The 283165-nt window shown below is 54.0% G+C and overlaps 2 protein-coding genes and 1 long non-coding RNA gene across 3 annotated transcripts in view; 2 read left to right on the top strand and 1 right to left on the bottom strand.

Annotated features, from left to right (window-relative positions):
* The window catches only part of LOC135325851 (uncharacterized), a 4462-nt gene extending 1422 nt beyond the window's left edge, over positions 1-3040 (top strand). Inside the window, exons 3-4 of the long non-coding RNA XR_010386600.1 lie at positions 1410-1567; positions 2239-3040. This is a non-coding gene — a long non-coding RNA (uncharacterized LOC135325851). The remainder of the gene's footprint in view (positions 1-1409; positions 1568-2238) is intronic.
* Positions 3041-76876: 73836 nt separating this feature from the next.
* Positions 76877-186477, top strand: LOC135325817 (olfactory receptor 14A16-like; the record flags this gene model as incomplete). The annotated part of the gene is made up of 2 exons (XM_064503794.1): positions 76877-77338; positions 186391-186477. Coding segments are annotated over 2 exons (549 nt in total), but the record flags the coding sequence as incomplete, so codon positions are not given.
* A 23134-nt stretch (positions 186478-209611) lies between these two features.
* On the bottom strand, positions 209612-210541 carry LOC135325877 (olfactory receptor 14C36-like; the record flags this gene model as incomplete). The annotated part of the gene is made up of 1 exon (XM_064503855.1): positions 209612-210541. A coding segment is annotated over one exon (903 nt), but the record flags the coding sequence as incomplete, so codon positions are not given.
* Between the last annotated feature and the right edge of the window lie 72624 nt (positions 210542-283165).

Raw genomic sequence — 283165 nt, 5'->3', positions numbered from 1 at the left:
GAAAAGATGTAATACTTACTTGTTTAGATTAATTGCCATGGCTGAAGTTGAAGAGACTATATATGAATATAAGCAAGCTGAAGTAATAAAATCAAATGGAGCCAAGTGAAAGCTGTCTCCCTCTGCTAGAAAAAGGGAAAGCCCGTTCCTCCTGGCGAGGAAGGATCGCTGTTAATAGTGATTCGAATAATAGATCACCAACATATAATGGAAGGTCTGTACGCGTTACGAGACGTATGCTGCGTACATTCATCTCTGCGTGTGACTTTACGTGTCTGTGAAGCATCATACTTTTAAGAGCTGCAAGACAGCAAATTATTGTCTTAGGGGACTGGTAGTCAAGTGACCAGATTTACTGAAGAGGAAGCGAGCGAGAGAGAAGTGTCTGAAGTGTAAAACTAAGAGATCAATTTCAGGAAGGCTCGATGAGTGCGAGCCCCGGGTTAGTTACCTGGCAATGGTATTTGGGGAAACAGGAAGACGGTGGATAGAAGAAGGGTTAAAGCCTTGTGGAATTAAGGCTCCTTCTCATCAGTTCCAACTTGGAGCAATTTTAGGAAGATTTAATTTCCTCCAGCAGCGTTAACGTGGCTTTGCCGGTGTCAGCAGACCGTGGTGGAAAGTACTGAGAGGGAGTCATGAATGGAGCTGGGACACGGAACGTGACGCTGCTTTCACTGAACTGGGAGAAGTGGCTGTAAAACCTGCTGCCCTCAAATTCCCAGGACAAGGAAAGCCTTTTTCGGTAATGCTTTCCACATCTGCTGACTCCGTGGGAGCAGCACCGCTAGAAAATGGCGGTAAAGGAAAGTGAGTGCCAGTAGCCTCACCCTTACGTCCCCTTTGGGGCCAGAACAAAAATTCTCTGGCTGTGAGAAAGACTGTTTAGCAGCAATCTGGGCTGATAAGCGTCTTTGAGACTTTTAGCTTTGATCGCACAGGGGCAATCCAGTCTGTTCAGTTCCTTCTAAAGTAGTAACGTCAGGGAAATGAAGAGACAGCAGAGTATCCTCTATCCAGGTGGCACAGCGGGCACTGATCTTAACGAGCGGGGGCAGAGGGGTGGTTACTGTGCAAGTGTTACAAGCAGTGGATCTTCTGGCGTGTGCCTGAATGGATGGAGGGGCAGAGCACGGTTGTGCCAGAGATGCAGACGCAGAAGGTTTCTGAAAGATTAATCCCTAGCGGCTGCTTAGTCTAACTTCCCTGTCACGGCAAGCCCGACTGTCGCCATAGCTTCCAAACCAGGGGCTGGGGGAAGCAGTATTCGTGGCTCGTGTATTCTCGTTTACCTTGCTCGTGTGCGTATTAGATCCGCTTTTGTGCTTGCAGACAGCTTTGGATTCTTACGATTTTCTGCAGAGCTTTGATTTTTTTTTTTCTTCTTTCTTTGCTCTGTACTTTTGCAGGGCGATGGATTTTACTCTGCCTCCATCAACAGGCGCTGGCTGGCAAAGTCGTCGTGTCCCAGCGGAGACTCTTAGGCAGGACGGGAGGAGTTCGGATCCGCAGCCTGCCAGAAGAGCGTCGCCTGGGAGGGGTCACTAGCCTTGAGCTACAGGCGCTGGTGCGTACGGCTCGTTCTGTCAGATGCAAAGAGGTTTTTCTTTTTTGGTTGCAGAAATCTTGGCTTGGCTTTACACTCTGTAGCGGCAGTATTTTTGTATTTATAGATTGTGTTAATCCTAGGTGTTCGGAACCTCAGGCAACAACTATATGCTGCCGCGAAGAGCTACCGGTTACCACTGCCGTCAGACAGGATTTTTGCTGTCGCAAGTTATGGTTCCTTTTAGGAGCCAGCTACAAAAGTAACTTTGCTATAGCAGAGAAATGGGGTTATGTGTGTACGAGCAACAGCGCCAGAGTACACAGCAAAACCACAACCTACCATAACCGATCAGCTCCGTCTCTCTGGAGTTTGGAGTTTTTGGAGGCCTCAGTTTTTATCCTGCCTTGGCTGGACAGTGCTTTCTGAGAGTGTCCGTCAGAGGCAGTTTCCCTGCAGAGGACCATCTAGCGAAGGCTGGAGGTGGCCGGGTGCCTGAGCGAGCCTGCCTGTGCGTGAGAGCCGCTCTGACATCTTTGCGATGAAGCAGTGCCAGAGAGGGTGACTGAAGCAGCACGGGAGGGTCGGTCATGACTGTGGGAACAATCACGGGCCTTGGACTAGGGAGCAGTTCTAGTAGGAGGGCTGTGCAGTTGCCTGGCCTCTCGGTAACCGCTCTGGCCTCTTTGCAGGTGCTGAAGCCCAGTCGGGCAGTCGAAGGAGCCTCATCGCAGCTGGGAGCTCTGCGGAGATGCGTGGCCGGCTGTGGAGGATGAGCTCTGACTTGCGGCGTGGACACGGCTAAGTCCTGGGCTGCATCGTACGCGAGTGGGGCTGGGAGGTGCGAGGCGTTCGTCCCCTAGCCGTGGTCACTGGCGCCGCTGGCTGTGGCCGTTTGCCCACGGAGCTGAGAGGACCAAACATACTAATTGCCTGACCCGGAGATGAATTAGTGCTTGCAGGCTTTCAGGTAGGTTCAGTGCAAGTGCAGCTTAGTGCAGTCCCATGGAGTGACGCTTGCACATGCTCACATTTGAATGGTGGCTAAAACCAAGCCTCTAAACAGCAACTGTAACGCAATTCTGGTGCTTGTTTTCCTATTCTGCTGTACTTCTAAAGGAAGGGAAAGCTTCCTAAGCTGCGGGCAAAACTCCTTGGCTTCTCTTGACTGTTTCCATGCTCTGGAAACAGCTTTGGGTGCTTTGATGCTTGTTGCTTAAAGCTGAGGGTTTGGAATTTTTCACTTAAGGTTGATTGTTTAGCTTGCTGCTGAGGGTCTCTCACCCAGGAGTTACGGGTTATTCCTTTCTTTTGTGGGGCTCACTCTTTATCAGTCAGGGTTTACAGTTTGCTCATGTAGCAATCGGGGCGCAGAATTTAAAATCCAACCCCATCCCTTGTCCCGATCCAATATCGGGGGGGTTTCGTTACGATCCCAAGGACGTGATTAAGACGCTAAAACCGGTCAAATATCGTACAACCGTTTAACGTTATTTTCCACAAAGTGGGGAGGAAAGGTGGGGAAAGGCGAAGGAGAGGCGAAGGGAAGAGGGGAACAAGGGTAAGGGGAAAAGACAGAGAAAGCTGGAAAAGGAGAGAAAGAGCTGGCTACCACCAGTCCAAGTCCAGTGATGTTCTGCTGACTCTGTTCGAATTACAGCTCAGGCTGGGTGCCTCCGAAGAGGGACCCCGAACAAAGAAATCCCTGGGCAATGATACTTTCCAATCTAAGCTCTCCACCCTTCACACAGTAGTTTGGACCAATAGTAATATTTAGGTCTGGGGTCTCCTGCTCCCTATTGGGTCCCTCGGTAGGTTGTTTACTGTTGCAGTTTCTGCTGGTGGATGTGTCTTCATTCTTCGGGTCCTGCCCTTGTCTCTCAAGGCCCTGACAAATCAGTACTGCCCCAGCAGTGATAGTAGGTGTTATTTCCCAAGGTCCAGACAAAGGGAATATAATCTGGACCCCGAGATAGTCCAGACACCCCCCTAATCAGCACTGTTTCAGCAGCGAGAGGAGCCCCATCATCCAACTACGATGGCAGTTCTTTGACCATTTGCTTGTCCAGCCACTCAGACCATAGAGGCCTAGTTTGTGTGCAAGTATACTGTGGGAGAAAGTGTCAAAAGCCTTCCGAAAGTTGAGGTAACTGACGTTCACTGCTCTCTGTTCGTCCATAAATAGAGTTCTTTTAACATAGAAAGCCATCACGTTGGTGAGGCATGATTTCCTCTCAGGAAATCTGTGCTGACTGTTCCCAGGCACCTCATTCTCCTTCCTTTACCTGGAAATGTGATCAGAGGGGGCTCGCTGCATGACACTCTCCTCATCAAAGTGAGTCTGAATGGCCTGTAGGTTGTGCTTGTGGCCTTTGTGGAAGAGGGATGTAACATTTGCCCTTCTCCAGTCATTGGGTCCTCCCTGAGTCTCCACAGCTTTCCAAGATGACAGAGAGTGGCCTTGCTAGATAGAGGCCAGCTCTCTCAGCATCCTCAGCTGCAGCCCATCCAATCCTGTACACGTACCAATAATTCCTGCCTCAGTCCTCAGGCCCTGCTGGTTGTTTTTCTCCTCAGGACTCCTGACTCTAGGCACAATGGCCTGGGAGACCTTGCTGGTGGGGGCTGAAGCCAAGGGATTGAGTTCCCCAGACCCATCTACCTCTGCTGTTACCAGATTGCCTGCCCCAGTCAGGAATGGGACCACGTTATCCTTGTTCAGGCTTTCACTGTTGCTGAAGCAATAGCAGATCATCTTTTTGCCCTTGACATTCCTTGTAGCCTCAGTCCTAAAGGCGCTTAGGTTTTCCTAACAGCTTCCCTACTTCCCTGGACAGCATTTCTCACTTCCTGCTTTGCAGCCTCTCCCTGCTTTCTGTTCCCCATCCCTGTGCTGCCTTTTTGTCCTGTTGTTCAGTTGTGAGTTCCCTGTTCAGCCACTCTGTCTCCTGAGATGTCTGCTTGCTCTCCTGCACATCAGTATGGGCCATTCTTGAGCTTAGAGGATGCTGTCCTTAAATACCTGCCACCTTTCTTGAGTTCTTCTGTCCTTCAGACCTACCTACCACAGGATCCCTCTACCAGTAGGTCCAAGTCTGCTCCTCTGACATCCAGAGTGTGGGCTCTGCTACTCTTCCTCCTCATATCGCTCAGGATCTGGAACTCCACTGTTTCATGGCCACTGCAAGCAAGGCTGACACATCTACCTGGCTGCCCTCCTGGGCAACATCCTCATCATCACAGCCGTAGCCTGCGACCACCGCCTCCACAGCCCCATGTACTTCTTCCTCCTCAACCTCTCCCTCCTTGACCTTGGCACCATCTCCACCACTGTCCCCAAATCCATGGCCAATTCCCTGTGGGACACCAGGGCCATTTCCTACTGGGGATGTGCTGCCCAACTCTTTTTCCTTACCTTTTTCGTTTTGGCTGAGTATTCTCTTCTCACAGTCATGGCCTATGATCGCTATGTTGCCATATGTAAGCCCCTGCACTATGGGACCATCATGGGCATCAGAGCGTGTGTCAAAATGGCATCAGCTGCCTGGGCCAGTGGGTTTCTCAGTGCGGTGCTGCACGCTGCTAACACATTTGGAGTAACATTCTGCCATGGCAATGCCCTGGGCCAGTTCTTCTGTGAAGTTCCCCAGATCCTCAAGCTCTCCTGCTCAGACTCCTACCTCAGGGAACTTGGGGTGCTTGTGATTACTGTTTGTTTAGGCTTTGGGTGTTTCATCTTCATTGTGGTGTCCTATGTGCAGATCTTCTCTGCTGTGCTGAGGATCCCCTCTGAGCAGGGACAGCACAAAGCCCTCTCCATGTGCCTCCCTCACCTGGCTGTGGTCTCCCTGTTTGTCAGCACTATCATATTTGCCCACCTGAAGCCCCCCTCCCTCTCTTCCCCAGCTCTGGATCTGGTGGTGGCTATTTTGTACACAGTGGTGCCTCCAGCAGTGAACCCTGTCATCTACAGCATGAGGAACAGGGAGCTCAGGGATGCCCTGAAGAAACTGATTCACCTGGTTTTAGTGCAGCAGCAATGAGCTGCCCATCCCTCTTCACAAGTGGTTTCTAAGTACCTCAGACAAGTCTTGTGCTTTGGGCATTCTTGCTGTGATCATCATGTTTGTGCAGAAGTGTTGGAATTCATCCCACTTCCTCACAGCCATGAACCCAGTCTGCCTGACCCAGAGGTATTATGTAAATGTCTCTCACTGTGTCAGAGTTGGCCTCTCTGTAATAAAAGGGGATTTCCCCAGCTCAGTGCTTGAAGGTTGGGCTCTCCTTTAAGAGCTGGAGCCAAGAATGTGCTCAGGGACTTTCCCCCTGAAAGGACCTCTTGCTTTTCTGGGGCTCTCCCTGGGCTCAAGGCAGGGAGCTTAGAGGTGCTGTGTTAGGGAATGAGGGCTGGATTCAGCTCTCGCTTGTGGGTGCCCAGTGCTCCTGGAGATGGTGAATGGTCAAGTGGTATCTCCCATAGGACATGGCTGGACACCAGTGCCTGTCCTTCTCGAAGGGAGTATGGATCCATCAGAAGAGCACAGGGCATCCCCAAGGGCACCACGTGCTTAGGGGTGGGCAGTGAATGGAGCTTCACAAAATGCAGTGGAGTCATCCAGAGGGAAAGGGCTAAAGCAGTGAATGTCCAGGCTAGTGAGAGCTCTGCAATCCCACAAGAGGCAGCTGGGACCCAGGAGGCCCAGGGAAGGGATCCTGCAGAGTGGTCCATGTCACCTTCGATGAAAAGCCATGGGCTGGATCTCGCGACACGCCTGAACACAGCCTGAGCCATTTGAAATGCCCTGTGATTGCTCAGAGCATCATCCATGGCCATAGGGCAAGAGATGCCTCGGTAGGGGATCACCAGGTGCAGTGATGCCCATCCAGCTGGGTCTGCATCCAACACGCAAAACTATGACCAGTGAGGAGTCACCCTGTGGCCCCAGGGCACCGCAGCCCACTTGCTCTGCTGAGCAGCACTGCCGGCTCGGAGCCCTGTGAGGAGCACAGGGTTGGATTCAGGAATGGCTGGGCAGGCAGCACCGATGCACTTCCCTGGGGAAAGATTCTCCCAGGAGCAGGGACATCCCTGGAGAAGAGCAAAGGAGCAATTGTGTGCCCCCAGGGCTGCCCTGGCCTCCTCTGCTCCTCCCCTCCCTCCCTGCCTCTCTCTTTCTCTCTGTTCCTTTTCCTTCCCTCTCTCCTTCCTTCCACCTCTCTCCTTCCCTCTTCCCTCCTCCTTTCTCTCTCTCCTCCTTCCCTCCCCTCTCTCTCTCCTTTCCTCCCTCTTTCCTTCCTCCTTCTTCCCTCTCTACCTTCCTCCCTCTTTCCTTTCCTCCCTCCCCCTCTCCTGCCTTCTCTTCTTCTCTCCCTCTCTCCCTCCCTCTTTCCTTCCTCTCTTTTCATTCCCTCTCTCCTTCCCTCCATCTCTCCCTCCTTCCCCCTTCTCTTCCCCTTTCTCTCTCCTCCCTCCCTCCTCTTTCTCTCTACTCTCTCCTTCCCTCCTGCCCTTCCTCCCTCCCTCTCTCCCTCTCCCCTTCCCTCTCTCCCTCACCTGTCCCTGGACACCTGGGGCTAGGGGGGAGATGCTGGGCAGCGCTGGGGCTGCAGCCAGAGCCCTGACTGATGGTCCCCTGCGGCCCCGGGGCCATTTGGCGGCCAGGCCTGTCAAAGGGCCCCTGCGGGGTTATTTTCTCGGAATACGGCCCAATGTCCAAGTACCTCTGACCTGCTCTACCTGCTTGCACCCTACTAGTCCCATTTAGTCTGGGCTTTGGTGACTGCTGTGTGATGGACGTTCCTTAGAGCTGGTTGTTCTGCCCCAAGGGTGATGAAAGGGAGGTGCCGCGTTTCTGCTGCCCTGCCCCACGCCGAGGGAATCGCCTGTGCCTGCCGGGGGCACAGCTTTCCTCCCCGTCCAGAGACAGGAGCCAGGGCCCAAGGACAAGGGCGGATGCAAAGGGTAAGAGCTCCAGGCAGGGCTGGGGTCCCTGTCCCTGTGCCTGGGGTGCCCGAGGGTGCGCGTGTGGGGCAGCAAGCGTGGGCCTCTTTCACACGTGGGGCAGAGCATCCTTCAGCTCCGCTGCACAGGTCACTCCCAGCAGACCCTGCTCCAGACCGTGCCCGGGGAGATCACAGCAGGGCCAGGAGTGGGGAGCTCCCCAGGGCCCCAGCTGAGCCCCTCGAGTTTGGCTGGGTGCTGCACAGACCCCTTCCCCCTCCCACAACAGCATCCTCCCATTTTGCCAGGGCTTGAACAGAGCCCTCTCCCTGGGTGACACTGGGTGCCCCTTTGCGCACGGTGCTGCCCAGGCCCTCGGAGCGAGGCCAGGAACCACCCCCAAACATGCTGAGCATGGCACTGGCCCCCACGCTGGGCCTTCACAACCGTCCCCCATCTCCTCAACCCACTAGGCCACCACATCACCCCTTCCCTCAACACGTCCACCATCCCTGTTCTTAAATCCTGGTGCCCTCCCATGAAGTGCAGCACAAAACACATTCTCACTGAAGAAATGAGTATATCAGGAGGGAAGAGACATGCATTTCTTCGCAATGCCTCTCCTGTGGGGGAGAAAAGAAAAAATGTATCAGGGAGAAATAGAGATGTGAACAGAAGAGGGGGGGACGAGGGAATGAGGCTTTGCGTGTAAAACACTTTGCAAACAAGATCCAGCTAGTGATGATTTCTGCTAAAGAACGCCAGCAGTGTTCCAGCAGGGCTGGCACTGTCAGGCTGACTTTCGCAGATCTGCTTTGCAAGAATCTGCAGAGAACAGGAGGGCTGAGATTCCTGTTCCCCAGTGCAGACTGTGTCCAGTGGAGGGGCTTGATTCATTGCCCTCTCATTGATCTCTTTATGGAGGTGTTTGGCGGTCTCCAAGAAAGATCCATAAGTCCCATCCTCCAATTTAGGGAAGCTGGCCAAAACCCCAGTCCCTCTGATGCAAGACTTCCCCCCTCACAGCATGGGTGGATCCGGCAGGAGGGTGATTCTCCTCCAGGAGTGCTTATCCTTCCAGAAAGAGTGGGGGCTGGCAGCACCGAGTAGATTCAGGTGTCTGCCTTGGGCTCCTCTGCCCTTGGGTGAAATGAATGCTGCAACATCTCCCCAAGCAGGTGCATCTCTCGTGTTGATGCCTCCATCTGAGAGGGCTCCCTGGACTCCCATGTTGCGGCCCGAAGGGAGTCGTTCAGGACGACCTCCCTCCCCTTAGGACCAACGACCAAGTTCGTGATGCCCTTGGACTGAATTAAGGTGAAAACGACACCAGCCAACCACTTTTAAGATTTATTAAGGCAAAATGGAATCAACTAACTAGACACGTCTCGCGTCACACGTTTAGGAAAAAGAGAGGAAAAGGGGAAGACAGAGAGAGAGAGAGAGAAAGATAGATATCACCACCCGTGGATCCAGCAGCGTCCCGTTGGTCCTCTTCTCTTGGGAGTCTCGGCGGCAGCGGAGGTGGGGGGCAGAGGCAGGAAGCTCCCATCTGGTTCCGCTGACTCCGCTCGAGTTCTTCAGTCGTCCCAAGCAAGCTCCCCCGACCCCCCCATTCACCCAGTCTGCAGTTTTTATAGGTTCTTGCCCCACCTCTGGGCGGTGCTTCCTCGCTTCCCATGCAGATTAACTGTCATGCGCAGTCCGCCCTCTCGGAACCTTCCAGAAACGGGCTGGGGCATCTGGGGGTCTCCTGCTCATGCGCAGATGGCAAATGTGTACGTGCAGTTCGTGCCAGACATGCTGTTTCCCTAGAGGCGACCTTCTGCCCTTTTCACGCCCTTTTTCCCCCATGCAGGTGCACGAGGCTGTTTACCTCGTGGACGGCTCCCGGGGACGCTGGTGCAGCATTGCCCGACGCGCCTTGGCAGTAGCAGCTCTGCAGCAGCAGCAGCAATGTCGAGACAAAATTGCATTTAGTACCAGTTCTCTACACAAGCTCTCGGTGGGGATGAGGGTGGGGGTCTGAGCCCCCAAAGCCCAGCAGTCTTGCTCTCACCAATGCACGTCCCTGCGGGCTGGTGTCGAGGTGGCCGTGTCTAGACAGCCCTGGGTGGGGCTGAGGCCTCTGCAACCCCCGGGTCCCCCTCGGGCTCCAGCAGCCCCACAGCGGTGCTGCCAGAGAGGAGCAGTGAGGTCAGAGAAGAGCAGCCGTGTCACAGCAGCCTGGGGCAGGGCAAGGCGGGGCGGGCTGGGGCGACCTCACAGTGGGGCAGAGCAGCATCCTTGGCATTCGGGACACCGAGCTGCCTGCGGCCCCTGGGAGAAGGGCTCTCTCGGGCTGAGGGGGTGAAGCGCCTTTGGCCCAGAGGAGCTGCCGGCCCCTCGGCCTGCAGTGCATGCCTGTGCCCATGGAGCTGGAGGACTTGCAGCTCTGCTTGCGGCGGCACCAGGATGAACGCCGGGAGCTGCTGGAGAAGCTGCTGGAGCAGGAGCAGGCTTGTGGCGTCCTGCGAGCAGCTAGCAGCGCGTTGGAAGAAGGGATGGATGGGTGGGCATGGCTCCATCCGGCTCGGGGCTGAGACTCGGGTCCCGGAGGCTGTCTGCAGCCCCTGCACGCCTTGGCCCTCGATGGGGGCCCTGCGGGGCTGGGTGGAGGTGGGGGGCGGGCCCTGCCACCCGTCCGGGAGGGCTCTGGGTGCTACCCGCCTGCCTGGGTGCCTGATCTCTGCCCTGGGGGTCTGCACTCAGCAGCCTCCCCTCTCCTCAACCCCGCAGGCTGCAGCGCTCCTGGGAGGGGGCTGAGGAACCCGACGTGGGGCTGAGGGAAGAGCTCAGCACCCTCTTGAGCTGCCTGAAGGAGAGCGAGCAGGAGACAGCTGCAATGCAGGAGCAGCTCCGGGGCTTGGTAGGTGCTGGGGATGCCCGGGCGTGTGCACGGGGGGCTCCAAGGCCTGCTCCCCAGCACTGTCCCCATCCCTGCAGGAGCAGGAGAAAGAGGAGCTCCGCACCACCCTGCAGGAGCTCACCACCGAGGTACCGAGAGCCCCGTGCCAACACCCCCTCGGACACCCCTCTGGCTGCCCCACGACCCCCTCGCGCTTGGCCCTCACCCCCGGTTCATCTCCACAGCACTTCGCCTTGGCAGCGCAGCATGCCCAGAGCTCCCAGCAGCTGGAGAGGACCAAAGAAGTCCTCCCGCAGCTCCAGGTGAGGCAGATGCTCCGCTGTCCAGCTGGCTCCCCCAGGGACCCTGAGAGGGGTGGGGGGACTGCGTGGTTTGGGGACGCCCAGTCTCAGCCAGGGCCCTGGGCCTAGAGCCCACACTGGTCCCTGGGGGTCCTCCAGCTCCCCCCACCGAGATGCTCCCACTGCCTCTTCTCTCCCAGGCAGAGCTGACGGAGGTGAAGGCCGAGGGAGACGCGGCCCGGAAGGAGCTCCACCAGGTCTGTAACCCCCGTGAAAACACCGCTTAGGTGGGCAGAGCTGCTGGGTGTGGTGCCAGCCCCCAAGGACGCCTGTGTCCCTGCCTCCCTGGCCCCGGCCGGCCTCGCAGCGCCCTGCAGACTGACTGGGCATCGCCAGTCCCACCTGGGCTCTTTGCAACGTGGCCCGGTTGCTTTGCAGGAGAAGCAGTCAGCAGCCAAGCTGGCAGAGGCCCTGCGGGAGCAGGCTGAGATCGAGAAGGTACGAGGCGTAGGAAGCAAGGCGGGACGAGGTCTTTGTGTGGGGAAAGCCCCCTCACGGTGGGCTTGGCGTGGACTACTGAGCAGGGCCCTTCCTTCGTCCAGGTGCTGAGGAAAGAACGCGAGTGCCTCCGGGAGAGACGCGAGGGCCTCCAAGGGCAGACAGTGGGGTGAGTGGGGACAGGCCCCCGCGCCCAACCTGTGGGGCGGGGCTCTGTGCAGCTCCCAGGTCTCTGTGTCCCCAGTCCCAGCTTGGGAAGGGCTGTGCCAATCCCGGACAACAGAGCCCCTGATCTCATCCTCCTCCTCCGACATCTAAGCTGCTCCCAACCCCACTAGAATGCCTCTGGAGCACTCCCAACAGCCTCTGCGTGGCTTCAGACCTTCCCTGAACAGCGGTCGACCACTCGCACAAGCTCTAAAATCCTCTGCCGAGTGCTGAACAGCTCTGGGCAGCCCTAAGGGGCTCTACAACAGCTTTCAGCCTCCCTTCGAGTCCTCCAAACCTTCTCGGAAAGGCCCAGTGCCTTTTCCAAAGTACCTGATGGAAAGAAAAACAAACAAACCCCCACACTGGTTGGCTCTGTGAAGCAGCTCTGAACAGCTCTGAAGAGCTCCAAGCCTCTCCTAAATGCCCTCCGAGCCTGACGTGGGAAGGGAGTGGAGGGAAGGGTGTTTTTGATGCTGGGAGCCTGGGGTGCCTTGCCTCAGCCCCAGCAGAGCCTGTCCAGCACCCCGGGTCCCTGTTGCCCATCTGGTGGTCCCAATGCCGGCCGAGCTCGCTCCTCACACCCCAACTGCCTGTGGTGCCCACAACAGGGGGAAGACGGAGCAGGCGGCCAGGCTGTCCACGTCACTGATGCGGGAGATGGTGGCTGTGAAGCTGGTAGGACGGACAAGCCCGACGTGGGCCTTGGGGAAGAAAGGGTGTGCAGGGCACCCGCTGGCTTTGGGGGCACTGGTCTCAGTGGGGATGAGGGTGGGGGTCTGAGCCCCCAAGGCCCAGCAGTCTTGCCCACACCGACACGTGTCCTGCTGTGCCTTGACCTGCAGGAGGAGCAGCTGGTGGCAAAGAGGCAGGGCATCACTTTCTGGCTGCAGTGAGTTGCCGCGTGGGGCTCGGCGTGCCAGGGCTGGTGTGCGGGGGGTGGGATGCCCAGGCTGGCGGTCCCAAGGCATCCATCAGCTTCTCCCTTCTCAACACGGACACAGCTCAGGATCCCTTCTCCCGGGGTTGCGGAGGTGGTGGTTGCTTCTGGGCTCAGTAGGGAGATGAAGAGCAGAGCCGAGATGCTTGGGCCCTTAAGCTGAGGCCCAGGAACGGGGCAGGGGGGTGGTGTGCCCAGCATGATGCAGGGTGCCAGTTGCTGGCCTGGTGGCATCTGCAGGTGATGTCTGGAAACAGATGAGACAGATTTCTCCCCTCCGCTGTCTTAACCCTCTCCTGGCCTGCAGGAAGCTGTTTGTGCTCCTTGCCTGCCTGCAGCTCGTGTTGCTCTGCCTGGTCCTGCTCACGAGGGACAGCATCAGCCGGGACCTGCCCTGCAGGCTGGCGTCCACCTTTGGGAGCTGCCCAGCATGGCCACCACCCTTCTGATACCCCTGGCCTTGCACTGCGTGGGGTGGAGAGTGACAGGGACACTGGGCGCCATGCAGACCCGCAAATGTCCAACCCTGCAGCACCACCCTTCTCCCGGGGCACCGCTGCACACATCTGGAATGGCATGGGCAGGCACACTGCACAGCCAGCTGTGACTCCACCTCGCTGTGGAGGACATTTGCCTGCCAAATACTTGCCACCGAGCTCACCCTGCCTTTAACAATAAAAAGCACAGCTGAGAACCCTGACTCCTCCCTCTGTGATTTTTCCTTGGAAAGAGACTGACTTGGTCATGGAATTTCAGCTGCCTGATGTAGGACTGACGGGGGGTGCCAGGGGGATGCTGTGCTTGTCCAAACTCCTGTTTTCAACTGTAGCTTAAAAGCTGCCATTCCATCTTAACATGTCTGGCGATGGATTGAGCTGCCTCTAGCAAAGACTTACGCTGGCCGGGAAACACTGTAACACCCTGCTCTGCTCTTACTGGGAAACCAAATGTGAGCTGGAGTTAACTGGAAGTGGGCTGAACCAGCGATGTTTCGTGCAGTGACATCCAGCTCTTCTTGTCCTATGCATTAATCCACCTCAAACACTCCATGCTTCAGAGCTTTTCCAAAAGGAAGGTATTCATCCACAACTTTCAGCTTTGAAACCAGACTTCAGAAAGGAGATGATGCCTCATAAATGCAGTGTGTAAAGTTGAGTACATTATTTTTTGCTGCAAAGAAATGAAAAGTGGAAAGGTGAAACCTGTTAATAATGCCGTATCCTGAACCCCACGGAAAGGGCAGAGGCCCTCAGGGCCTTCTTTGCCTGAGGTTTTCCTGGTCCACTTTTCCCTCGGGAGGCCTAGAGAGAGCGGAGGCGGGTGAGAGTGTGTGCTATCTCCTGTCCTAGTCATCCCCCACCCCCCACCCCCATTAACTGTCGGTGGGATTTCAGCAAAAAGAGGTGCAGAGAGAGAGGGACTGAGGGAGGAGTTAGTGATGGGAGGAAGAGAGAAATGGCCGCAAGGGGCTGGGTGAGCCTGGGGCCAGAGGGGAGCGTTTGGAGGAAACACTGCTGCGGGAGCTACGGACGGCACTGAAGAGCGAGGCTGTGGGGCAGCAGAGATGCCAGGAGGAGCAGAGGCCAGGATCACCTCCTCTCTGTTTCCAGGTGTGAGTCCTAAAGGGGCCTGAGGGGATGCCTCTGAAGGGACGGCGTGAGGGGGACCATCTCCACAGGGACACTGTGCTCATCCGGGGCATGTCAGCTGCATGATCACATCAGGGGTCATGTCTTTTGCCTTGGTGTCCTTGTACACTGTTTCTGTGTAGATCTGCATTGCACAGCTTCATTGTTTTGGTTTCTTGGCCTGTGCATAACGTTATCTTCTGGCAAGACGGGTCTACCCCTGGTACTGAGCAAGGGACAAATCTCTGCAGGAATCTCAGTAGCAAATATCAAATTACATCTTGACCTCGTAGCTGTGAGCCACATTGGTGGATGTGTGGCTTGTACCCTAATCATGTGCCTTACGTCACAGCTAAGTCTCTCTGGTGCTAGTGAGATAGACAATTTCTTGTGTGAACTCATGCCCATCATTAATCACTCCTGTGATGATCCTACAGTGATCCTGCTGCTGAGTTCCTTGATCTCTTTTATAGAAGCTCTTTTCCCATTTCTACTGAGCCTGGCCTCTTCTGTCTGCATCATCACCACCATCCTGAGAATCCCTTGCAATGCGGGGAGACAAAAAGCCTTTTGCACTTGCTCAGCTCATCTGACCAGGTACCAGCAGAATGAGAAAGGGGAAGAAAATAGTCTCTATTACACAACTTCCCCACTTCTTTCCTTTGGGCAAGACATCGACAGCAGTAGCTACAGCACGGCAGGACCCAGAAACTCCTTGGCAGAGAAGCTCTTCACCTCTGCAGAAAAGGCAGCTCCCAACAGAGGAGGTTGCTGCAGGGGCTGAGCAGGCTTGAAGGGAGGGGAAAGTCCTCTCCTGCACTGACCCATTAGCAAGAAGACTGTGGGGAGGGGAAGTCGGGGGAAAGAGCTGTGGGAAAAGGCTTTGCTAATGCCCTGCAGGAAGGACAGCCACCTCCCAGGAGGCATCAGCGCACAGCCAGCAGGTCGAGGGCAGTGGGGCTGCCCCTCTGCTCGGCACTGGTGAGACTGTGCTGGGAGGGCTGGCCCCCAGCAGGGGCTTCCCAGGGCTCTGGGACAGGCAGGGACACCCGGGAGCGACTGCAGCAGAGGTGCCCAGCACAGGATGGGGCTGGAGCCCATGGCCCACGCTGGGCAGGCTGCAGGCACTTCCCTGGTGCAGGAGCAGCCGTTCCCTCGGCCAGGCGAGATGGTCCATGGGAAGGGTCTCCAGGAGAGCAGCCCCCAGCACCACAGCCCCTTCCCCAAGGAGGCACCCTTCAGCCCCCAGCATCCCACCATGAAGTAGAGCCAGGCAGGGCCCCTGCGGGTGGGGACCGAGCCAGGCATGCTGTCACCACGGCCTCCTCGTGTCAGCAGTGACCTCAGCACCGCTGTTCCAGAGCCATTAAGAGGCTGGTGGTGGGAGAGGGCCCAGGATCGAGCTCTCCGCTCCTGCCTGCCAGCAGAGCTCCAGCCATGAACCAGGTGAAGCGGCTGTGGGAGCGGAGAAAGGCAGGCACAACCATCTGGGACCAACACACCACCCTTTTCCAGACCAGTGCAGCCACCCCAGAGCCCCTGGAGCTGGACCCCCCTGAGGAGGAGGAGGAGCCCATGGAGCTGGACCCCCCAGAGGGGCAGCCCATCCCGTACCCGGTTGCCCTCCCCCAGGGACCAAAGAGGAGGAGGAGGCACTAGCCTGGCAGGAGGCCCCCTGCTCCCCATCAGCTGGGGCATGGCCCCCCCAGCAAGACCAGGCTGGTGCTGGCACCTGGCCAGGGAGAGCTGAGCCAAAGGTGCCGGGGGAGGCCAAGGGTCGCCGGGCCGTGCATTGCCTCCTGGCCTGCACCTGGCTGCCAGGCAGTAGGATCTTCCCAGCAGGGACCGGGCCAAGTATTGTATTTTTTAATGTGGTCTGCTGGTGATGGGTGACACCCATCCCGACGCCTCACCAGAAAGGCCCCCGGGTCTCCGGCCAGGCTCAGAAAGTCACTGCCCGCAGGGCAGCGGGACATGATGGAGGGAGGAGCAGCCTGGGATGGTGCAGAACTTGGTACGGGATGTTCAGGGGAGGAACCAAGGGCAGGGAGAGGGAGGCATCAGGGTGGTTTGGGGAGGAACAGGTGAGGGAAAGCAGAAGGAAAAGGGGCTAAAAGGGGCCAGTCGCATGTGGACAGGCAGCTGCTTACACACTGGTCTTTCCCCACCCTGCCCCTGACAGCGCAGTCCGGCCTGTCTCCTCCTCCAGCCCCGCTCCTGACCGTGCTCCTGGCCCAGGGGCTCCCCAGCCCGTGTGCACGGGGCGTGCGGAGGAGGTCTAAGGGCAGCAGCAGGAGCTGCACCACAAGCCACGGGGACTTGGGGATCCCGCTCCCGAGGAGCCCCCGGGGGGAAGACCAGGCACATGAAGAGCCTCAGCTCTGCCCTGAAGAGCCGGGTCAGCGCCAGAGCCGCTGGGAGGAGCCGGGTCCGGCCTGTGGCGCCCAGCGAGGGCCCTCGGCCGCCCCTTCCTGCCGGCAGCCACCGGGCGCAGGGCCCGGGCGTGGGCCCCGCTCCCCCGAGACCCCAGACCGCCAGGGCAGCAGGGCCGGGGGCCGCAGAGGGCCCGGCTCCCCAACACTCCCAGCTCCACACACTGCCCCACCACGGCTGCCCTGGCCAGGCCCAACTGCCCCAGGGCGGGGACACCTCCCCCAGGGCCAGGGGCAGCCCCGCCCAGCGTTGCCTGGCAACGGTGCTGGCTGCAGGTCACGTGGTCTCCTCCTGCCCCTCCCCCCAGGTGCTGCCTAGCAACAGCAGCCCTTGGGCCCCCAGGGCTGCCCTGGCCTCTTCTGCTCCTCCCCTCCCTCCTTCCCTTCTTCTCTTCCTCCTTCCCTTTTCCTTCCCTCCCTCTGTTTTCCGAAAAGTGGATTCATTGCCCGGTGTGCAATAAGCCAATAATTACACACTCAGGAGAGACATTTGCTTATTTCTTTTGGAGTTGCGCAAGCCTGGGTGCTCGGTGGTTTCCCACAAATCCAACATACCCTGGCCTGCTTTCCAAGTAGCAATTATGCAAACAAATTGCAAGGGTTGCAACTTCCCCTTTTACACTGATTGCTTAGTGATTTACATACAATTATAATATTGCTTATACACCATTTTACTACTGTGCATGCTCAGGGGAGGGGTCCTCGCCCAGGCGCGGGTGTTTTTGACCTATGGGCATGATTTTTTGTATTCTAATGAGTTAGGGATACATGGACATTGAATTCTTTCACCAAATTGTCAGTATTAACATAGAAAATAAGATTAATAGATTTAATGTTTCTTCAGGGCTTTAGCAGTTCTAGGATGTCCTTCATTAAAGAAGGCTTCTTCTCAGAAAACAGAGGAGGCTGGCCACTGCCTTCTCACCAGGGAGAGTCACTGAAGCGCGGTCGGGGCTGATGGTCTCGATCCAGCTGCCTTCCATCTCGCTTGCCCCCTTGCCCTTGGCTCTCCTGTCCATCCAGGGACAAAGGACGCTCTTGGCGTCTCGTCACCCAAAACTCTCCAAGGTGCCCCTCTCCTCTGCCTGTCGGCGAGGGGCCCCAACGTGGCCCTGCTGCCTCTTGTCCCCGCTCCTGGTTGTGGAGCGGCTCCGCAGGGCAGCGGTGGGGAGCGCGTGAGCAGTGCCCAGCAGCTCCGGGGCCTCGCAGGGAAGTGAGGGCTCTGCCGTGGCCCCGGGGAGACCTGTCTGTGGTGCTCAGTAGGTCATCGCCATGGAGATGACAGAGGCAGGGAGAGAGCAGAGCCATTTCCCCTCCTGTCCTGCAAAGCAGACCCCTCCCTTCCCCCCAGTTCTGTCCCAGAACTCTCTGAGAAATCCTTGAGGAACGTCTGCAGACGGTGCCAAAGGCAGTGACCTCTCTCCAAGGGGGCCCTGGAGAAGTCACTTCTGCAGCCCCGCACCCACAGCTCTCTGTCCTGGGCAGAGCTGTGCGGGCAGCTGGGACTTGGGGGTTGCTTTGGGGGTTGGCGTTTTTCAAAGACAGTCTGCAAGTGCTGTGGGATGAAAGAGCACAAAGCATGGCCACACGCTGAGATGCTTTGGTGAGCCTCACTCAGGGCTGGTTTCTCCTGTGGGTTGCTCTTTTAGGAGAAGTAGGATGTGAGAGAGTGTGGGACAGGAGGCAGCCTTCCTCCCTGAGGCACCACAGCAGGCTCTTTGTTTTTCCAAGTCCTCAGCAAGGTTTCTCCATCGGCTCTGCTTAAGATAGACGTGATAGGCCTGAGAAGAGCAAATGTGCCCTTAACAGCCATCATGTGGAGGGCTTTGTGAGGGAGCCTGGTGTCTGGCAGGGTCCATAGCCATGGGCCAGACCAGGTATCAAATCTGGGGAAGTTTCTGCCTTTCCCAGGACTTTTGTCCAGCTTTTCTTCTGGGCACACTAGTACTGAGTCAAGGGGGATACTAATGCCCCTTCTCTTGGTAGCCACACTCCTCTTAATGCAACCCCGAAGGCATCTGAACTCACTCAGAGCGAGCACAATCCACTGGTTCATGTGACATCACACACGCCCTTCTCCTCAGGCCACTCCTGAAGCAGTCAGGTCCCAGCCTGTCCTGATGCACAGGGTTCTTCTTTCCCATGTGCAGGAGTTGCCACTTTATAAAACTTCATGATGTTCCTGTTGGCCGAATCCCCAAGTTTCTGAGGGTCCCCCGCACTGAAGCTCATTGTGTCAGCTCTTAATGTGTGTGTAGATGGTGCATGCTGACTTGTGGTGCCTCTGGCAAGATATCAATAGGGAGAATTGCAGATTATTCAAGTACTAAAGAAAAAAGGTCCTAGTTTCATGGAACTGCTGACCTAGGTAGTAACGACCCTGGCAGCCATCTCAGAACTGGCAGATGAGGGTACAGAGCAAGCACAGCCAGGGCCTTGGGGGAAAGGGTTACCAGAGATGGGCTGTTTGTCTGGACAGGTATGAGGATGGTAAGAGGGTGGAACATGGAAGATGTAAAGGAGAGAAAACCCCAACAAAAGGTGAAGCAAAGGAGTGATCAGGGCTGTTCAGGGGTACCTGCCAAGCAGCCCTGCAGCTGGACATCTCTGAGTGCAGCAGGACAGGAAGGCTAGCTGATCTGCTCATACTCGTGCCTGACTTGCTTCCATGGTGAAGGAGACCTGAGGGCTTTCGCTAACATCAACAAGAGTAGAGCTGGAGGAATCTTTCCAGGTGGATGGGGCCTGAGGCAGCCTCTAGCCCAACCTTGTGCTCACAGCAGGATGAGCTTTGGAGTCGGAGCAGGTTGCTGAGGGCTTGATCCAGGCTTGAAAACCTTCATGGCTGCAGATACCAGAGCTTCTCTAGGCAATATGTTCCAGTGCTTGCCTGTCTTCTCAGCAGAAATATTTTTGCTTCTCTCCAGCATGTTCCTCTCTGGTTTTGACCTATGGCTGTGGTCTCTCATCCTCCAGCATGCACCATTCTGAGGAGCCTGGCTTTGTCTTCTTGAGAATCTTCTCGTACAGGGGGACCCTAGTCCTGGAGGGCTAAAAACCAGGTGCAGTATTGTACATGTTGTCCAACAAGTGCAGAGCAGAAGGGTCTGATCACTTCCCTTGACCTCCTGGCCGTGCTCCTATTCATACGGCCCAAGGTGCTGTTGGCCTTCTTTGCTGCCCGGCCACACGGCTGTCTCATATTTGGCCTTGTGTCTGCCAAAATCCTCATGTCCTTTTCCTCAGAGCTGCTCCATGGCCCCGCAGTGCCCAGCCTGGATGTCTGCAGGGAGCTGGTCTGTCCTAGGTGCAGGAACCTGGCATTCGTCCTTGCAGAATTTCATGAGATTCCTGGCAGCCTATTGCTCCTGCCTGTCTAGGTCCCTCTCAGTGGCAGCCCTCAAGATGAAGACTGGTGCCCACTCAGTTTGGGGTCATGTACAACCGTGATGAAAGTTGGCCCCTGCAGCTCATTCATAAGGTGTAAAAGAGGAGAGGTCCCAGGAGAGGCTCTGTGGTGCTCCATTACTCTTCAGCCCTCCAGGAACAACACTACCCATTCAGCGCTACCCTCTGAGCCCCATCATCCAGCTATGATGGCAGTTCTTTGACCATTTGCTTGTCTCGCCATTCAGACCATAGAGGCCTAGTTTGTGTGCAAGTATACTGTGGGAGAAAGTGTCAAAAGCCTTCCGAAAGTTGAGGTAACTGATGTTCACTGTTCTCTGTTCATCCACAAATACAGTTCTTTTAACGTAGAAAGCCATCACGTTGGTGAGGCATGATTTCCCCTCAGGAAATCTGTGCTGACTCTTCCCACGCACCTCATTCTCCTTCCTTTACCTGGAAAGGTGATCAGAGGGGGCTCTCTGCATGACACTCTGCTCATCAAAGTGAGTCTGAACAGCCTGTAGTTGCCCAGGTTGTGCTTGTGGCCTTTGTGGAAGAGGCATGTAACATTTGCCCTTCTCCAGTCATTGGGTCCTCCCTGAGTCTCCACAGCTTTCCAAGATGACAGAGAGTGGCCTTGCTAGATAGAGGCCAACTCTCTCAGCATCCTCAGCTGCAGCCCATCCAATCCATTCAAGCCTCAGGCCATGCTGGTTGTTGTTGTTGTTGTTGTTTTTTTCCTCAGGACTCCTGACTCTAGTCACAATGGCCTGGGACACCTTGCTGGTGGGGGCCGAAGGCAAGGGACTAAGTTTTCCAGCCATACTACCTCTACTGTTACCAGATTGCCTGCCCGAGCCCTCAGCCATGGGCCCACATTTTCCTTGCTTCTGATTTTGCTGTTACTGAAGCAATAGCAGATCATCTTTGTGCCCTTGACATCCCTTGCAAGCATCAATCCTAAAGGCGCTTTGGCTTTCCTAACACCTTCCCTATTTCCCTGGACAACATTTCTCACTTCCTGCTTTGCAGCCTCTCGCTGCTCCCCATCTCTGTGTGCTGCCTTTTTGTGCTGTTGTTCAGTTGTGAGTTCCCTGTTCAGCCACTCTGTCTCCTGAGATCTCTGCTTGCTCTCCTGGACATCAGTATGGGACATTCTTGAGCTTAGAGGATGCTGTCCTGAAAGTCCTGTCAACTTTCCTGGGCTCCCCTGCCCTTCAGAGCTGCCTACCACGGGATCCCTCTACCAGTAGGTCCAAGTCTGCTCCTTTGACATCCAGAGTGTCGACTCTGCTACTCTTCCTCCTCATGTCATTCAGGATCTGGAATTCCACTGTCTCATGGCCACTGCAGGCAAGGCTGACACTGATCATCACAACCCTCATCAGTTGTTCCTTGTTGGCAGGTTCCAGGTCCAGGAAAGTGTCACCCTTGGTGACCTATCAGGCTTAGCTCTGCTAAGAAGTTGTCCTCCACACCTTCCAGAATCCTCCTGGACTCTGCTGCATTGCCTTCCCACTGAATGTCAGAGAGATTCAAGTCTCCCTGTAGGAACATGGGTTGCAGAAACTCAGCTGTGGTACCACGGCTGAGGTCAGACTTGCCATGGTGATACCTGTTCCCAAGAGCCAAGGACACTGTGTATACACAGGCCTAACTTCACAGCAAAGACATGCTGGTGAGGACAGCAAATGGCAATAGAAGGATGATGTGAGGTGCCCACTAAGGGAGCAAACCCTGCAGTACCCAAAGCCAGAAAGAAACAGAGCTGGGCCATGCAGCTGTGGCAGGAGAGGTGCTTGGTTCCTGAGCAGACTCTGAAGCACCTTGGCACATGTGATGGAGGCGACCAGCTCTCCAGGAATGACAAGGTGCCACTGAGAAAGTCCCTGGGCCTCAACAGCCTGCAAGCCAGGCACACTGTGGCTGCATCATTAGCACCGTCCCTGTTCATAGCATGAGGGCTGAGAAAAGGTTTAAGGAGAGAAGGACTAGTGGGGTTTGAGGGCTGGCATGCATGGAGACCTTGGTGTGATGTGCCTTCCATCTTGGCAGCATGCTCAGATGTAGATGGGATGGACTTTGCGTAAAGGCAGTGGTGGGAATCCCTTGTTTGGGAACAGGCAGGAAATGCGAGATGCCCTGGGGTGTTTGCCCAGCAACCACTCCAAAAGGGTAAGGACTTTTGCTGTAGGTCCTGTGCTGTACCTGCTAGAAATCTGGTGGTTGTGCTGGACACCCCGTGCATCGGACATGGCCCTGCATGAGCTGTTTGCAGTGTCAGGATCTGCATATGTCTCGGCTTCCTAGTGAGCGGAGCTCTTGCAGTAGTCGGCATCAAGTGTCATTTCAGATGGCCAAGGAGATTCTGCACCTGGCAACCAGCTGATGTCCTGGAAGCATATGGGTCTCATAATTGTTCCATCAGAGCACGGAGAAAGTGGTACATGTCTTGGACCACCTCTGGCCCTTCAGATATCTGAACAGGTGTGTGTGTGTGCGTGGACAGCTGAGTGCCTCCCTCCATCTCCCTTGATTCCAGTGGGTGCTTAAACAAGGAGCTGCCATGCAGACAGGCATTTTGTGTATGCTAAGCTTGGGCAAGGGGAATCCCACCTCCTGTGAGTTTGTGGAGAGCACGGGAGGGAACTGTATCCTATTCCAACCAAGGGGTTCTCAGTGAGCACTAGATGTATTGATTAACTCCTCTAAATCATCCCTGAAGCACGAGCAAACCAACTACCTTCTTGTGCCTGTGCTCTTATGAGATGGGAGCAGGGCTTTCCAGAGTGGGACGTTTCCACCTCTCTTAGACAGCCATGCTCTGGTGAGACCAACTGCAATGCCAGAGTCAGTCTCTCCACTGTTTCGAGAGGGACCCTCGGTGATTATTTTCATCTACTTCAGTGGCTATTTCCCAGGGGGGACCCTGCTGCCTTCCAGGAACTGTCAGCCCTGGAGCTGCAGGAACATCTCAAGGGTGCCCAGGGGACAGAGAAAGTCACGTCATCAGCTGGGCCTCTGCTCCTGAGCTGGGCTTGGCTCCTGGGGCTGCCGGAGCCCATGGCAAGCTGGCAGGCGCTGCAGAGAGCCAGCTCTGTCCAAGTGCAGCTCCTTTTCCTGGAGAAGCAGGACTCCGGGCACTGCCTGCAGGGGCCAGAACGAGATGGACATCTCGGAAGTTGAAGATAATGGGGAATCAGAGGATGGCTGAGAGCTGCCTGCCGGGAGAAATCTTCACAGCCCCTAACACAGTAAGTCTCTGGCTGCAGGGCAACATTGCTGCTGTGGCTGCCGGAGGGTTCCTCTGAAGCTGGCAGCTTCCACAGCTGAGAGGGTCTGTCAGGGCGGCTCTGCCAGCTCCTCCTGTTTGGAGCGGGTGGTGCTTTAGAGCAGGGCTTCCCAGCCACACCGTCAGAGGGACAGGCCATCACGGCTACCTTCTGCCAGGGACGGTGCTGGGGTGTGAAGCCAGGGAGTGCCCCCAGGTGTGCGCGGGCTGTAATTGAGAGCAGTGTCCCTGCGACCCAGGGTGCTGTGTGCCCGGGGCAGGGACTCTGCCGCCTGCGAGGGTCAGCACTCAGCCTGCCCAGGGAGCTGCCCAGGGCGCTGCAGGGAGAAGCTCTGGGTGGAAGGAGCGACCCTGAGAAGGGTGGGTTCATCCTCCTGTTGAGAGGGTGCTGCGGGGGTCAGGGCTGCTCTCAGCTCTCGCTCACCCCCAGGATATTTGCAGGGGACCTTTTCAAGCAGACAGCCATGGCCGGGGTTCCCTGAAAGAGAAGGACCTTTCCTGAGTCTCTGCTTTCAGTTTCCCACTCTTTACGGGAGGTGGGAGGTGGTGGGGAAGGGGAGAGGACAGGAACTGTGAGGTTTGGACAACAGGCTGATACCCTGAGACCATTACAGTGAGAGATCAGTAGTTCTGTGAGGGACCTCATTGCATCCTTTCACCCAGTGCTCTGCCTACAGAAAGCACCACCATCACCTTGCCTGGCCTCACCCGCGTTTGTCTGACCTGCTCCTTAGCACCTGCAAAGCCAGAGGTGCCCCTGGGCAGTGCCCTGCTGCTGGGAGGTTTCTGCAGGGCAGGACTGAGGGCCCAGAGGGTGGGATGGGGTCTGTGAGCGCTGGCAGGGAAAAGAGATGGGGCAGGGAAAGAGCTGCCAGGAGGAAAAGCTCCAGGCAGTGGAGTTATGATCAGCGAGTGAGAGGAAAGTAAAGACATAAATGCTGTGGGAGGGGAATTAGGAAAACTCCCGTTCAGTCCCTGCAATGCAGACATCTTCCTCTCAGCAAGCCCCCTGTGTCTCCTCTCCACCCAGCACAGCCTCTGCCCTCAAGGCCATGGGCTGCAGGGCAGGAGCCCCCTCCTCAGCAGCCTGAGCTGCAGCAGAGCAGAGGGGCATCTCTGCTGTGACGTGCCCATTTCCCACTGCACGGCAAAGGGGCTGAGAGTGACTGTGCTGCGATGCCGCTGCCTGGGAGGTGGTGTGCAGAGCTGGGAGAGGGGAAGGCTTTCCTAACTGCCCGTCTGGCTCTCCCTCCTGGCTTTCCCTTTGCTGGCAGCGTCATGGTACTGCTGCTTGTTTCCTCTCCTCTCTGTGCTGCTCTGCTTCTTGCTGTCCTGCTCTCTGGGGTGAAGGAGAGGGGTTCAGCTGCAGTTAAGGCACTGACCCTGTGGGTCCTGCGTGGAGCTGTCTTCATGGCAGTGATGTGCCCAAGGCCCCTTCTAACCCTCTAGGCAATGCATTTCATCTGATTGGGGAATGATCTGACTCTGCTTTAAGGCTGCGCAGCCTCATCCTTCTTCAGATCTCTTGACTGTCTCTCTGGGGTGTCCTGCCAGGCTGCAAGCTGCCCTCCACAAGACCTCAGCTCTGCCATAGCATGTCTGTGATAGCGGAGAGTCTTTGTGCTGGTCATGCAAGTCAGAAACCTCCTCACCTGCTCTGACGAGCTCTCCAGAGCACACTCTCCATGTCTGCTCTGAGAGGGAAGAATGGGGAAATCTTCCCTCTGGAGCTACATTCCTCCACTCTCACCTCAGCCCAGGTCCTTTCTTAGAGTAACTTGGGAGTGGGATTGTCCTTTAGCTGGGAGAGGTGCTAGCACAGGGCAGCGGGCAGCAAGACTCCTGCACAGTCCAGATCCCCTGACTCTGTCTGTAGTATACAGACACCGTGAGCCCTTTTCCTCCTGGGACACTTAAGTTCTAATGCTGAGAGAAACTGAAATGCCAACGATTTCTACTGCATCAAAGAATGCTCCCACAGTGCGATGGAGGCATCTGAAAACTCAAGAATCAGATCCCTCCACTGCAGCCCATTTTCTTAATAAACTGTTGAATGAACTCTCCATAAAATGGGTGGCTGTAATCTGCTGCAGAGTGTATACATCAGAGCTAGTCACGTCCCACTCCCATTGCAGTTCCTGGGGAAAGAGTGCAGAGGGTAAACTGATGTGAGGAGAGGGTCCATCTCACTGGAACAGAGATGTCTAGGAAGGGATCGGGTCAGCCCCTGCCTTCACTCCAGTGTTTCTGTGGCTTGCTGGAGTGGGAGCTGGTGGGGCTGATTCTGATACAGACACCTGTGTTCAGGAGGGCAAGGCTGGGGGAGATGAATCCCTCGCAAGGGTCTTCTCCTTCAGAGACAGCTGCCATGAGTGCTGTATTCGTCTCTCACAATGATTAAAAGAGGATATTTGCACTGGGTCACTGGACTGAATCCCCTTCACTCAGCTTGTCACACCCGTCTCCTCTGGAGCCCACACCCAGAGGTCCCTGCTATGCACGGCGCACTCAGACAGCATAAACCAGAGATGAGAAAAGGGATCTGAATGAAAGGAGAGAAGAGAGGAAATGTGGAGGTTTCTATTAAGAATAGTTTGGGCTTGGCTCAGAGAAAACTAACTTGTCAATGCCTTTTCCTCCTTGGACAGTCCCCAAAGCTCAGAAGAAGCAAATGCCCAACAGCAGTTTCCCAGATGAGTTCCTCCTCATGCCATTTGTGGACACGCGGCAGCTGCAGCTCTTGCACTTCTCCCTCTTCCTGGGCATCTACCTGGCTGCCCTCCTGAGCAATGGTCTCATCATCACAGCTGTAGCCTGCAACGACCTCCTCCACACCCCCATGTACTTCTTCCTCCTCAACCTCTCCCTCCTCGATCTTGGCTTCATCTCTGTCATTGTCCCCAAATCCATGGCCAATTCCCTGTGGGACACCAGGGCCATTTCCTACTCAGGATGTGCTGCCCAACTCTTTTTTTTTGCCTTTTTTGTTTTGGCAGAGTATTGTCTTCTCACAATCATGGCCTACGATCGCTACATTGCCATATGCAAACCCCTGCACTATGGGACCATCATGGGCATCAGAGCGTGTGTCAAAATGGCAGCAGCTGCCTGGGCCAGTGGGTTTCTCAGTGCGGTGCTGCACACTGGGAACACATTTGGAGTAACATTTTGCCAAGGTAACTCCCTGGGCCAGTTCTTCTGTGAAATCCCCCAGATCCTCAAGCTCTCCTGCTCAAACTCCTACCTCAGGGAACTTGGGGTTATTGTGGTTAGTGCCTGTTTAGGCTTTGGGTGTTTCATCTTCATTGTGGTGTCCTATGTGCAGATCTTCACTGCTGTGCTGAGGATCCCCTCTGAGCAGGGACAGCACAAAGCCCTCTCCATGTGCCTCCCTCACCTGGCCGTGGTCACCCTGTTTGTCAGCACTATCATATTTGCCAACCTGAAGCCCCCCTCCCTCTCCTCCCCAGCTCTGGATCTGGTGGTGGCTGTTTTGTACTCGGTGGTGCCTCCAGCAGTGAACCCCCTCATCTACAGCATGAGGAACAGGGAGCTCAGGGATGCCCTGAAGAAACTGATTCTCCTGGTTTTAGTGCAGCAGCAATGAGCTGCCCATCCCTCTTCACAAGTGGTTTCTAAGTACCTCAGACAAGTCTTGTGCTTTGGGCATTCTTGCTGTGATCATCATGTTTGTGCAGAAGTGCTGGAATTCATCCCACTTGCTTACAGCCATGAACCCAGTCTGCCTGACCCAGAGGTCTTGTGTAAATGTGTCTCACAGTGTCGCAGCTGGCCTCTCTGTAATAAAAGGGGATTTCCCCTGTGCGGTGCTTGAATGTTGGGCTCTCCTTCAAAAGACGGAGCCAAGAATGTGCTCAAGGACTTTCCCCCTGAAAGGGCCTGTTGCTTTTCCAGGGCTCTCCCTGGGCTCAAGGCAATGAGCTTAGAGGTGATGTGTTAGGGAATGAGGGCTGGATTCAGCTCTTGCTTCCTTGTTCCCAGTACACCTGGAGGTGGTGAATGGTCAAGTGGTATCTCCCATAGGACAGGGCTGGACACTGATGGTCGTCCTTCTCGAAGGGAGTATGGATCCATCAGGATAGCACAAGGCATCCCCAAGGGCACCACGTGCTTAGGGGTGGGCAGTGAATGGAGCTTTGCAAAATCCAGTGGAGTCACCCAGAGGGAAAGGGCTAAAGCAGTGAATGTGCAGGCTAGTGAGAGCTCTGCAATCCCACTAGAGGCAGTGGGGACCCAGGAGGCCCAGGAAAGGGATCCTGCAGAGTGGTCCATGTCACCTTCAATGAGAAGCCATGGGCTGGATCTAGCGACATGCCTGAACACAGCCTGAGCCATTTGAAATGTCCTGTAATTGCTCAGAGCATCGTCCATGGCCACAGGGCAACAGATGTCTCGGTAGGGCGTTGTCACGTGCAATGACGCCCGTCCAGCTGGGTCTGCTTCCCACCCTGACCAGCGCGGTGTCACCCCATAGCCCCAGGCCACCACAGCCCACTTGCTCTGCTAGGCTGCACTGCCAGATCGGGGCTCCCCGTTGGGCCCCTGCAGCAGGGCAAGCTGGGGCGGACTGGTTGAAGAGCAGCTTTGCAGGAAAGGACCTGGGTGTGCTGGTGCTCAACAAGTTGACAAGAAGGCAACAGGGTGCTCTTGTAGCAAAGACAGCCACCGTTATCGTGGGTTGTATCAGCAAGAGTACAGACAAGTGCAGGGCAAGTACAGTAGGACAGACAAAATACCCTGGCAGTCTCCATCAAAAAGAAGCAAAATGAAGGGCACAACTGGCAGACTACCAATGCTGGGGAGAGTGGTATGATCAACAGAGTGCCCAGGGACTGCCAACATTTTAAAGCAATCAAAACAAGAAAGGCCTTTCTGCCAGTTGCCAAGTGGCTGGAGCCAGAGGTACCCAGGCTTGCTCAAGGCTGAGAGCTCCAGAGGGACTTCTTCTTTACTCGACCTCCAAGCACATGGCCAGGATTATGCTGTTTTAGTGGTAGAACATGTTTTTGCCAGTCTAAGTTTTTAATGAAAGCATGAGGAGTCATATGCACACCAACGGGGGGCGGGGGTGTGTGTGGGGGGGAGTAAGGCTTCCCATTGGCTTTAGTGGCTGTGGGATGAAGCCTGCATTTGGTTTGAAAGAGACAGGATTAGGACTGAATGTCAGGCAGGTGACTATAAACTACCTGATGCTTTCTATACTCTCCAGTGATATTTCTTCTCGTCACTCCTCAGTCTATACTGCACTCTATTTTCTCCCCTGCATCATGGATCATCCCTCTGGAGAAAGAGCTGAGTCCAGGGACACGCCATGCCGATAATCTGGGCATCGCGGGGAGCCCACTGCAAGAGTAAGTGTGTGCATGAGAGCTCACAGCAAAGGCCTGGGCAAGCCAAGGAGCAGGGACCCTCCCCAGGTGCCAAGGATCCCAGTCCCTGAGCCACAGGGCTGGGTACAGCCTCCTCCAATTGCTCATGACAGGAGCTCATGACACCCACCACAGAGTCCAAGAAGTTTCTGTGGGAGAGGTGGAGGAAGAAAGTAGACAACTCCAAAGAGGGGGGATGAAGACCAGCAGTCCCAGGGGTAAACATCTCCAAATACGGGTGGATTTGACCCCCTCTCTGGCAGAGCCATTTCCTCCATGGGCAGCAGCACCTGGGGGAAGGAGGGTCTTTTGCTGACAGCCCTTGTGGCATAGAGGGCATCAGGGTTGGAGACACCCCTTCCAGCCAAGGGGCAGTTGCTGCGCACTCAAACAAAGGTTTCAGTTGGGGACCTCAAAGCTCCGGGACCAGTGTGGAAGGCAGCAGTGAGTGGCAGCCCTGCCGCTACACTGAGAATTTCATTCTGTTGGGCTAAACCAGGACCCCAGGGACTCCCTGCAGCCGGCTGGATGGGCACAGATGGGACCTGGCCCTTCCTGCTGCTCCCAAGCATGTCATTCAAGGAGGTGCTGGAAGAACAGGCCTGGAGGGATCCTCATGGCACTGCATTGCCTGTGGCTGTGATAACCGATTGTCTCCCTCCTGCAAACGCTTCCCGGGTCAGGTGCTTGGGGACAACAAGCTGGCAGTGCTCATGGGAATCCATCAGGACCATGCCCTGTGTGTGGGCAAGGGGACCTCAGGCACTTGTCACCCTGTTGGAGAGCAGCTTGGAGAGCAGAGACCTGGGGGGAGGAAAGAGAGGTCCCATGGCTGGCAGAGTGAAGGTGCTGCTGTGTGCCTGGGGCCAGGGCACTGCCACCTCCGAGGCCCTCTCCTAGCTCCTGAGAAGCTCTTGCAGAAGCAAGCAAATCCCAGAGAACAACCTTCCCCACCTTGCTGGGAGTCAAGGAGAGGGTCACTTCTGTGAGAGAACATGACAGGCCAGGAGCAGGCACATGGCTGGGGTTTGTGCTTGTGAGGTCACTTCTGCCCCAGGACCTGATAGGCCAGCAGCAGGCACAGGGCTCACATATGGGGCTGTAAGGTCACTGCTACCTCAGAAGCCGGCAAAGGGCTTCAGGGCTGATTGTGAGGTCACTTCTGCCTCAGTACCTGATTGGTTGGTGTAGGTTCCTGGAAGTCACCTGTGCCTGTGCTGCTGTTAGGCCAGAACCAGGTTAATTGGCACAGGAGACTGTCCTGGAGGGCAGAGAGGCCATGGATCCCTCGTGGATCTTCAGGGACAACGTCCTCAAAGCCCAGGAACAAGCCAGTGTGATGTGATGGGAGTCAAGCAGGGCCTGGCAGGAGAACCGCACGGATGACCAGGGGCACCCTGACTTAGGAGAAAAAGAAATGCCCCTTGAAGGGTAGTGCTGTGGTGCAAGAGGTCAGGCAGAGGGAGCCTGTGGTGAGCCCCTGGCTTTGTGTTTGAAGGAAAAGCAAGGGAGGGTGGAGACACATCAGTAAAGCTGGGCAGATCCCTGGGTGAGAGCAAGGAGGGGAAGCAGGCTGGGTGTCTACAGGCTGCAGTGGAGCAGGCGCAGGCACAGGACAGTCTAGGACAGCCTGGGGTGGAGATGGCCAGGGGCACTGCCAAGGCTGAAAGCTTCCGACAGGACCGAGATCTTTGTCCTCTTGGCTATGGCTCCTGTACCTGCCACTGAGGCCTTCCAGAAGACACCATGTCCTTGCAGCACCCTGGCCTGGTTTCCTCCTGTCAGTGAGGGGGCCTGTGAGGTGCCATCTCACTGTCCCTCACTCAGTGTGGCACACTCCCACCCTCACACTGCCCCCACAAAGAGCCCTGAGCAAAGCGTGAGGGAAGGGATCACCCTACTCAGGGGCTGGGTGTCAGTACTTGGCCATGTGGTATGATAAAACACATCCAGGTTTTCTAGGCATCAGAGCCATCTGCACATTTTCTCTACCTACCTCTAACAACTGCCTCTGCTCTAATCAGCCCCTGGAGAGGTTGTGTGAGTAATGGCCCTCAGGGACCCATTAATACTCCAAGAAACTTTGGGATTTGCTTCTGAATTCAACTTCTTGAGAGGTTGGTTCATTCTCCTCTCAGAATCTGATGTTCATGCACTCAGCAACAGATACCCCTGCTGAGGGGTCACTGCAATCCAAAAAGCCCTAGGGAGCCATGTCTATCTCCATAATTTCCCTCAGTTCTTCAGATCTGGAGTGGCTAATTGGGGAGGTTTCAAGAGTGTCTTTACAAGAGGAAGATATCAATGAGCACCTAAAAAAAGACAAAATATTCCGGCTTTTAAAGTTTTCTTTACTTTTCAACTTACAGAACAAGTGATATCCACATTCTCTGATTCATAGTGACTCTGAGGGTCTCCCAATGAATCCTGATGTGTGAGAAAAGCAGTATTTTTGACAGCAGGCATGTACAAACAGCCTTTCTCCCACTTCCCCAGTCCTGCCATTTCTCTCTTCGGCCACTGGGGACCTACATCACCCTTGTAAAAATCAACCCTTTTTCCACTGGAGTCTGTAGCTGAGTGTTACAGCCCCTATGCACCAATTCCCACCTGCTTTCCTTCGAGAACTAGCTGCAAAGGGACATAGAAGGATAATTCTGAACTGTGATCAAAACAACAAAACATGTTACTTTTGAATGAAAAATAAAATACATTCCTTAACTGCATGTTAAGTCCAGGCTGCCTCCAGGGAGGTCCACTTTCCACAAGGAATAACCTTCCTGGAAATATTTTTGACAGCTAGACAGGAAAGGAGAGATAGCAGCACAATTCAGTTGTTGTCTAAAGAGACAAGAAGACTCCTGAAAGAGGAGGCAAGCTCAAGCTCAGAGTTGCAGCTAGAGGAATGAGAGGTACCTGAGTGAATAAAGAGGAAGAGGAGAAAGAGAAGTGGAAAGCTATGGAAAGTTCCTTTGTACAGATAGTCTGATGCAAAGATGACTTTAGAAATAATTAAGTTAATCAGGGCATGGGGAAAGATGTGAAAGACTGGTGAGGTTAAAAGCACAGTAGAACAGACAGAGCAGTGAGAATGCAAGTTTGAGGGAGACCAATATTTCTTCTCCTGGGATTCAGACCCTTCCTGAAGATTTCCAGTAGTTCCTCAAGGGAAAACATGGACAATCTTTTAAAATTATTGAATTATTTCAGCTGAGGAAAAGGTGCTCATATTTTTAACACATTTTTAAGTGGTTCTTCACCTTTCCAGGCAGAGCTCAGGTGTCTAACCACAAGCATGCAGTGGCACTTGGAGAGGCCCTGGTGTATCAGCGGTACTTGCCTGGGCCTGGCAGCTCTCAGAGTTGACCTGCGGGAGACCAGAGCCCCTCTGAGCTGCATATGGAGGCTGGGCAGAGGGAACAAAGGCACCTACAAGGACACCACGTGTCCGTGTCCCTGTCACTGCACAGTGCATCTCACCCCAGGTGGAAATCACTTTCCTTTACAAAACACACACACACACACACACTCACTCACTCACAGAATCCGCCCCAAACACCAACAAGGAGGAGTACAAGAACATAAAGACTGTTAAAAGCTAAAAAGTGTAAAAAATAATTCTTTGCTTTTTAATTTCTTCTTTGTTTCAATTTTACTGTCATTTTCTAAACATTTCTGTTATAATCAGGCCTACAGCATGATAAAAGACAACACCGAGTCCAGGGCTCACCAAAACCACTCCCTGCCCAGGGCTCTCCATGCCATTCCTCACTCCTTCCAAAGAGCAAGGCACACTCTGAGGGCTCAGGCTCTCTTGACCAGCAGTGGAAAATAGGGTGACCGGCTTCAATGAAATGAAATATCTTTGGATGGCCAAATTGGCACCAATCTCAACATACCTGTGCTGCAGTGCTGTTTTAAAGGAGGCCCTAAACACCTAGCCACACTCCCGGCCAGTCAATGAAGTGTAACTGATTTTAGGCAGCAACAGGGAGAAGGCTGATCTCACCCAATGCCAGACCCTTCTGTGCACATGTCTCTGCCTAATCCAGCTGCCTGCACTTCCCTTTCTAGGCAATGGAGAGAAATAAGGTGTCTCCCTTAGGGGTCTTGAGAGACTTCTCCTGCTGACCAGCTAATGCTCCACAAAGGTTCCTGTAGCTCCTGGATCACATTTCCCAGCACTGCCTGGGAACACAGTGACCCCAGGGCATCTCAGGCAGCAGTAACCTCTCTTGGTGCCCCAATTAATAAGGGCCTGAATGTAAACTTTTAGTCAAAAGTCCAAACCTATTCAAAGAAGAACTCTATGCAATAACTGAGAAAAGCCAGGAATTACCACCTCTGTTGGACTATATACATATACACGTACAGTTATTTGTCATGCCATATTTGCTACCAGCACTCTGAATGGGGAAATTTTCTTCTGAGGAAAAACTATATTTAAATTAACATACTTCCTTGCTCTTCCGCCTCTCTGCCCTGTCTTCTTCCTCGGCCTAGTCTGTCTTTACAGAGCTCTCCATGGAAACACGAACTGTGATTGAATCACCACACTTAGGATGGACGAGACCTCTGGAGGTCATGTCCCCACAGTCCCACCTCCCTCCTCCATGCAGAGGGAACTAAATGAGCTTGCTCAGGGGCTCACTCCAAATGCACATAGTTAACAAAGGTGCTGAGAGTGTGCTCTATCCCATGTCCCAGGCCATTAATGAAGAAATTCAACAGTGTTGCCCCCTGTGTTGATCGCGGAGGGATGCCACCAGTAACCAGCCACCAGTTTGGCCTGCTCGTACCACTAATCACAGCCTTTGGGCCTGATGGACCAGCCAGTCTTCCACCTGCTTTATGGTTGATTTATCGAGTGCAGATCTCAACAGTTTGGCTAGAGGTAGAACAGGGATGACTGTGTCAAAGGCCTTGCCAAAATGAAGGCACACCAAGTCCCCTGCTTTCCCCTTGTGCCCACAGTCTTCTGGTACAAGGCAGTGAGGTTGGTCAGGCAGAGTTTCTATTTCCCTTTGGTCAGCCCACGCTGGCTCCTCCAATCCTTGCCCTCCAGATGCTTGGAGATGGTTTCCAGGAGCATTTGCTGCATCACCTTCCCAGGGACTCGCATGAAGCTGACCTGCATTCTTCCTCTTGCCCTTCTCTGGAAATGGGTGTGATGTCTGCCTTTTCCCAGATAGCAGGAACCTCCCTGCTTGCCCAGACATTTCAAAGACAATCAAGAGCAATGTCACACGGGCACTAAGAGCCTTGGGGACCAGGGGGGCCTGGGGGCAGATCTTACCAGTAGTATGGAAGGTAGAAAAGACAAGGAGATATCCAGCTTTTTCCCTGTCCTTGTCACTATGTCCCCTGCCCCACTGAGCAGTGAGAGCACATTCTCCTTAGCTGCCTTCCTTGTGCTGCCAGCAGGCTTACAAAAGCCCTCCTGGTTGCCCTCCACACCCCTTGAGAGCTCCAGCTCCAGCTCCAGCTCCAGCTGAACTTTAGCTTTCCTAACTCCATCGCTGCACCCACAGGCAAGGTTTCTGTCTGCCTCCTGTGCAGCCTCTTCCCCTTTCCACCCTCCGGGAACTTCCTTCCTGTGGCTGAACTCCTAAGTCAGGGTGCCCCTGGTCATCCATGCGGTTCTCCTGCCAGGCCCTGCTTGACTCCCATCACATCACACTGGCTTGTTCCTGGGCTTTGAGGACGTTGTCCCTGAATATCCACGAGGGATCCATGGCCTCTCTGCCCTCCAGGACAGTCTCCTGTGCCAATTAACCTGGTTCTGGCCTAACAGCAGCACCGGCACAGGTGACTTCCAGGAACCTACACCAACCAATCAGGTACTGAGGCAGAAGTGACCTCACAATCAGCCCTGAAGCCCTTTGCCGGCTTCTGAGGTAGCAGTGACCTTACAGCCCCATATGTGAGCCCTGTGCCTGCTGCTGGCCTATCAGGTGCTGGGGCAGAAGTGACCTCACAAGCACAAACCCCAGCCATGTGCCTGCTCCTGGCCTGCCATGTTCTCTCACAGAAGTGACCCTCTCCTTGACTCCCAGCAAGGTGGGGAAGGTTGTTCTCTGGGATTTGCTTGCTTCTGCAAGAGCTTCTCAGGAGCTAGGAGAGGGCCTCGGAGGTGGCAGTGCCCTGGCCCCAGGCACACAGCAGCACCTTCACTCTGCCAGCCATGGGACCTCTCTTCCCTCCCCCCAGTTCTCTGCTCTCCAAGCTGCTCTCCAACAGGGTGACAAGTGCCTGAGGTCCCCTTGCCCACACACAGGGCATGGTCCTGATGGATTCCCATGAGCACTGCCAGATGGTTGTCCCCAAGCGCCTGACCCAGGAAGCGTTTGCAGGAGGGAGACAATCGGTTATCACAGCCACAGGCAATGCAGTGCCATGAGGATCCCTCCAGGCCTGTTCTTCCAGCACTTCCTTGAATGACATGCTCGGGAGCAACAGGAAGGGCCAGGTCCCATCTGTGCCCATCCAGCCGGCTGCAGGGAGTCCCTGGGGTCCTGGTTTAGCTCAACAGAATGAAATTCTCAGTGTAGCGGCAGGGCTGCCACTCACTGCTGCCTTCCACACTGGTCCCGGAGCTTTGAGGTCCCCGACTGAAACCTTTGTTTGAGTGCCCAGCAACTGCCCCTTGGCTGGAAGGGGTGTCTCCAACCCTGATGCCCTCTATGCCACAAGGGCTGTCAGCAAAAGACCCTCCTTCCCCCCAGGTACTGCTGTTCATGGAGGAAATGGCTCTGCCAGAGAGGGGGTAAAATCCACCCGTATTTGGAGATGTTTACCTCTGGGACTGCTGCCTTCATTCCCCCTCTTTGGAGTTGTTTCTACTTTCTTCCTCCACCTCTCCCACAGAAACTTCTTGGACTCTGTGGTGGGTGTCCTGAGCTGCTGTCATGAGCAATCGGAGGAGGCTGTACCCAGCCCTGTGGCTCAGGGACTGGGATCCTTGGCACCTGGGGAGGGTCCCTGCTCCTTGGCTTGCCCAGGCCTTTGCTGTGAGCTCTCATGCACACACTTACTCTTGCAGTGGGCTCCCCACGATGCCCAGATTATCGGCATGGCGTGTCCCTGAACTCCGTTCTTTCTCCAGAGGGATGATCCATGATGCAGGGGAGAAAATAGAGTGCAGTATAGACTGAGGAGTGATGAGAAGAAATATCACTGAAGATTATAGAAAGCATCAGGTAATTTATAGTCACCTGCCTCACATTCAGTCCTAATCCTTTCTCTTTCAAACGAAATGAAGGCTTCATCTCACAGCCACTGAAGCCAATGGGAAGCAATTTTGGACTCCTCCTCCACCTCCCAGTTGGTGTGAGTATGAGTCCTAATGCTTTAATTAAAAAGATGGACTGGCAAAAACATGTTCTACCACTAAAACAGCATAATCCTGGCCATGTGCTTGAGGAAGCCTGGGTACCTCTGGCTCCAGCCACTTGGCAACTGTCAGAAAGGCCTTTCTTGTTTTGATTGCTTTAAAATGTTGGCAGTCCCTGGGCACTCTGTTGATCATACCGCTCTCCCCAACACTGGTAGTCTGCCAATTCTGCCCTTTATTTTGCTTTTTTAATTATTTTAATTATTTTTATTTATTTATTTTTTTAGTGGAGGCTGCAGAGTATTCCGTCTGTCCCACTGAACTCTTCCTGCACTTGTCTGTACTCTTGCTGATACAACCCACGATAACGGTGACTCTCTTTGCTACAAGGGCACCCTGTCGACTTCTTGTCAACTTGTTGAGCACCAGCACACCCAGCTCCTTTCCTGCAAAGCTGCTCTTCAAACAGTCTGCCCCAGCTTGCCCTGCTGCACAGGGTTCTTTCCTCCCAGGGACAGGACATGGCTGAACTCCCCAGGCCCCTTTCAGCCCGCATCACCAGGCTGTCGCTGCCCCTCTGCTGAGCAGCCCTGCCCTCCAGCATGTCAACCACTCACCCCAGTTGGGGATCGTTCATGAACTGGCTGAAAGTGCAATCCATCCCACCATCAAAATCATTCCTAAAGACAAAAGGCATTGGCTCCAGTATTGACTCTGAAGAACGTCACTGGTAACCATTAGTCTCTTGGACTTTGTACCACTGTTCTCCACCATTCAAGCCAGGCAGCCTCCACCTAGTTTCCCACACAATCCATTGCTTACTCCTCTCTTCTGTGTTGACAGGTCTTGGTTCCCATCCATGAAACCGGGCTCTGCACCACAAACCCCCCAGTGTGTGTCCTCACCCTTCCCAATCACGCAGCTGAGTTAACATTGGTGTTTCCCTCTCTTGGGCCCTTTCCAACCCAGCCCAGACCCTCCCCGGCTCTCCCCACCTCCCCTGCCCTCTCCCCAGCCCACCCAGCAGAGCAGACCAGGTTAGAGATGGCCCCGCAGCAGTGCCCACAACAGGGTGCTGCAGAGCTCTGGGCACTCACACCACATCCCCTGACCCCCGGCAGGCACAGCAGCTCTGGGGGTAGGGATGTGTGTGCCAGCTGCCCCATCAGCCTCCAAGCTGGAACAGGCCCCCGTGGCACAAGGAGGCAGAGCACAGTGACACTCTGCATCTCCCTTGTTCTTGTGCACAGGCGATTCCCTACCCCAGACTGCCTGCAGCCCCCCGTGCCAGCCCCTCTCTCCAGCACAGCACAAGGGTCCCTGCCCTGGGGCTCCTCAGGCAGCTCCTGCTGTCCCAGGGACACAGCAGCCTGCCCTGTCTTGACCTCCATAGAAACAGATTTCTCTTTCTCGTTTATTCCGCCTTGCCAGCACACAATTGCTCCTTTGCTCTTCCAGGGATGTCCCTGCTTCCGGGAGAGTCTTTCCCCAGGGAAGTGCATTGGTGCTGCCCACCTGGCTGTTCCTGGACCCAACCCTGTGCTCCTCATGGGGCCCCGAGCTGGCAGTGCTGCTCAGCAGAGCAAGTGGGCTGTGGTGCCCTGGGGCCACAGGGTGACTGCACCGGTCATCACATTTGGGGTGGGAAGCAGACCCAGCTGGATGGGCATCATTGCATCTGACAACCCCCTACTGAGGCGTCTGTTGCCCTGTGGCCATGGACGATGCTCTGAGCAATCACAGGGCATTTAAAATGGCTCAGGCTGTGTTCAGGCGTGTCGCCAGATCCAGCCCCTGGCTCCTCATTGAAGGTGACATGGACCACTCTGCAGGCTCCCTTCCCTAGGCCTCCGCGATCCCTGCTGCCTCTCGTGGGATTGCAGAGCTCTCACTAGCCTGGACATTCACTGGTTTAGCCCTTTCCCTCTTGGTGACTCCACTGGATTTTGAGAAGCTCCATTCACTGCCCACCTCTAAGCACACGGTGCCCTTGGGGATGCCCTGTGCTGTCCTGATGGATACATACTCCCTTCGACAAGGACAGGCATCAGTGTCCAGCCCGGTCATATGGGAGATATCACTTGACCATTCACCATCTCCAGGAGCACTGGGCACCCACAAGTGAGAGCTGAATCCAGCCCTCATTCCCTAACACAGCACCTCTAAGCTCATTGCCTTGAGCCCAGGGAGAGCCCCGGAAAAGCAACAGGCCCTTTCAGGGGGAAAGTCCCTGAGCACATTCTTGGCTCCAGCTCTTAAAGGAGAGCCGAACCTTCAAGCACCGCACTGGGGAAATCTCCTTTTATTACAGAGAGGCCAGCTGTAACACAGTGAGAGACATTTACATAATACCTCTCGGTCAGGCAGACTGGGTTCATGGCTGTAAGGAAGTGGGATGAATTCCAGCATTACTGCACAAACATGATGCTCACAGCAAGAATGCCCAAAGCACAAGATTTGTCTGAGGTACTTAGAAACCACTTGTGAAGAGGGATGGGCAGCTCATTGCTGCTGCACTAAAACCAGGTGAATCAGTTTCTTCAGGGCATCCCTGAGCTCCCTGTTCCTCATGCTGTAGATGAGGGGGTTCACTGCTGGAGGCACCACCGAGTACAAAACAGCCACCACCAGATCCAGAGCTGGGGAGGAGATGGAGGGGGGCTTCAGGTAGGCAAATATGATGGTGCTGAGAAACAGGGAGACCACAGCCAGGTGAGGGAGGCACATGGAGAGGGCTTTGTGCTGGCCCTGCTCAGAGGGGATCCTCAGCACAGCAGTGAAGATCTGCACATAGGACACCACAATGAAGATGAAACACCCAAAGCCTAAACAAACAGTAACCACAATAAAGCCAGCTTCCCTGAGGTAGGAGTCTGAGCAGGAGAGCTTGAGGATCTGGGGAATTTCGCAGAAGAACTGGCCCAGGGCATTGCCTTGGCAGAATGTTACTCCAAATGTGGTCCCAGTGTGCAGCACCGCACTGACAAACCCACTGGCCCAGGCAGCTGCTGCCATTTTGACACACGCTGTGATGCCCATGATGGTCCCATAGTGCAGGGGTTTACATATGGCAACATAGCGATCGTAGGCCATGACTGTGAGAAGAGAATACTCAGCCAACATGAAAAAGGCAAGAAAAAAGAGTTGGGCAGCACATCCCGTGTAGGAAATGGCCCTGGTGTCCCACAGGGAATTGGCCATGGATTTGGGGACAGTGGTGGAGATGGCGCCAAGGTCGAGGAGGGAGAGGCTGAGGAGGAGGAAGTACATGGGGGTGTGGAGGCGGTGGTCGCAGGCTATGGCTGTGATGATGAGGCCGTTGCTCAGGAGGACAGCCAGGTAGATGCCCAGGAAGAGGAAGAAGTGCAAGAGCTGCAGCTGCCGTGTGTCCACAAATGCCAGGAGGAGGAACTCATCCAGGAAACTGCTGTTGGGCATTTGCTTCTTCTGAGCTTTCAGAACTGTCCAAGGAGGAAAAGGCATTGATAAGTTAAATAGTGTTCTCCAAGCCCAAACCAAAGTATTCTTAATAGAACCCTCCACATTCCTTCTCTTCTTTCCCTTTGTTCAGATCCCTTTTCTGATCGCTGGTTTGTGCTGGCTGAGTGTGCTGTGCACAGCAGGGCCCTCGGGGTGTGGGCTCCAGAGGAGTCAGTCCTGCTCTGCTGGGGTTGTAAATGGAGGTGTCAAACTGCCCCCAGGATTTGGGGGGATTCCTGGAGACGGGAACTGTGAGCTGAGTGAAGGGGATTCAGTCCAGTGACCCAGTGGGAATATCCTCTTTTAATCCTTGTGAGAGATGAATGCAGCACTCATGGCAGCTGTCTCTGAAAGAGAAGACCCTTGCGAGGGATTCATCTCCCCCAGCCTTGCCCTCCTGAAAACAGGTGTCTGTGTCAGAATCAGCCCCACCAGCTCCCACTCCAGCAAGCCACAGAAACACTGGAGGGAAGGCAGGGGCTGATCCCACCCCTTCTAGACATCTCTGTTCCAGTGAGATGGACCCTCTCCTCACATCAATTTACCCTCTGCACTCTTTCCCCAGGCTCTGCAATGGGAGTGGGACGTGACTAGCTCTGATGTACAGAGCCTGCAGCAGATTACAGCCACCCATTTTGTGGAGAGTTCGTTCAACAGTTTATTCAGAAAATGGGCTGCAGTGGAGGGATCTGATTCTGTTTCTTGAGTTTTGAGATGCTCCCATCACGCCGTGGGAGCATTCTTTGATGCAGTAGAAATCTTTGGCATTTCAGTTTCTCTCAGCATTAGAACTTAAGTGTCCCAGGAGGAAAAGGGCTCACGGTGTCTCTATACTACAGACAGAGTCAGGGGATCTGGACTGTGCAGGAGTCTTGCTGCCCGCTGTCCTGTGCTAGCCCCTCTCCCAGCTAAAGGACAATCCCACTCCCAAGTTACTCTAAGAAAGGACCTGGGCTGAGGTGAGAGTGGAGGAATGTAGCTCCAGAGGGAAGGTTTCCCCATTCTTCTCTCTCAGAGCAGACATGGAGAGTGTGCTCTGGAGAGCTCGTCAGAGCAGGTGAGGAGGTTTCTGACTTGCATGACCAGCACAAAGACTCTCCGCTATCACAGCTATGCTATGGCAGAGCTGAGGTCTTGTGGAGGGCAGCTTGCAGCCTGGCAGGACACCCCAGAGAGACAGTCAAGAGATCTAAAGAAGGGTGAGGGGGGGCAGCCTTAAGGGAGAGTCAGATCACTCCCCAGTCAGATGAAATGCATTGCCTAGAAGGTTAGAAGGGGCCTTGGGCACATCACTGCCATGAAGACAGCTCCATGCAGGACCCACAGGGTCAGTGCCTTAACTGCAGCTGAACCCCTCTCCTTCACCCCAGAGAGCAGGACAGCAAGAAGCAGAGCAGCACAGAGAGGAGAGGAAACAAGCAGCAGTACCACGACCCTGCCAGCAAAGGGAAAGCCAGGAGGGAGAGCCAGACGGGCAGTTAGGAAAGCCTTCCCCTCTCCCAGCTCTGCACACCACCTCCCAGGCAGCGGCATCGCAGCACAGTCACTCTCAGCCCCTTTGCCGTGCAGTGGGAAATGGGCACGTCACAGCAGAGATGCCCCTCTGCTCTGCTGCAGCTCAGGCTGCTGAGGAGGGGGCTCCTGCCCTGCAGCCCATGGCCTTGAGGGCAGAGGCTGTGCTGGGTGGGAGAGGAGACACGGGGGGCTTGCTGAGAGGAAGATGTCTGCATTGCAGGGACTGACCGGGAGTTTTCCTAATTCCCCCTCCCACAGCATCAGTGTTTCTACTTTCCCCTCACTCGCTGATCATATCTCCCCTGCCTGGAGCTTTTCCTCCTGGCAGCTGTTTCTCTGCCCCATCTCTTTTCCCTGCCAGCGCTCACAGACCCCATCCCACCCTCTGGGCACTCAGTCCTGCCCTGCAGAAACCTCCCAGCAGCAGGGCACTGCCCAGGGGCATCTCTGGCTTTGCAGGTGCTAAGGAGCAGGTCAGACAAACGCTGGTGAGGCCAGGCAAGGTGATGGTGGTGCTTTCTGTAGGCAGAGCACTGGGTGAAAGGATGCAATGAGGTCCCTCGGAAACCTTTTGATCTCTCACTGTAATGGTCTGGGACTATCAGACTCCTGTCCAAACCTCACAGCTCCTTTCCTGCCCACTTGCCCCACCATCTCCCACCTCCTGTAAAGAGTGGGAAACTGAAAGCAGAGCCTCAGGAAAGGTCCTTCTCTTTCAGGGAACCCCGGCCATGGCTGTCTGCTTGAAAAGGTCCCCTGCAAATATCCTGGGGGTGAGCAAGAGCTGAGAGCAGCCCTGACCCCCGCAGCACCCTCTCAATAGGAGGATGAACCCGCCCTTCTCGGGGTCGCTCCTTCCACCCAGAGCTTCTCCCTGCAGCGCCCTGGGCAGCTCCCTGGGCAGGCTGAGTGCTGACCCTCGCAGGCGGCAGAGTCCCTGCCCCGGGCACACAGCACCCTGGGTCGCAGGGACACTGCTCTGAATGACAGCCCGCGCACACCTGGGGGCACTCCCTGGCTTCACACCCCAGCACCGTCCCTGGCAGAAGGTAGCCGTGATGGCCTGTCCCTCTGACGGTGTGGCTGGGAAGCCCTGCTCTAAAGCACCACCTGCTCCAAACAGGAGGAGCTGGCAGAGCCGCCCTGACAGACCCTCTCAGCTGTGGAAGGCGCCAGCTTCAGAGGAAGCCTCCGGCAGCCACAGCAGCAATGTTGCCCTGCAGCCAGAGACTTACTGTGTTAGGGGCTGGGAAGATTTCTCCCGGCAGGCAGCTCTCAGCCATCCTCTGATTCCCCACTCTCTTCAACTTCCGAGATGTCCATCTCATTCTGGCCCCTGCAGGCAGTGCCCGGAGTCCTGCTTCTCCAGGAAAAGGAGCTGCACTTGGACAGAGCTGGCTCTCTGCAGCGCCTGCCAGGTTGCCATAGGCTCCGGCAGCCCCAGGAGCCAAGCCCAGCTCAGGAGCAGAGGCCCAGCTCATGACGTCACTTTCTGTGTCCCCTGGGCACCCTCGGGACCTTCCCTGGGCTCCAGGGCTGACAGTTCCTGGAAGGCAGCAGGGTCACCCCTGGGAAATAGCCACGGAAGTAGATGAAAATAGTCACCGAGGGTCCCTCTCGAAACAGTGGAGAGACTGACTCTAGCATTGCAGTTGGTCTCACCAGAGCGTGGCTATCTAAGAGAGGTGGAAACGTCCCACTCTGGAAAGCCCTGCTCCCATCTCATAAGAGCACAGGCACAAGAAGGAGTTGGTTTGCTCATGCTTCAGGGATGATTTAGAGGAGTTAATCAATACAACCAGTGCTCACTGCGAACCCCTTGGTTGGAATAGGATACAGTTCTCTCCCGTGCTCTCCACAAACTCACAGGAGGTGGGATTGCCCTTGCCCAAGTTTAGCGTACACAAAATGCCTGTCTGCATGGCAGCTCCTTGTTTAAGCTCCCACTGGAATCAAGGGAGATGGAGGGAGGCACTCAGCTGGACACGCACACACACACACCCCCTTGGACATCTGAAGGGCCAGAGGTGATCCAAGACATGTACCACTTTCTCCTTCCTCTGATGGAACAATTATGAGACCCATATCCTTCCAGGACATCAGCTGGGGGCCAGGTGCAGAATCTCCTGGGCCATCTGAAATGACACTTGATGCCGACTACTGCAAGAGCTCCGCTCACTAGGAAGCCGAGACATATGCAGATCCCGACATTGCAAACAGCTCATGCAGGGCCATGTCCGATGCACGGGGTGTCCAGCACAACCACCAGGTTTCTAGCAGGTACAGCACAGGACCTACAGGAAAAGCATGCCCTTTTGGAGTGGTGGCTGGGCAAACACCCCAGGGCATCTCGCATTTCCTGCCTGTTCCCAAACAAGGGATTCCCACCACTGCCTTTAGGCAAAGTCCATCCCATCTACATCTGAGCATGCTACCAAGATGGAAGGCACATCACACCAAGGTCTCCACGCATGCCAGCCCTCAAACCCCACTAATCCTTCTCTCCTTAAACCTTTTCTCACTCCTCATGCTATGAACAGGGACGATGCTAATGATGCAGCCACAGTGTGCCTGGCTTGCAGGCTGTTGAGGCCCAGGGACTTTCTCAGTGGCACCTTGTCATTCCTGGGGATCTGGTCGCCTCCATCACAGGTGTCAAGCTGCTGCAGAGTCTGCTCAGGAACCAAGCACCTCTCCTGCCACAGCTGCATGGCCCAGCTCTGTTTCTTTCTGGCTTTGGGGACTGCAGGGTTTGCTCCCTTAGTGGGTACCTCACATCATCCTTCTATTGCCATTTGCTGTCCTCACCAGCATGTCTTTGCTGTGAAGTTAGGCCTGTGTATACACAGTGTCCTTGGCTCTTGGGAACAGGTATCACCATGGCAAGTCTGACCTCAGCCGTGGTACCACAGCTGAGTTTCTGCAACCCACGTTCCTACAGGGAGACTTGAATCTCTCTGACATTCAGTGGGAAGGCAATGCAGCAGAGTCCAGGAGGATTCTGGAAGGTGTGGAGGACAACTTCTTAGCAGAGCTAAGCCTGATAGGTCACCAAGGGTGACACTTTCCTGGACCTGGAACCTGCCAACAAGGAAGAACTGATGAGGGTTGTGATGATCAGTGTCAGCCTTGCCTGCAGTGGCCATGAGACAGTGGAATTCCAGATCCTGAATGACATGAGGAGGAAGAGTAGCAGAGTCCACACTCTGGATGTCAGAGGAGCAGACTTGGACCTACTGGCAGAGGGATCCTGTGGCAGGCAGCTCTGAAGGGCAGGGGAGCCCAGGAAAGTTGACAGGACTTTCAGGACAGCATCCTCTAACTTCAAGAATGTCCCATACTGATGTCCAGGAGAGCAAGCAGAGATCTCAGGAGACAGAGTGGCTGAACAGGGAACTCACAACTGAACAACAGCACGAAAGGGCAGCACACAGAGATGGGGAGCAGAGAGAGGCTGCAAAGCAGGAAGTGAGAAATGTTGTCCAGGGAAATAGGGAAGCTGTTAGGAAAGCCAAAGCGCCTTTAGGATTGATGCTTGCAAGGGATGTCAAGGGCACAAAGATGATCTGCTATTGCTTCAGTAATAGTGAAAGCATAAACAAGGAGAATGTCGGCCCATGGCTGAGGACTCGGGCAGGCAATCTGGTAACAGTAGAGGTAGTAGGGCTGGAAAACTTAGTCCCTTGCCTTCGGCCCCCACCAGCAAGGTGTCCCAGGCCATTGTGACTAGAGTCAGGAGTCCTGAGGAAAAAAAAAAAAAAACAACAACAACCAGCATGGCCTGAGGCTTGAATGGATTGGATGGGCTGCAGCTGAGGATGCTGAGAGAGCTGGCCTCTATCTAGCAAGGCCACTCTCTGTCATCTTGGAAAGCTGTGGAGACTCAGGGAGGACCCAATGACTGGAGAAGGGCAAATGTTACATGCCTCTTCCACAAAGGCCACAAGCACAACCTGGGCAACTACAGGCCGTTCAGCCTCACTTTGATGAGCAGAGTGTCATGCAGAGAGCCCCCTCTGATCACCTTTCCAGGTAAAGGAAGGAGAATGAGGTGCCTGGGAAGAGTCAGCATAGATTTCCTGAGGGGAAATCATGCCTCACTACCTCATGGCTTTCTACGTTAAAAGAACTGTGTTTGTGGATGAACAGAGAACAGTGAACATCAGTTACCTCAACTTTCGGAAGGCTTTTGACACTTTCTCCCGCAGTATACTTGCACACAAACTAGGCCTCCATGGTCTGAGTGGCTGGACAACCAAACGGTCAAAGAACTAGTTGGATGATCAGGCGCAGGGGGTAGCGGTGAATGGGTAGTGCAGTTCCTGGAGGGCTGAAGAGGAATGGAGCACCACAGAGCCTCTCCTGGGACCTCTCCTGTTTTACACCTTTAGGAATGAGCTGCAGGGGCCAACTTTCATCACGGTCGTAGATGATCTCAAACTGAGTGGGCACCAGTCTCCATCTTGAGGGCTGCCACTGAGAGGGACCTAGACAGGCAGGAGCAATAGGCTGCCAGGAGTCTCATGAAATTCTGCAAGGACAAATGCCAGGTTCCTGCACCTAGGACAGACCAACTGCCTGCAGACATCCAGGCTGGGCACTGCGGGGCCATGGAGCAGCTCTGAGGAAAAGGACATGAGGATTTTGGCAGACACAAGGCCAAATATGAGACAGCCGTGTGGCCAGGCAGCAAAGAAGGCCAACAGCACCTTGGGCCGTACAAATAGGAGCACGGCCAGGAGGTCAAGCAAAGTGATCAGACCCTTCTGCTCTGCACTTGTTGGACAACATGTACAATACTGCACCTGGTTTTTAGCCCTCCAGGACAAGGGTCCCCCTGTACGAGGAGATTCTCAAGAAGACAAAGCCAGGCTCTTCAGAATGGTGCATGCTGGAGGATGAGAGACCACAGCCATAGATCAAAACCAGAGAGGAACATGCTGGAGAGAAGCAAAAATATTTCTGCTGAGAAGACAGGCAAGCACTGGAACATGTCGCCCAGAGAAGCTCTGGTATCTGCAGCCATGAAGGTTTTCCAGCCTGGATCAAGCCCTCAGCAACCTGCTCCGACTCCAAAGCTCATCCTGCTGTGAGCACAAGGTTGGGCTAGAGGCTGCCTCAGGCCCCAGCCACCTGGAAAGATTCCTCCAGCTCTACTCTTGTTGATGTTAGGGAAAGCCCTCAGGTCTCCTTCACCATGGAAGCAAGTCAGGCACGAGTATGAGCAGATCAGCTAGCCTTCCTGTCCTGCTGCAGTCAGAGATGTCCAGCTGCAGGGCTGCTTGGCAGGTACCCCTGAACAGCCCTGATCACCCCTTTGCTTCACCTTTTGTTGGGGTTTTCTCTCCTTTACATCTTCCATGTTCCACCCTCTTACCATCCTCATACCTGTCCAGACAAACAGCTCATCTCTGGTAACCCTTTCCCCCAAGGCCCTGGCTGTGCTTGCTCTGTACCCTCATCTGCCATTTCTGAGATGGCTGCCAGGGTCGTTACTACCTAGGTCAGCAGTTCCATGAAACTAGGACCTTTTTTCTTTAGTACTTGAATAATCTGCAATTCTCCCTGTTGTTACCTTGCCAGAGGCACCACACATCAGCATGAGCCATCTATACACACACATTAAGAGCTGACACAATGAGCTTCAGTGCAGGCGACCCTCAGAAACTTGGGGATTCAGCCAACAGGAACATCATGAAGTTTTACCAAGACAAGTGGCAACTCCTGCACATGGGAAAGAAGAACCCTGTGCATCAGGACAGGCTGGGACCTGACTGCTTCAGGAGTGGCCTGAGGAGAAGGGCTTGTGTGTTGTCACATGAACCAGTGGATAGTGCTCACTGTGAATGAGTTCAGATACCTACAGGGTTGCATTAGGAGGAGCACAGCTACCCAGAGAAGGGGCATTAGTATCCCCCTTGACTCAGCACTCATGTGCCCAGAAGAAAAACTGGGCAAAAGTCCTGGGAAAGGCAGAAACTTCCCCAGATTTGATACCAGGTCTAGCCTATGGCTTTGGAGCTTGCCAGGCACCAGGCTCCCTCACAAAGCCCTCCACATGATGGCTCTTAAGGGCACATTTGCTCTTCTCAGGCCTATCATGTCTATCTTAAGCAGCGCTGATGGAGAAACCCTGCTGAGGACTTGGAAAAGCAAAGAGCCTGCTGTGGTGCTTCAGGGAGGAAGGCTGCCTCCTGTCCCACACTCTCTCACATCCTACTTCTCCTAAAAGAGCAACCCACAGGAGAAACCAGCCCTGAGTGAGGCTCACCAAAGCATCTCAGCGTGTGGCCACGCTTTGTGCTCTTTCATCCCACAGCACTTGCAGCCTGTCTCTGAAAAACGCCAAACCCCAAAGCAACCCCCAAGTCCCAGCTGCCCGCACAGCTCTGCCCAGGGCAGAGAGCTGTGGGTGCGGGGCTGCAGAAGTGACTCCTCCAGGGCCCCCTTGGAGAGAGGTCACTGCCTTTGGCACCGTCTGCAGACGTTCCTCAAGGATTTCTCAGGCAGTTCTGGGACAGAACTGGGGGGAAGGGAGGGGTCTGCTTTGCAGGACAGGAGGGGAAATGGCTCTGCTCTCTCCCTGCCTCTGCCATCTCCATGGCGATGACCTACTGAGCCCCAGATGACACCCGCTGAGGTCACAGTGGCACGTGCTGCCGCATCACAGACAGGTCTCCCTGGTGCCACGGCAGAGCCCTCACTTCCCTGCGAGGCCCCGGAGCTGCTGGGCACTGCTCACGCGCTCCCCACCGCTGCCCTGCGGAGCCGCTCCACAACCAGGAGCGGGGACAAGAGGCAGCAGGGCCACGTTGGGGCCCCTCGCCGACAGGCAGAGGAGAGGGGCACCATGGAGTTTTGGGTGACGAGACGCCAAGAGCGTCCTTTGTCCCTGGATGGACAGGAGAGCCAAGGGCAAGGGGGCAAGCGAGATGGAAGGCAGCTGGATCGAGACCATCAGCCCCAACCACGCTTCCTCCTTCCCAGCGCTGCTGCGCCACTCTCTCGAGGGGAGGGGCTTCAGCAGCTCCTTGCCGAGGTGTCGCCCAGAGACTGTTAAGTGCAAAGGAGCTGTGGATCCCGGGCTGTGCGGGTGGCTGCACAGGGCTGGGGGCTGCCCCAAGAGCCCTGTCTGAGAGTGCCGCCCAGCTCAGGGCACCATGTGGCAGGCAGGACTCCTGGGTCCTGCGGCTGGGGCTGCCCTGAGCCCCAAGGCTCCTGTGAGGCCTGCTCCAAACCCTCATGGCTGGGGCAGCAGGAGGTTGAGAGGGCAAGCCTTGGCCAGGTTTCCCTGTGATTGCCTTCCCCTTTGGGATCTGGCTGTGGCAGGAAAGGGCTCCTGCCTCCCACAGCCTGGGGTGTCCTGCAGCTCCCGCAGGATTCTCAAGAGCCTGCTGCAAATGCCCAGGTTGGAAATGCAGCGTCCACCATGTAAAAAAGCCAAGTTGTCCACTTGTTTGGGAGAACCACTGATCCTCCCCCAGGGATCCTCTTGGGCCTCCAGCTTGACACAGCGTGGGCTGGGCTCCAAGATGCTGTGCTCACGCTGCCGTAGCCCTTGTCCCAAAGCCTCCCCATGGGCTTCGTTCCGCTCGGGACCGCCTCTGGACTAAGAGGAAGGCCAGGGTCAGAGGCTGGCATAAAGCCCAGCCCTGCAGCCATGGTGGTGGCTTTACGGAGGCTTTGCACAGCCCTGCACCTGTCCCTGCCGGGGCTAGGAGCATCCTGAGAGGCTGTGAGCTGGCTGCTCTGTGGCTGACACGGCCTCCCCTTCCTTTCCAGACATTGGGGCGCCGTGTCTCATTACATCATGAAGCAGCTGATGTGTGCAAGGTGGGCTGGTATCCCAGACCCCCTCGCCCACAGGGCTTTAGTCATCTGGAGAGCCCTGGGCCCCGCAGCAAGGCTGCCCAAAAGCCCAGGGATCATCCCACCTGAGGGCTCTTAGCACTTCTTTCGAGCAGGCTGTGCACAAACTCTGGAGACTGCGGCTCTTCTCCAAAGCTTTCCAAGTGCCACTTCTTGCCCCAGGCTACCTCACAAGTGGGCAGGGCAGAGAGTAGTGGCCCCAAACTGCCACAAGCATCACTTTTTCCACCTCCACAAGACTTATGCAGGTGCCTTTTTGTCTCCACCGTGTGCAGGGTGTCCTGGTAGCGGGGCTCAGCACCTTCTGGGTGCAGTGCCCAGCAGCTGCTGGGCCTTGCAGGGAAGTGAGGGCTCTGCCCTGGCACCAGGGAGACCTGCCTGTGATGCAGCACATGCCACTGTGACCTCAGCGGGTGTCATCTGGGGGCTCAGTAGGTCATCCCCATGGAGATGGCAGAGGCAGGGAGAGAGCAGGGCGATTTCCTCTCATGTTCTGCAAAGCAGTCCCCTCCCTTCCTCCCATTTCTGTTCAAGAACTTTCTGAGAAAACATTCAGGAACATCTGCAGATGGTGCCAAAGACAGTGAACTCTTTCCAAGGGGGCCTTTCCATGCTCGCTCATTCACAGCAAGCATGCTCCACTGACTCATATGACAACACACAAGCCCTTCTCCTCAGGCCACTCCTGAGGCAGTCAGGCCCCAGCCTGTCCTGATGCACAGGGTTGTTCTTTCCCATGTGCAGGAGTTGCCACTTGTCTTTGCACAACTTCATGAGGTTCCTGTTGGCTGAATCCCCAGGTTGCTCAGGGTCCCCCACACTGAAGCTCATTGTGTCAGCTGTTAATGTGTGTGTGTAGATGGCTCATGCTGACTTGTGGTGTCTCTAGCAAGATAACAATAGGGAGAATTGCAGGCTACTTCAAGTACTAAGAAAAGGAGGTCCTAGTTCCATGGAATTGCTGACCTAGGTAGAAATGACCCTGGCAACCCTCTCAGAAATGGCAGATGAGGGTACAAAGCAAGCACAGCCAGGGCCTTTGGGGAAAGGGTAGCTCAAGGTGGGCTGTTTGTCTGGGCGGGTATGAAGATGGTAAGAGGGTCGAGCATGGAAAGGGTAAAGGAGAGAAAACCCCAATAAAAGGTGAAGCAAAGGGGTGATCAGGGCTGTTCAGGGGTACCTGCCAAGCAGCCCTGCATCTGGACTGCAGCAGGACAGGAAGGCTAGTTGATTGGCTCATACTTGTGCCTGACTTGCTTCCATGGTCAAGGAGAACAGAGGGCTTTCCCTAACATCAGGAAGAGTAGAGCTGGAGGAATCTTTCCAGGTGGATGGGACCTGAGGCAGCCTCTAGCCCAGCCTTGTGCTCACGGCAGGATCAGCTTTGGAGTCGGAGCAGGTTGCTGAGGGCTTGATCCAGGCTGGAAAACCTTCATGGCTGCAGATACCAGAGCTTCTCTGGGCGACATGTTCCAGTGCTTGCCTGTCTTCTCAGCAGAAATATTTTTGCTTCTCTCCAGCATGTTCCTCTCTGGTTTTGACCTATGGCTGTGGTCTCTCATCCTCCAGCATGCACCATTCTGAAGAGCCTGGCTTTGTCTTCTTGAGAATCTTCTCGTACAGGGGGGCCCTTGTCCTGGAGGGCTAAAAACCAGGTGCAGTATTGTACATGTTGTCCAACAAGTGCAGAGCAGAAGGGTCTGATCACTTTGCTTGACCTCCTGGCCGTGCTCCTATTTGTACGGCCCAAGGTGCTGTTGGCCTTCTTTGCTGCCTGGCCACACGGCTGTCTCATATTTGGCCTTGTGTCTGCCAAAATCCTCATGTCCTTTTCCTCAGAGCTGCTCCATGGCCCCGCAGTGCCCAGCCTGGATGTCTGCAGGCAGTTGGTCTGTCCTAGGTGCAGGAACGTGGCATTTGTCCTTGCAGAATTTCATGAGACTTCTGGCAGCCTATTGCTCCTGCCTGTCTAGGTCCCTCTCAGTGGCAGCCCTCAATATGGAGACTGGTGCCCACTCAGTTTGGGGTCATCCACAACCGTGATGAAAGTTGGCCCCTGCAGCTCATTCATAAGGTGTAAAACAGGAGAGGTCCCAGGAGAGACCCTGTGGTGCTCCATTACTCTTCAGCCCTCCAGGAACAACACTACCCATTCAGCGCTACCCTCTGAGCCCCATCATCCAACTATGATGGCAGTTCTTTGACCATTTGCTTGTCTCGCCCTTCAGACCATAGAGGCCAATTTGTGTGCAAGTATACTGTGGGAGAAAGTGTCAGAAGCCTTCCGAAAGTTGAGGTAACTGATGTTCACTGTTCTCTGTTCATCCACAAATACAGTTCTTTTAACGTAGAAAGCCATCACGTAGTGAGGCATGATTTCCCCTCAGGAAATCTGTGCTGACTGTTCCCAGGCACCTCATTCTCCTTCCTTTACCTGGAAAGGTGATCAGAGGGGGCTCGTTTCATGACACTCTGCTCATCAAAGTGAGGCTGAACAGCCTGTAGTTGCCCAGGTTGTGCTTGTGGCCTTTGTGGAAGAGGCATGTAACATTTGCCCTTCTCCAGTCATTGGGTCCTCCCTGAGTCTCCACAGCTTTCCAAGATGACAGAGAGTGGCCTTGCTAGATAGAGGCCAGCTCTCTCAGCATCCTCAGCTGCAGCCCTTCCAATCCATTCAAGCCTCAGGCCATGCTGGTTGTTGTTGTTTTTTTTTTTTTTTCCTCAGGACTCCTGACTCTAGTCACAATGGCCTGGGACACCTTGCTGGTGGGGGCCGAAAGCAAGGGACTAAGTTTTCCAGCCCTACTACCTCTACTGTTACCAGATTGCCTGCCCGAGTCCTCAGCCATGGGCCCACATTTTCCTTGCTTCTGATTTTGCTGTTACTGAAGCAATAGCAGATCATCTTTGTGCCCTTGACATCCCTTGCAAGCATCAATCCTAAAGGCGCTTTGGCTTTCCTAACAGCTTCCCTATTTCCCTGGACAACATTTCTCACTTCCTGCTTTGCAGCCTCTCTCTGCTCCCCATCTCTGTGTGCTGCCCTTTCGTGCTGTTGTTCAGTTGTGAGTTCCCTGTTCAGCCACTCTGTCTCCTGAGATCTGCTTGCTCTCCTGGACATCAGTATGGGACATTCTTGAAGTTAGAGGATGCTGTCCTGAAAGTCCTGTCAACTTTCCTGGGCTCCCCTGCCCTTCAGAGCTGCCTGCCACAGGATCCCTCTGCCAGTAGGTCCAAGTCTGCTCCTCTGACATCCAGAGTGTGGACTCTGCTACTCTTCCTCCTCATGTCATTCAGGATCTGGAATTCCACTGTCTCATGGCCACTGCAGGCAAGGCTGACACTGATCATCACAACCCTCATCAGTTCTTCCTTGTTGGCAGGTTCCAGGTCCAGGAAAGTGTCACCCTTGGTGACCTATCAGGCTTAGCTCTGCTAAGAAGTTGTCCTCCACACCTTCCAGAATCCTCCTGGACTCTGCTGCATTGCCTTCCCACTGAATGTCAGAGAGATTCAAGTCTCCCTGTAGGAACGTGGGTTGCAGAAACTCAGCTGTGGAACCAGGGCTGAGCTCAGACTTGCCATGGTGATACCTGTTCCCAAGAGCCAAGGACACTGTGTATACACAGGCCTAACTTCACAGCAAAGACATGCTGGTGAGGACAGCAAATGGCAATAGAAGGATGATGTGAGGTACCCACTAAGGGAGCAAACCCTGCAGTCCCCAAAGCCAGAAAGAAACAGAGCTGGGCCATGCAGCTGTGGCAGGAGAGGTGCTTGGTTCCTGAGCAGACTCTGCAGCAGCTTGACACCTGTGATGGAGGCGACCAGATCCCCAGGAATGACAAGGTGCCACTGAGAAAGTCCCTGGGCCTCAACAGCCTGCAAGCCAGGCACACTGTGGCTGCATCATTAGCATCGTCCCTGTTCATAGCATGAGGAGTGAGAAAAGGTTTAAGGAGAGAAGGATTAGTGGGGTTTGAGGGCTGGCATGCGTGGAGACCTTGGTGTGATGTGCCTTCCATCTTGGTAGCATGCTCAGATGTAGATGGGATGGACTTTGCCTAAAGGCAGTGGTGGGAATCCCTTGTTTGGGAACAGGCAGGAAATGCGAGATGCCCTGGGGTGTTTGCCCAGCCACCACTCCAAAAGGGCATGCTTTTCCTGTAGGTCCTGTGCTGTACCTGCTAGAAACCTGGTGGTTGTGCTGGACACCCCGTGCATCGGACATGGCCCTGCATGAGCTGTTTGCAATGTCGGGATCTGCATATGTCTCGGCTTCCTAGTGAGCGGAGCTCTTGCAGTAGTCGGCATCAAGTGTCATTTCAGATGGCCCAGGAGATTCTGCACCTGGCCCCCAGCTGATGTCCTGGAAGGATATGGGTCTCATAATTGTTCCATCAGAGGAAGGAGAAACTGGTACATGTCTTGGACCACCTCTGGCCCTTCAGATGTCCAAGGGGGTGTGTGTGTGTGCGTGTCCAGCTGAGTGCCTCCCTCCATCTCCCTTGATTCCAGTGGGAGCTTAAACAAGGAGCTGCCATGCAGACAGGCATTTTGTGTACGCTAAACTTGGGCAAGGGCAATCCCACCTCCTGTGAGTTTGTGGAGAGCACGGGAGAGAACTGTATCCTATTCCAACGAAGGGCTTCGCAGTGAGCACTAGATGTATTGATTAACTCCTCTAAATCATCCCTGAAGCATGAGCAAAGGAACTCCCTTCTTGTGCCTATGCTCTTATGAGATGGGAGCAGGGCTTTCCAGAGTGGGACGTTTCCACCTCTCTTAGACAGCCATGCTCTGGTGAGACCAACTGCAATGCTAGAGTCAGTCTCTGCACTGTTTCGAGAGGGATCCTCGGTGATTATTTTCATCTACTTCCGTGGCTATTTCCCAGGGGTGACCCTGCTGCCTTCCAGGAACTGTCAGCCCTGGAAGCCCAGGAAGGTCCCGAGGGTGCCCAGGGGACAGAGAAAGTCACGTCATCAGCTGGGCCTCTGCTCCTGAGCTGGGCTTGGCTCCTGGGGCTGCCGGAGCCCATGGCAACCTGGCAGGCACTGCAGAGAGCCAGCTCTGTCCAAGTGCAGCTCCTTTTCCTGGAGAAGCAGGACTCCGGGCACTGCCTGCAGGGGCCAGAATGAGATGGGCATCTCCGAAGTTGAAGAGAGTGGGGCATCAGAGGATGGCTGAGAGCTGCCTGCAGCGAGAAATCTTCCCAGCCCCTAACACAGTAAGTCTCTGGCTGCAGGGCAACATTGCTGCTGTGGCTGCCGGAGGGTTCCTCTGAAGCTGGCACCTTCCACAGCTGAGAGGGTCTGTCAGGGCGGCTCTGCCAGCTCCTCCTGTTTGGAGCAGGTGGTGCTTTAGAGCAGGGATTCCCAGCCACACCGTCAGAGGGACAGGCCATCACGGCTACCTTCTGCCAGGGACGGTGCTGGGGTGTGAAGCCAGGGAGTGCCCCCAGGTGTGCGCGGGCTGTAATTGAGAGCAGTGTCCCTGCGACCCAGGGTGCTGTGTGCCCGGGGCAGGGACTCTGCCGCCTGCGAGGGTCAGCACTCAGCCTGCCCGGGGAGCTGCCCAGGGCGCTGCAGGGAGAAGCTCTGGGTGGAAGGAGCGACCCCGAGAAGGGTGGGTTCATCCTCCTGTTGGGAGGGTGCTGTGGGGGTCAGGGCTGCTCTCAGATCTCGCTCACCCCCAGGATATTTCCAGGGGACCTTTTCAAGCAGACAGCCATGGCCGGGGTTCCCTGAAAGATAAGGACCTTTCCTGAGGCTCTGCTTTCAGTTTCCCATTGCTTGCAGCAGCTGGGAAGTGGGGGGGGGGGGGGGGGGAGGGGGGGGGCGGCGGCAAGAGGAGAGGAAAGGAGCTGTGAGATTTGGACAGGAGTCTGATAGTCCCAGAGCATTACAGTGAGAGATCAGTAGTTCTGTGAGGGACCTCATTGCATCCTTTCACCCAGTGCTCTGCCTACAGAAAGCACCACCATCACCTTGCCTGGCCTCACCAGCGTTTGTCTGACCTGCTCCTTAGCACCTGCAAACCCAGAGATGCCCCTGGGCAGTGCCCTGCTGCTGGGAGGTTTCTGCAGGGCAGGACTGAGTGCCCAGAGGGTGGGATGGGGTCTGTGAGCGCTGGCAGGGAAAAGAGATGGGGCAGAGAAAGAGCTGCCAGGAGGAAAAGCTCCAGGCAGGGGAGATATGATCAGCGAGTGAGGGGAAAGTAAAGCCATAAATGCTGTGGGAGGGGGAATTAGGAAAACTCCCAGTCAGTCCCTGCAATGCAGACATCTTCCTCTCAGCAAGCCCCCCGTGTCTCCTCTCCCACCCAGCACAGCCTCTGCCCTCAAGGCCATGGGCTGCAGGGCAGGAGCCCCCTCCTCAGCAGCCTGAGCTGCAGCAGAGCAGAGGGGCATCTCTGCTGTGACGTGCCCATTTCCCACTGCACGGCAAAGGGGCTGAGAGTGACTGTGCTGCAATGCCGCTGCCTGGGAGGTGGTGTGCAGAGCTGGGAGAGGGGAAGGCTTTCCTAACTGCCCGTCTGGCTCTCCCTCCTGGCTTTCCCTTTGGTGGCAGGGTCATGGTACTGCTGCTTGTTTCCTCTCCTCTCTGTGCTGCTCTGCTTCTTGCTGCCCTGCTCTCTGGGGTGAAGGAGAGGGGTTCAGCTGCAGTTAAGGCACTGACCCTGTGGGTCCTGCATGGAGCCATTTTCATGGCAGTGATGTGCCCAAGGCCCTTTCTAACCTTCTAGGCAATGCATTTCATCTGATTGGGGAGTGATCTGACTCTCCCTTAAGGCTGCCCCCCCTCACCCTTCTTCAGATCTCTTGACTGTCTCTCTGGGGTGTCCTGCCAGGCTGCAAGCTGCCCTCCACAAGACCTCAGCTCTGCCATAGCATAGCTGTGATAGCGGAGAGTCTTTGTGCTGGTCATGCAAGTCAGAAACCTCCTCACCTGCTCTGACGAGCTCTCCAGAGCACACTCTCCATGTCTGCTCTGAGAGAGAAGAATGGGGAAATCTTCCCTCTGGAGCTACATTCCTCCACTCTCACCTCAGCCCAGGTCCTTTCTTAGAGTAACTTGGGAGTGGGATTGTCCTTTAGCTGGGAGAGGGGCTAGCACAGGACAGCGGGCAGCAAGACTCCTGCACAGTCCAGATCCCCTGACTCTGTCTGTAGTATATAGACACCGTGAGCCCTTTTCCTCCTGGGACACACAAGTTCTAATGCTGAGAGAAACAGAAATGCCAAAGATTTCTACTGCATCAAAGAATGCTCCCACAGTGTGACAGAGGCATCTAAAAACTCATAGAACATAAAAACATAGAATCAGATCCCTCCACTGCAGCCCATTTTCTGAATAAACTGTTGAACGAACTCTCCACAAAATGGGTGGCTGTAATCTGCTGCAGAGTGTGTACATCAGAGCTAGTCACGTCCCACTCCCATTGCAGTGCCTGGGGAAAGAGTGCAGAGGGTAAATTGATGTGAGGAGAGGGTCCCTCTCACTGGAACAGAGATGTCTAGAAAGGGTGGGGTCAGCCCCTGCCTTCCCTTCAGTGTTTCTGTGGCTTGCTGGAGTGGGAGCTGATGGGGCTGATTCCGACACAGACACCTGTGTTCAGGAGGGCAAGGCTGGGGGAGATGAATCCCTCGCAAGGGTCTTCTCTTTCAGAGACAGCTGGCATGAGTGCTGTATTCATCCCTCACAAGGATTAAAAGAGGATATTCCCACTAGGTCACTGGACTGAATCCCTTTCACTCAGCTTGTGACAGCTGTCTCCAGAAATTCCCACCAAGTACATGGGGCAGTCTGACACCTCCATTTACAACCCCAGCAGAGCAGGACTGACTCCTCTAGAGTACCACACCCCGAGGGCCCTGCTGTGCACGGCACACTCAGCCAGCATAAACCAGCGATCAGAAAAGGGATCTGAATGAAGGGAGAGAAGAGAGGAAAGGTGGAGGTTTGTACTAAGAATAGTTTGGGTTTGGCTCAGAGAAAACTACTTAACTTATCAATGCCTTTTCCTCCTTGGACAGTCCCCAAAGCTCAGAAGAAGCAAATGCCCAACAGCAGTTTCCTGGATGAGTTCCTCCTCCTGGCATTTGTGGACAAACGGGGGCTGCAGCTCTTGCACTTCTCCCTCTTCCTGGGCATCTACCTGGCTGCCCTCCTGGGCAACATCCTCATCATCACAGCCGTAGCCTGTGACCACCACCTCCACACCCCCATGTACTTCTTCCTCCTCAACCTCTCCCTCCTCGACCTTGGCACCATCTCCACCACTGTCCCCAAATCCATGGCCAATTCCCTGTGGGACACCAGGGCCATTTCCTACTCAGGATGTGCTGCACAGGTCTTTTTTCTTACCTTTTTCGTTTTGGCTGAGTATTTTCTTCTCACAGTCATGGCCTACGATCGCTATGTTGCCATATGTAAACCCCTGCACTATGGGACCATCATGGGCAGCAGAGCTTGTGTCAAAATAGCATCAGCTGCCTGGGCCAGTGGGTTTCTCAGTGCGGTGCTGCACACTGGGAACACATTTGGAGTAACATTCTGCCATGGCAATGCCCTGGGCCAGTTCTTCTGTGAAGTTCCTCAGATCCTCAAGCTCTCTTGCTCAGACTCCTACCTCAGGGAACTTGGGGTGCTTGTGCTTAGTGCCTGTTTAGCGTTAGGGTGTTTCATCTTCATTGTGGTGTCCTATGTGCAGATCTTCACTGCTGTGCTGAGGATCCCCTCTGAGCAGGGACAGCACAAAGCCCTCTCCATGTGCCTCCCTCACCTGGCTGTGGTCTCCCTGTTTGTCAGCACCATCATATTTGCCCACCTGAAGCCCCCCTCCCTCTCCTCCCCAGCTCTGGATCTGGTGATGGCTGTTTTGTATTCGATGGTGCCTCCAGCAGTGAACCCCCTCATCTACAGCATGAGGAACAGGGAGCTCAAGGATGCCCTGAAGAAACTGATTCACCTGGTTTTAGTGCAGCAGCAGTGAGCTGCCCATCCCTCTTCATAGGTGGTTTCTAAGTACCTCAGACAAGTCTTGTGCTTTGGGCATTCTTGCTGTGATCATCATGTTTGTGCAGAAGTGTTGGAATTCATCCCACTTCCTTACAGCCTAGTCTCTCTGACCCAGAGGTCTTCTGTAAATGTGTCTCTCACTGTGTTACAGCTGTCCTCTCTGTAATAAAAGCAGATTTCCCCAGTGCGGTGCTTGAAGGTTGGGCTCTCCTTCAAAAGCTGGAGCCAAGAATGTGCTCAGGGACTTTCCCCCTGAAAGGGCCTGTTGCTTTTCTGACGCTCTCCCTGGGCTCAAGGCAATGAGCTTAGAGGTGCTGTGTTAGGGAATGAGGGCTGGATTCAGCTTTTGCTTCTGCGTGCCCAGTGCTCCTGGAGATGGTGAATGGTCAAGTGGTATCTCCCATAGGACATGGCTGGACACTGATGCCCATCCTTCTCAAAGGGAGTATGGATCCATCAGGAGAGCACAGGGCATCCCCAAGGGCACCATGTGCTTAGGGGTGGGCAGTGAATGGAGCTTCACAAAATCCAGTGGAGTCATCCAGAGGGAAAGGGCTAAAGCAGTGAATGTGCAGGCTAGTGAGAACTCTGCAATCCCACGAGAGGCAGTGGGGACCCAGGAGGCCCAAGGAAGGGATCCTGCAGAGTGGTCCATGTCACCTTCAATGAAAAGCCATGGGCTGGATCTAGCGACACGCCTGAACACAGCCTGAGCCATCTGAAATGCCCTGTGATTGCTCAGAGCATCGTCCATGGCCACAGGGCAACAGATGTCTCGGTAGGGGGTTGTCAGATGCAATGATGCCCATCCACCTGGGTCTGCTTCCCACCCCCAACGCAATGACCAGTGCAGAGTCACCCTGTGGCCCCAGGGCACCACAGCCCACTTGCTCTGCTGAGCAGCACTGCCAGCTCGGAGCCCCATGAGGAGCACAGGGTTGGGTCCAGGAAAAGCCAGGTGGGCAGCACCCATGCACTGCCCTGGGGAAAGACTCTCCTGGGAGCAGGGACATCCCTGGAAGAGCAAAGGAGCAATTGTGTGCTGGCAAGGAGGAATAAACGAGAAGGAGAAATCTGTTCCTGTGGAGGTCAAGTAAGGGCAGGCTGCTGTGTCCGTGGGGCAGCAGGAGCTGCCTGAGGAGCCCCAGGGCAGGGAGCCTTGTGCTGTGCTGGAGAGAGGGGCTGGCACGGGGGGCTGCAGGCAGTCTGGGGGTAGGGAATCTGCTGTGCACAAGAACAAGGGAGATGCAGAGTGTCACTGTGCTCTGCCTCCTTGTGCCACGGGGGCCTGTTCCGGCTTGGAGGCTGATGGGGCAGCAGACACACAGATCCCTGCCCGCCCCCCACCCCGGAGCTGCTGTGCCTGCCGGGGGTCAGGGGATGTGGTGTGAGTTCCCAAAGCTCTGCAGCACCCTGTCATGGGCACTGCTGTGGGACTACCGCCAGCCTGGGCTGCTCTGCTGGGTGGGTTGGGGAAAGCGCAGGGGAGGTGGGGAGAGCCAGGGAGGGTCTGGGCTGGGTTGGAAAGGGCCCAAGAGAGGGAAACACCAATGTTAGCTCAGCTGTGTGATCGGGCAGGGTGAGGACACACACTGGGGGGGTTTGTGGTGCAGAGCCAGGTCTCATGCAGGGGAACCAAGACATGCCAGCACAGAAGAGAGGAGGCCGCTCTGTGCCCGTGGTTGCACGGACTGATGGGGAAGGTGCCCCCAGGCATTCGTCCCAGACCAGCCTCTCACATGGGCTGTTTCCAGCCCTGGCTGCACACCCCAGGTTTATGGGTGCATTTCCCTGTGTGGCCAGCTCTATCCTGCTGGGCTCAGGGCCTGTATCGAGGGGAACAGCCAGCCCTGCCCGGCCTCTCTCCCAGCCCAGACCCCAGCAGACCCCGATGGATGGCTGTGTGCTCAACCCCACGTGGGACATGGCTGGAGCAGGGCAGGGCCTGGATCTGGGGAATGATGGGCTGGTCAGCATCACACCAGGGCTCAACACATCTTCCTGGAAGCTAGTTCCAGTCACATGAAGGGACTGGGAACAGCCAGCATGAAGCCATCAAGTCAAATTGTTGACCAACCTCTTTGCCTTCTGGGATGGGATGACTGGCTGTGCAGACCAGGGGAGTGCAGTGCCTGTTGCATGCCTTGCATTTAGGAAGGCCTTTGACATGGTCTTCCCTAGCACCTTTGTAGCCAGACTGGGGAGAGTGAGGACGGAGGAGTAAGCAAAGGAGTGTGGGGGATACTAGGTGGAGGCTGCCTGGCTCGAAGGGTGGAGAACAGTGGCACAAAGTCCAAGTGACTAATGGTTACCAGTGACGTTCTTCAGAGTCAGTACTGGAGCCAATGCCTTTTGTCTTTAGGAATGATTTTGATGGTGGGACGGAGTGTACTCTCAGCCAGTTCATGAACGATCCCCAATTGGGGTGAGTGGTTGACATGCTGGAGGGCAGGGCTGCTCAGCAGAGGGGCAGCGACAGCCTGGTGATGCGGGCTGAAAGGGGCCTGGGGAGTTCAGCCATGTCCTGTCCCTGGGAGGAAAGAACCCTGTGCAGCAGGGCAAGCTGGGGCGGACTGGCTGGAGAGCAGCTTTGCAGGAAAGGACATGGGTGTGCTGGTGCTCAACAAGTTGACAAGAAGGCAACAGGGTGCTCTTGTAGCAAAGACAGCCCCCGTTATCGTGGGTTGTATCAGCAAGAGTACAGACAAGTGCAGGGCAAGTGCAGTGGGACAGATGAATTACTCTGCAGTCTCCACCAAAAAGAAGCAAAATAAAGGGCAGAACTGACAGACTACCAATGCTGGGGAGAGCGGTATGATCAACAGAGTGCCCAGGGACTGCCAACATTTTAAAGCAATCAGAACAAGAAAGGCCTTTCTGCCAGTTGCCAAGTGGCTGGAGCCAGAGGTACCCAGGCTTCCTCAAGGGAGAGAGCTCCAGAGAGACGACTTCTTTACTCGACCTCTAAGCGCATGGCCAGGATTATGCTGTTTTAGTGGTAGAATATGTTTTTGCAAGTCTAGCTTTTTAATTAAAGCATTAGGACTTCTACTCACACCAACTGGGGGCGGGGGCGGAGGGAGTAAGGCTTCCCATTGTCTTCAGTGGCTGTGGGATGAAGCCTGCATTTAGTTTGAAAGAAAAATGTTTAGGACTGAATGTCAGGCAGGTGACTATAAACTACCTGAAGCTTTCTATACTCTTCAGTGATATTTCTTCTAGTCACTCCTCAGTCTATACTGCGCTATATTTTCTCCCCTGCATCATGGATCATCCCTCTGGAGAAAGAACTGAGACATGCCATGCCAATAATCTGGGCATCGTGGGGAGCCCACTGCAAGAGTAAGTGTGTGCATGAGAGCTCACAGCAAAGGCCTGGGCAAGCCAAGGAGCAGGGACCCTCCCCAGGTGCCAAGGATCCCAGTCCCTGGGCCACAGGGCTGGGTACAGCCTCCTCCGATTGCTCATGACAGCAGCTCATGACACCCACCACAGAGTCCAAGAAGTTTCTGTGGGAGAGGTGGAGGAAGAAAGTAGAAACAACTCCAAAGAGGGGGAATGAAGGCAGCAGTCCCAGAGGTAAACATCTCCAAATATGCGTGGATTTTACCCCCTCTCTGGCAGAGCCATTTCCTCCATGAGCAGCAGTACCTGGGGGAAGAAGGGCCTTTTGCTGACACCCCCTGTGGCACAGAGGGCATCAGGGTTGGAGACACCCCTTCCAGCCAAGGGGCAGTTGCTGGGCACTCAAACAAAGGTTTCAGTCGGGGACCTCAAAGCTCCGGGACCAGTGTGGAAGGCAGCAGTGAGTGGCAGCCCTGCCGCTACACTGAGAATTTCATTCTGTTGAGCTAAACCAGGACCCCAGGGACTCCCTGCAGCCGGCTGGATGGGCACAGATTGGACCTGGCCCTTCCTGCTGCTCCCGAGCATGTCATTCAAGGAAGTGCTGGAAGAACAGGCCTGGAGGGATCCTCATGGCACTGCGTTGCCTGTGGCTGTGATAACTGATTGTCTCCCTCCTGCAAACACTTCCCGGGTCAGGTCCTTGGGGACAACCATCTGGCAGTGCTCATGGGAATCCATCAGGACCATGCCCTCTGGGTGGGCAAGGAGACCTCAGGCACTTGTCACCCTGTTGGAGAGCAGCTTGGAGAGCAGAGACCTGGGGGGAGGAAAGAGAGGTCCCATGGCTCGCAGAGTGAAAGTGCTGCTGTGTGCCTGGGGCCAGGGCACTGCCACCTCCGAGGCCCTCTCCTAGCTCCTGAGAAGCTCTTGCAGAAGCAAGCAAATCCCAGAGAACAACCTTCCCCACACTGCTGGGAGTCAAGGAGAGGGTCACTCCTGTGAGAGAACATGACAGGCCAGGAGCAGGCACATGGCTGGGGTTTGTGCTTGTGAGGTCACTTCTGCCCCAGCACCTGATAGGCCAGCAGCAGGCACAGGGCTCACATATGGGGCTGTAAGGTCACTGCTACCTCAGAACCCAGCAAAAGGCTTCAGGGCTGATTGTGAGGTCACTTCTGCCTCAGTACCTGATTGGTTGGTGTAGGTTCCTGGAAGTCACCTGTGCCTGTGCTGCTGTTAGGCCAGAACCAGGTTAATTGGCACAGGAGACTGTCCTGGAGGGCAGAGAGGCCATGGATCCCTCGTGGATCTTCAGGGACAACGTCCTCAAAGCCCAGGAACAAACCAGTGTGATGTGATGGGAGTCAAGCAGGGCCTGGCAGGAGAACCGCATGGATGACCAGGGGCACCCTGACTTAGGAGTTCAGCCACAGGAAGGAAGTTCCCAGAGGGTGGAAACAGGGAAGAGGCTGCCCAGGAGGCAGATAGAAACCTTGCCTGTGGGTGCAGCGATGGAGTTAGGAAAGCCAAAGCTCAGCTGGAGCTGGAGCTGGAGCTGGAGCTCTCAAGGGGTGGGGAGGGCAACCAGGAGGGCTTTTGTAAGCATGCTGGCAGCACAAGGAAGGCAGCTAAGGAAAATGTGCTCTCACTGCTCAGTGGGGCAGGGGACATAGTGACAAGGACCGGGAAAAAGCTGAGTCTCTCCTTGTCTTTTCTGCCTCACATACTACCGGTAAGAGCTGCCCCTAAAGCTCTTAGTGCCCATGTGACATTGCTCTTGATTGTCTTTGAAATGTCAGGGCAAGCAGGGAGGTTCCTGCTATCTGGGAAAAGGCAGACATCACACCCATTTCCAGAGAAGGGCAAGAGGAAGAATGCAGGTCAGCTTCATGCGAGTCCCTGGGAAGGTGATGCAGCAAATGCTCCTGGAAACCATCTCCAAGCATCTGGAGGCCAAGGATTGGAGGAGCCAGCATGGGCTGACCAAAGGGAAATAGAAAGTCTGCCTAACCAACCTCACTGCCTTCTACCAGAAGACTGTGGGCACAAGGGGAAAGCAGGGGACTTGGTGTGCCCTCATATTGGCAAGGCCTTTGACACAGTCATCCCTGTTCTACCTGTAGCCAAACTGTTGAGATCTGCACTCGATAAATCAACCATAAAGCAGGTGGAAGACTGGCTGGTCCATCAGGCCCAAAGGCTGTGATTAGTGGTATGAGGAGGCCAAACTGGTGGCTGGTTACTGGTGGCATCCCTCCGCGATCAACACAGGGGGCAACACTGTGGAACTTCTTCATTAATGGCCTGGGACATGGGATGAAGCGCACTCTTAGTACCTTTGTGGACTATGTGCAATTGGAGTGAGCCCCTGAGCAAGCTCATTTAGTTCCCTCTGCATTGAGGAGGGAGGTGGGACTGGAGGGACATGATGTCCAGAGGTCTCGTCCATCCTAGGTGCTGTGATTCAATCACAGTTCATGTTTCTAGGGAGAGCTCTGTAAAGACAGACTAGGCCGAGGAAGAAGACAGGGCAGAGAGGCAGAAGAGAGAGAAGTACATCAATTTAAATAGAGGTGTTCCTCAGCAGAAAACTTCCCCATTCAAAGTGCTGGTAGGAAATAGGGCGTGATGAATAACTGTACATACATATGTATATACTCGAACAGAGGAAGTAATTATTGTAGTGCATGGACATGGTGCTGCCAATAAAAAAGAAAGGAAAAACAACATGCGAATTGACAAATAGTATTTGAAGTTCTGGAAAGGAAGGCTTTTCTCAGTTATTGCAGAGTTCTTCTTTGGATAGGTTTGGACTTTTGGCTAAAAGTTTACATTCAGGCCTTTATTAATTGGGGCACCTAGAGAGGCTACTGCTGCCGGAGATGCCCTGGGGTCTCTGTGTTCCCAGGCAGGGCTGGGAAATGTGATCCAGGAGCTACAGGAACCTTTCTGGAGCATTAGCTGGTCACCAGGGGAAGTCTCCCAACACCTCTCAGGGAGACACCTTATTTCTCTCCATTGCCTAGAAAGGGAAGTGCAGGCAGCTGGATTAGGCAGAGACATCTGCCTTGAAGGGGTCTGGCACTGGGTGAGATCAGCCTCCTCCCTGTCGCTGCCTAAAATCAGTTACACTTCATTGACCATCCCGGGAGTGTGGCTAGGTGTTTAGGGCCTCAGCACTGCAGCACAGGTATGTTGAGATTGGTGCCAATTTGGCCATCCAAAGATATCTCATTTCATTGAAGCCGGTCACCCTGTTTTCCACTGCTGGTCAAGAGAGCCTGAGCCCTCAGAGTGTGCCTGGCTCTTTGGAAGGAGTGAGGAGTGGCATGGAGAGCCCTGGGCAGGGAGTGGTTTTGGTGAGCCCTGGACTTGGTGTTGTCTTTTATCATGCTGTAGGCCTGATTATAACAGAAATGTTTAGAAAATGACAATAAAATTGAAACAAAGAAGAAATTAAAAAGCAAAGAATTATTTTTTACACTTTTCAGCTTTTAACAGTCTTTATGTTCTTGTACTCCTCCTTGTTGGTGTTTGGGGCAGATTCTGTGAGTGAGTGAGTGAGTGAGTGAGTGAGAGAGAGAGTGTGTGTGTGTGTGTGTGTGTGTGTTTTGTAAAGGAAAGTGATTTCCAGACCTGGGGTGAGATGCAGTGACAGGGACACGGACATGTGGTGTCTTTGTAGGTGCCTTGGTCCCCTCTGCCCAGCCTCCATCTGCACCTCAGAGGGGCTCCCATCTCCCGCAGGTCAACTCTGAGAGCTGCCAGGCCTAGGCAAGTACCTCACATACACCAGGGCCTCTCCAAGTGCCACTGCATGCGTGTGGTTAGACACCTGAGCTCTGCCTGGAAAGGTGAAGGACTGTTTAAAAATGTGTTAAAAATATGAGCACCTTTTCCTCAGCTGAAATAATTCAATAATTTTAATAAATTGTCCATGTTTTCCTTTGAGGAACTACTGGAAATCTTCAGGAAGGGTATGAATCCCAGGACAAGAAATATTGGTCTCCCCCAGACTTGCATTCTCACTGCTCTGTCTGTTCTACTGTGCTTTTAACCTCACCAATCTTTCAAGTCTTTCCCCATGCCCTGATTAAACTGATCATTTCTACAGTCATCTTTGCATCAGACTATGTGTACAAAGAAACTTTCCATAGTTTTCCATTTCTCCTCCTGCTCTTACTCTTTAATCACTCAGATAGTTCATCTTGCCTCCTCTTTCAGGAATCTCCTTGTCTCTTTAGACAACTCCTGAATTGTGTTGCTATCTCTCCTTTCCTGTCTGGCTGTCAAAAATATTTCTAGCAAGGTTATTCCTTGTGGAAAGTGGACCTCCCTGGAGGCACCTTGGACTTAGCATGCAGTTAAGGAGTGTCTTATTTTTCATTCAAATGTATCATGTTTTGTTGTTTTGATCACAGTTCAGAATTATCCTCCTATGTCTCTTTGCAGCTAGTTCTCAAAGGAAAGCAGGTGGGAATTAGTGCATAGAGGCTGTAACACTCTGCTACAGACTCCAGTGGAAAAAGGGTTGATTTTTACAAGGGTGATGTAGGTCCCCAGTGGCCGAAGAGAGAAATGGTGGGGCTGGGGAGATGGGAGGAAGACTGTTTGTACATGTCTCCTGTCAAAACTCCTGCTTTTCTCACACATCAGGATTCATTGGGAGACCCTCTGAGTCCCTATGAATCGGAGAATGTGAATATCACTTGTTCTGTAAGCTGAAAAGTAAAGAAAACTTTAAAAGCAGGAATCTGTTGTCTTTTTTTAGGTGTTTCTTCAAGTCTTCCTCTTGTAAAGACACTCCTGAGACCTCTCCAATTAGCCACACCTGATCTGAAAAACTGAGGGAAATTATGGAGATAGACATGGCTTGTTAGGGCTTTTTGCATTGCAGTGACCCCTCAGGGGTATTTGGTGCTGAGTCCATGAACCTCAGATTCTGAGAGGAGAGTGAAGCAACCTCTCATGAAGTTGAATTCAGAAGCAAATTGCAAATTTTCTTGGAGTGTTAATGAGTCCCCCTGAGGGCCATTACTCACACGGCCTCTCCAGGGGCTGATGAGAGCAGAGGCAGTTATTACAGGTACAAGTAAAGAAAATGTGCGAGTAGCCCTGATGCCTAGAAAACCTGGATGTGTTTTATCATACCACATGGACATCATTGACACCCAGCCCCTGAGTAGGGTGATGCTTTCCCTCCTGCTTTGCTCAGGGCTCTTTGTGGGGGCAGTGTGAGGGTGGGGGTGTGCCACACTGAGTGAGGGACAGCGAGAGGACTCCCTGCAGGAGGAGGACACAAGGCCCTGGACTACAAGGAAATGGTGTCTTCTGGCAGGCCTCAGTGGCAGGTACAGCAGCCATAGCCAAGAGCACAAAGATCTCAGTTCTGTTGGAAGCTTTCAGCCTTGGCAGTGCCCCTGGCCTTCTCCACCAGAGCCTGTCCTACACTGTCCCATGCCTGCACCTGCTCCACTGCAGCCTGTAGACACCCAGCCTGCTTCCCCTCCTTGCTCTCACCCAGGGATCTGCCCACCTTTACTGATGTCTCTCCACCCTCCCTTGCTTTTCCTTCAAACACAAAGCCAGGGGCTCACCACAGGCTCCCTCTGCCTGACCTCTTGCACCACAGCACTACCCTTCAAGGGGCATTTCTTTTTCTAACATCCATTCTGAACCTCTCAAGCTGAAGACTGTAGCTCTTTCCCCTTCTCGTGCTGCTTCCCACCACCAAAAAAAGCACCAAAATCTTTGAAACCTCCCTTCAAGCACTCACGGGCTGCTACTCTACTGCCCTTAGCCTCCACTTCACCAGGATAATGTAGCCCAGGTCCCTCAGCCTCCCTGTACAGCTCATGTGCTGCAGGACCCATACCCCCTCTTGGCAGACCTCCTCTGCACCCTCTCCAGGTCCTCCCCATTCCTCCAGCACTGGCTGTAACACACTTGGATGCACTGTTCTCCAGGTGTGGCCACCCCAGTGCTGAGTGGAGGGATAAAAACAGTCCTAGTCTGGGGGGCCACACGCTTCCTAATGCAGCCCCACATGCAGCTGGACGGATCTGTGGTGAGCATGCTCCACAGGCTCATATGGCATCCCTCATGATGTCCAGGCCCTTCTCCTCAGGGTCACTCCCCCAAGGCAGGACCTGTCGCTTCTCCTTGCACAACTTCAGGACGTTTCTGTTGGCCTCATCTCCAAGCTTCTCAAGGTCCCTCTGAATTCAAGCTCCTTTGTGTCAGCTGTGAATGTGTGTGTGTGCAGATGGCTCATCCTATCTTGCCATGCCTCTGACAGGATAACAGCATGACCAACCAATAAAGGCCACACTGTTTCAAAAGAACTGCCAGAAACAGTTGAAATTAGCATGGCAATGATCTCAGAGAAGCCAAAGGAAGGTACAAAGCAAGCAAAACCAGGGTCAATGGGTAAACAGAGGTGTGCTGATTGCATGAGAGGAGATCAGGGTGGTAAAAGAGAAGGGCTTGTAAGGTGGAAAAGAGGTGAAAATGCAATAGAAGGTGAAGCCAATGAAAAATCAGGGCCACTGGGGGTACCTGCCAAGCAGCCCTGAATCTGAACTACTCTGACCAGAGCAGGACAGGAAACATGCAGTTAATCTGCTCATAGTTTTATCTCATGTAGTTTGATGGCCTCAAACTGCTAGGAGGGGCTGGCTCTGGGGACGCCATGTGTGGTGCTAACCCACAGGCAGAAAATGAATTCAGGAGTGCAAGAATCACAGTAGCTATTGCCAGAGAGGACAGAATCACCCATTCATTTCAGCTGGAAGGCACCTTGGGAGGTCTCTAGGATCAACGCTGAAGGCACACCAAGTTCCTCCGTGCTTTGTCCAACAGCATCCTGAAAGCATCGAAGAAGAGAGGCCATAAACTCTTCAAATGCTTCATTATCCTCACTGATTTTTCTCCCTGCTCTGCAATTTTAGCTTTTAACCATTTCCTCTCATTCTTCTGCCATGAATCCCTGTAAAAAAACTGGTGCACTGTGGGTGGCCACCTTGAGTTTGGGAAGCTGCTACGAGTCTCCGCAAAAAGCCTTCCCTTCTCCAGGCTGAACAAACCTCTCCTCCCAGGTCAAGTGCTCCAGCCCCCAAACACATTGGGGGCCGGCCACTGAAATCACTCAGAGTAATCAACAGCATTCTTCTGCACGGGGCCCCAACTGGATGCAGGATCGAGATGTGCTCTAAGAAGCCTGAGTAGAGGGGGATAGTCAGTTCCCTCACTCTCCTGGCTTTGTTCTGCTTCAGGCAGGCCAGGATGCTGTGGCCTCCATGTCTGCCAAGGAATGCTGCTGGTGCACATTCAGCTCCCTGCACACGAAGACTCCCAGGTCCTTCTCCTCAGAGCTCCTGCCCAGCCAGGGACTCCTCACTCTGTATCACTGCAGGGTGTTGGTCTATCCGAGGGGCATTTGTCTTTCTTGAATTTCACAAAGATCCTTACAGCCCATTCCTCCTCCTGGCTGAGGTCCCTCTGAATGGCAGCCCTCAAGCATGGGACCGTTCTGCCCCATTAGGTGTCATCTTAAATGTGATGAGAATTGCCTCCTCCAGGCCACAAATGAATCTGTTAGACAGGTCAGGTGGCAGTATAGACCTCTGCACCCTCCACTTGTCAGCAACTTCCAGGGAAAGAATGACCCATTCACAAAAATCCTCTGAGCTCGCTCATCCAACCAGCTTTCCACCCATCTGGTTGTCTACTCAGCCTACTGTAATGTCTTTCTTGTATACAAGAACGTGCTGGAAGACAGCATCGAATACCTTGCTTAAAGTCAGGGCAAGTGACCTCCACTACTCTCTGCTCCTCCACAGTACAGGTCTTTTTTCACAGAAGGCAATCAGGTTGGTCAGGAACAATTCCCCTTCAGTTAATCTATGTGGACTCTTTCAAGTCGCCTTCTTCTCCTTCGTGTGCCCAGAAAGGTGATCTAAGATGAATCGCTCCATGACATACTCCTCACTCAAGTGAGGTGGAATGGCCTGCAGCTGACCAGGTTGTTCTTGTGGCCTTTGTTGAAAATGGGCACAACATATTCCTTTTTCTGGCCATTGGGACCTGCCCCGATCTCCACAACCTTTCCAAGATGAGCCTGGTTGTGAGAGTGCTCAGCCCTCTCAAAGTCCTGACACCCTCCAGAAACCTCCTGGACTGCTTGCACTCTGCTGTGACAGGGCGATGCAATTCCCTGCACAAGAACCAGGCCCTGTGATCCACAGGTTTCCTCACATTCATTAAAGGAGAAGCATCCACCTCCTCTCCCTCATCGGCTGGTCTGAAACTCATGCTCACCCACAAGCTCTCACCCAGGCCCTTGTCCATCCCAGAGAAAAGAGCTCCATACATCTGAGCTGCCCCTTCACACAAAGGGCATCCTCCATCCTCATCTTCCCCAACAATCTCTCCTGAAGAGCTTGTACCCTGCCACCACAGCCCTCCAGTTGTGCCAGTGATTCCACCACATTTCAGTGATTCCAGCCATGTGGCAGCACTGTGAAAGCTTGTGCATCTCCATCTGCTCCTGTCTGTGCCCCAGGCTGAAGACGTTCACATATATTTGGGCTGCAGAACCTCAGCTATGGCACAGAGTGCACATTTATAATGGTGATGCCTGATACCAAGAGCCAAGGACACCGTGTATGCAGTGGCCCCACTTCAGAGCAGGGACGTGCTGTCATAGAGAGCAGGTGGCCAGGCAATGGTGAAGGAGGTTCCCACTGAGAGAGCAAACCCTGCAGTGCCCAAGGTGAGGGGGAAACACAGCTGGACAGTACACGAATGGCGGGAGAGGGGTTTGTTGTCCAAGCTACCTCTGCAGCACTGCAGGGGCCTGTGACAGAGGTGAGCTGATCTCCAGGAGGGACAAGGTGCCACTGAGAAAGTCCCTGGGCCTGGACAGCCTGGCATCCAGACACCCTGTGGACATCATTAGCACAGTCCTCGTTGATATCATCTGGGGGCAAGAAAAGATTCAGAGCAAGGAGAGTTACAAGTTTGCAAGAGTGCAGGGACATGAGCGGAGACCTTGGTGTGATGGGCCTCCATTAATGCAGCTTGCTTGAATGTGGACAGGATGGCCTTGGCCTGAAGGCAGCAGTGGGATTCAGGTGTTTGGTCACAGGCAGGAAATCTGAGGTGGCCCGCAACACTTGCCCAGCAACCACTGCAAAAGGGCCTGGCTTTCCTGTAGGTCCCATGTGGTACCTGCTAGAAACGTGTGGTGTGCTGGACACTCTAGGCTTATATGCTCTCAACCTCTTAAACCGTTATACGGACCAAAGTGCAGTTAATAAGCATTTCTCATGCCCTACGTGGTGAGAACAGCCTCGGGTTCACTACAGGAACCTGGAAATGGGTCAATGGAGTGAACCAGCAGACTTAAAAAATATGGGGGAAAGGTTATGCTTGTGTCTCCACAGGTAACGGGCCTCGTTGGCTGCACAGCTGATTCGACTTGTTGACGCATCCCCGGAAACACCAAACGAGGACTGAGAGCCAGTTAAGATGAGCCCATGTCGGGACATTTTCTGGCACTATCTGCCTGCCTCGTGCAGGGTCAATATTGATTCATAAAAGCTTATGGCGACTACACGACCTTACGAAGAAGTTGTAGATAGAGTCAGAGTGGAACCCTTTTGAGGGATAGGACTGGATGTGGGTTCAGGAAGGTACTGGTGTGTGGATTGGTAATCTTGCTAAGATTTCTAGCCCTTGCCATCTATCTCTGCTGCTTAATAAGCCTTATGCAGAGAATGACTCGAAGGACTTTGCATCAAGTACTTGCTGTGCAAATACACACTGCACTGGCAATATTTGGTTTAAAAAATGAAAAAGATGTATGGGCAGACAGCGAGGGATTGGACAAGACAGAGTTAAGGAGCCGAAAGCCTTGGGAGGAATAAATAGCAGTATGTGGATAAGGAAGTAGCCGCACAGAATGAGAAGGAGTGATGATGGGAACATGACCTTCGGGAAAGTACAACGTGGTGCTTACAAGGGGAGTGGAAAGTACCATAGATCACTGTGGGAAGTACCGACCCAGGCATATAGAGCATATATAAAGGGCTTGCTTGCTTGAATAAAGTTGATTCTGATCCAGCACATCGGAGTCCGTGAATCAGACCGCCACAGGACACCTTGCTGGTGGGGGCTGAAGCCAAGGGCTTGAGTTCCCCAGACCCATCTACCTCTGCTGTTACCAGATTGCCTGCCCCAGTCCTCAGCCATGGGCCCACATTTCCCTTGTTCATGCTTTTACTCTTACTGAAGCAATAGCAGATCATCTTTTTTGCCCTTGACATCCCTTGCAAGCATCAATCCTAAAGGCGCTTTGGCTTTCCTAACACCTTCCCTACTTCCCTGGACAACATTTCTCAATTCCTCCTTTGCCGCCTCTCCCTGCTTTCTGTTCCTGTGTGCTGCCTTTTTGTACTGTTGTTCAGTTGTGAGTTCCCTGTTCAGCCGCTCTGTCTCCTGAGATCTCTGCTTGCTCTCCTGCACATCAGTATGGGCCATTCTTGAGCTTAGAGGATGCTGTCCTGAAAGACCTGCCACCTTTCTTGAGTTCCTCTGCCCTTCAGAGCTGCCTACCATGGGATCCCTCTACCAGTAGGTCCAAGTCTGCTCCTCTGACATCCAGAATGTGGGCTCTGCTACTTTTCCTACTCATGTTGCTCAGGATCTGGAACGCCTCTGTCTCATGGCCACTGCAGGCAAGGCTGATACTGGTTATCACAGCCCTCATCAGTGGTTCCTTGTTGGCAGGTTCCAGGTCCAGGAAAGTGTCACCCTTGTTGACCTATCAGGCTTCGCTGTGCTAAGAAGTTGTCCTCCACACCTTCCAGAATCCTCCGGGACTCTTTGCAGCCTGCTGCATTGCCCTCCCACTGAATGTCTGGGAGATTCAAGTCCCCCCATAAGAACTGGGGTCTGTGATCAACAGACTTCCTCAGGCTGCTCAAAGCCTTTGCAGTTCTGCAACAGCTTGTGCATCTCCACTTCCTCTTCTTTGTGCCCCAGGCTTTGTGCATTTGTGTACATCTGGGCTGCAGAACCTCAGCTGTGGCACCAGGGCAGAGCACAGACTTGTCATGGTGATACCTGTTGCCAAGCCAGAAAAAAAGAGAGCTGGCCATGCAGCTGTGGCAGGAGAGGTGCTTGGTCCCTGAGATGACTCTGCAGCACCTTGGCACACGTGATGGAGGTGGCCAGATCTCCGGGAAAGACAAGGTGCCACTGAGAAAGTCCCTGGGCCTCAACAGCCTGCAAGCCAGGCACACTGTGGCTGCAGCATTAGCACCATCCCTGTTCATAGCATGAGGGCTGAGAAAAGGTTTAGGGAGAGAAGAACTAGTGGGGTTTGAAAGTGTAGGTCTGTGTGTGGAGACCTTGGTGTGATGTGCCTTCCATCTTTGCAGCATGCTCGGATGTAGACGGGATGGACTTTGCCTAAAGGCGGTGGTGGGAATCCCTTGTTTGAGAACAGTTAGGAAATGCGAGATGCCCTGGGGTGTTTGCCCAGCCACCACTCCAAAAGGGCAAGGACTTTTCCTGGAGGTCCTGTGCTGTACCTGCTAGAAACCTGGTGCTTGTGCTGGACACCCCATGCATCTGACATGGCCCTGCAGGCCTCTTGTCATGATACTAAATCAAGTGCATGCCCTGAACTGCATGAACTGCTTGCAATGTCGGGATCCACATATGTCTCAGATTCATAGTGAGCGGACCTCTTGCAGTAGTCGGCATCAAGTGTCATTTCAGATGGCCAAGGAGATTCTGCACCAGCTGAAGTCCTGGAAGGATATGGGTCTCATAATTGTTCCATCAGAGGAAGGAGAAAGTGGTACATGTCTTGGTCCACCTCTGGCCCTTCAGATGTCCAAGGGGGTGTGTGTGTGTGCATGGACAGCTGAGTGCCTCCCTCCATCTCCCTTGATTCCAGTGGGAGCTTAAACAAGGAGCTGCCATGCAGACAGGCATTTTGTGCATGCTAGACTTGGGCAAGGGCAATCCCACCTCCTGTGAGTTTGTGGAGAGCACGGGAGGGAACTGTATCCTATTCCACCCCAGGGCTTCTCAGTGAGCACTAGATGTATTGATTAACTCCTCTAAATCATCCCTGAAGCATGAGCAAACCAACTCCCTTCTTGTGCCTGTGCTCTTATGAGATGGGAGCAGGGCTTTCCAGAGTGGGACGTTTCCACCTCTCTTAGACAGCCATGCTCTGGTGAGACCAACTGCAATGCTAGAGTCAGTCTCTGCACTGTTTAGTGCAGGACCCTCGCTGATTATTTTCATCTACTTCGGTGGCTGTTTCCCAGGGGTGACCCTGCTGCCTTCCAGCAACTGTCAGCCCTGGAGCCCCAGGAAGGTCCCGAGGGTGCCCAGGGGACAGAGAAAGTCACGTCATCAGCTGGGCCTCTGCTCCTGAGCTGGGCTTGGCTCCTGGGGCTGCCGGAGCCCATGGCAACCTGGCAGGCACTGCAGAGAGCCAGCTCTGTCCAAGTGCAGCTCCTTTTCCTGGAGAAGCAGGACTCCGGGCACTGCCTGCAGGGGCCAGAACGAGATGGACATCTCCGAAGTTGAAGAGAGTGGGGCATCAGAGGATGGCTGAGAGGTCCCTGCCGGGAGAAATCTTCCCAGCCCCTAACACAGTAAGTCTCTGGCTGCAGGGCAACATTGCTGCTGTGGCTGCCGGAGGCTTCCTCTGAAGCTGGCACCTTCCACAGCTGAGAGGGTCTGTCAGGGCGGCTCTGCCAGCTCCTCCTGTTTGGAGCAGGAGGTGCTTTAGAGCAGGGCTTCCCAGCCACACCGTCAGAGGGACAGGCCATCACGGCTACCTTCTGCCAGGGACGGTGCTGGGGTGTGAAGCCAGGGAGTGCCCCCAGGTGTGCGTGGGCTGTAATTGAGAGCAGTGTCCCTGCGACCCAGGGTGCTGTGTGCCCGGGGCGGGGACTCTGCCGCCTGCGAGGGTCAGCACTCAGCCTGCCCAGGGAGCTGCCCAGGGCGCTGCAGGGAGAAGCTCTGGGTGGAAGGAGCGACCCCGAGAAGGGTGGGTTCATCCTCCTGTTGAGAGGGTGCTGCGGGGGTCAGGGCTGCTCTCAGCTCTCGCTCACCCCCAGGATATTTCCAGGGGACCTTTTCAAGCAGACAGCCATGGCCGGGGTTCCCTGAAAGAGAAGGACCTTTCCTGAGTCTCTGCTTCCAGTTTCCCACTGTTTGCAGGAGCTGAGAGGTGTGGGTGGGCAAGAGGAGAGGACAGGAGCTGTGAGGTTTGGACAAGAGGCTGATGCTCCCAGACCATTACAGTGAGAGATCAGTAGTTCTGTGAGGGACCTCATTGCATCCTTTCACCCAGTGCTCTGCCTACAGAAAGCACCACCATCACCTTGCCTGGCCTCACCCGCGTTTGTCTGACCTGCTCCTTAGCACCTGCAAAGCCAGAGATGCCCCTGGGCAGTGCCCTGCTGCTGGGAGGTTTCTGCAGGGCAGGACTGAGTGCCCAGAGGGTGGGATGGGGTCTGTGAGCACTGGCAGGGAAAAGAGATGGGGCAGAGAAACAGCTGCCAGGAGGAAAAGCTACAGGCAGGGGAGATATGATCAGCGAGTGAGAGGAAAGTAGAGACATAAATGCTGTGGGAGGGGGAATTAGGAAAACTCCCGGTCAGTCCCTGCAATGCAGACATCTTCCTCTCAGCAAGCCCCCCGTGTCTCCTCTCCCACCCAGCACAGCCTCTGCCCTCAAGGCCATGGGCTGCAGGGCAGGAGCCCCCTCCTCAGCAGCCTGAGCTGCAGCAGAGCAGAGGGGCATCTCTGCTGTGACGTGCCCATTTCCCACTGCACGGCAAAGGGGCTGAGAGTGACTGTGCTGCGATGCCGCTGCCTGGGAGGTGGTGTGCAGAGCTGGGAGAGGGGAAGGCTTTCCTAACTGCCCGTCTGGCTCTCCCTCCTGGCTTTCCCTTTGCTGGCAGGGTCATGGTACTGCTGCTTGTTTCCTCTCCTCTCTGTGCTGCTCTGCTTCTTGCTGTCCTGCTCTCTGGGGTGAAGGAGAGGGGTTCAGCTGCAGTTAAGGCACTGACCCTGTGGGTCCTGCGTGGAGCTGTCTTCATGGCAGTGATGTGCCCAAGGCCCCTTCCAACCTTCTAGGCAATGCATTTCATCTGATTGGGGAGTGATCTCACTCTCCCTTAAGGCTGCCCCCCCTCACCCTTCTTTAGATCTCTTGACTGTCTCTCTGGGGTGTCCTGCCAGGCTGCAAGCTGCCCTCCACAAGACCTCAGCTCTGCCATAGCATGTCTGTGATAGCGGAGAGTCTTTGTGCTGGTCATGCAAGTCAGAAACCTCCTCACCTGCTCTGACGAGCTCTCCAGAGCACACTCTCCATGTCTGCTCTGAGAGAGAAGAATGGGGAAATCTTCCCTCTGGAGCTACATTCCTCCACTCTCACCTCAGTCCAGGTCCTTTCTCAGAGTAACTTGGGAGTGGGATTGTCCTTTAGCTGGGAGAGGGGCTAGCACAGGGCAGCGGGCAGCAAGACTCCTGCACAGTCCAGATCCCCTGACTCTGTCTGTAGTATATAGACACCGTGAGCCCTTTTCCTCCTGGGACACTTAAGTTCTAATGCTGAGAGAAACTGAAATGCCAAAGATTTCTACTGCATCAAAGAATGCTCCCACAGTGTGATGGGACCATCAAAACTCAAGAAACATAGAATCAGATCCTTCCACTGCAGCCCATTTTCTGAATATACTGTTGAATGAACTCTCCACAAAACGGGTGGCTGTAACCTGCTGCAGGGTGTGTACATCAGAGCTAGTCACGTCCCACTCCCATTGCAGAGCCTGGGGAAAGAGTGCAGAGGGTAAACTGATGTGAGGAGAGGGTCCATCTCACTGGAACAGAGATGTCTAGAAAGGGTGGGGTCAGCCCCTGCCTTCACTCCAGTGTTTCTGTGGCTTGCTGGAGGGGGAGCTGGTGGGGCTGATTCTGACACAGACACCTGTGTTCAGGAGGGCAAGGCTGGGGGAGAGGAATCCCTCGCAAGGGTCTTCTCTTTCAGAGACAGCTGCCATGAGTGCTGCATTCATCTCTCTCAATAATTAAAAGAAAATATTTGCACTGGGTCACTAGAGTCAATCCCCTTCACTCAGCTCATGGTGCCCATCTCCAGCAATACGCCCAAATCCTCGGGGCAGTTTGACACCTCCATTTACAACCCCAGCAGAGCAGGACTGACTCCTCCGGAGCCCACACCCAGAGGCCCCTGCTGTGCACAGCACATTCAGCCAGCACAAACCAGAGTTGAGAAAAGGGATCTGAACAAAGGGAGAGAAGAGAGGAAACGTGGAGGGTTCTATTAAGAATATTTTGGTTTGGGCTAAAAGAATACTATCTAACTTATCAATGCCTTTTCCTCCTTGGACAGTTCTGAAAGCTCAGAAGAAGCAAATGCCCAACAGCAGTTTCCCAGATGAGTTCCTCCTCCTGGCATTTGTGGACACCCGGGAGCTGCAGCTCTTGCACTTCTCCCTCTTCCTGGGCATCTACCTGGCTGCCCTCCTGGGCAACGGCCTCATCATCGCAGCCGTAGCCTGCGACCACCGCCTCCACACCCCCATGTACTTCTTCCTCCTCAACCTCTCCCTCCTCGACCTTGGCACCATCTCCGCTACTGTCCCCAAATCCATGGCCAATTCCCTGTGGGACACCAGGGCCATCTCCTACTCAGGATGTGCTGCCCAACTCTTTTTTTTTACCTTTTTCATTTTGGCTGAGTATTCTCTTCTTACAATCATGGCCTACGATCGCTATGTTGCCATGTGTAAACCCCTGCACTATGGGACCATCATGGGCAGCAGAGCTTGTGTCAAAATGGCAGCAGCTGCCTGGGCCAGTGGGTTTCTCAGTGCGGTGCTGCACACTGGGAACACATTTGGAGTAACATTCTGCCATGGCAATGCCCTGGGCCAGTTCTTCTGTGAAGTTCCCCAGATCCTCAAGCTCTCCTGCTCAGACTCCTACCTCAGGGAACTTGGGGTGCTTGTGGTTAGTGCCTGTTTAGCGTTAGGGTGTTTCATCTTCATTGTGGTGTCCTATGTGCAGATCTTCACTGTTGTGCTGAGGATCCCCTCTGAGCAGGGACAGCACAAAGCCCTCTCCATGTGCCTCCCGCACCTGGCCGTGGTCTCCCTGTTTCTCAGCACTATCATATTTGCCCACCTGAAGCCCCCCTCCCTCTCCTCCCCAGCTCTGGATCTGGTGGTGGCTGTTTTGTACTCGGTGGTGCCTCCAGCAGTAAACCCTGTCATCTACAGCATGAGGAACAGGGAGCTCAGGGATGCCCTGAAGAAACTGATTCACCTGCTTTTAGTGCAGCAGCAGTGAGCTGCCCATCCCTCTTCACAAGTGGTTTCTAAGTACCTCAGACAAGTCTTGTGCTTTGGGCATTCTTGCTGTGATCATCATGTTTGTGCAGAAGTGTTGTAAAACATCCCACTTCCTTACAGCACAGTTTCCTGACCCAGAGGTCTTCTCTAAATGTGTCTCTCACTGTGTTACAGCTGGCCTCTCTGTAATAAAAGGGGATTTCCTCAGTGCGGTGCTTGAAGGTTGGGCTCGCCTTCAAAAGCTGGAGCCAAGAATGTGCTCAGGGACTTTCCTTCTGAAAGGGCCTGTTGCTTTTCTGGGGCTCTCCCTGGACTCAAGGCAATGAGCTTAGAGGTGCTGTGTTAGGGAATGAGGGCTGGATTCAGCTCTCGCTTGTGGGTGCCCAGTGCTCCTGGAGATGGTGAATGGTCAAGTGGTATCTCCCATACAACAGGGCTGGATGCTGATGCCCATCCTTCTCAAAGGTAGTGTGGATCCATCAGGAGAGGACAAGGCATCCCCAAGGGCACCATGTGCTTAGGGGTGGGCAGTGAATGGAGCTTCACAAAATCCAGTGGAGTCACCCAGAGGGAAAGGGCTAAAGCAGTGAATGTCCAGGCTAGTGAGAGCTCTGCAATCCCACGAGAGGCAGCTGGGACCCAGGAGGCCCAGGGAAGGGATCCTGCAGAGTGGTCCATGTCACCTTCGATGAGAAGCCATGGGCTGGATCTCGCGACACGCCTGAACACAGCCTGAGCCATTTGAAATACCCTGTGATTGCTCAGAGCATCGTCCATGACCACAGGGCAACAGACGCCTCGGTAGGGGGTTGTCAGGTGCAATGATGCCCATCCAGCTGGGTCTGCTTCCCACCCTGACCACTATGACCAGTGAGGAGTCACCCTGTGGCCCCAGCCTGGGGACTCATAAGGAGCACAGGGTTGGGTCCAGGAATGGCTGGGCAGGCAGCAGTGATGCACTTCCCTGGGGAAAGACTCTCCCGGGAGCAGGGACATCCCTGGAAGAGCAAAGGAGCAATTGTGTGCTGGCAAGGAGGAATAAACGAGAAAGAGAAATCTGTTTCTGTGGAGGTCAAGTAAGGGCAGGCTGCTGTGTCCGTGGGGCAGCAGGAGCTGCCTGAGGAGCCCCAGGGCAGGGAGCCTTGTGCTGTGCTGGAGAGAGGGGCTGGCACGGGGGGCTGCAGGCAGTCTGGGGGTAGGGAATCTCCTGTGCACAAGAACAAGGGAGATGCAGAGTGTCACTGTGCTCTGCCTCCTTGTGCCACGGGGGCCTGTTCCAGCTTGGAGGCTGATGGGGCAGCTGGCACACACACCCCTGCCCCCCAGAGCTGCTGTGCCTGCCGGGGGGCAGGGGATGTGGTGTGAGTGCCCAGAGCTCTGTAGCACTCTGCTGTGGAGCCACCACCAGCCTGGTCTGCTCTGCTGGGTGGGCTGGGGAGAGGGCAGGGGAGGTGGGGAGAGCCAGGGAGGGGCTGAGCTGGGCTGGAAAGGGCCCAAGAGAGGCAAACACCAATGTTAGCTCAGCTGTGTGACTGGGCAGGGTGAGGACACACACTGGGGGGTTTGTGGTGCAGAGCCAGGTCTCATGCAGGGGAGCCAAGACATACCAGTGCAGAAGAAAGAAGGCTGCTCTGTACCCTTGGTTGCAAGGACTGATGGGGGAAGGTGCCCCCAGGCATTCGTCCCAGACCAGCCTCTCACATGGGCTGTTTCCAGTCCTGGCCGCACACCCCAGGTTTATGGGTGCATTTCCCTGGGTGGCCAGCTCTGTCCTGCTGGGCTCAGGGCCCGTATCGAGGGGAACAGCCAGCCCTGCCCGGCCTCTCTCCCAGCCCAGACCCCAGCAGACCCCGATGGATGGCTGTGTGCTCAACCCCACGTGGGACATGGCTGGAGCAGGGCAGGGCCTGGATCTGGGGAATGACGGGCTGGTCAGCATCACACCAGGGATCAACACATCTTCCTGGAAGCTAGTTCCAGTCACATGAAGGGACTGGGAACAGCCAGCATGAAGCCATCAAGTCAAATTGTGTCTGACCAACCTCTTTGCCTTCTGGGATGGGATGACTGGCTGTGCAGACCAGGGGAGTGCAGTGCCTGTTGCATGCCTTGCATTTAGGAAGGCCTTTGACATGGTCTTCCCTAGCACCTTTGTAGCCAGACTGGGGAGAGTGAGGACGGAGGAGTAAGCAATGGAGTGTGGGGGAAACTAGGTGGAGGCTGCCTGGCTCGAAGGGTGGAGAACAGTGGCACAAAGTCCAAGCGACTAATGGTTACCAGTGACGTTCTTCAGAGTCAGTACTGGAGCCAATGCCTTCTGTCTTTAGGAATGATTTTGATGGTGGGACGGAGTGCACTCTCAGCCAGTTCATGAACGATCCCCAATTGGGGTGAGTGGTTGACATGCTGGAGGGCAGGGCTGCTCAGCAGAGGGGCAGCGACAGCCTGGTGATGCGGGCTGAAAGGGGCCTGGGGAGTTCAGCCATGTCCTGTCCCTGGGAGGAAAGAACCCTGTGCAGCAGGGCAAGCTGGGGTGGACTGGCTGGAGAGCAGCTTTGCAGGAAAGGACCTGGGTGTGCTGGTGCTCAACAAGTTGACAGGAATTTGACAGAGTGCTCTTGTAGCAAAGACAGCCCCCGTTATCGTGGGTTGTATCAGCAAGAGTACAGACAAGTGCAGGGCAAGTGCAGTGGGACAGACGAAATACTCTGCAGCCTCCACCAAAAAGAAGCAAAATAAAGGGCAGAATTGGCAGAGTACCAATGCTGGGGAGAGCGGTATGATCAACAGAGTGCCCAGGGACTGCCAACATTTTAAAGCAATCAGAACAAGAAAGGCCTTTCTGCCAGTTGCCAAGTGGCTGGAGCCAGAGGTACCCAGGCTTGCTCAAGGGTGAGAGGTCCAGAGAGACGATTTCTTTACTCAACCACCAAGCGCATGGCCAGGATTATAATGTTCTAGTGAGAGAACATGTTTTTCCAAGTCTAGCTTTTTAATTAAAGCATTAGGACTCATACTCACACCAAATGGGGGCAGCGGGGTGTTGGGGGGGAGTAAGGCTTCCGTTTGGCTTCAGTGGCTGTGGGATGAAGCCTGCATTTAGTTTGAAAGAGACAGGATTAGGAATGATTGTCAGGCAGGTGACTATAAACTACCTGATGCTTTCTATACTCTTCAGTGATATTTCTTCTCGTCACTCAGTCTATACTGCGCTATATTTTCTCCCTTGCATAATGGATCATCCCTCTGGAGAAAGAGCTGAGTCCAGGGACACGCCATGCCGATAATCTGGGCATCGTGGGGAGCCCACTGCAAGAGTAAGTGTGTGCATGAGAGCTCACAGCAAAGGCCTGGGCAAGCCAAGGAGCAGGGACCCTCCCCAGGTGCCAAGGATCCCAGTCCCTGAGCCACAGGGCTGGGTACAGCCTCCTCCAATTGCTCATGACAGCAGCTCATGACACCCACCACAGAGTCCAAGAAGTTTCTGTGGGAGAGGTGGAGGAAGAAAGTGGAAACAACTCCAAAGAGGGGGGATGAAGGCCAGCAGTCCCACAGGTAAACATCTCCAAATACGAGTGGATTTTACCCCCTCTCTGGCAGAGCTGTTTGTTCCATGGGCAGCAGTACCTGGGGGAAGGAGGGTCTTTTCCTGACAGCCCTTGTGGCATAGAGGGCATCAGGGTTGGAGACACCCCTTCCAGCCAAGGGGCAGTTGCTGGGCACTCAAACAAAGGTTTCAGTCGGGGACCTCAAAGCTCCGGGACCAGTGTGGAAGGCAGCAGTGAGTGGCAGCCCTGCCGCTACACTGAGAATTTCATTCTGTTGGGCTAAACCAGGACCCCAGGGACTCCCTGCAGCCGGCTGGATGGGCACAGATGGGACCTGGCCCTTCCTGTTGCTCCCGAGCATGTCATTCAAGGAAGTGCTGGAAGAACAGGCCTGGAGGGATCCTCATGGCACTGCATTGCCTGTGGCTGTGATAACCGATTGTCTCCCTCCTGCAAACGCTTCCCGGGTCAGGTGCTTGGGGACAACAAGCTGGCAGTGCTCATGGGAATCCATCAGGACCATGCCCTGTGTGTGGGCAAGGGGACCTCAGGCACTTGTCACCCTGTTGGAGAGCAGCTTGGAGAGCAGAGACCTGGGGGGAGGAAAGAGAGGTCCCATGGCTGGCAGAGTGAAGGTGCTGCTGTGTGCCTGGGGCCAGGGCACTGCCACCTCCGAGGCCCTCTCCCAGCTCCTGAGAAGCTCTTGCAGAAGCAAGCAAACCCCGGAGAACAACCTTCCCCACACTGCTGGGAGTCAAGGCGAGGGTCACTTCTGTGAGAGAACATGGCAGGCCAGGAGCAGGCACATGGCTGGGGTTTGTGCTTGTGAGGTCACTTCTGCCCCAGGACCTGATAGGCCAGCAGCAGGCACAGGGCTCACATATGGGGCTGTAAGGTCACTGCTACCTCAGAACCCGGCAAAGGGCTTCAGTGCTGATTGTGAGGTCACTTCTGCCTCAGTACCTGATTGGTTGGTGTAGGTTCCTGGAAGTCACCTGTGCCAGTGCTGCTGTTAGGCCAGAACCAGGTTAATTGGCACAGGAAACTGTCCTGGAGGGCAGAGAGGCCATGGATCCCTCGTGGATCTTCAGGGACAACGTCCTCAAAGCCCAGGAACAAACCAGTGTGATGTGATGGGAGTCAAGCAGGGCCTGGCAGGAGAACCGCATGGATGACCAGGGGCACCCTGACTTAGGAGTTCAGCCACAGGAAGGAAGTTCCCGGAGGGTGGAAGAAGGAAGAGGCTGCCCAGGAGGCAGATAGAAACCTTGCCTGTGGGTGCAGCGATGGAGTTAGGAAAGCTGGAGCTGGAGCTGGAGCTCGCAAGGGGTGGGGAGGGCAACCAGGAGGGCTTTTGTAAGCCTGCTGGCAGCACAAGGAAGGCAGCTAAGCAGAATGTGCTCTCACTGCTCAGTGGGGCAGGGGACATAGTGACAAGGACAGGGAAAAAGCTGAGTCTCTCCTTGTCTTTTCTGCCTTACATACTACCGGTAAGAGCTGCCCCTAAGGCTCTTAGTGCCCGTGTGATATTGCTCTTGATTGTCTTTGAAATGTCGGGGCAAGCAGGGAGGTTCCTGCTATCTGGGAAAAGGCAGACATCACACCCATTTCCAGAGAAGGGCAAGAGGAAGAATGCAGGTCAGCTTCATGCGAGTCCCTGGGAAGGTGATGCAGCAAATGCTCCTGGAAACCATCTCCAAGCATCTGGAGGGCAAGGACTGGCAGAGCCAGCATGGGCTGACCAAAGGGAAATAGAAACTGTGCCTGACCAACCTCACTGCCTTCTACCAGAAGACTGTGGGCACAAGGGGAAAGCAGGGGACTTGGTGTGCCCTCATATTGGCAAGGCCTTTGACACAGTCGTCCATGTTCTACCTGTAGCCAAACTGTTGAGATCTGCACTCGATAAATCAACCATAAAGCAGGTGGAAGACTGGCTGGTCCATCAGGCCCAAAGGCTGTGATTAGTGGTATGAGGAGGCCAAACTGGTGGCTGGTTACTGGTGGCATCCCTCCGTGATCAACACAGGGGGCAACACTGTGGAACTTCTTCATTAATGGCCTGGGACATGGGATGAAGCGCACTCTTAGTACCTTTGTGGACTATGTGCAATTGGAGTGAGCCCCTGAGCAAGCTCATTTAGCTCCCTCTGCATTGAGGAGGGAGATGGGACTGGGGGGACATGACGTCCAGAGGTCTCCTCCATCCTAAGTGCTGTGATTCAATCACAGTTCATGTTTCTAGGGAGAGCTCTGTAAAGACAGATTAGGCCGAGGAAGAAGACAGGGCAGAGAGGCAGAAGAGAGAGAAGTACATCAATTTAAATAGAGGTGTTCCTCAGCAGAAAACTTCCCCATTCAAAGTGCTGGTAGGAAATAGGGCGTGATGAATAACTGTACATACATATGTATATACTCAAACAGAGGAAGTAATTACTGTAGTGCATGGACATGGTGCTGCCAATAAAAAAGAAAGGAAAAACAACATGAGAATTGACAAATAGCATTTGAAGTTCTGGAAAGGAAGGCTTTTCTCAGTTATTGCATAGAGTTCTTCTTTGAATAGGTTTGGACTTTTGACTAAAAGTTTACATTCAGGCCTTTATTAATTGGGGCACCTAGAGAGGCTACTGCTGCCCGAGATGCCCTGTTGTCGCTGTGTTCCCAGGCAGTGCTGGGGAATGTGATCCTGGACCTACAGGAACCTTTCTGGAGCATCAGCTGGTCACCAGCAGAAGTCTCCCAACACCTCTCAGGGGGACACCTTATTTCTCTCCATTGCCTAGAAAGGGAAGTGCAGGCAGCTGGATTAGGCAGAGACATCTGCCTTGAAGGGGTCTGGCATTGAGTGAGATCAGCCTTCTCCCTGTTGCTGCCTAAAATCAGTTACACTTCATTGACCGTGCTGGGAGTGTGGCTAGGTGCTTAGGGCCTCCTTTAAAACAGCACTGCAACACAGGTGTATTGAGATTGGTGCCAATTTGGCCATGCAAAAATATTTCATTTCATTGAAGCCAGTCACCCTGTTTTCCGCTACTGGTCAAGAGAGCTCGAGCCCTCAGAGTGCGCCTCCGCTCTTTGGAACAAGTGAGGAGTGGCATGGAGAGCCCTGGGCAGGGAGTGGTTTTGGTGAGCCCTGGACTCGGTGTTGTCTTTTCTCATGCTGTAGGCATGATTATAACAGAAATGTTTAGAAAGTGACAATAAACATGAAACAGGAAAGAAATTAAAAAACACTAAAGTAAAAATTATTTTTTACACTTTTTGGCTTTTAACAGTCTTTGTGTTCTTATAATCCTTGATGGGTTTTGGGGGAGGGGGGGTGTTCTGTGTATATGTGTGTGGTTTTTTTGTTTTTTTTTTTTTTTAAGGAAAGTGATTTCCAGACCTGGGGTGAGATGCAGTGACAGGGACACGGACATGTGGTGCCTTGGTTGGTGCCTTGGTCCCCTCTGCCCAGCCTCCATATGCAGCGCAGAGGGGCTCCTGTCTCCTCTAAGTCAACCTCAGATACACCAGGGCCTCTCCAAGTGCCACTGCATGCGTGTGGTCAGACACCTGAGCTCTGCCTGAAAAGGTGAAGGACTGTTCAGAAATGTTTTAAAAATGTGAGCACCTTTTCCTCAGCTGAAATAATTCAATAATTTTAATAAATTGTCCACGTTTTCCCTGGAGGAACTACTGGAAATCTTCAGGAAGGGTATGAATCCCAGGAGAAGAAATATTGGTCTCCCTCAAACTTGCATTCTCACTGCTCTGTCTGTTCTACTGTGCTTTTAACCTCACCAATCTTTCACGTCTTTCCCCATGCCCTGATTAACTTGATTATTTCTAAAGTCATCTTTGCATCAGACTATCTGTACAAGGGAACTTTCCATAGCTTTCCACTTCTCCTCCTCCTCTTCCTCTTTATTCACTCAGCTGCCTCTCATCTCGCTAGTTGCAGCTCTGAGCTTGAGCTTGCCTCCTCTTTCAGGAGTCTCCTTGCCTCTTTAGACAACAACTGAATTGTGGTGTTCTCTCTCCTTTCCTGTCTAGCTGTCAAAAATATTTCTGGCAAGGTTATTCCTTGTGGAAAGTGGATCCCACTGGAGGCAGCTTGGACTTAGCATGCAGTTAAGGAGTGTATCTTATTTTTCATTCAAATGTATCATGTTTTGTTGTTTTGATCACAGTTCAGAATTATCCTCCTATGTCTCTTTGCAGCTAGTTCTCAAAGGAAAGCAGGTGGGAATTGGTGCATAGAGGCTGTAACACTCAGCTACAGACTCCAGTGGAAAAAGGTTTGCTTTTTACAAGAGTGATGTCGGTCCCCAGTGGCCGAAGAGAGAAATGGCAGGGCTGGGGAGGGGAGGAGGAAGGCTGTTTGTACATGTCTGCTGTCAAAAATCCTGCTTTTCTCACACATCCAGATTCCTTTGGAGACCCTCTGAGTCACTGTCAATCGGAGAATGTGAATATCACTTGTTCTGTAAGCTGTACAGAAAAGAAAACTTTAAAAGCAGGAATCCTTTGTCGTCGTCTTCCTTTTTCTTTTCTTTTTTTTTTTTTTTTTGATGCTTCTTCCTCTTGTAAAGACGCTCCTGAAACCTCTCCAATTATCCACACCAGATCTGAAGAACTGAGGTAAATTATGGGGATAATTAGGAGCTCATCAGGGCTTTTTGCATTGTAATGACCCCTCAGGAGTATTTAGTGGTGAGTCCATGAACCTCAGATTCTGAGAGGAGAGTGAAGCAAGCTCTCAAGAAGTTGCATTCAGAAACAGATCCCAAAGTTTCTTGGAGCATTAATGGGTCCCCCTGAGGGCCATTACTCACAGGGCCTCTCCAGGGGCTGATGAGAGCAGAAAGCTGGAGGCAGTTGTTAGAGGCAGGCAATGGAAATGTGCAGGTGGCTCTGATGCCAAGTCAGCCTAGGTGTGTTTTATCATACCACATGGCCAAGCACTGACACCCAGCCCTGAGTAGGGTGATGGTTTCCCTCCTGCTTTGCTCAGGGCTCTTTGTGGGGGCAGTGTGAGGGTGGGGGTGGGGTGCCACACTGAGTGAGGGACAATGAGATGGCACCTCACAGGCCCCCTCAGTGAGAGGAGGAAACAAGGCCCCAGACTACAAGGAAATGGTGTCTTCTGGCAGGCCTCAGTGGCAGATACAGGAGCCATAGCCAAGAGGACAAAGATCTCAGTTCTGTCAGAAGCTTTCAGCCTTGGCAGTGCCCCTGGCCATCTCCACCCCAGGCTGTCCTACACTGTCCCATGCCTGCACCTGCTCCACTGCAGCCTGTAGACACCCAGCCTGCTTCCCCTCCTTGCTCTCACCCAGGGATCTGCCCACCTTTACTGATGTCTCTCCACCCTCCCTTGCTTTTCCTTCAAACACAAAGCCAGGGGCTCACCACAGGCTCCCTCTGCCTGACCTCTTGCACCACAGCACTACCCTTGAAGTGATATTTATTTCTATAAAATCTGGTCTGAACCTCTCAAGCTGAAGATTGTGGGTGTTTCTCATTCTTGTGCTGCTTCCCACCACCAAAAAAAGCACCAACATCTCTGAAACCACCCTGCAAGCACTCACGGTCTACTACTCTACTGCCCTTAGCTTCAACTTCACCAGGATAATGTAGCCCAGGTCCCTCAGCCTCCCTGTACAGCTCATGTGCTGCATGACCCATACCCGCTCTTGGCAGACCTCCTCTGGACCCTCTCCAGGTCCTCCCCATTCCTCCAGCACTGGGTGTAACACACTGGGACATGTGATTCCAGATGTGGCCACCCCAGTGCTAGGTGGAGGGATAAAAACAGTCCTTGTCTGGGGGGCCACATGCTTCCTAGTGCAGCCCCCTGTGCAGCTGGCCGGATCTGTGGTGAGCATGCACGGGCTCATATGGCATCCCTCATGATGTCCAGGCCCTTCTCCCCAGGGTCACTCCCCCAAGGCCCAACCTGCCGCTTCTCCTTGCACAACTTCAGGAGGTTTCTCTTGGCCTCATCTCCAAGCTTCTCAAGGTCCCTCTTGACTCAAGCTCCTTTGTGTCAGCTGTGAATGTGTGTGTGTGCAGATGGCTCATCCTATCTTGCCATGCCTCTGACAGGATAACAGCATGACGAACTGCAGGACACTACAGATAATAAAGGCCATGCTGTTTTAAAGGAACTGCTGGAAATGGTTGAAATGAGCATGGCAGCCATCTCAGAGAAGCCAAGGGCAGGTACAAAGCAAGCAAGACCAGGGTCAATGGGTATAGGGTAAACAGAGGTGTGCTGGTTGCATGGGAGAGCAGGGTGGTAAAAGAGAAGAGCTTGTAAGGTGGAAAAGAGGGGACAATGCAATAAAAAGTGAAATCAATGAAAAATCAGGGCCACCTGGGGGTACCTGCCAAGCAGTCCTGAATCTGAACTGCTCTGACCAGAGCAGGACAAGACACATGCAGTTGATGTGCTCATACTTTTGTCTGATGTACTTCCATAGCCATGGGGAAGCTGAATGTTTTCCCTAAGGTCAACAAGGGAAGACCCGGGGTGGAAGGAAATGCCAAATCATTCAGGCTGGAAGGGACCTCCGGTTGTCTCTAGCCCAACCTGCTTCTCACAGCAGGCTCAGCTGTCAGCTCCAAGCAGGTTGCTGAGGGCTTTAGTCATTTAGGACTTGAAAACCTCTGAGGATGGAGATGGCACGACCTGTCTGGGCAACCTGCCCCAGTGCTTCACTGTTTGGATGGGTAAAATGTTTTTGCTTATCCCCAGCCTGAACTTCTCCTGTTTCAGCTAGTGCCTCATCCTGGCCCTCCTCCTCCCATGGTGCACAAGGGTGAAGAGGCTGGCTCCATCTTCTTGATGACCTCCTGGTAGGTACGGGCGGGCAAATCCTAGGTCTTCCCAAAGCCTCCTCTTTTCCAGGCTGAACAAACCCAGCTCCCTCAGCCTCCCACACTGACAAAGTCAAGTGTACAAAAGTGTTCCTAGGTTGTTTAATGGATCTCCCAATCCTTCTGGATTTTACTGGATCTGCAGAGGACCTTAGGGCTGTTAGAGTGCAATCACCTTCATGCCATGACCTTCTGCATATGTCACACTCATTTGACATCATGTTGTAGTGTACAAGTGTTGTAGATGGTGAGGAGGGCAAGCAGTCATCCATAATTAAAAAGAGGTAACCTTGCAGCACGAGGAGGGGCAGGCTCTGGGGATGGTATGAGTGGTGCTAAAACACATGCAGAAAAGGAATTCAGGAGTTCAGGAATCACAGTAGTTATCACCAGAGATGCCAGAATCACCCATCCCTTTCAGTTGGAAGGGACCTTCGGGCGTCGCTAGTCCATCCTCCTGCTCCCATCAGGATCAACACTGAAGTCACACCAAGTTCCTCCAGGCTTTGTCCAACAGTGTCCTGAAAGCCTCCAAGAACAGAAAGACCATAAGCTCTTCAAATGTTTCATTATCCTCATTGATTTTTCTCCCTGCTATCCAAGAATCGCAGTAGCTATCGCCAGAGATGCCAGAATCACCCATCCCTTTCAGTTGGAAGTGACCTCAGGAGGTCTCTAGTCCAACTTCCTGCTCCCATCGGGATCAACACTGAAGTCACACTACAGTTCCTCTGGGCTTTGTCCAACAGCATCCTGAAAGCCTCCAAGAATGGAGAGGCCATGAGCTCTTCAAATGCTTTAATATCCTCACTGGATAGCATTGGATTAGATAGCAGGGATTTTTCTCCCTGCTATCCAATCTTAGATTTTAACCATTTCCTCTCATTCTTCTGCCATGAATCCCTGTAAAAGCCTGGTTCACTATGGGTGGCGACCTTGAGCTGGGAAGCTGCTAAGAGTCACCCCAAAAGCCTTCTCTTCTGCAGGCTGAACAAGCCCTGTTCCCTCAGCCTCTGCTCTCACGGCAAGTGCTCCAGCCCCCAAGCACCTTGGGGACCTGCCACTGAAATCGCTCAGAGTGATCAACAGCATTCTTGTGCACGGGGCCCCAACTGGATGCAGGATCTAGATGTGCTCTAAGAAGCCTGAGTAGAGGGGGATAGTCACTTCCACTGATCTCCTGGCTTTGCTCAGGTTCATGCAGGCCAGGATGCTGTGGCCTCCATTGCTGCCAAGGAATGCTGCCGGCTCATGTTCAGTTCGCTGCCCACAGAGACTCCCAGGTCCTTCTCCTCAGAGCTCCTGCCCAGCCAGGGACTCCCCAGTGTGTATCGCTCCAGGGTGTTGGTCTCTCCGAGGTGCAGGGCCTGGCATTTGTCCTTCTGAATTTCACAAGGTTCCTGACAGCCCATTCCTCCTCCCGGCTGAGGTCCCTCTGAATGACAGCCCTCAAGCATGTGACTGTTCTGCCCCATTAGGTGTCATCTCAAATGTGATGAGAATTGCCTCCTCCAGGTCACTGATGCACCTGTTTAGACAGGTCTGGTGGCAGTATAGACCTCTGCACACTCCACTTGCCAGCAACTTCCAGGGAAAGAATGACCCATTCACAAAAATCCTCTGAACTCGACCATCTAACCACATTTTTAGCCATCTGGTTGTCTACTCAGCCTACTGTAATGTCTTTCTTGTATACAAGAATATGGTGGGAGACAGCATCAAACACCTTCCTTAAAGTCATGTCAGATGTCCTCCACTACTCTCTGCTCCTCCACAGTACAGGTCTTGTTTTCACAGAAGGCAATCAGGTTGGTCAGGAATGATTTCCCTTCAGTTAATCTATGCGGACTGTTCCCAGGCACCTTCTTCTCCTTCGTGTGCCCAGAAAGGTGATCTAAGATGAATCGCTCCATGACATACTCCTCACTCAAGTGAGGTGGAATGGCCTGCAGCTCCCCAGGTTGTTCTTGTGGCCTTTGTTGAAAATGGGCACAACATATTCCTTTTTCTGGCCATTGGGACCTCCCTCGATCTCCACAACCTTTCCAAGATGAGCCTGGTTGTGAAAGTGCTCAGCCCTCTCAAAGTCCTGACACCCTCCAGCAACCTCCTGGACTGCTTGCACTCTGCTGTGACAGGGTGATGCAATTCCCTGCACAAGAACCAGGCCCTGTGATCCACAGGCTTCCTCAGGTTGATTAAAGGAGATGCATCTACCTCCTCTCCCTCATCGGGTGGTCTGAAACTCATGCTCACCCACAAGCTCTCACCCAGCCCTTTGTCCATCCCAGAGAAAAGAGCTGCATACATCTGAGCTGCCCCTTCACACAAAGGGCATCCTCCCTCCTCATTTTCCCCAACAATCTCTCCTGAAGGGCTTGTACCCTGCCACCACAGCCCTCCAGTCGTGCCAGTGATTCCACCTCATTTCAGTGATTGCAGCCATGTGGCAGCACTGTGAAAGCTTGTGCATCTCCATCTGCTCCTGTCTGTGCCCCAGGCTGAAGACGTTCACATATATTTGGGCTGCAGAACCTCAGCTATGGCACAGAGTGCACATTTATAATGGTGATGCCTGATACCAAGAGCCAAGGACACCGTGTATGCAGTGGCCCCACTTCAGAGCAGGGACGTGCTGTCATAGAGAGCAGGTGGCCATGCAATGGTGAAGGAGCTTCCCACTGAGAGAGCAAACCCTGCAGTGCCCAAGGTGAGGGGGAAACACAGCTGGACAGTACACGAATGGCGGGAGAGGGGTTTTCTGCCTGAGCTGCCTCTGCAGTACTGTGGGGCCTGTGACAGAGGTGACCTGATCTCCAGGAGGGACAAGGTGCCACTGAGAAAGTCCCTGGGCCTGGACAGCCTGGCATCCAGACACCCTGTGGACATCATTAGCACAGTCCTCGTTGATATCATCTGGGGGCAAGAAAAGATTCAGAGCAAGGAGAGTTACAAGTTTGCAAGAGTGCAGGGACATGAGCGGAGACCTTGGTGTGATGGGCCTCCATTAATGCAGCTTGCTTGAATGTAGACAGGAAGGCCTTGGCCTGAAGGCAGCAGTGGGATTCAGGTGTTTGGTCACAGGCAGGAAATCTGAGGTGCCCCGCAACACTTGCCCAGCAACCACTGCAAAAGGGCCTGTTTTTCCTGTAGGTCCCATGTGGTACCTGCTAGAAACGTGTGGTGTGCTGGACACCCTAGGCTTATATGCTCTCAACTTCTTAAACCGTTATACGGACCAAAGTGCAGTTAATAAGCATTTCTCATGCCCTACGTGGTGAGAACAGCCTCGGGTTCACTACAGGAACCTGGAAAGGGGTCAATGGAGTGAACCAGCAGAATAATAATATGGGGGAAAGGGTGTGCTTGTGTCTCCACAGGTAACGGGCCTCGTTGGATGCCTGCACGGCTGATTCGACTTGTTGATGCATCCCTCGAAACACCAAACGAGGACTGAGAGCCAGTTAAGATGAGCCCATGTCGGGACATTTTCTGGCAATACCTGCCTGCCTTGTGCAGGGTCAATATTGATTCATAAAAGCTTATGGCGACTACACAACCTTACGAATAAGTTGTAGATAGAGTCAGAGTGGAACCCTTTTGAGGGATAGGACTGGACATTAGGTTTGGGGTCGTGGGTTAAGAAGGTACTGGTGTGTGGATTGGTAATCTTGCTAAGATTTCTAGCCCTTGCCATCTATCTCCGCTGCTTAATAAGCCTTATGCAGAGAATGACTCGAAGGACTTTGCATCAAGTACTTGCTGTGCAAATACACACTGCACTGGCAATATTTGGTTTAAAAAATGAAAAAGGGGGAGATGTATGGGCAGACAGTGAGGGATTGGACAAGATAGAGTTAAGGAGCCGAAAGCCTTGGGAGGAATAAATAACAGTATGTAGATAAGGAAGTAGCCGCATGGAATGAGAAGGAGTGATGATAGGAACATGACCTTCGGGAAAGTACAACGTGGTGCTTACAAGGGGAGTGGAAAGTACCATAGATCACTGTGGGAAGTACCGACCCGGGCATATAGAGCATATATAAAGGGCTTGCTTGCTTGAATAAAGTTGTTTCTGATCCAGCACATCGGAGTCCGTGAATCAGGCCGCCACAGGACACCTTGCTGGTGGGGGCTGAAGCCATGGGCTTGAGTTCCCCAGACCCATCTACCTCTGCTGTTACCAGATTGCCTGCCCCAGTCCTCAGCCATGGGCCCACATTTTCCTTGTTCATGCTTTTACTCTTACTGAAGCAATAGCAGATCATCTTTTTTGCCCTTGACATTCCTTGCAGGCATCAGTCCTAAAGGCGCTTTGGCTTTCCAAACAGCTTCCCTACTTCCCTGGCACCATTTCTCAGTTCTTTTGCAGCCTCTCCCTGCTTTCTGTTCCTGTGTGCTGCCTTTTTGTCCTGTTGTACAGTTGTGAGTTCCCTGCTCAGCCACTCTGTCTCCTGAGATCTCTGCTTGCTCTCCTGCACATCAGTATGGGCCATGCCTGAGATTAGAGGATGCTGTCCTGAAAGACCTGCCAACTTTCTTGAGTTCCTCTGCCCTTCAGAGCTGCCTACCACGGGATCCCTCTACCAGTAGGTCCAAGTCTGCTCCTCTGACATCCAGAGTGTGGACTCGGCTACTCTTCCTCCTCATGTCGCTCAGGATCTGGAACGCCACTGTCTCATGGCCACTGCAGGCAAGGCTGACACTGGTTATCACAGCCCTCATCAGTGGTTCCTTGTTGGCAGGTTCCAGGTCCAGGAAAGTGTCACCTTTGTTGACCTATCAGGCTTTGCTGTGATAAGAAGTTCTCCTCCACACCTTCCAGAATCCTCCGGGACTCTTTGCAGCCTGCTGCGTTGCCCTCCCACTGAATGTCTGGGAGATTCAAGTGCCCCCATAAGAGCCGGCGTCTGTGATCCACAGACTTCCTCAGGCTGCTGAAATCTTTTGCAGTTCTGCAACAGCTTGTGCATCTCCACTTCCTCTTCTTTGTGCCCCAGGCTTTGTACATCTGGGCTGCAGAACCTCAGCTGTGGCACCAGGGCTGAGCGCAGACTTGTCATGGTGATACCTGTTCCCAAGCCAGAAACAGAGACCTGGCCACGCAGCTGTGGCAGGAGAGGTGCTTGGTCCCTGAGCTGGCTCTGCAGCACCTTGGGGCCTGTGAGGTGAGCAGATCTCCAGGAAACACAAGATGCCACTGAGAACGTCCCTGGGCCTGAACAGCCTGCAAGCCAGGCACACTGTGGCTGCAGCATAAGCACCGTCCCTGTTCATAGCATGAGGGCTGAGAAAAGGTTTAGGGAGAGAAGAACTAGTGGGGTTTGAGGGCTGGCATGCATGGAGACCTTGGTGTGATGTGCCTTCCATCTTTGCAGCATGCTCAGATGTAGATGGGATGGACTTTGCCTAAAGGCAGTGGTGGGAATCCCTTGTTTGGGAATAGGCAGGAAATGCAAGATGCCCTGGGGTGTTTGCCCAGCAACCACTCCAAAAGGGCAAGGACTTTTCCTGCAGGTCCTGTGCTGTACCTGCTAGAAACCTGGTGGTTGTGCTGGACACCCCGTGCATCTGACATGGCCCTGCATGAGCTGTTTGCAATGTCGGGATCTGCATATGTCTCGGCTTCCTAGTGAGCGGAGCTCTTGCAGTAGTCGGCATCAAGTGTCATTTCAGATGGCCAAGGAGATTCTGCACCTGGCAACCAGCTGATGTCCTGGAAGGATATGGGTCTCATAATTCTTCCATCAGAGGAAGGAGAAAGTGGTACATGTCTTGGACCACCTCTGGCCCTTCAGATGTCCGGGGTGTGTGTGTGTGCGTGTCCAGCTGAGTGCCTCCCTCCATCTCCCTTGATTCCAGTGGGAGCTTAAACAAGGAGCTGCCATGCAGACAGGCATTTTGTGCACACTAAACTTGGGCAAGGGGAATCCCACCTCCTGTGAGTTTGTGGAGAGCACAGGAGGGAACTGTATTCTGCCCCGGGGCTTCTCAGTGAGCACTAGATGTATTGATTAACTCCTCTAAATCATCCCTGAAGCATGAGCAAACCAACTCCCTTCTTGTGCCTGTGCTCTTCTGGGATGGGAGCAGGGCTTTCCAGAGTGGGACGTTTCCACCTCTCTTAGACAGCCACGCTCTGGTGAGACCAACTGCAATGCTAGAGTCAGTCTCTGCACTGTTTCGAGAGGGACCCTCGGTGATTATTTTCATCTACTTCTGTGGCTATTTCCCAGGGATGATCCTGCTGCCTTCCAGGAACTGTCAGCCCTGGAGCCCCAGGAAGGTCCCAAGGGTGCCCAGGGGACAGAGAAAGTCATGTCGTCAGCTGGGCCTCTGCTCCTGAGCTGGGCATGGCTCCTGGGGCTGCCGGAGCCCATGGCAACCTGGCAGGCGCTGCAGAGAGCCAGCTCTGTCCAAGTGCAGCTCCTTTTCCTGGAGAAGCAGGACTCCGGGCACTGCCTGCAGGGGCCAGAATGAGATGGACATCTCGGAAGTTGAAGAGAGTGGGGCATCAGAGGATGGCTGAGAGCTGCCTGCAGCAAGAAATCTTCACAGCCCCTAACACAGTAAGTCTCTGGCTGCAGGGCAACATTGCTGCTGTGGCTGCCGGAGGCTTCCTCTGAAGCTGGCACCTTCCACAGCTGAGAGGGTCTGTCAGGGCGGCTCTGCCAGCTCCTCCTGTTTGGAGCGGGTGGTGCTTTAGAGCAGGGCTTCCCAGCCACACCGTCAGAGGGACAGGCCATCACGGCTACCTTCTGCCAGGGACGGTGCTGGGGTGTGAAGCCAGGGAGTGCCCCCAGGTGTGCGCGGGCTGTCATTCAGAGCAGTGTCCCTGCGACCCAGGGTGCTGTGTGACCCGGGCAGGGACTCTGCCGCCTGCGAGGGTCAGCACTCAGCCTGCCCAGGGAGCTGCCCAGGGCACTGCAGGGAGAAGCTCTGGGTGGAAGGAGCGACCCCGAGAAGGGTGGGTTCATCCTCCTGTTGAGAGGGTGCTGCGGGGGTCAGGGCTGCTCTCAGCTCTCGCTCACCCCCAGGATATTTGCAGGGGACCTTTTCAAGCAGACAGCCATGGCCGGGGTTCCCTGAAAGAGAAGGACCTTTCCTGAGGCTCTGCTTCCAGTTTCCCACTGTTTGCAGGAGCTGAGAGGTGGAGGTGGGCAACGGGGGAGGAAAGGAGCTGTGAGGTTTGGACAAGAGGCTGATGCTCCCAGACCATTACAGTGAGAGATCAGTAGTTCTGTGAGGGACCTCATTGCATCCTTTCACCCAGAGCTCTGCCTACAGAAAGCACCACCATCACCTTGCCTGGCCTCACCAGCATTTGTCTGACCTGCTCCTTAGCACCTGCAAAGCCAGAGATGCCCCTGGGCAGTGCCCTGCTGCTGGGAGGTTTCTGCAGGGCAGGACTGAGGGCCCAGAGGGTGGGATGGGGTCTGTGAGTGCTGGCAGGGAAAAGAGATGGGGCAGAGAAACAGCTGCCAGGAGGAAAAGCTCCAGGCAGGGGAGATATGATCAGCGAGTGGGGGGAAAGTAAAGCCATAAATGCTGTGGGAGGGGGAATTAGGAAAACTCCCGGTCAGTCCCTGCAATGCAGACATCTTCCTCTCAGCAAGCCCCCCGTGTCTCCTCTCCCACCCAGCACAGCCTCTGCCCTCAAGGCCATGGGCTGCAGGGCAGGAGCCCCCTCCTCAGCAGCCTGAGCTGCAGCAGAGCAGAGGGGCATCTCTGCTGTGACGTGCCCATTTCCCACTGCACGGCAAAGGGGCTGAGAGTGACTGTGCTGCGATGCCGCTGCCTGGGAGGTGGTGTGCAGAGCTGGGAGAGGGGAAGGCTTTCCTAACTGCCCGTCTGGCTCTCCCTCCTGGCTTTCCCTTTGCTGGCAGGGTCATGGTACTGCTGCTTGTTTCCTCTCCTCTCTGTGCTGCTCTGCTTCTTGCTGCCCTGCTCTCTGGGGTGAAGGAGAGGGGTTCAGCTGCAGTTAAGGCACTGACCCTGTGGGTCCTGCGTGGAGCTGTCTTCATGGCAGTGATGTGCCCAAGGCCCTTCTAACCTTCTAGGCAATGCATTTCATCTGATTGGGGAATGATCTGACTCTGCTTGAAGGCTGCCCCCCCTCACCCTTCTTTAGATCTCTTGACTGTCTCTCTGGGGTGTCCTGCCAGGCTGCAAGCTGCCCTCCACAAGACCTCAGCTCTGCCATAGCATATCTGTGAGAGCAGGGAGTCTTTGTGCTGGTCATGCAAGTCAGAAACCTCCTCACCTGCTCTGACGAGCTCTCCAGAGCACACTCTCCATGTCTGCTCTGAGAGGGAAGAATGGGGAAATCTTCCCTCTGGAGCTACATTCCTCCACTCTCACCTCAGCCCAGGTCCTTTCTTAGAGTAACTTGGGAGTGGGATTGTCCTTTAGCTGGGAGAGGTGCTAGCACAGGGCAGCGGGCAGCAAGACTCCTGCACAGTCCAGATCCCCTGACTCTGTCTGTAGTATACAGACACCGTGAGCCCTTTTCCTCCTGGGACACACAAGTTCTAATGCTGAGAGAAACTGAAATGCCAAAGATTTCTACTGCATCAAAGAATGTTCCCACGGTGTGATGGAGGCATCTAAAAACCCAGGAAACATAGAATCAGATCCCTCCGCTGCAGCCCATTTTCTGAATAAACTGTTGAAGGAGCTTTCCACAAAATGGGTGGCTGTAATCTGCTGCAGGCTGTGTACATCAGAGCTAGTCACGTCCCACTCCCATTGCAGAGCCTGGAGAAAGAGTGCAGAGGGTAAACTGATGTAAGGACAGGGTCCATCTCACTGGAACAGAGATGTCTAGAAAGGGTGGGGTCAGCCCCTTGCATTTACTCCAGTGTTTCTGTGGCTTGCTGGAGTGGGAGCTGGTGGGGCTGACTCCGACACAGACACCTGTGTTCAGGAGGGCAAGGCTGGGGGAGATGAATCCCTCGCAAGGGTCTTCTCTTTCAGAGACAGCTGCCATGAGTGCTGTATTCATCTCTCACAAGGATTAAAAGAGGATATTCCCACTGGGTCACTGGACTGAATCCCCTTCACTCAGCTCTTGACAGCTGTCTCCAGGAATTCCCAGCAAGTACTTGGGGCAGTTTGACACCTCCATTTACAACCCCAGCAGAGCAGGACTGACTCCTCTGGAGCCCACACCTCGAGGGCCCTGCTGTGCACGGCACACTCAGACAGCATAAACCAGCAATCAGAAAAGGGATCTGAATGAAGGCAGAGAAGAGAGGAAAGGTGGAGGTTTGTACTAAGAATAGTTTGGGTTTGGCTCAGAGAAAACTATTTAACTTATCAATGCCTCTTCCTCCTTGGACAGTCCCCAAAGCTGAGAGGAAGCAAATGCCCAACAGCAGTTTCCTGGATGAGTTCCTCCTCCTGGCATTTGTGGACAAACGGGGGCTGCAGCTCTTGCACTTCTCCCTCTTCCTGGGCATCTACCTGGCTGCCCTCCTGGGCAACATCCTCATCATCACAGCCGTAGCCTGTGACCACCGCCTCCACACCCCCATGTACTTCTTCCTCCTCAACCTCTCCCTCCTCGACCTTGGCACCATCTCCACCACTGTCCCCAAATCCATAACCAATTCCCTGTGGGACACCAGGGCCATTTCCTACTCAGGATGTGCTACCCAACTCTTTTTTTTTACCTTTTTCATGTTGGCTGAGTATTCTCTTCTCACAGTCATGGCCTACGATCGCTATGTTGCCATATGTAAACCCCTGCACTATGGGACCATCATGGGCAGCAGAGCTTGTGTCAAAATAGCATCAGCTGCCTGGGCCAGTGGGTTTCTCAGTGCGGTGCTGCACACTGGGACCACATTTGGAGTAACATTCTGCCACGGCAATGCCCTGGGTCAGTTCTTCTGTGAAGTTCCTCAGATCCTCAAGCTCTCCTGCTCAGACTCCTACCTCAGGGAACTTGGGGTGCTTGTGGTTAGCGCCTGTTTAGGCTTTGGGTGTTTCATCTTCATTGTGGTGTCCTATGTGCAGATCTTCACTGCTGTGCTGAGGATCCCCTCTGAGCAGGGACAGCACAAAGCCCTTTCCATGTGCCTCCCTCACCTGGCCGTGGTCTCCCTGTTTGTCAGCACTATCATATTTGCCCACCTGAAGCCCCCCTCCCTCTCCTCCCCACCTCTGGATCTGGTGGTGGCTGTTTTGTATTCGGTGGTGCCTCCAGCAGTGAACCCCCTCATCTACAGCATGAGGAACAGGGAGCTCAGGGATGCCCTGAAGAAACTGATTCACCTGCTTTTAGTGCAGCAGCAGTGAGCTGCCCATCCCTCTTCACAAGTGGTTTCTAAGTACCTCAGAAAACTCTTGTGCTTTGGGCATTCTTGCTGTGATCATCATGTTTGTGCAGAAGTGTTGGAATTCATCCCACTTCCTTACAGCCTAGTCTCTCTGACCCAGAGGTCTTCTGTAAATGTGTCTCTCACTGTGTTACAGCTGGCCTCTCTGTAATAAAAGGAGATTTCCCCAGTGCGGTGCTTGAAGCTTGGGCTCTCCTTCAAAAGCTGGAGCCAAGAATGTGCTCAGGGACTTTCCCCCTGAAAGGGCCTGGTGCTTTTCCGGGGCTCTCCCTGGGCTCAAGGCAATGAGCTTAGAGGTGCTGTGTTAGGGAATGAGGGCTGGATTCAGCTCTCGCTTGTGGGTGCCCAGTGCTCCTGGAGATGGTGAATGGTCAAGTGGTATCTCCCATAGGACAGGGCTGGACACTGATGCCCGTCCTTCTTGAAGGGAGTATGGATCCATCAGGAGAGCACAGGGCATCCCCAAGGGCACCACGTGCCTAGGGGCGGGCAGTGAATGGAGCTTCACAAAATCCAGTGGAGTCATCCAGAGGGAAAGGGCTAAACCAATGAATGTCCAGGCTAGTGAGAGCTCTGCAATCCCACGAGAGGCAGCGGGGACCGAGGAGGCCCAGGGAAGGGATCCTGCAGAGTGGTCCATGTCACCTTCGATGAAAAGCCATGGGCTGGATCTAGCGACATGCCTGAACACAGCGTGAGCCATTTGAAATGCCCTGTAATTGCTCAGAGCATCGTCCATGGCCACAGGGCAACAGACGCCTTGGTAGGGGGTTGTCAGGTGCAATGACGCCCGTCCAGCTGGGTCTGCTTCCCACCCTGACCACTTTGACCGGTGCAGAGTCACCCTGTGGCCCCAAGGCACCACAGCCCACTTGCTCTGCTGAGCAGCACTGCCAGCTCGGGGCCCCATGAGGAGCACAGGGTTGGGTCCAGGAACAGCCAGGTGGGCAGCACCCATGCACTGCCCTGGGGAAAGACTCTCCCGGGAGCAGGGACATCCCTGGAAGAGCAAAGGAGCAATTGTGTGCTGGCAAGGAGGAATAAACGAGACAGAGAAATCTGTTCCTGTGGAGGTCAAGTAAGGGCAGGCTGCTGTGTCCCTGGGGCAGCAGGAGCTGCCTGAGGAGCCCCAGGGCAGGGAGCCTTGTGCTGTGCTGGAGAGAGGGGCTGGCACGGGGGGCTGCAGGCAGTCTGGGGGTAGGGAATCTCCTGTGCACAAGAACAAGGGAGATGCAGAGTGTCACTGTGCTCTGCCTCCTTGTGCCACGGGGGCCTGTTCCAGCTTGGAGGCTGATGGGGCAGCTGGCACACACACCCCTGCCCCCCAGAGCTGCTGTGCCTGCCGGGGGGCAGGGGATGTGGTGTGAGTGCCCAGAGCTCTGTAGCTCTCTGCTGTGGAGCCACCACCAGCCTGGTCTGCTATGTTGGGTGGGCTGGGGAGAGGGCAGGGGAGGTGGGGAGAGCTGGGGAGGGGCTGAGCTGGGCTGGAAAAGGCCCAAGAGAGGGAAACACCAATGTTAGCTCAGCCGTGTGATCGGGCAGGGTGAGGACACACACTGGGGGGTTTGTGGTGCAGAGCCAGGTCTCATGCAGGGGAGCCAAGACATGTTAGCACAGAAGAGAGGAGGCCGCTCTGTGCCCTTGGTTGCACGGACTGATGGGGAAGGTGCCCCCAGGCATTCGTTCCCAGACCAGCCTCTCACATGGGCTGTTTCCAGCCCTGGCCGCACACCCCAGGATTATGGGGGCATTTCCCTGGGTGGCCAGCTCTGTCCTGCTGGGCTCAGGGCCTGTGTCGAGGGGAACAGCCAGCCCTGCCTGGCCTCTCTCCCAGCCCAGACCCCAGCAGACCCCGATGGATGGCTGTGTGCTCAACCCCATGTAGGACATGGCTGGAGCAGGGCAGGGCCCAGGCGCTGAGGGAGGCTGTCAAAGCAGGAGGGCTGTGGGGAGTCGGGGCACCAAGGGCTGTTGTGGATATTGTGCTGGGGGGTGTTTCCCCACCTCTGAAGGCACCCTGCCCTGTGCGCTGCTTGCACAGCAGAAGTGGGGCCATGTGCAGGCACAGGGACAGGGCACAGATGGGAGCCACGATGCTCCTCACTGCTCCACTGCAAAAGAGAAGCTCCCCGAGCTCTCCCAGCCCTGCTCCACCAGCTCTTGTCCCTGCTCCAGCCATGCCAGAGCAGAGGCCGAGGACCAAGAGGGCCCTCAGGCAAAGCTGTGCCAGCCTCGGGGAGCTGCCCTGAGCACCAGGACAGGCAGAGCACCCTCCTCCTATGTCCCCACCCTGCTGCGAGGGTGGCAGGGGCACCAGGGAAATGGCCTGTTTCTGCCTGGGGTCAGAGTGGGACTGTTGCATGGGAGGTGAACACAACAGCCACTGCGCTGCAGAAACACGGGCCACCACCCCTCACTGCAGCCCCCACTGCCCTCCTGCCCCCATCCCTGCTTACTTGCCCCACCCCTCACTGCCCCATCTCCTCTCCCCTCTCCCCATACCGCTGGGATCAGCAGTGCAGCAGGAGCTGGAACAGCCTCACAGCTGCTGCCTGGCCCCTGCCCTCCCCAACTCCCCCCGAAACATTGCATCCATCTTCAAGAAGGACAAGGAAGAGGATCTGGGGAATGATGGGCTGGTCAGCATCACACCAGGGATCAGCAGATCTTCCTGGAAGCTAGTTCCAGTCACATGAAGGGACTGGGAACAGCCAGCATGAAGCCATCAAGTCAAATTGTTGACCAACCTCTTTGCCTTCTGTGATGGGATGACTGGCTGTGCAGACCAGGGGAGTGCAGTGCCTGTTGCATGCCTTGCATTTAGGAAGGCCTTTGACATGGTCTTCCCTAGCACCTTTGTAGCCAGACTGGGGAGAGTGAGGACGGAGGAGTAAGCAATGGAGTGTGGGGGAAACTAGGTGGAGGCTGCCTGGCTCGAAGGGTGGAGAACAGTGGCACAAAGTCCAAGCGACTAATGGTTACCAGTGACGTTCTTCAGAGTCAATACTGGAGCCAATGCCTTCTGTCTTTAGGAATGATTTTGATGGTGGGACGGAGTGCACTCTCAGCCAGTTCATGAACGATCCCCAACTGGGGTGAGTGGTTGACATGCTGGAGGGCAGGGCTGCTCAGCAGAGGGGCAGCGACAGGCTGGTGATGCGGGCTGAAAGGGGCCTGGGGAGTTCAGCCATGTCCTGTCCCTGGGAGGAAATAACCCTGTGCAGCAGGGCAAGCTGGGGCAGACTGGCTGGAGAGCAGCTTTGCAGGAAAGGACCTGAGTGTGCTGGTCTTCAACAAGTTGACAGGAATTCGACAGAGTGCTCTTGTAGCAAAGACAGCCCCCGTTATCGTGGGTTGTATCAGCAAGAGTACAGACAAGTGCAGGGCAAGTGCAGTGGGACAGATGAAATACTCTGCAGCCTCCACCAAAAAGAAGCAAAATAAAGGGCAGAATTGGCAGAGTGCCAATGCTGGGGAGAGCGGTATGATCAACAGAGTGCCCAGGGACTGCCAACATTTTAAAGCAATCAGAACAAGAAAGGCCTTTCTGCCAGTTGCCAAGTGGCTGGAGCCAGAGGTACCCAGGCTTGCTCAAGGGTGAGAGGTCCAGAGAGACGATTTCTTTACTCAACCACCAAGCGCATGGCCAGGATTATAATGTTCTATTGAGAGAACATGTTTTTCCAAGTCTAGCTTTTTAATTAAAGCATTAGGACTCATACTCACACCAAATGGGGGCAGCGGGGTGTTGGGGGGGAGTAAGGCTTCCGTTTGGCTTCAGTGGCTGTGGGATGAAGCCTGCATTTAGTTTGAAAGAGACAGGATTAGGAATGATTGTCAGGCAGGTGACTATAAACTACCTGATGCTTTCTATACTCTCCAGTGATATTTCTTCTAGTCACTCCTCAGTCTATACTGCACTCTATTTTCTCCCCTGCATCATGGATCATCCCTCTGGAGAAAGAGCTGAGTCCAGGGACATGCCATGCCGATAATCTGGGCATCGTGGGGAGCCCACTGCAAGAGTAAGTGTGTGCATGAGAGCTCACAGCAAAGGCCTGGGCAAGCCAAGGAGCAGGGACCCTCCCCAGGTGCCAAGGATCCCAGTCCCTGAGCCACAGGGCTGGGTACAGCCTCCTCCGATTGCTCATGACAGCAGCTCATGACACCCACCACAGAGTCCAAGAAGTTTCTGTGGGAAAGGTGGAGGAAGAAAGTGGAAACATCTCCAAAGAGGGGGAATGAAGGCAGCAGTCCCAGGGGTAAACATCTCCAAATACGGGTGGATTTTACCCCCTCTCTGGCAGAGCTGTTTCTTCCATGGGCAGCAGTACCTGGGGGAAGGAGGGTCTTTTGCTGACACCCCCTGTGGCATAGAGGGCATCAGGGTTGGAGACACCCCTTCCAGCCAAGGGGCAGTTGCTGGGCACTCAAACAAAGGTTTCAGTTGGGGACCTCAAAGCTCCGGGACCAGTGTGGAAGGCAGCAGTGAGTGGCAGTCCTGCCGCTACACTGAGAATTTCATTCTGTTGAGCTAAACCAGGACCCCAGGGACTCCCTGCAGCCGGCTGGATGGGCACAGATGGGACCTGGCCCTTCCTGTTGCTCCCAAGCATGTCATTCAAGGAAGTGCTGGAATAACAGGCCTGGAGGGATCCTCATGGCACTGCGTTGCCTGTGGCTGTGATAACTGATTGTGTCCCTCCTGCAAACGCTTCCCGGGTCAGGCGCTTGGGGACAACCATCTGGCAGTGCTCATGGGAATCCATCAGGACCATGCCCTCTGGGTGGGCAAGGGGACCTCAGGCACTTGTCACCCTGTTGGAGAGCAGCTTGGAGAGCAGAGACCTGGGGGGAGGAAAGAGAGGTCCCATGGCTGGCAGAGTGAAGGTGCTGCTGTGTGCCTGGGGCCAGGGCACTGCCACCTCCGAGGCCCTCTCCTAGCTCCTGAGAAGCTCTTGCAGAAGCAAGCAAACCCCGGAGAACAACCTTCCCCACATTGCTGGGAGTCAAGGAGAGGGTCACTCCTGTGAGAGAACATGACAGGCCAGGAGCAGGCACATGGCTGGGGTTTGTGCTTGTGAGGTCACTTCTGCCCCAGGACCTGATAGGCCAGCAGCAGGCACAGGGCTCACATATGGGGCTGTAAGGTCACTGCTACCTCAGAACCCAGCAAAGGGCTTCAGTGCTGATTGTGAGGTCACTTCTGCCTCAGTAGCTGATTGGTTGGTGTAGGTTCCTGGAAGTCACCTGTGCCTGTGCTGCTGTTAGGCCAGAACCAGGTTAATTGGCACAGGAGACTGTCCTGGAGGGCAGAGAGGCCATGGATCCCTCCTGGATCTTCAGGGACAACGTCCTCAAAGCCCAGGAACAAACCAGTGTGATGTGATGGGAGTCAAGCAGGGCCTGGCAGGAGAACCGCATGGATGACCAGGGGCACCCTGACTTAGGAGTTCAGCCACAGGAAGGAAGTTCCCGGAGGGTGGAAGGGGGAAGAGGCTGCCCAGGAGGCAGATAGAAACCTTGCCTGTGGGTGCAGCGATGGAGTTAGGAAAGCCAAAGCTCAGCTGGAGCTGGAGCTGGAGCTGGAGCTCTCAAGGGGTGGGGAGGGCAACCAGGAGGGCTTTTGTAAGCATGCTGGCAGCACAAGGAAGGCTACTAAGGAGAATGTGCTCTCACTGCTCAGTGGGGCAGGGGACACAGTTACAAAAAAGCTGGGTCTTTCCTTGTCTTTTCTACCTTCCATACTACTGGTAAGACCTGCCCCCAGGCCCCCCTGGTCCCTAAGGCTCTTAGTGCCCGTGTGACATTGCTCTTGATTGTCTTTGAAATGTCGGGGCAAGCAGGGAGGTTCCTGCTATCTGGGAAAAGGCAGACATCACACCCATTTCCAGAGAAGGGCAAGAGGAAGAATGCAGGTCAGCTTCATGCGAGTCCCTGGGAAGGTGATGCAGCAAATGCTCCTGGAAAACATCTCCAAGCACATGGAGGGCAAGGATTGGCAGAGCCAGCACGGACTGAGCAAAGGGAAATGGAAACTCTGCCTGACCAACCTGATTGCCTTCTACCATAAGACTGTGTGAGCAAGGGGAAAGTTCACCTCGCTCTTTGGAAAGAGTGAGGAGTGGCATGGACAGCCCTGGGCAGGGAGTGGTTTTGGTGAGCACTGGACTCTGTGTGAGAAGCATTTTTAATGATGTAGGCCTGATTATAACAGAAATGTTTAGAAAGTGACAATAAACATGAAATTAGAAAGAAATTTAAAAAAAGGAAGCAAAGAATTATTTTTTTACAGTTTTCAGCTTTTAACAGTCTTTGTGTTCTTATAAACTTCCTTTTTGGTGTTTGGGGGGATTCTGTGTGTGTTTCTTTCTTTCTTTCTTTTTTTCTTTTTTTTTTCCCCCCCCCAAAGGAAAGTGGTTTCCAGACCCAGGGTGAGATGCAGTGACAGGGACATGGACATGTGGTGCCTTTGTAGGTGCCTTGGTCCCCTCTGCCCAGCCTCCATCTGCACCTCAGAGGGGCTCTGGTCTCACACAGGTCAACTCTGCCAGGCCCAGGCAGGCACCTCACATACACCAGGGCCTCTCCAAGTGCCACTGGGTGCTTGTGGTTAGACACCTGAGCTCTGCCTGAAAAGATGAAGGACTGTTTAAAAATGTGTTAAAAATATGAGCACCTTTTCCTCAGCTGAAATATTTCAATGATTTTAATAAACTGTCCATGTTTTCCTTTGAGGAACTACTGGAAATCTGCAGGGTATGAATCCCAGGAGAAGAAATATTGGTCTCCCCCAAACTTGCATTCTCACTGCTCTGTCTGTTCTACTGTGCTTTTAACCTCACCAATCTTTCGCATCTTTCCCCATGCCCTGAATATTGCTAGTCATCTTTGCATCAGACTATCTGTTCAAAGGAACTTTCCATAGCTTTCCACTTCTCCTCCTCCTCTTCCTCTTTATTCACTCAGGTACCTCTCGTTCCTCTAGCTGCAACTCTGAGCTTGAGCTTGCCTCCTCTTTCAGGAGGCACTCACTGTCTCTTTAGACAACTCCTGAATTGTGTTGCTCTCTCTCCTTTCCTGTCTAGCTGTCAAAAATCTTCCTAGCAAGGTTATTCCTTGTAGAAAGTGGATCTCAGTGGAGGCAGCCTGGACGTAGCATGCAATTAAGGAGTGTATTTTATTTTTCATTCAAATGTATCATGTTTTGTTGTTTTGATCACAGTTCAGAATTATCCTCCTATGTCTCTTTGCAGCTAGTTCCCGAAGGAAAGCAGGTGGGAATTGGTGCATAGAGGCTGTAACACTCAGCTACAGACTCCAGTGGAAAAAGGGTCGATTTTTACAAGGGTGATGTAGGTCCCCAGTGGCCGAAGAGAGAAATGGTGGGGCTGGGGAGGGGAGGAGGAAGACTGTTTGTACATGTCTCCTGTCAAAAATCCTGCTTTTCTCACACATCAGGATTCATTAGAAGACCCTCTGTGTCACTATGAATCTGTGAATGTGCATATCACTTGTAAGCTGTACAGTAAAGAAAACTTTAAAAGCAGGAATCCTTTGTCGTCGTCTTCTTCTTCTTCTTTTTTTTTTTTTTTTTTTTTTTTGATGCTTCTTCCTCTTGCAAAGACACTCCTGAAACCTCTCCAATTCGCCACACCAGATCTGAAGAACTGAGGGAAATTATGGGGATAATTAGGAGCTCATCAGGGCTTTTTGCATTATAATGACCCCTCAGGAGTATTTAGTGGTGAGTCCATGAACATCAGATTCTTGAGAGGAGAGTGAAGCAAGCTCTCAAGAAGTTGCATTCAGAAACAGATCCCAAAGTTTCTTGGAGCATTAATGGGTCCCCCTGAGGGCCATTACTCACAGGGCCTCTCCAGGGGCTGATGAGAGCAGAAAGCTGGAGGCAGTTGTTAGAGGCAGGCAATGGAAATGTGCAGGTGGCTCTGATGCCAAGTCAGCCTAGGTGTGTTTTATCATACCACGTGGCCAAGCACTGACACCCAGCCCTGAGTAGGGTGATGGTTTCCCTCCTGCTTTGCTCAGGGCTCTTTGTGGGGGCAGTGTGAGGGTGGGGGTGTGCCACACTGAGTGAGGGACAATGAGATGGCACCTCACAGGCCCCCTCAGTGAGAGGAGGAAACAAGGCCCTGGACTACAAGGACATGGTGTCTTCTGGCAGGCCTCAGTGGCAGATACAGGAGCCATAGCCAAGAGGACAAAGACCTCAGTCCTGCCAGAAGCTTTCAGCCTTGGCAGTGCCCCTGGACATCTCCACCCCAGGCTGTCCTACACCGTCCCATGCCTGTGCCTGCTCCACTACAGCCAGTAGACACCCAGCCTGCTTCCCCTCCTTGCTCTCACCCAGGGATCTGCCCACCTTTACTGAGGTCTCTCCACCCTCCCTTGCTTTTCCTTCAAACACAAAGCCAGGGTCTCACCACAGACTCCCTCTGCCTGACCTCTTGCACCACAGCACTACCCTTCAAGGGGCATTTCTTTTTCTAACACCCATTCTTAACCTCTCAAGCTGAAGGTTGTGGCTGTTTCCCTTCTCGTGCTGCTTTCCACTACGAAGAAAAGGGCCACCATTTCTTAAATCACCCTTCAAGCACTCATGGGCTGCTACTCTAGTGCCCTTAGCCTCCACTTCACCAGGATAATGTAGCCCAGGTCCCTCAGCCTCCCTGTACAAGTCATGTGCTGCATGACCCATACCCGCTCTTGGCAGACCTCCTCTGCACCCTCTCCTGGTCCTCCCCATTCCTCCAGCACTGGGTGTACCACACTTGGACACACTATTCTCCAGGTATGGCCACCCCAGTGCTGAGTGGAGGGATAAAAACAGTCCTAGTCTGGGGGGCCACACGCTTCCTAATGCAGCCCCCTATGCAGCTGGACGGATCTGTGGTGAGCATGCACCATGGGCTCATATGGCATCCCTCATGATGTCCAGGCCCTTCTCCTCAGGGTCACTCCCTCAAGGCCCAACCTGCCGCTTCTCCTTGCACAACTTCAGGAAGTTTCTGTTGGCCTAATCTCCAAGCTTCTCAAGGTGCCTCTCGACTCAAGCTCCTTTGTGTCAGCTGTGAATGTGTGTGTGTGTGCAGATGGCTCATCCTATCTTGCCATGCCTCTGACAGGATAACAGCATGACGAACTGCAGGACACTACAGACAATAAAAACTGTACTGTTTTAAAGGAACTGCCAGAAACAGTTGAAATGAGCATGGCAGCCATCTCAGAGAAGCCAAGGGCAGGTAAAAAGCAAGCAAAACCTGGGTCAATGGGGACAGGGTAAACAGAGGTGTGCTGGTTGCATGGGAAGAGATGAAGATGATAGAAGAAATGGCCTTGTAAGGTGGAAAGGAGGGGAAAATGCAATAAAAGGTGAAGCCAGTGAAAAGTCAGGGCCACCTGGGGGCACCTGCCAAGCAGTCCTGAATCTGAACTGCTCTGGCCAGAGCAGGACAAGACACATGCAGTTGATGTACTCATACTTTTGTCTGATGTACTTCCATAGCCATGGGGAAGCTGAATGTTTTCCCTAAGGTCAAGAATGGAAGACCCGAGGTGGAAGGAAATGCCAAATCATTCAGGCTGGAAGGGACCTCCGGTTGTCTCTAGCCCAACGTGCTTCTCACAGCAGGCTCAGCTGTCAGCTCCAAGCAGGTTGCTGAGGGCTTTAGTCATTTAGGACCTGAAAACCTCTGAGGATGGAGGTGGCACAACCGCTCTGGGCAACCTGTCCCAGTGCTTCACTGTTTGGATGGGTAAAACGTTTTTGCTTATCCCCAGCCTGAACCTCTCTTGTTTCAGCTAATGCCTCATCCTGGGACTCCTCCTCTCATGGTGCAGAGTGGTGAAGAGGTTGGCTGCATCTTCTTGATGACCTCCTGGTAGGTATGGGCAGGTTCTCATTAGGTCTGCCCAAAGCCTCCTCTTCTCCAGGCTGAACAAACCCAGCTCCCTCAGCCTCCCACAGTGACAAAGTCAAGTGTACAAATGTCTTCCTAGGTCGTTTAATGGATCTCCCAATCCTTCTCGATTTTACTGGATCTGCTGAATGCCTTAGGCCTGTTAGAGTGCAATCACCCTCATGCCATGACTTTCTGCATACATCACACCCATTTGACATCATGTTGTAGTGTACCTCCTTGCACCACGAGGAGGGGCAGGCTCTGGGGATGCTACGAGTGGTGCTAAAACACATACAGAAAAGGAATTCAGGAGTGCAAGAATCGCAGTAGCTATCGCCAGAGATGCCAGAATCACCCATCCCTTTCAGTTGGAAGCGACCTCAGGAGGTCTCTAGTCCAACCTCCTGCTCCCATCAGGATCAACACTGAAGTCACACGAGAGTTCCTCTGGGCTTTGTGCAACAGCATCCTGAAAACCTCCAAGAACGGAGAGGCCATGAGCTCTTCAAATGCTTTAATATCCTCACTGGATAGCATTGGATTGGATAGCAAGGATTTTTCTCCCTGCTATCCAATCTTAGATTTTAACCATTTCCTCTCATTCTTCTGCCATGAATCCCTGTAAAAGGCTGGTTCACTATGGGTGGCCACCTTGAGTTGGGAAGCTGCTAAGAGTCACCCCAAAAGACTTCTCTTCTGCAGGCTGAACAAGCCCTGTTCCCTCAGCCTCTCCTCTCAGGGCAAGTGCTCCAGTCTCCAAGCACCTTGGGGTCTGGCCACTGAAATCACTCAGAGTGAGCAACAGCATTCTTGTGCACGGGGCCCCAACTGGATGCAGGATCTAGATGTGCTCTAAGAAGCCTTAGTAGAGGGGGATAATTACTTCCACTGATCTCCTGGCTTTGTTCCAGTTCATGCAGGCCAGGATGCTGTGGCCTCCATGGCTGCCAAGGAATGCTGCTGGCTCATGTTCAGTTCACTGCCCACAAAGACTCCCAGGTCCTTCTCCTCAGAGCTCCTGCCCAGCCAGGGACTCCCCAGTGTGTATCGCTCCAGGGTGTTGGTCTCTCCGAGGTGCAGGGCCTGGCATTTGTCCTTCTGAATTTAACAAAGATCCTGACAGCCCATTCCTCCTCCCGGCTGAGGTCCCTCTGAATGACAGCCCTCAAGCATGTGACTGTTCTGCCCCATTAGGTGTCATCTCAAATGTGATGACAATTGCCTCCTCCAGGTCACTGATGCACCTGTTTAGACAGGTCAGGTGGCAGTATAGACCTCTGCACACTCCACTTGTCAGCAACTTCCAGGGCAAAAATGACCCATTCACAAAAATCCTCTGATCTCGACCATCTAACCACATTTTTAGCCATCTGGTTGTCTACTCAGCCTACTGTAATGTCTTTCTTGCATACAAGAATATGGTGGGAGACAGCATCAAACACCTTCCTTAAAGTCATGTCAGATGTCCTCCACTACTCTCTGCTCCTCCACAGTACAGGTCTTGTTTTCACAGAAGGCAATCAGATTGGTCAGGAATGATTTCCCTTCAGGTAATCTATGTGGACTCTTCCCAGGCACCTTCTTCTCCTTCGTGTGCCCAGAAAGGTGATCTAAGATGAATCGCTCCATGACATACTCCTCACTCAAGTGAGGTGGAATGGCCTGCAGCTCACCAGGTTGTTCTTGTGGCCTTTGTTGAAGATGGGCACAACATATTCCTTCTTCTGGTCATTGGGACCTCCCTCGATCTCCACAACCTTTCCAAGATGAGCCTGGTTGTGAGAGTGCTCAGCCCTCTCAAAGTCCTGACACCCTCCAGCAACCTCCTGGACTGCTTGCACTCTGCTGTGACAGGGCGATGCAATTCCCTGCACAAGAACCAGGCCCTGTGATCCACAGGCTTCCTCACATCAATTAAAGGAGATGCATCCACCTCCTCTCCCTCATCGGGTGGTCTGAAACTCATGCTCACCCACAAACTCTCACCCAGCCCTTTGTCCATCCCAGAGAAAAGAGCTCCATACATCTGAGCTGCCCCTTCACACAAAGGGCATCCTCCCTCCTCATCTTCCCCAACAATCTCTCCTGAAGAGCTTGTACCCTGCCACCACAGCCCTCCAGTCGTGTGAGTGATTCCACCTCATTTCAGTGATTCCAGCCATGTGGCAGCACTGTGAAAGCTTGTGCATCTCCATCTGCTCCTGTCTGTGCCCCATGCTGAAGACATTCACGTATATTTGGGCTGCAGAACCTCAGCTATGGCACAGAGTGCACATTTATAATGGTGATGCCTGTTACCAAGAGCCAAGGACACCGTGTATGCAGTGGCCCCACTTCACAGCAGGGACGTGCTGTCATAGAGAGCAGGTGGCCATGCAATGTTGAAAGAGGTTCCCACTGAGAGAGCAAACCCTGCAGTGCCCAAGGTGAGGGGGAAACACAGCTGGACAGTACACGAATGGCGGGAGAGGGTTTTTCTGCCTGAGCTGCCTCTGCAGTAGTGTGGGGCCTGTGACAAAGGTGAGCTGATCTCCAGGAGGGACAAGGTGCCACTGAGAAAGTCCCTGGGCCTGGACAGCCTGGCATCCAGCCACCCTGTGGACATCATTAGCACAGTCCTCGTTGATATCATCTGGGGTCAAGAAAAGATTCAGAGCAAGGAGAGTTACAAGTTTACAAGAGTGCAGGGACATGAGTGGAGACCTTGGTATGATGGGCCTCCATTAATGCAGCTTGCTTGAATGTAGACAGGATGGCCTTGGCCTGAAGGCAGCAGTGGGATTCAGGTGTTTGGTCACAGGCAGGAAATCTGAGGTGGCCCGCAACACTTGCCCAGCAACCACTGCAAAAGGGCCTGTTTTTCCTGTAGGTCCCATGTGGTACCTGCTAGAAACGTGTGGTGTGCTGGACACTCTGGGCTTATATGCTCTCAACCTCATAAACCGTTATAGGGACCAAAGTGCAGTTAATAAGCATTTCTCATGCCCTACGTGGTGAGAACAGCCTCGGGTTCACTACAGGAACCTGGAAAGGGGTCAATGGAGTGAACCAGCAGACTTAATAATATGAGGGAAAGGGTGTGCTTGTGTCTCCACAGGTAACGGGCCTCGTTGGATGCCTGCACGGCTGATTCGACTTGTTGATGCATCCCTCGAAACACCAAACGAGGACTGAGAGCCAGTTAAGATGAGCCCATGTCGGGACATTTTCTGGCAATACCTGCCTGCCTTGTGCAGGGTCAATATCGATTCATAAAAGCTTATGGCGACTACACAACCTTACGAATAAGTTGTAGATAGAGTCAGAGTGGAACCCTTTTGAGGGATAGGACTGGACGTTAGGTTTGGGGTCATGGGTTAAGAAGGTACTGGCGTGTGGATTGGTAATCTTGCTAAGATTTCTAGCCCTTGCCATCTATCTCCGCTGCTTAATAAGCCTTATGCAGAGAATGACTCGAAGGACTTTGCATCAAGTACTTGCTGTGCAAATACACACTGCACTGGCAATATTTGGTTTAAAAAATGAAAAAGGGGGAGATGTATGGGCAGACAGTGAGGGATTGGACAAAACAGAGTTAAGGAGCCGAAAGCCTTGGGAGGAATAAATAACAGTATGTAGATAAGGAAGTAGCCGCATGGAATGAGAAGGAGTGATGATAGGAACATGACCTTCGGGAAAGTACAACGTGGTGCTTACAAGGGGAGTGGAAAGTACCATAGATCACTGTGGGAAGTACCGACCCGGGCATATAGAGCATATATAAAGGGCTTGCTTGCTTGAATAAAGTTGTTTCTGATCCAGCACATCAGAGTCCGTGAATCAGGCCGCCACAGGACACCTTGCTGGTGGGGGCTGAAGCCAAGGGACTGAGTTCCCCAGACCCATCTACCTCTGCTGTTACCAGATTGCCTGCCCCAGTCCTCAGCCATGGGCCCACATTTTCCTTGTTGATGCTTTTACTCTTACTGAAGCAATAGCAGATCATCTTTTTTGCCCTTGACATTCCTTGCAGGCATCAGTCCTAAAGGAGCTTTGGCTTTCCAAACAGCTTCCCTACTTCCCTGGCACCATTTCTCAATTCTTTTGCAGCCTCTCCCTGCTTTCTGTTCCTGTGTGCTGCCTTTTTGTACTGTTGTACAGTTGTGAGTTCCCTGTTCAGCCACTCTGTCTCCTGAGATCTCTGCTTGCTCTCCTGCACATCAGTATGGGCCATGCCTGAGATTAGAGGATGCTGTCCTGAAAGACCTGCCAACTTTCTTGAGTTCCTCTGCCCTTCAGAGCTGCCTACCACGGGATCCCTCTACCAGTAGGTCCAAGTCTGCTCCTCTGACATCCAGAGTGTGGACTCTGCTACTCTTCCTACTCATGTCGCTCAGGATCTGGAACGCCACTGTCTCATGGCCACTGCAGGCAAGGCTGACACTGGTTATCACAGCCCTCATCAGTGGTTCCTTGTTGGCAGGTTCCAGGTCCAGGAAAGTGTCACCTTTGTTGACCTATCAGGCTTTGCTGTGCTAAGAAGTTCTCCTCCACACCTTCCAGAATCCTCCGGGACTCTTTGCAACCTGCTGCATTGCCCTCCCACTGAATGTCTGGGAGATTCAAGTGCCCCCATAAGAGCCGGCGTCTGTGATCCACAGACTTCCTCAGGCTGCTGAAATCTTTTGCAGTTCTGCAACAGCTTGTGCATCTCCACTTCCTCTTCTTTGTGCCCCAGGCTTTGTGCATTTGTGTACATCTGGGCTGCAGAACCTCAGCTGTGGCACCAGGGCTGAGCGCAGACTTGTCATGGTGATACCTGTTCCCAAGCCAGAAACAGAGACCTGGCCATGCAGCTGTGGCAGGAGAGGTGCTTGGTCCCTGAGATGACTCTGCAGCACCTTGGGGCCTGTGAGGTGAGCAGATCTCCAGGAAACACAAGATGCCACTGAGAACGTCCCTGGGCCTGAACAGCCTGCAAGCCAGGCACACTGTGGCTGCATCATTAGCACCGTCCCTGTTCATAGCATGAGGGCTGAGAAAAGGTTTAGGGAGAGAAGAACTAGTGGGGTTTGAGGGCTGGCATGCATGGAGACCTTGGTGTGATGTGCCTTCCATCTTTGCAGCATGCTCAGATGTAGATGGGATGGACTTTGCCTAAAGGCAGTGGTGGGAATCCCTTGTTTGGGAATAGGCAGGAAATGCAAGATGCCCTGGGGTGTTTGCCCAGCAACCACTCCAAAAAGGCAAGGACTTTTCCTGCAGGTCCTGTGCTGTACCTGCTAGAAACCTGGTGCTTGTGCTGGACACCCCGTGCATCTGACATGGCCCTGCATGAGCTGTTTGAAATGTCGGGATCTGCATATGTCTTGGCTTCCGAGTGAGCGGAGCTCTTGCAGTAGTCGGCATCAAGTGTCATTTCAGATGGCCAAGGAGATTCTGCACCTGGCAACCAGCTGATGTCCTGGAAGGATATGGGTCTCATAATTGTTCCATCAGAGGAAGGAGAAAGTGGTACATGTCTTGGACCACCTCTGGCCCTTCAGATGTCCGGGGGGTGTGTGTGTGCGTGTCCAGCTGAGTGCCTCCCTCCATCTCCCTTGATTCCAGTGGGAGCTTAAACAAGGAGCTGCCATGCAGACAGGCATTTTGTGCACACTAAACTTGGGCAAGGGGAATCCCACCTCCTGTGACTTTGTGGAGAGCACAGGAGGGAACTGTATCCTATTCTGCCCCGGGGCTTCTCAGTGAGCACTCGATGTATTGATTAACTCCTCTAAATCATCCCTGAAGCATGAGCAAACCAACTCCCTTCTTGTGCCTGTGCTCTTATGAGATGGGAGCAGGGCTTTCCAGAGTGGGACGTTTCCACCTCTCTTAGACAGCCATGCTCTGGTGAGACCAACTGCAATGCTAGAGTCAGTCTCTGCACTGTTTCGAGAGGGACCCTTGGTGATTATTTTCATCTACTTCCGTGGCTATTTCCCAGGGATGATCCTGCTGCCTTCCAGGAACTGTCAGCCCTGGAGCCCCAGGAAGGTCCCGAGGGTGCCCAGGGGACAGAGAAAGTCATGTCGTCAGCTGGGCCTCTGCTCCTGAGCTGGGCATGGCTCCTGGGGCTGCCGGAGCCCATGGCAACCTGGCAGGCGCTGCAGAGAGCCAGCTCTGTCCAAGTGCAGCTCCTTTTCCTGGAGAAGCAGGACTCAGGGCACTGCCTGCAGGGGCCAGAATGAGATGGACATCTCGGAAGTTGAAGAGAGTGGGGAATCAGAGGATGGCTGAGAGCTGCCTGCAGCGAGAAATCTTCCCAGCCCCTAACACAGTAAGTCTCTGGCTGCAGGGCAACATTGCTGCTGTGGCTGCCGGAGGGTTCCTCTGAAGCTGGCACCTTCCACAGCTGAGAGGGTCTGTCAGGGCGGCTCTGCCAGCTCCTCCTGTTTGGAGCAGGTGGTGCTTTAGAGCAGGGCTTCCCAGCCACACCGTCAGAGGGACAGGCCATCACGGCTACCTTCTGCCAGGGACGGTGCTGGGGTGTGAAGCCAGGGAGTGCCCCCAGGTGTGCGCGGGCTGTCATTCAGAGCAGTGTCCCTGCGACCCAGGGTGCTGTGTGCCCGGGGCAGGGACTCTGCCGCCTGCGAGGGTCAGCACTCAGCCTGCCCAGGGAGCTGCCCAGGGCGCTGCAGGGAGAAGCTCTGGGTGGAAGGAGCGACCCCGAGAAGGGTGGGTTCATCCTCCTGTTGAGAGGGTGCTGCGGGGGTCAGGGCTGCTCTCAGCTCTCGCTCACCCCCAGGATATTTGCAGGGGACCTTTTCAAGCAGACAGCCATGGCTGGGGTTCCCTGAAAGAGAAGGACCTTTCCTGAGGCTCTGCTTCCAGTTTCCCACTGTTTGCAGGAGGTGGGAGGTGGGGGGGCAACGGGGAAGGAAAGGAGCTGTGAGGTTTGGACAAAAGCTGATGCTCCCAGACCATTGCAGTGAGAGATCAGTAGTTCTGTGAGGGACCTCATTGCATCCTTTCACCCAGAGCTCTACTGACAGAAAGCACCACCATCACCTTGCCGGGCCTCACCCGCGTTTGTCTCACCTGCTCCTTAGCACCTGCAAAGCCAGAGATGCCCCTGGGCAGTGCCCTGCTGCTGGGAGGTTTCTGCAGGGCAGGACTGAATGCCCAGAGGGTGGGATGGGGTCTGTGAGTGCTGGCAGGGAAAAGAGATGGGGCAGAGAAAGAGCTGCCAGGAGGAAAAGCTCCAGGCAGGGGAGATATGATCAGCGAGTGAAAGTAGAAACATAAATGCTGTGGGAGGGGGAATTAGGAAAACTCCCGGTCAGTCCCTGCAATGCAGACATCTTCCTCTCAGCAAGCCCCCTGTGTCTCCTCTCCCACCCAGCACAGCTTCTGCCCTCAAGGCCATGGGCTGCAGGGCAGGAGCCCCCTCCTCAGCAGCATGAGCTGCAGCAGAGGAGAGGGGCATCTCTGCTGTGACGTGCCCATTTCCCACTGCATGGCAAAGGGGCTGAGAGTGACTGTGCTGCGATGCCGCTGCCTGGGAGGTGGTGGGCAGAGCTGGGTGAGGGGAAGGCTTTGCTAACTGCCCGTCTGGCTCTCCCTCCTGGCTTTCCCTTTGCTGGCAGGGTCATGGTACTGCTGCTTGTTTCCTCTCCTCTCTGTGCTGCTCTGCTTCTTGCTGTCCTGCTCTCTGGGGTGAAGGAGAGGGGTTCAGCTGCAGTTAAGGCACTGACCCTGTGGGTCCTGCGTGGAGCTGTCTTCATGGCAGTGATGTGCCCAAGGCCCCTTCTAACCTTCTAGGCAATGCATTTCATCTGATTGGGGAATGATCTGACTCTCCCTTAAGGCTGCCCCCCCTCACCCTTCTTTAGATCTCTTGACTGTCTCTCTGGGGTGTCCTGCCAGGCTGCAAGCTGCCCTCCACAAGACCTCAGCTCTGCCATAGCATAGCTGTGATAGCGGAGAGTCTTTGTGCTGGTCATGCAAGTCAGAAACCTCCTCACCTGCTCTGACGAGCTCTCCAGAGCACACTCTCCATGTCTGCTCTGAGAGAGAAGAATGGGGAAATCTTCCCTCTGGAGCTACATTCCTCCACTCTCACCTCAGTCCAGGTCCTTTCTTAGAGTAACTTGGGAGTGGGATTGTCCTTTAGCTGGGAGAGGTGCTAGCACAGGGCAGCGGGCAGCAAGACTCCTGCACAGTCCAGATCCCCTGACTCTGTCTGTAGCATATAGACACCGTGAGCCCTTTTCCTCCTGGGACACTTAAGTTCTAATGCTGAGAGAAACAGAAATGCCAAAGATTTCTACTGCATCAAAGAATGCTCCCACGGTGTGACGGAGGCATCTAAAAACTCAAGAAACATAGAATCAGATCCCTCTGCTGCAGCCCATTTTCTGAATAAACTGTTGAACGAACTTTCCACAAAATGGGTGGCTGTAATCTGCTGCAGGGTGTGTACATCAGAGCTAGTCACGTCCCACTCCCATTGCAGAGCCTGGGGAAAGAGTGCAGAGGGTAAATTGATGTAAGGACAGGGTCCAACTCATTGGAACAGAGATGTCTAGAAAGGGTGGGGTCAGCCCCTTGCATTTACTCCAGTGTTTCTGTGGCTTGCTGGAGTGGGAGCTGGTGGGGCTGAATCCGACACAGACATCTGTGTTCAGGAGGGCAAGGCTGGGGGAGATGAATCCCTCGCAAGGGGCTTCTCTTTCAGAGACAGCTGCCATGAGTGCTGTATTCATCTCTCACAAGGATTAAAAGAGGATATTCCCACTGGGTCACTGGACTGAATCCCCTTCACTCAGCTCTTGACAGCTGTCTCCAGGAATTCCCAGCAAGTACTTGGGGCAGTTTGACACCTCCATTTACAACCCCAGCAGAGCAGGACTGACTCCTCTGCAGCCCACACCCCGAGGGCCCTGCTGTGCACGGCACACTCAGACAGCATAAACCAGCAATCAGAAAAGGGATCTGAATGAAGGGAGAGAAGAGAGGAAAGGTGGAGGTTTGTACTAAGAATAGTTTGGGTTTGGCTCAGAGAAAACTATTTAACTTATCAATGCCTCTTCCTCCTTGGACAGTCCCCAAAGCTGAGAGGAAGCAAATGCCCAACAGCAGTTTCCTGGATGAGTTCCTCCTCCTGGCATTTGTGGACAAACGGGGGCTGCAGCTCTTGCACTTCTCCCTCTTCCTGGGCATCTACCTGGCTGCCCTCCTGGGCAACATCCTCATCATCACAGCCGTAGCCTGTGACCACCGCCTCCACACCCCCATGTACTTCTTCCTCCTCAACCTCTCCCTCCTCGACCTTGGCACCATCTCCACCACTGTCCCCAAATCCATAACCAATTCCCTGTGGGACACCAGGGGCATTTCCTACTCAGGATGTGCTACCCAACTCTTTTTTTTTACCTTTTTCATGTTGGCTGAGTATTCTCTTCTCACAGTCATGGCCTACGATCGCTATGTTGCCATATGTAAACCCCTGCACTATGGGACCATCATGGGCAGCAGAGCTTGTGTCAAAATAGCATCAGCTGCCTGGGCCAGTGGGTTTCTCAGTGCGGTGCTGCACACTGGGACCACATTTGGAGTAACATTCTGCCACGGCAATGCCCTGGGTCAGTTCTTCTGTGAAGTTCCTCAGATCCTCAAGCTCTCTTGCTCAGACTCCTACCTCAGGGAACTTGGGGTGCTTGTGGTTAGCGCCTGTTTAGGCTTTGGGTGTTTCATCTTCATTGTGGTGTCCTATGTGCAGATCTTCACAGCTGTGCTGAGGATCCCCTCTGAGCAGGGACAGCACAAAGCCCTTTCCATGTGCCTCCCTCACCTGGCCGTGGTCTCCCTGTTTGTCAGCACCATCATATTTGCCCACCTGAAGCCCCCCTCCCTCTCCTCCCCAGCTCTGGATCTAATGGTGGCTGTTTTGTACTCGGTGGTGCCTCCAGCAGTGAACCCCCTCATCTACAGCATGAGGAACAGGGAGCTCAGGGATGCCCTGAAGAAACTGATTCACCTGCTTTTAGTGCAGCAGCAATGAGCTGCCCATCCCTCTTCACAGGTGGTTTCTAAGTACCTCAGACAAGTCTTGTGCTTTGGGCATTCTTGCTGTGATCATCATGTTTGTGTAGAAGTGCTGGCATTCATCCCACTTCCTTACAGCCTAGTCTCTCTCACCCAGAGATCTTCTATAAATGTGTCTCATTGTGTTACAGCTGGCCTCTCTGTAATAAAAGGGGATTTCCCCAGTGCGGTGCTTGAAGCTTGGGCTCTCCTTCAAAAGCTGGAGCCAAGAATGTGCTCAAGGACTTTCCCCCTGAAAGGGCCTGTTGCCTGTCCAGGGCTCTCCCTGGGCTCAAGGCAATGAGCTTATGGTGATGTGTTAGGGAATGAGGGCTGGATTCAGCTCTTGCTTGTGGGTGCCCAGTGCACCTGGAGATGGTGAATGGTCAAGCGGTATCTCCCATAAGACAGAGCTGGACACTGATGCCCATCCTTCTCGAAGGGAGTATGGATCCATCAGGAGAGCACAGGGCATCCCCAAGGGCACCATGTGCTTAGGGGTGGGCAGTGAATGGAGCTTCACAAAATGCAGTGCAGTCACCCAGAGGGAAAGGGCTAAAGCAGTGAATGTCCAGGCTAGTGAGAGCTCTGCAATCCCACAAGAGGCAGCTGGGACCCAGGAGGCCCAGGGAAGGGATCCTGCAGAGTGGTCCATGTCACCTTCAATGAAAAGCCATGGGCTGGATCTAGCAACATGCCAGAAGACAGCCTGAGCCATTTGAAATGCCCTGTAATTGCTCAGAGCATCGTCCATGGCCACAGGGCAACAGATGCCTTGGTAGGGGGTTGTCACGTGCAATGACGCCCGTCCAGCTGGGTCTGCTTCCCACCCTGACCAGCACAGTGTCACCCTGTGGCCCCAGGGCATCACAGCCCACTTGCTCTGCTGAGCTGCACTGCCAGATCGGGGCCTCCCTCGGGCCCATGTAGCAAGGCAAGCTGGGGTGGACTGGCTGGAGGGCAGCTTTGCAGAAAAGGATCTGGGTGTGCTGGTCTTCAATAAGTTGACAAGAAGTCAACAGGGTGCTCTTGTAGCAAAGACAGCCTCCGTTATCGTGGGTTGTATCAGCAAGAGTACAGACAAGTGCAGGGCAAGTGCAGTGGGACAGATGAAATACCCTGCAGCCACCACCAAAAAAGAAGCAAAATAAAGGGCACAACTGGCAGACTACCAATACTGGGGAGAGCGGTATGATCAACAGAGTGCCCAGGGACTGCCAACATTTTAAAGCAATCAGAACAAGAAAGGCCTTTCTGCCAGTTGCCAAGTGGCTGGAGCCAGAGGTACCCAGGCTTGCTCAAGGGAGAGGGCTCCAGAGAGGCTTCTTCTTTACTCGACCTCCAAGCACATGGCCAGGATTATGCTGTTTTAGTGATAGAATATGTTTTTTGCAAGTCTAACTTTTTAATTAAGCATTAGGACTCATACTCACACCAACCGTGGGGCAGGGAAGCCAGGTGAAAAAAAAAAATCTTCCCTTTGGCCTCAGTGGCTGTGGGATGAAAGAGAAAGGATTAGGAGTGAATGTGAGGCAGGTGACTATAAACTACCCGATGCTTTCTATACTCTTCAGTGATATTTCTTCTCGTCACTCCTCCGTCTACACTGCACTCTATTTTTCCCCCGGCATCATGGATCATCCCTCTGGAGAAAGAACGGAGTCCAGGGATACGCCATGCCGATAATCTGGGCATCGTGGGGAGCCCACTGCAAGAGCAAGTGTGTGCATGAGAGCTCACAGCAAAGGCCTGGGCAAGCCAAGGAGCAGGGACCCTCCCCAGGTGCCAAGGATCCCAGTCCCTGAGCCACAGGGCTGGGTACAGCCTCCTCCGATTGCTCATGACAGCAGCTCATGACACCCACCACAGAGTCCAATGAGTTTCTGTGGGAGAGGTGGAGGAAGAAAGTAGAAACACCTCCAAAGAGGGGGAATGGGGACCACCAGTCCCACGGGTAAACGTCTCCAAATATGCGTGGATTTTACCCCCTCTCTGGCAGAGCTATTTCCTCCATGGGCAGCAGTACCTGGGGGAAGGAGGGTCTTTTGCTGACACCCCCTGTGGCATAGAGGGCATCAGGGTTGGAGACACCCCTTCCAGCCAAGGGGCAGTTGCTGGGCACTCAAACAAAGGTTTCAGTCAGGGAGCTCAAAGCTCCTGGACCAGTGTGGAAGGCAGCAGTGAGTGGCAGCCCTGCCGCTACACTGAGAATTTCATTCTGTTGGGCTAAACCAGGACCCCAGGGACTCCCTGCAGCCGGCTGGATGGGCACAGATGGGACCTGGCCCTTCCTGTTGCTCCTGAGCATGTCATTCAAGGAAGTGCTGGAAGAACAGGCCTGGAGGGATCCTCATGGCACTGCATTGCCTGTGGCTGTGATAACTGATTGTCTCCCTCCTGCAAACGCTTCCCGGGTCAGGCGCTTGGGGACAACAAGCTGGCAGTGCTGATGGGAATCCATCAGGACCGTGCCCTGTGTGTGGGCAAGGGGACCTCAGGCACTTGTCACCCTGTTGGAGAGCAGCTTGGAGAGCAGAGACCTGGGGGGAGGAAAGAGAGGTCCCATGGCTGGCAGAGTGAAGGTGCTGCTGTGTGCCTGGGGCCAGGGCACTGCCACCTCCAAGGCCCTCTCCTAGCTCCTGAGAAGCTCTTGCAGAAGCAAGCAAACCCCGGAGAACAACCTTCCCCACCTTGCTGGGAGTCAAGGAGAGGGTCACTCCTGTGAGAGAACATGACAGGCCAGGAGCAGGCACATGGCTGGGGTTTGTGCTTGTGAGGTCACTTCTGCCCCAGGACCTGATAGGCCAGCAGCAGGCACAGGGCTCACATATGGGGCTGTAAGGTCACTGCTACCTCAGAAGCCGGCAAAGGGCTTCAGTGCTGATTGTGAGGTCACTGCTGCCTCAGTACCTGATTGGTTGGTGTAGGTTCCTGGAAGTCACCTGTGCCGGTGCTGCTGTTAGGCCAGAACCAGGTTAATTGGCACAGGAGACTGTCCTGGAGGGCAGAGAGGCCATGGATCCCTCGTGGATCTTCAGGGACAACGTCCTCAAAGCCCAGGAACAAACCAGTGTGATGTGATGGGAGTCAAGCAGAGACTGGCAGGAGAACTGCATGGATGACCAGGGGCACCCTGACTTAGGAGTTCAGCCACAGGAAGGAAGTTCCCGGAGGGTGGAAGGGGGAAGAGGCTGCCCAGGAGGCACATAGAAACCTTGCCTGTGGGTGCAGCGATGGAGTTAGGAAAGCTAAAGTTCAGCTGGAGCTGGAGTTGGAGCTGGAGCTCTCAAGGGGTGGGGAGGGCAACCAGGAGGGCTTTTGTAAGCATGCTGGCAGCACAAGGAAGGCAGCTAAGGAGAATGTGCTCTCACTGCTCAGTGGGACAGGGGACACAGTTACAAAAAAGCTGGGTCTTTCCTTGTCTTTTCTACCTTCCATACTACTGGTAAGACCTGCCCCCAGGCCCCCCTGGTCCCCAAGGCCCTTAGTGCCCGTGTGACATTGCTCTTGATTGTCTTTGAAATGTCGGGGCAAGCAGGGAGGTTCCTGCTATCTGGGAAAAGGCAGACATCACACCCATTTCCAGGGAAGGGCAAGAGGAAGAATGCAGGTCAGCTTCATGCGAGTCCCTGGGAAGGTGATGCAGCAAATGCTCCTGGAAAACATCTCCAAGCATATGGAGGGCAAGGATTGGCAGAGCCAGCACGGACTGAGCAAAGGGAAATGGAAACTCTGCCTGACCAACCTGATTGCCTTCTACCATAAGACTGTGTGAGCAAGGGGAAAGTTCACCTCGCTCTTTGGAAAGAGTGAGGAGTGGCATGGACAGCCCTGGGCAGGGAGTGGTTTTGGTGAGCACTGGACTCTGTGTGAGAAGCATTTTTAATGATGTAGGCCTGATTATAACAGAAATGTTTAAAAAGTGACAATAAACATGAAACAAGAAAGAAATTTTAAAAAAGGAAGCAAAGAATTATTTTTTTACAGTTTTCAGCTTTTAACAGTCTTTGTGTTCTTATAAACTTCCTTTTTGGTGTTTGGGGGGATTCTGTGTGTGTTTCTTTCTTTCTTTCTTTTTTTCTTTTTTTTTTCCCCCCCCCAAAGGAAAGTGGTTTCCAGACCCAGGGTGAGATGCAGTGACAGGGACATGGACATGTGGTGCCTTTGTAGGTGCCTTGGTCCCCTCTGCCCAGCCTCCATCTGCACCTCAGAAGGGCTCTGGTCTCACACAGGTCAACTCTGCCAGGCCCAGGCAGGCACCTCACATACACCAGGGCCTCTCCAAGTGCCACTGGGTGCTTGTGGTTAGACACCTGAGCTCTGCCTGAAAAGATGAAGGACTGTTTAAAAATGTGTTAAAAATATGAGCACCTTTTTCTCAGCTGAAATATTTCAATGATTTTAATAAACTGTCCATGTTTTCCTTTGAGGAACTACTGGAAATCTGCAGGAAGGGTATGAATCCCAGGAGAAGAAATATTGGTCTCCCCCAAACTTGCATTCTCACTGCTCTGTCTGTTCTACTGTGCTTTTAACCTCACCAATCTTTCGCATCTTTCCCCATGCCCTGAATATTGCTAGTCATCTTTGCATCAGACTATCTGTTCAAAGGAACTTTCCATAGCTTTCCACTTCTCCTCCTCTTCCTCTTTATTCACTCAGGTACCTCTCGTTCCTCTAGCTGCAACTCTGAGCTTGAGCTTGCCTCCTCTTTCAGGAGGCACTCACTGTCTCTTTAGACAACTCCTGAATTGTGTTGCTCTCTCTCCTTTCCTGTCTAGCTGTCAAAAATCTTCCTAGCAAGGTTATTCCTTGTAGAAAGTGGATCTCAGTGGAGGCAGCCTGGACGTAGCATGCAATTAAGGAGTGTATTTTATTTTTCATTCAAATGTATCATGTTTTGTTGTTTTGATCACAGCTCAGAATTATCCTCCTACGTCTCTTTGCAGCTAGTTCCCGAAGGAAAGCAGGTGGGAATTGGTGCATAGAGGCTGTAACACTCAGCTACAGACTCCAGTGGAAAAAGGGTCGATTTTTACAAGGGTGATGTAGGTCCCCAGTGGCCGAAGAGAGAAATGGTGGGGCTGGGGAGGGGAGGAGGAAGACTGTTTGTACATGTCTCCTCTCAAAAATCCTGCTTTTCTCACACATCAGGATTCATTAGAAGACCCTCTGTGTCACTATGAATCTGTGAATGTGCATATCACTTGTAAGCTGTACAGTAAAGAAAACTTTAAAAGCAGGAATCCTTTGTCGTCGTCTTCTTCTTCTTCTTTTTTTTTTTTTTTTTTTTTTTTTGATGCTTCTTCCTCTTGCAAAGACACTCCTGAAACCTCTCCAATTCGCCACACCAGATCTGAAGAACTGAGGGAAATTATGGGGATAATTAGGAGCTCATCAGGGCTTTTTGCATTATAATGACCCCTCAGGAGTATTTAGTGGTGAGTCCATGAACATCAGATTCTTGAGAGGAGAGTGAAGCAAGCTCTCAAGAAGTTGCATTCAGAAACAGATCCCAAAGTTTCTTGGAGCATTAATGGGTCCCCCTGAGGGCCATTACTCACAGGGCCTCTCCAGGGGCTGATGAGAGCAGAAAGCTGGAGGCAGTTGTTAGAGGCAGGCAATGGAAATGTGCAGGTGGCTCTGATGCCAAGTCAGCCTAGGTGTGTTTTATCATACCACATGGCCAAGCACTGACACCCAGCCCTGAGTAGGGTGATGGTTTCCCTCCTGCTTTGCTCAGGGCTCTTTGTGGGGGCAGTGTGAGGGTGGGGGTGTGCCACACTGAGTGAGGGACAATGAGATGGCACCTCACAGGCCCCCTCAGTGAGAGGAGGAAACAAGGCCCCAGACTACAAGGAAATGGTGTCTTCTGGCAGGCCTCAGTGGCAGATACAGGAGCCATAGCCAAGAGGACAAAGACCTCAGTCCTGCCAGAAGCTTTCAGCCTTGGCAGTGCCCCTGGACATCTCCACCCCAGGCTGTCCTACACCGTCCCATGCCTGTGCCTGCTCCACTACAGCCAGTAGACACCCAGCCTGCTTCCCCTCCTTGCTCTCACCCAGGGATCTGCCCACCTTTACTGATGTCTCTGGATCCTCCCTTGCTTTTCCTTCAAACACAAAGCCAGGGGCTCACCACAGGCTCCCTCTGCCTGACCTCTTGCACCACAGCACTACCCTTCAAGGGGCATTTCTTTTTCTAACACCCATTCTTAACCTCTCAAGCTGAAGGTTGTGGCTGTTTCCCTTCTCGTGCTGCTTTCCACTACCAAGAAAAGGGCCACCATTTCTTAAATCACCCTTCAAGCACTCATGGGCTGCTACTCTAGTGCCCTTAGCCTCCACTTCACCAGGATAATGTAGCCCAGGTCCCTCAGCCTCCCTGTACAAGTCATGTGCTGCAGGACCCATACCCGCTCTTGGCAGACCTCCTCTGCACCCTCTCCTGGTCCTCCCCATTCCTCCAGCACTGGGTGTACCACACTTGGACACACTATTCTCCAGGTGTGGCCACCCCAGTGCTGAGTGGAGGGATAAAAACAGTCCTAGTCTGGGGGGCCACACGCTTCCTAATGCAGCCCCCTATGCAGCTGGACGGATCTGTGGTGAGCATGCACCACGGGCTCATATGGCATCCCTCATGATGTCCAGGCCCTTCTCCTCAGGGTCACTCCCCCAAGGCAGGACCTGCCACTTCTCCTTGCACAACTTCAGGAAGTTTCTGTTGGCCTAATCTCCAAGCTTCTCAAGGTGCCTCTCGACTCAAGCTCCTTTGTGTCAGCTGTGAATGTGTGTGTGTGTGCAGATGGCTCATCCTATCTTGCCATGCCTCTGACAGGATAACAGCATGACGAACTGCAGGACACTACAGACAATAAAAACTGTACTGTTTTAAAGGAACTGCCAGAAACAGTTGAAATGAGCATGGCAGCCATCTCAGAGAAGCCAAGGGCAGGTAAAAAGCAAGCAAAACCTGGGTCAATGGGGACAGGGTAAACAGAGGTGTGCTGGTTGCATGGGAGGAGATGAAGATGATAGAAGAAATGGCCTTGTAAGGTGGAAAGGAGGGGAAAATGCAATAAAAGGTGAAGCCAGTGAAAAGTCAGGGCCACCTGGGGGCACCTGCCAAGCAGTCCTGAATCTGAACTGCTCTGGCCAGAGCAGGACAAGACACATGCAGCTGATGTGCTCATACTTTTGTCTGATGTACTTCCATAGCCATGGGGAAGCTGAATGTTTTCCCTAAGGTCAAGAATGGAAGACCCGAGGTGGAAGGAAATGCCAAATCATTCAGGCTGGAAGGGACCTCCGGTTGTCTCTAGCCCAACGTGCTTCTCACAGCAGGCTCAGCTGTCAGCTCCAAGCAGGTTGCTGAGGGCTTTAGTCATTTAGGACCTGAAAACCTCTGAGGATGGAGGTGGCACAACCACTCTGGGCAACCTGTCCCAGTGCTTCACTGTTTGGATGGGTAAAACGTTTTTGCTTATCCCCAGCCTGAACCTCTCTTGTTTCAGCTAATGCCTCATCCTGGGACTCCTCCTCTCATGGTGCAGAGTGGTGAAGAGGTTGGCTGCATCTTCTTGATGACCTCCTGGTAGGTATGGGCAGGTTCTCATTAGGTCTGCCCAAAGCCTCCTCTTCTCCAGGCTGAACAAACCCAGCTCCCTCAGCCTCCCACAGTGACAAAGTCAAGTGTACAAATGTCTTCCTAGGTCGTTTAATGGATCTCCCAATCCTTCTCGATTTTACTGGATCTGCTGAATGCCTTAGGCCTGTTAGAGTGCAATCACCCTCATGCCATGACTTTCTGCATACATCACACCCATTTGACATCATGTTGTAGTGTACCTCCTTGCACCACGAGGAGGGGCAGGCTCTGGGGATGCTACGAGTGGTGCTAAAACACATACAGAAAAGGAATTCAGGAGTGCAAGAATCGCAGTAGCTATCGCCAGAGATGCCAGAATCACCCATCCCTTTCAGTTGGAAGCGACCTCAGGAGGTCTCTAGTCCAACCTCCTGCTCCCATCGGGATCAACACTGAAGTCACACGAGAGTTCCTCTGGGCTTTGTGCAACAGCATCCTGAAAACCTCCAAGAACGGAGAGGCCATGAGCTCTTCAAATGCTTTAATATCCTCACTGGATAGCATTGGATTGGATAGCAAGGATTTTTCTCCCTGCTATCCAATCTTAGATTTTAACCATTTCCTCTCATTCTTCTGCCATGAATCCCTGTAAAAGCCTGGTTCACTAGGGGTGGCCACCTTGAGTTGGGAAGCTGCTAAGAGTCACCCCAAAAGACTTCTCTTCTGCAGGCTGAACAAGCCCTGTTCCCTCAGCCTCTCCTCTCAGGGCAAGTGCTCCAGTCTCCAAGCACCTTGGGGTCTGGCCACTGAAATCACTCAGAGTGAGCAACAGCATTCTTGTGCACGGGGCCCCAACTGGATGCAGGATCTAGATGTGCTCTAAGAAGCCTTAGTAGAGGGGGATAATTACTTCCACTGATCTCCTGGCTTTGTTCCAGTTCATGCAGGCCAGGATGCTGTGGCCTCCATGGCTGCCAAGGAATGCTGCTGGCTCATGTTCAGTTCACTGCCCACAAAGACTCCCAGGTCCTTCTCCTCAGAGCTCCTGCCCAGCCAGGGACTCCCCAGTGTGTATCGCTCCAGGGTGTTGGTCTCTCCGAGGTGCAGGGCCTGGCATTTGTCCTTCTGAATTTAACAAAGATCCTGACAGCCCATTCCTCCTCCCGGCTGAGGTCCCTCTGAATGACAGCCCTCAAGCATGTGACTGTTCTACCCCATTAGGTGTCATCTCAAATGTGATGACAATTGCCTCCTCCAGGTCACTGATGCACCTGTTTAGACAGGTCAGGTGGCAGTATAGACCTCTGCACACTCCACTTGTCAGCAACTTCCAGGGCAAAAATGACCCATTCACAAAAATCCTCTGATCTCGACCATGTAACCACATTTTTAGCCATCTGGTTGTCTACTCAGCCTACTGTAATGTCTTTCTTGCATACAAGAATATGGTGGGAGACAGCATCAAACACCTTCCTTAAAGTCATGTCAGATGTCCTCCACTACTCTCTGCTCCTCCACAGTACAGGTCTTGTTTTCACAGAAGGCAATCAGATTGGTCAGGAATGATTTCCCTTCAGGTAATCTATGTGGACTCTTCCCAGGCACCTTCTTCTCCTTCGTGTGCCCAGAAAGGTGATCTAAGATGAATCGCTCCATGACATACTCCTCACTCAAGTGAGGTGGAATGGCCTGCAGCTCACCAGGTTGTTCTTGTGGCCTTTGTTGAAGATGGGCACAACATATTCCTTCTTCTGGTCATTGGGACCTCCCTCGATCTCCACAGCCTTTCCAAGATGAGCCTGGTTGTGAGAGTGGTCAGCCCTCTCAAAGTCCTGACACCCTCCAGCAACCTCCTGGACTGCTTGCACTCTGCTGTGACAGGGCGATGCAATTCCCTGCACAAGAACCAGGCCCTGTGATCCACAGGCTTCCTCACATCAATTAAAGGAGATGCATCCACCTCCTCTCCCTCATCGGGTGGTCTGAAACTCATGCTCACCCACAAACTCTCACCCAGCCCTTTGTCCATCCCAGAGAAAAGAGCTCCATACATCTGAGCTGCCCCTTCACACAAAGGGCATCCTCCCTCCTCATCTTCCCCAACAATCTCTCCTGAAGAGCTTGTACCCTGCCACCACAGCCCTCCAGTCGTGTGAGTGATTCCACCTCATTTCAGTGATTCCAGCCATGTGGCAGCACTGTGAAAGCTTGTGCATCTCCATCTGCTCCTGTCTGTGCCCCATGCTGAAGACATTCACGTATATTTGGGCTGCAGAACCTCAGCTATGGCACAGAGTGCACATTTATAATGGTGATGCCTGTTACCAAGAGCCAAGGACACCGTGTATGCAGTGGCCCCACTTCACAGCAGGGACGTGCTGTCATAGAGAGCAGGTGGCCATGCAATGTTGAAAGAGGTTCCCACTGAGAGAGCAAACCCTGCAGTGCCCAAGGTGAGGGGGAAACACAGCTGGACAGTACACGAATGGCGGGAGAGGGTTTTTCTGCCTGAGCTGCCTCTGCAGTAGTGTGGGGCCTGTGACAAAGGTGAGCTGATCTCCAGGAGGGACAAGGTGCCACTGAGAAAGTCCCTGGGCCTGGACAGCCTGGCATCCAGCCACCCTGTGGACATCATTAGCACAGTCCTCGTTGATATCATCTGGGGTCAAGAAAAGATTCAGAGCAAGGAGAGTTACAAGTTTACAAGAGTGCAGGGACATGAGTGGAGACCTTGGTATGATGGGCCTCCATTAATGCAGCTTGCTTGAATGTAGACAGGATGGCCTTGGCCTGAAGGCAGCAGTGGGATTCAGGTGTTTGGTCACAGGCAGGAAATCTGAGGTGGCCCGCAACACTTGCCCAGCAACCACTGCAAAAGGGCCTGTTTTTCCTGTAGGTCCCATGTGGTACCTGCTAGAAACGTGTGGTGTGCTGGACACTCTGGGCTTATATGCTCTCAACCTCATAAACCGTTATAGGGACCAAAGTGCAGTTAATAAGCATTTCTCATGCCCTACGTGGTGAGAACAGCCTCGGGTTCACTACAGGAACCTGGAAAGGGGTCAATGGAGTGAACCAGCAGACTTAATAATATGAGGGAAAGGGTGTGCTTGTGTCTCCACAGGTAACGGGCCTCGTTGGATGCCTGCACGGCTGATTCGACTTGTTGATGCATCCCTCGAAACACCAAACGAGGACTGAGAGCCAGTTAAGATGAGCCCATGTCGGGACATTTTCTGGCAATACCTGCCTGCCTTGTGCAGGGTCAATATCGATTCATAAAAGCTTATGGCGACTACACAACCTTACGAATAAGTTGTAGATAGAGTCAGAGTGGAACCCTTTTGAGGGATAGGACTGGACGTTAGGTTTGGGGTCATGGGTTAAGAAGGTACTGGCGTGTGGATTGGTAATCTTGCTAAGATTTCTAGCCCTTGCCATCTATCTCCGCTGCTTAATAAGCCTTATGCAGAGAATGACTCGAAGGACTTTGCATCAAGTACTTGCTGTGCAAATACACACTGCACTGGCAATATTTGGTTTAAAAAATGAAAAAGGGGGAGATGTATGGGCAGACAGTGAGGGATTGGACAAAACAGAGTTAAGGAGCCGAAAGCCTTGGGAGGAATAAATAACAGTATGTAGATAAGGAAGTAGCCGCATGGAATGAGAAGGAGTGATGATAGGAACATGACCTTCGGGAAAGTACAACGTGGTGCTTACAAGGGGAGTGGAAAGTACCATAGATCACTGTGGGAAGTACCGACCCGGGCATATAGAGCATATATAAAGGGCTTGCTTGCTTGAATAAAGTTGTTTCTGATCCAGCACATCAGAGTCCGTGAATCAGGCCGCCACAGGACACCTTGCTGGTGGGGGCTGAAGCCAAGGGACTGAGTTCCCCAGACCCATCTACCTCTGCTGTTACCAGATTGCCTGCCCCAGTCCTCAGCCATGGGCCCACATTTTCCTTGTTGATGCTTTTACTCTTACTGAAGCAATAGCAGATCATCTTTTTTGCCCTTGACATTCCTTGCAGGCATCAGTCCTAAAGGAGCTTTGGCTTTCCAAACAGCTTCCCTACTTCCCTGGCACCATTTCTCAATTCTTTTGCAGCCTCTCCCTGCTTTCTGTTCCTGTGTGCTGCCTTTTTGTACTGTTGTACAGTTGTGAGTTCCCTGTTCAGCCACTCTGTCTCCTGAGATCTCTGCTTGCTCTCCTGCACATCAGTATGGGCCATGCCTGAGATTAGAGGATGCTGTCCTGAAAGACCTGCCAACTTTCTTGAGTTCCTCTGCCCTTCAGAGCTGCCTACCACGGGATCCCTCTACCAGTAGGTCCAAGTCTGCTCCTCTGACATCCAGAGTGTGGACTCTGCTACTCTTCCTACTCATGTCGCTCAGGATCTGGAACGCCACTGTCTCATGGCCACTGCAGGCAAGGCTGACACTGGTTATCACAGCCCTCATCAGTGGTTCCTTGTTGGCAGGTTCCAGGTCCAGGAAAGTGTCACCTTTGTTGACCTATCAGGCTTTGCTGTGCTAAGAAGTTCTCCTCCACACCTTCCAGAATCCTCCGGGACTCTTTGCAACCTGCTGCATTGCCCTCCCACTGAATGTCTGGGAGATTCAAGTGCCCCCATAAGAGCCGGCGTCTGTGATCCACAGACTTCCTCAGGCTGCTGAAATCTTTTGCAGTTCTGCAACAGCTTGTGCATCTCCACTTCCTCTTCTTTGTGCCCCAGGCTTTGTGCATTTGTGTACATCTGGGCTGCAGAACCTCAGCTGTGGCACCAGGGCTGAGCGCAGACTTGTCATGGTGATACCTGTTCCCAAGCCAGAAACAGAGACCTGGCCATGCAGCTGTGGCAGGAGAGGTGCTTGGTCCCTGAGATGACTCTGCAGCACCTTGGGGCCTGTGAGGTGAGCAGATCTCCAGGAAACACAAGATGCCACTGAGAACGTCCCTGGGCCTGAACAGCCTGCAAGCCAGGCACACTGTGGCTGCATCATTAGCACCGTCCCTGTTCATAGCATGAGGGCTGAGAAAAGGTTTAGGGAGAGAAGAACTAGTGGGGTTTGAGGGCTGGCATGCATGGAGACCTTGGTGTGATGTGCCTTCCATCTTTGCAGCATGCTCAGATGTAGATGGGATGGACTTTGCCTAAAGGCAGTGGTGGGAATCCCTTGTTTGGGAATAGGCAGGAAATGCAAGATGCCCTGGGGTGTTTGCCCAGCAACCACTCCAAAAAGGCAAGGACTTTTCCTGCAGGTCCTGTGCTGTACCTGCTAGAAACCTGGTGCTTGTGCTGGACACCCCGTGCATCTGACATGGCCCTGCATGAGCTGTTTGAAATGTCGGGATCTGCATATGTCTTGGCTTCCGAGTGAGCGGAGCTCTTGCAGTAGTCGGCATCAAGTGTCATTTCAGATGGCCAAGGAGATTCTGCACCTGGCAACCAGCTGATGTCCTGGAAGGATATGGGTCTCATAATTGTTCCATCAGAGGAAGGAGAAAGTGGTACATGTCTTGGACCACCTCTGGCCCTTCAGATGTCCGGGGGGTGTGTGTGTGCGTGTCCAGCTGAGTGCCTCCCTCCATCTCCCTTGATTCCAGTGGGAGCTTAAACAAGGAGCTGCCATGCAGACAGGCATTTTGTGCACACTAAACTTGGGCAAGGGGAATCCCACCTCCTGTGACTTTGTGGAGAGCACAGGAGGGAACTGTATCCTATTCTGCCCCGGGGCTTCTCAGTGAGCACTCGATGTATTGATTAACTCCTCTAAATCATCCCTGAAGCATGAGCAAACCAACTCCCTTCTTGTGCCTGTGCTCTTATGAGATGGGAGCAGGGCTTTCCAGAGTGGGACGTTTCCACCTCTCTTAGACAGCCATGCTCTGGTGAGACCAACTGCAATGCTAGAGTCAGTCTCTGCACTGTTTCGAGAGGGACCCTTGGTGATTATTTTCATCTACTTCCGTGGCTATTTCCCAGGGATGATCCTGCTGCCTTCCAGGAACTGTCAGCCCTGGAGCCCCAGGAAGGTCCCGAGGGTGCCCAGGGGACAGAGAAAGTCATGTCGTCAGCTGGGCCTCTGCTCCTGAGCTGGGCATGGCTCCTGGGGCTGCCGGAGCCCATGGCAACCTGGCAGGCGCTGCAGAGAGCCAGCTCTGTCCAAGTGCAGCTCCTTTTCCTGGAGAAGCAGGACTCAGGGCACTGCCTGCAGGGGCCAGAATGAGATGGACATCTCGGAAGTTGAAGAGAGTGGGGAATCAGAGGATGGCTGAGAGCTGCCTGCAGCGAGAAATCTTCCCAGCCCCTAACACAGTAAGTCTCTGGCTGCAGGGCAACATTGCTGCTGTGGCTGCCGGAGGGTTCCTCTGAAGCTGGCACCTTCCACAGCTGAGAGGGTCTGTCAGGGCGGCTCTGCCAGCTCCTCCTGTTTGGAGCAGGTGGTGCTTTAGAGCAGGGCTTCCCAGCCACACCGTCAGAGGGACAGGCCATCACGGCTACCTTCTGCCAGGGACGGTGCTGGGGTGTGAAGCCAGGGAGTGCCCCCAGGTGTGCGCGGGCTGTCATTCAGAGCAGTGTCCCTGCGACCCAGGGTGCTGTGTGCCCGGGGCAGGGACTCTGCCGCCTGCGAGGGTCAGCACTCAGCCTGCCCAGGGAGCTGCCCAGGGCGCTGCAGGGAGAAGCTCTGGGTGGAAGGAGCGACCCCGAGAAGGGTGGGTTCATCCTCCTGTTGAGAGGGTGCTGCGGGGGTCAGGGCTGCTCTCAGCTCTCGCTCACCCCCAGGATATTTGCAGGGGACCTTTTCAAGCAGACAGCCATGGCTGGGGTTCCCTGAAAGAGAAGGACCTTTCCTGAGGCTCTGCTTCCAGTTTCCCACTGTTTGCAGGAGGTGGGAGGTGGGGGGGCAACGGGGAAGGAAAGGAGCTGTGAGGTTTGGACAAAAGCTGATGCTCCCAGACCATTGCAGTGAGAGATCAGTAGTTCTGTGAGGGACCTCATTGCATCCTTTCACCCAGAGCTCTACTGACAGAAAGCACCACCATCACCTTGCCGGGCCTCACCCGCGTTTGTCTCACCTGCTCCTTAGCACCTGCAAAGCCAGAGATGCCCCTGGGCAGTGCCCTGCTGCTGGGAGGTTTCTGCAGGGCAGGACTGAATGCCCAGAGGGTGGGATGGGGTCTGTGAGTGCTGGCAGGGAAAAGAGATGGGGCAGAGAAAGAGCTGCCAGGAGGAAAAGCTCCAGGCAGGGGAGATATGATCAGCGAGTGAAAGTAGAAACATAAATGCTGTGGGAGGGGGAATTAGGAAAACTCCCGGTCAGTCCCTGCAATGCAGACATCTTCCTCTCAGCAAGCCCCCTGTGTCTCCTCTCCCACCCAGCACAGCTTCTGCCCTCAAGGCCATGGGCTGCAGGGCAGGAGCCCCCTCCTCAGCAGCATGAGCTGCAGCAGAGGAGAGGGGCATCTCTGCTGTGACGTGCCCATTTCCCACTGCATGGCAAAGGGGCTGAGAGTGACTGTGCTGCGATGCCGCTGCCTGGGAGGTGGTGGGCAGAGCTGGGTGAGGGGAAGGCTTTGCTAACTGCCCGTCTGGCTCTCCCTCCTGGCTTTCCCTTTGCTGGCAGGGTCATGGTACTGCTGCTTGTTTCCTCTCCTCTCTGTGCTGCTCTGCTTCTTGCTGTCCTGCTCTCTGGGGTGAAGGAGAGGGGTTCAGCTGCAGTTAAGGCACTGACCCTGTGGGTCCTGCGTGGAGCTGTCTTCATGGCAGTGATGTGCCCAAGGCCCCTTCTAACCTTCTAGGCAATGCATTTCATCTGATTGGGGAATGATCTGACTCTCCCTTAAGGCTGCCCCCCCTCACCCTTCTTTAGATCTCTTGACTGTCTCTCTGGGGTGTCCTGCCAGGCTGCAAGCTGCCCTCCACAAGACCTCAGCTCTGCCATAGCATAGCTGTGATAGCGGAGAGTCTTTGTGCTGGTCATGCAAGTCAGAAACCTCCTCACCTGCTCTGACGAGCTCTCCAGAGCACACTCTCCATGTCTGCTCTGAGAGAGAAGAATGGGGAAATCTTCCCTCTGGAGCTACATTCCTCCACTCTCACCTCAGTCCAGGTCCTTTCTTAGAGTAACTTGGGAGTGGGATTGTCCTTTAGCTGGGAGAGGTGCTAGCACAGGGCAGCGGGCAGCAAGACTCCTGCACAGTCCAGATCCCCTGACTCTGTCTGTAGCATATAGACACCGTGAGCCCTTTTCCTCCTGGGACACTTAAGTTCTAATGCTGAGAGAAACAGAAATGCCAAAGATTTCTACTGCATCAAAGAATGCTCCCACGGTGTGACGGAGGCATCTAAAAACTCAAGAAACATAGAATCAGATCCCTCTGCTGCAGCCCATTTTCTGAATAAACTGTTGAACGAACTTTCCACAAAATGGGTGGCTGTAATCTGCTGCAGGGTGTGTACATCAGAGCTAGTCACGTCCCACTCCCATTGCAGAGCCTGGGGAAAGAGTGCAGAGGGTAAATTGATGTAAGGACAGGGTCCAACTCATTGGAACAGAGATGTCTAGAAAGGGTGGGGTCAGCCCCTTGCATTTACTCCAGTGTTTCTGTGGCTTGCTGGAGTGGGAGCTGGTGGGGCTGAATCCGACACAGACATCTGTGTTCAGGAGGGCAAGGCTGGGGGAGATGAATCCCTCGCAAGGGGCTTCTCTTTCAGAGACAGCTGCCATGAGTGCTGTATTCATCTCTCACAAGGATTAAAAGAGGATATTCCCACTGGGTCACTGGACTGAATCCCCTTCACTCAGCTCTTGACAGCTGTCTCCAGGAATTCCCAGCAAGTACTTGGGGCAGTTTGACACCTCCATTTACAACCCCAGCAGAGCAGGACTGACTCCTCTGCAGCCCACACCCCGAGGGCCCTGCTGTGCACGGCACACTCAGACAGCATAAACCAGCAATCAGAAAAGGGATCTGAATGAAGGGAGAGAAGAGAGGAAAGGTGGAGGTTTGTACTAAGAATAGTTTGGGTTTGGCTCAGAGAAAACTATTTAACTTATCAATGCCTCTTCCTCCTTGGACAGTCCCCAAAGCTGAGAGGAAGCAAATGCCCAACAGCAGTTTCCTGGATGAGTTCCTCCTCCTGGCATTTGTGGACAAACGGGGGCTGCAGCTCTTGCACTTCTCCCTCTTCCTGGGCATCTACCTGGCTGCCCTCCTGGGCAACATCCTCATCATCACAGCCGTAGCCTGTGACCACCGCCTCCACACCCCCATGTACTTCTTCCTCCTCAACCTCTCCCTCCTCGACCTTGGCACCATCTCCACCACTGTCCCCAAATCCATAACCAATTCCCTGTGGGACACCAGGGGCATTTCCTACTCAGGATGTGCTACCCAACTCTTTTTTTTTACCTTTTTCATGTTGGCTGAGTATTCTCTTCTCACAGTCATGGCCTACGATCGCTATGTTGCCATATGTAAACCCCTGCACTATGGGACCATCATGGGCAGCAGAGCTTGTGTCAAAATAGCATCAGCTGCCTGGGCCAGTGGGTTTCTCAGTGCGGTGCTGCACACTGGGACCACATTTGGAGTAACATTCTGCCACGGCAATGCCCTGGGTCAGTTCTTCTGTGAAGTTCCTCAGATCCTCAAGCTCTCTTGCTCAGACTCCTACCTCAGGGAACTTGGGGTGCTTGTGGTTAGCGCCTGTTTAGGCTTTGGGTGTTTCATCTTCATTGTGGTGTCCTATGTGCAGATCTTCACAGCTGTGCTGAGGATCCCCTCTGAGCAGGGACAGCACAAAGCCCTTTCCATGTGCCTCCCTCACCTGGCCGTGGTCTCCCTGTTTGTCAGCACCATCATATTTGCCCACCTGAAGCCCCCCTCCCTCTCCTCCCCAGCTCTGGATCTAATGGTGGCTGTTTTGTACTCGGTGGTGCCTCCAGCAGTGAACCCCCTCATCTACAGCATGAGGAACAGGGAGCTCAGGGATGCCCTGAAGAAACTGATTCACCTGCTTTTAGTGCAGCAGCAATGAGCTGCCCATCCCTCTTCACAGGTGGTTTCTAAGTACCTCAGACAAGTCTTGTGCTTTGGGCATTCTTGCTGTGATCATCATGTTTGTGTAGAAGTGCTGGCATTCATCCCACTTCCTTACAGCCTAGTCTCTCTCACCCAGAGATCTTCTATAAATGTGTCTCATTGTGTTACAGCTGGCCTCTCTGTAATAAAAGGGGATTTCCCCAGTGCGGTGCTTGAAGCTTGGGCTCTCCTTCAAAAGCTGGAGCCAAGAATGTGCTCAAGGACTTTCCCCCTGAAAGGGCCTGTTGCCTGTCCAGGGCTCTCCCTGGGCTCAAGGCAATGAGCTTATGGTGATGTGTTAGGGAATGAGGGCTGGATTCAGCTCTTGCTTGTGGGTGCCCAGTGCACCTGGAGATGGTGAATGGTCAAGCGGTATCTCCCATAAGACAGAGCTGGACACTGATGCCCATCCTTCTCGAAGGGAGTATGGATCCATCAGGAGAGCACAGGGCATCCCCAAGGGCACCATGTGCTTAGGGGTGGGCAGTGAATGGAGCTTCACAAAATGCAGTGCAGTCACCCAGAGGGAAAGGGCTAAAGCAGTGAATGTCCAGGCTAGTGAGAGCTCTGCAATCCCACAAGAGGCAGCTGGGACCCAGGAGGCCCAGGGAAGGGATCCTGCAGAGTGGTCCATGTCACCTTCAATGAAAAGCCATGGGCTGGATCTAGCAACATGCCAGAAGACAGCCTGAGCCATTTGAAATGCCCTGTAATTGCTCAGAGCATCGTCCATGGCCACAGGGCAACAGATGCCTTGGTAGGGGGTTGTCACGTGCAATGACGCCCGTCCAGCTGGGTCTGCTTCCCACCCTGACCAGCACAGTGTCACCCTGTGGCCCCAGGGCATCACAGCCCACTTGCTCTGCTGAGCTGCACTGCCAGATCGGGGCCTCCCTCGGGCCCATGTAGCAAGGCAAGCTGGGGTGGACTGGCTGGAGGGCAGCTTTGCAGAAAAGGATCTGGGTGTGCTGGTCTTCAATAAGTTGACAAGAAGTCAACAGGGTGCTCTTGTAGCAAAGACAGCCTCCGTTATCGTGGGTTGTATCAGCAAGAGTACAGACAAGTGCAGGGCAAGTGCAGTGGGACAGATGAAATACCCTGCAGCCACCACCAAAAAAGAAGCAAAATAAAGGGCACAACTGGCAGACTACCAATACTGGGGAGAGCGGTATGATCAACAGAGTGCCCAGGGACTGCCAACATTTTAAAGCAATCAGAACAAGAAAGGCCTTTCTGCCAGTTGCCAAGTGGCTGGAGCCAGAGGTACCCAGGCTTGCTCAAGGGAGAGGGCTCCAGAGAGGCTTCTTCTTTACTCGACCTCCAAGCACATGGCCAGGATTATGCTGTTTTAGTGATAGAATATGTTTTTTGCAAGTCTAACTTTTTAATTAAGCATTAGGACTCATACTCACACCAACCGTGGGGCAGGGAAGCCAGGTGAAAAAAAAAAATCTTCCCTTTGGCCTCAGTGGCTGTGGGATGAAAGAGAAAGGATTAGGAGTGAATGTGAGGCAGGTGACTATAAACTACCCGATGCTTTCTATACTCTTCAGTGATATTTCTTCTCGTCACTCCTCCGTCTACACTGCACTCTATTTTTCCCCCGGCATCATGGATCATCCCTCTGGAGAAAGAACGGAGTCCAGGGATACGCCATGCCGATAATCTGGGCATCGTGGGGAGCCCACTGCAAGAGCAAGTGTGTGCATGAGAGCTCACAGCAAAGGCCTGGGCAAGCCAAGGAGCAGGGACCCTCCCCAGGTGCCAAGGATCCCAGTCCCTGAGCCACAGGGCTGGGTACAGCCTCCTCCGATTGCTCATGACAGCAGCTCATGACACCCACCACAGAGTCCAATGAGTTTCTGTGGGAGAGGTGGAGGAAGAAAGTAGAAACACCTCCAAAGAGGGGGAATGGGGACCACCAGTCCCACGGGTAAACGTCTCCAAATATGCGTGGATTTTACCCCCTCTCTGGCAGAGCTATTTCCTCCATGGGCAGCAGTACCTGGGGGAAGGAGGGTCTTTTGCTGACACCCCCTGTGGCATAGAGGGCATCAGGGTTGGAGACACCCCTTCCAGCCAAGGGGCAGTTGCTGGGCACTCAAACAAAGGTTTCAGTCAGGGAGCTCAAAGCTCCTGGACCAGTGTGGAAGGCAGCAGTGAGTGGCAGCCCTGCCGCTACACTGAGAATTTCATTCTGTTGGGCTAAACCAGGACCCCAGGGACTCCCTGCAGCCGGCTGGATGGGCACAGATGGGACCTGGCCCTTCCTGTTGCTCCTGAGCATGTCATTCAAGGAAGTGCTGGAAGAACAGGCCTGGAGGGATCCTCATGGCACTGCATTGCCTGTGGCTGTGATAACTGATTGTCTCCCTCCTGCAAACGCTTCCCGGGTCAGGCGCTTGGGGACAACAAGCTGGCAGTGCTGATGGGAATCCATCAGGACCGTGCCCTGTGTGTGGGCAAGGGGACCTCAGGCACTTGTCACCCTGTTGGAGAGCAGCTTGGAGAGCAGAGACCTGGGGGGAGGAAAGAGAGGTCCCATGGCTGGCAGAGTGAAGGTGCTGCTGTGTGCCTGGGGCCAGGGCACTGCCACCTCCAAGGCCCTCTCCTAGCTCCTGAGAAGCTCTTGCAGAAGCAAGCAAACCCCGGAGAACAACCTTCCCCACCTTGCTGGGAGTCAAGGAGAGGGTCACTCCTGTGAGAGAACATGACAGGCCAGGAGCAGGCACATGGCTGGGGTTTGTGCTTGTGAGGTCACTTCTGCCCCAGGACCTGATAGGCCAGCAGCAGGCACAGGGCTCACATATGGGGCTGTAAGGTCACTGCTACCTCAGAAGCCGGCAAAGGGCTTCAGTGCTGATTGTGAGGTCACTGCTGCCTCAGTACCTGATTGGTTGGTGTAGGTTCCTGGAAGTCACCTGTGCCGGTGCTGCTGTTAGGCCAGAACCAGGTTAATTGGCACAGGAGACTGTCCTGGAGGGCAGAGAGGCCATGGATCCCTCGTGGATCTTCAGGGACAACGTCCTCAAAGCCCAGGAACAAACCAGTGTGATGTGATGGGAGTCAAGCAGAGACTGGCAGGAGAACTGCATGGATGACCAGGGGCACCCTGACTTAGGAGTTCAGCCACAGGAAGGAAGTTCCCGGAGGGTGGAAGGGGGAAGAGGCTGCCCAGGAGGCACATAGAAACCTTGCCTGTGGGTGCAGCGATGGAGTTAGGAAAGCTAAAGTTCAGCTGGAGCTGGAGTTGGAGCTGGAGCTCTCAAGGGGTGGGGAGGGCAACCAGGAGGGCTTTTGTAAGCATGCTGGCAGCACAAGGAAGGCAGCTAAGGAGAATGTGCTCTCACTGCTCAGTGGGACAGGGGACACAGTTACAAAAAAGCTGGGTCTTTCCTTGTCTTTTCTACCTTCCATACTACTGGTAAGACCTGCCCCCAGGCCCCCCTGGTCCCCAAGGCCCTTAGTGCCCGTGTGACATTGCTCTTGATTGTCTTTGAAATGTCGGGGCAAGCAGGGAGGTTCCTGCTATCTGGGAAAAGGCAGACATCACACCCATTTCCAGGGAAGGGCAAGAGGAAGAATGCAGGTCAGCTTCATGCGAGTCCCTGGGAAGGTGATGCAGCAAATGCTCCTGGAAAACATCTCCAAGCATATGGAGGGCAAGGATTGGCAGAGCCAGCACGGACTGAGCAAAGGGAAATGGAAACTCTGCCTGACCAACCTGATTGCCTTCTACCATAAGACTGTGTGAGCAAGGGGAAAGTTCACCTCGCTCTTTGGAAAGAGTGAGGAGTGGCATGGACAGCCCTGGGCAGGGAGTGGTTTTGGTGAGCACTGGACTCTGTGTGAGAAGCATTTTTAATGATGTAGGCCTGATTATAACAGAAATGTTTAAAAAGTGACAATAAACATGAAACAAGAAAGAAATTTTAAAAAAGGAAGCAAAGAATTATTTTTTTACAGTTTTCAGCTTTTAACAGTCTTTGTGTTCTTATAAACTTCCTTTTTGGTGTTTGGGGGGATTCTGTGTGTGTTTCTTTCTTTCTTTCTTTTTTTCTTTTTTTTTTCCCCCCCCCAAAGGAAAGTGGTTTCCAGACCCAGGGTGAGATGCAGTGACAGGGACATGGACATGTGGTGCCTTTGTAGGTGCCTTGGTCCCCTCTGCCCAGCCTCCATCTGCACCTCAGAAGGGCTCTGGTCTCACACAGGTCAACTCTGCCAGGCCCAGGCAGGCACCTCACATACACCAGGGCCTCTCCAAGTGCCACTGGGTGCTTGTGGTTAGACACCTGAGCTCTGCCTGAAAAGATGAAGGACTGTTTAAAAATGTGTTAAAAATATGAGCACCTTTTTCTCAGCTGAAATATTTCAATGATTTTAATAAACTGTCCATGTTTTCCTTTGAGGAACTACTGGAAATCTGCAGGAAGGGTATGAATCCCAGGAGAAGAAATATTGGTCTCCCCCAAACTTGCATTCTCACTGCTCTGTCTGTTCTACTGTGCTTTTAACCTCACCAATCTTTCGCATCTTTCCCCATGCCCTGAATATTGCTAGTCATCTTTGCATCAGACTATCTGTTCAAAGGAACTTTCCATAGCTTTCCACTTCTCCTCCTCTTCCTCTTTATTCACTCAGGTACCTCTCGTTCCTCTAGCTGCAACTCTGAGCTTGAGCTTGCCTCCTCTTTCAGGAGGCACTCACTGTCTCTTTAGACAACTCCTGAATTGTGTTGCTCTCTCTCCTTTCCTGTCTAGCTGTCAAAAATCTTCCTAGCAAGGTTATTCCTTGTAGAAAGTGGATCTCAGTGGAGGCAGCCTGGACGTAGCATGCAATTAAGGAGTGTATTTTATTTTTCATTCAAATGTATCATGTTTTGTTGTTTTGATCACAGCTCAGAATTATCCTCCTACGTCTCTTTGCAGCTAGTTCCCGAAGGAAAGCAGGTGGGAATTGGTGCATAGAGGCTGTAACACTCAGCTACAGACTCCAGTGGAAAAAGGGTCGATTTTTACAAGGGTGATGTAGGTCCCCAGTGGCCGAAGAGAGAAATGGTGGGGCTGGGGAGGGGAGGAGGAAGACTGTTTGTACATGTCTCCTCTCAAAAATCCTGCTTTTCTCACACATCAGGATTCATTAGAAGACCCTCTGTGTCACTATGAATCTGTGAATGTGCATATCACTTGTAAGCTGTACAGTAAAGAAAACTTTAAAAGCAGGAATCCTTTGTCGTCGTCTTCTTCTTCTTCTTTTTTTTTTTTTTTTTTTTTTTTTGATGCTTCTTCCTCTTGCAAAGACACTCCTGAAACCTCTCCAATTCGCCACACCAGATCTGAAGAACTGAGGGAAATTATGGGGATAATTAGGAGCTCATCAGGGCTTTTTGCATTATAATGACCCCTCAGGAGTATTTAGTGGTGAGTCCATGAACATCAGATTCTTGAGAGGAGAGTGAAGCAAGCTCTCAAGAAGTTGCATTCAGAAACAGATCCCAAAGTTTCTTGGAGCATTAATGGGTCCCCCTGAGGGCCATTACTCACAGGGCCTCTCCAGGGGCTGATGAGAGCAGAAAGCTGGAGGCAGTTGTTAGAGGCAGGCAATGGAAATGTGCAGGTGGCTCTGATGCCAAGTCAGCCTAGGTGTGTTTTATCATACCACATGGCCAAGCACTGACACCCAGCCCTGAGTAGGGTGATGGTTTCCCTCCTGCTTTGCTCAGGGCTCTTTGTGGGGGCAGTGTGAGGGTGGGGGTGTGCCACACTGAGTGAGGGACAATGAGATGGCACCTCACAGGCCCCCTCAGTGAGAGGAGGAAACAAGGCCCCAGACTACAAGGAAATGGTGTCTTCTGGCAGGCCTCAGTGGCAGATACAGGAGCCATAGCCAAGAGGACAAAGACCTCAGTCCTGCCAGAAGCTTTCAGCCTTGGCAGTGCCCCTGGACATCTCCACCCCAGGCTGTCCTACACCGTCCCATGCCTGTGCCTGCTCCACTACAGCCAGTAGACACCCAGCCTGCTTCCCCTCCTTGCTCTCACCCAGGGATCTGCCCACCTTTACTGATGTCTCTGGATCCTCCCTTGCTTTTCCTTCAAACACAAAGCCAGGGGCTCACCACAGGCTCCCTCTGCCTGACCTCTTGCACCACAGCACTACCCTTCAAGGGGCATTTCTTTTTCTAACACCCATTCTTAACCTCTCAAGCTGAAGGTTGTGGCTGTTTCCCTTCTCGTGCTGCTTTCCACTACCAAGAAAAGGGCCACCATTTCTTAAATCACCCTTCAAGCACTCATGGGCTGCTACTCTAGTGCCCTTAGCCTCCACTTCACCAGGATAATGTAGCCCAGGTCCCTCAGCCTCCCTGTACAAGTCATGTGCTGCAGGACCCATACCCGCTCTTGGCAGACCTCCTCTGCACCCTCTCCTGGTCCTCCCCATTCCTCCAGCACTGGGTGTACCACACTTGGACACACTATTCTCCAGGTGTGGCCACCCCAGTGCTGAGTGGAGGGATAAAAACAGTCCTAGTCTGGGGGGCCACACGCTTCCTAATGCAGCCCCCTATGCAGCTGGACGGATCTGTGGTGAGCATGCACCACGGGCTCATATGGCATCCCTCATGATGTCCAGGCCCTTCTCCTCAGGGTCACTCCCCCAAGGCAGGACCTGCCACTTCTCCTTGCACAACTTCAGGAAGTTTCTGTTGGCCTAATCTCCAAGCTTCTCAAGGTGCCTCTCGACTCAAGCTCCTTTGTGTCAGCTGTGAATGTGTGTGTGTGTGCAGATGGCTCATCCTATCTTGCCATGCCTCTGACAGGATAACAGCATGACGAACTGCAGGACACTACAGACAATAAAAACTGTACTGTTTTAAAGGAACTGCCAGAAACAGTTGAAATGAGCATGGCAGCCATCTCAGAGAAGCCAAGGGCAGGTAAAAAGCAAGCAAAACCTGGGTCAATGGGGACAGGGTAAACAGAGGTGTGCTGGTTGCATGGGAGGAGATGAAGATGATAGAAGAAATGGCCTTGTAAGGTGGAAAGGAGGGGAAAATGCAATAAAAGGTGAAGCCAGTGAAAAGTCAGGGCCACCTGGGGGCACCTGCCAAGCAGTCCTGAATCTGAACTGCTCTGGCCAGAGCAGGACAAGACACATGCAGCTGATGTGCTCATACTTTTGTCTGATGTACTTCCATAGCCATGGGGAAGCTGAATGTTTTCCCTAAGGTCAAGAATGGAAGACCCGAGGTGGAAGGAAATGCCAAATCATTCAGGCTGGAAGGGACCTCCGGTTGTCTCTAGCCCAACGTGCTTCTCACAGCAGGCTCAGCTGTCAGCTCCAAGCAGGTTGCTGAGGGCTTTAGTCATTTAGGACCTGAAAACCTCTGAGGATGGAGGTGGCACAACCACTCTGGGCAACCTGTCCCAGTGCTTCACTGTTTGGATGGGTAAAACGTTTTTGCTTATCCCCAGCCTGAACCTCTCTTGTTTCAGCTAATGCCTCATCCTGGGACTCCTCCTCTCATGGTGCAGAGTGGTGAAGAGGTTGGCTGCATCTTCTTGATGACCTCCTGGTAGGTATGGGCAGGTTCTCATTAGGTCTGCCCAAAGCCTCCTCTTCTCCAGGCTGAACAAACCCAGCTCCCTCAGCCTCCCACAGTGACAAAGTCAAGTGTACAAATGTCTTCCTAGGTCGTTTAATGGATCTCCCAATCCTTCTCGATTTTACTGGATCTGCTGAATGCCTTAGGCCTGTTAGAGTGCAATCACCCTCATGCCATGACTTTCTGCATACATCACACCCATTTGACATCATGTTGTAGTGTACCTCCTTGCACCACGAGGAGGGGCAGGCTCTGGGGATGCTACGAGTGGTGCTAAAACACATACAGAAAAGGAATTCAGGAGTGCAAGAATCGCAGTAGCTATCGCCAGAGATGCCAGAATCACCCATCCCTTTCAGTTGGAAGCGACCTCAGGAGGTCTCTAGTCCAACCTCCTGCTCCCATCGGGATCAACACTGAAGTCACACGAGAGTTCCTCTGGGCTTTGTGCAACAGCATCCTGAAAACCTCCAAGAACGGAGAGGCCATGAGCTCTTCAAATGCTTTAATATCCTCACTGGATAGCATTGGATTGGATAGCAAGGATTTTTCTCCCTGCTATCCAATCTTAGATTTTAACCATTTCCTCTCATTCTTCTGCCATGAATCCCTGTAAAAGCCTGGTTCACTAGGGGTGGCCACCTTGAGTTGGGAAGCTGCTAAGAGTCACCCCAAAAGACTTCTCTTCTGCAGGCTGAACAAGCCCTGTTCCCTCAGCCTCTCCTCTCAGGGCAAGTGCTCCAGTCTCCAAGCACCTTGGGGTCTGGCCACTGAAATCACTCAGAGTGAGCAACAGCATTCTTGTGCACGGGGCCCCAACTGGATGCAGGATCTAGATGTGCTCTAAGAAGCCTTAGTAGAGGGGGATAATTACTTCCACTGATCTCCTGGCTTTGTTCCAGTTCATGCAGGCCAGGATGCTGTGGCCTCCATGGCTGCCAAGGAATGCTGCTGGCTCATGTTCAGTTCACTGCCCACAAAGACTCCCAGGTCCTTCTCCTCAGAGCTCCTGCCCAGCCAGGGACTCCCCAGTGTGTATCGCTCCAGGGTGTTGGTCTCTCCGAGGTGCAGGGCCTGGCATTTGTCCTTCTGAATTTAACAAAGATCCTGACAGCCCATTCCTCCTCCCGGCTGAGGTCCCTCTGAATGACAGCCCTCAAGCATGTGACTGTTCTACCCCATTAGGTGTCATCTCAAATGTGATGACAATTGCCTCCTCCAGGTCACTGATGCACCTGTTTAGACAGGTCAGGTGGCAGTATAGACCTCTGCACACTCCACTTGTCAGCAACTTCCAGGGCAAAAATGACCCATTCACAAAAATCCTCTGATCTCGACCATGTAACCACATTTTTAGCCATCTGGTTGTCTACTCAGCCTACTGTAATGTCTTTCTTGCATACAAGAATATGGTGGGAGACAGCATCAAACACCTTCCTTAAAGTCATGTCAGATGTCCTCCACTACTCTCTGCTCCTCCACAGTACAGGTCTTGTTTTCACAGAAGGCAATCAGATTGGTCAGGAATGATTTCCCTTCAGGTAATCTATGTGGACTCTTCCCAGGCACCTTCTTCTCCTTCGTGTGCCCAGAAAGGTGATCTAAGATGAATCGCTCCATGACATACTCCTCACTCAAGTGAGGTGGAATGGCCTGCAGCTCACCAGGTTGTTCTTGTGGCCTTTGTTGAAGATGGGCACAACATATTCCTTCTTCTGGTCATTGGGACCTCCCTCGATCTCCACAGCCTTTCCAAGATGAGCCTGGTTGTGAGAGTGGTCAGCCCTCTCAAAGTCCTGACACCCTCCAGCAACCTCCTGGACTGCTTGCACTCTGCTGTGACAGGGCGATGCAATTCCCTGCACAAGAACCAGGCCCTGTGATCCACAGGCTTCCTCACATCAATTAAAGGAGATGCATCCACCTCCTCTCCCTCATCGGGTGGTCTGAAACTCATGCTCACCCACAAACTCTCACCCAGCCCTTTGTCCATCCCAGAGAAAAGAGCTCCATACATCTGAGCTGCCCCTTCACACAAAGGGCATCCTCCCTCCTCATCTTCCCCAACAATCTCTCCTGAAGAGCTTGTACCCTGCCACCACAGCCCTCCAGTCGTGTGAGTGATTCCACCTCATTTCAGTGATTCCAGCCATGTGGCAGCACTGTGAAAGCTTGTGCATCTCCATCTGCTCCTGTCTGTGCCCCAGGCTGAAGACATTCACGTATATTTGGGCTGCAGAACCTCAGCTATGGCACAGAGTGCACATTTATAATGGTGATGCCTGTTACCAAGAGCCAAGGACACCGTGTATGCAGTGGCCCCACTTCACAGCAGGGACGTGCTGTCATAGAGAGCAGGTGGCCATGCAATGTTGAAAGAGGTTCCCTCTGAGAGAGCAAACCCTGCAGTAACCAAGGTGAGGGGGAAACAGAGCTGGACAGTACACGAATGGCGGGAGAGGGTTTTTCTGCCTGAGCTGCCTCTGCAGTAGTGTGGGGCCTGTGACAAAGGTGAGCTGATCTCCAGGAGGGACAAGGTGCCACTGAGAAAGTCCCTGGGCCTGGACAGCCTGGCATCCAGCCACCCTGTGGACATCATTAGCACAGTCCTCGTTGATATCATCTGGGGTCAAGAAAAGATTCAGAGCAAGGAGAGTTACAAGTTTGCAAGAGTGCAGGGACATGAGTGGAGACCTTGGTATGATGGGCCTCCATTAATGCAGCTTGCTTGAATGTAGACAGGATGGCCTTGGCCTGAAGGCAGCAGTGGGATTCAGGTGTTTGGTCACAGGCAGGAAATCTGAGGTGCCCCGCAACACTTGCCCAGCAACCACTGCAAAAGGGCCTGTTTTTCCTGTAGGTCCCATGTGGTACCTGCTAAAAACGTGTGGTGTGCTGGACACTCTGGGCTTATATGCTCTCAACCTCTTAAACCGTTATAGGGACCAAAGTGCAGTTAATAAGCATTTCTCATGCCCTACGTGGTGAGAACAGCCTCGGGTTCACTACAGGAACCTGGAAATGGGTCAATGGAGTGAACCAGCAGACTTAATAATATGAGGGAAAGGGTGTGCTTGTGTCTCCACAGGTAACGGGCCTCGTTGGATGCCTGCACGGCTGATTTGACTTGTTGACGCATCCCTCGAAACACCAAACGAGGACTGAGAGCCAGTTAAGATGAGCCCATGTCGGGACATTTTCTGGCAATACCTGCCTGCCTTGTGCAGGGTCAATATCGATTCATAAAAGCTTATGGCGACTACACAACCTTACGAATAAGTTGTAGATAGAGTCAGAGTGGAACCCTTTTGAGGGATAGGACTGGACGTTAGGTTTGGGGTCATGGGTTAAGAAGGTACTGGCGTGTGGATTGGTAATCTTGCTAAGATTTCTAGCCCTTGCCATCTATCTCCGCTGCTTAATAAGCCTTATGCAGAGAATGACTCGAAGGACTTTGCATCAAGTACTTGCTGTGCAAATACACACTGCACTGGCAATATTTGGTTTAAAAAATGAAAAAGGGGGAGATGTATGGGCAGACAGCGAGGGATTGGACAAAACAGAGTTAAGGAGCCGAAAGCTTTGGGAGGAATAAATAGCAGTATGTAGATAAGGAAGTAGCCGCATGGAATGAGAAGGAGTGATGATAGGAACATGACCTTCGGGAAAGTACAACGTGGTGCTTACAAGGGGAGTGGAAAGTACCATAGATCACTGTGGGAAGTACCGACCCGGGCATATAGAGCATATATAAAGGGCTTGCTTGCTTGAATAAAGTTGTTTCTGATCCAGCACATCAGAGTCCGTGAATCAGGCCGCCACAGGACACCTTGCTGGTGGGGGCTGAAGCCAAGGGACTGAGTTCCCCAGACCCATCTACCTCTGCTGTTACCAGATTGCCTGCCCCAGTCCTCAGCCATGGGCCCACATTTTCCTTGTTGATGCTTTTACTCTTACTGAAGCAATAGCAGATCATCTTTTTTGCCCTTGACATTCCTTGCAGGCATCAGTCCTAAAGGAGCTTTGGCTTTCCAAACAGCTTCCCTACTTCCCTGGCACCATTTCTCAATTCTTTTGCAGCCTCTCCCTGCTTTCTGTTCCTGTGTGCTGCCTTTTTGTACTGTTGTACAGTTGTGAGTTCCCTGTTCAGCCACTCTGTCTCCTGAGATCTCTGCTTGCTCTCCTGCACATCAGTATGGGCCATGCCTGAGATTAGAGGATGCTGTCCTGAAAGACCTGCCAACTTTCTTGAGTTCCTCTGCCCTTCAGAGCTGCCTACCACGGGATCCCTCTACCAGTAGGTCCAAGTCTGCTCCTCTGACATCCAGAGTGTGGACTCTGCTACTCTTCCTCCTCATGTCGCTCAGGATCTGGAACGCCACTGTCTCATGGCCACTGCAGGCAAGGCTGACACTGGTTATCACAGCCCTCATCAGTGGTTCCTTGTTGGCAGGTTCCAGGTCCAGGAAAGTGTCACCTTTGTTGACCTATCAGGCTTCGCTGTGCTAAGAAGTTCTCCTCCACACCTTCCAGAATCCTCCGGGACTCTTTGCAACCTGCTGCATTGCCCTCCCACTGAATGTCTGGGAGATTCAAGTGCCCCCATAAGAGCCGGCGTCTGTGATCCACAGACTTCCTCAGGCTGCTGAAATCTTTTGCAGTTCTGCAACAGCTTGTGCATCTCCACTTCCTCTTCTTTGTGCCCCAGGCTTTGTGCATTTGTGTACATCTGGGCTGCAGAACCTCAGCTGTGGCACCAGGGCTGAGCGCAGACTTGTCATGGTGATACCTGTTCCCAAGCCAGAAACAGAGACCTGGCCATGCAGCTGTGGCAGGAGAGGTGCTTGGTCCCTGAGATGACTCTGCAGCACCTTGGGGCCTGTGAGGTGAGCAGATCTCCAGGAAACACAAGATGCCACTGAGAACGTCCCTGGGCCTGAACAGCCTGCAAGCCAGGCACACTGTGGCTGCATCATTAGCACCGTCCCTGTTCATAGCATGAGGGCTGAGAAAAGGTTTAGGGAGAGAAGAACTAGTGGGGTTTGAGGGCTGGCATGCATGGAGACCTTGGTGTGATGTGCCTTCCATCTTTGCAGCATGCTCAGATGTAGATGGGATGGACTTTGCCTAAAGGCAGTGGTGGGAATCCCTTGTTTGGGAATAGGCAGGAAATGCAAGATGCCCTGGGGTGTTTGCCCAGCAACCACTCCAAAAGGGCAAGGACTTTTCCTGCAGGTCCTGTGCTGTACCTGCTAGAAACCTGGTGGTTGTGCTGGACACCCCGTGCATCTGACATGGCCCTGCATGAGCTGTTTGAAATGTCGGGATCTGCATATGTCTCGGCTTCCTAGTGAGCGGAGCTCTTGCAGTAGTCGGCATCAAGTGTCATTTCAGATGGCCAAGGAGATTCTGCACCTGGCCCCCAGCTGATGTCCTGGAAGGATATGGGTCTCATAATTGTTCCATCAGAGGAAGGAGAAAGTGGTACATGTCTTGGACCACCTCTGGCCCTTCAGATGTCCGGGGTGTGTGTGTGTGCGTGTCCAGCTGAGTGCCTCCCTCCATCTCCCTTGATTCCAGTGGGAGCTTAAACAAGGAGCTGCCATGCAGACAGGCATTTTGTGCACACTAAACTTGGGCAAGGGGAATCCCACCTCCTGTGAGTTTGTGGAGAGCACAGGAGGGAACTGTATCCTATTCTGCCCCGGGGCTTCTCAGTGAGCACTAGATGTATTGATTAACTCCTCTAAATCATCCCTGAAGCATGAGCAAACCAACTCCCTTCTTGTGCCTGTGCTCTTATGAGATGGGAGCAGGGCTTTCCAGAGTGGGACGTTTCCACCTCTCTTAGACAGCCATGCTCTGGTGAGACCAACTGCAATGCTAGAGTCAGTCTCTGCACTGTTTCGAGAGGGACCCTTGGTGATTATTTTCATCTACTTCCGTGGCTATTTCCCAGGGATGATCCTGCTGCCTTCCAGGAACTGTCAGCCCTGGAGCCCCAGGAAGGTCCCAAGGGTGCCCAGGGGACAGAGAAAGTCATGTCGTCAGCTGGGCCTCTGCTCCTGAGCTGGGCTTGGCTCCTGGGGCTGCCGGAGCCCATGGCAACCTGGCAGGCGCTGCAGAGAGCCAGCTCTGTCCAAGTGCAGCTCCTTTTCCTGGAGAAGCAGGACTCCGGGCACTGCCTGCAGGGGCCAGAATGAGATGGACATCTCGGAAGTTGAAGAGAGTGGGGAATCAGAGGATGGCTGAGAGCTGCCTGCAGCAAGAAATCTTCCCAGCCCCTAACACAGTAAGTCTCTGGCTGCAGGGCAACATTGCTGCTGTGGCTGCCGGAGGGTTCCTCTGAAGCTGGCACCTTCCACAGCTGAGAGGGTCTGTCAGGGCGGCTCTGCCAGCTCCTCCTGTTTGGAGCGGGTGGTGCTTTAGAGCAGGGCTTCCCAGCCACACCGTCAGAGGGACAGGCCATCACGGCTACCTTCTGCCAGGGACGGTGCTGGGGTGTGAAGCCAGGGAGTGCCCCCAGGTGTGCGCGGGCTGTAATTGAGAGCAGTGTCCCTGCGACCCAGGGTGCTGTGTGCCCGGGGCAGGGACTCTGCCGCCTGTGAGGGTCAGCACTCAGCCTGCCCAGGGAGCTGCCCAGGGCGCTGCAGGGAGAAGCTCTGGCTGGAAGGAGCGACCCCGAGAAGGGCGGCTTCATCCTCCTGTTGAGAGGGTGATGCGGGGGTCAGGGCTGCTCTCAGATCTCGCTCACCCCCAGGATATTTGCAGGGGACCTTTTCAAGCAGCCAGCCATGGCCGGGGTTCCCTGAAAGATAAGGACCTTTCCTGAGGCTCTGCTTTCAGTTTCCCACTGTTTGCAGGAGCTGAGAGGTGGGGGTGGGCAAGAGGAGAGGACAGGAGCTGTGAGGTTTGGACAACAGGCTGATACCCTGAGACCATTACAGTGAGAGATCAGTAGGTCTGTGAGGGACCTCATTGCATCCTTTCACCCAGTGCTCTGCCTACAGAAAACACCACCATCACCTTGCCGGGCCTCACCAGCGTTTGTCTGACCTGCTCCTTAGCACCTGCAAAGCCAGAGATGCCCCTGGGCAGTGCCCTGCTGCTGGGAGGTTTCTGCAGGGCAGGACTGAGTGCCCAGAGGGTGGGATGGGGTCTGTGAGTGCTGGCAGGGAAAAGAGATGGGGCAGAGAAACAGCTGCCAGGAGGAAAAGCTCCAGGCAGGGGAGATATGATCAGCGAGTGAAAGTAGAAACATAAATGCTGTGGGAGGGGGAATTAGGAAAACTCCCGGTCAGTCCCTGCAATGCAGACATCTTCCTCTCAGCAAGCCCCCTGTGTCTCCTCTCCCACCCAGCACAGCTTCTGCCCTCAAGGCCATGGGCTGCAGGGCAGGAGCCCCCTCCTCAGCAGCATGAGCTGCAGCAGAGGAGAGGGGCATCTCTGCTGTGACGTGCCCATTTCCCACTGCATGGCAAAGGGGCTGAGAGTGACTGTGCTGCGATGCCGCTGCCTGGGAGGTGGTGGGCAGAGCTGGGTGAGGGGAAGGCTTTCCTAACTGCCCGTCTGGCTCTCCCTCCTGGCTTTCCCTTTGCTGGCAGGGTCATGGTACTGCTGCTTGTTTCCTCTCCTCTCTGTGCTGCTCTGCTTCTTGCTGTCCTGCTCTCTGGGGTGAAGGAGAGGGGTTCAGCTGCAGTTAAGGCACTGACCCTGTGGGTCCTGCGTGGAGCTGTCTTCATGGCAGTGATGTGCCCAAGGCCCCTTCTAACCTTCTAGGCAATGCATTTCATCTGATTGGGGAATGATCTGACTCTCCCTTCAGGCTGCCCCCCCTCACCCTTCTTTAGATCTCTTGACTGTCTCTCTGGGGTGTCCTGCCAGGCTGCAAGCTGCCCTCCACAAGACCTCAGCTCTGCCATAGCATAGCTGTGATAGCGGAGAGTCTTTGTGCTGGTCATGCAAGTCAGAAACCTCCTCACCTGCTCTGACGAGCTCTCCAGAGCACACTCTCCATGTCTGCTCTGAGAGAGAAGAATGGGGAAATCTTCCCTCTGGAGCTACATTCCTCCACTCTCACCTCAGTCCAGGTCCTTTCTTAGAGTAACTTGGGAGTGGGATTGTCCTTTAGCTGGGAGAGGTGCTAGCACAGGGCAGCGGGCAGCAAGACTCCTGCACAGTCCAGATCCCCTGACTCTGTCTGTAGCATATAGACACCGTGAGCCCTTTTCCTGCTGGGACACTTAAGTTCTAATGCTGAGAGAAACAGAAATGCCAAAGATTTCTACTGCATCAAAGAATGCTCCCACGGTGTGACGGAGGCATCTAAAAACTCAAGAAACATAGAATCAGATCCCTCTGCTGCAGCCCATTTTCTGAATAAACTGTTAAACGAACTTTCCACAAAATGGGTGGCTGTAATCTGCTGCAGGCTGTGTACATCAGAGCTAGTCACGTCCCACTCCCATTGCAGAGCCTGGGGAAAGAGTGCAGAGGGTAAATTGATGTAAGGACAGGGTCCAACTCATTGGAACAGAGATGTCTAGAAAGGGTGGGGTCAGCCCCTTGCATTTACTCCAGTGTTTCTGTGGCTTGCTGGAGTGGGAGCTGGTGGGGCTGAATCCGACACAGACATCTGTGTTCAGGAGGGCAAGGCTGGGGGAGATGAATCCCTCGCAAGGGTCTTCTCTTTCAGAGACAGCTGGCATGAGTGCTGTATTCATCTCTCACAAGGATTAAAAGAGGATATTCCCACTGGGTCACTGGACTGAATCCCCTTCACTCAGCTCTTGACAGCTGTCTCCAGGAATTCCCAGCAAGTACTTGGGGCAGTTTGACACCTCCATTTACAACCCCAGCAGAGCAGGACTGACTCCTCTGCAGCCCACACCCCGAGGGCCCTGCTGTGCACGGCACACTCAGACAGCATAAACCAGCAATCAGAAAAGGGATCTGAATGAAGGGAGAGAAGAGAGGAAAGGTGGAGGTTTGTACTAAGAATAGTTTGGGTTTGGCTCAGAGAAAACTATTTAACTTATCAATGCCTCTTCCTCCTTGGACAGTCCCCAAAGCTGAGAGGAAGCAAATGCCCAACAGCAGTTTCCTGGATGAGTTCCTCCTCCTGGCATTTGTGGACAAACGGGGGCTGCAGCTCTTGCACTTCTCCCTTTTCCTGGGCATCTACCTGGCTGCCCTCCTGGGCAACATCCTCATCATCACAGCCGTAGCCTGTGACCATCGCCTCCACACCCCCATGTACTTCTTCCTCCTCAACCTCTCCCTCCTCGACCTTGGCACCATCTCCACCACTGTCCCCAAATCCATAACCAATTCCCTGTGGGACACCAGGGCCATTTCCTACTCAGGATGTGCTACCCAACTCTTTTTTTTTACCTTTTTCATGTTGGCTGAGTATTCTCTTCTCACAGTCATGGCCTACGATCGCTATGTTGCCATATGTAAACCCCTGCACTATGGGACCATCATGGGCAGCAGAGCTTGTGTCAAAATAGCATCAGCTGCCTGGGCCAGTGGGTTTCTCAGTGCGGTGCTGCACACTGGGACCACATTTGGAGTAACATTCTGCCACGGCAATGCCCTGGGTCAGTTCTTCTGTGAAGTTCCTCAGATCCTCAAGCTCTCCTGCTCAGACTCCTACCTCAGGGAACTTGGGGTGCTTGTGGTTAGTGCCTGTTTAGGCTTTGGGTGTTTCATCTTCATTGTGGTGTCCTATGTGCAGATCTTCACTGCTGTGCTGAGGATCCCCTCTGAGCAGGGACAGCACAAAGCCCTTTCCATGTGCCTCCCTCACCTGGCTGTGGTCTCCCTGTTTGTCAGCACCATCATATTTGCCCACCTGAAGCCCCCCTCCCTCTCCTCCCCAGCTCTGGATCTGGTGGTGGCTGTTTTGTACTCGGTGGTGCCTCCAGCAGTGAACCCCCTCATCTACAGCATGAGGAACAGGGAGCTCAGGGATGCCCTGAAGAAACTGATTCACCTGCTTTTAGTGCAGCAGCAATGAGCTGCCCATCCCTCTTCACAAGTGGTTTCTAAGTACCTCAGACAAGTCTTGTGCTTTGGGCATTCTTGCTGTGATCATCATGTTTGTGCAGTAGTGTTGGAATTCATCCCACTTCCTTACAGCCTAGTCTCTCTGACCCAGAGGTCTTCTGTAAATGTGTCTCTCACTGTGTTACAGCTGGCCTCTCTGTAATAAAAGGAGATTTCCCCAGTGCGGTGCTTGAAGCTTGGGCTCTCCTTCAAAAGCTGGAGCCAAGAATGTGCTCAGGGACTTTCCCCCTGAAAGGGCCTGTTGCTTTTCCGGGGCTCTCCCTGGGCTCAAGGCAATGAGCTTAGAGGTGATGTGTTAGGGAATGAGGGCTGGATTCAGCTCTCACTTGTGGGTGCCCAGTGCTCCTGGAGATGGTGAATGGTGAAGTGGTATCTCCCATAGGACACGGCTGGACACTGATGCCCATCCTTCTCAAAGGGAGTATGGATCCATCAGGAGAGCACAGGGCATCTCCAAGGGCACCATGTGCTTAGGGGTGGGCAGTGAATGGAGCTTCACAAAATCCAGTGGAGTCATCCAGAGGGAAAGGGCTAAAGCAGTGAATGTCCAGGCTAGTGAGAGCTCTGCAATCCCACGAGAGGCAGTGGGGACCAAGGACGCCCAGGGAAGGGATCCTGCAGAGTGGTCCATGTCACCTTCAATGAAAAGCCATGGGCTGGATCTAGCGACACGCCTGAACACAGCCTGAGCCATTTGAAATGCCCTGCAATTGCTCAGAGCATCGTCCATGGACACAGGGCAAGAGATGCCTCGGTAGGGGGTTGTCAGATGCAATGATGCCCATCCAGCTGGGTCTGCTTCCCACCCCCAACGCAATGACCGTTGCAGAGTCACCCTGTGGCCCCAGGGCACCACAGCCCACTTGCTCTGCTGAGCAGCACTGCCAGCTCAGAGCCCCATGAGGAGCACAGGGTTGGGTCCAGGAACAGCCAGGTGGGCAGCACCGATGCACTGCCCTGGGGAAAGACTCTCCCGGGAGCACAGACATCCCTGGAAGAGCAAAGGAGCAATTGTGTGCTGGCAAGGAGGAATAAAGGAGACAGAGAAATCTGTTTCTGTGGAGGTCAAGTAAGGGCAGGCTGCTGTGTCCCTGGGGCAGCAGGAGCTGCCTGAGGAGCCCCAGGGCAGGGAGCCTTGTGCTGTGCTGGAGAGAGGGGCTGGCACGGGGGGCTGCAGGCAGTCTGGGGGTAGGGAATCTGCTGTGCACAAGAACAAGGGAGATGCAGAGTGTCACTGTGCTCTGCCTCCTTGTGCCACGGGGGCCTGTTCCAGCTTGGAGGCTGATGGGGCAGCTGGCACACACACCCCTGCCCCCCAGAGCTGCTGTGCCTGCCGGGGGGCAGGGGATGTGGTGTGAGTGCCCAGAGCTCTGTAGCTCTCTGCTGTGGAGCCACCACCAGCCTGGTCTGCTCTGCTGGGTGGGCAGGGGAGGTGGGGAGAGCCAGGGAGGGGCTGAGCTGGGCTGGAAAAGGCCCAAGAGAGGGAAACACCAATGCTGGCTCAGCTGTATGATCGGGCAGGGTGAGGACACACACTGGTGGGTTTGTGGTGCAGAGCCAGGTCTCATGCAGGGGAGCCGAGACATGTTAGCACAGAAGAGAGGAGGCCGCTCTGTGCCCGTGGTTGCATGGACTGATGGGGAAGGTGCCCCCAGGCATTCGTCCCAGACCAGCCTCTCACATGGGCTGTTTCCAGCCCTGGCCGCACACCCCAGGATTATGGGTGCATTTCCCTGTGTGGCCAGCTCTGTCCTGCTGGGCTCAGGGCCTGTGTCGAGGGGAACAGCCAGCCCTGCCCGGCCTCTCTCCCAGCCCAGACCCCAGCAGACCCTGATGGATGGCTGTGTGCTGACCCCCATGTGGGACATGGCCAGAGCTGGGCAGGGGACAGGCGCTGAGGGAGGCTGTCAAAGCAGGAGGGCTGTGGGGGACGGGGCACCAAGGGCTGTTGTGGATATTGTGCTGGGGGGTGTTTCCCCACCCCTGAAGGCACCCTGCCCTGTGCGCTGCTTGCACAGCAGAAGTGAGGCCATGTGCAGGCGCAGGGACAGGGCACAGATGGGAGCCACGATGCTCCTCACTGCTCCACTGCAAAAGAGAAGCTCCCCGAGCTCTCCCAGCCCTGCTCCACCAGCTCTTGTCCCTGCTCCAGCCATGCCAGAGCAGAGGCCGAGGACCAAGAGGGCCCTCAGGCAAAGCTGTGCCAGCCCTGGGGAGCTGCCCTGAGCACCAGGACAGGCAGAGCACCCTCCTCCTATGTCCCCACCCTGCTGCGAGGGTGGCAGGGGCACCAGGGAAATGGCCTGTTTCTGCCTGGGGTCAGAGTGGGACTGTTGCATGGGAGGTGAACACAACAGCCACTGCGCTGCAGAAACACAGGCCACCACCCCTCCCTGCAGCCCCCACTGCCCTCCTGCCCCCATCCCTGCTTACTTGCCCCACCCCTCACTGCCCCATCTCCTCTCCCCTCTCCCCATACCGCTGGGATCAGCAGTGCAGCAGGAGCTGGAACAGCCTCACAGCTGCTGCCTGGCCCCTGCCCTCCCCAACTCCCCCTGAAACATTGCATCCATCTTCAAGAAGGACAAGGAAGAGGATCTGGGGAATGATGGGCTGGTCAGCATCACACCAGGGATCAACACATCTTCCTGGAAGCTAGTTCCAGTCACCTGAAGGGACTGGAAACGGCCAGCATGAAGCCATCAAGTCAAATTGTTGACCAACCTCTTTGCCTTCTGGGATGGGATGACTGGCTGTGCAGACCAGGGGAGTGCAGTGCCTGTTGCATGCCTTGCATTTAGGAAGGCCTTTGACATGGTCTTCCCTAGCACCTTTGTAGCCAGACTGGGGAGAGTGAGGACGGAGGAGTAAGCAATGGAGTGTGGGGGAAACTAGGTGGAGGCTGCCTGGCTCGAAGGGTGGAGAACAGTGGCACAAAGTCCAAGTGACTAATGGTTACCAGTGACGTTCTTCAGAGTCAGTACTGGAGCCAATGCCTTTTGTCTTTAGGAATGATTTTGATGGTGGGACGGAGTGCACTCTCAGCCAGTTCATGAACGATCCCCAATTGGGGTGAGTGGTTGACATGCTGGAGGGCAGGGCTGCTCAGCAGAGGGGCAGCGACAGCCTGGTGATGCGGGCTGAAAGGGGCCTGGAGAGTTCAGCCATGTCCTGTCCCTGGGAGGAAATAACCCTGTGCAGCAGGGCAAGCTGGGGCGGACTGGCTGGAGAGCAGCTTTGCAGGAAAGGACATGGATGTGCTGGTGCTCAACAAGTTGACAAGAAGGCAACAGGGTTCTCTTGTAGCAAAGACAGCCCCCGTTATCGTGGGTTGTAGCAGCAAGAGTACAGACAAGCGCAGGGCAAGTGCAGTGGGACAGATGAATTACTCTGCAGCCTCCACCAAAAAGAAGCAAAATAAAGGGCACAACTGGCAGACTACCAATGCTGGGGAGAGCGGTATGATCAACAGAGTGCCCAGGGACTGCCAACATTTTAAAGCAATCAGAACAAGAAAGGCCTTTCTGCCAGTTGCCAAGTGGCTGGAGCCAGAGGTACCCAGGCTTGCTCAAGGGAGAGAGCTCCAGAGAGACTATTTCTTTACTCAACCACCAAGCGCATGGCCAGGATTATAATGTTCTATTGAGAGAACATGTTTTTCCAAGTCTAGCTTTTTAATTAAAGCATTAGGACTCATACTCACACCAAATGGGGGCAGCGGGGTGTTGGGGGGGAGTAAGGCTTCCGTTTGGCTTCAGTGGCTGTGGGATGAAGCCTGCATTTAGTTTGAAAGAGACAGGATTAGGAATGATTGTCAGGCAGGTGACTATAAACTACCTGATGCTTTCTATACTCTTCAGTGATATTTCTTCTCGTCACTCCTCAGTCTATACTGCGTTATATTTTCTCCCTTGCATTATGGATCATCCCTCTGGAGAAAGAGCTGAGTCCAGGGACATGCCATGCCGATAATCTGGGCATCGTGGGGAGCCCACTGCAAGAGTAAGTGTGTGCATGAGAGCTCACAGCAAAGGCCTGGCAAGCCAAGGAGCAGGGACCCTCCCCAGGTGCCAAGGATCCCAGTCCCTGAGCCACAGGGCTGGGTACAGCCTCCTCCGATTGCTCATGACAGCAGCTCAGGACACCCACCACAGAGTCCAAGAAGTTTCTGTGGGAGAGGTGGAGGAAGAAAGTAGAAACAACTCCAAAGAGGGGGAATGAAGGCAGCAGTCCCAGGGGTAAACATCTCCAAATACGAGTGGATTTGACCCCCTCTCTGGCAGAGCTGTTTCTTCCATGGGCAGCAGTACCTGGGGGAAGAAGGGTCTTTTGCTGACAGCCCTTGTGGCATAGAGGGCATCAGGGTTGGAGACACCCCTTCCAGCCAAGGGGCAGTTGCTGGGCACTCAAACAAAGGTTTCAGTCAGGGAGCTCAAAGCTCCAGGACCAGTGTGGAAGGCAGCAGTGAGTGGCAGCCCTGCCGCTACACTGAGAATTTCATTCTGTTGAGCTAAACCAGGACCCCAGGGACTCCCTGCAGCCGGCTGGATGGGCACAGATGGGACCTGGCCCTTCCTGCTGCTCCCGAGCATGTCATTCAAGGAAGTGCTGGAAGAACAGGCCTGGAGGGATCCTCATGGCACTGCATTGCCTGTGGCTGTGATAACTGATTGTCTCCCTCCTGCAAACGCTTCCTGCATCAGGTGCTTGGGGACAACCATCTGGCAGTGCTCATGGGAATCCGTCAGGACCATGCCCTGTGGGTGGGCAAGGGGACCTCAGGCACTTGTCACCCTGTTGGAGAGCAGCTTGGAGAGCAGAGACCTGGGGGGAGGAAAGAGAGGTCCCATGGCTGGCAGAGTGAAGGTGCTGCTGTGTGCCTGGGGCCAGGGCACTGCCACCTCCGAGGCCCTCTCCTAGCTCCTGAGAAGCTCTTGCAGAAGCAAGCAAACCCCAGAGAACAACCTTCCCCACATTGCTGGGAGTCAAGGCGAGGGTCACTTCTGTGAGAGAACATGACAGGCCAGGAGCAGGCACATGGCTGGGGTTTGTGCTTGTGAGGTCACTTCTGCCCCAGCACCTGATAGGCCAGCAGCAGGCACAGGGCTCACATATGGGGCTGTAAGGTCACTGCTACCTCAGAACCCAGCAAGGGGCTTCAGTGCTGATTGTGAGGTCACTTCTGCCTCAGTACCTGATTGGTTGGTGTAGGTTCCTGGAAGTCACCTGTGCCAGTGCTGCTGTTAGGCCAGAACCAGGTTAATTGGCACAGGAGACTGTCCTGGAGGGCAGAGAAGCCATGGATCCCTCGTGGATCTTCAGGGACAACGTCCTCAAAGCCCAGGAACAAGCCAGTGTGATGTGATGGGAGTCAAGCAGGGCCTGGCAGGAGAACCGCATGGATGACCAGGGGCACCCTGACTTAGGAGTTCAGCCACAGGAAGGAAGTTCCCGGAGGGTGGAAGAGGGAAGAGGCTGCCCAGGAGGCAGATAGAAACCTTGCCTGTGGGTGCAGCGATGGAGCTAGGAAAGCTGGAGTTGGAGCTGGAGCTCGCAAGGGGTGGGGAGGGCAACCAGGAGGGCTTTTGTAAGCATGCTGGCAGCACAAGGAAGGCAGCTAAGGAACATGTGCTCTCACTGCTCAGTGGGGCAGGGGACATAGTGACAAGGACCGGGAAAAAGCTGAGTCTCTCCTTGTCTTTTCTGCCTTACATACTACCGGTAAGAGCTGCCCCTAAGGCTCTTAGTGCCCGTGTGACATTGCTCTTGATTGTCTTTGAAATGTCGGGGCAAGCAGGGAGGTTCCTGCTATCTGGGAAAAGGCAGACATCACACCCATTTCCAGAGAAGGGCAAGAGGAAGAATGCAGGTCAGCTTCATGCGAGTCCCTGGGAAGGTGATGCAGCAAATGCTCCTGGAAACCATCTCCAAGCATCTGGAGGGCAAGGATTGGCAGAGCCAGCATGGGCTGACCAAAGGGAAATAGAAACTGTGCCTGACCAACCTCACTGCCTTCTACCAGAAGACTGTGGGCACAAGGGGAAAGCAGGGGACTTGGTGTGCCTTCATTTTGGCAAGGCCTTTGACACAGTCGTCCATGTTCTACCTGCAGCCAAACTGTTGAGATCTGCACTCGATAAATGAACCATAAAGTAGGCGGAAGATTGGCTGGTCCATCAGGCCCAAAGGCTGTGATTAGTGGTACGCGGAGGCCAAACTGGTGTCTGGTTACTGGTGGCATCCCTCTGCGATCAACACAGGGGGCAACACTGTTGAACTTCTTCATTAATGGCCTTGACCATGGGGTGGCATGCACTCTCAGTGCATTTGTGGACTATGTGCAATTGGAGTGAGCCCCTGAGCAAGCTCATTTAGTTCCCTCTGCATTGAGGAGGGAGGTGGGACTGGGGGGACATGATGTCCAGAGGTCTCATCCATCCTATGTGCGGTCATTCAATCACAGTGCACGTTTTTATGGAGAGCTCTGTAAAGACAGAATAGGCTGAGGAAGAAGACAGGGCAGAGAGGCAGAAGAGAGAGAAGTACGTCAATTGAAATAGAGTTGTTCCTCAGCAGAAAATTTCCCCATTCAAAGTGCTGGTAGCAAATAGGGCGTGATGAATAACTGTACATACATATGTATATACTCGAACAGAGGAAGTAATTACTGTAGTGCATGGACATGGTGCTGCCAATAAAAAAGAAAGGAAAAACAACATGAGAATTGACAAATAGTATTTGAAGTTCTGGAAAGGAAGGCTTTTCTCAGTTATTGCATAGAGTTCTTCTTTGAATAGGTTTGGACTTTTGACTAAAAGTTTACATTCAGGCCTTTATTAGTTGGGGCACCTAGAGAGGCTACTGCTGCTGGAGATGCCCTGGGGTCTCTGTGTTCCCAGGCAGGGCTGGGGAATGTGATCCAGGAGCTACAGGAACCTTTCTGGAGCACTAGCTGGTCACCAGCAGAAGTCTCTCCAGACCTCTCAGGGAGACACCTTATTTCTCTCCATTGCCTAGAAAGGGAAGTGCAGGCAGCTGCATTAGGCAGAGACATCTGCATGGAAGGGGTCTGGCACTGGGTGAGATCAGCCTCCTCCCTGTCGCTGCCTAAAATCAGTTACACTTCATTGACCGTCCCGGGAGTGTGGCTAGGTGTTTATGGCCTCCTTTAAAACAGCACTGCAACACAGGTGTATTGAGATTGGTGCCAATTTGGCCATGCAAAGATATTTCATTTCATTGAAGCCAGTCACCCTGTTTTCTGCTACTGGTCAAGAGAGCTCGAGCCCTCAGAGTGTGCCTGGCTCTTTGGAAAGAGCGAGGAGTGGCATGGAGAGCCCTGGGCAGGGAGTGGTTTTAGTGAGCCCTGGACTCGGTGTTGTCTTTTATCATGCTGTAGGCATAATTATAACAGAAATGTTTAGAAAGTGACAATAAACATGAAACAGGAAAGAAATTAAAAAACACTAAAGCAAAGAATTATTTTTTACACTTTTTGGCTTTTAACAGTCTTTGTGTTCTTATAATCCTTGTTGGGTTTTGGGGGAGGGGGGGTGTTCTGTGTGTATGTGTGTGGTTTTTTTTTTTTTTTTTTTTTTTAAGGAAAGTGATTTCCAGACCTGGGGTGAGATGCAGTGACAGGGACACGGGCATGTGGTGCCTTGGTTGGTGCCTTGGTCCCCTCTGCCCAGCCTCCATCTGCAGCGCAGAGGGGCTCCCGTCTCCTCTAAGTCAACCTCAGATACACCAAGGCCTCTCCAAGTGCCACTACATGCGTGTGGTCAGACACCTGAGCTCTGCCTGAAAAGGTGAAGGACTGTTTAGAAATGTTTTAGAAATGTGAGCACCTTTTCCTCAGCTGAAATAATTCAATAATTTTAATAAATTGTCCACGTTTTTCCGTGAGGAACTACTGGAAATCTTCAGGAAGGGTTTGAATCCCAGGAGAAGAAATATTGGTCTCCCTCAAACTTGCATTCTCACTGCTCTGTCTGTTCTACTGTGCTTTTAACCTCACCAGTCTTTCACATCTTTCCCCATGCCCTGATTAAACTGATTATTTCTACAGTCATCTTTGCATCAGACTATCTGTACAAGGGAACTTTCCATAGCTTTCCACTTCTCCTCCTCCTCTTCCTCTTTATTCACTCAGGTACCTCTCATCTTGCTAGTTGCAGCTCTGAGCTTGAGCTTGCCTCCTCTTTCAGGAGTCTCCTTGTCTCTTTAGACAACAACTGAATTGTGTTGCTATCTCTCCTTTCCTGTCTAGCTGTCAAAAATATTTCTGGCAAGGTTATTCCTTGTGGAAAGTGGACCTCACTGGAGGCAGCCTGGACTTGGCATGCAGTTAAGGAGTGTATCTTATTTTTCATTAAAAAGTATCGTGTTTTGTTGTTTTGATCACAGTTCAGAATTATCCTCCTATGTCTCTTTGCAGCTAGTTCTCAAAGGAAAGCAGGTGGGAATTGGTGCATAGAGGCTGTAACACTCAGCTACAGACTTGAGTGGAAAAAGGGTTGATTTTTACAAGAGTGATGTAGGTCCCCAGTGGCCGAAGAGAGAAATGGTGGGGCTGGGGAGGGGAGAGGGAAGGCTGTTCATACCTGTCTCCTGTCAAAAATCCTGCTTTTCTCACACATCCAGATTCCTTTGGAGACCCTCTCAGTCACTGTCAATCGGAGAATGTGAATATCACTTGTTCTGTAAGCTGTACAGAAAAGAAAACTTTAAAAGCAGGAATCCTTTGTCGTCTTCTTCTTCTTCTTCTTCTTCTTTTTTTTTTTTGATGCTTCTTCCTCTTGTAAAGACACTCCTGAAACCTCTCCAATTATCCACACCAGATCTGAAGAACTGAGGGAAATTATGGGGATAATTAGGAGCTCATCAGGGCTTTTTGCATTGCAATGACCCCTCAGGAGTATTTAGTGGTGAGTCCATGAACATCAGATTCTGAGAGGAGAATGAACCAACCTCTCAAGAAGTTGCATTCAGAAACAGATCCCAAAGTTTCTTGGAGCATTAATGGGTCCCCCTGAGGGCCATTACTCACAGGGCCTCTCCAGGGGCTGATGAGAGCAGAAAGCTGGAGGCAGTTGTTAGAGGCAGGCAATGGAAATGTGCGAGTAGCTCTGATGCCTAGAAAACCTGGATGTGTTTTATCATACCACATGGCCAAGCACTGACACCCAGCCCTGAGTAGGGTGATGGTTTCCCTCCTGCTTTGCTCAGGGCTCTTTGTGGGGGCACAGTGTGAGGGTGGGGGTGGGGTGCAACACTGAGTGAGGGACAGTGAGATGGCACCTCACAGGCCCCCTCAGTGAGAGGGGGAAACAAGGCCCCAGACTACAAGGAAATGGTGTCTTCTGGCAGGCCTCAGTGGCAGATACAGGAGCCATAGACAAGAGGACAAAGATCTCAGTCCTGTCAGAAGCTTTCAGCCTTGGCAGTGCCCCTGGCCATCTCCACCAGAGCCTGTCCTACACTGTCCCATGCCTGCCCCTTCTCCACTGCAGCCTGTAGACACCCAGCCTGCTTCCCCTCCTTGCTCTCACCCAGGGATCTGCCCACCTTTACTGATGTCTCTCCACCCTTCCTTGATTTTCCTTGAAACACAAAGCCAGGGGCTCACCACAGACTCCCTCTGCCTGACCTCTTGCACCACAGCACTACCCGTGAAGTGATATTTATTTCTATAAAATCTGGTCTGAACCTCTCAAGCTGAAGATTGTGGGTGTTTCTCCTTCTTGTGCTGCTTCCCACCACCAGAAAAAGCACCAACATCTCTGAAACCACCCTTCAAGCACTCACGGTCTACTACTCTACTGCCCTTAGCTTCAACTTCACCAGGATAATGTAGCCCAGGTCCCTCATCCTCCCTGTACAGCTCATGTGCTGCATGACCCATACCCGCTCTTGGCAGACCTCCTCTGGACCCTCTCCAGGTCCTCCCCATTCCTCCAGCACTGGGTGTAACACACTGGGACATGTGATTCCAGATGTGGCCACCTCAGTGCTAGGTGGAGGGATAAAAACTGTCCTTGTCTGGGGGGCCACATGCTTCCTAATGCAGCCCCCTATGCAGCTGGCCTGATCTGTGGTGAGCATGCACGGGCTCATATGGCATCCCTCCTGAAGTCCAGGCCCTTCTCCTCAGGGTCACTCCACCAAGGCCCAACCTGCCGCTTCTCCTTGCACAATTTCAGGAGGTTTCTTTTGGCCTAATCTCCAACCTTCTCAAGGTCCCTCTCAGCTCAAGCTCCTCTGTGTCAGCTGTGAATGTGTGCGTGCAGATGGCTCATCCTATCTTGCCATGCCTCTGACAGGATAACAGCATGACCAACTGCAGGACACTACAGATAATAAAGGCCATGCTGTTGTAAAGGAACTGCTGGAAATGGTTGAAATGAGCATGGCAGCCATCTCAGAGAAGCCAAGGGCAGGTACAAAGCAAGCAAGACCAGGGTCAATGGGTATATGGTAAATAGAGGTGTGCTGGTTGCATGGGAGGAGAGCAGGGTGGTAAAAGAGAAGAGCTTGTAAGGTGGAAAAGAGGGGACAATGCAATAAAAAGTGAAATCAATGAAAAATCAGGGCCACCTGGGGGTACCTGCCAAGCAGTCCTGAATCTGAATTGCTCTGGCCAGAGCAGGACAAGACACTTGCAGTTGATGTACTCATACTTTTGTCTGATGTACTTCCATGGCCATGGGGAAGCTGAACGTTTTCCCTAAGGTCAACAATGGAATACCCGGGGTGGAAGGAAATGCCAAATCATTCAGGCTGGAAGGGACCTCACGTTGTCTCTAGACCAACCTGCTTCTCACAGCAGGCTCAGCTGTCAGCTCCAAGCAGGTTGCTGAGGGCTTTAGTCATTTAGGACTTGAAAACCTCTGAGGATGGAGATGGCACGACCTCTCTGGGCAACCTGCCCCAGTGCTTCACTCTTTGGATGGGTAAAACGTTTTTGCTTATCCCCAGCCTGAACCTCTCCTGTTTCAGCTAATGCCTCATCCAGGCCCTCCTCCTCCCATGGTGCACAAGGGTGAAGAGGCTGGCTCCATCTTCTTGATGACCTCCTGGTAGGTATGGGCAGGCAAACCCTAGGTCTTCCCAAAGCCTCCTCTTTTCCAGGCTGAACAAACCCAGCTCCCTCAGCCTCCCACACTGACAAAGTCAAGTGTACAAATGTGTGCCTAGGTTGTTTAATGGATCTTCCAATCCTTCTGGATTTTACAGGATCTGCAGAGGACCTTGGGGCTGTTAGAGTGCAATCACCCTCATGCCATGACCTTCTGCATATGTCACACTCATTTGACATCATGTTGTAGTGTAGATGGTGAGGAGGGCAAGCAGTCATTCATAATTAAAAGGAGGTAACCTCGCAGCACGAGGAGGGGCAGGCTCTGGGGGTGGTATGAGTGGTGCTAAAACACATACAGAAAAGGAATTCAGGAGTTCAGGAGTCACAGTAGCTATCACCAGAGATGCCAGAATCACCCATCCCTTTCAGTTGGAAGCGACCTTGGGGGGTCTCTAGTCCAACCTCCTGCTCCCATCGGGATCAACACTGAAGTCACACCAAGTTCCTCCAGGCTTTGTCCAACAGTGTCCTGAAAGCCTCCAAGAACAGAAAGACCATAAGCTCTTCAAATGTTTCATTATCCTCATTTATTTTTCTCCCTGCTATCCAATCTTAGTTTTTAACCACTTCCTCTCATTCTTCTGCCATGAATCCCTGTAAAAGGCTGGTTCACTATGGGTGGCCACCTTGAGTTGGGAATCTGCTAAGAGTCACCCCAAAAGCCTTCCCTTCTCCAGGCTGAACAAGCCCCATTCCCTCAGCCTCTCCTCCCAGGGCAAGTGCTCCAGTCCCCAAGCACCTTGGGGACCTGCCACTGAAATCACTCAGAGTGATCAACAGCATTCTTCTGCACGGGGCCCCAACTGGATGCAGGATCTAGATGTGCTCTAAGAAGCCTGAGTAGAGGGGGATAGTCACTTCCACTGATCTCCTGGCTTTGTTCCAGTTCATGCAGGCCAGGATGCTGTGGCCTCCATGTCTGCCAAGGAATGCTGCTGGCTCAAGTTCAGTTCGCTGCCCACAAAGACTCCCAGGTCCTTCTCCTCAGAGCTCCTGCCCAGCCAGGCACTCCCCAGTGTGTATCACTCCAGGGTGTTGGTCTCTCCGAGGTGCAGGGCCTGGCATTTGTCCTTCTGAATTTAACAAGGTTCCTGACAGCCCATTCCTCCTCCCGGCTGAGGTCCCTCTGAATGGCAGCCCTCAAGCACGTGACTGTTCTGCCCCATTAGGTGTCATCTCAAATGTGATGAGAATTGCCTCCTCCAGGTCACTGATGCACCTGTTTAGACAGGTCTGGTGGCAGTATAGACCTCTGCACACTCCACTTGTCAGCAACTTCCAGGGAAAGAATGACCCATTCACAAAAATCCTCTGAACTCAACCATCTAACCACATTATTAGCCATCTGGTTGTCTACTCAGCCTACTGTAATGTCTTTCTTGTATACAAGAATATGGTGGGAGACAGCATCAAACACCTTCCTTAAAGTCATGTCAGATGTCCTCCACTACTCTCTGCTCCTCCACAGTACAGGTCTTGTTTTCACAGAAGGCAATCAGGTTGGTCAGGGATGATTTCCCTTCAGGTAATCTATGTGGACTCTTCCCAGGCACCTTCTTCTCCTTCGTGTGCCCAGAAAGGTGATCTAAGATGAATCGCTCCATGACACACTCCTCACTCAAGTGAGGTGGAATGGCCTGCAGCTCCCCAGGTTGTTCTTGTGGCCTTTGTTGAAAATGGGCACAACATATTCCTTCTTCTGGTCATTGGGACCTCCCCCGATCTCCACAACCTTTCCAAGATGAGCCTGGTTGTGAGAGTGGTCAGCCCTCTCAAAGTCCTGACACCCTCCAGCAACCTCCTGGACTGCTTGCACTCTGCTGTGACAGGGTGATGCAATTCCCTGCGTAAGAACCAGGCCCTGTGATCCACAGGTTTCCTCACATCGATTAAAGGAGATGCATCCACCTCCTCTCCCTCATTGGGTGGTCTGAAACTCATGCGCACCCACAAACTCTCACCCAGCCCTTTGTCCATCCCAGAGAAAAGAGCTCCATACATCTGAGCTGCCCCTTCACACAAAGGGCATCCTCCATCCTCATCTTCCCTGAGGATCTCTCCTGAAGGGCTTGTACCCTGCCACCACAGCCCTCCAGTCGTGTGGGTGATTCCACCACATTTCAGTGATTCCAGCCATGTGGCAGCACTGTGAAAGCTTGTGCATCTCCATCTGCTCCTGTCTGTGCCCCAGGCTGAAGACATTCACATATATTTGGGCTGCAGAACCTCAGCTATGGCACAGAGCGCACATTTATAATGGTGACACCTGTTACCAAGAGCCAAGGACACCGTGTATGCAGTGGCCCCACTTCAGAGCAGGGACGTGCTGTCATTAATGCAGCTTGCTTGAATGTAGACAGGATGGCCTTGGCCTGAAGGCAGCAGTGGGATTCAGGTGTTTGGTCACAGGCAGGAAATCTGAGGTGCCCTGGGGCACTTGCCCAGCAACCATTGCAAAAGGGCCTGTTTTTCCTGTAGGTCCCATGTGGTACCTGCTAGAAAGGTGTGGTGTGCTGGACACCCTAGGCTTACATGTTCTCAACTTCTTAAACCGTTATACGGACCAAAGTGCAGTTAATAAGCATTTCTCATGCCCTACGTGGTGAGAACAGCCTCGGGTTCATTACAGGAACCTGGAAAGGGGTCAATGGAGTGAACCAGCAGACTTAATAATATGGGGGAAAGGGTATGCTTGTGTCTCCACAGGTAAAACAGGCCTCGCTGGATGTCTGCACGGCTGATTCGACCTGTTGACGCATCCCTCGAAACACCAAACGAGGACTGAGAGCCAGTTAAGATGAGCCCATGTTGGGACATTTTCTGGCAATATCTGCCTGCCTCGTGCAGGGTCAAAATCGATTCATAAAAGCTTATGGCGACTACACGACCTTATGAATAAGTTGTAGATAGAATCAGAGTGGAACCCTTTTGAGGGATAGGACTGGACGTTAGGTTTGGGGTCATGGGTTAAGAAGGCACTGGCATGTGGATTGGTAATCTTGCGAAGATTTCTAGCCCTTGCTATCTATCTCCCCTGCTTAATAAGCCTTATGGAGAAAATGACTCGAAGGGCTTTTCATCAAGTCCTTGTTGTACAAATACACACTGCACTGGAAATACTTGGTTTAAAAAATGAAAAAGGGGGAGATGTAGGGGCAGACAGCGAGGGATTGGACATGTTAGAGTTAAGGAGCCGAAAGCCTTGGGAGGAATAAATAGCAGTATGTGGATAAGGAAGTAGCCACAGGGAATGAGAAGGAGTGATGATGGGAACATGACCTTCGGGAAAGTACAACATGGCACTTACAAGGGGTGGGGAAGTACCATAGATCACTGTGGGAAGTACCGACCCGGGCTAGAGCATATATAAAGGACTTGCTTGCTTGAATAAAGTTGATTCTGATCCAGCACATCGGAGTCCGTGAATCAGACCGCCCCTTGCTGGTGGGGGCTGAAGCCAAGGGCTTGAGTTCCCCAGACCCATCTACCTCTGCTGTTACCAGATTGCCTGCCCCAGTCCTCAGCCATGGGCCCACATTGCCCTTGTTCATGCTTTTACTGTTACTGAAGCAATAGCAGATCATCTTTTTTGCCCTTGACATTCCTTGCAAGCATCAGTCCTAAAGGAGCTTTGGCTTTCCTAACACCTTCCCTACTTCCCTGGATAACATTTCTCAATTCCTCCTTTGCAGCCTCTCCCTGCTTTCTGTTCCTGTGTGCTGCCTTTTTGTACTGTTGTTCAGTTGTGAGTTCCCTGTTCAGCCATTCTGTCTCCTGAGATCTCTGCTTGCTCTCCTGCACATCAGTATGGGCCATTCCTGAGGTTAGAGGATGCTGTCCTGAAAGACCTGCCACCTTTCTTGAGTTCCTCTGCCCTTCAGAACTGCCTACCACAGGATCCCTCTACCAGTAGGCCCAAGTCTGCTCCTCTGACATCCAGAGTGTGGACTCTGCTACTCTTCCTTCTCATTCCCCTCAGGATCTGGAACTCCACTGTCTCATGGCCACTGCAGGCAAGGCTGACACTGATTATCACAGCCCTCATCAGTTCTTCCTTGTTGGCAGGTTCCAGGTCCAGGAAAGTGTCACCCTTATTGACCTATCAGGCTTCGCTGTGCTAAGAAGTTCTCCTCCACACCTTCCAGAATCCTCCGGGACTCTTTGCAACCTGCTGCATTGCCCTCCCACTGAATGTCTGGGAGATTCAAGTGCCCCCATAAGAGCCGTCGTCTGTGATCCACAGACTTCCTCAGGCTGCTCAAAGCCTTTGCAGTTCTGCAACAGCTTGTGCATCTCCACTTCCTCTTCTTTGTGCCCCAGGCTTTGTGCATTTGTGTACATCTGGGCTGCAGAACCTCAGCTGTGGCACCAGGGCTGAGCACAGACTTGTCATGATGATACCTGTTCACAAGCCAGAAAAAAAGAGAGCTGGGCCATGCAGCTGTGGCAGGAGAGGTGATTGGTTCCTGAGCTGACTGCAGCACCTTGGGGCCTGTGATGGAGGTGACCAAATCTCCAGGAAAGACAAGGTGCCACTGAAAAAGTCCCTGGGCCTGAACAGCCTGCAAGCCAGGCACACTGTGGCTGCATCATTAGCACAGTCCCTGTTCATAGCATGAGGGGTGAGAAAAGGTTTAGGGAGAGAAGAACTAGTGGGGTTTGAAAGGGTTGTCATGTGTGGAGACCTTGGTGTGGTGTGCCTTCCATCTTTGCAGCATGCTCAGATTTAGATGGGATGGACTTTGCCTAAAGGCAGTGGTGGGAATCCCTTGTTTGGGAACAGTTAGGAAATGTGAGATGCCCTGAGGAGTTTGCTCAGCCACCACTCCAAAAGGGTAAGGACTTTTCCTGTAGGTCCTGTGCTGTACCTGCTAGAAACCTGGTGGTTGTGCTGGACACCCCGTGCATCGGACATGGCCCTGCATGAGCTGTTTGCAATGTCGGGATCTGCATATGTCTCGGCTTCCTAGTGAGCGGAGCTCTTGCAGTAGTCGGCATCAAGTGTCATTTCAGATGGCCAAGGAGATTCTGCACCTGTCCCCCAGCTGAAGTCCTGGAAGCATATGGGTCTCATAATTATTCCATCAGAGCAAGGAGAAACTGGTACATGTCTTGGATCACCTCTGGCCCTTCAGATGTCCAAGGGTGTGTGTGTGTGTGCGTGTACAGCTGAGTGCCTCCCTCCATCTCCCTTGATTCCAGTGGGAGCTTAAACAAGGAGCTGCCATGCAGACAGGCATTTTGCGCACACTAAACTTGGGCAAGGGGAATCCCACCTCCTGTGAGTTTGTGGAGAGCACGGGAGAGAACTATATCCTATTCCAACGAAGGGCTTCCCAATGAGCACTAGATGTATTGATTAACTCCTCTAAATCATCCCTGAAGCATGAGCAAACCAATTCCCTTCTTGTGCCTGTGCTCTTCTGAGATGGGAGCAGGGCTTTCCAGAGTGGGACGTTTCCACCTCTCTTAGATAGCCATGCTCTGGTGAGACCAACTGCAATGCTAGAGTCAGTCTCTCCACTGTTTCGAGAGGGATCCTCGCTGATTATTTTCATCTACTTCAGTGGCTATTTCCCAGGGGTGACCCTGCTGCCTTCCAGGAACTGTCAGCCCTGGAGCCCAGGGAAGGTCCCGAAGGTGCCCAGGGGACAGAGAAAGTCATGTCATCAGCTGGGCCTCTGCTCCTGAGCTGGGCTTGGCTCCTGGGGCTGCCGGAGCCCATGGCAACCTGGCAGGCGCTGCAGAGAGCCAGCTCTGTCCAAGTGCAGCTCCTTTTCCTGGAGAAGCAGGACTCTGGGCACTGCCTGCAGGGGCCAGAACGAGATGGACATCTCCGAAGTTGAAGAGAGTGGGGAATCAGAGGATGGCTGAGAGCTGCCTGCCGGGAGAAATCTTCCCAGCCCCTAACACAGTAAGTCTGGCTGCAGGGCAACATTGCTGCTGTGGCTGCCGGAGGGTTCCTCTGAAGCTGGCACCTTCCACAGCTGAGAGGGTCTGTCAGGGCGGCTCTGCCAGCTCCTCCTGTTTGGAGCAGGTGGTGCTTTAGAGCAGGGCTTCCCAGCCACACCGTCAGAGGGACAGGCCATCACGGCTACCTTCTGCCAGGGACGGTGCTGGGGTGTGAAGCCAGGGAGTGCCCCCAGGTGTGCGCGGGCTGTAATTGAGAGCAGTGTCCCTGCGACCCAGGGTGCTGTGTGCCCGGGGCAGGGACTCTGCCGCCTGCGAGGGTCAGCACTCAGCCTGCCCAGGGAGCTGCCCAGGGCGCTGCAGGGAGAAGCTCTGGCTGGAAGGAGCGACCCCAAGAAGGGCGGCTTCATCCTCCTGTTGGGAGGGTGCTGTGGGGGTCAGGGCTGCTCTCAGATCTCCCTCACCGCCAGGATATTTGCAGGGAACCTTTTCAAGCAGACAGCCATGGCTGGGGTTCCCTGAAAGATAAGGACCTTTCCTGAGGCTCTGCTTTCAGTTTCCCACTGCTTGCAGCAGCTGGGAAGTGGGGGGGGGGGGGCGGCGGCAAGAGGAGAGGAAAGGAGCTGTGAGATTTGGACAGGAGTCTGATAGTCCCAGAGCATTACAGTGAGAGATCAAAAGGTTTCCAAGGGACCTCATTGCATCCTTTCACCCAGTGCTCTGCCTACAGAAAGCACCACCATCACCTTGCCTGGCCTCACCAACGTTTGTCTGACCTGCTCCTTAGCACCTGCAAAGCCAGAGATGCCCCTGGGCAGTGCCCTGCTGCTGGGAGGTTTCTGCAGGGCAGGACTGAGTGCCCAGAGGGTGGGATGGGGTCTGTGAGCGCTGGCAGGGAAAAGAGATGGGGCAGGGAAAGAGCTGCCAGGAGGAAAAGCTCCGGGCAGTGGAGATATGATCAGCGAGTGGGGGGAAAGTAAAGCCATAAATGCTGTGGGAGGGGGAATTAGGAAAACTCACAGTCAGTCCCTGCAATGCAGACATCTTCCTCTCAGCAAGCCCCCCGTGTCTCCTCTCCCACCCAGCACAGCCTCTGCCCTCAAGGCCATGGGCTGCAGGGCAGGAGCCCCCTCCTCAGCAGCCTGAGCTGCAGCAGAGCAGAGGGGCATCTCTGCTGTGACGTGCCCATTTCCCACTGCACGGCAAAGGGGCTGAGAGTGACTGTGCTGCGATGCCGCTGCCTGGGAGGTGGTGTGCAGAGCTGGGAGAGGGGAAGGCTTTCCTAACTGCCCGTCTGGCTCTCCCTCCTGGCTTTCCCTTTGGTGGCAGGGTCGTGGTACTGCTGCTTGTTTCCTCTCCTCTCTGTGCTGCTCTGCTTCTTGCTGTCCTGCTCTCTGGGGTGAAGGAGAGGGGTTCAGCTGCAGTTAAGGCACTGACCCTGTGGGTCCTGCGTGGAGCTGTCTTCATGGCAGTGATGTGCCCAAGGCCCCTTCTAACCTTCTAGGCAATGCATTTCATCTGATTGGGGAGTGATCTGACTCTCCCTTAAGGCTGCCCCCCCTCACCCTTCTTCAGATCTCTTGACTGTCTCTCTGGGGTGTCCTGCTAGGCTTCAAGCTGCCCTCCACAAGACCTCAGCTCTGCCATAGCATGTCTGTGACAGCAGAGAGTCTTTGTGCTGGTCATGCAAGTCAGAAACCTCCTCACCTGCTCTGACGAGCTCTCCAGAGCACACTCTCCATGTCTGCTCTGAGAGAGAAGAATGGGGAAATCTTCCCTCTGGAGCTACATTCCTCCACTCTCACCTCAGCCCAGGTCCTTTCTTAGAGTAACTTGGGAGTGGGATTGTCCTTTAGCTGGGAGAGGGGCTAGCACAGGGCAGCGGGCAGCAAGACTCCTGCACAGTCCAGATCCCCTGACTCTGTCTGTAGTATATAGACACCGTGAGCCCTTTTCCTGCTGGGACACTTAAGTTCTAATGCTGAGAGAAACGGAAATGCCAAAGAGTTCTACTGCATCAAAGAATGCTCCCACAGTGTGATGGGAGCATCTAAAAACTCATAGAACATAAAAACATAGAATCAGATCACTCCGCTGCAGCCCATTTTCTGAATAAACTGTTGAACGAACTTTCCACAAAATGGGTGGCTGTAATCTGCTGCAGGGTGTGTACATCAGAGCTAGTCACATCCCACTCCCTTTGCAGAGCCTGGGGAAAGAGTGCAGAGGGTAAATTGATGTGAGGGCAGGGTCCATCACACTGGAACAGAGATGTCTAGGAAGGGTGGGGTCATCCCCTGCCTTCACTCCAGTGTTTCTGTGGCTTGCTGGAGTGGGAGCTGGTGGGGCTGATTCTGACACAGACACCTGTGTTCAGGAGGGCAAGGCCTGGGCAGATGAATCCCTCGCAAGGGTCTTCTCTTTCAGAGACAGCTGCCATGAGTGCTGTATTCATCTCTCACAAGGATTAAAAGAGGATATTCCCACTGGGTCACTGGACTGAATCCCCTGCACGCAGCTCATGGTGTCCATCTCCAGGAATCCCCCCCAAATCCTGGGGGCAGTTTGACACCTCCATTTACAACCCCAGCAGAGCAGGACTGACTCCTCTGGAGCCCACACCCAGAGGCCCCTGCTGTGCACATCACACACACCAGCACAAACCAGCGATCAGAAAAGGGATCTGAACAAAGGGAGAGAAGAGAGGAAAGGTGGAGGGTTCTATTTAGAATAGTTTGGGCTTGGCTCAGAGAAAACTATTTAACTTATCAATGCCTCTTCCTCCTTGGACAGTCCCCAAAGCTCAGAAGAAGCAAATGCCCAACAGCAGTTTCCTGGATGAGTTCCTCCTCCTGGCGTTTGCAGACACGCGGCAGCTGCAGCTCTTGCACTTCTCCCTCTTCCTGGGCATCTACCTGGCTGCCCTCCTGGGCAATGGCCTCATCATCACAGCCATAGCCTGCGACCACCACCTCCACACCCCCATGTACTTCTTTCTTCTCAATCTCTCCCTCCTTGACCTTGGCACCATCTCCACCACTGTCCCCAAATCCATGGCCAATTCCCTGTGGAACACCAGGGCCATTTCCTACTCAGGATGTGCTACGCAACTCTTTTTTCTTGTCTTTTTCATTTTGGCTGAGTATTCTCTTCTCACAGTCATGGCCTACGATCGCTATGTTGCCATATGTAAACCCCTGCACTATGGGACCATCATGGGCAGCAGAGCCTGCGTGAAAATGGCAGCAGCTGCCTGGGCCAGTGGGTTTGTCAGTGCTCTCCTGCACACTGGGAACACATTTGGAGTAACATTCTGCCACGGCAATGCCCTGGGTCAGTTCTTCTGTGAAATCCCCCAGATCCTCAAGCTCTCCTGCTCAGGCTCCTACCTCAGGGAAGTTGGTGTTATTGTGGTTAGTGCCTGTTTAGTCTTTGGGTGTTTCATCTTCATTGTGGTGTCCTACGTGCAGATCTTCACTGCTGTGCTGAGGATCCCCTCTGAGCAGGGACAGCACAAAGCCCTTTCCATGTGCCTCCCTCACCTGGCCGTGGTCTCCCTGTTTGTCAGCACCATCATATTTGCCCACCTGAAGCCCTCCTCCCTCTCCTCCCCACCTCTGGATCTGGTGGTGGCTGTTTTGTATTCGGTGGTGCCTCCAGCAGTGAACCCCCTCATCTACAGCATGAGGAACAGGGAGCTCAGGGATGCCCTGAAGAAACTGATTCACCTGCTTTTAGTGCAGCAGCAATGAGCTGCCCATCCCTCTTCACAGGTGGTTTCTAAGTACCTCAGACAAGTCTTGTGCTTTGGGCATTCTTGCTGTGATCATCATGTTTGTGCAGTAGTGTTGGAATTCATCCCACTTCCTTACAGCCTAGTCTCTCTGACCCAGAGGTCTTCTGTAAATGTGTCTCTCACTGTGTTACAGTTGGCCTCTCTGTAATAAAAGGGGATTTCCTCAGTGCGGTGCTTGAAGCTTGGGCTCTCCTTCAAAAGCTGGATCCAAGAATGTGCTCAGGGACTTTCCCCCTAAAAGGGCCTGTTGCTTTTCCGGGGCTCTCCCTGGGCTCAAGGCAATGAGCTTAGAGGTGATGTGTTAGGGAATGAGGGCTGGATTCAGCTCTCGCTTGTGGGTGCCCAGTGCTCCTGGAGATGGTGAATGGTCAAGTGGTATCTCCCATAGGACAGGGCTGGACACTGATGCCCATCCTTCTCGAAGGGAGTATGGATCCATCAGGAGAGCACAGGGCATCCCCAAGGGCACCATGTGCTTAGGGGTGGGCAGTGAATGGAGCTTCACAAAATCCAGTGGAGTCATCCAGAGGGAAAGGGCTAAAGCAGTGAATGTTCAGGCTAGTGAGAGCTCTGCAACCCCATGAGAGGCAGCGGGGACTGCGGAGGCCCAGGGAAGGGAGCCTGCATAGTGGACCAAGTCACCCTCGATGAAAAGCCATGGGCTGGATCTAGCAACGCACCTGAACACAGCCTTAGCCATTTGAATGCCCTGTAACTGCTCAGAGCATCTTCCAGGGCCAAAGACCTCTAGAGTAGAGGGTTGTCAGGTGAAACGAAGCCTGTCCAGCTGGGTCTCCTTCCCACCCTGACCAGCACGGTGTCAGCCCATAGCCCTGAGGAACCACAGCCCACTTGCTCTGCTGAGCAGCACCACCAGCTCGGGCCCCCGCTCTGGCCCCTGCAGCAAGGCAAGCTGGGGCGGACTGGCTGGAGAGCAGCTTTGCAGGAAGGGACATGGGTGTCCTCATGTTCACCAAGTTGACAAGAAGTCAACAGGGTGCTCCTGTAGCAAAGACAGCTACTGCTATCGTGGGTTGTATCAGCAAGAGTACAGACAAGTGCAGGGCAAGTGCAGTGGGACAGATGAAATACCCTGGCAGCCACCACCAAAAAAGAAGCAAAATAAAGGGCACAATTGGCAGACTACCAATGCTGGGGAGAGCGGTATGATCAACAGAGTGCCCAGGGACTGCCAACATTTTAAAGCAATCAAAACAAGAAAGGCCTTTCTGCCAGTTGCCAAGTGGCTGGAGCCAGAGGTACCCAGGCTTGCTCAAGGGAGAGAGCTCCAGAGAGACTTCTTCTTTACTCAACCTCCAAGCACATGGCCAGGATTATGCTGTTTTAGTAGTAGAACATGTTTTTTGCAAGTCTAACTTTCTAATTAAGCATTAGGACTCATACTCACACCAACTGGGGGGAGGGGGGAAAAAAAATCTTCCGTTTGGCTTCAGTGGCTGTGGGATGAAAGAGAAACGATTAGGACCGAATGTCAGGCAGGTGACTATAAATTACCTGATGCTTTCTATACTCTTCAGTGATATTTCTTCGTGTCACTCCTCCGTCTATACTGCGCTATATTTTCTCCCCTGCATCATGGATCATCCCTCTGGAGAAAGAGCTGAGTCCAGGGACACGCCATGCCAATAATCTGGGCATCGTGGGGAGCCCACTGCAAGAGTAAGTGTGTGCATGAGAGCTCACAGCAAAGGCCTGGGCAAGCCAAGGAGCAGGGACCCTCCCCAGGTGCCAAGGATCCCAGTCCCTGAGCCACAGGGCTGGGTACAGCCTCCTCCGATTGATCACAACAGGAGCTCAGGACACCCACCACAGAGTCCAAGAAGTTTCTGTGGGAGAGGTGGAGGAAGAAAGTGGAAACAACTCCAAAGAGGGGGAATGAAGGCAGCAGTCCCAGGGGTAAACATCTCCAAATATGGGTGGATTTTAACCCCTCTCTGGCAGAGCTATTTCTTCCATGAGCAGCAGTACCTGGGGGAAGGAGGGCCTTTGCTGACACCTCTTGTAACATAGAGGGCATCAGGGTTGGAGACACCCCGTCCAGCCAAGGGGCAGTTGCTGGGCACTCAAACAAAGGTTTCAGTCAGGGAGCTCAAAGCTCCAGGACCAGTGTGGAAGGCAGCAGTGAGTGGCAGCCCTGCCGCTACACTGAGAATTTCATTCTGTTGGGCTAAAACAGGACCCCAGGGACTCCCTGCAGCCGGCTGGATGGGCACAGATGGGACCTGGCCCTTCCTGTTCCTCCCGAGCATGTCATTCAAGGAGGTGCTGGAAGAACAGGCCTGGAGGGATCCTCATGGCACTGCATTGCCTGTGGCTGTGATAACTGATTGTCTCCCTCCTGCAAACGCTTCCCGGGTCAGGCGCTTGGGGACAACCATCTGGCAGTGCTCATGGGAATCCGTCAGGACCATGCCCTGTGTGTGGGCAAGGGGACCTCAGGCACTTGTCACCCTGTTGGAGAGCAGCTTGGAGAGCAGAGACCTGGGGGGAGGAAAGAGAGGTCCCATGGCTGGCAGAGTGAAGGTGCTGCTGTGTGCCTGGGGCCAGGGCACTGCCACCTCCGAGGCCCTCTCCTAGCTCCTGAGAAGCTCTTGCAGAAGCAAGCAAATCCCAGAGAACAACCTTCCCCACATTGCTGGGAGTCAAGGAGAGGGTCACTTCTGTGAGAGAACATGACAGGCCAGGAGCAGGCACATGGCTGGGGTTTGTGCTTGTGAGGTCACTTCTGCCCCAGGAGCTGCTAGGCCAGCAGCAGGCACAGGGCTCACATATGGGGCTGTAAGGTCACTGCTACCACAGAACCCGGCAAAGGGCTTCAGTGCTGATTGTGAGGTCACTTCTGCCTCAGTACCTGATTGGTTGGTGTAGGTTCCTGGAAGTCACCTGTGCCTGTGCTGCTGTTAGGCCAGAACCAGGTTAATTGGCACAGGAGACTGTCCTGGAGGGCAGAGAGGCCATGGATCCCTCGTGGATCTTCAGGGACAACGTCCTCAAAGCCCAGGAACAAGCCAGTGTGATGTGATGGGAGTCAAGCAGGGCCTGGCAGGAGAACCGCATGGATGACCAGGGGCACCCTGACTTAGGAGTTCAGCCACAGGAAGGAAGTTCCCGGAGGGTGGAAGGGGGAAGAGGCTGCCCAGGAGGCAGACAGAAACCTTGCCTGTGGGTGCAGCGATGGAGCTAGGAAAGCTGGAGTTGGAGCTGGAGCTCGCAAGGGGTGGGGAGGGCAACCAGGAGGGCTTTTGTAAGCATGCTGTCAGCACAAGGAAGGCAGATAAGGAACATGTGCTCTCACTGCTCAGTGGGGCAGGGGACATAGTGACAAGGACCGGGAAAAAGCTGAGTCTCTCCTTGTCTTTTCTGCCTTACATACTACCGGTAAGAGCTGCCCCTAAGGCTCTTAGTGCCCGTGTGACATTGCTCTTGATTGTCTTTGAAATGTCGGGGCAAGCAGGGAGGTTCCTGCTATCTGGGAAAAGGCAGACATCACACCCATTTCCAGAGAAGGGCAAGAGGAAGAATGCAGGTCAGCTTCATGCGAGTCCCTGGGAAGGTGATGCAGCAAATGCTCCTGGAAACCATCTCCAAGCACATGGAGGGTATCGAGTGGCAGAGCCAGCATGGGCTGAGCAAAGGGAAATGGAAACTGTGCCTGACCAACCTCACTGCCTTCTACCAGAAGACTGTGGGCACAAGGGGAAAGCAGGGGACTTGGTGTGCCTTCATTTTGGCAAGGCCTTTGACACAGTCGTCCATGTTCTACCTGCAGCCAAACTGTTGGGATCTGCACTTGATAAATGAACCATAAAGCAGGCGGAAGATTGGCTGGTCCATCAGGCCCAAAGGCTGTGATTAGTGGTACGAGGAGGCCAAACTGGTGGCTGGTTACTGGTGGCATCCCTCCGTGATCAGCACAGGAGGCAACACTGTGGAACTTCTTCATTAATGGCCTTGACCATGGGGTGGCATGCACTCTCAGTGCATTTGTGGACTATGTGCAATTGGAGTGAGCCCCTGAGCAAGCTCATTTAGTTCCCTCTGCATTGAGGAGGGAGGCTGGACTGAGGGGACATGATGTCCAGAGGTTCACAGTTCACGTTTCTAGGGAGAGCTCTGTAAAGACAGACTAGGCAGACAAAGCAGACAGGGCAGAGAGGCAGAAGAGAGAGAAGTACGTCAATTTAAATAGAGGTGTTCCCCAGCAGAAAATTTCCCCATTCAAAGTGCTGGTAGCAAATAGGGCGTGATGAATAACTGTACATACATATGTATATACTCGAACAGAGGAAGTAATTACTGTAGTGCATGGACATGGTGCTGCCAATAAAAAAGAAAGGAAAAACAACATGAGAATTGACAAATAGCATTTGAAGTTCTGGAAAGGAAGGCTTTTCTCAGTTATTGCATAGAGTTCTTCTTTGAATAGGTTTGGACTTTTGACTAAAAGTTTACATTCAGGCCTTTATTAATTGGGGCACCTAGAGAGGCTACTGCTGCCCGAGATGCCCTGTTGTCGCTGTGTTCCCAGGCAGTGCTGGGGAATGTGATCCAGGAGCTACAGGAACCTTTCTGGAGCACTAGCTGGTCACCAGCAGAAGTCTCCCAACACCTCTCAGGGAGACACCTTATTTCTCTCTATTGCCTAGAAGGGGAAGTGCAGGCAGCTGGATTAGGCAGAGACATCTGCCTTGAAGGGGTCTGGCACTGGGTGAGATCAGCCTCCTCCCTGTTGCTGCCTAAAATCAGTTACACTTCATTGACCGTCCCGGGAGTGTGGCTAGGTGTTTAGGGCCTCAGCACTGCAGCACAGGTGTGTTGAGATTGGTGCCAATTTGGCCTTCCAAAGATATCTCATTTCATTGAAGCCGGTCACCTTGTTTTTCACTGCTGGTCAAGAGAGCCTGAGCCCTCAGAGTGTGCCTGGCTCTTTGGAACGAGTGAGGAGTGGCATGGAGAGCCCTGGGCAGGGAGTGGTTTTGGTGAGCCCTGGACTCGGTGTTGTCTTTTATCATGCTGTAGGCCTGATTATAACAGAAATGTTTAGAAAATGACAATAAAATTGAAACAAAGAAGAAATTAAAAAGCAAAGAATTATTTTTTACACTTTTCAGCTTTTAACAGTCTTTATGTTCTTGTACTCCTCCTTGTTGGTGTTTGGGGCAGATTCTGTGAGTGAGTGAGTGAGTGTGTGTGTGTGTGTGTGTGTGTGTGTGTGTGTGTGTGTGTGTGTTTTGTAAAGGAAAGTGATTTCCACCTGGGGTGAGATGCAGTGACAGGGACACAGACATGTGGTGTCTTTGTAGGTGCCTTGGTCCCCTCTGCCCAGCCTCCGTCTGCACCTCAGAGGGGCTCTGGTCTCCCGCAGGTCAACTCTGAGAGCTGCCAGGCCCAGGCAGGTACCTCACATACACCAGGGCCTCTCCAAGTGCCACTGCATGCTTGTGGTTAGACACCTGAGCTCTGTCTGGAAAGGTGAAGGACTGTTTAAAAATGTGTTAAAAATATGAGCACCTTTTCCTCAGCTGAAATAATTCAATAATTTTAATAAATTGTCCATGTTTTCCTTTGAGGAACTCCTGGAAATCTTCAGGAAGGGTATGAATCTCAGGAGAAGAAATACTGATCTCCCTCAAACTTGCATTATCACTGCTCTGTCTCTTCTACTGTGCTTTTAACCTCACCAATCTTTCACATCTTTCCCCATGCCCTGATTAAACTGATTATTTCTACAGTCATCTTTGCATCAGACTATCTGTACAAGGGAACTTTCCATAGCTTTCCACTTCTCCTCCTCCTCTTCCTCTTTATTCACTCAGGTACCTCTCATCTCTCTAGTTGCAGCTCTGAGCTTGAGCTTGCCTCCTCTTTCAGGAGTCTCCTTGTCTCTTTAGACAACAACTGAATTGTGTTGCTATCTCTCCTTTCCTGTCTAGCTGTCAAAAATCTTTCTAGCAAGGTTATTCCTTGTGGAAAGTGGACCTCCCTGGAGGCAGCCTGGACTTAGCATGCAGTTAAGGAGTGTATTTTATTTTTTCATTCAAATGTATCATGTTTTGTTGTTTTGATCACAGCTCAGAATTATCCTCCTATGTCTCTTTGCAGCTAGTTCTCAAAGGAAAGCAGGTGGGAATTGGTGCATAGAGGCTGTAACACTCAGCTACAGATGCCAGTGGAAAAAGGGTTGATTTTTATAAGGGTGATGTAGGTCCCCAGTGGCCGAAGAGAGAAATGGTGGGGCTGGGGAGGGGAGGAGGAAGGCTGTTCGTACATGCCTGCTGTCAAAAATACTGCTTTTCTCACACATCAGGATTCATTGGGAAACCCTCTGGGTCGCTATGAATTGCAGAATGTAGATATCACTTGTTCTGTAAGCTGAAAAGTAAAGAAAACTTTAAAAGCAGGAATATTTTGTCTTTTTCTAGGTGCTCATTGATATCTTCCTCTTGTAAAGACACTCCTGAAACCTCTCCAATTAGCCACTCCAGATCTGAAGAATTGAGGGAGATTATGGAGATAGACGTGGCTCCCTAGGGCTTTTTGCATTGCAGTAACCCCTCAGCAGGGGTATTTGGTGCTGAGTCCCTGAATCAGATTCTGAGAGGAGAATGAACCAACCTCTCAAGAAGTTGAATTCAGAAGCAAATCCCAAAGTTTCTTGGAGTATTAATGGGTCCCCCTGAGGGCCATTACTCACAAAGCCTCCCCAGGGGCTGATGAGAGCAGAGGCAGTTGTTACAGGTAGGTAAAGAAAATGTGCAGGTGGCTCTGATGCCTAGAAAACCTGGATGTGTTTTATCATACCACATGGCCATCACTGACACCCAGCCCCTGAGTAGGGTGATCCCTTCCCTCACGCTTTGCTCAGGGCTCTTTGTGGGGGCAGTGTGAGGGTGGGGGTGTGCCACACTGAGTGAGGGACAATGAGATGGCACCTCACAGACCCCCCCCCCAGCAGGAGGAGGAAACAAGGCCCCGGACTACAAGGAAATGGTGTCTTCTGGCAGGCCTCAGTGGCAGGTACAGCAGCCATAGACAAGAGGACAAAGATCTCAGTTCTGTTGGAAGCTTTCAGCCTTGGCAGTGCCCCTGGCCATCTCCACCCCAGGCTGTCCTACACTGTCCCACGCCTGTGCCTGCTCCACTGCAGCCTGTAGACACCCAGCCTGCTTCCCCTCCTGGCTCTCACCCAGGGATCTGCCCACCTTTACTGATGTCTCTCCACCCTTCCTTGCTTTTCCTTCAATCACAAAGCCAGGGGCTCACCACAGGCTCCCTCTGCCTGACCTCTTGCACCACAGCATTACCCTTCAAGGGGCATTTCTTTTTTTAACATCCATTCTGAACCTCTCAAGCTGAAGACTGTAGCTCTTTCCCCTTCTCGTGCTGCTTCCCACCACCAAAAAAAGCACCAAAATCTTTGAAACCTCCCTTCAAGCACTCATGGGCTGCTACTCTACTGCCCTTAGCCTCCACTTCACCAGGATAATGTAGCCCAGGTCCCTCGGCCTCCCTGTACAGCTCACGTGCTGCAGGACCCATACCTGCTCTTGGCAGACCTCCTCTGCACCCTCTCCAGGTCCTCCCCATTCCTCCAGCACTGGGTGTACCACACGTGGACACACTATTCTCCAGATGTGGCCTCCCCAGGGCTGGGTTGAGGGGGATAATAACTGTCCTTGTCTGCGGGGCCACACGCTTCCTAGTGCAGCCCCCTATGCAGCTGGCCTGATCTGTGGTGAGCATGCACCACAGGCTCATATGGCATCCCTCCTGAAGTCCAGGCCCTTCTCCTCAGGGTCACTCCCCCAAGGCCCAACCTGCCGCTTCTCCTTGCACAACTTCAGGAGGTTTCTCTTGGCCTCATCTCCAAGCTTCTCAAGGTCCCTCTCAGCTCAAGCTTCTTTGTGTCAGCTGTAAATGTGTGCGTGCAGATGGCTCATCCTGTCTTGCCATGCCTCTGACAGGATAACAGCATCACCAACTGCAGGACACCATAGATAAAGACCATACTATTTTAAAGGAACAGCTGGAAATGGTTGAAGTGAGCATGGCAGCCATCCCAGACAAGCCAAAGGAAGGTACAGAGCAAGCACAACCAGGGTCAGTGGGTATAGGGTAAAGAGAGGTGTACTGATTGCATGGGAGGAGATCGTGATAATAAAAGAGAAGGGCTTGTAATGTGGAAAAGAGGGGGAAATGCAATAAAGGTTGAAGCCAATGAAAAATCAGGGCCACCTGGGGGTGCCTGCCAAGCAGCCCTGAATCTGAATTGCTCTGGCCAGAGCAGGACAGGATACATGCAGTTGATCTAATCTTATTTTTGTCTGACGTACTTCCATGACCGTGGGGAAGCAGAATGTTTTCCCTAAGGTCAACAAGGGAAGGCCTGAGGTGGAAGGAAATGCCAAATCATTCAGGCTGGAAGGGACCTCCGGTTGTCTCTAGCCCAACGTGCTTCTCACAGCAGGCTCAGCTGTCAGCTCCAAGCAGGTTGCTGAGGGCTTTAGTCATTTAGGTCTTGAAAACCTCTGAGGATGGAGGTGGCACAACCTCTCTGGGCAACCTGCCCCAGTGCTTCACTCTTTGGATGGGTAAAATGTTTTTGCTTATCCCCAGCCTGAACCTCTCTTGTTTCAACTAATGCCCATTGGGCCACCTCCTCCCATGGTGCACAAGGGTGAAGAGGTTGGCTGCATCTTCTTGATGATCTCCTGGTAGGTATGGGCAGGCTGTCATTAGGTCTGCCCAAAGCCTCCTCTTCTCCAGGCTGAACAAACCCAGCTCCCTCAGCCTCCCACACTGACAAAGTCAAGCTTACAAATGTGTGCCTAGGTTGTTTAATGGATCTCCCAATCCTTCTGGATTTTACAGGATCTGCAGAATGCCTTAGGCCTGTTAGAGTGCAACCACCCTCATGCCATGACATTCTGCATACGTCACACTCATTTGACATCATGTTGTGGTTACAGGTGTTGTAGATGGTGAGGAGGACAAGCAGTCATCCATAATTAAAAAGAGGTAACCTCGCATCACGAGGAAGGCCTGGCTCTGGGGATGCCATGCGTGGTGCTAAAACACATACAGAAAAGGAATTCAGGAGTGCAAGAATCGCAGTAGCTATCGCCAGAGATGCCAGAATCACCCATCCCTTTCAGTTGGAAGTGACCTTAGGAGGTCTCTAGTGCAACCTCCTGCTCCCATCGGGATCAACACTGAAGTCACACTAGAGCTCCTCTGGGCTTTGTCCAACAGTGTCCTGAAAGCCTCCAAGAACAGAGAGGCCATAAGCTCTTCAAATGCTTCATTATCCTCACTGACTTTTCTCCCTGCTATCCCATCTTAGTTTTTAACCATTTCCTCTCATTCTTCTGCCATGAATCCCTGTAAAAGGCTGGTTCACTATGGGTGGCCACCTTGAGTTGGGAATCTGCTAAGAGTCACCCCAAAAGCCTTCCCTTCTCCAGGCTGAACAAGCCCCATTCCCTCAGCCTCTCCTCCCAGGGCAAGTGCTCAGTCCCCAAGCACCTTGGGGACCTGCCACTGAAATCACTCAGAGTGATCAACAGCATTCTTCTGCACGGGGCCCCAACTGGATGCAGGATCTAGATGTGCTCTAAGAAGCCCGAGTAGAGGGGGATAATCACTTCCACTGATCTCCTGGCTTTGCTCAGGTTCATGCAGGCTAGGATGCTGTGGCCTCCATGTCTGCCAAGGAATGCTGCTGGCTCATGTTCAGTTCGCTGCCCACAGAGACTCCCAGGTCCTTCTCCTCAGAGCTCCTGCCCAGCCAGGGACTCCCCAGTGTGTATCGCTCCAGGGTGTTGGTCTCTCCGAGGTGCAGGGCCTGGCATTTGTCCTTCTGAATTTAACAAGGTTCCTGACAGCCCATTCCTCCTCCCGGCTGAGGTCCCTCTGAATGGCAGCCCTCAAGCATGTGACTGTTGTCTCGATCCAATATCGGGAAGGTTTCGTTATGATCCCAAGGACGAGATTAAGACCCTAAAACCGGCCAAATGTCGTACAACCTTTTACCTTTATTTTCAACGGAGTGGGGAGAAAAGGTGGGGAAAGGCAAAGAGGAGAGGGGAACAAGGGTAAGGGGAAAAGACAGAGAAAGTTGGAAAAGGAGAAAAGAAACTAGCTACCGCCACTCCGAGTCCGATGGTGTTCTGCTGACTCCGCCCGAGATCTTCAGTCGTTGCAAGCAAGCCCCCCCCATTCACACAGTCTGCAGTTTTTATAGGTTCTTGCCCCACCTCTGGGAGGTGCTTCCTCGCTTCCCATGCAGATTAACTGTCATGCGCAGTCCGCCCTCTCGGAACCTTCCAGAAACGGGCTGGGGCATCCGGGGGGGATCTCCTGCTCATGCGCAGATGGCAAATGTGTACGTGCAGTTCGTGCCAGACATGCTGTTTCCCTAGAGGCGACCTTCTGCCCTTTTTGCACCCTTTTTCCCCCATGCAGGTGCACGAGGCTGTTTACCTCGCGGACGGCTCCCAGGGACGCCGGTGCAGCATTGCCCGACACGCCTTGGCAGTAGCGGCTCTGCAGCAGCAGCAGCAATGTCGAGACAAAATTGCATTTAGTACCAGTTCTCTACACAAGCTCTCAGCGGGGATGAGGGTGGGGGTCTGAGCCCCCAAAGCCCAGCAGTCTTGCCCTCACCAATGCACGTCCCTGCGGGCTGGTGTCGAGGTGGCCGTGTCTAGACAGCCCTGGGCGGGGCTGAGGCCTCTGCAACCCCCAGGTCCCCCTCGGGCTCCAGCAGCCCCACAGCGGTGCTGCCAGAGAGGAGCAGTGAGGTCAGAGAAGAGCAGCCGTGTCACAGCAGCCTGGGGCAGGGCAAGGCAGGGCGGGCTGGGGCGACCTCACAGTGGGGCAGAGCAGCATCCTTGGCATTCGGGACACCGAGCTGCCTGCGGCCCCTGGGAGAAGGGCTCTCTCGGGCTGAGGGGGTGAAGCGCCTTTGGCCCAGAGGAGCTGCCGGCCCCTCGGCCTGCAGTGCATGCCTGTGCCCATGGAGCTGGAGGACTTGCAGCTCTGCTTGCGGCGGCACCAGGATGAACGCCGGGACCTGCTGGAGAAGCTGCTGGAGCAGGAGCAGGCTTGTGGCGTCCTGCGAGCAGCTAGCAGCGCGTTGGAAGAAGGGATGGATAGGTGGGCATGGCTCCATCCTGCTCGGGGCTGAGACTCGGGTCCCGGAGGCTGTCTGCAGCCCCTGCATGCCTTGGCCCTCGATGGGGGCCCTGCGGGGCTGGGTGGAGGTGGGGGGCAGGCCCTGCCACCCGTCCCGGAGGGCTCTGGGTGCTACCCACCTGCCTGGGTGCCTGATCTCTGCCCCGGGGGTCTGCACTCAGCAGCCTCCCCTCTCCTCAACCCTGCAGGCTGCAGCGCTCCTGGGAGGGGGCTGAGGAGCCCGACGTGGGGCTGAGGGAAGAGCTCAGCACCCTCTTGAGCTGCCTGAAGGAGAGCGAGCAGGAGACAGCTGCAATGCAGGAGCAGCTCCGGGGCTTGGTAGGTGCTGGGGATGCCCGGGCGTGTGCACGGGGGGCTCCAAGGCCTGCTCCCCAGCACTGTCCCCATCCCTGCAGGAGCAGGAGAAAGAGGAGCTCCGCACCACCCTGCAGGAGCTCACCACCGAGGTACCGAGAGCCCCGTGCCAACACCCCCTCGGACACCCCTCTGGCTGCCCCACGACCCCCTCGCGCTTGGCCCTCACCCCCGGTTCATCTCCACAGCACTTCGCCTTGGCAGCGCAGCATGCCCAGAGCTCCCAGCAGCTGGAGAGGACCAAAGAAGTCCTCCCGCAGCTCCAGGTGAGGCAGATGCTCCGCTGTCCAGCTGGCTCCCCCAGGGACCCTGAGAGGGGTGGGGGGACTGCGTGGTTTGGGGACGCCCAGTCTCAGCCAGGGCACTGGGCCTAGAGCCCACACTGGTCCCTGGGGGTCCTCCAGCTCCCCCCACCGAGATGCTCCCACTGCCTCTTCTCTCCCAGGCAGAGCTGACGGAGGTGAAGGCCGAGGGAGACGTGGCCCAGAAGGAGCTCCACCAGGTCTGTAACCCCCGTGAAAACACCGCTTAGGTGGGCAGAGCTGCTGGGTGTGGTGCCAGCCCCAAGGACGCCTGTGTCCCTGCCTCCCTGGCCCTGGCTGGCCTCGCAGCGCCCTGCAGACTGACTGGGCATCGCCAGTCCCACCTGGGCTCTTTGCAACGTGGCCCGGTTGCTTTGCAGGAGAAGCAGTCAGCAGCCAAGCTGGCAGAGGCCCTGCGGGAGCAGGCTGAGATCGAGAAGGTACTAGGTGTAGGAAGCAAGGCGGGACGAGGTCTTTGTGTGGGGAAAGCCCCCTCACGGTGGGCTTGGCGTGGACTACTGAGCAGGGCCCTTCCTTCGTCCAGGTGCTGAGGAAAGAACGCGAGTGCCTCCGGGAGAGACGCGAGGGCCTCCAAGGGCAGACAGTGGGGTGAGTGGGGACAGGCCCCCGCGCCCAACCTGTGGGGCGGGGCTCTGTGCAGCTCCCAGGTCTCTGTGTCCCCAGTCCCAGCTTGGGAAGGGCTGTGCCAATCCCGGACAACAGAGCCCCTGATCTCATCCTCCTCCGATGACATCTAAGCTGCTCCCAACCCCACTAGAATGCCTCTGGAGCACTCCCAACAGCCTCTGCGTGGCTTCAGACCTTCCCTGAACAGCGGTCGACCACTCGCGCCAGCTCTAAAATCCTCTGCCGAGTGCTGAACAGCTCTGGGCAGCCCTAAGGGGCTCTGCAACAGCTTTCAGCCTCCCTTCGAGTCCTCCAAACCTTCTCCCAAGGGCCCAGTGCCTTTTTCAAAGTACCTGATGGAAAGAAAACAAACAAACAACCCACACACTGGTTAACTCTTTGAAGCAGCTCTGAACAGCTCTGAAGAGCTCCAAGCCTCTCCTAAATGCCCTCCGAGCCTGACGTGGGAAGGGAGTGGAGGGAAGGGTGTTTTTGATGCTGGGAGCCTGGGGTGCCTTGCCTCAGCCCCAGCAGAGCCTGTCCAGCACCCCGGGTCCCTGTTGCCCATCTGGTGGTCCCAATGCCGGCCGAGCTCGCTCCTCACACCCCAACTGCCTGTGGTGCCCACAACAGGGGGAAGACGGAGCAGGCGGCCAAGCTGTCCACGTCACTTATGCGGGAGATGGTGGCTGTGAAGCTGGTAGGACGGACAAGCCCGACGTGGGCCTTGGGGAAGAAAGGGTGTGCAGGGCACCCGTTGGCTTTGGGGGCACTGGTCTCAGTGGGGATGAGGGTGGGGGTCTGAGCCCCCAAGGCCCAGCAGTCTTGCCCACACCGACACATGCCCTGCTGTGCCTTGACCTGCAGGAGGAGCAGCTGGTGGCAAAGAGGCAGGGCATCACTTTTTGGCTGCAGTGAGTTGCCGCGTGGGGCTCGGCGTGCCAGGGCTCGTGTGCGGGGGGGTGGGACGCCCAGGCTGGCGGTCCCAAGGCATCCATCAGCTTCTCCCTTCTCAACACGGACACAGCTCAGGATCCCTTCTCCCGGGGTTGCGGAGGTGGTGGTTGTTTCTGGGCTCAGTAGGGAGATGAAGAGCAGAGCCGAGATGCTTGGGCCCTTAAGCTGAGGCCCAGGAACGGGGCAGGGGGGTGGTGTGCCCAGCATGATGCAGGGTGCCAGTTGCTGGCCTGGTGGCATCTGCAGGTGATGTCTGGAAACAGATGAGACAGATTTCTCCCCTCCGCTGTCTTAACCCTCTCCTGGCCTGCAGGAAGCTGTTTGTGCTCCTCGCCTGCCTGCAGCTCGTGTTGCTCTGCCTGGTCCTGCTCACGAGGGACAGCATCAGCCGGGACCTGCCCTGCAGGCTGGCGTCCACCTTTGGGAGCTGCCCAGCGTGGCCACCACCCTTCTGATACCCCTGGCCTTGCACTGCGTGGGGTGGAGAGTGACAGGGACACTGGGCGCCGTGCAGACCGGCAAATGTCCAACCCTGCAGCACCACCCTTCTCCCGGGGCACCGCTGCACACATCTGGAATGGCATGTGCAGGCACACTGCACAGCCAGCTGTGACTCCACCTCGCTGTGGAGGACGTTTGCCTGCCAAATACTTGCCACCGAGCTCACCCTGCCTTTAACAATAAAAAGCACAGCTGAGAACCCTGACTCCTCCCTCTGTGATTTTTCCTTGGAAAGAGACTGACTTGGTCATGGAATTTCAGCTGACTGATGTAGGACTGACGGGGGGGTGCCAGGGGGATGCTATGCTTGTCCAAACTCCTGTTTTCAACTGTAGCTTAAAGCTGCCATTCCATCTTAACATGTCTGGCGATGGATTGAGCTGCCTCTAGCAAAGACTTACGCTGGCCGGGAAACACTGTAACACCCTGCTCTGCTCTTACTGGGAAACCAAATGTGAGCTGGAGTTAACTGGAAGTGGGCTGAACCAGCGATGTTTTGTGCAGTGACTTCCAGCTCTTCTTGTCCTATGCATTAATCAACCTCAAACACTCCATGCTTCAGAGCTTTTCCAAAAGGAAGGTATTCATCCACAACTTCCAGCTTTGAAACCAGACTTCAGAAAGGAGATGATGCCTCATAAATGCAGTGTGTAAAGCTGAGTACACTGTTTTTTGCTGCAAAGAAATGAGAAGTGGAAAGGCGAAATCTGTTAATAATTCCGTATCCTGAACCCCACGGAAAGGGCAGAGGCCCTCAGGGCCTTCTTTGCCTGAGGTTTTCCTGGTCCACTTTTCCCTCGGGAGGCCTAGAGAGAGCGGAGGGGGGTGAGAGTGTGTGCTATCTCCTGTCCTAGTCATCCCCCACCCCCCACCCCCATTAACTGTCGGTGGGATTTCAGCAAAAAGAGGTGCAGAGAGAGAGGGACTGAGGGAGGAGTTGGTGATGGGAGGAAGAGAGAAATGGCCGCAAGGGGCTGGGTGAGCCTGGGGCCAGAGGGGAGCGTTTGGAGGAAACACTGCTGCGGGAGCTACGGACGGCACTGAAGAGCGAGGCTGTGGGGCAGCAGAGATGCCAGGAGGAGCAGAGGCCAGGATCACCTCCTCTCTGTTTCCAGGTGTGAGTCCTAAAGGGGCCTGAGGGCATGCCTCTGAAGGGACGGCGTGAGGGGGACCATCTCCACAGGGACACTGTGCTCATCCGGGGCATGTCAGCTGCATGATCACATCAGGGGTCATGTCTATTGCCTTGGTGTCCTTGTACACTGTTTCTGTGTAGGTCTGCATTGCACAGCTTCATTGTTTTGGTTTCTTGGCCTGTGCATAATGTTATCTTCTGGCAAGACGGGTCTACCCCTGGTACTGAGCAAGGGGCAAATCTCTGCAGGAATCTCAGTAGCAAATATCAAATTCCATCTTGACCTCGCAGCTGTGAGCCACATTGGTGGATGTGTGGCTTGTACCCTAATCATGTGCCTTACGTCACAGCTAAGTCTCTCTGGTGCTAGTGAGACAGACAATTTCTTGTGTGAACTCATGCCCATCATTAATCACTCCTGTGATGATCCTACAGTGATCCTGCTGCTGAGTTCCTTGATCTCTTTTATAGAAGCTCTTTTCCCATTTCTACTGAGCCTGGCCTCTTCTGTCTGCATCATCACCACCATCCTGAGAATCCCTTGCAATGCGGGGAGACAAAAAGCCTTTTGCACTTGCTCAGCTCATCTGACCAGATACCAGCAGAATGAGAAAGGGGAAGAAAATAGTCTCTATTACACAACTTCCCCACTTCTTTCCTTTGGGCAAGACATCGACAGCAGTAGCTACAGCACGGCAGGACCCAGAAACTCCTCGGCAGAGAAGCTCTTCACCTCTGCAGAAAAGGCAGCTCCCAACAGAGGAGGTTGCTGCAGGGGCTGAGCAGGCTGGAAGGGAGGGGAAAGTCCTCTCCTGCACTGACCCATTAGCAAGAAGATTGTGGGGAGGAGGAAAGAGCTGTGGGAAAAGGCTTTGCTAATGCCCTGCAGGAAGGACAGCCACCTCCCAGGAGGCATCAGCGCACAGCCAGCAGGTCGAGGGCAGTGGGGCTGCCCCTCTGCTCGGCACTGGTGAGACTGTGCTGGGAGGGCTGGCCCCCAGCAGGGGCTTCCCAGGGCTCTGGGACAGGCAGGGACACCCGGGAGCGACTGCAGCAGAGGTGCCCAGCACAGGACGGGGCTGGAGCCCATGGCCCACGCTGGGCAGGCAGCAAGCACTTCCCTGGTGCAGGAGCAGCCGTTCCCTCAGCCAGGCGAGATGGTCCATGGGAAGGGTCTCCAGGAGAGCAGCCCCCAGCACCACAGCCCCTTCCCCAAGGAGGCACCCTTCAGCCCCCAGCATCCCACCATGCGGTAGAGCCAGGCAGGGCCCCTGCGGGTGGGGACCGAGCCAGGCATGCTGTCACCACGGCCTCCTCGTGTCAGCAGTGACCTCAGCACCGCTGTTCCAGAGCCTTTAAGAGGCCGATGGTGGGAGAGGGCCCAGGATCGAGCTCTCCACTCCTGCCTGCCAGCAGAGCTCCAGCCATGAACCAGGCAAAGCGGCTGTGGGAGTGGAGAAAGGCAGGCACAACCATCTGGGACCAACACACCGCCCTTTTCCAGACCAGTGCAGCCACCCCAGAACCCATGGAGCTGGACCCCCCTGAGGAGGAGGAGGAGCCCATGGAGGGGGACCCCCCAGAGGGGCAGCCCACCCCGCACCCTGTTGCCCTCCCCCAGGGGCCAAAGAGGAGGAGGAGGCACTAGCCTGGCAGGAGGCCCCCTGCTCCCCATCAGCTGGGGCATGGCCCCCCCAGCAAGACCAGGCTGGTGCTGCCACCTGGCCAGGGAGAGCTGAGCCAAAGGTGCCGGGGGAGGCCAAGGGTCGCCGGGCCGCGCATTGCCTCCTGGCCTGCACCTGGCTGCCAGGCAGTAGGATCTTCCCAGCAGGGACAGGGCCAAGTATTGTATTTTTTAATGTGGTCTGCTGGTGATGGGTGACACCCATCCCGACGCCTCACCAGAAAGGCCCCCGGGTCTCCGGCCAGGCTCGGAAAATCACTGCCCGCGGGGCAGCGGGACACGATGGAGGGAGGAGCAGCCTGGGATGGTGCAGAACTTGGTACGGGATGTTCAGGGGAGGAACCAAGGGCAGGGAGAGGGAGGCATCAGGGTGGTTTGGGGAGGAACAGGTGAGGGAAAGCAGAAGGAAAAGGGGATAAAAGGGGCCGGTCACATGTGGACAGGCAGCTGCTTACACACTGGTCTTTCCCCGCCCTGCCCCTGACAGCGCAGCCCAGCCTGTCTCCTCCTCCAGCCCCGTTCCCGACCGTGCTCCTGGCCCAGGGGCTCCCCAGCCCGCGTGCACGGGGCGTGCGGAGGAGGTCTAAGGGCAGCAGCAGAAGCTGCACCACAAGCCACGGGGACTTGGGGATCCCGCTCCCGAGGAGCCCCCGGGGGGAAGACCAGGCACATGAAGAGCCTCAGCTCTGCCCCGAAGAGCCGGGTCAGCGCCAGAGCTGCTGGGAGGAGCCGGGTCCGGCCTGTGGCGCCCATCGAGGGCCCTTGGCCGCCCCTTCCTGCCGGCAGCTGCCAGGCACAGGGCCCGGGCGTGGGCCCCGCTCCCCCGAGCCCCCAGACCGCCAGGGCAGCAGCGCCGGGGGCCGCAGAGGGCCCGGCTCCCCAACACGCCCGGCCCCACACACCGCCCCACCACGGCTGCCCCAGCCAGGCCCAACTGCCCCAGGGTGGGGACACCTCCCCCAGGGCCGAGGGAAGCCCCGCCCAGCGTTGCCTGGCAATGGCAACAGCTGCAGGTCACGTGGCCTCCTCCTGTCCCTCCCCCCAGGTGGAGCCTAGCAACAGCGGCCCTTGGGCCCCCAGGGCTGCCCTGGCCTCCTCTGCTCCTCCCCTCCCTCCTTCCCTTCTTCTCTTCCTCCTTCCCTTTTCCTTCCCTCCCTCTGTTTTTCCGAAAAGCGGATTCATTGCCCGGTGTGCAATAAGCCAATAATTACACACTCAGGAGAGACATTTGCTTATTTCTTTCGGAGTTGTGCAAGCCTGGGTGCTCGGTGGTTTCCCACAAATCCAGCATACCCTGGCCTGCTTTCCAAGTAGCATTTATGCAAACAAATTGCAAGGGTTGCAACTTCCCCTTTTACACTGATTGCTTAGTGATTTACATACAATTATAATATTGCTTATACACCATTTTACTACTGTGCATGCTCAGGGAAGGGGTCCTTGCCCAGGCACGGGTCTTTTTGAGCTTTGGGCATGATTTTTTGTATTCTAATGAGGACAGTTCAGTTAGGGATACATGGACATTGAATTCTTTCACCAAATTGTCAGTATTAACATAGAAAATAAGACATTTTGATTTAATGTTTCTTCAGGGCTTTAGCAGTTCTAGGATGTCCTTCATTAAAGAAGGCTTCTTCTCAGAAAACAGAGGAGGTTGGCCACTGCCTTCTCACCAGGGAGAGTCACTGAAGCGCGGTCGGAGCTGATGGTCTCGATCCAGCTGCCTTCCATCTCGCTTGCCCCCTTGCCCTTGGCTCTCCTGTCCATCCAGGGACAAAGGACGCTCTTGGCGTCTCGTCACCCAAAACTCCAAGGTGCCCCTCTCCTCTGCCTGTCGGCGAGGGGCCCCAACGTGGCCCTGCTGCCTCTTGTCCCCGCTCCTGGTTGTGGAGCGGCTCCGCAGGGCAGCGGTGGGGAGCGCGTGAGCAGTGCCCAGCAGCTCCGGGGCCTCGCAGGGAAGTGAGGGCTCTGCCGTGGCACCAGGGAGACCTGCCTGTGATGCAGCAGCACGTGCCACTGTGACCTCAGCAGGTGTCATCTGGGGCTCAGTAGGTCATCGCCATGGAGATGGCAGAGGCAGGGAGGCAGCAGAGCCATTTCCCCTCCTGTCCTGCAAAGCAGTCCCCTCCCTTCCCCCCAGTTCTGTCCCAGAACTGTCTGAGAAATCCTTGAGGAACGTCTGCAGACGGTGCCAAAGGCAGTGACCTCTCTCCAAGGGGGCCCTGGAGAAGTCACTTCTGCAGCCCCGCACCCACAGCTCTCTGCCCTGGGCAGAGCTGTGCGGGCAGCTGGGACTTGGGGGCTGCTTTGGGGTTTGGCGTTTTTCAGAGACGGGCTGCAAGTGCTGTGGGATGAAAGAGCACAAAGCGTGGCCACACGCTGAGATGCTTTGGTGAGCCTCACTCAGGGCTGGTTTCTCCTGTGGGTCACTGTTTGGAGAAGGAGGATGTCAGAGCGTGTGGGACAGGAGGCAGCCTTCCTCCCTGAGGCACCACAGCAGGCTCTTTGCTTTTCCAAGTCCTCAGCAAGGTTTCTCTGTCTGTGCTGCTTAAGATAGACATGATAGGCCTGAGAAGAGCTAATGTGCCCTTAACAGCCATCATGTGGAGGGCTTTGTGAGGGAGCCTGGTGCCTGACAGGGTCCACAGCCATGAGCCAGACCTGGTAGCAAATCTGGGGAAGTTTCTGCCTTTCCCAGGACTTTTGCCCAGCTTTTCTTCTGGGCACACTAGTACTGAGTCAAGGGGGATACTAATGCCCCTTCTCTTGGTAGCCACACTCCTCTTAATGCAACCCCGAAGGCATCTGAACTCACTCAGAGCGAGCACAATCCACTGGTTCATGTGACAACACACACGCCCTTCTCCTCAGGCCACTCCTGAGGCACTCAGGTCCCAGCCTGTCCTGGTGCACAGGGTTGTTCTTTCCCATGTGCAGGAGTTGCCACTTGTCTTGGTAAAACTTCATGAGGTTCCTGTTGGCTGAATCCCCAAGTTTCTGAGGGTCCCCCGCACTGAAGCTCATTGTGTCAGCTCTTAATGTGTCTGTGTAGACGGTGCATGCTGACTTGTGGTGCCTCTGGCAAGGTAACAGGAGGAATTGCAGATTCAAGTACTAAAAAAGGAGGTCCTAGTTCCATGGAATTGCTGACCTAGGTAGGAATGACCCTGCCAATCATCTCAGAAATGGCAGCTGAGGGTACAAAGCAAGCACAACCAGGGCCTTGGAGGAAAGGGTAACCAGAGGGGGGCTGCTTGTATGGACGGGTATGAGGATATTAAGAGGGTTGAACATGGAAGGAGTAAAGGAGAGAAAACTCCAACAAAAGGTGAAGCAAAGGGGTGATCAGGGCTGTTCAGGGGTACCTGCCAAGCAGCCCTGCAGCTGGACATCTCTGAGTGCAGCTGGACCTGAAAGCTAGCTGATCTGCTCAGACTTGTGCCTGAGTTGCTTCCATGGTGAAGGAGACCTGAGGGCTTTCCCTAACATCAACAAGAGTAGAGCAGGAGGAATCTTTCCAGGTGGATGGGACCTGAGGCAGCCTCTAGCCCAACCTTGTGCTCACGGCAGGATCAGCTTTGGAGTCGGAGCAGGTTGCTGAGGGCTTGATCCAGGCTGGAAAACCTCCAAGGCTGCAGATAGCAGAGCTTCTCTGGGCAACATGTTCCAGTGCTTGCCTATCTTCTCAGTAAAAAAGCTTTTGCTTCTCTGCAGCGTGCTCCTCTCTGGTTTCGACCTATGGCTGTGGTCTCTCCTCCTCCAGCATGCACCATTCTGAAGAGCCTGGCTTTGTCTTCTTGAGGATCTCTTTGTACAGGAGGTCCCTTGTCCTGAGGGGCTAAAAAGCGGGTGCAGTATTGTACATGTTGTCCAACAAGTGTGGAGGAGAAGCGTCTGATCACTTCCCTTGACCTCCTGGCCGTGCTCCTATTCATATGGCCCAAGGTGCTGTTGGCCGCCTTTGCTGCCTGGCCACAAGGCTGTCTGATGTTTTGCCTTCTGTCTGCCAAAATCTTCATGTCCTTTTCCACAGAGCTGCTGCATGGCCCCACAGTGCCCAGCCTGGATGTCTGCAGGCAGTTGGTCTGTCCTGGGTGCAGGAACGTGGCATTTGTCCTTGCAGAATTTCATGAGACTCCTGGCAGCCTATTGCTCCTGCCTGTCTAGGTCCCTCTCAGTGGCAGCCCTCAAGACGAAGACTGGTGCCCACTCAGTTTGGGGTCATGTACAACCGTGATGAAAGTTCCCCCTGCAGCTCATTCATAAGGTGTAAAACAGGAGAGGTCCCAGGAGAGGCCCTGTCATGCTTCATTACTCCAACCCTCCAGGAACAACGCTACCCGTTCACCACTACCCTCTGAGCCCCATCATCCAGCTATGATGGCAGTTCTTTGTCCATTTGCTTGTCCAGCCACTCAGACCATAGAGGCCTAGTTTGTGTGCAAGTATACTGTGGGAGAAAGTGTCAAAAGCCTTCTGAAAGTTGAGGTAACTGACATTCACTGCTCTCTGTTCGTCCATAAATAGAGTTCTTTTAACATAGAAAGCCATCACGTTGGTGAGGCATGATTTCCTCTCAGGAAATCTGTGCTGACTGTTCCCAGGCACCTCATTCTCCTTCCTTTACCTGGAAACGTGATCAGAGGGGGCTTGCTGCATGACACTCTGCTCATCAAAGTGAGTCTGAACAGCCTGTAGTTGCCCAGGTTGTGCTTGTGGCCTTTGTGGAAGAGGGATGTAACATTTGCCCTTCTCCAGTCATTGGGTCCTCCCTGAGTCCCCACAGCTTTCCAAGATGACAGAGAGTGGCCTTGCGAGATAGAGGCCAGCTCTCTCAGCATCCTCAGCTGCAGCCCATCCAATCCTGTACACTTACCAATAATTCCTGCCTCAATCCTCAGGCCCTGCTGGTTGTTTTTCTCCTCAGGACTCCTGACTCTAGGCACAATGGCCTGGGAGACCTTGCTGGTGGGGGCTGAAGCCAAGGGATTGAGTTCCCCAGACCCATCTACCTCTGCTATTACCAGATTGCCTGCCCCAGTCAGGAATGGGACCACGTTATCCTTGTTCAGGCTTTCACTGTTACTGAAGCAATAGCAGATCATCTTTTTGCCCTTGACATTCCTTCTAGCCTCAGTCCTATAGGTGCTTAGGTTTTCCTAACACCTTCCCTACTTCCCTGGACAACATTTCTCACTTCCTCCTTTGCCACCTCTCCCTGCTTTCTGTTCCTGTGTGCTGCATTTGTGCCCCAGGCTTTGTGCATTTCTGTACATCTGGGCTGCAGAACCTCTGCTGTGGCACCAGGGATAAGCGCAGACTTGTCATGGTGATACCTGTTCCCAAGCAAGAAGGAAAGAGAGCTGGGCCATGCAGCTGTGGCAGGAGAGGTGCTTGGTCCTTGAGATGACTCTGCAGCACCTTGGCACGCGTGATGGAGGTGACCAGATCTCTGGGAAAGACAAGGTGCCACTGAGAAAGTTCCTGGGCCTCAACAGCCTGCAAGCCAGGCACACTGTGGCTGCATCATTAGCACCGTCCCTGTTCATAGCATGAGGGCTGAGAAAAGGTTTAGGGAGAGAAGAACTAGTGGGGTTTGAAAGTGTAGGTCTGTGTGTGGAGACCTTGGTGTTGTTACAAGACAACCCTGAGAAGCTCAGAAAGAATGTTTGAAGTAGGTAGATTTGGATAACTTCTATCTTAGATAGAATTTGCTTAGCATGAGTAGCCGCACACTTGCTTAGCATGAGTAGCTAAATTTGCTGAAGCCTTAGGCCACGCTCCTAGTTCGGTAAGAAAAGGCCCCAGAGGTGGTGCAGGCTGGAAAGATAAGGGAGTTACAAGCAGTCTGCATTCCTGTGCCCCACTCTCCGAAAGGGAGGATGTCAAGGCTGTGAAATAAGGCCTGCTTGGGTGCCAGGACCTTGGGAAGCAAAACCTCCTCTCACTGTTGAAACAGTGTTAATTAAGGGGTCTGGATTATGTCCTCTTCCTCAGGACCTTGGGAGATAACATCTACTGACCTAGCTGGGGCAGTGTTAATTGATCAGGACCTTGAGAAGCAGGGGTGGGACCCTGGGAATGAAGAAATCACTAACCAGTCAGTGTAAAAGGGAGAGTCGTAAATCTGGCAACTTGTTTGTATAAATGCTACTTGAAAAGTTGGGGGGGGGGGTGTGCTTGATTTGTGGGAAACCACCGAGCACCCAGGCTTGCGCAACTCTGAAATAAATAAACAAATGTCTCTCCTGAGTGTATAATTATTGGCTTATTGCACACCGGGCAACGAATCCACTTTTCGGACAACAGTCTCACCAGAGCATGGCTATCTAAGAGAGGTGGAAACGTCCCACTCTGGAAAGCCCTGCTCCCATCTCGTAAGAGCACAGGCACAAGAAGGGAGTTGGTTTGCTCATGCTTCAGGGATGATTTAGAGGAGTTAATCAATACATCTAGTGCTCACTGAGAAGCCCCGGGGTGGAACAGGATAGAGTTCCCTCCCGTGCTCTCCACAAACTCACAGGAGGTGGGATTCCCCTTGCCCAAGCTTAGCGTACACAAAATGCCTGTCTGCATGGCAGCTCGTTGTTTAAGCTCCCACTGGAATCAAGGGAGATGGAGGGAGGCACTCAGCCATATACGCACACACACACCCCCTTGGACATCTGAAGGGCCAGAGGTGATCCAAGACATGTACCACTTTCTCCTTGCTCTGATGGAACAATTATGAGACCCATATGCTTCCAGGACATCAGCTGGGGGCCAGGTGCAGAATCTCCTTGGCCATCTGAAATGACACTTGAAGCCGACTACTGCAAGAGCTCTGCTCACTAGGAAGCCGAGTTATATGCAGATCCTGACATTGCAAACAGCTCATGCAGGGCCATGTCAGATATACGAGGTGTCCAGCACAACCACCAGGTTTCTAGCAGGTACAGCACGGGACCTCCAGGAAAAGTCCTTGCCCTTTTGGAGTGGTTGCTGGGCAAACACCCCAGGGCATCTCGCATTTCCTGCCTGTTCCCAAACAAGGGATTCCCACCACTGCCTTTAGGCAAAGTCCATCCCATCTACATCCGAGCATGCTGCAAAGATGGAAGGCACACCACACCAAGGTCTCCACCCATGCCGACCCTCTCAAACCCCACTAGTTCTTCTCTCCCTAAACCTTTTCTCAGCCCTCACGCTATGAACAGGGACGGTGCTAATGCTGCAGCCACAGTGTGCCTGGCTTGCAGGCTGTTGAGGCCCAGGAACTTTCTCAGTGACACCTTGTCTTTCCTGGAGATTTGGTCACCTCCATCACAGGTGCCAAGGTGCTGCAGAGCCAGCTCAGGGACCAAGCACCTCTCCTGCCACAGCTGCATGGCCAGGCCAGGTCTCTTTTTTTCTGGCTTGGGAACAGGTATCACCATGACAAGTCTGTGCTCTGCCCTGGTGCCACAGCTGAGGTTCTGCAGCCCAGATGTACACAAATGCACAAAGCCTGGGGCACAAAGAAGAGGAAGTGGAGATGCACAAGCTGTTGCAGAACTGCAAAAGATTTCAGCAGCCTGAGGAAGTCTGTGGATCACAGACGCCAGCTCTTATGGGGGGACTTGAATCTCCCAGACATTCAGTGGGAGGGCAATGCAGCAGGCTGCAAAGAGTCCTGGAGGATTCTGGAAGGTGTGGAGGACAACTTCTTAGCAAAGCGAAGCCTGATAGATCACCAAGGGTGACACTTTCCTGGACCTGGAACCTGCCAACAAGGAAGAACTGATGAGGGCTGTGATAATCAGTGTCAGCCTTGCCTGCAGTGGCCATGAGACAGTGGAGTTCCAGATCCTGAGGGGAATGAGGAGGAAGAGTAGCGGAGTGCACACTCCACACTGTCAAATGAGAGATGGGGAGCAGGGAGAGGCTGCAAAGGAGGAATTGAGAAATGTTATCCAGGGAAGTAGGGAAGCTGTTTGGAAAGCCAAAGATCCTTTAGGGCTGATGCCTGCAAGGGATGTCAAGGGCAAAAAAGATGATCTGCTATTGCTTCAGTAACAGTGAAAGCATGAACAAGGAAAATGTGGGCCCATGGCTGAGGACTGGGGCAGGCAATTTGGTAACAGCAGAGGTAGATGGGTCTGGAGAACTCAAGCCCTTGGCTTCAGGCCCCACCAGCAAGGTGTCCTATGGTGGCCTGAATCACGGACTCCGATATGCTGGATCAGTATCAACTTTATTCAAGCAAGCAAGCCCTTTATATATTCAAGCAAGCAAGCCCTTTATATATCCTCTGGCCCAGGTCGGTGCTTTCCCAAAGGTCATGTTCCCATCATCACTCCTCCTCATTCCGTGCGGCTACTTCCTTATCTACATACTGCTATTTATTCCTCCCAAGGCTTTCGGCTCCTTAACTCTATCTTGTCCAATCTCTCGCTGTCTGCGCCTACAGCTTCAGGCTTCACCAGCAGTCTCCTAAGCTGCTGTGCAGAGTCAGGACTCCAGACAAGAAAACCCACCCAAGGGATGAGTGAGGGGTGACTTGCAGTAACTCAACCCATACAGATCTACGGGACTGGATGGGCTGCATGTGAGGACATTGAGAGCTGGCTGCTGCCATAGCAAGGCCACTCACTATCATCTTGGAAAGGTTGTGGACATCATAGGAGGTCCCAGTTATCAGAATAAGGAAAATGTTGTGCCCATCTACAAAAAAAGGCCGTAAGGACAACAGGGGGAGTTCCAGGACATTCCGCCTCCCTGGAGTGAGGAGTGTGTCAAGGAGCTCTTCATCTTGGATCACCTTTCTGAGCACATGAAGGAGAAGAAGGTGCCTGGGAACACTCAGCATGGATTTCCTGAAGGGAAATCATTCCTGACCAACCTGGTTGCCCTCTGTGATAACAGAACTGTACTTGTAGCAGAGCAGAGAGCAGTGGAGGTCATTTACCCTGTTTTTAGGCAAGATGTTTGACACTGTCTCCCACAATGTTCTCGTATACAAGTAAGGCATGACAGTAGGCTGGGTAGACCTCCAGATGGGTGTAAAACTGGTTGGATGATGGAGGTCAGAGGATTTTTGCAAATAGGTTGTGCTTTCCCAGGAAGCCAGTTACAAGTGGAGGGTGCAGGGGGGGTCTATATGTGACCTGACCTGTCTAACAGGTTCATCAGTGACCTGGAGGACACACCCCTTATCTCAGTTGAAGCTGACAGCTAATAGAGCAGAACAGCCATGTGCTTGAGGGCTGCCATTCAGAGGGACCTCAGCAGGCAGGAACAATGAGATGTCAGGAATTCTGTGAAATGCAACAAGGACAAATACCAGGTTCTTCACCTGGGATAGACCAACACCCCACAGTGGTATGGGCGGGAGTGTTTGGGTGGGCAGCAGCTCTGCAGAAAAGGATGTGGCAGTCTTTCTGGGCAGGGAACTCAACGTGAGCCAGCAGTGTTCCCTGGAAGCAGTGGAGGCCACAGCATCCTGGGCTCCATGAACAGCAGCTTTGCTAGGAGACTGAGGGAAGTGATTATCCCCCTCTACTCAGCACTCCTCAGCGCACATCTAGATACACCATCCAGTCAGGCCCCCTGTAGAAGAACGCTGTTGGTCACTCAGAGTTCAAGGTGTTTGGCGGCTGGAGCACTTGCCCTGTGAGGAAAGGTTGAGGGAAGGGGGCTTGTTCAGCCTGGAAAAGGGGAGACCTAATGACAGCCTGCCCATACCTACCAGGAGGTCATCAAGAAGATGGAGCCAGCCTCTTCACCATTGTGCACCATGGGAGGAGGAGGCCCAGGATGAGGCATGAGCTGAAACAAGAGAAGTTCAGGCTGGGAATTAGGGCAAACATTTTATCCGTCCAAACAGTGAAGCCCAGTGGGCATTAGCTGAAACACGAGAGGTTCAGGCTGGGGATAAGCAAAAACATTTTACCCATACAAACAGTGAAGCACTGGGGCAGGTTGCCCAGAGAGGTTGTGCCATCTCCATCCTGAGAGGTTTTCAAGACCTAAATGACTAAAGCCCTCAGCAACCTGCTTGGAGCTGACAGCTGAGCCTGCTGTGAGAAGCACGTTGGGCTAGAGACAACCGGAGGTCCCTTCCAGCCTGAATGATTTGGCATTTCCTTCCACCCTGGGTCTTCCCTTGTTGACCTTAGGGAAAACATTCAGCTTCCCCATGGCTATGGAAGTATGTCAGACAAAAATAAGATTAGATTAACTGCATGTGTCTTGTTCTGCTCTGGTCAGAGCAGTTCAGATTCAGGGCTGCTTGGCAGGTGCCCCCAGGTGGCCCTGACTTTTCATTGGCTTCACCTTTTCTTGCATTTTCCCCTCCTTTCCACCTTACAAGGCCTTTTCTTCTATCATCTTTATCTCCTCCCATGCAACCAGCACACCTCTGTTTACCCTGTCCCCATTGACCCAGGTTTTGCTTGCTTTGTACCTGCCCTTGGCTTCTCTGAGATGGGTGCCATGCTCATTTCAACTGTTTCCAGCAGTTCCTTTACAATAGTACCACCTTTATTATCTGTAGTGTCCTGGAGTTGGTGATGCTGTTATCCTGTCAGAGGCATGGCAAGATAGGATGAGCCATCTGCACGCACACATTCACAGCTGACACAGAGGAGCTTGAGCTGAGAGGGACCTGGAGAAGCTTGGAGATTAGGCCAACAGAAACGTCCTGAAGTTGTGCAAGGAGAAGCGGCAGGTCCTGCCTTGGGGGAGTGACCCTGAGGAGAAGGGCCTGGACATCATGAGGGATGCCATATGAGCCCGTGGTGCATGCTCACCACAGATCCGTCCAGCTGCATACGAGGCTGCATTAGGAAGCATGTGGCCCCCCAGACAAGGACTGTTTTTATCCCTCCACCTAGCACTGAGGTGGCCACACCTGGAGAACAGTGTGTCCCAGTGTGGTACACGCAGTGCTGGAGGAATGGGGAGGACCTGGAGAGGGTGCAGAGGAGGTCTGCCAAGAGCGGGTATGGGTCCTGCAGCACATGAGCTGTAGAGGGAGGCTGATGGACCTGGGCTACATTATCCTGGTGGAGGCTAAGGGCAGTAAAGTAGCAGCCCTTGGGTGCTTGAAGGGTGATTTAAGAAATGGTGGCCCTTTTCTTGGTAGTGGAAAGCAGCACGAGAAGGGAAACAGCCACAATCTTCAGCTTGAGAGGTTCAGAATGGATGTTAGGGAAAGAAATGCCCCTTGAAGGGTAGTGCTGTGGTGCAAGAGGTCAGGCAGAGGGAGCCTGTGGTGAGTCCTGGCTTTGTGTTTGAAGGAAAAGCAAGGGAGGATCCAGAGACATCAGTAAAGGTGGGCAGATCCCTGGGTGAGAGCAAGGAGGGGAAGCAGGCTGGGTGTCTACAGGCTGCAGTGGAGCAGGCACAGGCGTGGGACAGTGTAGGACAGGCTCTGGTGGAGAAGACCAGGGGCACTGCCAAGGCTGAACGCTTCCGACAGGACTGAGATCTTTGTCCTCTTGGCTATGGCTCCTGTACCTGCCACTGAGGCCTGCCAGAAGACACCATTTCCTTGTAGTCCGGGGCCTTGTTTCCTCCTCCTGCCGGGGGGGGGGGGGGGGGAGGGGGGCTGCAAGGTGGCATCTTGTTGTCCCTCACTCAACGTTGTACACCCCCACCCCCACACTGTGCACAGATAGAGCCCTGAGCAAAGCAGGAGGGAAACCATCACCCTACTCAGGGCTGGGTGTCAGTGCTTGGCCATGTGGTATGATGAAACAGATCTAGGCTGACTTGGCATCAGAGCCACCTGCACATTTCCATTGCCTACCTGTAACAACTGCCTCCAGCTTTCTGCTCTCATCAGCCCCTGGAGAGGCCCTGTGAGTAATGGCCCTCAGGGGGACCCATTAATGCTCCAAGAAACTTTGGGATTTGTTTCTGAATGCAACTTCTTGAGAGGTTGCTTCACTCTCCTCTCAGAATCTGAGGTTCATGGACTCACCACTAAACACCCCTGAGGGGTCATTGCAATGCAAAAAGCCCCGATGAGCTCCTAATTATCCCCATAATTTCCCTCAGTTCTTCAGATCTGGTGTGGATAATTGGAGAGGTTTCAGGAGTGTCTTTGCAAGAGGAAGAAGCATCAAAAAAAAAAAGAAGAAGAAGAAGAAGGCGACAAAGGATTCCTGCTTTTAAAGTTTTCTTTACTGTACAGCTTACAAGTGATATCCACATTCACAGATTCATAGTGACTCCGAGGGTCTCCCAATGAATCCAGATGTGTGAGAAAAGCAGGATTTTTGAGAGGAGGCATGTAGGAACAGCCTTCCTCCTCCCCTCCCCAGCTCCGCCATTTCTCTCTTCGGCCACTGGGGACCTACATCACCCTTGTAAAAATCAACCCTTTTTCCACTGGAGTCTGTAGCTGAGTATTACAGCCTCTATGCACTAATTCCCACCTGCTTTCCTTCGAGAACTAGCTGCAAAGAGACATAGGAGGATAATTCTGAACTGTGATCAAAACAACAAAACATGGTACATTTGAATGAAAAATAAGATGCACTCCTTAACTGCATGCTAAGTCCAGGCTGCCTCCACTGAGATCCACTTTCTACAAGGAATAACCTTGCTAGAAATATTTTTGACAGCTAGACAGGAAAGGAGAGAGAACACCACAATTCAGGAGTTGTCTAAAGAGACAGTGAGACTGCCTCCTGAAAGAGGAGGCAAGCTCAAGCTCAGAGTTGCAGCTAGAGGAATGAGAGGTACCTGAGTGAATAAAGAGGAAGAGGAGAAAGAGTAGTGGAAAGCTATGGAAAGTTCCTTTGTACAGTCTGATGCAAACATGACTAGCAATATTCAGGGCATGGGGAAAGATGCGAAAGACTGGTGAGGTTAAAAGCACAGTAGAACAGACAGAGCCTTGAGAATGCAAGTTTGGGGGAGACCAATATTTCTTCTCCTGGGATTCATACCCTTCCTGCAGATTTCCAGTAGTGCCTCAAGGGAAAACATGGACAAATTATTAAAATTATTGAAATATTTCAGCTGAGAAAAAGGTGCTCATATTTTTAACACATTTTTAAACAGTCCTTCACCTTTCCAGGCAGAGCTCAGGTGTCTAACCACAAGCATGCAGTGGCACTTGGAGAGGCCCTGGTGTATGTGAGGTACTTGCCTGGGCCTGGCAGCTCTCAGAGTTGACCTGCGGGAGACCAGAGCCCCTCTGAGCTGCAGATGGAGGCTGGGCAGAGGGGACCAAGGCACCTACAAAGACACCACATGTCTGTGTCCCTGTCACTGCATCTCACCCCGGGTCTGGAAACCACTTTCCTTTGGGGGAAAAGAAAAAAAAAAAAAAAAAAGAGAGAAAGAAAGAAAGAAAGAAACACACACAGAATCCCCCCAAACACCAAAAAGGAAGATTATAAGAACACAAAGACTGTTAAAAGCTGAAAACTGTAAAAAAATAATTCTTTGCTTTAGTGTTTTTTAAATTTCTTTCTTGTTTCATGTTTATTGTCACTTTTTAAACATTTCTGTTATAAACAGGACTACATCATCAAAAATGCTTCTCACACAGAGTCCAGTGCTCACCAAAACCACTCCCTGCCCAGGGCTGTCCATGCCACTCCTCACTCTTTCCAAAGAGCGAAGTGAACTTTCCCCTTGCTCACACAGTCTTATGGTAGAAGGCAATCAGGTTGGTCAGGCAGAGTTTCCATTTCCCTTTGCTCAGCCCATGCTGGCTCTGCCAATCCTTGCCCTCCATGTGCTTGGAGATGGTTTCCAGGAGCATTTGCTCCATCACCTTCCCAGGGACTCGCATGAAGCTGACCTGCATTCTTCCTCTTGCCCTTCTCTGGAAATGGGTGTGATGTCTGCCTTTTCCCAGATAGCAGGAACCTCCCTGCTTGCCCCGACATTTCAAAGACAATCAAGAGCAATGTCACACGGGCACTAAGAGCCTTAGGGGCAGCTCTTACCGGTAGTATGTAAGGCAGAAAAGACAAGGAGAGACTCAGCTTTTTCCCTGTCCTTGTCACTATGTCCCCTGCCCCACTGAGCAGTGAGAGCACATGTTCCTTAGCTGCCTTCCTTGTGCTGCCAGCAGGCTTACAAAAGCCCTCCTGGTTGCCCTCCCCACCCCTTGCGAGCTCCAGCTCCAGCTCCAGCTTTCCTAACTCCATCGCTGCACCCACAGGCAAGGTTTCTATCTGCCTCCTGGGCAGCCTCTTCCCCCTTCCACCCTCCGGGAACTTCCTTCCTGTGGCTGAACTCCTAAGTCAGGGTGCCCCTGGTCATCCATGCGGTTCTCCTGCCAGGCCCTGCTTGACTCCCATCACATCACACTGGTTTGTTCCTGGGCTTTGAGGACGTTGTCCCTGAAGATCCACGAGGGATCCATGGCCTCTCTGCCCTCCAGGACAGTCTCCTGTGCCAATTAACCTGGTTCTGGCCTAACAGCAGCACCGGCACAGGTGACTTCCAGGAACCTACACCAACCAATCAGGTACTGAGGCAGAAGTGACCTCACAATCAGCACTGAAGCCCCTTGCTGGGTTCTGAGGTAGCAGTGACCTTACAGCCCCATATGTGAGCCCTGTGCCTGCTGCTGGCCTATCAGGTGCTGGGGCAGAAGTGACCTCACAAGCACAAACCCCAGCCATGTGCCTGCTCCTGGCCTGTCATGTTCTCTCACAGAAGTGACCCTCGCCTTGACTCCCAGCAATGTGGGGAAGGTTGTTCTCTGGGGTTTGCTTGCTTCTGCAAGAGCTTCTCAGGAGCTAGGAGAGGGCCTCGGAGGTGGCAGTGCCCTGGCCCCAGGCACACAGCAGCACCTTCACTCTGCCAGCCATGGGACCTCTCTTTCCTCCCCCCAGGTCTCTGCTCTCCAAGCTGCTCTCCAACAGGGTGACAAGTGCCTGAGGTCCCCTTGCCCACCCACAGGGCATGGTCCTGATGGATTCCCATGAGCACTGCCAGATGGTTGTCCCCAAGCGCCTGATGCAGGAAGCGTTTGCAGGAGGGAGACAATCAGTTATCACAGCCACAGGCAACGCAGTGCCATGAGGATCCCTCCAGGCCTGTTCTTCCAGCACTTCCTTGAATGACATGCTCGGGAGCAGCAGGAAGGGCCAGGTCCCATCTGTGCCCATCCAGCCGGCTGCAGGGAGTCCCTGGGGTCCTGGTTTAGCTCAACAGAATGAAATTCTCAGTGTAGCGGCAGGGCTGCCACTCACTGCTGCCTTCCACACTGGTCCTGGAGCTTTGAGGTCCCCGACTGAAACCTTTGTTTGAGTGCCCAGCAACTGCCCCTTGGCTGGAAGGGGTGTCTCCAACCCTGATGCCCTCTATGCCACAGGGGGTGTCAGCAAAAGACCCGCCTTCCCCCAGGTACTGCTGCCCATGGAAGAAATGGCTCTGCCAGAGAGGGGGTAAAATCCACTAGTATTTGGAGATGTTTACCCGTGGGACTGCTGCCTTCATTCCCCCTCTTTGGAGATATTTCCACTTTCTTCCTCCACCTCTCCCACAGAAACTTCTTGGACTCTGTGGTGGGTGTCATGAGCTGCTGTCATGAGCAATCGGAGGAGGCTGTACCCAGCCCTGTGGCTCAGGGACTGGGATCCTTGGCACCTGGGGAGGGTCCCTGCTCCTTGGCTTGCCCAGGCCTTTGCTGTGAGCTCTCATGCACACACTTACTCTTGCAGTGGGCTCCCCACGATGCCCAGATTATCGGCATGGCGTGTCCCTGGACTCAGTTCTTTCTCCAGAGGGATGATCCATGATGCAGGGGAGAAAATAGAGTGCAGTATAGACGGAGGAGTGACTAGAAGAGATATCACTGAAGAGTATAGAAAGCATCAGGTAGTTTATAGTCACCTGCCTGACATTCAGTCCTAATCCTTTCTCTTTCAAACGAAATGAAGGCTTCATCTCACAGCCACTGAAGCCAATGGGAAGCAATTTTGGACTCCTCCTCCACCTCCCAGCTGGTGTGAGTATGAGTCCTAATGCTTTAATTAAAAAGATGGACTGGCAAAAACATGTTCTATCACTAAAACACCATAATCCTGGCCATGTGCTTGGAGGTTGAGTAAAGAAGAAGTCTCTTTGAAGCTCTCTCCCTTGAGCAACCCTGGGTACCTCTGGCTCCAGCCACTTGGCAACTGGCAGAAAGGCCGTTCTTGTTTTGATTGCTTTAAAATGTTGGCAGTCCCTGGGCACTCTGTTGATCACACCGCTCTCCCCAACACTGGTAGTCTGCCAGTTCTGCCCTTTATTTTGCTTTTTTAATTATTTTAATTATTTTTATTTATTTATTTTTTTAGTGGAGTATTCCGTCTGTCCCACTGCACTTGCCCTGCACTTGTCTGTACTCTTGCTGATACAACCCACGATAACGGTGACTCTCTTTGCTACAAGGGCACCCTGTCGACTTCTGGTCAACTTGTTGAGCACCAGCACAACCAGGTCCTTTCCTGCAAAGCTGCTCTTCAAACAGTCTGCCCCAGCTTGCCCTGCTGCAAAGGGTTCTTTCCTCCCAGGGACAGGACATGGCTGAACTCCCCAGGCCCCTTTCAGCCCGCATCACCAGGCTGTCGCTGCCCCTCTGCTGAGCAGCCCTGCCCTCCAGCATGTCAACCACTCACCCCAGTTTGGGATCGTTCATGAACTGGCTGAGAGTGCACTCCGTCCCACCATCGAAATCATTCCTAAAGACAAAAGGCATTGGCTCCAGTATTGACTCTGAAGAACGTCACTGGTAACCATTAGTCGCTTGGACTTTGTACCACTGTTCTCCACCATTCAAGCCAGGCAGCCTCCACCTATTTTCCCACACAATCCATTGCTTACTCCTCTCTCCTGTGTTGACAGGTCTTGGTTCCCATCCATGAAACCCGGCTCTGCACCACAAACCCTCCAGTGTGTGTCCTCACCCTTCCCAATCACGCAGCTGAGTTAACATTGGTGTTTCCCTCTCTTGGGCCCTTTCCAACCCAGCCCAGACCCTCCCTGGCTCTCCCCACCTCCCCTGCCCTCTCCCCAGCCCACCCAGCAGAGCAGACCAGGTTAGAGATGGCCCCACAGCAGTGCCCACAACAGGGTGCTGCAGAGCTCTGGGCACTCACACCACATCCCCTGACCCCCGGCAGGCACAGCAGCTCTGGGGGGGCAGGGATGTACATGTCAGCTGCCCCATCAGCCTCCAAGCTGGAACAGGCCCCCGTGGCACAAGGAGGCAGAGCACAGTGACACTCTGCATCTCCCTTGTTCTTGTGCACAGCAGATTCCCTACCCCCAGACTGCCTGCAGCCCCCCGTGCCAGCCCCTCTCTGCAGCACAGCACAAGGCTCCCTGCCCTGGGGCTCCTCAGGCAGCTCCTGCTGCCCCAGGGACACAGCAGCCTGCCCTTACTTGACCTCCATAGGAACAGATTTCTCCGTCTCCTTTATTCCGCCTTGCCAGCACACAATTGCTCCTTTGCTCTTCCAGGGATGTCCCTGCTCCCAGGAGAGTCTTTCCCCAGGGAAGTGCATTGGTGCTGCCCACCTGGCTGTTCCTGGACCCAACCCTGTGCTCCTCATGGGGCCCCGAGCTGGCAGTGCTGCTTAGCAGAGCAAGTGGGCTGTGGTGCCCTGGGGCCACAGGGTGACTCTGCAATGGTCAAAGTGGTCAGGGTGGGAAGCAGACCCAGCTGGATGGGCAGCATTGCATCTGACAACGCCCTACCGAGACATCTGTTGCCCTGTGGCCATGGACGATGCTCTGAGCAATCACAGGGCATTTCAAATGGCTCACGCTGTGTTCAGGCGTGTCGCGAGATCCAGCCCATGTCTTCTCATTGAAGATGACATGGACCACTCTGCAGCTCCCTTCCCTGGGCCTCCTGGGTCCCAGCTGCCTCTTGTGGGATTGCAGAGCTCTCACTAGCCAGGACATTCACTGCTTTAGCCCTTTCCCTCTGGGTGACTCCACTGCATTTTGCGAAGCTCCATTCACTGCCCACCCCTAAGCACGTGGTGCCCTTGGGGATGCCCTGTGCTCTCCTGATGGATCTATACTCCCTTTGAGAAGGATGGGCATCAGTGTCCAGCCATGTCATATGGGAGATATCACTTGACCATTCACCATCTCCAGGAGCACTGGGCACGCAGAAGCAAAAGCTGAATCCAGCCCTCATTCCCTAACACATCACCTCTAAGCTCATTGCCTTGAGCCCAGGGAGAGCCCCGGAAAAGCAACAGGCCCTTTCAGGGGGAAAGTCCCTGAGCACATTCTTAGCTCCAGCTCTTAAAGGCGAGCCCAACCTTCAAGCACTGCGCTGGGGAAATCTGCTTTTATTACAGAGAGGCCAACTCTGACACAGTGAGAGACATTTACGTAATACCTCTCGGTCAGGCAGACTGGGTTCATGGCTGTAAGGAAGTGGGATGAATTCCAACACTGCTGCACAAACATGATGATCACAGCAAGAATGCCCAAAGCACAAGACTTGTCTGAGGTACTTAGAAACCACTTGTGAAGAGGGATGGGCAGCTCATTGCTGCTGCACTAAAACCAGGAGAATCAGTTTCTTCAGGGCATCCCTGAGCTCCCTGTTCCTCATGCTGTAGATGAGGGGGTTCACTGCTGGAGGCACCACCGAGTACAAAACAGCCACCACCAGATCCAGAGACGGGGAAGAGATGGAGGGGGGCTTCAGGTAGGCAAATACGATGGTGCTGAGAAACAGGGAGACCACAGCCAGGTGAGGGAGGCACATGGAAAGGGCTTTGTGCTGTCCCTGCTCAGAGGGGATCCTCAGCACAGCAGTGAAGATCTGCACATAGGACACCACAATGAAGATGAAACACCCCAAGCCTAAACAAACAGTAACCACAATAAAGCCAGCTTCCCTGAGGTAGGAGTCTGAGCAGGAGAGCTTGAGGATCGGGGGAACTTGACAGAAGAACTGACCCAGGGCATTGCCATGGCAGAATGTTACTCCAAATGTGTTCCCAGTGTGCAGCACCGCACTGAGAAACCCACTGGCCCAGGCAGCTGCTGCCATTTTGACACACGCTCTGATGCCCATGATGGTCCCATAGTGCAGGGGTTTACATATGGCAACATAGCGATCGTAGGCCATGACTGTGAGAAGAGAATACTCAGCCAAAACGAAAAAGGCAAAAAAAAAGACCTGTGCAGCACATCCTGAGTCGGAAATGGCCCTGGTGTCCCACAGAGAATTGGTTATGGATTTGGGGACAGTGGTGGAGATGGTGCCAAGGTCAAGGAGGGAGAGGTTGAGGAGGAAGAAGTACATGGGGGTGTGGAGGCGGTGGTCGCAGGCTATGGCTGTGATGATGAGGATGTTGCCCAGGAGGGCAGCCAGGTAGATGCCCAGGAAGAGGGAGAAGTGCAAGAGCTGCAGCTGCCGTGTGTCCACAAATGCCAGGAGGAGGAACTCATCTGGGAAACTGCTGTTGGGCATTTGCTTCTTCTGAGCTTTCAGAACTGTCCAAGGAGGAAAAGGCATTGATAAGTTAAATAGTTTTCTCTGAGCCCAAACCAAACTATTCTTAGTACAAACCTCCACATTCCCTCTCTTCTCTCCCTTTGTTCAGATCCCTTTTCTGATGGCTGGTTTACGGTGGCTGAGTGTGCCGTGCACAGCAGGGGCCTCGGGGTGTGGGCTCCAGAGGAGTCAGTCCTGCTCTGCTGGGGTTGTAAATGGAGGTGTCAAACTGCCCCCAGGATTTGGGGGGGATTCCTGGAGATGGGAACTGTGAGCTGAGTGAAGGGGATTCAGTCCAGTGACCCAGTGGGAATATCCTCTTTTAATCCTTGTAATAGATGAATACAGCACTCATGGCAGCTGTCTCTGAAAGAGAAGACCCTTGCGAGGGATTCATCTCCCCCAGCCTTGCCCTCCTGAACACAGGTGTCTGTGTCGGAATCAGCCCCACCAGTTCCCACTCCAGCAAGCCACAGAAACACTGGAGGGAAGGCAGGGGATGACCCCACCCTTCCTAGACATCTCTATTCCAGTGAGAGGGACCCTCTCCTCGCATCAGTTTACCCTCTGCACTCTTTCTCCAGGCTCTGCAATGGGAGTGGGATGTGACTAGCTCTGATGTACACAGCCTGCAGCAGATTACAGCCACCCATTTTGTGGAAAGTTCGTTCAACAGTTTATTCAGAAAATGGGCTGCAGTGGAGTGATCTGATTCTACGTTTCTTGAGTTTTGAGATGCCTCCATCGCACCGTGGGAGCATTCTTTGATGCAGTAGAAATCTTTGGCATTTCAATTTCTCTCAGCATTAGAACTTAAGTGTCCCAGCAGGAAAAGGGCTCACGGTGTCTATATACTACAGACAGAGTCAGGGGATCTGGACTGTGCAGGAGTCTTGCTGCCCGCTGCCCTGTGCTAGCACCTCTCCCAGCTAAAGGACAATCCCACTCCCAAGTTACTCTAAGAAAGGACCTGGACTGAGGTGAGAGTGGAGGAATGTAGCTCCAGAGGGAAGATTTCCCCATTCTTCTCTCTCAGAGCAGACATGGGGAGTGTGCTCTGGAGAGCTCGTCAGAGCAGGTGAGGAGGTTTCTGACTTGCATGACCAGCACAAAGACTCTCCGCTATCACAGCTATGCTATGGCAGAGCTGAGGTCTTGTGGAGGGCAGCTTGCAGCCTGGCAGGACACCCCAGAGAGACAGTCAAGAGATCTAAAGAAGGGTGAGGGGGGGCAGCCTTAAGCGAGAGTCAGATCGTTCCCCAATCAGATGAAATGCATTGCCTAGAAGGTTAGAAGGGCCTTGGGCACATCACTGCCATGAAGACAGCTCCACGCAGGACCCACAGGGTCAGTGCCTTAACTGCAGCTGAACCCCTCTCCTTCACCCCGGAGAGCAGGGCAGCAAGAAGCAGAGCAGCACAGAGAGGAGAGGAAACAAGCAGCAGTACCATGACCCTGCCACCAAAGGGAAAGCCAGGAGGGAGAGCCAGACGGGCAGTTAGGAAAGCCTTCCCCTCTCCCAGCTCTGCACACCACCTCCCAGGCAGCGGCATCGCAGCACAGTCACTCTCAGCCCCTTTGCCGTGCAGTGGGAAATGGGCACGTCACAGCAGAGATGTCCCTCTGCTCTGCTGCAGCTCAGGCTGCTGAGGAGGGGGCTCCTGCCCTGCAGCCCATGGCCTTGAGGGCAGAGGCTGTGCTGGGTGGGAGAGGAGACACGGGGGGCTTGCTGAGAGGAAGATGTCTGCATTGCAGGGACTGACCGGGAGTTTTCCTAATTCCCCCTCCCACAGCATTTATGTCTCTACTTTCCTCTCACTCGCTGATCATATCTCCCCTGCCTGGAGCTTTTCCTCCTGGCAGCTGTTTCGCTGCCCCATCTCTTTTCTCTGCCAGCGCTCACAGACCCCATCCCACCCTCTGGGCCCTCAGTCCTGCCCTGCAGAAACCTCCCAGCAGCAGGGCACTGCCCAGGGGCATCTCTGGCTTTGCAGGTGCTAAGGAGCAGGTCAGACAAACGCTGGTGAGGCCAGGCAAGGTGATGGTGGTGCTTTCTGTAGGCAGAGCTCTGGGTGAAAGGATGCAATGAGGTCCCTCACAGAACTACTGAACTCTCACTGTAATGGTCTGGGAGCATCAGCCTCTTGTCCAAACCTCACAGCTCCTGTCCTCTCCTCTTGCCCACCCCCACCTCTCAGCTCCTGCAAACAGTGGGAAACTGGAAGCAGAGCCTCAGGAAAGGTCCTTATCTTTCAGGGAACCCCGGCCATGGCTGTCTGCTTGAAAAGGTCCCCTGCAAATATCCTGGGGGTGAGCGAGAGCTGAGAGCAGCCCTGACCCCCGCAGCACCCTCTCAACAGGAGGATGAAGCCACCCTTCTCGGGGTCGCTCCTTCCACCCAGAGCTTCTCCCTGCAGCGCCCTGGGCAGCTCCCTGGGCAGGCTGAGTGCTGACCCTCGCAGGCGGCAGAGTCCCTGCCCCGGGCACACAGCACCCTGGGTCGCAGGGACACTGCTCTCAATTACAGCCCGCGCACACCTGGGGGCACTCCCTGGCTTCACACCCCAGCACCGTCCCTGGCAGAAGGTAGCCGTGATGGCCTGTCCCTCTGACGGTGTGGCTGGGAAGCCCTGCTCTAAAGCACCACCTGCTCCAAACAGGAGGAGCTGGCAGAGCCGCCCTGACAGACCCTCTCAGCTGTGGAAGGTGCCAGCTTCAGAGGAAGCCTCCTGCAGCCACAGCAGCAATGTTGCCCTGCAGCCAGAGACTTACTGTGTTAGGGGCTGGGAAGATTTCTTGCTGCAGGCAGCTCTCAGCCATCCTCTGATGCCCCATTATCTTCAACTTTGGAGATGTCCATCTCATTCTGGCCCCTGCAGGCAGTGCCCGGAGTCCTGCTTCTCCAGGAAAAGGAGCTGCACTTGGACAGAGCTGGCTCTCTGCAGCGCCTGCCAGCTTGCCATGGGCTCCGGCAGCCCCAGGAGCCAAGCCCAGCTCAGGAGCAGAGGCCCAGCTGATGATGTGACTTTTTATGTCCCCTGGGCACCCTTGAGACCTTCCTGGGGCTCCAGGGCTGACAGTTCCTGGAAGGCAGCAGGGTCACCCCTGGGAAATAGCCACGGAAGTAGATGAAAATAATCACTGAGGATCCCTCTCGAAACAGTGCAGAGACTGACTCTAGCATTGCAGTTGGTCTCACCAGAGCATGGCTGTCTAAGAGAGGTGGAAACGTCCCACTCTGGAAAGCCCTGCTCCCATCTCATAAGAGCACAGGCACAAGAAGGGAGTTCCTTTGCTCATGCTTCAGGGATGATTTAGAGGAGTTAATCAATACATCTAGTGCTCACTGCGAAGCCCTTCGTTGGAATAGGATACAGTTCTCTCCCGTGCTCTCCACAAACTCACAGGAGGTGGGATTCCCCTTGCCCAAGCTTAGTGTGCGCAAAATGCCTGTCTGCATGGCAGCTCCTTGTTTAAGCTCCCACTGGAATCAAGGGAGATGCAGGGAGGCACTCAGCTGTCCACGCACACACACACACCCTTGGACATCTGAAGGGCCAGAGGTGATCCAAGACATGTTCCACTTTCTGCTTGCTCTGATGGAACAATTATGAGACCCATATGCTTCCAGGACATCAGCTGGTTGCCAGGAGTAGAATCTCCTTGGCCATCTGAAATGACACTTGATGCCGACTACTGCAAGAGCTCCGCTCACTAGGAAGCCGAGTTATATGCAGAACCCGACATTGCAAACAGCTCATGCAGGGCCATGTCTGATGCACGGGGTGTCCAGCACAACCACCAGGTTTCTAGCAGGTACAGCACAGGACCTGCAGGAAAAGCATGCCCTTTTGGAGTGGTTGCTGGGCAAACACCCCAGGGCTTCTCGCATTTCCTGCCTGTTCACAAACAAGGCATTCCCACCACTGCCTTTAGGCAAAATCCATCCCATCTACATCCCAGACCATACTGCAAAAATGGAAGGCACACCACACCAAGGTCTCCACGCATGCCGACCCTCTCAAACCCCACTAGTTCTTCTCTCCCTAAACCTTTTCTCAGCTCTCATGCTATGAACAGGGACAGTGCTAATGATGCAGCCACAGTGTGCCTGGCTTGCAGACTGTTCAGGCCCAGGGACATTTCAGGGTCACCTTGTCTTTCTTGGAGATCTGGTCACCTCCATCACATGTGCCAAGGTGCTGCAGAGCCAGCTCAGGAACCAAGCACCTCTCCTGCCACAGCTGCATGGCCAGCTCTCTTTCCTTCTTGCTTGGGAACAGGTATCACCATGACAAGTCTACGCTCAGCCCTGGTGCCACAGCGGAGGTTCTGCAGCTCAGATGTACAGAAATGCACAAAGCCTGGGGCACAAATGCAGCACACAGGAACAGAAAGCAGGGAGAGGCGGCAAAGGAGGAAGTGAGAAATGTTGTCCAGGGAAGTAGGGAAGCTGTTAGGAAAGCCAAAGCACTGTTAGGACTGAGGCTACAAGGAATGTCAAGGGCAAAAAAGATGATCTGCTATTGCTTCAGTAACAGTGAAAGCATAAACAAGGGAAATGTGGGCCCATGGTGGAGGACTGACTGGGGCAGGCAATCTGGTAACAGCAGAGGTAGATGGGTCTGGAGAACTCAATCCCTTGGCTTCAGGCCCCACCAGCAAGGTGTCCCGGGCCATTGTGCCTAGAGTCAGGAGTCCTGAAGAGAAAAGCAACCAGCAGGGCCTGGGGATTGAGGCAGGAATTATTGGCAAGTGGACGGGATTGGATGAGCTGCAGCTGAGGATGCTGAGAGAGCTGGCCTCTATCTCGCAAGGCCACTCTCTGTCATCTTGGAAAGCTGTGGAGATTCGGGGAGGACCCAATGCCTGGAGAAGGGCAAATGTTACATCCCTCTTCCACAAAGGCCACAAGCACAACCTGGGCAACTACAGGCCGTTCAGACTCACTTTGATGAGGAGAGCGTCATGCAGCGAGCCCCCTCTAATCACGTTTCTGGGTAAAGGAAGGAGAATGAGGTGCCTGGGAACAGTCAGCACAGATTTCCTGAGGGGAAATCATGCCTCACCAACGTGATGGCTTTCCATGTTAAAAGAACTGTATTTGTGGATGAACAAAGAGCAGTGAACGTCAGTTACCTCAACTTTCAGAAGGCTTTTGACACTTTCTCCCGCAGTATACTTGCACACAAACTAGGCCTCTATGGTCTGAGTGGCTGGACAAGCAAATGGACAAAGAACTGCCATCATAGCTGGATGATGGGGCTCAGAGGGTAGTGGTGAACGGGTAGCATTGTTCCTGGAGGGTTGGAGTAATGGAGCACCACAGGGTCTCTCCTGGGACCTCTCCTGTTTTACACCTTATGAATGAGCTGCAGGGGGAACTTTCGTCACGGTTGTACACGACCCCAAACTGAGTGGGCACCAGTCTTCGTCTTGAGGGCTGCCACTGAGAGGGACCTAGACAGGCAGGAGCAATAGGCTGCCAGGAATCTCATGAAATTCTGCAAGGACAAATGCCACGTTCCTGCACCCAGGACAGACCAACTCCCTGCAGACATCCAGGCTGGGCACTGCGGGGCCATGGAGCAGCTCTGTGGAAAAGGACATGAGGATTTTGGCAGACCGAAGGCAAAATATGAGACAGCTGTGTGGCCAACAGCACCTTGGGCCGTATGAATAGGAGCATGGCCAGGAGGTCAAGGGAAGTGATCAGACCCTTCTGTTACGCACTTGTTGGACAACATGTACAATACTGCACCCGCTTTTTAGCCCCTCAGGACAAGGGACCTTCTGTACAAAGAGATCCTCAAGAAGACAAAGCCAGGCTCTTCAGAATGGTGCATGCTGGAGGAGGAGAGACCACAGCCATAGGTCAAAACCAGAGAGGCGCACACTGGAGAGAAGCAAAAAGGTTTTTACTGAGAAGACAGGCAAGCACTGGAACATGTTGCCCAGAGAAGCTCTGGTATCTGCAGCCTTGGAGGTTTTCCAGCCTGAATCAAGCCCTCAGCAACCTGCTCCGACTCCAAAGCTGATCCTGCTGTGAGCACAAGGTTGGGCTAGAGGCTGCCTCAGGTCCCATCCACCTGGAAAGATTCCTCCAGCTCTGCTCTTTTTGATGTTAGGGAAAGCCCTCAGTTGTCCTTGACCATGGAAGTAACTCAGGCACAAGTCTGAGCAGATCAACTAGCTTTCAGGTCCGGCTGCACTCAGAGACGTCCAGATGCAGGGCTGCTTGGCAGGTACCCCTGAACAGCCCTGATCACTCCTTTACTTCACCTTTTGTTGGGTTTTCTCTCCTTTACCCCTTCCATGTTCAGCCCTCTTACTATCCTCATACCCGTCCATACAAGCAGCCCCCCTCTGGTTACCCTTTCCTCCAAGGCCCTGGTTGTGCTTGCTTTGTACCCTCAGCTGCCATTTCTGAGATGGCTGCCAGGGTCATTCCTACCTAGGTCAGCAATTCCATGAAACCAGGACCTCCTCTTTTCGTACTTGAATCTGCAATTCCTCCTGTTACCTTGCCAGAGGCACCACACGTCAGCATGCACCATCTACACACACACATTAAGAGCTGACACAATGAGCTTCAGTGCGGTGGACCCTCAGAAACTTGGGGATTCAGCCAACAGGAACCTCATGAAGTTTTACCAAGACAAGTGGCAACTCCTGCACATGGGAAAGAACAACCCTGTGCACCAGGACAGGCTGGGACCCGAGTGCCTCAGGAGTGGCCTGAGGAGAAGGGTGTGTGTGTTGTCACATGAACCAGTGGATTGTGCTCGCTCTGAGTGAGTTCAGATGCCTTCGGGGTTGCATTAAGAGGAGTGTGGCTACCAAGAGAGGGGGCATTAGTATCCCCCTTGACTCAGTACTAGTGTGCCCAGAAGAAAAGCTGGGCAAAAGTCCTGGGAAGGGGAGAAACTTCCCCAGATTTGCTACCAGGTCTGGCCCATGGCTATATGGACCCTGCCAGGCACCAGGCTCCCACACAAAGCCCTCCACATGACGGCTCTTAAGGGCATGTTTGCTCTTCTCAGGCCTATCACGTCTATCTTAAGCAGAGCCGATGGAGAAACCTTGCTGAGGACTTGGAAAAGCAAAGAGCCTGCTGTGGTGGCTCAGGGAGGAAGGCTGCCTCCTGTCCCACACGCTCTGACATCCTCCTTCTCCAAACAGTGACCCACAGGAGAAACCAGCCCTGAGTGAGGCTCACCAAAGCATCTCAGCGTGTGGCCACGCTTTGTGCTCTTTCATCCCACAGCACTTGCAGCCCGTCTCTGAAAAACATCAAACCCCAAAGCAGCCCCCAAGTCCCAGCTGCCCGCACAGCTCTGCCCAGGGCAGAGACCTGTGGGCGCGGGGCTGCAGAAGTGACTTCTCCAGGGCCCCCTTGGAGAGAGGTCACTGCCTTTGGCACCGTCTGCAGACGTTCCTCAAGGATTTCTCAGAGAGTTCTGGGACAGAACTGGGGGGGAAGGGAGGGGACTGCTTTGCAGGACAGGAGGGGAAATGGCTCTGCTGCCTCCCTGCCTCTGCCATCTCCATGGGGATGACCTACTGAGCCCCAGATGACACCCGCTGAGGTCACAGTGGCACGTGCTGCTGCATCACAGGCAGGTCTCCCTGGTGCCATGGCAGAGCCCTCACTTCCCTGCGAGGCCCCGGAGCTGCTGGGCACTGCTCACGCGCTCCCCACCGCTGCCCTGCGGAGCCGCTCCACAACCAGGAGCGGGGACAAGAGGCAGCAGGGCCACGTTGGGGCCCCTCGCCGACAGGCAGAGGAGAGGGGCACCTTGGAGTTTTGGGTGACGAGACGCCAAGAGCGTCCTTTGTCCCTGGATGGACAGGAGAGCCAAGGGCAAGGGGGCAAGCGAGATGGAAGGCAGCTGGATCGAGACCATCAGCCCCGACCGCGCTTCAGTGACTCTCCCTGGTGAGAAGGCAGTGGCCAGCCTCCTCTGTTTTCTGAGAAGAAGCCTTCTTTAATGAAGGACATCCTAGAACTGCTAAAGCCCTGAAGAAACATTAAATCAAAATGTCTTATTTTCTATGTTAATACTGACAATTTGGTGAAAGAATTCAATGTCCACGTATCCCTAACTGAACTGTCCTCATTAGAATACAAAAAATCATGCCCATAGGTCAAAAACACCCACGCCTGGGCGAGGACCCCTCCCCTGAGCATGCACAGTAGTAAAATGGTGTATAAGCAATATTATAATTGTATGTAAATCACTAAGCAATCAGTGCAAAAGGGAAAGTTGCAACCCTTGCAATTTGTTTGCATAAATGCTACTTGGAAAGCAGGCCAGGGTATGCTGGATTTGTGGGAAACCACCGAGCACCCAGGCTTGCACAACTCCAAAAGAAATAAGCAAATGTCTCTCCTGAGTGTGTAATTATTGGCTTATTGCACACCGGGCAATGAATCCGCTTTTCGGAAAACAGAGGGAGGGAAGGAAAAGGGAAGGAGGAAGAGAAGAAGGGAAGGAGGGAGGGGAGGAGCAGAGGAGGCCAGGGCAGCCCTGGGGGCCCAAGGGCCGCTGTTGCTAGGCAGCACCCGGGGGGAGGGGCAGGAGGAGACCACGTGACCTGCAGCTGTTGCCATTGCCAGGCAACGCTGGGCGGGGCTGCCCCTGGCCCCGGGGGAGGTGTCCCCGCCCTGGGGCAGTTGGGCCTGGCCAGGGCAGCCGTGGTGGGGCGGTGTGTGGGGCCGGGAGCGTCGGGGAGCCGGGCCCTCCGCGGCCCCTGGCCCCGCTGCCCCGGCGGTCTGGGGGCTTGGGGGAGCGGGGCCCACGCCCGGGCCCTGCGCCCGGTGGCTGCCGGCAGGAAGGGGCGGCCGAGGGCCCTCGCTGGGTGCCACAGGCCGGACCCGGCTCCTCCCAGCAGCTCTGGCGCTGACCTGGCTCTTCAGGGCAGAGCTGAGGCTCTTCATGTGCCTGGTCTTCCCCCCGGGGGCTCCTCGGGAGCGGGATCCCCAAATCTCCGTGGCTTGTGGTGCGGCTCCTGCTGCTGCCCTTAGACCTCCTCCGCACGCCCCGTGCACACGGGCTGGGGAGCCCCTGGGCCAGGAGCACGGTCGGGAACGGGGCTGGAGGAGGAGACAGGCCGGGCTGCGCTGTCAGGGACAAGGCAGGGAAAGACCAGCCTGTAACCAGCTGCTTGTCCATACGTGACCGGACCCTTTGATCCCCTTTTCCTTCTGCTTTCCCTCACCTGTTCCTCCCCAAACCGCCCTGATGCCTCCCTCTCCCTGCCCTTGGTTCCTCCCCTGAACTTCCTGTACCAAGTTCTGCACCATCCCAGGCTGCTCCTCCCTGCGTCCCATCCCACATCCCGCTGCCCCGCGGGCAGTGACTTTCTGAGCCTGGCCAGAGACCCCGGGGCCTTTCTGGTGAGGTGTCGGGATGGGTGTCACCCATCCATGGGGCTGGGGCCTCTCTGGTGGCCACCTCGGGAGGAGCCGGGGCAGGTGCTCTGCTTGTCCCAGCGGGTTATTGGGCTTCCCCCGCCAGTCGAGGTGCCTCTGGGCATCTCTGTGTCCGTGGGGCCTTTTGGTGCACAACCTAACACAGGCTTTTGCTGTGACAGCCGCAGGCTCTGCTTCCTTCCCTGTGTGGTAATTGCTTAAAAACCCCCACAAAGCTGAAAAAATTCCAGGGTTGCTATGGATGTGAAGGATAGGAGACATTGCTCAGATCAGTGCTGTCAGGCAGCTTGGAGGCAGCTCTTTTACAGCGCCACATGTCTATGAACCTGGAGCATTTCCTTCTGTTCCTCCTCAGCCAGCAGAGGAGACATGGAACGAGCATATTTTATAGGGTGTCTTTGCTGATGATTCCCTGTAGTCAGGTGTTATAACTGATGACCCAACACCTGCCTGAGAGCAGTGCAAGGGAACCGCACAGCTCATGATGGGGGAAAACCAGGAACAGGCTGGATCGTGTCTGTTTGTATAGCAGGAATCGGAAAGTAGGAGGCATGGGGCAGCATGGCACTGAGACCCTCCAGCTGGCTCTGAACAAGAGTTGCCTCAGGAATGGGATATAAATATAATATGTGCTGCATTTTTCGTCTGCGTTTCGAAGTGGCAGATAGGGCTTGCTCGCCTCAATCTTTGAGACAGTGCACTGAGAGAAGACTTGCAGTTTGCCCAATACCGATGTCAGGACAGAGCCAGAGCCTCTGCATCATCTCAGCCCGTGTCCTCTCCTTAAAACACATACAGCTGTTTGCAAGAGCATTTACCTGGGTGACTTCCAGAGCAGTTCCCCAACATTGCATCCATGACTAGAGCTTCTGTAGTTCAGTTTGAATCAAACACCAGAAATGACGAAGAGGACTCCGCAGTTCCCAATAAAAAATATAATACTTGGCCCTGTCCCTGCTGGGAAGATCCTACTGCCTGGCAGCCAGGTGCAGGCCAGGAGGCAATGCGCGGCCTGGCGACCCTTGGCCTCCCCCAGCACCTTTGGCTCAGCTCTCCCTGGCCAGCTGCCAGCAGCAGCCTGGTCTTGCTGGGGGGGCCATGCCCCAGCTGATGGGGAGCAAGGGGCCTCCTGCCAGGCTAGTGCCTCCTCCTCCTCTTTGGTCCCTGGGGGAGGGCAACAGGGTGCGGGGTGGGCTGCCCCTCTGGGGGGTCCCCCTCCATGGGCTCCTCCTCCTCCTCAGGGGGGTCCAGCTCCATGGGTTCTGGGGTGGCTGCACTGGTCTGGAAAAGGGTGGTGTGTTGGTCCCAGATGGTTGTGCCTGCCTTTCTCCACTCCCACAGCCGCTTTGCCTGGTTCATGGCTGGAGCTCTGCTGGCAGGCAGGAGTGGAGAGCTCGATCCTGGGCCCTCTCCCACCATCGGCCTCTTAAAGGCTCTGGAACAGCGGTGCTGAGGTCACTGCTGACACGAGGAGGCCGTGGTGACAGCATGCCTGGCTCGGTCCCCACCCGCAGGGGCCCTGCCTGGCTCTACTGCATGGTGGGATGCTGGGGGCTGAAGGGTGCCTCCTTGGGGAAGGGGCTGTGGTGCTGGGGGCTGCTCTCCTGGAGACCCTTCCCATGGACCATCTCGCCTGGCCGAGGGAACGGCTGCTCCTGCGCCAGGGAAGTGCTTGCTGCCTGCCCAGCGTGGGCCATGGGCTCCAGCCCCGTCCTGTGCTGGGCACCTCTGCTGCAGTCGCTCCCGGGTGTCCCTGCCTGTCCCAGAGCCCTGGGAAGCCCCTGCTGGGGGCCAGCCCTCCCAGCATGGTCTCACCAGTGCCGAGCAGAGGGGCAGCCCCACTGCCCTCGACCTGCTGGCTGTGCGCTGATGCCTCCTGGGAGGTGGCTGTCCTTCCTGCAGGGCATTAGCAAAGCCTTTTCCCACAGCTCTTTCCTCCTCCCCACAATCTTCTTGCTAATGGGTCAGTGCAGGAGAGGACTTTCCCCTCCCTTCCAGCCTGCTCAGCCCCTGCAGCAACCTCCTCTGTTGGGAGCTGCCTTTTCTGCAGAGGTGAAGAGCTTCTCTGCCAAGGAGTTTCTGGGTCCTGCCATGCTGTAGCTACTGCTGTCGATGTCTTGCCCAAAGGAAAGAAGTGGGGAAGTTGTGTAACAGAGACTATTTTCTTCCCCTTTCTCATTCTGCTGGTATCTGGTCAGATGAGCTGAGCAAGTGCAAAAGGCTTTTTGTCTCCCCGCATTGCAAGGGATTCTCAGGATGGTGGTGATGATGCAGACAGAAGAGGCCAGGCTCAGTAGAAATGGGAAAAGAGCTTCTATAAAAGAGATCAAGGAACTCAGCAGCAGGATCACTGTAGGATCATCACAGGAGTGATTAATGATGGGCATGAGTTCACACAAGAAATTGTCTGTCTCACTAGCACCAGAGAGACTTAGCTGTGACGTAAGGCACATGATTAGGGTACAAGCCACACATCCGCCAATGTGGCTCACAGCTGCGAGGTCAAGATGGAATTTGATATTTGCTACTGAGATTCCTGCAGAGATTTGCCCCTTGCTCAGTACCAGGGGTAGACCCGTCTTGCCAGAAGATAACATTATGCACAGGCCAAGAAACCAAAACAATGAAGCTGTGCAATGCAGACCTACACAGAAACAGTGTACAAGGACACCAAGGCAAAAGACATGACCCCTGATGTGATCATGCAGCTGACATGCCCCGGATGAGCACAGTGTCCCTGTGGAGATGGTCCCCCTCACGCTGTCCCTTCAGAGGCATGCCCTCAGGCCCCTTTAGGACTCACACCTGGAAACAGAGAGGAGGTGATCCTGGCCTCTGCTCCTCCTGGCATCTCTGCTGCCCCACAGCCTCGCTCTTCAGTGCCGTCCATAGCTCCCGCAGCAGTGTTTCCTCCAAACGCTCCCCTCTGGCCCCAGGCTCACCCAGACCCTTGTGGCCATTTCTCTATTCCTCCCATCACTAGCTCCTCCCTCAGTCCCTCTCTCTCTGCACCTCTTTTTGCTGAAATCCCACCGACAGTTAATGGGGGTGGGGGATGACTAGGACAGGAGATAGCACACACTCTCACCCCCCTCCGCTCTCTCTAGGCCTCCCGAGGGAAAAGTGGACCAGGAAAACCTCAGGCAAAGAAGGCCCTGAGGGCCTCTGCCCTTTCCGTGGGGTTCAGGATACGGAATTATTAACAGATTTCGCCTTTCCACTTCTCATTTCTTTGCAGCAAAAAATAGTGTACTCAGCTTTACACACTGCATTTATGAGGCATCATCTCCTTTCTGAAGTCTGGTTTCAAAGCTACAAGTTGTGGATGAATACCTTCCTTTTGGAAAAGCTCTGAAGCATGGAGTGTTTGAGGCAGATTAATGCATAGGACAAGAAGAGCTGGAAGTCACTGCACAAAACATCGCTGGTTCAGCCCACTTCCAGTTAACTCCAGCTCACATTTGGTTTCCCAGTAAGAGCACAGCAGAGTGTTACAGTGTTTCCCGGCCAGCGTAAGTCTTTGCTAGAGGCAGCTCAATCCATCGCCAGACATGTTAAGATGGAATGGTAGCTTTTAAGCTACAGCTGAAAACAGGAGTTTGGACAAGCATAGCATCCCCCTGGCACCCCCCGTCAGTCCTACATCAGTCAGCTGAAATTCCATGACCAAGTCAGTCTCTTTCCAAGGAAAAATCACAGGTGGAGGAGTCAGGGTTCTCAGCTGTGCTTTTTATTGTTAAAGGCAGGGTGAGCTCGGTGGCAAGTATTTGGCAGGCAAACGTCCTCCACAGCGAGGTGCAGTCACAGCTGGCTGTGCAGTGTGCCTGCACATGCCATTCCAGATGTGTGCAGCGGTGCCCCGGGAGAAGGGTGGTGCTGCAGGGTTGGACATTTGCCGGTCTGCACGGCGCCCAGTGTCCCTGTCACTCTCCACCCCACGCAGTGCAAGGCCAGGGGTATCAGAAGGGTGGTGGCCACGCTGGGCAGCTCCCAAAGGTGGACGCCAGCCTGCAGGGCAGGTCCCGGCTGATGCTGTCCCTCGTGAGCAGGACCAGGCAGAGCAACACGAGCTGCAGGCAGGCGAGGAGCACAAACAGCTTCCTGCAGGCCAGGAGAGGGTTAAGACAGCGGAGGGGAGAAATCTGTCTCATCTGTTTCCAGACATCACCTGCAGATGCCACCAGGCCAGCAACTGGCACCCTGCATCATGCTGGGCACACCACCCCCCTGCCCCGTTCCTGGGCCTCAGCTTAAGGGCCCAAGCATCTCGGCTCTGCTCTTCATCTCCCTACTGAGCCCAGAAACAACCACCACCTCCGCAACCCCGGGAGAAGGGATCCTGAGCTGTGTCCGTGTTGAGAAGGGAGAAGCTGATGGATGCCTTGGGACCGCCAGCCTGGGCATCCCACCCCCCGCAAACCAGCCCTGGCACGCCGAGCCCCACGCGGCAACTCACTGCAGCCAAAAAGTGATGCCCTGCCTCTTTGCCACCAGCTGCTCCTCCTGCAGGTCAAGGCACAGCAGGGCATGTGTCGGTGTGGGCAAGACTGCTGGGCCTTGGGGGCTCAGACCCCCACCCTCATCCCCACTGAGACCAGTGCCCCCAAAGCCAACGGGTGCCCTGCACACCCTTTCTTCCCCAAGGCCCACGTCGGGCTTGTCCGTCCTACCAGCTTCACAGCCACCATCTCCCGCATAAGTGACGTGGACAGCCTGGCCGCCTGCTCCGTCTTCCCCCTGTTGTGGGCACCACAGGCAGTTGGGGCGTGAGGAGCGAGCTCGGCCGGCATTGGGACCACCAGATGGGCAACAGGGACCCGGGGTGCTGGACAGGCTCTGCTGGGGCTGAGGCAAGGCACCCCAGGCTCCCAGCATCAAAAACACCCTTCCCTCCACTCCCTTCCCACGTCAGGCTCGGAGGGCATTTAGGAGAGGCTTGGAGCTCTTCAGAGCTGTTCAGAGCTGCTTCACAGAGCCAACCAGTGTGGGGGTTGGTTGGTTGTTTTTCTTTCCATCAGGTACTTTGGAAAAGGCACTGGGCCCTTGCGAGAAGGTTTGGAGGACTCGAAGGGAGGCTGAAAACTGTTGTAGAGCCCCTTAGGGCTGCCCAGAGCTGTTCAGCCCTCAGCAGAGGATTTTAGAGCTTGTGCGAGTGGTTGACCGCTGTTCAGGGAAGGTCTGAAGCCACGCAGAGGCTGTTGGGAGTGCTCCAGAGGCATTCTAGTGGGGTTGGGAGCAGCTTAGATGTCGGAGGAGGAGGATGAGATCAGGGGCTCTGTTGTCCGGGATTGGCACAGCCCTTCCCAAGCTGGGACTGGGGACACAGAGACCTGGGAGCTGCACAGAGCCCCGCCCCACAGGTTGGGCGCGGGGGCCTGTCCCCACTCACCCCACTGTCTGCCCTTGGAGGCCCTCGCGTCTCTCCCGGAGGCACTCGCGTTCTTTCCTCAGCACCTGGACGAAGGAAGGGCCCTGCTCAGTAGTCCACGCCAAGCCCACCGTGAGGGGGCTTTCCCCACACAAAGACCTCGTCCCGCCTTGCTTCCTACACCTAGTACCTTCTCGATCTCAGCCTGCTCCCGCAGGGCCTCTGCCAGCTTGGCTGCTGACTGCTTCTCCTGCAAAGCAACCGGGCCACATTGCAAAGAGCCCAGGTGGGACTGGCGATGCCCAGTCAGTCTGCAGGGCGCTGCGAGGCCAGCCGGGGCCAGGGAGGCAGGGACACAGGCGTCCTTGGGGGCTGGCACCACACCCAGCAGCTCTGCCCACCTAAGCGGTGTTTTCACGGGGGTTACAGACCTGGTGGAGCTCCTTCCGGGCCGCGTCTCCCTCGGCCTTCACCTCCGTCAGCTCTGCCTGGGAGAGAAGAGGCAGTGGGAGCATCTCGGTGGGGGGAGCTGGAGGACCCCCAGGGACCAGTGTGGGCTCTAGGCCCAGTGCCCTGGCTGAGACTGGGCGTCCCCAAACCACGCAGTCCCCCCACCCCTCTCAGGGTCCCTGGGGGAGCCAGCTGGACAGCGGAGCATCTGCCTCACCTGGAGCTGCGGGAGGACTTCTTTGGTCCTCTCCAGCTGCTGGGAGCTCTGGGCATGCTGCGCTGCCAAGGCGAAGTGCTGTGGAGATGAACCGGGGGTGAGGGCCAAGCGCGAGGGGGTCGTGGGGCAGCCAGAGGGGTGTCCAAGGGGGTGTTGGCACGGGGCTCTCGGTACCTCGGTGGTGAGCTCCTGCAGGGTGGTGCGGAGCTCCTCTTTCTCCTGCTCCTGCAGGGATGGGGACAGTGCTGGGGAGCAGGCCTTGGAGCCCCCCGTGCACACGCCCGGGCATCCCCAGCACCTACCAAGCCCCGGAGCTGCTCCTGCATTGCAGCTGTCTCCTGCTCGCTCTCCTTCAGGCAGCTCAGGAGGGTGCTGAGCTCTTCCCTCAGCCTCACGTCGGGCTCCTCAGCCCCCTCCCAGGAGCGCTGCAGCCTGCGGGGTTGAGGAGAGGGGAGGCTGCTGAGTGCAGACCCCCGGGGCAGAGATCAGGCACCCAGGCAGGCGGGTAGCACCCAGAGCCCTCCGGGACGGGTGGCAGGGCCCGCCCCCCACCTCCACCCAGCCCCGCAGGGCCCCCATCGAGGGCCAAGGCGTGCAGGGGCTGCAGACAGCCTCCGGGACCCGAGTCTCAGCCCCGAGCAGGATGGAGCCATGCCCACCCAGCCATCCCTTCTTCCAACGCGCTGCTAGCTGCTCGCAGGACGCCACAAGCCTGCTCCTGCTCCAGCAGCTTCTCCAGCAGGTCCCGGCGTTCATCCTGGTGCCGCCGCAAGCAGAGCTGCAAGTCCTCCAGCTCCATGGGCACAGGCATGCACTGCAGGCCGAGGGGCCGGCAGCTCCTCTGGGCCAAAGGTGCTTCACCCCCTCAGCCCGAGAGAGCCCTTCTCCCAGGGGCCGCAGGCAGCTCGGTGTCCCGAATGCCAAGGATGCTGCTCTGCCCCACTGTGAGGTCGCCCCAGCCCGCCCCGCCTTGCCCTGCCCCAGGCTGCTGTGACACGGCTGCTCTTCTCTGACCTCACTGCTCCTCTCTGGCAGCACCGCTGTGGGGCTGCTGGAGCCCGAGGGGGACCCGGGGGTTGCAGAGGCCTCAGCCCCACCCAGGGCTGTCTAGACACGGCCACCTCGACACCAGCCCGCAGGGACGTGCATTGGTGAGGGCAAGACTGCTGGGCTTTGGGGGCTCAGACCCCCACCCTCATCCCCACCGAGAGCTTGTGTAGAGAACTGGTACTAAATGCAATTTTGTCTCAACATTGCTGCTGCTGCTGCAGAGCTGCTACTGCCAAGGCACGTCGGGCAATGCTGCACCGGCGTCCCCGGGAGCCGTCCACGAGGTAAACAGCCTCGTGCACCTGCATGGGGGAAAAAGGGTGCAAAAAGGGCAGAAGGTCGCCTCTGGGGGAACAGCATGTCTGGCACGAACTGCACGTACTCATTTGCCATCAGCGCACGAGCAGGAGACCCCCAGATGCCCCAGCCCGCTTCTGGAAGGTTCCGAGAGGGCGGACTGCGCGTGACAGTTAATCTGCATGGGAAGCGAGGAAGCACCGCCCAGAGGTGGGGCAAGAACCTATAAAAACTGCAGACTGTGTGAATGGGGGGGGGCTTGCTTGCAACGACTGAAGATCTCGGGCGGAGTCAGCAGAACACCACTGGACTCGGAGTGGCGGTAGCTAGTTTCTTTTCTCCTTTTCCAACTTTCTCTGTCTTTTCCCCTTACCCTTGTTCCCCTCTCCTCTTTGCCTTTCCCCACCTTTTCTCTCCACTCCGTTGAAAATAAAGGTAAAAGGTTGTACGACATTTGACCGGTTTTAGGGTCTTAATCTCGTCCTTGGGATCATCATGAAACGTTCCCGATATTGGATCGGGACAACAGTCACATGCTTGAGGGCTGCCATTCAGAGGGAGCTCAGCCGGGAGGAGGAATGGGCTGTCAGGAACCTTGTTAAATTCAGAAGGACAAATGCCAGGCCCTGCACCTCGGAGAGACCAACACCCTGGAGCGATACACACTGGGGAGTCCCTGGCTGGGCAGGAGCTCTGAGGAGAAGGACCTGGGAGTCTTTGTGGGCAGCGAACTGAACATGAGCCAGCAGCATTCCTTGGCAGCCATGGAGGCCACGGCATCCTGGCCTGCATGAACCTGAGCAAAGCCAGGAGATCAGTGGAAGTGACTATCCCCCTCTACTCGGGCTTCTTAGAGCACATCTAGATTCTGCATCCAGTTGGGGCCCCGTGCAGAAGAATGCTGTTGATCACTCCAAGTGATTTCAGTGGCAGGTCCCCAAGGTGCTTGGAGACTGGAGCACTTGCCCTGGGAGGAGAGGCTGAGGGAACGGGGCTTGTTCAGCCTGGAGAAGGGAAGGCTTTTGGGGTGACTCTTAGCAGCTTCCCAACTCAAGGTGGCCACTGATAGTGAACCAGCCTTTTACAGGGATTCATGGCAGCAGAATGAGAGGAAATGGTTAAAAACTAAGATGGGATAGCAGGGAGAAAAGTCAGTGAGGATAATGAAGCATTTGAAGAGGTTATGGCCTCTCTGTTCTTGGAGGCTTTCAGGACACTGTTGGACAAAGCCTGGAGGAACTTGGTGTGACTTCAGTGTTGATCCCAATGGGAGCAGGAGGTTGGACTAGAGACCTCCTAAGGTCGCTTCCAACTGAAAGGGATGGGTGATTCTGGCATCTCTGGTGATAACTACTGTGATTCCTGCACTCCTGAATTCCTTTTCTGTATGTGTTTTAGCACCACGCATGGCATCCCCAGAGCCAGGCCTTCCTCGTGATGCGAGGTTACCTCTTTTTAATTATGGATGACTGCTTGTCCTCCTTACCATCTGCAACACCTGTAACCACAACATGATGTCAAATGGGTGTGATGTATGCAGAATGTCATGGCATGAGGCTGATTGCACTCTAACAGGCCTAAGGTATACTGCAGATCCTGTAAAATCCAGAAGGATTGGAAGATCCATTAAACAACCTAGGCACACATTTGTAAGCTTGACTTTGTCAGTGTGGGAGGCTGAGGGAGCTGGGTTTGTTCAGCCTGGAGAAGAGGAGGCTTTGGGCAGACCTAATGACAGCCTGCCCATACCTACCAGGAGGTCATCAAGAAGATGGAGCCAGCCTCTTCACCCTTGTGCACCATGGGAGGAGGAGGCCCAGGATGAGGCATTAGTTGAAACAAGAGAGGTTCAGGCTGGGGATAAGCAAAAACGTTTTACCCATCCAAACAGTGAAGCACTGGGGCAGGTTGCCCAGAGAGGTTGTGCCACCTCCATCCTGAGAGGTTTTCAGGTCCTAAATGACTAAAGCCCTCAGCAACCTGCTTGGAGCTGACAGCTGAGCCTGCTGTGAGAAGCAGGTTGGGCTAGAGACAACCGGAGGTCCCTTCCAGCCTGAATGGTTTGGCATTTCCTTCCACCCTGGGTCTTCCCTTGTTGACCTTAGGGAAAACATTCAGCTTCCCCATGGCCATGGCCAGATTCAGGGCTGCTTGGCAGGTACCCCCAGTGGCCCTGATTTTTCATTGGCTTCACCTTCTTTGCATTTTCCCCTCTTTTCCACCTTACAAGCCCTTCTCTTTTACCACCCTGATCTCCTCTCATGCAATCAGCATACCTCTGTTTACCCCTTGACCCTGGTCTTGCTTGCTTTGTACCTTCCTTTGGCTTGTCTGAGATGGTTGCCACGCTCATTTCAACCGTTTCTGGCAGTTCTTTTAAAAGTGTGGCCTTTATTGGTTGGTCATGCTGTTATCCTGTCAGAGGCATGGCAAGATAGGATGAGCCATCTGCACACACACACATTCACAGCTGACACAAAGGAGCTTGAATTCAGAGGGACCTTGAGAAGCTTGGAGATGAGGCCAAGAGAAACCTCCTGAAATTGTGCAAGGAGAAGTGGCAGGTCCTGCCTTGGGGGAGTGACCCTGAGGAGAAGGGCCTGAAGAGCATGAGGGATGCCATATGAGCCTGTGGTGCATGCTTACCACAGATCCGTCCAGCTGCATATGGGGCTGCATTAGGAAGCGTGTGGCCCCCCAGACAAGGACAGTTACTATCCCCCTCAACCCAGCACTGGGGTGGCCACACCTGGAGAACAGTGTGTCCCAGTGTGGTACACCCAGTGCTGGAGGAATGGGGAGGACCTGGAGAGAGTGCAGAGGAGGTCTGCCAAGAGGAGGCTTGGGTCCTGCAGCACATGAGCTGTAGAGGGAGGCTGAGGGACCTGGGCTACATTATCCTGGTGAAGTGGAGGCTAAGGGCAGTAGAGTAGCAGCCCGTGAGTGCTTGAAGGCAGGTTTCAGAGATGTTGGTGCTTTTTTTGGTGATGGGAAGCAGCACGAGAAGGGGAAAGAGCTACAGTCTTCAGCTTGAGAGGTTCAGAATGGATGTTAAAAAAAGAAATGCCCCTTGAAGGGTAGTGCTGTGGTGCAAGAGGTCAGGCAGAGGGAGTCTGTGGTGAGCCCCTGGCTTTGTGTTTGAAGGAAAAGCAAGGAAGGGTGGAGAGACATCAGTAAAGGTGGGCAGATCCCTGGGTGAGAGCAAGGAGGGGAAGCAGGCTGGGTGTCTACAGGCTGCAGTGGAGCAGGTGCAGGCATGGGACAGTGTAGGACAGCCTGTGGTGGAGAAGGCCAGGGGCACTGCCAAGGCTGAAAGCTTCCGACAGAACTGAGATCTTTGTCCTCTTGTCTATGGCTGCTGTACCTGCCACTGAGGCCTGCCAGAAGACACCATTTCCTTGTAGTCCAGGGCCTTGTTTCCTCCTCCTGCAGGGAGTCTTCTCACTGTCCCTCACTCAGCGTGGCACACCCCCACCCTCACACTGCCCCCACAAAGAGCCCTGAGCAAAGCAGGAGGGAAAGCAACACCCTACTCAGGGGCTGGGTGTCAGTGATGGCCATGTGGTATGATAAAACACATCCAGGTTTTCTAGGCATCAGAGCTACTCGCACATTTTCTCTACCTACCTGTAACAACTGCTTCTGCTCTCACCAGCCCCTGGAGAGGCTCTGTGAGGAATGGCCCTCAGAGGGACTCATTAACACTCCAAGAAAATTTGCAATTTGCTTCTGAATTCAACTTCATGAGAGGTTGCTTCACTCTCCTCTCAGAATCTGAGGTTCATGGACTCAGCACCAAATACCCCTGAGGGGTCATTGCAATGCAAAAAGCCCTAACAAGCCATGTCTATCTCCATAATTTCCCTCAGTTTTTCAGATCAGGTGTGGATGATTGGAGAGGTCTCAGGAGTGTCTTTACAAGAGGAAGACTTGAAGAAACACCTAAAAAAAGACAACAGATTCCTGCTTTTAAAGTTTTCTTTACTTTTCAGCTTACAGAACAAGTGATATGCATATTCTCCAATTCATAGCGACTCAGAGGGTCTCCCAATGAATCCTGATGTGTGAGAAAAGCAGGATTTTTGACAGCAGACGTGTATGAGCAGCTTTCCCCTCCCCTCCCCAGCCCCACCATTTCTCTCTTCGGCCACTGGGGACCTACATCACCCTTGTAAAAATCAACCCTTTTTCCACTGGCGTCTGTAGCAGAGTGTTACAGCCTCTATGCACTAATTCCCACCTGCTTTCCTTTGAGAACTAGCTGCAAAGAGACATAGGAGGATAATTCTGAGCTGTGATCAAAACAACAAAACATGATACATTTGAATGAAAAATAAAATACACTCCTTAACTGCATGCTAAGTCCAAGGTGCCTCCAGTAATGTTCACTTTCCACAAGGAATAACCTTGCTAGAAAGATTTTTGACAGCCAGACAGGAAAGGAAAGATAGCAACACAATTCAGGAGTTGTCTAAAGAAACAATGAGACTTCTGGAAGAGGAGGCAAGATGAGGTATGTGAGTGATTAAAGAGTAAGAGCAGGAGGAGAAATGGAAAACTATGGAAAGTTTCTTTCTACACATAGTCTGATGCAAAGATGACTGTAGAAATGATCAGTTTAATCAGGGCATGGGGAAAGATGTGAAAGATTGGTGAGGTTAAAAGCACAGTAGAACAGACAGAGCAGTGAGAATGCAAGTTTGAGGGAGACCAATATTTCTTCTCCTGGGATTCAAACCCTTCCTGAAGATTTCCAGGAGTTCCTCAAAGGAAAACATGGACAATTTATTAAAATTATTGAATTTTTTCAGCTGAGGAAAAGGTGCTCATATTTTTAACACATTTTTAAACAGTCCTTCACCTTTCCAGGCAGAGCTCAGGTGTCTAACCACAAGCATGTAGTGGCACTTGGAGAGGCCCTGGTATATCTGAGGTACTTGCCTGGGCCTGGCAGCTCTCAGAGTTGACCTGCGGGAGACCAGAGCCCCTCTGAGGTGCAGATGGAGGCTGGGCAGAGGGGACCAAGGCACCTGCAAGGACACCACATGTCTGTGTCCCTGTCACTACATCTCACCCCAGGTGGAAATCACTTTCCTTTACAAAACACACACACACACACACACACACACACACACACACACACACACACACTCACTCACTCACTCACTCACTCACTCACTCACTCACAGAATCCGCCCCAAACACCAACAAGGAGGAGTACAAGAACATAAAGACTGTTAAAAGCTGAAAAGTGTAAAAAATAATTCTTTGCTTTTTAATTTCTTCTTTGTTTCAATTTTATTGTCATTTTCAAAACATTTCTGTTATAAACAGGCCTACAGCATGATAAAAGACAACACCGAGTCCAGGGCTCACCAAAACCACTCCCTGCCCAGGGCTCTCCATGCCACTCCTCACTCTTTCCAAAGAGCCAGGCACACTCTGAGGGCTCGAACTCTCTTGACCAGCAGTGGAAAACAAGGTGACCGGCTTCAATGAAATGAGATATCTTTGGATGGCCAAATTGGCACCAATCTCAACACACCTGTGCTGCAGTGCTGAGGCCCTAAACACCTAGCCACACTCCCGGGACGGTCAATGAAGTGTAACTGATTTTAGGCAGCAACAGGGAGGAGGCTGATCTCACCCAATGCCAGACCCCTTCAAGGCAGATGTCTCTGCCTAATCCAGCTGCCTGCACTTCCCTTTCTAGGCAATAGAGAGAAATAAGGTGTCTCCCTGAGAAGTGTTGGGAGACTTCTGCTGGTGACCAGCTAATGCTCCAGAAAGGTTCCCGTAGCTCCTGGATCACATTCCCCAGCACTGCCTGGGAACACAGCGACAACAGGGCATCTCGGGCAGCAGTAGCCTCTCTAGGTGCCCCAATTAATAAAGGCCTGAATGTAAACTTTTAGTCAAAAGTCCAAACCTATTCAAAGAAGAACTCTATGCAATAACTGAGAAAAGCCTTCCTTTCCAGAACTTCAAATGCTATTTGTCAATTCTCATGTTGTTTTTCCTTTCTTTTTTATTGGCAGCACCATGTCCATGCACTACAGTAGTTACTTCCTCTGTTTGAGTATATACATATGTATGTACAGTTATTCATCACGCCCTATTTGCTACCAGCACTTTGACTGGGGAAGTTTTCTGCTGAGGAACACCTCTATTTCAATTGACGTACTTCTCTCTCTTCTGCCTCTCTGCCCTGTCTTCTTCCTCGGCCTAGTCTGTCTTTACAGAGCTCTCCCTAGAAACATGAACTGTGATTGAATCACAGCAATTCGGATGGAGGAGACCTCTGGATGTCATGTCCCCCCAGTCCCACCTCCCTCCTCAATGCAGAGGGAACTAAATGAGCTTGCTCAGGGGCTCACTCCAATTGCACATAGTCCACAAAGGTACTAAGAGTGCGCTTCATCCCATGTCCCAGGCCATTAATGAAGAAGTTCAACAGTGTTGCCCCCTGTGTTGATCGCGGAGGGATGCCACCAGTAACCAGCCACCAGTTTGGCCTCCTCATACCACTAATCACAGCCCTTGGGCCTGATGGACCAGCCAGTCTTCCACCTGCTTTATGGTTGATTTATCGAGTGCAGATCTCAACAGTTTGGCTACAGGTAGAACAGGGATGACTGTGTCAAAGGCCTTGCCAATATGAGGGCACACCAAGTCCCCTGCTTTCCCCTTGTGCCCACAGTCTTCTGGTAGAAGGCAGTGAGGTTGGTCAGGCACAGTTTCTATTTCTCTTTGCTCAGCCCATGCTGGCTCCTCCAATCCTTGCCCTCCATGTGCTTGGAGATGGTTTCCAGGAGCATTTGCTGCATCACCTTCCCAGGGACTTGCATGACGCTGACCTGCATTCTTCCTATTGCCCTTCTCTGGAAATGGGTGTGATGTCTGCCTTTTCCCAGATAGCAGGAACCTCCCTGCTTGCCCCGACATTTCAAAGACAATCAAGAGCAATGTCACACGGGCACTAAGAGCCTTAGGGGCAGATCTTACCAGTAGTATGTAAGGCAGAAAAGACAAGGAGAGACTCAGCTTTTTCCCTGTCCTTGTCACTATGTCCCCTGCCCCACTGAGCAGTGAGAGCACATGTTCCTTAGCTGCCTTCCTTGTGCTGCCAGCATGCTTACAAAAGCCCTCCTGGTTGCCCTCCCCACCCCTTGCGAGCTCCAGCTCCAGCTTTCCTAACTCCATCGCTGCACCCACAGGCAAGGTTTCTGTCTGCCTCCTGGGCAGCCTCTTCCCCCTTCCACCCTCCGGGAACTTCCTTCCTGTGGTTGAACTCCTAAGTCAGGGTGCCCCTGGTCATCCATGCGGTTCTCCTGCCAGGCCCTGCTTGACTCCCATCACATCACACTGGTTTGTTCCTGGGCTTTGAGGACGTTGTCCCTGAAGATCCACGAGGGATCCATGGCCTCTCTGCCCTCCAGGACAGTCTCCTGTGCCAATTAACCTGGTTCTGGCCTAACAGCAGCACCGGCACAGGTGACTTCCAGGAACCTGCACCAACCAATCAGGTACTGAGGCAGAAGTGACCTCACAATCAGCCCTGAAGCCCTTTGCTGGGTTCTGAGGTAGCAGTGACCTTACAGCCCCATATGTGAGCCCTGTGCCTGCTGCTGGCCTATCAGGTGCTGGGGCAGAAGTGACCTCACAAGCACAAACCCCAGCCATGTGCCTGCTCCTGGCCTGTCATGTTCTCTCACAGAAGTGACCCTCTCCTTGACTCCCAGCAGTGTGGGGAAGGTTGTTCTCTGGGATTTGCTTGCTTCTGCAAGAGCTTCTCAGGAGCTAGGAGAGGGCCTCGGAGGTGGCAGTGCCCTGGCCCCAGGCACACAGCAGCACCTTCACTCTGCCAGCCATGGGACCTCTCTTTCCTCCCCGCCCAGGTCTCTGCTCTCCAAGCTGCTCTCCAACAGGGTGACAAGTGCCTGAGGTCCCCTTGCCCACACACAGGGCACGGTCCTGATGGATTCCCATGAGCACTGCCAGATGGTTGTCCCCAAGCGCCTGACCCAGGAAGCGTTTGCAGGAGGGAGACAATCAGTTATCACAGCCACAGGCAATGCAGTGCCATGAGGATCCCTCCAGGCCTGTTCTTCCAGCACTTCCTTGAATGACATGCTCGGGAGGAACAGGAAGGGCCAGGTCCCATCTGTGCCCATCCAGCCGGCTGCAGGGAGTCCCTGGGGTCCTGGTTTAGCCCAACAGAATGAAATTCGCAGTGTAGCGGCAGGGCTGCCACTCACTGCTGCCTTCCACACTGGTCCCGGAGCTTTGGGGTCCCCGACTGAAACCTTTGTTTGAGTGCCCAGCAACTGCCCCTTGGCTGGAAGGGGTGTCTCCAACCCTGATGCCCTCTATGCCACAGGGGGTGTCAGCACCCCCTAATGTGTCTCCTTCCCCCAGGTACTGCTGCCCATGGAAGAAACAGCTCTGCCAGAGAGGGGGTAAAATCCACCCGTATTTGGAGATGTTTACCCCTGGGACTGCTGCCTTCATTCCCCCTCTTTGGAGATGTTTCCACTTTCTTCCTCCACCTCTCCCACAGAAACTTCTTGGACTCTGTGGTGGGTGTCATGAGCTGCTGTCATGAGCAATCGGAGGAGGCTGTACCCAGCCCTGTGGCTCAGGGACTGGGATCCTTGGCACCTGGGGAGGGTCCCTGCTCCTTGGCTTGCCCAGGCCTTTGCTGTGAGTTCTCATGCACACACTTACTCTTGCAGTGGGCTCCCCACTATGCCCAGATTATCAGCATGGCGTGTCTCAGTTCTTTCTCCAGAGGGATGATCCATGATGCAAGGGAGAAAATATAACGCAGTATAGACTGAGGAGTGACGAGAAGAAATATCACTGGAGAGTATAGAAAGCATCAGGTAGTTTATAGTCACCTGCCTCACATTCATTCCTAATCCTTTCTCTTTCAAACTAAATGCAGGCTTCATCCCACAGCCACTGAAGCCAAACGGAAGCCTTACTCCCCCCCAACACCCCGCTGCCCCCATTTGGTGTGAGTATGAGTCCTAATGCTTTAATTAAAAAGCTAGACTTGGAAAAACATGTTCTCTCAATAGAACATTATAATCCTGGCCATGCGCTTGGTGGTTGAGTAAAGAAATCGTCTCTCTGGACCTCTCACCCTTGAGCAAGCCTGGGTACCTCTGGCTCCAGCCACTTGGCAACTGGCAGAAAGGCCTTTCTTGTTCTGATTGCTTTAAAATGTTGGCAGTCCCTGGGCACTCTGTTGATCATACCGCTCTCCCCAACATTGGTAGTCTGTCAGTTGTGCCCTTTATTTTGCTTCTTTTTGGTGGAGACTGCAGGGTATTTCATCTGTCCCACTGCACTTGCCCTGCACTTGTCTGTACTCTTGCTGATACAACCCACGATAACGGGGGCTGTCTTTGCTACAAGAGAACCCTGTTGCCTTCTTGTCAACTTGTTGAAGACCAGCACACCCATGTCCTTTCCTGCAAAGCTGCTCTCCAGCCAGTCCGCCCCAGCTTGCCCTGCTGCACAGGGTTCTTTCCTCCCAGGGACAGGACATGGCTGAACTCCCCAGGCCCCTTTCAGCCCGCATCACCAGGCTGTCGCTGCCCCTCTGCTGAGCAGCCCTGCCCTCCAGCATGTCAACCACTCACCCCAGTTTGGGATCGTTCATGAACTGGCTGAGAGTGCACTCCGTCCCACCATCGAAATCATTCCTAAAGACAAAAGGCATTGGCTCCAGTATTGACTCTGAAGAACGTCACTGGTAACCATTAGTCGCTTGGACTTTGTGCCACTGTTCTCCACCCTTCAAGCCAGGCAGCCTCCACCTAGTTTCCCCCACACTCCATTGCTTACTCCTCCGTCCTCACTCTCCCCAGTCTGGCTACAAAGGTGCTAGGGAAGACCATGTCAAAGGCCTTCCTAAATGCAAGGCATGCAACAGGCACTGCACTCCCCTGGTCTGCACAGCCAGTCATCCCATCCCAGAAGGCAAAGAGGTTGGTCAACAATTTGACTTGATGGCTTCATGCTGGCTGTTCCCAGTCCCTTCATGTGACTGGAACTAGCTTCCAGGAAGATCTGCTGATCCCTGGTGTGATGCTGACCAGCCCATCATTCCCCAGATCCTCTTTCTTGTCCTTCTTGAAGATGGATGCAATGTTTCAGGGGGAGTTGGGGAGGGCAGGGGCCAGGCAGCAGCTGTGAGGCTGTTCCAGCTCCTGCTGCACTGCTGATCCCAGCGGTATGGGGAGAGGGGAGAGGAGATGGGGCAGTGAGGGGTGGGGCAAGTAAGCAGGGATGGGGGCAGGAGGGCAGTGGGGGCTGCAGTGAGGGGTGGTGGCCTGTGTTTCTGCAGCGCAGTGGCTGTTGTATTCACCTCCCATGCAACAGTCCCACTCTGACCCCAGGCAGAAACAGGCCATTTCCCTGGTGCCCCTGCCACCCTCGCAGCAGGGTGGGGACATAGGAGGAGGGTGCTCTGCCTGTCCTGGTGCTCAGGGCAGCTCCCCGAGGCTGGCACAGCTTTGCCTGAGGGCCCTCTTGGTCCTCGGCCTCTGCTCTGGCATGGCTGGAGCAGGGACAAGAGCTGGTGGAGCAGGGCTGGGAGAGCTCGGGGAGCTTCTCCTTTGCAGTGGAGCAGTGAGGAGCATCGTGGCTCCCATCTGTGCCCTGTCCCTGCGCCTGCACATGGCCCCACTTCTGCTGTGCAAGCAGCGCACAGGGCAGGGTGCCTTCAGGGGTGGGGAAACACCCCCCAGCACAATATCCACAACAGCCCTTGGTGCCCTGTCCCCCACAGCCCTCCTGCTTTGACAGCCTCCCTCAGCGCCTGGGCCCTGCACAGCTCTGGCCATGTCCCACGTGGGGTTGAGCACACAGCCATCCATCGGGATCTGCTGGGGTCTGGGCTGGGAGAGAGGCCGGGCAGGGCTGGCTGTTCATCTCGACACAGGCCCTGAGCCCAGCAGGACAGAGCTGGCCACCCAGGGAAATGCACCCATAATCCTGGGGTGTGCGGCCAGGGCTGGAAACAGCCCATGTGAGAGGCTGGTCTGGGACGAATGCCTGGGGGCACCTTCCCCATCAGTCCGTGCAACCACGGGCACAGAGCGGCCTCCTCTCTTCTGTGCTGTCATGTCTCGGCTCCCCTGCATGAGACCTGGCTCTGCACCACAAACCCCCCAGTGTGTGTCCTCACCCTGCCCGATCACACAGCTGAGCTAACATTGGTGTTTCCCTCTCTTGGGCCTTTTCCAGCCCAGCTCAGCCCCTCCCTGGCTCTCCCCACCTCCCCTGCCCTCTCCCCAGCCCACCCAGCAGAGCAGACCAGGCTGGTGGTGGCTCCACAGCAGAGTGCTACAGAGCTCTGGGCACTCACACCACATCCCCTGACCCCCGGCAGGCACAGCAGCTCTGGGGGGCAGGGGTGTGTGTGCCAGCTGCCCCATCAGCCTCCAAGCTGGAACAGGCCCCCGTGGCACAAGGAGGCAGAGCACAGTGACACTCAGTGTCCCTTGTTCTTGTGCACAGGAGATTCCCTACCCCCAGACTGCCTGCAGCCCCCCGTGCCAGCCCCTCTCTCCAGCACAGCACAAGGCTCCCTGCCCTGGGGCTCCTCAGGCAGCTCCTGCTGCCCCAGGGACACAGCAGCCTGCCCTTACTTGACCTCCACAGAAACAGATTTCTCTGTCTCGTTTATTCCTCCTTGCCAGCACACAATTGCTCCTTTGCTCTTCCAGGGATGTCCCTGCTCTCGGGAGAGTCTTTCCCCAGGGCAGTGCATCGGTGCTGCCCACCTGGCTGTTCCTGGACCCAACCCTGTGCTCCTCATGGGGCTCCGAGCTGGCAGTGCTGCTCAGCAGAGCAAGTGGGCTGTGGTGCCCTGGGGCCACAGGGTGACTCTGCAACGGTGATTGCGTTGGGGGTGGGAAGCAGACCCAGCTGGATGGGCATCGTTACACCTGACAACCCCCTACCAAAGCATCTGTAGCCCTGTGGCCATGGACGATGCTCTGAGCAATTACAGGGCATTTCAAATGGCTCAGGCTGTGTTCAGGCGTGTCGCTAGATCCAGCCCATGGCTTTTCATTGAAGGTGACATGGACCACTCTGCAGCATCCCTTCCCTGGGCCTCCTGGGTCCCAGCTGCCTCTCGTGGGATTGCAGAGCTCTCACTAGCCAGGACATTCACTGGTTTAGCCCTTTCCCTCTGGATGACTCCACTGGATTTTGTGAAGCTCCATTCACTGCCCACCCCTAAGCACACGGTGCCCTTGGGGATGCCCTGTGCTCTCCTGATGGATCTATACTCCCTTCGAGAAGGACGGGCATCAGTGTCCAGCCGTGTCCTATGGGAGATACCACTTGACCATTCACCATCTCCAGGAGCACTGGGCACCCACAAGCGAGAGCTGAATCCAGCCCTCATTCCCTAACACATCACCATAAGCTCATTGCCTTGAGCCCAGGGAGAGCCCCGGAAAAGCAACAGGCCCTTTCAGGGGGAAAGTCCCTGAGCACATCCTTGGCTCCAGCTTTTGAAGGAGAGCCCAAGCTTCAAGCACCGCACTGGGGAAATCTCCTTTTATTATAGAGAGGACAGCTGTAACACAGTGAGAGACACATTTACAGAAGACCTCTGGGTCAGAGAGACTAGGCTGTAAGGAAGTGGGATGAATTCCAACACTTCTGCACAAACATGATGATCACAGCAAGAATGCCCAAAGCACAAGACTTGTCTGAGGTACTTAGAAACCACTTGTGAAGAGGGATGGGCAGCTCACTGCTGCTGCATTAAAAGCAGGTGAATCAGTTTCTTCAGGGCATCCCTGAGCTCCCTGTTCCTCATGCTGTAGATGAGGGGGTTCACTGCTGGAGGCACCACCGAGTACAAAACAGCCACCACCAGATCCAGAGCTGGGGAGGAGAGGGAGGGGGGCTTCAGGTGGGCAAATATGATGGTGCTGACAAACAGGGAGACCACAGCCAGGTGAGGGAGGCACATGGAGAGGGCTTTGTGCTGTCCCTGCTCAGAGGGGATCCTCAGCACAGCAGTGAAGATCTGCACATAGGACACCACAATGAAGATGAAACACCCCAAGCCTAAACAGGCACTAACCACAAGCACCCCAAGTTCCCTGAGGTAGGAGTCTGAGCAGGAGAGCTTGAGGATCTGAGGAACTTCACAGAAGAACTGAGCCAGGGCATTGCCGTGGCAGAATGTTACTCCAAATGTGTTCCCAGTGTGCAGCACCGCACTGAGAAAGCCACTGGCCCAGGCAGCTGATGCTATTTTGACACAAGCTCTGCTGCCCATGATGGTCCCATAGTGCAGGGGTTTACATATGGCAACATAGCGATCGTAGGCCATGACTGTGAGAAGAGAATACTCAGCCAAAATGAAAAAGGTTAAAAAAAAGAGTTGGGTAGCACATCCCGTGTAGGAAATGGCCCTGGTGTCCCACAGGGAATTGGTTATGGATTTGGGGACAGTGGTGGAGATGGTGCCAAGGTCAAGGAGGGAGAGGTTGAGGAGGAAGAAGTACATGGGGGTGTGGAGGCGGTGGTCACAGGCTACAGCTGTGATGATGAGGATGTTGCCCAGGAGGGCAGCCAGGTAGATGCCCAGGAAGAGGGAGAAGTGCAAGAGCTGCAGCCCCCGTTTGTCCACAAATGCCAGGAGGAGGAACTCATCCAGGAAACTGCTGTTGGGCATTTGCTTCCTCTCAGCTTTGGATACTGTCCAAGGAGGAAGAGGCATTGATAAGTTAATTAGTTTTCTCTGAGCCAAACCCAAACTATTCTTAGTACAAACCTCCACCTTTCCTCTCTTCTCTCCCTTCATTCAGATCCCTTTTCTCATCTCTGGTTTATGCTGTCTGAGTGTGCTGTGCACAGCAGGGCCCTCGGGGTGTGGTACTCTAGAGGAGCCAGTCCTGCTCTGCTGGGGTTGTAAATGGAGGTGTCAGACTGCCCCATGTACTTGCTGGGAATTCCTGGAGACAGCTGTCAAGAGCTGAGTGAAGGGGATTCAGTCCAGTGACCCAGTGGGAATATCCTCTTTTAATCCTTGTGAGAGATGAATACAGCACTCATGCCAGCTGTCTCTGAAAGAGAAGACCCTTGCGAGGGATTCATCTCCTCCAGCCTTGCCCTCCTGAACACAGGTGTCTGTGTCGGAGTCAGCCCCATCAGCTCCCACTCCAGCAAGCCACAGAAACACTGAAGGGAAGGCAGGGGATGACCCCACCCTTTCTAGACATCTCTGTTCCAGTGAGAGGGACCCTCTCCTCACATCAGTTTACCCTCTGCACTCTTTCCCCAGGCTCTGCAATGGGAGTGGGACGTGACTAGCTCTGATGTACACAGCCTGCAGCAGATTACAGCCACCCATTTTGTGGAAAGTTCGTTCAACAGTTTATTCAGAAAATGGGCTGCAGTGGAGGGATCTGATTCTATGTTTTTACGTTCTATGAGTTTTTAGATGCCTCTGTCACACTGTGGGAGCATTCTTTGATGCAGTAGAAATCTTTGGCATTTCAGTTTCTCTCAGCATTAGAACTTAAGTGTCCCAGCAGGAAAAGGGCGCACGGTGTCTATATACTACAGACAGAGTCAGGGGATCTGGACTGTGCAGGAGTCTTGCTGCCCGCTGCCCTGTGCTAGCCCCTCTCCCAGCTAAAGGACAATCCCACTCCCAAGTTACTCTAAGAAAGGACCTGGGCTGAGGTGAGAGTGGAGGAATGTAGCTCCAGAGGGAAGATTTCCCCATTCTTCTCTCTCAGAGCAGACATGGAGAGTGTGCTCTGGAGAGCTCGTCAGAGCAGGTGAGGAGGTTTCTGACTTGCATGACCAGCACAAAGACTCTCCGCTATCACAGCTATGCTATGGCAGAGCTGAGGTCTTGTGGAGGGCAGCTTGCAGCCTGGCAGGACACCCCAGAGAGACAGTCAAGAGATCTGAAGAAGGGTGAGGGGGGGCAGCCTTAAGCGAGAGTCAGATCACTCCCCAGTCAGATGAAATGCATTGCCTAGAAGGTTAGAAAGGGCCTTGGGCACATCACTGCCATGAAGACAGCTCCACGCAGGACCCACAGGGTCAGTGCCTTAACTGCAGCTGAACCCCTCTCCTTCACCCCAGAGAGCAGGACAGCAAGAAGCAGAGCAGCACAGAGAGGAGAGGAAACAAGCAGCAGTACCACGACCCTGCCACCAAAGGGAAAGCCAGGAGGGAGAGCCAGACGGGCAGTTAGGAAAGCCTTCCCCTCTCCCAGCTCTGCACACCACCTCCCAGGCAGCGGCATCGCAGCACAGTCACTCTCAGCCCCTTTGCCGTGCAGTGGGAAATGGGCACGTCACAGCAGAGATGCCCCTCTGCTCTGCTGCAGCTCAGGCTGCTGAGGAGGGGGCTCCTGCCCTGCAGCCCATGGCCTTGAGGGCAGAGGCTGTGCTGGGTGGGAGAGGAGACACGGGGGGCTTGCTGAGAGGAAGATGTCTGCATTGCAGGGACTGACTGTGAGTTTTCCTAATTCCCCCTCCCACAGCATTTATGGCTTTACTTTCCCCCCACTCGCTGATCATATCTCCACTGCCCGGAGCTTTTCCTCCTGGCAGCTCTTTCCCTGCCCCATCTCTTTTCCCTGCCAGCGCTCACAGACCCCATCCCACCCTCTGGGCACTCAGTCCTGCCCTGCAGAAACCTCCCAGCAGCAGGGCACTGCCCAGGGGCATCTCTGGCTTTGCAGGTGCTAAGGAGCAGGTCAGACAAACGCGGGTGAGGCCAGGCAAGGTGATGGTGGTGCTTTCTGTAGGCAGAGCACTGGGTGAAAGGATGCAATGAGGTCCCTTGGAAACCTTTTGATCTCTCACTGTAATGCTCTGGGACTATCAGACTCCTGTCCAAATCTCACAGCTCCTTTCCTCTCCTCTTGCCGCCGCCCCCCCCCCCCCCCCCCCACTTCCCAGCTGCTGCAAGCAGTGGGAAACTGAAAGCAGAGCCTCAGGAAAGGTCCTTATCTTTCAGGGAACCCCAGCCATGGCTGTCTGCTTGAAAAGGTTCCCTGCAAATATCCTGGCGGTGAGGGAGATCTGAGAGCAGCCCTGACCCCCACAGCAACCTCCCAACAGGAGGATGAAGCCGCCCTTCTTGGGGTCGCTCCTTCCAGCCAGAGCTTCTCCCTGCAGCGCCCTGGGCAGCTCCCTGGGCAGGCTGAGTGCTGACCCTCGCAGGCGGCAGAGTCCCTGCCCCGGGCACACAGCACCCTGGGTCGCAGGGACACTGCTCTCAATTACAGCCCGCGCACACCTGGGGGCACTCCCTGGCTTCACACCCCAGCACCGTCCCTGGCAGAAGGTAGCCGTGATGGCCTGTCCCTCTGACGGTGTGGCTGGGAAGCCCTGCTCTAAAGCACCACCTGCTCCAAACAGGAGGAGCTGGCAGAGCCGCCCTGACAGACCCTCTCAGCTGTGGAAGGTGCCAGCTTCAGAGGAAGCCTCCGGCAGCCACAGCAGCAATGTTGCCCTGCAGCCAGAGACTTACTGTGTTAGGGGCTGGGAAGATTTCTTGCTGCAGGCAGCTCTCAGCCATCCTCTGATGCCCCATTATCTTCAACTTTGGAGATGTCCATCTCATTCTGGCCCCTGCAGGCAATGCCCGGAGTCCTGCTTCTCCAGGAAAAGGAGCTGCACTTGGACAGAGCTGGCTCTCTGCAGCGCCTGCCAGGTTGCCATGGGCTCCGGCAGCCCCAGGAGCCAAGCCCAGCTCAGGAGCAGAGGCCCAGCTGATGATGTGACTTTTTATGTCCCCTGGGCACCCTTGAGACCTTCCTGGGGCTCCAGGGCTGACAGTTGCTGGAAGGCAGCAGGGTCACCCCTGGGAAATAGCCACGGAAGTAGATGAAAATAATCAGCGAGGGTCCTGCACTAAACAGTGGAGAGACTGACTCTAGCATTGCAGTTGGTCTCACCAGAGCATGGCTATCTAGGAGAGGTGGAAACGTCCCACTCTGGAAAGCCCTGCTCCCATCTCAGAAGAGCACAGGCACAAGAAGGGAGTTGGTTTGCTCATGCTTCATGGATGATTTAGAGGAGTTAAGCAATACAACCAGTGCTCACTGAGAAGCCCCGGGCTGCAATAGGTTACAGTTCCCTCCCGTGCTCTCCACAAACTCACAGGAGGTGGGATTCCCCTTCCCACGTTTAGTGTGCACAAAATGCCTGTCTGCATGGCAGCTCCTTGTTTAAGCTCCCACTGGAATCAAGGGAGATGGAGGGAGGCACTCAGCTGTACACGCACACACACAGCTGTTCGGACATTTGAAGGGCCAGAGGTGATCCAAGACATGTACCACTTTCTCCTTGCTCTGATGGAAGAATTATGAGACTTCCAGGACATCAGCTGGTAGCCAGGTGCAGAATCTCCTTGGCCATCTGAAATGACACTTCATGCCGACTACTGCAAGAGCTCCGCTCACTATAAATCTGAGACATATGCAGATCCCGACATTGCAAACAGCTCATGCAGGGCCATGTCCGATGCATGGGGTGTCCAGCACAACCACCAGGTTTCTAGCAGGTACAGCACAGGACCTACAGCAAAAGTCCTTATCCTTTTGGAGTGGTTGCTGGGCAAACACCCCAGGGCATCTCGCATTTCCTGCCTGTTCCCAAACAAGGCATTCCCACCACTGCCTTTAGGCAAAGTCCATCCCATCTACATCCGAGCATGCTGCAAAGATGGAAGGCATATCACACCAAGGTCTCCACGCATGCCGACCCTCTCAAACCCCACTAGTTCGTCTCTCCCTAAACCTTTTCTCAGCTCTGATGCTATGAACAGGGACGGTGCTAATGATGCAGCCACAGTGTGCCTGGCTTGCAGGCTGTTCAGGCCCAGGGAAGTTCTCAGTGGCACCTTGTCTTTCCCAGAGATCTGGTCACCTCCATTACAGGCCCCAAGGTGCTGCAGAGTCAGCTCAGGGACCAAGCACCTCTCCTGCCACAGCTGCATGGCCAGCTCTCTTTTTTTTCTGGCTTGTGAACAGGTATCATCATGACAAGTCTACGCTCAGCCCTGGTGCCACAGCTGAGGTTCTGCAGCCCAGATGTACACAAATGCACAAAGCCTGGGGCACAAAGAAGAGGAAGTGGAGATGCACAAGCTGTCGCAGAACTGCAAAGGCTTTGAGCAGCCTGAGGAAGTCTGTGGATCACAGACCCCAGCTCTTATGGGGGGACTTGAATCTCCCAGACATTCAGTGGGAGGGCAATGCAGCAGGCTGCAGAGAGTCCTGGAGGATTCTGGGAGGTGTGGAGGACAACTTCTTAGCACAGCGAAGCCTGATAGGTCAACAACGGTGACACTTTCCTGGACCTGGAACCTGCCAACAAGGAACCACTGATGAGGGCTGCGATAATCAGTGTCAGCCTTGCCTGCAGTGGCCATGAGACAGTGGAATTCCAGATCCTGAGCAACATGAGGAGGAAGAGTAGCGGAGTGCACACTCCACACTGTCAAATGAGAGATGGGGACCAGGGAGAGGCTGCAAAGGAGGAATTGAGAAATGTTATCCAGGGAAGTAGGGAAGCTGTTTGGAAAGCCAAAGATCCTTTAGGGCTGATGCCTGCAAGGGATGTCAAGGGCAAAAAAGATGATCTGCTATTGCTTCAGTAACAGTGAAAGCATGAACAAGGAAAATGTGGGCCCATGGCTGAGGACTGGGGCAGGCAATTTGGTAACAGCAGAGGTAGATAGGTCTGGGGAACTCAAGCCCTTGGCTTCAGGCCCCACCAGCAAGGTGTCCTGTGTCTGATTCACGGACTCCGATATGCTGGATCAGAATCAACTTTATTCAAGAAAGCAAGCCCTTTATATATCCTCTAGCCCAGGTCGGTGCTTTCCCGAAGGTCATGTTCCCATCATCACTCCTCCTCATTCCGTGCGGCTACTTCCTTATCTACATACTGCTATTTATTCCTCCCAAGGCTTTCGGCTCCTTAACTCTATCTTGTCCAATCTCTCGCTGTCTGCGCCTACAGCTTCAGGCTTCACCAGCAGTCTCCTAAGCTGCTGTGCAGAGTCAGGACTCCAGACAAGAAAACCCACCCAAGGGATGAGTGAGGGGTGACTTGCAGTAACTCAACCCATACAGATCTACGGGACTGGATGGGCTGCATGTGAGGACATTGAGAGCTGGCTGCTGCCATAGCAAGGCCACTCACTATCATCTTGGAAAGGTTGTGGACATCATAGGAGGTCCCAGTTATCAGAATAAGGAAAATGTTGTGCCCATCTACAAAAAAAGGCCGTAAGGACAACAGGGGGAGTTCCAGGACATTCCGCCTCCCTGGAGTGAGGAGTGTGTCAAGGAGCTCTTCATCTTGGATCACCTTTCTGAGCACATGAAGGAGAAGAAGGTGCCTGGGAACACTCAGCATGGATTTCCTGAAGGGAAATCATTCCTGACCAACCTGGTTGCCCTCTGTGATAACAGAACTGTACTTGTAGCAGAGCAGAGAGCAGTGGAGGTCATTTACCCTGTTTTTAGGCAAGATGTTTGACACTGTCTCCCACAATGTTCTCGTATACAAGTAAGGCATGACAGTAGGCTGGGTAGACCTCCAGATGGGTGTAAAACTGGTTGGATGATGGAGGTCAGAGGATTTTTGCAAATAGGTTGTGCTTTCCCAGGAAGCCAGTTACAAGTGGAGGGTGCAGGGGGGGTCTATATGTGACCTGACCTGTCTAACAGGTTCATCAGTGACCTGGAGGACACACCCCTTATCTCAGTTGAAGCTGACAGCTAATAGAGCAGAACAGCCATGTGCTTGAGGGCTGCCATTCAGAGGGACCTCAGCAGGCAGGAACAATGAGATGTCAGGAATTCTGTGAAATGCAACAAGGACAAATACCAGGTTCTTCACCTGGGATAGACCAACACCCCACAGTGGTATGGGCGGGAGTGTTTGGGTGGGCAGCAGCTCTGCAGAAAAGGATGTGGCAGTCTTTCTGGGCAGGGAACTCAACGTGAGCCAGCAGTGTTCCCTGGAAGCAGTGGAGGCCACAGCATCCTGGGCTCCATGAACAGCAGCTTTGCTAGGAGACTGAGGGAAGTGATTATCCCCCTCTACTCAGCACTCCTCAGCGCACATCTAGATACACCATCCAGTCAGGCCCCCTGTAGAAGAACGCTGTTGGTCACTCAGAGTTCAAGGTGTTTGGCGGCTGGAGCACTTGCCCTGTGAAGAAAGGTTGAGGGAAGGGGGCTTGTTCAGCCTGGAAAAGGGGAGACCTAATGACAGCCTGCCCATACCTACCAGGAGGTCATCAAGAAGATGGAGCCAGCCTCTTCACCATTGTGCACCATGGGAGGAGGAGGCCCAGGATGAGGCATGAGCTGAAACAAGAGAAGTTCAGGCTGGGAATTAGGGCAAACATTTTATCCGTCCAAACAGTGAAGCCCAGTGGGCATTAGCTGAAACACGAGAGGTTCAGGCTGGGGATAAGCAAAAACATTTTACCCATACAAACAGTGAAGCACTGGGGCAGGTTGCCCAGAGAGGTTGTGCCATCTCCATCCTGAGAGGTTTTCAAGACCTAAATGACTAAAGCCCTCAGCAACCTGCTTGGAGCTGACAGCTGAGCCTGCTGTGAGAAGCACGTTGGGCTAGAGACAACCGGAGGTCCCTTCCAGCCTGAATGATTTGGCATTTCCTTCCACCCTGGGTCTTCCCTTGTTGACCTTAGGGAAAACATTCAGCTTCCCCATGGCTATGGAAGTATGTCAGACAAAAATAAGATTAGATTAACTGCATGTGTCTTGTTCTGCTCTGGTCAGAGCAGTTCAGATTCAGGGCTGCTTGGCAGGTGCCCCCAGGTGGCCCTGACTTTTCATTGGCTTCACCTTTTCTTGCATTTTCCCCTCCTTTCCACCTTACAAGGCCTTTTCTTCTATCATCTTTATCTCCTCCCATGCAACCAGCACACCTCTGTTTACCCTGTCCCCATTGACCCAGGTTTTGCTTGCTTTGTACCTGCCCTTGGCTTCTCTGAGATGGGTGCCATGCTCATTTCAACTGTTTCCAGCAGTTCCTTTACAATAGTACCACCTTTATTATCTGTAGTGTCCTGGAGTTGGTGATGCTGTTATCCTGTCAGAGGCATGGCAAGATAGGATGAGCCATCTGCACGCACACATTCACAGCTGACACAGAGGAGCTTGAGCTGAGAGGGACCTGGAGAAGCTTGGAGATTAGGCCAACAGAAACGTCCTGAAGTTGTGCAAGGAGAAGCGGCAGGTCCTGCCTTGGGGGAGTGACCCTGAGGAGAAGGGCCTGGACATCATGAGGGATGCCATATGAGCCCGTGGTGCATGCTCACCACAGATCCGTCCAGCTGCATACGAGGCTGCATTAGGAAGCATGTGGCCCCCCAGACAAGGACTGTTTTTATCCCTCCACCTAGCACTGAGGTGGCCACACCTGGAGAACAGTGTGTCCCAGTGTGGTACACGCAGTGCTGGAGGAATGGGGAGGACCTGGAGAGGGTGCAGAGGAGGTCTGCCAAGAGCGGGTATGGGTCCTGCAGCACATGAGCTGTAGAGGGAGGCTGATGGACCTGGGCTACATTATCCTGGTGGAGGCTAAGGGCAGTAAAGTAGCAGCCCTTGGGTGCTTGAAGGGTGATTTAAGAAATGGTGGCCCTTTTCTTGGTAGTGGAAAGCAGCACGAGAAGGGAAACAGCCACAATCTTCAGCTTGAGAGGTTCAGAATGGATGTTAGGGAAAGAAATGCCCCTTGAAGGGTAGTGCTGTGGTGCAAGAGGTCAGGCAGAGGGAGCCTGTGGTGAGTCCTGGCTTTGTGTTTGAAGGAAAAGCAAGGGAGGATCCAGAGACATCAGTAAAGGTGGGCAGATCCCTGGGTGAGAGCAAGGAGGGGAAGCAGGCTGGGTGTCTACAGGCTGCAGTGGAGCAGGCACAGGCGTGGGACAGTGTAGGACAGGCTCTGGTGGAGAAGACCAGGGGCACTGCCAAGGCTGAACGCTTCCGACAGGACTGAGATCTTTGTCCTCTTGGCTATGGCTCCTGTACCTGCCACTGAGGCCTGCCAGAAGACACCATTTCCTTGTAGTCCGGGGCCTTGTTTCCTCCTCCCGCCGGGGGGGGGGGGGGGAGGGGGGCTGCAAGGTGGCATCTTGTTGTCCCTCACTCAACGTTGTACACCCCCACCCCCACACTGTGCACAGATAGAGCCCTGAGCAAAGCAGGAGGGAAACCATCACCCTACTCAGGGCTGGGTGTCAGTGCTTGGCCATGTGGTATGATGAAACAGATCTAGGCTGACTTGGCATCAGAGCCACCTGCACATTTCCATTGCCTACCTGTAACAACTGCCTCCAGCTTTCTGCTCTCATCAGCCCCTGGAGAGGCCCTGTGAGTAATGGCCCTCAGGGGGACCCATTAATGCTCCAAGAAACTTTGGGATTTGTTTCTGAATGCAACTTCTTGAGAGGTTGCTTCACTCTCCTCTCAGAATCTGAGGTTCATGGACTCACCACTAAACACCCCTGAGGGGTCATTGCAATGCAAAAAGCCCCGATGAGCTCCTAATTATCCCCATAATTTCCCTCAGTTCTTCAGATCTGGTGTGGATAATTGGAGAGGTTTCAGGAGTGTCTTTGCAAGAGGAAGAAGCATCAAAAAAAAAAAGAAGAAGAAGAAGAAGGCGACAAAGGATTCCTGCTTTTAAAGTTTTCTTTACTGTACAGCTTACAAGTGATATCCACATTCACAGATTCATAGTGACTCCGAGGGTCTCCCAATGAATCCAGATGTGTGAGAAAAGCAGGATTTTTGAGAGGAGGCATGTAGGAACAGCCTTCCTCCTCCCCTCCCCAGCTCCGCCATTTCTCTCTTCGGCCACTGGGGACCTACATCACCCTTGTAAAAATCAACCCTTTTTCCACTGGAGTCTGTAGCTGAGTATTACAGCCTCTATGCACTAATTCCCACCTGCTTTCCTTCGAGAACTAGCTGCAAAGAGACATAGGAGGATAATTCTGAACTGTGATCAAAACAACAAAACATGGTACATTTGAATGAAAAATAAGATGCACTCCTTAACTGCATGCTAAGTCCAGGCTGCCTCCACTGAGATCCACTTTCTACAAGGAATAACCTTGCTAGAAATATTTTTGACAGCTAGACAGGAAAGGAGAGAGAACACCACAATTCAGGAGTTGTCTAAAGAGACAGTGAGACTGCCTCCTGAAAGAGGAGGCAAGCTCAAGCTCAGAGTTGCAGCTAGAGGAATGAGAGGTACCTGAGTGAATAAAGAGGAAGAGGAGAAAGAGAAGTGGAAAGCTATGGAAAGTTCCTTTGTACAGTCTGATGCAAACATGACTAGCAATATTCAGGGCATGGGGAAAGATGCGAAAGACTGGTGAGGTTAAAAGCACAGTAGAACAGACAGAGCCTTGAGAATGCAAGTTTGGGGGAGACCAATATTTCTTCTCCTGGGATTCATACCCTTCCTGCAGATTTCCAGTAGTGCCTCAAGGGAAAACATGGACAAATTATTAAAATTATTGAAATATTTCAGCTGAGAAAAAGGTGCTCATATTTTTAACACATTTTTAAACAGTCCTTCACCTTTCCAGGCAGAGCTCAGGTGTCTAACCACAAGCATGCAGTGGCACTTGGAGAGGCCCTGGTGTATGTGAGGTACTTGCCTGGGCCTGGCAGCTCTCAGAGTTGACCTGCGGGAGACCAGAGCCCCTCTGAGCTGCAGATGGAGGCTGGGCAGAGGGGACCAAGGCACCTACAAAGACACCACATGTCTGTGTCCCTGTCACTGCATCTCACCCCGGGTCTGGAAACCACTTTCCTTTGGGGGAAAAGAAAAAAAAAAAAAAAAAAGAGAGAAAGAAAGAAAGAAAGAAACACACACAGAATCCCCCCAAACACCAAAAAGGAAGATTATAAGAACACAAAGACTGTTAAAAGCTGAAAACTGTAAAAAAATAATTCTTTGCTTTAGTGTTTTTTAAATTTCTTTCTTGTTTCATGTTTATTGTCACTTTTTAAACATTTCTGTTATAAACAGGACTACATCATCAAAAATGCTTCTCACACAGAGTCCAGTGCTCACCAAAACCACTCCCTGCCCAGGGCTGTCCATGCCACTCCTCACTCTTTCCAAAGAGCGAAGTGAACTTTCCCCTTGCTCACACAGTCTTATGGTAGAAGGCAATCAGGTTGGTCAGGCAGAGTTTCCATTTCCCTTTGCTCAGCCCATGCTGGCTCTGCCAATCCTTGCCCTCCATGTGCTTGGAGATGGTTTCCAGGAGCATTTGCTGCATCACCTTCCCAGGGACTCGCATGAAGCTGACCTGCATTCTTCCTCTTGCCCTTCTCTGGAAATGGGTGTGATGTCTGCCTTTTCCCAGATAGCAGGAACCTCCCTGCTTGCCCCGACATTTCAAAGACAATCAAGAGCAATGTCACACGGGCACTAAGAGCCTTAGGGGCAGCTCTTACCGGTAGTATGTAAGGCAGAAAAGACAAGGAGAGACTCAGCTTTTTCCCTGTCCTTGTCACTATGTCCCCTGCCCCACTGAGCAGTGAGAGCACATGTTCCTTAGCTGCCTTCCTTGTGCTGCCAGCAGGCTTACAAAAGCCCTCCTGGTTGCCCTCCCCACCCCTTGCGAGCTCCAGCTCCAGCTCCAGCTTTCCTAACTCCATCGCTGCACCCACAGGCAAGGTTTCTATCTGCCTCCTGGGCAGCCTCTTCCCCCTTCCACCCTCCGGGAACTTCCTTCTTGTGGCTGAACTCCTAAGTCAGGGTGCCCCTGGTCATCCATGCGGTTCTCCTGCCAGGCCCTGCTTGACTCCCATCACATCACACTGGTTTGTTCCTGGGCTTTGAGGACGTTGTCCCTGAAGATCCACGAGGGATCCATGGCCTCTCTGCCCTCCAGGACAGTCTCCTGTGCCAATTAACCTGGTTCTGGCCTAACAGCAGCACCGGCACAGGTGACTTCCAGGAACCTACACCAACCAATCAGGTACTGAGGCAGAAGTGACCTCACAATCAGCCCTGAAGCCCTTTGCCGGGTTCTGAGGTAGCAGTGACCTTACAGCCCCATATGTGAGCCCTGTGCCTGCTGCTGGCCTATCAGGTGCTGGGGCAGAAGTGACCTCACAAGCACAAACCCCAGCCATGTGCCTGCTCCTGGCCTGTCATGTTCTCTCACAGAAGTGACCCTCTCCTTGACTCCCAGCAAGGTGGGGAAGGTTGTTCTCCGGGGTTTGCTTGCTTCTGCAAGAGCTTCTCAGGAGCTAGGAGAGGGCCTCGGAGGTGGCAGTGCCCTGGCCCCAGGCACACAGCAGCACCTTCACTCTGCCAGCCATGGGACCTCTCTTTCCTCCCCGCCCAGGTCTCTGCTCTCCAAGCTGCTCTCCAACAGGGTGACAAGTGCCTGAGGTCCCCTTGCCCACACACAGGACATGGTCCTGATGGATTCCCATGAGCACTGCCAGATGGTTGTCCCCAAGCGCCTGATGCAGGAAGCGTTTGCAGGAGGGAGACAATCAGTTATCACAGCCACAGGCAACGCAGTGCCATGAGGATCCCTCCAGGCCTGTTCTTCCAGCACTTCCTTGAATGACATGCTCGGGAGCAGCAGGAAGGGCCAGGTCCCATCTGTGCCCATCCAGCCGGCTGCAGGGAGTCCCTGGGGTCCTGGTTTAGCTCAACAGAATGAAATTCTCAGTGTAGCGGCAGGGCTGCCACTCACTGCTGCCTTCCACACTGGTCCTGGAGCTTTGAGGTCCCCGACTGAAACCTTTGTTTGAGTGCCCAGCAACTGCCCCTTGGCTGGAAGGGGTGTCTCCAACCCTGATGCCCTCTATGCCACAGGGGGTGTCAGCAAAAGACCCGCCTTCCCCCAGGTACTGCTGCTCATGGAAGAAATGGCTCTGCCAGAGAGGGGGTAAAATCCACTAGTATTTGGAGATGTTTACCCGTGGGACTGCTGCCTTCATTCCCCCTCTTTGGAGATGTTTCTACTTTCTTCCTCCACCTCTCCCACAGAAACTTCTTGGACTCTGTGGTGGGTGTCATGAGCTGCTGTCATGAGCAATCGGAGGAGGCTGTACCCAGCCCTGTGGCTCAGGGACTGGGATCCTTGGCACCTGGGGAGGGTCCCTGCTCCTTGGCTTGCCCAGGCCTTTGCTGTGAGCTCTCATGCACACACTTACTCTTGCAGTGGGCTCCCCACGATGCCCAGATTATCGGCATGGCGTGTCCCTGGACTCAGTTCTTTCTCCAGAGGGATGATCCATGATGCAGGGGAGAAAATAGAGTGCAGTATAGACGGAGGAGTGACTAGAAGAGATATCACTGAAGAGTATAGAAAGCATCAGGTAGTTTATAGTCACCTGCCTGACATTCAGTCCTAATCCTTTCTCTTTCAAACGAAATGAAGGCTTCATCTCACAGCCACTGAAGCCAATGGGAAGCAATTTTGGACTCCTCCTCCACCTCCCAGCTGGTGTGAGTATGAGTCCTAATGCTTTAATTAAAAAGATGGACTGGCAAAAACATGTTCTATCACTAAAACAGCATAATCCTGGCCATGTGCTTGGAGGTTGAGTAAAGAAGAAGTCTCTTTGAAGCTCTCTCCCTTGAGCAACCCTGGGTACCTCTGGCTCCAGCCACTTGGCAACTGGCAGAAAGGCCGTTCTTGTTTTGATTGCTTTAAAATGTTGGCAGTCCCTGGGCACTCTGTTGATCACACCGCTCTCCCCAACACTGGTAGTCTGCCAGTTCTGCCCTTTATTTTGCTTTTTTAATTATTTTAATTATTTTTATTTATTTATTTTTTTAGTGGAGGCTGCAGAGTATTCCGTCTGTCCCACTGCACTTGCCCTGCACTTGTCTGTACTCTTGCTGATACAACCCACGATAACGGTGACTCTCTTTGCTACAAGGGCACCCTGTCGACTTCTGGTCAACTTGTTGAGCACCAGCACACCCAGCTCCTTTCCTGCAAAGCTGCTCTTCAAACAGTCTGCCCCAGCTTGCCCTGCTGCAAAGGGTTCTTTCCTCCCAGGGACAGGACATGGCTGAACTCCCCAGGCCCCTTTCAGCCCGCATCACCAGGCTGTCACTGCCCCTCTGCTGAGCAGCCCTGCCCTCCAGCATGTCAACCACTCACCCCAGTTTGGGATCGTTCATGAACTGGCTGAGAGTGCACTCCGTCCCACCATCGAAATCATTCCTAAAGACAAAAGGCATTGGCTCCAGTATTGACTCTGAAGAACGTCACTGGTAACCATTAGTCGCTTGGACTTTGTACCACTGTTCTCCACCATTCAAGCCAGGCAGCCTCCACCTATTTTCCCACACAATCCATTGCTTACTCCTCTCTCCTGTGTTGACAGGTCTTGGTTCCCATCCATGAAACCCGGCTCTGCACCACAAACCCTCCAGTGTGTGTCCTCACCCTTCCCAATCACGCAGCTGAGTTAACATTGGTGTTTCCCTCTCTTGGGCCCTTTCCAACCCAGCCCAGACCCTCCCTGGCTCTCCCCACCTCCCCTGCCCTCTCCCCAGCCCACCCAGCAGAGCAGACCAGGTTAGAGATGGCCCCACAGCAGTGCCCACAACAGGGTGCTGCAGAGCTCTGGGCACTCACACCACATCCCCTGACCCCCGGCAGGCACAGCAGCTCTGGGGGGGCAGGGATGTACATGTCAGCTGCCCCATCAGCCTCCAAGCTGGAACAGGCCCCCGTGGCACAAGGAGGCAGAGCACAGTGACACTCTGCATCTCCCTTGTTCTTGTGCACAGCAGATTCCCTACCCCCAGACTGCCTGCAGCCCCCCGTGCCAGCCCCTCTCTGCAGCACAGCACAAGGCTCCCTGCCCTGGGGCTCCTCAGGCAGCTCCTGCTGCCCCAGGGACACAGCAGCCTGCCCTTACTTGACCTCCATAGGAACAGATTTCTCCGTCTCCTTTATTCCGCCTTGCCAGCACACAATTGCTCCTTTGCTCTTCCAGGGATGTCCCTGCTCCCAGGAGAGTCTTTCCCCAGGGAAGTGCATTGGTGCTGCCCACCTGGCTGTTCCTGGACCCAACCCTGTGCTCCTCATGGGGCCCCGAGCTGGCAGTGCTGCTCAGCAGAGCAAGTGGGCTGTGGTGCCCTGGGGCCACAGTGTGACTCTGCAATGGTCAAAGTGGTCAGGGTGGGAAGCAGACCCAGCTGGATGGGCAGCATTGCATCTGACAACGCCCTACCGAGACATCTGTTGCCCTGTGGCCATGGACGATGCTCTGAGCAATCACAGGGCATTTCAAATGGCTCACGCTGTGTTCAGGCGTGTCGCGAGATCCAGCCCATGTCTTCTCATTGAAGATGACATGGACCACTCTGCAGCTCCCTTCCCTGGGCCTCCTGGGTCCCAGCTGCCTCTTGTGGGATTGCAGAGCTCTCACTAGCCAGGACATTCACTGCTTTAGCCCTTTCCCTCTGGGTGACTCCACTGCATTTTGCGAAGCTCCATTCACTGCCCACCCCTAAGCACGTGGTGCCCTTGGGGATGCCCTGTGCTCTCCTGATGGATCTATACTCCCTTTGAGAAGGATGGGCATCAGTGTCCAGCCATGTCATATGGGAGATATCACTTGACCATTCACCATCTCCAGGAGCACTGGGCACGCAGAAGCAAAAGCTGAATCCAGCCCTCATTCCCTAACACATCACCTCTAAGCTCATTGCCTTGAGCCCAGGGAGAGCCCCGGAAAAGCAACAGGCCCTTTCAGGGGGAAAGTCCCTGAGCACATTCTTAGCTCCAGCTCTTAAAGGCGAGCCCAACCTTCAAGCACTGCGCTGGGGAAATCTGCTTTTATTACAGAGAGGCCAACTCTGACACAGTGAGAGACATTTACGTAATACCTCTCGGTCAGGCAGACTGGGTTCATGGCTGTAAGGAAGTGGGATGAATTCCAACACTGCTGCACAAACATGATGATCACAGCAAGAATGCCCAAAGCACAAGACTTGTCTGAGGTACTTAGAAACCACTTGTGAAGAGGGATGGGCAGCTCATTGCTGCTGCACTAAAACCAGGAGAATCAGTTTCTTCAGGGCATCCCTGAGCTCCCTGTTCCTCATGCTGTAGATGAGGGGGTTCACTGCTGGAGGCACCACCGAGTACAAAACAGCCACCACCAGATCCAGAGACGGGGAAGAGATGGAGGGGGGCTTCAGGTAGGCAAATACGATGGTGCTGAGAAACAGGGAGACCACGGCCAGGTGAGGGAGGCACATGGAAAGGGCTTTGTGCTGTCCCTGCTCAGAGGGGATCCTCAGCACAGCAGTGAAGATCTGCACATAGGACACCACAATGAAGATGAAACACCCAAAGCCTAAACAAACAGTAACCACAATAAAGCCAGCTTCCCTGAGGTAGGAGTCTGAGCAGGAGAGCTTGAGGATCGGGGGAACTTGACAGAAGAACTGACCCAGGGCATTGCCATGGCAGAATGTTACTCCAAATGTGTTCCCAGTGTGCAGCACCGCACTGAGAAACCCACTGGCCCAGGCAGCTGCTGCCATTTTGACACACGCTCTGATGCCCATGATGGTCCCATAGTGCAGGGGTTTACATATGGCAACATAGCGATCGTAGGCCATGACTGTGAGAAGAGAATACTCAGCCAAAACGAAAAAGGCAAAAAAAAAGACCTGTGCAGCACATCCTGAGTCGGAAATGGCCCTGGTGTCCCACAGAGAATTGGTTATGGATTTGGGGACAGTGGTGGAGATGGTGCCAAGGTCAAGGAGGGAGAGGTTGAGGAGGAAGAAGTACATGGGGGTGTGGAGGCGGTGGTCGCAGGCTATGGCTGTGATGATGAGGATGTTGCCCAGGAGGGCAGCCAGGTAGATGCCCAGGAAGAGGGAGAAGTGCAAGAGCTGCAGCTGCCGTGTGTCCACAAATGCCAGGAGGAGGAACTCATCTGGGAAACTGCTGTTGGGCATTTGCTTCTTCTGAGCTTTCAGAACTGTCCAAGGAGGAAAAGGCATTGATAAGTTAAATAGTTTTCTCTGAGCCCAAACCAAACTATTCTTAGTACAAACCTCCACATTCCCTCTCTTCTCTCCCTTTGTTCAGATCCCTTTTCTGATGGCTGGTTTACGGTGGCTGAGTGTGCCGTGCACAGCAGGGGCCTCGGGGTGTGGGCTCCAGAGGAGTCAGTCCTGCTCTGCTGGGGTTGTAAATGGAGGTGTCAAACTGCCCCCAGGATTTGGGGGGGATTCCTGGAGATGGGAACTGTGAGCTGAATGAAGGGGATTCAGTCCAGTGACCCAGTGGGAATATCCTCTTTTAATCCTTGTAATAGATGAATACAGCACTCATGGCAGCTGTCTCTGAAAGAGAAGACCCTTGCGAGGGATTCATCTCCCCCAGCCTTGCCCTCCTGAACACAGGTGTCTGTGTCGGAATCAGCCCCACCAGTTCCCACTCCAGCAAGCCACAGAAACACTGGAGGGAAGGCAGGGGATGACCCCACCCTTCCTAGACATCTCTATTCCAGTGAGAGGGACCCTCTCCTCGCATCAGTTTACCCTCTGCACTCTTTCTCCAGGCTCTGCAAAGGGAGTGGGATGTGACTAGCTCTGATGTACACAGCCTGCAGCAGATTACAGCCACCCATTTTGTGGAAAGTTCGTTCAACAGTTTATTCAGAAAATGGGCTGCAGTGGAGTGATCTGATTCTACGTTTCTTGAGTTTTGAGATGCCTCCATCGCACCGTGGGAGCATTCTTTGATGCAGTAGAAATCTTTGGCATTTCAATTTCTCTCAGCATTAGAACTTAAGTGTCCCAGCAGGAAAAGGGCTCACGGTGTCTATATACTACAGACAGAGTCAGGGGATCTGGACTGTGCAGGAGTCTTGCTGCCCGCTGCCCTGTGCTAGCACCTCTCCCAGCTAAAGGACAATCCCACTCCCAAGTTACTCTAAGAAAGGACCTGGACTGAGGTGAGAGTGGAGGAATGTAGCTCCAGAGGGAAGATTTCCCCATTCTTCTCTCTCAGAGCAGACATGGGGAGTGTGCTCTGGAGAGCTCGTCAGAGCAGGTGAGGAGGTTTCTGACTTGCATGACCAGCACAAAGACTCTCCGCTATCACAGCTATGCTATGGCAGAGCTGAGGTCTTGTGGAGGGCAGCTTGCAGCCTGGCAGGACACCCCAGAGAGACAGTCAAGAGATCTAAAGAAGGGTGAGGGGGGGCAGCCTTAAGCGAGAGTCAGATCGTTCCCCAATCAGATGAAATGCATTGCCTAGAAGGTTAGAAGGGCCTTGGGCACATCACTGCCATGAAGACAGCTCCACGCAGGACCCACAGGGTCAGTGCCTTAACTGCAGCTGAACCCCTCTCCTTCACCCCGGAGAGCAGGGCAGCAAGAAGCAGAGCAGCACAGAGAGGAGAGGAAACAAGCAGCAGTACCATGACCCTGCCACCAAAGGGAAAGCCAGGAGGGAGAGCCAGACGGGCAGTTAGGAAAGCCTTCCCCTCTCCCAGCTCTGCCCACCACCTCCCAGGCAGCGGCATCGCAGCACAGTCACTCTCAGCCCCTTTGCCGTGCAGTGGGAAATGGGCACGTCACAGCAGAGATGTCCCTCTGCTCTGCTGCAGCTCAGGCTGCTGAGGAGGGGGCTCCTGCCCTGCAGCCCATGGCCTTGAGGGCAGAGGCTGTGCTGGGTGGGAGAGGAGACACGGGGGGCTTGCTGAGAGGAAGATGTCTGCATTGCAGGGACTGACCGGGAGTTTTCCTAATTCCCCCTCCCACAGCATTTATGTCTCTACTTTCCTCTCACTCGCTGATCATATCTCCCCTGCCTGGAGCTTTTCCTCCTGGCAGCTGTTTCGCTGCCCCATCTCTTTTCTCTGCCAGCGCTCACAGACCCCATCCCACCCTCTGGGCCCTCAGTCCTGCCCTGCAGAAACCTCCCAGCAGCAGGGCACTGCCCAGGGGCATCTCTGGCTTTGCAGGTGCTAAGGAGCAGGTCAGACAAACGCTGGTGAGGCCAGGCAAGGTGATGGTGGTGCTTTCTGTAGGCAGAGCTCTGGGTGAAAGGATGCAATGAGGTCCCTCACAGAACTACTGAACTCTCACTGTAATGGTCTGGGAGCATCAGCCTCTTGTCCAAACCTCACAGCTCCTGTCCTCTCCTCTTGCCCACCCCCACCTCTCAGCTCCTGCAAACAGTGGGAAACTGAAAGCAGAGACTCAGGAAAGGTCCTTATCTTTCAGGGAACCCCGGCCATGGCTGTCTGCTTGAAAAGGTCCCCTGCAAATATCCTGGGGGTGAGCGAGAGCTGAGAGCAGCCCTGACCCCCGCAGCACCCTCTCAACAGGAGGATGAAGCCACCCTTCTCGGGGTCGCTCCTTCCACCCAGAGCTTCTCCCTGCAGCGCCCTGGGCAGCTCCCCGGGCAGGCTGAGTGCTGACCCTCGCAGGCGGCAGAGTCCCTGCCCCGGGCACACAGCACCCTGGGTCGCAGGGACACTGCTCTCAATTACAGCCCGCGCACACCTGGGGGCACTCCCTGGCTTCACACCCCAGCACCGTCCCTGGCAGAAGGTAGCCGTGATGGCCTGTCCCTCTGACGGTGTGGCTGGGAAGCCCTGCTCTAAAGCACCACCTGCTCCAAACAGGAGGAGCTGGCAGAGCCGCCCTGACAGACCCTCTCAGCTGTGGAAGGTGCCAGCTTCAGAGGAAGCCTCCTGCAGCCACAGCAGCAATGTTGCCCTGCAGCCAGAGACTTACTGTGTTAGGGGCTGGGAAGATTTCTTGCTGCAGGCAGCTCTCAGCCATCCTCTGATGCCCCATTATCTTCAACTTTGGAGATGTCCATCTCATTCTGGCCCCTGCAGGCAGTGCCCGGAGTCCTGCTTCTCCAGGAAAAGGAGCTGCACTTGGACAGAGCTGGCTCTCTGCAGCGCCTGCCAGCTTGCCATGGGCTCCGGCAGCCCCAGGAGCCAAGCCCAGCTCAGGAGCAGAGGCCCAGCTGATGATGTGACTTTTTATGTCCCCTGGGCACCCTTGAGACCTTCCTGGGGCTCCAGGGCTGACAGTTCCTGGAAGGCAGCAGGGTCACCCCTGGGAAATAGCCACGGAAGTAGATGAAAATAATCACCGAGAATCCCTCTCGAAACAGTGCAGAGACTGACTCTAGCATTGCAGTTGGTCTCACCAGAGCATGGCTATCTAGGAGAGGTGGAAACGTCCCACTCTGGAAAGCCCTGCTCCCATCTCATAAGAGCACAGGCACAAGAAGGGAGTTCCTTTGCTCATGCTTCATGGATGATTTAGAGGAGTTAATCAATACATCTAGTGCTCACTGCGAAGCCCTTCGTTGGAATAGGATACAGTTCTCTCCCGTGCTCTCCACAAACTCACAGGAGGTGGGATTCCCCTTGCCCAAGCTTAGTGTGCGCAAAATGCCTGTCTGCATGGCAGCTCCTTGTTTAAGCTCCCACTGGAATCAAGGGAGATGCAGGGAGGCACTCAGCTGTCCACGCACACACACACCCCCTTGGACATCTGAAGGGCCAGAGGTGATCCAAGACATGTTCCACTTTCTGCTTGCTCTGATGGAACAATTATGAGACCCATATGCTTCCAGGACATCAGCTGGTTGCCAGGAGTAGAATCTCCTTGGCCATCTGAAATGACACTTGATGCCGACTACTGCAAGAGCTCCGCTCACTAGGAAGCCGAGTTATATGCAGAACCCGACATTGCAAACAGCTCATGCAGGGCCATGTCTGATGCACGGGGTGTCCAGCACAACCACCAGGTTTCTAGCAGGTACAGCACAGGACCTGCAGGAAAAGCATGCCCTTTTGGAGTGGTTGCTGGGCAAACACCCCAGGGCTTCTCGCATTTCCTGCCTGTTCACAAACAAGGCATTCCCACCACTGCCTTTAGGCAAAATCCATCCCATCTACATCCCAGACCATACTGCAAAAATGGAAGGCACACCACACCAAGGTCTCCACGCATGCCGACCCTCTCAAACCCCACTAGTTCTTCTCTCCCTAAACCTTTTCTCAGCTCTCATGCTATGAACAGGGACAGTGCTAATGATGCAGCCACAGTGTGCCTGGCTTGCAGACTGTTCAGGCCCAGGGACATTTCAGGGTCACCTTGTCTTTCTTGGAGATCTGGTCACCTCCATCACATGTGCCAAGGTGCTGCAGAGCCAGCTCAGGAACCAAGCACCTCTCCTGCCACAGCTGCATGGCCAGCTCTCTTTCCTTCTTGCTTGGGAACAGGTATCACCATGACAAGTCTACGCTCAGCCCTGGTGCCACAGCGGAGGTTCTGCAGCTCAGATGTACAGAAATGCACAAAGCCTGGGGCACAAATGCAGCACACAGGAACAGAAAGCAGGGAGAGGCGGCAAAGGAGGAATTGAGAAATGTTGTCCAGGGAAGTAGGGAAGCTGTTAGGAAAGCCAAAGCACTGTTAGGACTGAGGCTACAAGGAATGTCAAGGGCAAAAAAGATGATCTGCTATTGCTTCAGTAACAGTGAAAGCATAAACAAGGGAAATGTGGGCCCATGGTGGAGGACTGACTGGGGCAGGCAATCTGGTAACAGCAGAGGTAGATGGGTCTGGAGAACTCAATCCCTTGGCTTCAGGCCCCACCAGCAAGGTGTCCCGGGCCATTGTGCCTAGAGTCAGGAGTCCTGAAGAGAAAAGCAACCAGCAGGGCCTGGGGATTGAGGCAGGAATTATTGGCAAGTGGACGGGATTGGATGAGCTGCAGCTGAGGATGCTGAGAGAGCTGGCCTCTATCTCGCAAGGCCACTCTCTGTCATCTTGGAAAGCTGTGGAGATTCGGGGAGGACCCAATGCCTGGAGAAGGGCAAATGTTACATCCCTCTTCCACAAAGGCCACAAGCACAACCTGGGCAACTACAGGCCGTTCAGACTCACTTTGATGAGGAGAGCGTCATGCAGCGAGCCCCCTCTAATCACGTTTCTGGGTAAAGGAAGGAGAATGAGGTGCCTGGGAACAGTCAGCACAGATTTCCTGAGGGGAAATCATGCCTCACCAACGTGATGGCTTTCCATGTTAAAAGAACTGTATTTGTGGATGAACAAAGAGCAGTGAACGTCAGTTACCTCAACTTTCAGAAGGCTTTTGACACTTTCTCCCGCAGTATACTTGCACACAAACTAGGCCTCTATGGTCTGAGTGGCTGGACAAGCAAATGGACAAAGAACTGCCATCATAGCTGGATGATGGGGCTCAGAGGGTAGTGGTGAACGGGTAGCATTGTTCCTGGAGGGTTGGAGTAATGGAGCACCACAGGGTCTCTCCTGGGACCTCTCCTGTTTTACACCTTATGAATGAGCTGCAGGGGGAACTTTCGTCACGGTTGTACACGACCCCAAACTGAGTGGGCACCAGTCTTCGTCTTGAGGGCTGCCACTGAGAGGGACCTAGACAGGCAGGAGCAATAGGCTGCCAGGAATCTCATGAAATTCTGCAAGGACAAATGCCACGTTCCTGCACCCAGGACAGACCAACTCCCTGCAGACATCCAGGCTGGGCACTGCGGGGCCATGGAGCAGCTCTGTGGAAAAGGACATGAGGATTTTGGCAGACCGAAGGCAAAATATGAGACAGCTGTGTGGCCAACAGCACCTTGGGCCGTATGAATAGGAGCATGGCCAGGAGGTCAAGGGAAGTGATCAGACCCTTCTGTTACGCACTTCTTGGACAACATGTACAATACTGCACCCGCTTTTTAGCCCCTCAGGACAAGGGACCTTCTGTACAAAGAGATCCTCAAGAAGACAAAGCCAGGCTCTTCAGAATGGTGCATGCTGGAGGAGGAGAGACCACAGCCATAGGTCAAAACCAGAGAGGCGCACACTGGAGAGAAGCAAAAAGGTTTTTACTGAGAAGACAGGCAAGCACTGGAACATGTTGCCCAGAGAAGCTCTGGTATCTGCAGCCTTGGAGGTTTTCCAGCCTGAATCAAGCCCTCAGCAACCTGCTCCGACTCCAAAGCTGATCCTGCTGTGAGCACAAGGTTGGGCTAGAGGCTGCCTCAGGTCCCATCCACCTGGAAAGATTCCTCCAGCTCTGCTCTTTTTGATGTTAGGGAAAGCCCTCAGTTGTCCTTCACCATAGAAGTAACTCAGGCACAAGTCTGAGCAGATCAACTAGCTTTCAGGTCCGGCTGCACTCAGAGACGTCCAGATGCAGGGCTGCTTGGCAGGTACCCCTGAACAGCCCTGATCACTCCTTTACTTCACCTTTTGTTGGGTTTTCTCTCCTTTACCCCTTCCATGTTCAGCCCTCTTACTATCCTCATACCCGTCCATACAAGCAGCCCCCCTCTGGTTACCCTTTCCTCCAAGGCCCTGGTTGTGCTTGCTTTGTACCCTCAGCTGCCATTTCTGAGATGGCTGCCAGGGTCATTCCTACCTAGGTCAGCAATTCCATGAAACCAGGACCTCCTCTTTTCGTACTTGAATCTGCAATTCCTCCTGTTACCTTGCCAGAGGCACCACACGTCAGCATGCACCATCTACACACACACATTAAGAGCTGACACAATGAGCTTCAGTGCGGTGGACCCTCAGAAACTTGGGGATTCAGCCAACAGGAACCTCATGAAGTTTTACCAAGACAAGTGGCAACTCCTGCACATGGGAAAGAACAACCCTGTGCACCAGGACAGGCTGGGACCCGAGTGCCTCAGGAGTGGCCTGAGGAGAAGGGTGTGTGTGTTGTCACATGAACCAGTGGATTGTGCTCGCTCTGAGTGAGTTCAGATGCCTTCGGGGTTGCATTAAGAGGAGTGTGGCTACCAAGAGAGGGGGCATTAGTATCCCCCTTGACTCAGTACTAGTGTGCCCAGAAGAAAAGCTGGGCAAAAGTCCTGGGAAGGGGAGAAACTTCCCCAGATTTGCTACCAGGTCTGGCCCATGGCTATATGGACCCTGCCAGGCACCAGGCTCCCACACAAAGCCCTCCACATGACGGCTCTTAAGGGCATGTTTGCTCTTCTCAGGCCTATCACGTCTATCTTAAGCAGAGCCGATGGAGAAACCTTGCTGAGGACTTGGAAAAGCAAAGAGCCTGCTGTGGTGGCTCAGGGAGGAAGGCTGCCTCCTGTCCCACACGCTCTGACATCCTCCTTCTCCAAACAGTGACCCACAGGAGAAACCAGCCCTGAGTGAGGCTCACCAAAGCATCTCAGCGTGTGGCCACGCTTTGTGCTCTTTCATCCCACAGCACTTGCAGCCCGTCTCTGAAAAACATCAAACCCCAAAGCAGCCCCCAAGTCCCAGCTGCCCGCACAGCTCTGCCCAGGGCAGAGACCTGTGGGCGCGGGGCTGCAGAAGTGACTTCTCCAGGGCCCCCTTGGAGAGAGGTCACTGCCTTTGGCACCGTCTGCAGACGTTCCTCAAGGATTTCTCAGAGAGTTCTGGGACAGAACTGGGGGGGAAGGGAGGGGACTGCTTTGCAGGACAGGAGGGGAAATGGCTCTGCTGCCTCCCTGCCTCTGCCATCTCCATGGCGATGACCTACTGAGCCCCAGATGACACCCGCTGAGGTCACAGTGGCACGTGCTGCTGCATCACAGGCAGGTCTCCCTGGTGCCATGGCAGAGCCCTCACTTCCCTGCGAGGCCCCGGAGCTGCTGGGCACTGCTCACGCGCTCCCCACCGCTGCCCTGTGGAGCCGCTCCACAACCAGGAGCGGGGACAAGAGGCAGCAGGGCCACGTTGGGGCCCCTCGCCGACAGGCAGAGGAGAGGGGCACCTTGGAGTTTTGGGTGACGAGACGCCAAGAGCGTCCTTTGTCCCTGGATGGACAGGAGAGCCAAGGGCAAGGGGGCAAGCGAGATGGAAGGCAGCTGGATCGAGACCATCAGCCCCGACCGCGCTTCAGTGACTCTCCCTGGTGAGAAGGCAGTGGCCAGCCTCCTCTGTTTTCTGAGAAGAAGCCTTCTTTAATGAAGGACATCCTAGAACTGCTAAAGCCCTGAAGAAACATTAAATCAAAATGTCTTATTTTCTATGTTAATACTGACAATTTGGTGAAAGAATTCAATGTCCACGTATCCCTAACTGAACTGTCCTCATTAGAATACAAAAAATCATGCCCATAGGTCAAAAACACCCACGCCTGGGCGAGGACCCCTCCCCTGAGCATGCACAGTAGTAAAATGGTGTATAAGCAATATTATAATTGTATGTAAATCACTAAGCAATCAGTGCAAAAGGGAAAGTTGCAACCCTTGCAATTTGTTTGCATAAATGCTACTTGGAAAGCAGGCCAGGGTATGCTGGATTTGTGGGAAACCACCGAGCACCCAGGCTTGCACAACTCCAAAAGAAATAAGCAAATGTCTCTCCTGAGTGTGTAATTATTGGCTTATTGCACACCGGGCAATGAATCCGCTTTTCGGAAAACAGAGGGAGGGAAGGAAAAGGGAAGGAGGAAGAGAAGAAGGGAAGGAGGGAGGGGAGGAGCAGAGGAGGCCAGGGCAGCCCTGGGGGCCCAAGGGCCGCTGTTGCTAGGCAGCACCCGGGGGGAGGGGCAGGAGGAGACCACGTGACCTGCAGCTGTTGCCATTGCCAGGCAACGCTGGGCGGGGCTGCCCCTGGCCCCGGGGGAGGTGTCCCCGCCCTGGGGCAGTTGGGCCTGGCCAGGGCAGCCGTGGTGGGGCGGTGTGTGGGGCCGGGAGCGTCGGGGAGCCGGGCCCTCCGCGGCCCCTGGCCCCGCTGCCCCGGCGGTCTGGGGGCTTGGGGGAGCGGGGCCCACGCCCGGGCCCTGCGCCCGGTGGCTGCCGGCAGGAAGGGGCGGCCGAGGGCCCTCGCTGGGTGCCACAGGCCGGACCCGGCTCCTCCCAGCAGCTCTGGCGCTGACCTGGCTCTTCAGGGCAGAGCTGAGGCTCTTCATGTGCCTGGTCTTCCCCCCGGGGGCTCCTCGGGAGTGGGATCCCCAAATCTCCGTGGCTTGTGGTGCGGCTCCTGCTGCTGCCCTTAGACCTCCTCCGCACGCCCCGTGCACACGGGCTGGGGAGCCCCTGGGCCAGGAGCACGGTCGGGAACGGGGCTGGAGGAGGAGACAGGCCGGGCTGCGCTGTCAGGGACAAGGCAGGGAAAGACCAGCCTGTAACCAGCTGCTTGTCCATACGTGACCGGACCCTTTGATCCCCTTTTCCTTCTGCTTTCCCTCACCTGTTCCTCCCCAAACCGCCCTGATGCCTCCCTCTCCCTGCCCTTGGTTCCTCCCCTGAACTTCCTGTACCAAGTTCTGCACCATCCCAGGCTGCTCCTCCCTGCGTCCCATCCCACATCCCGCTGCCCCGCGGGCAGTGACTTTCTGAGCCTGGCCAGAGACCCCGGGGCCTTTCTGGTGAGGTGTCGGGATGGGTGTCACCCATCCATGGGGCTGGGGCCTCTCTGGTGGCCACCTCGGGAGGAGCCGGGGCAGGTGCTCTGCTTGTCCCAGCGGGTTATTGGGCTTCCCCCGCCAGTCGAGGTGCCTCTGGGCATCTCTGTGTCCGTGGGGCCTTTTGGTGCACAACCTAACACAGGCTTTTGCTGTGACAGCCGCAGGCTCTGCTTCCTTCCCTGTGTGGTAATTGCTTAAAAACCCCCACAAAGCTGAAAAAATTCCAGGGTTGCTATGGATGTGAAGGATAGGAGACATTGCTCAGATCAGTGCTGTCAGGCAGCTTGGAGGCAGCTCTTTTACAGCGCCACATGTCTATGAACCTGGAGCATTTCCTTCTGTTCCTCCTCAGCCAGCAGAGGAGACATGGAACGAGCATATTTTATAGGGTGTCTTTGCTGATGATTCCCTGTAGTCAGGTGTTATAACTGATGACCCAACACCTGCCTGAGAGCAGTGCAAGGGAACCGCACAGCTCATGATGGGGGAAAACCAGGAACAGGCTGGATCGTGTCTGTTTGTATAGCAGGAATCGGAAAGTAGGAGGCATGGGGCAGCATGGCACTGAGACCCTCCAGCTGGCTCTGAACAAGAGTTGCCTCAGGAATGGGATATAAATATAATATGTGCTGCATTTTTCGTCTGCGTTTCGAAGTGGCAGATAGGGCTTGCTCGCCTCAATCTTTGAGACAGTGCACTGAGAGAAGACTTGCAGTTTGCCCAATACCGATGTCAGGACAGAGCCAGAGCCTCTGCATCATCTCAGCCCGTGTCCTCTCCTTAAAACACATACAGCTGTTTGCAAGAGCATTTACCTGGGTGACTTCCAGAGCAGTTCCCCAACATTGCATCCATGACTAGAGCTTCTGTAGTTCAGTTTGAATCAAACACCAGAAATGACGAAGAGGACTCCGCAGTTCCCAATAAAAAATATAATACTTGGCCCTGTCCCTGCTGGGAAGATCCTACTGCCTGGCAGCCAGGTGCAGGCCAGGAGGCAATGCGCGGCCTGGCGACCCTTGGCCTCCCCCAGCACCTTTGGCTCAGCTCTCCCTGGCCAGCTGCCAGCAGCAGCCTGGTCTTGCTGGGGGGGCCATGCCCCAGCTGATGGGGAGCAAGGGGCCTCCTGCCAGGCTAGTGCCTCCTCCTCCTCTTTGGTCCCTGGGGGAGGGCAACAGGGTGCGGGGTGGGCTGCCCCTCTGGGGGGTCCCCCTCCATGGGCTCCTCCTCCTCCTCAGGGGGGTCCAGCTCCATGGGTTCTGGGGTGGCTGCACTGGTCTGGAAAAGGGTGGTGTGTTGGTCCCAGATGGTTGTGCCTGCCTTTCTCCACTCCCACAGCCGCTTTGCCTGGTTCATGGCTGGAGCTCTGCTGGCAGGCAGGAGTGGAGAGCTCGATCCTGGGCCCTCTCCCACCATCGGCCTCTTAAAGGCTCTGGAACAGCGGTGCTGAGGTCACTGCTGACACGAGGAGGCCGTGGTGACAGCATGCCTGGCTCGGTCCCCACCCGCAGGGGCCCTGCCTGGCTCTACTGCATGGTGGGATGCTGGGGGCTGAAGGGTGCCTCCTTGGGGAAGGGGCTGTGGTGCTGGGGGCTGCTCTCCTGGAGACCCTTCCCATGGACCATCTCGCCTGGCCGAGGGAACGGCTGCTCCTGCGCCAGGGAAGTGCTTGCTGCCTGCCCAGCGTGGGCCATGGGCTCCAGCCCCGTCCTGTGCTGGGCACCTCTGCTGCAGTCGCTCCCGGGTGTCCCTGCCTGTCCCAGAGCCCTGGGAAGCCCCTGCTGGGGGCCAGCCCTCCCGGCATGGTCTCACCAGTGCCGAGCAGAGGGGCAGCCCCACTGCCCTCGACCTGCTGGCTGTGCGCTGATGCCTCCTGGGAGGTGGCTGTCCTTCCTGCAGGGCATTAGCAAAGCCTTTTCCCACAGCTCTTTCCTCCTCCCCACAATCTTCTTGCTAATGGGTCAGTGCAGGAGAGGACTTTCCCCTCCCTTCCAGCCTGCTCAGCCCCTGCAGCAACCTCCTCTGTTGGGAGCTGCCTTTTCTGCAGAGGTGAAGAGCTTCTCTGCCAAGGAGTTTCTGGGTCCTGCCATGCTGTAGCTACTGCTGTCGATGTCTTGCCCAAAGGAAAGAAGTGGGGAAGTTGTGTAACAGAGACTATTTTCTTCCCCTTTCTCATTCTGCTGGTATCTGGTCAGATGAGCTGAGCAAGTGCAAAAGGCTTTTTGTCTCCCCGCATTGCAAGGGATTCTCAGGATGGTGGTGATGATGCAGACAGAAGAGGCCAGGCTCAGTAGAAATGGGAAAAGAGCTTCTATAAAAGAGATCAAGGAACTCAGCAGCAGGATCACTGTAGGATCATCACAGGAGTGATTAATGATGGGCATGAGTTCACACAAGAAATTGTCTGTCTCACTAGCACCAGAGAGACTTAGCTGTGACGTAAGGCACATGATTAGGGTACAAGCCACACATCCGCCAATGTGGCTCACAGCTGCAAGGTCAAGATGGAATTTCATATTTGCTACTGAGATTCCTGCAGAGATTTGCCCCTTGCTCAGTACCAGGGGTAGACCCGTCTTGCCAGAAGATAACATTATGCACAGGCCAAGAAACCAAAACAATGAAGCTGTGCAATGCAGACCTACACAGAAACAGTGTACAAGGACACCAAGGCAGAAGACATGACCCCTGATGTGATCATGCAGCTGACATGCCCCGGATGAGCACAGTGTCCCTGTGGAGATGGTCCCCCTCACGCTGTCCCTTCAGAGGCATGCCCTCAGGCCCCTTTAGGACTCACACCTGGAAACAGAGAGGAGGTGATCCTGGCCTCTGCTCCTCCTGGCATCTCTGCTGCCCCACAGCCTCGCTCTTCAGTGCCGTCCATAGCTCCCGCAGCAGTGTTTCCTCCAAACGCTCCCCTCTGGCCCCAGGCTCACCCAGACCCTTGTGGCCATTTCTCTATTCCTCCCATCACTAGCTCCTCCCTCAGTCCCTCTCTCTCTGCACCTCTTTTTGCTGAAATCCCACCGACAGTTAATGGGGGTGGGGGATGACTAGGACAGGAGATAGCACACACTCTCACCCCCCTCCACTCTCTCTAGGCCTCCCGAGGGAAAAGTGGACCAGGAAAACCTCAGGCAAAGAAGGCCCTGAGGGCCTCTGCCCTTTCCGTGGGGTTCAGGATACGGAATTATTGACAGGTTTCGCCTTTCCACTTCTCATTTCTTTGCAGCAAAAAATAGTGTACTCAGCTTTACACACTGCATTTATGAGGCATCATCTCCTTTCTGAAGTCTGGTTTCAAAGCTACAAGTTGTGGATGAATACCTTCCTTTTGGAAAAGCTCTGAAGCATGGAGTGTTTGAGGCAGATTAATGCATAGGACAAGAAGAGCTGGAAGTCACTGCACAAAACATCGCTGGTTCAGCCCACTTCCAGTTAACTCCAGCTCACATTTGGTTTCCCAGTAAGAGCACAGCAGAGTGTTACAGTGTTTCCCGGCCAGCGTAAGTCTTTGCTAGAGGCAGCTCAATCCATCGCCAGACATGTTAAGATGGAATGGTAGCTTTTAAGCTACAGCTGAAAACAGGAGTTTGGACAAGCATAGCATCCCCCTGGCACCCCCCGTCAGTCCTACATCAGTCAGCTGAAATTCCATGACCAAGTCAGTCTCTTTCCAAGGAAAAATCACAGGTGGAGGAGTCAGGGTTCTCAGCTGTGCTTTTTATTGTTAAAGGCAGGGTGAGCTCGGTGGCAAGTATTTGGCAGGCAAACGTCCTCCACAGCGAGGTGCAGTCACAGCTGGCTGTGCAGTGTGCCTGCACATGCCATTCCAGATGTGTGCAGCGGTGCCCCGGGAGAAGGGTGGTGCTGCAGGGTTGGACATTTGCCGGTCTGCACGGCGCCCAGTGTCCCTGTCACTCTCCACCCCACGCAGTGCAAGGCCAGGGGTATCAGAAGGGTGGTGGCCACGCTGGGCAGCTCCCAAAGGTGGACGCCAGCCTGCAGGGCAGGTCCCAGCTGATGCTGTCCCTCGTGAGCAGGACCAGGCAGAGCAACACGAGCTGCAGGCAGGCGAGGAGCACAAACAGCTTCCTGCAGGCCAGGAGAGGGTTAAGACAGCGGAGGGGAGAAATCTGTCTCATCTGTTTCCAGACATCACCTGCAGATGCCACCAGGCCAGCAACTGGCACCCTGCATCATGCTGGGCACACCACCCCCCTGCCCCGTTCCTGGGCCTCAGCTTAAGGGCCCAAGCATCTCGGCTCTGCTCTTCATCTCCCTACTGAGCCCAGAAACAACCACCACCTCCGCAACCCCGGGAGAAGGGATCCTGAGCTGTGTCCGTGTTGAGAAGGGAGAAGCTGATGGATGCCTTGGGACCGCCAGCCTGGGCATCCCACCCCCCGCAAACCAGCCCTGGCACGCCGAGCCCCACGCGGCAACTCACTGCAGCCAAAAAGTGATGCCCTGCCTCTTTGCCACCAGCTGCTCCTCCTGCAGGTCAAGGCACAGCAGGGCATGTGTCGGTGTGGGCAAGACTGCTGGGCCTTGGGGGCTCAGACCCCCACCCTCATCCCCACTGAGACCAGTGCCCCCAAAGCCAACGGGTGCCCTGCACACCCTTTCTTCCCCAAGGCCCACGTCGGGCTTGTCCGTCCTACCAGCTTCACAGCCACCATCTCCCGCATAAGTGACGTGGACAGCCTGGCCGCCTGCTCCGTCTTCCCCCTGTTGTGGGCACCACAGGCAGTTGGGGCGTGAGGAGCGAGCTCGGCCGGCATTGGGACCACCAGATGGGCAACAGGGACCCGGGGTGCTGGACAGGCTCTGCTGGGGCTGAGGCAAGGCACCCCAGGCTCCCAGCATCAAAAACACCCTTCCCTCCACTCCCTTCCCACGTCAGGCTCGGAGGGCATTTAGGAGAGGCTTGGAGCTCTTCAGAGCTGTTCAGAGCTGCTTCACAGAGCCAACCAGTGTGGGGGTTGGTTGGTTGTTTTTCTTTCCATCAGGTACTTTGGAAAAGGCACTGGGCCCTTGCGAGAAGGTTTGGAGGACTCGAAGGGAGGCTGAAAACTGTTGTAGAGCCCCTTAGGGCTGCCCAGAGCTGTTCAGCCCTCAGCAGAGGATTTTAGAGCTTGTGCGAGTGGTTGACCGCTGTTCAGGGAAGGTCTGAAGCCACGCAGAGGCTGTTGGGAGTGCTCCAGAGGCATTCTAGTGGGGTTGGGAGCACCTTAGATGTCGGAGGAGGAGGATGAGATCAGGGGCTCTGTTGTCCGGGATTGGCACAGCCCTTCCCAAGCTGGGACTGGGGACACAGAGACCTGGGAGCTGCACAGAGCCCCGCCCCACAGGTTGGGCGCGGGGGCCTGTCCCCACTCACCCCACTGTCTGCCCTTGGAGGCCCTCGCGTCTCTCCCGGAGGCACTCGCGTTCTTTCCTCAGCACCTGGACGAAGGAAGGGCCCTGCTCAGTAGTCCACGCCAAGCCCACCGTGAGGGGGCTTTCCCCACACAAAGACCTCGTCCCGCCTTGCTTCCTACACCTAGTACCTTCTCGATCTCAGCCTGCTCCCACAGGGCCTCTGCCAGCTTGGCTGCTGACTGCTTCTCCTGCAAAGCAACCGGGCCACATTGCAAAGAGCCCAGGTGGGACTGGCGATGCCCAGTCAGTCTGCAGGGCGCTGCGAGGCCAGCCGGGGCCAGGGAGGCAGGGACACAGGCGTCCTTGGGGGCTGGCACCACACCCAGCAGCTCTGCCCGCCTAAGCGGTGTTTTCACGGGGGTTACAGACCTGGTGGAGCTCCTTCCGGGCCGCGTCTCCCTCGGCCTTCACCTCCGTCAGCTCTGCCTGGGAGAGAAGAGGCAGTGGGAGCATCTCGGTGGGGGGAGCTGGAGGACCCCCAGGGACCAGTGTGGGCTCTAGGCCCAGGGCCCTGGCTGAGACTGGGCGTCCCCAAACCACGCAGTCCCCCCACCCCTCTCAGGGTCCCTGGGGGAGCCAGCTGGACAGCGGAGCATCTGCCTCACCTGGAGCTGCGGGAGGACTTCTTTGGTCCTCTCCAGCTGCTGGGAGCTCTGGGCATGCTGCGCTGCCAAGGCGAAGTGCTGTGGAGATGAACCGGGGGTGAGGGCCAAGCGCGAGGGGGTCGTGGGGCAGCCAGAGGGGTGTCCGAGGGGGTGTTGGCACGGGGCTCTCGGTACCTCGGTGGTGAGCTCCTGCAGGGTGGTGCGGAGCTCCTCTTTCTCCTGCTCCTGCAGGGATGGGGACAGTGCTGGGGAGCAGGCCTTGGAGCCCCCCGTGCACACGCCCGGGCATCCCCAGCACCTACCAAGCCCCGGAGCTGCTCCTGCATTGCAGCTGTCTCCTGCTCGCTCTCCTTCAGGCAGCTCAGGAGGGTGCTGAGCTCTTCCCTCAGCCTCACGTCGGGCTCCTCAGCCCCCTCCCAGGAGCGCTGCAGCCTGCGGGGTTGAGGAGAGGGGAGGCTGCTGAGTGCAGACCCCCGGGGCAGAGATCAGGCACCCAGGCAGGCGGGTAGCACCCAGAGCCCTCCGGGACGGGTGGCAGGGCCCGCCCCCCACCTCCACCCAGCCCCGCAGGGCCCCCATCGAGGGCCAAGGCGTGCAGGGGCTGCAGACAGCCTCCGGGACCCGAGTCTCAGCCCCGAGCAGGATGGAGCCATGCCCACCCAGCCATCCCTTCTTCCAACGCGCTGCTAGCTGCTCGCAGGACGCCACAAGCCTGCTCCTGCTCCAGCAGCTTCTCCAGCAGGTCCCGGCGTTCATCCTGGTGCCGCCGCAAGCAGAGCTGCAAGTCCTCCAGCTCCATGGGCACAGGCATGCACTGCAGGCCGAGGGGCCGGCAGCTCCTCTGGGCCAAAGGCGCTTCACCCCCTCAGCCCGAGAGAGCCCTTCTCCCAGGGGCCGCAGGCAGCTCGGTGTCCCGAATGCCAAGGATGCTGCTCTGCCCCACTGTGAGGTCGCCCCAGCCCGCCCCGCCTTGCCCTGCCCCAGGCTGCTGTGACACGGCTGCTCTTCTCTGACCTCACTGCTCCTCTCTGGCAGCACCGCTGTGGGGCTGCTGGAGCCCGAGGGGGACCCGGGGGTTGCAGAGGCCTCAGCCCCACCCAGGGCTGTCTAGACACGGCCACCTCGACACCAGCCCGCAGGGACGTGCATTGGTGAGGGCAAGACTGCTGGGCTTTGGGGGCTCAGACCCCCACCCTCATCCCCACCGAGAGCTTGTGTAGAGAACTGGTACTAAATGCAATTTTGTCTCGACATTGCTGCTGCTGCTGCAGAGCTGCTACTGCCAAGGCACGTCGGGCAATGCTGCACCGGCGTCCCCGGGAGCCGTCCACGAGGTAAACAGCCTCGTGCACCTGCATGGGGGAAAAAGGGTGCAAAAAGGGCAGAAGGTCGCCTCTGGGGGAACAGCATGTCTGGCACGAACTGCACGTACTCATTTGCCATCAGCGCACGAGCAGGAGACCCCCAGATGCCCCAGCCCGCTTCTGGAAGGTTCCGAGAGGGCGGACTGCGCGTGACAGTTAATCTGCATGGGAAGCGAGGAAGCACCGCCCAGAGGTGGGGCAAGAACCTATAAAAACTGCAGACTGTGTGAATGGGGGGGGGCTTGCTTGCAACGACTGAAGATCTCGGGCGGAGTCAGCAGAACACCACTGGACTCGGAGTGGCGGTAGCTAGTTTCTTTTCTCCTTTTCCAACTTTCTCTGTCTTTTCCCCTTACCCTTGTTCCCCTCTCCTCTTTGCCTTTCCCCACCTTTTCTCTCCACTCCGTTGAAAATAAAGGTAAAAGGTTGTACGACATTTGACCGGTTTTAGGGTCTTAATCTCGTCCTTGGGATCATCATGAAACGTTCCCGATATTGGATCGGGACAACAGTCACATGCTTGAGGGCTGCCATTCAGAGGGAGCTCAGCCGGGAGGAGGAATGGGCTGTCAGGAACCTTGTTAAATTCAGAAGGACAAATGCCAGGCCCTGCACCTCGGAGAGACCAACACCCTGGAGCGATACACACTGGGGAGTCCCTGGCTGGGCAGGAGCTCTGAGGAGAAGGACCTGGGAGTCTTTGTGGGCAGCGAACTGAACATGAGCCAGCAGCATTCCTTGGCAGCCATGGAGGCCACGGCATCCTGGCCTGCATGAACCTGAGCAAAGCCAGGAGATCAGTGGAAGTGACTATCCCCCTCTACTCGGGCTTCTTAGAGCACATCTAGATTCTGCATCCAGTTGGGGCCCCGTGCAGAAGAATGCTGTTGATCACTCCAAGTGATTTCAGTGGCAGGTCCCCAAGGTGCTTGGAGACTGGAGCACTTGCCCTGGGAGGAGAGGCTGAGGGAACGGGGCTTGTTCAGCCTGGAGAAGGGAAGGCTTTTGGGGTGACTCTTAGCAGCTTCCCAACTCAAGGTGGCCACTGATAGTGAACCAGCCTTTTACAGGGATTCATGGCAGCAGAATGAGAGGAAATGGTTAAAAACTAAGATGGGATAGCAGGGAGAAAAGTCAGTGAGGATAATGAAGCATTTGAAGAGGTTATGGCCTCTCTGTTCTTGGAGGCTTTCAGGACACTGTTGGACAAAGCCTGGAGGAACTTGGTGTGACTTCAGTGTTGATCCCAATGGGAGCAGGAGGTTGGACTAGAGACCTCCTAAGGTCGCTTCCAACTGAAAGGGATGGGTGATTCTGGCATCTCTGGTGATAACTACTGTGATTCCTGCACTCCTGAATTCCTTTTCTGTATGTGTTTTAGCACCACGCATGGCATCCCCAGAGCCAGGCCTTCCTCGTGATGCGAGGTTACCTCTTTTTAATTATGGATGACTGCTTGTCCTCCTTACCATCTGCAACACCTGTAACCACAACATGATGTCAAATGGGTGTGATGTATGCAGAATGTCATGGCATGAGGCTGATTGCACTCTAACAGGCCTAAGGTATACTGCAGATCCTGTAAAATCCAGAAGGATTGGAAGATCCATTAAACAACCTAGGCACACATTTGTAAGCTTGACTTTGTCAGTGTGGGAGGCTGAGGGAGCTGGGTTTGTTCAGCCTGGAGAAGAGGAGGCTTTGGGCAGACCTAATGACAGCCTGCCCATACCTACCAGGAGGTCATCAAGAAGATGGAGCCAGCCTCTTCACCCTTGTGCACCATGGGAGGAGGAGGCCCAGGATGAGGCATTAGTTGAAACAAGAGAGGTTCAGGCTGGGGATAAGCAAAAACGTTTTACCCATCCAAACAGTGAAGCACTGGGGCAGGTTGCCCAGAGAGGTTGTGCCACCTCCATCCTGAGAGGTTTTCAGGTCCTAAATGACTAAAGCCCTCAGCAACCTGCTTGGAGCTGACAGCTGAGCCTGCTGTGAGAAGCAGGTTGGGCTAGAGACAACCGGAGGTCCCTTCCAGCCTGAATGGTTTGGCATTTCCTTCCACCCTGGGTCTTCCCTTGTTGACCTTAGGGAAAACATTCAGCTTCCCCATGGCCATGGCCAGATTCAGGGCTGCTTGGCAGGTACCCCCAGTGGCCCTGATTTTTCATTGGCTTCACCTTCTTTGCATTTTCCCCTCTTTTCCACCTTACAAGCCCTTCTCTTTTACCACCCTGATCTCCTCTCATGCAATCAGCATACCTCTGTTTACCCCTTGACCCTGGTCTTGCTTGCTTTGTACCTTCCTTTGGCTTGTCTGAGATGGTTGCCACGCTCATTACAACCGTTTCTGGCAGTTCTTTTAAAAGTGTGGCCTTTATTGGTTGGTCATGCTGTTATCCTGTCAGAGGCATGGCAAGATAGGATGAGCCATCTGCACACACACACATTCACAGCTGACACAAAGGAGCTTGAATTCAGAGGGACCTTGAGAAGCTTGGAGATGAGGCCAAGAGAAACCTCCTGAAATTGTGCAAGGAGAAGCGGCAGGTCCTGCCTTGGGGGAGTGACCCTGAGGAGAAGGGCCTGAAGAGCATGAGGGATGCCATATGAGCCTGTGGTGCATGCTTACCACAGATCCGTCCAGCTGCATATGGGGCTGCACTAGGAAGCGTGTGGCCCCCCAGACAAGGACAGTTACTATCCCCCTCAACCCAGCACTGGGGTGGCCACACCTGGAGAACAGTGTGTCCCAGTGTGGTACACCCAGTGCTGGAGGAATGGGGAGGACCTGGAGAGAGTGCAGAGGAGGTCTGCCAAGAGGAGGCTTGGGTCCTGCAGCACATGAGCTGTAGAGGGAGGCTGAGGGACCTGGGCTACATTATCCTGGTGAAGTGGAGGCTAAGGGCAGTAGAGTAGCAGCCCGTGAGTGCTTGAAGGCAGGTTTCAGAGATGTTGGTGCTTTTTTTGGTGATGGGAAGCAGCACGAGAAGGGGAAAGAGCTACAGTCTTCAGCTTGAGAGGTTCAGAATGGATGTTAGAGAAAGAAATTTCCCTTGAAGGGTAGTGCTGTGGTGCAAGAGGTCAGGCAGAGGGAGTCTGTGGTGAGCCCCTGGCTTCGTGTTTGAAGGAAAAGCAAGGAAGGGTGGAGAGACATCAGTAAAGGTGGGCAGATCCCTGGGTGAGAGCAAGGAGGGGAAGCAGGCTGGGTGTCTACAGGCTGCAGTGGAGCAGGTGCAGGCATGGGACAGTGTAGGACAGCCTGTGGTGGAGAAGGCCAGGGGCACTGCCAAGGCTGAAAGCTTCCGACAGAACTGAGATCTTTGTCCTCTTGTCTATGGCTGCTGTACCTGCCACTGAGGCCTGCCAGAAGACACCATTTCCTTGTAGTCCAGGGCCTTGTTTCCTCCTCCTGCAGGGAGTCTTCTCACTGTCCCTCACTCAGCGTGGCACACCCCCACCCTCACACTGCCCCCACAAAGAGCCCTGAGCAAAGCAGGAGGGAAAGCAACACCCTACTCAGGGGCTGGGTGTCAGTGATGGCCATGTGGTATGATAAAACACATCCAGGTTTTCTAGGCATCAGAGCTACTCGCACATTTTCTCTACCTACCTGTAACAACTGCTTCTGCTCTCACCAGCCCCTGGAGAGGCTCTGTGAGGAATGGCCCTCAGAGGGACTCATTAACACTCCAAGAAAATTTGCAATTTGCTTCTGAATTCAACTTCATGAGAGGTTGCTTCACTCTCCTCTCAGAATCTGAGGTTCATGGACTCAGCACCAAATACCCCTGAGGGGTCATTGCAATGCAAAAAGCCCTAACAAGCCATGTCTATCTCCATAATTTCCCTCAGTTTTTCAGATCAGGTGTGGATGATTGGAGAGGTCTCAGGAGTGTCTTTACAAGAGGAAGACTTGAAGAAACACCTAAAAAAAGACAACAGATTCCTGCTTTTAAAGTTTTCTTTACTTTTCAGCTTACAGAACAAGTGATATGCATATTCTCCAATTCATAGCGACTCAGAGGGTCTCCCAATGAATCCTGATGTGTGAGAAAAGCAGGATTTTTGACAGCAGACGTGTATGAGCAGCTTTCCCCTCCCCTCCCCAGCCCCACCATTTCTCTCTTCAGCCACTGGGGACCTACATCACCCTTGTAAAAATCAACCCTTTTTCCACTGGCGTCTGTAGCAGAGTGTTACAGCCTCTATGCACTAATTCCCACCTGCTTTCCTTTGAGAACTAGCTGCAAAGAGACATAGGAGGATAATTCTGAGCTGTGATCAAAACAACAAAACATGATACATTTGAATGAAAAATAAAATACACTCCTTAACTGCATGCTAAGTCCAAGGTGCCTCCAGTAATGTTCACTTTCCACAAGGAATAACCTTGCTAGAAAGATTTTTGACAGCCAGACAGGAAAGGAAAGATAGCAACACAATTCAGGAGTTGTCTAAAGAAACAATGAGACTTCTGGAAGAGGAGGCAAGATGAGGTATGTGAGTGATTAAAGAGTAAGAGCAGGAGGAGAAATGGAAAACTATGGAAAGTTTCTTTCTACACATAGTCTGATGCAAAGATGACTGTAGAAATGATCAGTTTAATCAGGGCATGGGGAAAGATGCGAAAGATTGGTGAGGTTAAAAGCACAGTAGAACAGACAGAGCAGTGAGAATGCAAGTTTGAGGGAGACCAATATTTCTTCTCCTGGGATTCAAACCCTTCCTGAAGATTTCCAGGAGTTCCTCAAAGGAAAACATGGACAATTTATTAAAATTATTGAATTATTTCAGCTGAGGAAAAGGTGCTCATATTTTTAACACATTTTTAAACAGTCCTTCACCTTTCCAGGCAGAGCTCAGGTGTCTAACCACAAGCATGTAGTGGCACTTGGAGAGGCCCTGGTATATCTGAGGTACTTGCCTGGGCCTGGCAGCTCTCAGAGTTGACCTGCGGGAGACCAGAGCCCCTCTGAGGTGCAGATGGAGGCTGGGCAGAGGGGACCAAGGCACCTGCAAGGACACCACATGTCTGTGTCCCTGTCACTACATCTCACCCCAGGTGGAAATCACTTTCCTTTACAAAACACACACACACACACACACACACACACACACACACACACACACACACACTCACTCACTCACTCACTCACTCACTCACTCACTCACAGAATCCGCCCCAAACACCAACAAGGAGGAGTACAAGAACATAAAGACTGTTAAAAGCTGAAAAGTGTAAAAAATAATTCTTTGCTTTTTAATTTCTTCTTTGTTTCAATTTTATTGTCATTTTCTAAACATTTCTGTTATAAACAGGCCTACAGCATGATAAAAGACAACACCGAGTCCAGGGCTCACCAAAACCACTCCCTGCCCAGGGCTCTCCATGCCACTCCTCACTCTTTCCAAAGAGCCAGGCACACTCTGAGGGCTCGAACTCTCTTGACCAGCAGTGGAAAACAAGGTGACCGGCTTCAATGAAATGAGATATCTTTGGATGGCCAAATTGGCACCAATCTCAACATACCTGTGCTGCAGTGCTGAGGCCCTAAACACCTAGCCACACTCCCGGGACGGTCAATGAAGTGTAACTGATTTTAGGCAGCAACAGGGAGGAGGCTGATCTCACCCAATGCCAGACCCCTTCAAGGCAGATGTCTCTGCCTAATCCAGCTGCCTGCACTTCCCTTTCTAGGCAATAGAGAGAAATAAGGTGTCTCCCTGAGAAGTGTTGGGAGACTTCTGCTGGTGACCAGCTAATGCTCCAGAAAGGTTCCCGTAGCTCCTGGATCACATTCCCCAGCACTGCCTGGGAACACAGCGACAACAGGGCATCTCGGGCAGCAGTAGCCTCTCTAGGTGCCCCAATTAATAAAGGCCTGAATGTAAACTTTTAGTCAAAAGTCCAAACCTATTCAAAGAAGAACTCTATGCAATAACTGAGAAAAGCCTTCCTTTCCAGAACTTCAAATGCTATTTGTCAATTCTCATGTTGTTTTTCCTTTCTTTTTTATTGGCAGCACCATGTCCATGCACTACAGTAGTTACTTCCTCTGTTTGAGTATATACATATGTATGTACAGTTATTCATCACGCCCTATTTGCTACCAGCACTTTGACTGGGGAAGTTTTCTGCTGAGGAACACCTCTATTTCAATTGACGTACTTCTCTCTCTTCTGCCTCTCTGCCCTGTCTTCTTCCTCGGCCTAGTCTGTCTTTACAGAGCTCTCCCTAGAAACATGAACTGTGATTGAATCACAGCAATTCGGATGGAGGAGACCTCTGGATGTCATGTCCCCCCAGTCCCACCTCCCTCCTCAATGCAGAGGGAACTAAATGAGCTTGCTCAGGGGCTCACTCCAATTGCACATAGTCCACAAAGGTACTAAGAGTGCGCTTCATCCCATGTCCCAGGCCATTAATGAAGAAGTTCAACAGTGTTGCCCCCTGTGTTGATCGCGGAGGGATGCCACCAGTAACCAGCCACCAGTTTGGCCTCCTCATACCACTAATCACAGCCCTTGGGCCTGATGGACCAGCCAGTCTTCCACCTGCTTTATGGTTGATTTATCGAGTGCAGATCTCAACAGTTTGGCTACAGGTAGAACAGGGATGACTGTGTCAAAGGCCTTGCCAATATGAGGGCACACCAAGTCCCCTGCTTTCCCCTTGTGCCCACAGTCTTATGGTAGAAGGCAGTGAGGTTGGTCAGGCACAGTTTCTATTTCTCTTTGCTCAGCCCATGCTGGCTCCTCCAATCCTTGCCCTCCATGTGCTTGGAGATGGTTTCCAGGAGCATTTGCTGCATCACCTTCCCAGGGACTTGCATGACGCTGACCTGCATTCTTCCTCTTGCCCTTCTCTGGAAATGGGTGTGATGTCTGCCTTTTCCCAGATAGCAGGAACCTCCCTGCTTGCCCCGACATTTCAAAGACAATCAAGAGCAATGTCACACGGGCACTAAGAGCCTTAGGGGCAGATCTTACCAGTAGTATGTAAGGCAGAAAAGACAAGGAGAGACTCAGCTTTTTCCCTGTCCTTGTCACTATGTCCCCTGCCCCACTGAGCAGTGAGAGCACATGTTCCTTAGCTGCCTTCCTTGTGCTGCCAGCATGCTTACAAAAGCCCTCCTGGTTGCCCTCCCCACCCCTTGCGAGCTCCAGCTCCAGCTTTCCTAACTCCATCGCTGCACCCACAGGCAAGGTTTCTGTCTGCCTCCTGGGCAGCCTCTTCCCCCTTCCACCCTCCGGGAACTTCCTTCCTGTGGTTGAACTCCTAAGTCAGGGTGCCCCTGGTCATCCATGCGGTTCTCCTGCCAGGCCCTGCTTGACTCCCATCACATCACACTGGTTTGTTCCTGGGCTTTGAGGACGTTGTCCCTGAAGATCCACGAGGGATCCATGGCCTCTCTGCCCTCCAGGACAGTCTCCTGTGCCAATTAACCTGGTTCTGGCCTAACAGCAGCACCGGCACAGGTGACTTCCAGGAACCTGCACCAACCAATCAGGTACTGAGGCAGAAGTGACCTCACAATCAGCCCTGAAGCCCTTTGCTGGGTTCTGAGGTAGCAGTGACCTTACAGCCCCATATGTGAGCCCTGTGCCTGCTGCTGGCCTATCAGGTGCTGGGGCAGAAGTGACCTCACAAGCACAAACCCCAGCCATGTGCCTGCTCCTGGCCTGTCATGTTCTCTCACAGAAGTGACCCTCTCCTTGACTCCCAGCAGTGTGGGGAAGGTTGTTCTCTGGGATTTGCTTGCTTCTGCAAGAGCTTCTCAGGAGCTAGGAGAGGGCCTCGGAGGTGGCAGTGCCCTGGCCCCAGGCACACAGCAGCACCTTCACTCTGCCAGCCATGGGACCTCTCTTTCCTCCCCGCCCAGGTCTCTGCTCTCCAAGCTGCTCTCCAACAGGGTGACAAGTGCCTGAGGTCCCCTTGCCCACACACAGGGCATGGTCCTGATGGATTCCCATGAGCACTGCCAGATGGTTGTCCCCAAGCGCCTGACCCGGGAAGCGTTTGCAGGAGGGAGACAATCAGTTATCACAGCCACAGGCAATGCAGTGCCATGAGGATCCCTCCAGGCCTGTTCTTCCAGCACTTCCTTGAATGACATGCTCGGGAGGAACAGGAAGGGCCAGGTCCCATCTGTGCCCATCCAGCCGGCTGCAGGGAGTCCCTGGGGTCCTGGTTTAGCCCAACAGAATGAAATTCGCAGTGTAGCGGCAGGGCTGCCACTCACTGCTGCCTTCCACACTGGTCCCGGAGCTTTGGGGTCCCCGACTGAAACCTTTGTTTGAGTGCCCAGCAACTGCCCCTTGGCTGGAAGGGGTGTCTCCAACCCTGATGCCCTCTATGCCACAGGGGGTGTCAGCACCCCCTAATGTGTCTCCTTCCCCCAGGTACTGCTGCCCATGGAAGAAACAGCTCTGCCAGAGAGGGGGTAAAATCCACCCGTATTTGGAGATGTTTACCCCTGGGACTGCTGCCTTCATTCCCCCTCTTTGGAGATGTTTCCACTTTCTTCCTCCACCTCTCCCACAGAAACTTCTTGGACTCTGTGGTGGGTGTCATGAGCTGCTGTCATGAGCAATCGGAGGAGGCTGTACCCAGCCCTGTGGCTCAGGGACTGGGATCCTTGGCACCTGGGGAGGGTCCCTGCTCCTTGGCTTGCCCAGGCCTTTGCTGTGAGTTCTCATGCACACACTTACTCTTGCAGTGGGCTCCCCACTATGCCCAGATTATCAGCATGGCGTGTCTCAGTTCTTTCTCCAGAGGGATGATCCATGATGCAAGGGAGAAAATATAACGCAGTATAGACTGAGGAGTGACGAGAAGAAATATCACT

This window comes from Dromaius novaehollandiae, unplaced genomic scaffold (genome assembly GCF_036370855.1).
Source record: "Dromaius novaehollandiae isolate bDroNov1 unplaced genomic scaffold, bDroNov1.hap1 HAP1_SCAFFOLD_30, whole genome shotgun sequence".
NCBI classification, from domain to species: Eukaryota; Metazoa; Chordata; class Aves; order Casuariiformes; family Dromaiidae; genus Dromaius; species Dromaius novaehollandiae.
This window is presented reverse-complemented; position numbering and strand designations above follow the sequence as displayed.